Source organism: Rhinoraja longicauda, chromosome 35, assembly GCF_053455715.1.
Source record: "Rhinoraja longicauda isolate Sanriku21f chromosome 35, sRhiLon1.1, whole genome shotgun sequence".
NCBI classification, from domain to species: Eukaryota; Metazoa; Chordata; class Chondrichthyes; order Rajiformes; family Arhynchobatidae; genus Rhinoraja; species Rhinoraja longicauda.
Window position 1 is genome coordinate 5,250,162 of NC_135987.1, and position 288,358 is coordinate 5,538,519.

The 288,358-nt window shown below is 47.9% G+C and overlaps 4 protein-coding genes across 13 annotated transcripts; 2 read left to right on the forward strand and 2 right to left on the reverse strand.

The window, feature by feature from the left end:
* Positions 1-4,775: 4,775 nt before the first annotated feature.
* Positions 4,776-46,638, reverse strand: zfand4 (zinc finger, AN1-type domain 4). Of its 3 annotated transcripts, none has more exons than XM_078428410.1 (10): positions 46,506-46,638; positions 42,554-42,864; positions 29,906-29,981; positions 28,985-29,052; positions 24,026-24,110; positions 22,844-22,991; positions 18,024-19,223; positions 10,368-10,422; positions 7,525-7,651; positions 4,776-5,819 (listed from the first exon to the last, which is right to left on the reverse strand). In XM_078428410.1, the coding sequence occupies exons 2-10, from the start codon at positions 42,813-42,815 to the stop codon at positions 5,684-5,686; spliced, it is 2,157 nt and encodes a 718-aa protein (XP_078284536.1). In that variant the 5' UTR covers positions 42,816-42,864; positions 46,506-46,638; the 3' UTR covers positions 4,776-5,683. The 3 variants fall into 3 exon arrangements, with proteins under 3 accessions (XP_078284536.1, XP_078284535.1, XP_078284537.1); XM_078428409.1 differs by having other exon boundaries at positions 23,924-24,110; XM_078428411.1 differs by lacking the exons at positions 28,985-29,052; positions 46,506-46,638 and having other exon boundaries at positions 23,924-24,110; positions 42,554-42,688.
* A 10,994-nt stretch (positions 46,639-57,632) lies between these two features.
* On the reverse strand, positions 57,633-120,461 carry washc2c (WASH complex subunit 2C). 8 transcript variants are annotated; one of them, XM_078428675.1, is made up of 31 exons: positions 120,377-120,461; positions 116,132-116,263; positions 113,308-113,472; positions 111,372-111,437; positions 110,393-110,566; positions 105,864-105,957; positions 105,129-105,193; positions 103,769-103,834; positions 102,138-102,233; positions 101,961-102,048; positions 100,981-101,055; positions 99,025-99,137; positions 96,841-96,910; positions 93,558-93,617; positions 91,687-91,839; positions 85,555-85,670; positions 84,045-84,143; positions 81,414-81,521; positions 77,760-77,882; positions 76,150-76,319; positions 75,314-75,410; positions 73,892-74,071; positions 72,634-72,810; positions 72,200-72,319; positions 68,964-69,080; positions 67,606-67,710; positions 66,693-66,755; positions 63,458-63,721; positions 62,547-63,194; positions 59,768-59,942; positions 57,633-58,536 (listed from the first exon to the last, which is right to left on the reverse strand). In XM_078428675.1, the coding sequence occupies exons 2-31, from the start codon at positions 116,261-116,263 to the stop codon at positions 58,385-58,387; spliced, it is 4,131 nt and encodes a 1,376-aa protein (XP_078284801.1). In that variant the 5' UTR covers positions 120,377-120,461; the 3' UTR covers positions 57,633-58,384. The 8 variants fall into 8 exon arrangements, with proteins under 8 accessions (XP_078284801.1, XP_078284803.1, XP_078284802.1 ...); XM_078428677.1 differs by lacking the exon at positions 77,760-77,882; XM_078428676.1 differs by lacking the exon at positions 66,693-66,755.
* Positions 120,462-138,129: 17,668 nt separating this feature from the next.
* On the forward strand, positions 138,130-233,682 carry LOC144610102 (LIM domain-binding protein 3-like). Its single transcript, XM_078428651.1, has 8 exons — positions 138,130-138,220; positions 140,004-140,123; positions 196,213-196,364; positions 205,090-205,165; positions 210,851-211,308; positions 228,139-228,320; positions 231,516-231,552; positions 232,277-233,682. The coding sequence occupies exons 2-8, from the start codon at positions 140,028-140,030 to the stop codon at positions 232,371-232,373; spliced, it is 1,098 nt and encodes a 365-aa protein (XP_078284777.1). The 5' UTR covers positions 138,130-138,220; positions 140,004-140,027; the 3' UTR covers positions 232,374-233,682.
* A 20,230-nt stretch (positions 233,683-253,912) lies between these two features.
* LOC144610100 (LIM domain-binding protein 3-like) lies at positions 253,913-282,536 on the forward strand. The gene is made up of 8 exons (XM_078428650.1): positions 253,913-253,994; positions 264,997-265,062; positions 267,283-267,407; positions 267,976-268,342; positions 272,100-272,280; positions 275,433-275,553; positions 277,554-277,669; positions 282,148-282,536. The coding sequence occupies exons 1-8, from the start codon at positions 253,927-253,929 to the stop codon at positions 282,235-282,237; spliced, it is 1,134 nt and encodes a 377-aa protein (XP_078284776.1). The 5' UTR covers positions 253,913-253,926; the 3' UTR covers positions 282,238-282,536.
* Positions 282,537-288,358: the final 5,822 nt, after the last annotated feature.

Here is a 288,358-nt window from a genome sequence, read left to right on the forward strand (position 1 = left end):
CCTTTGATCTCTCGTTTTCACACCTTACCCTTCCATAGCTCTATGTCTCCCTCCCCCCTGACTCTCAGTCTGAGGAGAAGGGTCTCAACCCGATATATCACCCATTCCTTCTCTCCAGAGATGCTGCCTGGCGCGCTGTGTCTATCTTCGTGTGTTGAACTGGTGTTTAACTGGGCTTTTATTAATAAACCAACGCATGCATTATCAACACCCTATTTTCCTGCTAAATGTATTTCGATTCATAGAGAGTCATAGAGTTATACAGTGTGGAAACGGACCTTTCGGCCCTCCTTTGCCATGCTGACCAATGTGCCCTATCTACACACGTCCCACCTGCCTGCGTTTTTAGCCCATATCCCTCTAATGGGCGGCACGGTGGCGCAGCAATAGAGCTACTGCCTCACAGAGCCAGAGACCCGGGTTCAATCCTGACTACGGGCGCTGTCTGTACGGAGTTTTTATGTTCTCCCCGTGACCTGCGTGGGTTTTCTCCGAGATCTTCGGTTTCCTCCCACACTCCAAAGACGCACAGGTTTATAGGTTAATTGGGTTGGTATAAATGCAAATTGCCCCTAGTGCGTGTAGGATATTGTTAGTGTGCGGGGATCGCTGGTCGGTGCAGACTCAGTGGGCCAAAGGCCCTGTTTCCACACTGTATCTCTAAACTAAACTAAAGCTACATGCCGTTGACATTGACTTCTCTATTAGCCCTTGCTTTTCCTCTCTCTCCATCCCCTCCCCTTCCCAGTTCTCCCACTAGTCTTACTGTCTCCGACTACATTTTATCTCTGTACCGTCCACTCCCCTGACATCAGTCTGGTCTCGACCCGAGACGTCACCCATTCCTTCTCTCCAGAGATGCTCGCCTGAGTTACTCCAGCACTTAGTGTCTATCTTCGATTTAAACCGGCATCTGCAGTTCCTTCTTCAACATTACAAGGCGTTCCATCACCTGTCGTTAACTGACATGGTGTTATGTTACATGGTGTTACAGTAAACGCATGGCTGCAGCATGCCTAGAAATAAAGAAATGCAAGCAAAATTCACACCTCGCTTGCCATGTTAATCTGTATTACAGAATGATAAGAAAGTCCATCTCAATCTCCTCTACAACATCCTGAGGTATGATCAATATCCTTTCACTTAAACTATAAACCCTTTACAACATTCACAAATCACTTATCCCAGAGACAGTGGGTCTGTCTGCACTGGTGCTTTACAAAATTCCCCAATTAATTACCTTTTCCCTTTAAGCCCTGCAAATTTCTGCTAAATTATTCTCTCCCAGTTATTGATTATCCAGTAACGATGGCAAGATCCAGACCAGCAGGCAAGACAGCCACGCTGGGCACATCTTACTTTGTAAGTGCAGTATTTCACTTTAATACGTAGCTTGTCCATGCATTTCACTGTTAATAATTTAGTCATTGATGTAATGGATTAGTGCTGAGGTTTGCATGCTGACAGCAGACACCATGGCCCTGTGCGGTCAGCTGGTAGTCCTGCTGCCTCAAAGCGCCCGAGACCCGGGTTAGATCCTGACTACGGGTTGTGTCTGTACGACGTTTGTACGTTCTCCTTGTGACCGCGTGGGTTGTCTCTGGGTGCACCGGTTCCCTCCCACACTCCAAAGAGGTACAGGTTTGTAGGTCTGAAGAAGGGTCTCGACCTGAAACGTCACCCATTCCTTTTCTCCAGAGATGCTGCCTGACCTGCTGAGTTACTCCAGCATTTTGTGTCTGCCTTCGATTTAAACCAGCATCTGCAGGTCTTTCCTATAGGTTTGTAGGCAAATTGGCTTAGGTAAAATTGTAAAATTATCCCTAGTGTGTGTAGGATACGACTAGTGTACGGGGTGACTGCAGGGCAGCATGGGCTCGGTGGGCCAAAGTGCCTTTTTCCTTGCTGTATCTCTAAAGTGTAAAGTCAAAAGCTGGTGGAGCTACTGCCTCACAGCGCCAGAGACCTCAGGGGCTGTCTGTGTGGAGTTTGCAGGGTATTTACCTGGCAGGGGAGAGACCGTGATCAAAAAGGCGGGGGGAAAGAGGAACCCGTCCTTATTGGATTGGATACAAGTGTATGTTCTTATCAGAGCAGTGCCAGTATCTGAGCGTTGTCGAGTCGTGGATCACTGACGAGGAGCGGAGGTCACGTTGGTGACCAGGAGTCTGGCCTAGGGGTGGATCCGTGCTGGTTGGGTAACCAATCTAACCTCCTTATCCAGGCGGGACGGCCACAGCAAGTGGAGCAGGAGGACAGGGTGTCCACAATACCCTGCGAGTGTCGGTGAAGGACCTCAGGGAGGGGAGCCCCTTCTCACGGGACCTCTTCACCAAGAAGGCCTGCAGATTCAAGGCCGAGGACATCTACTGTCTCCAGGACTTCCCGGGTAATGGCTATAATGGCTATTAATGACCAGCGATCCCCGCGCATTAACACCATCCTACACCCGCTAGGGACAATTTTTCTATTACATTTACCAAGCCAGTTAACCTACAAACCTGTGCGTCTTTGGAGTGTGGGAGGAAACCGAAGATCTCGGAGAAAACTCACGCGGGTCACGGGGAGAACGTACAAACTCCGTACAGACAGCACCCGTAGTCGGGATCGAACCCGGGTCTCCGGCGCTGCATACACTGTAAGGCGGCAACTCTACCGCTGAGCCACCATGACCACCGTCAGGAGTGGGCGAGCATTCGAGTCCTCGTTCCTGAATGCCCACCGTGTCACTACATCCGTGTTGGCTTCAACTTCAAGACCAAATGTGAATCTCCGTAGGGTCACACCAAAGTAGAAAATAAATCAAACTGTGATAAACAGCACGAGAGTAACTCAGCGGGTCAGGCAGCATCTCTGGTGAAAAAGGACTGGTGATGTTTCAGGTCAGGACCCATCTTCAGACTGATTGTAGTGGGGGGGGGGGGGGGGGGGGAGAGCTGGGGAGAGGGGCAGGACAAAGTGGCAGGTAATAGGTAAACTCAGGTTGTCAGGGGGGCGATGGTCGGCTAAAAGCCAGAGTTGAAAAAAAGTGTGAGGCAGGATTGAAGAGATGTGAATTGTGAAGGTAGAGGAAGGAATGTAGGTGGAAGTGGGGGAAATAAATTGGTGCCAGGCAGGTGGGGTGAAGGGGTGGCGGGGGGTATGAGAGGGGTTTGTTAGAAGTCACCTATAAATTGGAGAATTTGATGTTCACACCGTAAGCTACCCAAGGTACTGTTGCTCCAGCTTGTGTTTGGCTTCATCTGGCACTAGAGGAGGCCGAGGACAGAAAGGTCAGAATGACGTTTCAGGGAGTAATCCAGGTTCACATGCACCTCCTCCAACCTCATCTACTGCATGCGGTGTTCCCTGAAGTGGCCGCATGTACATCGCAGGTCCAAGCGTAGACTTGGTGACCGTTTCGCTCGGAAACAAAGTCTTCCATTAAATATTTAACTGAAAAGGTCTTGATCACTTGTGAATCTGGTCTGATTGCTAAGGTGACTTGGAGACTTTGGTCGGAGATTGTGGTCTCCAGGTGTCATTGATGGTTGGCAGTTTCTTGGAAATGACTACTCCCGAGTGATCCTAAACTCCACTTCCAGAATATCTAGATCTGTGTGTGATATCATGTTGGATTCCCACACTGGCAAGTCCCCACCCACACAAATGCCCATCAGCAGGGGTGGGTTCTGAGGTACTGTGGCACATCAGTTCCCTAGACCAAGTCCAGTGCCCTCAATAGGGTGGAAGACAACACAGTGGCATAGCGGTGGAGTTGCTGCCTTACAGCAACAAAGACCAGGGTTCGATCCTGACTAAGGGGACTGTCTATATATAGTTTGTATGTTCTCCATGAGACCGCGTTGGTTTCCTCCCACAGTCCAAAGACTTGCAGGTGGCTAATTTGCTTCTGTAAATTGTCACTGGTGTGTAAGATAGAACTAGTGTGCAGGTGATGATCGCTGGTCGGCGTGGACTTATTGGGCTGAAGTGCCTGTTTTAAACAGAGTGCGAGGTGCCTGGAACGCACTGCCAGGCAGGGCGGGGCAGATGCTATTTAAAAGTATAAGAGGCTTTTATATACGCCGATAGATGCTCCGAGAATGAAGGGATTATCATCACATGCAGGCAGAGGAAGTTAGTTAAACCTGGCATCATTCAGCACGGACATCATGGGCCGAAGGGCCTGTTCCAACGTTGTACTCTTCTATTCTGTGCTCCAATTTAATGAACACTATATTAACTGGCCTGGATAGAGTAGAGATGAAGAGGAGGTCAGAAGACTCAAAATTAAAGGACGTTCCTTTAGGAAGGAGAAGAGGAATTTCTTTAGTCAGAGGGCGGTGAATCTGTGGAAGTCATTGCCACAGACGGCTGTGGAGGCCAAGTCAATAGATATTTTTAAGGCAGAGATAGATTCCTGATTAGTTCAGGTGTCGAGGGTTACGAGGAGAAGGCAGGGGAATGGGGTTAAGAGGGAAAAACAGATCAGCCATGATTGAATGGCGGAGTAGACGATGGGCCAAGTGGCCTAAAGCTGGTCCTATCACCTATGAACTGCCTACGTCTTGTACTGCAGCCGGGCTATCAGTTCTGGCTTTCATGGGGAAAGGTTAAGACTGTTCATCTCAAGGAAGTGCCTCTCTTCTGCAGTGTTCAATTCTAAATCGGATGATCAAGCAATTAATGCACACAATACCATGACAGTACAAATGCCAAAATACCATTGCTTTAATATAAATTAGTTTAATATTGGCTAGATGCTGTTCGCACATTAGAAAAATTATAGGTGCAAATTATTCCATTTTTATTCAAATCTTGTTAACAGCACTAACTTTTATTTGCAAAAAAAAAAACCCAGAAGTGTGTAGAGTCTTGTATTTAAAAAACTGAGATTACAACAAAAAAAAGATTCACTTTGCCAAAAAAGTGAGATGTGTAACCAAAGCAGAGAATTAGGCAGAGAATCATTACTGAGGATCAGTCGTGAAGACAGAAGTCGTCGGATTAACTCAGAACGTGTTTGCAGTAAGGTGGCCAATAATCTTGATACAGTGCATAAAACTCGAAAGATTTTGCTTTGAACAACCATGGAGATATTGCACAACCACTAGTCTGGGAGCCAAGTACAGTTGTCACTGAGTCCAGCCATCAATGATGTCAACCTCTGTAGAAGCAGCAGTGTTGCTGATTTTTTTTCACCATGAAATAAATATACTTTTAACGAGAACTTGCAATGTTAAAATAGACACGGATTAAAATGTTATATTACAAAGACCTAATGCACATGCCATCTTTTTTTCCCAAAAAAAAGGGTCCTCCCTTGGGGTTTATTTCAGTCAAACAGTAGTGACAGATTTTTTTTTTAATAAAGTGCATTCTTGCAAGATTTGCTCGTGAAGCATAGTCTGCACCATACAAAATTTAACAAAACATCTGCATTCATTGGAAACCACACTCACAGCATAAATCTTCAGGAAATTTCATTTTTTTTTTTTCCCCCACACTGACAATTTACTAAAAGAATTATGCAAACTAAAAACCCACAATAGTGTTTACATAATACATAAATACCAAGCATCATTATGTGCTTCTGATTGGCAAATCTTTGTCTTTCCGGACCAACGTCAAAAGTTATGCAAAACGGTTAAATATGTAGTTCTTTCCGCAGTTTGACAAGCTGCACACAATTCTACACCAGTCAGATCTTTGGAAGCTTTGGTGCGCAAACGACAGGGTTGGTGTCTTGCAAGTATCTCCGTCCCACAGTCTTGTAGTCATAGGTGCACTCGTGAGTCTCAGCATAGCGATGAGTGGCACAGAAATTGTTTCCACACCTAGTTTCAGGAACACAGTTTAGTGCACACGAATAACCTTTTTTCAAGCTGAATGCATGATATTCCTGAAAAATGCAGTTCTGAACAAATGGTTGCAAACAATTAGGAAGATTCTACAAGTGATGCAGACAATAGTTTTGGAGATACAACCAGCCGACCACGCTGACCAGCGATCTCCACACATTAACACAATCGTACACACATGGGGCAATTTACATTTATACCAAGGCAATTAACCTAAAAACCTGTACGTCTTTGGAGTGAGGGAGGAAACCAAAGATCTCGGAGAAAACCCACATGGTCACGGGGAGAACGTGCAAACTCCGTACAGACAGCACCCGTAGTCAGGATGGAACCCGGGTCTCTGGCGCTGTAAGGCAGCAACTCTACCGCTGTGCCACCATTTTTTTACTGTTAACACTGCACCCAAACTTCAAATAGCATCTCAATTTTTGTACTCAAAGTAAAAAGCATGTCCACCGTACACAATGGCCAGGGTAATTTAGAAGGGATTTTTATTAAATGTGCAACCAAATATTAACAAGGCATTACTTGCTTAGTTCTTGTAATTAGTGCAGTTTAAGGTGTAATTAGTTAAAACGCCTATCTATGTACAAAGTAAAAGCAGTTAAGACGGACGACGTTTTGAACGTGACATTAGATTAGATATATAACAATTTTTGCCCTTTGCTGCTCTGAGCAAGACCACATTGTACCTGGCATATATCGACTATATTCCTCTTATCATTCACTTCATCAAAAGACAATTATAAAAATATTTGGAAAACAGTGATTTGACTGTAAACATTTCAAGATCTATTCAATAACATAAATCCCTCTACATTCAAAAGCTAATCACTGAAAACAGAACCTATACCACAACCCTCAGAAGGCAAACTACCCAAAAAAACTTGCACCCCCTCTGCGTCAATTTAAAATTATAACCAATAAACAGGGGAGAAGGCAGGAGAATGGGGTTGAGGGGGAAAGATAGATCAGCCATGATTGAATGGTGGAGCAGACTTGGGCCGAATGGCCTAATTCTGTTCCTATAACTTATGAAACAATTATCACTGGGAACTTTGTCTCTCCCCAGAGGATTTAGTCCAACATCTTAAATAGATTGAAACAAATGGTTGTAAAGCCCTAAGCTTGAAATGCATGAAGCAAAATCCCAATATTTCTAAGATACCAAATATTAATTTTAAGTAAAATAAAGCGACATAAATATCCACTGTATTCCTTCTCTCCAGAGATGCTGCCTGACCCCCTAGTTACTCCAGCATTTTGTGTCTACCTTTGATTTAAACCAGCATCTGCAGTTTTTTTCCCTAAACATCCACTGTACTTTTTATTGTTAAGGGAATAAATGTGGTTGGATCCAAGGAAAATCATAACTTCTAATCTGTAAACTGTAAAGGTGCTGGGAAAGTGTAGGAGCAATGAGGAAGGGTAAGATCATTTCCAAAGGTACAGGTCTTAAATGTAAATCTGGTCTTGTTTTCACTGGCCTGCTGTGTTCTTTTGTATTTTGAATTATTTCCATATGATCGATGTGCTAACAATGGGAAATCTTGACCCTGACTGTTCAAGACGGGAGCAGTACAATCGCTGAGATTCCAATTTAGAAAAGCATTCTGCATCCACCGATTTAGCAGAAAGGCACGTCTCTTCAACATTTAACCGTCACGGAAATGTCACTTACCGGCATTCATAGCTGGTGGCCAATCCAGTTTTCTTCCCACACAGAAAGCAGTGCTTGGCATTTTTCTTTTTTATCTGGGTTGGAGCCTTTACCGGTGGGAAAAGATGTGTCGGGGTACCTGTCGCACCTAAGAACCAAAGAGGTGATGTCGTTTAATGTGTCATTTTTGAAAACTGAACATATTACTCAGAACTTAAATAAGGACACGGGGTGGGAAATGAATGGCAGGGAGTTTTGTTTCTGTTTTGAGTTGGGTTTCAGGGAGGGGCTGAACATAATTTCCATCAAGCACGCAAGCCAAGCAACCTTACGTAGGGCAGAGGGCAGCACAGGGGTGGGGTTGCTGCCCGACTGTGCGAGACCCATGTTCAGACTATGGGTGCCGTTTTCTATAGGTGCTCCGGTTTTCTCCCACACTCCGAAGACGTACAGGGGGTATGAGGAGAAGGCAGGAACGGGGTACTGATTGCGAATGATCAGCCATGATCACATTGAATGGTGGTGCTGGCTCGAAGAGCCGAATGGCCTCCTCCTGCACCTATTGTCTATTGTTTGTAGGTTAATTGGCGTTGGTGAAATTGGGAATTGTCGCCGGTAGACACAAAAAGCTGGAGTAACTCAGCGAGACAAGCAGCATCTCTGGAGGGAAGGAATGGGTGACATTTCGGGTTGAGACCCTTCTTCAGACCTGAAATGTCACCCATTCCTTCTCTCCAGAGATGCTGCCTGTCCCGCTGAGTTACTCCAACTTTTTGTGTCTACCTTTGATTTAAACCAGCACCTGCAGTTCTTTCCTACGCTGTAAACTGTCCCTAGTGCGTAAGATGGTGTTAGTATGTGGGGATCGCTGGTCCGTGCGGACTAGGTGGGCCGAAGGGCCTATTTACTATCTCTAAACTAAACTAATTTTTGTGAAACATCTGCTTTCATTCACTCTTAATGGTGGAATGTCACTGGATATAAAATAGTCTATGAAAGGAACAAACTCAATTTATTCATATTACACGAACAGCAGGTAATGTATAATTGGATTGAATAGATTGAAGCAGGTTGCTCTGGATATGAAATCTGATTCAGTAGTGTAGTGTGCTCAGTTTGACAATCCTCAACGCATTTCAAGGAGGCATAGCATGATTAATCTTAATAATTGTACATTCAGAAGTAGCAACTCCACTCTAATGCAAGACCAGACTAGCCATCTTCAATGTCAATCTCCACATAGTGACAGGGACTGAAACTTCAAAGAATTTTCAGTGCTGTATAATTTAAAATCTTTCCCAATACGACAGCTCAGTGTGGTATGTGTGTTTGTCGAGTTTGTGAAACACCTTTAATCCCCAATTCATTCAGGTTAGGAGGCCAAGACCAACTTTGCTGTCATGGGTAGCGAGCCCACTGAGCTGACTGTTGACTTGAGGCAGGGAAAGCCACGGGTCTGAACACCTCTCCTCACTGGCAGCACGGCAGTGGAGCAAGTCAACAGCCTCACGTCCCTGGGCAGTACACACCCGATTGACTAGAATTTGAAATCAAGGTGATCACACGACGTGTCCTGTGCCCGGGCACATCCGGGAAGTGGAGTCATTGGTGAACTTTCTTTGTAATCGCCTCAGAGGTGTGAGGAAATTCGGCATGTGACCGAATACTCTGTCCAACGTCTGCAGGTGTAGGGTAGAGAGCAGACTGGTTGGCTGCATCACAGCCAGTGTTGGGGCTCATTAATGCTCATGAATGAAAGAGGCTGCAAAAAAGTAATGGGCATTGCCTGATCCATCGTGAATTTGAAATCAAGGTGACCATTGATGGTAAAAACGTACAATTCTGCTTTTTTAGACTGCTACATTAAACATATTTATCTTGCCTCAGTCCTCGGTATTTATTCACAAAATGCTGGAGTAACTCAGCAGGTCAGGCAGCATCTCAGGAGAGAAGGAATGGGTGACGTTTCGGGTCGAGACCCTTCTTCAGAAGTAGGGGCTCGACCCGAAACGTCACCCATTCCTTCTCTCCTGAGATGCTGCCTGACCTGCTGAGTTACTCCAGCATTTTGTGAATAAATACCTTCGATTTGTACCAGCATCTGCAGTTATTTTCTTACATTGCCTCAGTCCTCAGTGAGTATTTATATAATACAAGCTCCCTTAGAATCTATACAACTTTGCTTGGGTAGATGGCTATTGGTGAAATTACCAGAAGTAGCTATATGGTATGTCTAGTTTAATTTAGAGATACAGTGTGGAAACAGATCCTGCGGCTCACTGAGTCCACACCGACCAGCGATCATCCTACTTACTAAGGACAATTTACAGAGGCCAATTAACCTACAAACTTGTACGTCTTTGGAATGTGGGAGGTAACCAAAGCACCCAGTACGTGAGAAAACTCATGGGGTCACGGGCAGAACGTGCAAACTCCATACAGACACCACATTCGTGTCACTGCGTATCTGAATCATGAGCAGTTTTTTTTCCCACAACCTTATTGGAGGGGTTTGGTGAGTAATTAGTCTGGATACTGAGAACAGAATTAATTTATCTTTCAACTAAGACAGCTATCACAGTTAACACTGGAAATTCAGTATAAAGAAAAATTAAATGCACATTCACTCTTATTAACTCTATAAAGACAAATGCACTTTAGATGGTTAAAATGCCATTATCAGACAAAATATGCCCTCAACGTTATGCTACTGTGCCAACTGATTTAAAGGAGAACTAAACGATTGAAATAAACTTTGTATTCAGGGTTGAGGCTCACAACAGCTAACCAGTTTAGAAAGATTACAAGAGAATAACAACTACTCATGGAGGAATCTGAGTCACGTCACCTTATTCCAGGCTTACCTATTCGCCTCCCTAGTGTTGTTGGTCTGCCTGCTGCACAAAATCCAAGCGGAGACTGGAAAGGAAAGAGAAGAGCAATATTGTACCTGATATATACTGGAATCACAACCAGGGTGAAACAGAGTTAAACATGGTCATTCTTTAATCACGTGCCTTGTCCTTTTTTAGCCTGCTTTCTATACTAAAACAATGCTGTGGCAGCTTTAGAAAATTCCCCCAAAGATAAATATGGCCATAGAGTAGAAATATTGATAATTTTTGGAAGCAAAACTAGGCTATTCGGCCCATCAAGTCTATTCCGTCAATCGTGGCTGATCTATCTTTCCCTCTCAATCCCATTCTCCTGCCTTTGCCCCATAACAGAATCAGTCAATTTCCGCCTTAAAAATATCCATTGGCTTGGCCTCCACAGCCGTCTGTGGGAATGAATTCCACAGATTCACCACCCTCTGACTAAAGAAATTCCTCCTCATCTCCTTTCTAAAGATACGTCCTTTTATTCCGAGGCTGTGGTCCTAGACTCTCCCATAGTCTAGGAGAGTTTAATGTTGGAAAAAGTAATAATTTGTCGAGCAACCAACCTATATAATTAAATCAAGATGTATGCTCACCAATTATTTCGCTCACTCAACTAAAAAAAAAATTGTTATTGCAAATTAATGGAAGTGCAAGCTGATAATAGCACGAGAATGGCAACAGGGACCTCAGTCAATGACAGGACAATAGCTTTTTAGCCTTCATTAAAGTACAGGAAAAGCAACCATTTCCACGAAAGAAATAAGAGTGAATTAAGAATAAAGTTTGATAGCAAAAATAGGAAATTAGAAGTATATAAAGGAAATAAACGACAAGGAAAATGATTTTCAAAAGTTAAAAGATTTTCAGTCTGAAGAAGGGTCTCAAGCCGAAACGTCACCCATTCCTTCTCTCCTGAGAAGCTGCCTGACCTGCTGAGTTACTCCAGCATTTTGTGATACCTTCAAAAGTTAACATATTGTCAGATAACTCCACTTGAGATAGAGCTGAATTCAACCTTATCTGAGGAAATGAAACACATATGTCGAGGGAGGACACTTTGTGAACAATGACAGGTACATAGATAGGACAGGTTTGGAGGGATATGGACCAAGCGCAGGCAAGTGGGACTAGTGTGGCTGGGTCATTGTTGGCCGGTGACGGCAAGTTGTGGCAGAAGGGCCTGTTTCCACACTGTATCATTCTATAATATCTGAGGTTCCACATAATAGAGAACAGATGGAACGTTGGACAGAGCATTGGTAGATGAATCTAGTGTAGATTCATATTGGTAGGACATATACAGTAATATCAATAGTCAATAGTCGTTTATTTGTCACATACACATAAATGTGTAGTGAAATGAAACATTACCCGCAGTTAAACAATAAGACCAATAAGAATAATCAATAAAAATGCAATAACACATACAATCACAACTAACACCAAACAAAAAGAAACATCCATCACAGTGAGTCTCCTCCAGTCCCTTCTCACTGTGATGGAAGGCCAGAATGTCTTTTTCTCTTCCCTGCCGTCTTCTCCCACGGTCAGGCTGTTGGAGTTGCCACGTCGGGGCGGTCGGGGCTCCCGACATTGAAGCCCCCGCTGGACGGTGAAAGGTCCATGGCCTATTTCAGGCCGCGCCGGACGGTGAAAGGTCCACGGTGGGCCGACCCAAGCCCCAAGATTCGGGGCGGGCGAACACGCTGCGAAGGGCCCTAAGAACTGTTGATGAATAGAGACCTTCATGGTCATGGTCAGAGTTGCCCAGAAGTGGCAAGTCAGGTGGAAGGAGTGGTGAAGGTGGTAATAATCAGGCAGAGAATATCAGTCTGAAGAAGGGCCTCGACCCGAAACGTCACCCATTCCTTCTCTCCAGGGATACTGCCGTCCCGCTGAGTTACTCCAGCATTTTGTGTCTACTTTCGATTTAAATCAACAACTGTAGTTCTTGCATCATATAGTGACTTTACAAAATGGTTAGACCATGTTTGGAGTATTGTGTGCAGCTCTGGTCACAATGCTACTGGTAGGATGCGATTGTTCCCGAGGGTATGCAGGGGAGATTCACCAGAATGTTTAAGAAGGAACTGCGGATGCTGGTTTATACTGAAGTTGTCAAAGTGATGGAGTCACTCAGCGGGCTAGGCAGCATCTCTGGGAAAAAAGGATGGGTGATGTTTCAGGACGGAACCCTTATTCAGACCCTTCTGAAGAAGGTTTCCAACCCAAAATATCACCCATCCTTTTTCTCCAGAGATGCTGCTTGACCTGCTGAGTTACTCCAGTACTTTGTGTAGATCTTCATCAGGATGCTGCCTGGATTGGAACTCTTTTATTAGGAGTGACTGGATATGCTGGGCTTATTTTCACTGGAGTGAAAGAGGCTGAGAACGGACTTGATAGAGGGTGTATCAATTATAAGAGGCATAGCTCGAGGAGATAGCCAGAATCTCTCGTTACGGTGAGGGGGGAGGGTTTAATAGGAACCCAAGGGGCAACTTTTTATTTTACACAAATAAGGGCCAAATGCAGGCAGGTAGGACTAGGGTAGATGGGGCTTGTTGGTCGGCATGGACAAGTTGGGCTGAAGGGCCTGTTCCCACGCTGTCCGAGTCGATGACTCCATGAATCTTTCACAATCAAAAACAAAGGGGCATCGTTTCAGGGTAAGAGGAACGAGTTTTAAAGCAGAATTGTACTCAGCTATAGATAATAGACAATAGGTGCAGGAGGAGGCCATTCGGCCCATCGAGCCAGCACCACCATTCAATGTGATCATGGCTGATCATTCTCAATCAGTACCCCGTTCCTGCCTTCTCCCCATACCCTCGGACTCCGCTATCCTTAAGAGCTCTATCTAGCTCTCTCTTGAATGCATTCAGAGAATTGGCCTCCACTGCCTTCTGAGGCAGAGAATTCCACAGATTCACAACTCTCTGACTGAAAAGGGTTTTCCTCATCTCAGTTCTAAATGGCCTACCCCTTATTCTTAAACTGTGGCCCCTTGTTCTGGACTCCCCCAAGGATATTCTTGCTATTGAGGGCGTGCAGCGTAGGTTCACTAGGTTAATTCCCGGAATGGCGGGACTGTCGTATGTTGAAAGGCTGGAGCAATTAGGCTTGTACACACTGGAATTTAGAAGGATGAGGGGGGATCTTATTGAAACATATAAGATAATTAGGGGATTGGACACGTTAGAGGCAGGAAACATGTTCCCAATGTTGGGGGAGTCCAGAACAAGGGGCCACAGTTTAAGAATAAGGGGTAGGCCATTTAGAACGGAGATGAGGAAGAACTTTTTCAGTCAGAGAGTGGTGAAGGTGTGGAATTCTCTGCCTCAGAAGGCAGTGGAGGCCAGTTTGTTGGATGCTTTCAAGAGAGAGCTGGATAGAGCTCTTAAGGTTAGCGGAGTGAGGGGGTATGGGGAGAAGGCAGGAAAGGGGTACTGATTGAGAGTGATCAGCCATGATCGCATTGAATGGCGGTGCTGGCTCGAAGGGCTGAATGGCCTACTCCTGCACCTATTGTCTATTGTAATTCAGTCGGCAAGGTAGTGGTGGGCTGTGTGGACTCTATAATACCCAACATCTGGAGGAACGTTTAATCATGATCATTTCTGAGAAGCAGTTGTTGAGGGCCATTTGAGGAACAGAAATCTGGTCACAGATCGTTAGGTACCCAATCTAAACTTCTGAAGCAAGTTTAAATTTACTTTAAATAGTGTAACTGAGGTAATTTCTTGAAGCTCAGGGAGAAGTCAAGGGCAGCTTTAGCAGAGTTCATGGTGGAGCAAGAGAAACCCGGCACCATCAGGCAATGACTGCCAACTCTCAGCAGTCCTCTTCCTCACCAGTCATTTGTTACTGAGAGTGAGAACTTTCTTCCACATTCCCAGTTCAGAGGACCTCTGCCTTCACCATTTTTGCTCTTCACCGTAGTGGCAGCCTCCTCCCACATCCTCTCCAACCCAAGGTGTGTGGCAACCAGGGAACTGGTAGCGGACGCGGGTACGATCGTGATGTTCAAGAAACATATAGACAGGTACATGGACAGGGTACATTCAGAGGGATACGGGCTAAAAGCAGGCAGGTGGCTCTAGTGTAGAGGGGACATGTTGGTCAGCGTGGGCAACTAAGCAGGTCAAGCAGCATCTCTGGAGAACGTGGATGGGTGACGTTTCGGGTCGAGACCCTTCTTCAGATGCATGTCGATAAGTTTGTAAACCTTTATCAGGTCACCCCTCAGCCTTCTCCTCTCCGGAGAAACTCCGAGTCCATCTAATCTCCTGATAACTGAAATGCTGCAATCCAGGCACCATCGTGGTGCATCATCCTGGTGAACCTCCTCTGCACTCACAATGCAACCACATTCTTTCTAGAGTGTGGTGATCAAAACTGCACATAACACTCCAAGAGTGGCAAATTAATCCAAATTAGCCAAGTTGGCAAATTGAAAAAGACAAAAAAAGTCTGAATGCTGGAAATCTGAAATAATGCTGCTGCTTCAGCAAGGCCACTAGCATAATCAAGAACCAGTCTCATCCCAGTCACTCCCTCTTCTCCCATCACGCAAGAGGTATAGAAGTTTGAAAACGCGCACCTCCAGATTCAGGAAGATTATTTTCCAGCTGTTATCAGGCAACTGAAAGGTCGTATTCTCAGCTGGAATGTGGTCCTGACCTCCCAGCTACCTCTTTGGAAGCCTTGGGACTTTAATGTTATATCTTTGCACTAAATGTTGTATCCTTAATCCATGATCCCTGATCTTTAACTTTTTGCACGTCTTGATTGTATTTACATGTAGTCTTTACTTTGACTGGATGGCAGGCAAACAAAAGCTTCCCACTATATCTCGGTACACGTGACAATAATGAAATACACTAAGACCAAAAATGCTGGAACACTCATCAGCAACTTCCTCAGCTTGCTGACTGACTATTGGGCAATGATAGCATTTTCAGTCTTTAATAAAGGGCAATGGTCAATGGCAGCCTGTTTGTCCGCAGGATTGCCACTAGTTGTCCCACCATGCTCAGTACCTTCAGCCTCGTTACTTGTGATGTGTGCTAATAGCTTAGCGTCAATTGTAAGGAGAACAATAAAGGTAGACACAAAATGCTGGAGTAACTCAGCGGGTCAGGCAGCATCTCAGGAGAGAAGGAATGGGCGACGTTTCGGGTCGAGGCCCTTCTTCAGACTGATGTCAGAGGACGGGGGCGGGACAAAGATAGAATGTAGTCGGAGACAGGAAGACTAGTGGGAGAACTGGGAAGGGGAGGGGATAGAGAGGGAAAGCAGGGACCATCTGAAGTTAAATAAGTCAATGTTCATACTGCTGGGGTGTAAACTACCCAAGCGAAATATGAGGTGCTGTTCTTCCAATTTGCGCTGGGCCTCACTCTGACAATGGAGGAGGCCCAGGACAGTAAAGAAGATTGCCAACAAAAACTGGCTGCATGGTGTACAATGAGGAAGAAAGTATTACACTACAGGGAGATATAGATGTTCTGGTCAGTCAGGCAGAAAAATTGTGAAATAGAAAATAGAGAAGTGTACAGTGATTCAATTGGGGAAGCAGAACAAAAGGAACATAGAACAAATGGGCAGTGGTAGAGTTGTTGCCTCACAGCGCCAGAGACCCGGGTTCCATCCTGACTATGGGTGCTGTCTGTACGTTCTTCCTGTGACTGTGCTTGTTTTCTCTGGGTGCTCCGGTTTCCTCCCACACTCCAAAGACGTGCAGGTTTGTAGGTTAATTGGTTCCTGTAAATTGTCCCTAATGTGTATTAGTGCAAGGGTTCCCAACCTGAGGTAAATTAACCCCCAGGGGGTAAATATCGCCTACCATTATTGTCATTTGAACTTAAAATAATAATGTTAAAAACAGTATTTTGAAATGTTCCCTTTGTCGGTTGCTGTATTATGGTAGAAGTGTAAACTCAAATTACTGAACAAAACAGGGTGGGGGTAAATTTACTTTGGAAAAGTTGCCAGGGGTAAACGGGACGAGAAAGGTTGGGAACCCCTGGACTAGTGTAACGGGGATCACTGGTCGGCGTGGACTCGATGGGCTGAAGGGCCTATTTCCATGCTGTATCCTAAACCAAAATGAATGAAACAAAGTAGCAGGATATTCAGAGGTGTAGCAGAGAAAAGCGATTCTGGATTGTATGTCTGCAGATGCAGTAGGGCAAGTCAACAGTGGTTAAATGGTTTAAAAGTTATATTGCGCACTTTCCTCCAATAGCATGGACTCCAGGAGCTGGGGTGTGGGTGCATGCTAGAACTATATCGCACACCAGTCAAGCCAGAGCATCAATACTTTCAACTGTTCCAGCCACCATGTTGCAGAAAAGACAACGATTGCACTGGAAGGGATGCAAGATTAACAGAAAAGGAAAAGTATGTGTGATAAAGATCACATAAACTGAACAGTGGCAAGATTATATTAACATATGGGGCTCAGATAGAATACACAAATAATCATTATTCCATGAAATGGCCTAAAAATCAGGTAGCTCAAATTTGAAGAAATTGGTAGGATTAGCATTCTTGGGAAAGGATTTATTCAAGCAAAGCAAAATTACAAAAGTTATACTTGCTAGACAACATTTTCTTATTTTAACACCAGAGGAAGTCTAGGTGAATACTGGTGATGGAAGGAAAAATAGCAGGCACAGGGTCTTTAGTTTAGTTTATCATTGCCACGTGCACCAAGGCACAGTGAAAAGCCATGTAGGAAGGAACTGCAGACAGTGGTTCACACTGAAGATGGCCACAAAATGCTGGAGTAACTCAGCGGGTCAGGCAGCATATCTGGAGAAAGGGATTAGGTGATGTTTCGGGTCGAAACCCTGCAGGAATTGGTGATGGAAGGGTGTCGACCCGAAAAGTCACCTTCTCCTTTTCTCCAGAGACGCTGCCTGACCCGCTGAGTTACTCCGGCAGTTTGTGTCTATCTACAGTGAAAAGCTTTGTGTTGCATGCTAACCAGTCAGCGGAAAAGGCTATACTTCATGTACTTTGTGCAGAGGATCGCACAAACCAATTTGAAAGGCCATGCAAACTCGCCTGATTAAATTTGCCAAAAAGCATGAAAGTGTATTTGGATTGACTTAACACAGCCGGCATTTGGCACTGCAGGAGCAACATGGGGGTTATAGGAATTTTAAAAGAATTTGTCGTTTTGCCTCTATGTTACTGCCGTATTGTAATGTTGATGTGCAAAGTTAAGAGCAGACCTGGGGTGTATTGTACAGCTCAGTTTAATTTCACGTGTACCGAGGTACAGTGAAAAGCATTTGTTGCGTGCTAACCAGCCAGCGGAAAGACGATACACTACAATTGAGCCATTTACAGTGTAGATTTTTAAAAGTGGAGCGGTTGAAATATGTAACTGTAGATCTACTTCTGGGGTGAGCACGCAAATAGTCGTCAGGGGGTTGGGCACCATCCTGGAAGTCAAGATAGACACAAAATGCCTGAGTAACTCAGCTAGTCAGGCAGCATCTCAGGAGAGAAGGAATGGGTGACGTTTCGGGTCGAGACCCTTCTTCAGACTGGAAGTCAATGTGCAGCAGTAAAATAGTTACATTCAGTAAAACTAATTTCAAAACAAAAGTGGAATTCACTTACAACAAATGCATTTGAAACTCGATCTGGTGATGCAATGCCTCCAAAAATCTCTTCATGAAAATTCTGAATGCTAGCAGGTAGTGCAATACCAGACGGCCACTGTCGGCTAGTCCCACAGTTACTCTGCATATTGTCCCTGGAAGTGCTTCGAGCCAGCGAAGCAAACGTGCCGACACTTTTCGCAGAGTCCAAAGTCTCCGTCGTTGCTTTGTTTGCCATCTCGGTCATCTCCGTCGGAGAAACCACTTCCGTTTTTTTTCCAGGAGAGTCTAGCTTGAGCCCTCGAAACCTGCTTCCTTTTGACAGCGAAATGCCAGGAAAAACATCACTGTCCTGAAGCGAGTGTAGTAGCTGTGGCGACGTGGGAGACGTTAAGCTATTTACGTCAAAGGTCTTTGGGGGTCTTTGAGGTGCAAGAGTAATCAAGGAGTTGTGAGAGACTGTTGCAGGATATCTAGTGGGTTGCATCACTTTATCCTTTGGAAGTAAGTCAGCAAAACTTGATCTCCCAGATTCCATGGGAATACATCCCAGTGGATTTGGAAAAACTGGTCTAATAATATTTGGTTCCACGATATCCTTTTCTGGATGCTGGGACTCTTCCTTGATATGTTCACTCGACAAAGTTTTAAGTCCAATTTCACTCAGTAGCTTTTCCTCTTCTGCACGATCCGCATCGATGGACAAGGCAAGTTCATTCGCAGAATCATCAGCTACTCTTTTATCTTCTGAAAGAGTCACTCCGGTATCCGGGCACTTGAGCCCCGAGCCACCTGGAGTACAGCCAGTTACAAAGTCTGTACAAATAGTCGGAGCGTTCCTGTAGTCTCGGGAAGCGAGCGACGGAAGCACCTTCTGTTGCCGCGGGCTCTTCAACTCTTCCTGCAGAATCCTGCCAGGCGAGGGAATGGCGCTCTGGAGCAGGGGAGTCAAGTCCGCGGTTTCGTCGTCCTTCAGCAGCAGGCCGCTCGACGATGACGACGGAGCCAAGCTGATGCCGGAGGCAAAGTTGGGGCTCAGCACGTTGTGGTAGGAAAAAGCTGGGTGCTGATCAACAGGAGGTAGATACAGTGTGTGATTGAGAGTCGGCCCGTTGTGAGGGAGCACTCGGAAAAGGCGTTGACGAGCTGCAGACACCGAGCTACTCGTTGGTCTCGGTGCCAGAGGAGGCCTCGGTTTCACCTTGGCAATCTTCTTGGGCTTTTGCAAAAACAAAACAAAATAAAGATGAAAGAATATTACTCAGGAACACATTTTCCTCAAGTTTTAAAGAAGGCACAATTTAACAAGTAGAAATTAAATTGAATGCAACTATAATCTCTAGTAAAAATATTTTACAAAAACTCTGTTCTTGATTCAAGTCAGAGGGTGGTGAATGTTTGGAATTCATTGCCATAGACGGCTTTGGAGGCCGTCACTAGGCATTTATAAGGCAGAGATAGATAGATGTTTGATCAGTGTGGGTGTCAGGGGTAATGGGGAGAAGGCAGGAGAATGTGGTTGAGAGGGAAAGATGGATCAGCTGTAATTGAATGGCAGAGTAGACTTGATGGGCCAAATGGCCTAATTCTGCCTAATTCGGTCTAATCCAAGAAACAAATGAATTTATGATTCACTCACTGGATTTTGCCATCACTGGGGGAAAAAAAGCTGTAAAACCCATCGAATAAAACGTTGAAAGCTACGTTCCCCAGTTTATAGGGACAGCTTTGCCACCCATAGGGATCTGAGGATGTTAGTCATGGCTCCAAAAAATATTTAGTCTAAACAAAAATACAGTAACAGATTGCAAAACAAAGATTGTGCAAGGAGATGAAAAGGAACACATGACTGATAATTTCTTTGTCAATACCAGGTGAACACCGTTCAGATTTTAACAAATGTTTTCAGTCGCTCTGATCCCAAGACTTCTTTAGCACTTCTACCCCATTAGCCACATTTCTCAATGGCTGGCATTTTAATTTACTTGCACAAATTAAGTGGCTCATACTTAAAGGGAGCCAAGTGACATTAGAGGAAGAGCTAAGGCAAGAAAGAGAGTCTTGGGTGCAAAGTGATTTCTGAAAAATGCCAAACAAAGAACATTTATTTTTAAATTGAGTCCATTGATTGATTGAATTGAATTGATTGATTGAATTGATTGAAAGATACAGCATGGAAATAGACCCTTTGGCCCACAGAGCCCATGCTGACCAGTTCACACTAGTTCTATGTTATCTTGTTCTTATCTACTGCCTACACCAGGGGGGGATTCACAGAGGCCAATTAACCTAACAACCCACGCCTTTGTGAGGTATGGGACGAAATCAAAGCACCCCAGAGAAAACCCACATGGTCAGGGGGAGAACGTACTAATGCCACAGACATCGCCAAAGGTCAGGATCATACCAGGTCTCTACCGCTGTGCTGCCCTTAGTGGATTAGGCTACTGTAACTGAATAAACAGCAAGATGGTCTTGGATTATCATGTCTGCAGCAAGTCTCACTGCCTTCAGTTACTAACTCAGAGTGTAAGCTAGTGACACTCCAAAACATTATGGAGGCTACTATTTTATCTACAAAGGACGCAAATAAAAGACCAGAATATACCAGAAAGGGACCATAAAATTTCCCGGTTGCCAAACATTTTAACTCCCCTTCTGTCCATTTTGCCCTGGGCCACCTCCACTGTCAGAGTGAGGCCCAACGCAAATCGGAGGAATTGCATCTCATATTTCGCTTGATAGACAAAAAGCTGGAGTAACTCAGCGGGGCAGGCAGCATCTCTGGAGAGAAGGAATGGGTGACGTTTCGGGTCGAGACCCTTCTTCAGACCAGGGCAGCTTACAACCCAGTGGTATGAACGTTGATTTCTCTAATTTCAAGTAACTCCCGCGTTCCCTTCCCTCCCCGCGCTCTCCCCATTTGTACCAGTTCCACTGGACATAACATTGTATCCCGAAGATAAGACACAAAATGCTGGAGTAACTCAGCGGGACAGGCAACATCTCTGGAGAGAAGGAATGGGTGACGTTTCGGCAGTTTCTTCTTACGCACATTGTATCCTCTTGATATCACATTTTCCCAGCTACCAATGGGCCATTATAGGCTCCACCCTTCCTGAGGTCATCTGCTACCAGCCTTGATTTGAGTTGGCCTTTTCTCACCTCCAGTTTAACCCCCCCCCCCCCCCCCCCCCACCACCTCTTTCAGTCTGAAGAAGAGCTCCGACCTGAAACGTCATCTATTCTTTTTCTCCAGAGATGCTGCCTGACCCGTCGAGTTACTCCAGAATTTTGGGTCTATCTTTGGTTAGATTTGGCTCTTAGGGCTAAGGGAATCAAGTGACATGGGGGAAAAAGCCAGAACGGGATACTGATTTTGCATGATCAGCCATGATCAGCTGGCTCGAAGAGCCAAATAGCCTACTCCTGCACCTATTTTCTATGTTTCTATGGTATAAACCAGCATCCGCAGTTCCTTCCCACACACCACACTTCACTGCTGGGTTAACTGGGCTTATTTAGAGCAGCCCCCCTCTGTGATTTCTCCTGCCCTCCTACTCTATGACCACATCCCCCCTCTGTGATTTCTCCTGCCCTCCTACTCTACGGCCATATCCAACTTTAGATAGCTCCTCTGTCCCTCCCTCCCTTCCTCTCCTCCTTCCCAGATCTCCCTCTATCTTCCTGTCTCCACCTATATCCTTCCTTTGTCCCGCCCCCCTGACATCAGTCTGAAGAAGGGTCTCGACCCGAAATGTTACCCATTCCTTCTCTCCCGAGATGCTGCCCGACCTGCTGAGTTACTCCAGCATTTTGTGAATAAATCGATTTGTACCAGCATCTGCAGTTATTTTCTTATAGCGATTGTTTTCAATGCCTTCAAACCGAACAAGAGAAAAGGTATAAAACGATCCTTGTAGGTTGTCTAACCACCCAGCTGGAAAAGCACTCTGCATGTTTAGCAAAGATAAATCCAAGCTTGACAAAATAAATTTGATTCCAACCTCCAACCATTGCTTAGATATCCAGATGATGATCAAGTAGACCATTACTACTTCAGACATTATACTTCAATTAATCCCTAGTCCAATATAACTAGTCTCCTCATTTGTTTTACTAATGTTTAGCAAATAAATTGTTATTTCCTCATTTTCCACATGGCCCAATTTCCTCGTGTAATTTAAATTTCCTGTTATCATCTGGACACAAATCTTTTAATCCTTTCAAAGTACACCCTCTTCACTCTTTCATGATTTTCTACATTTTATACTCAATGTTTTTTCTCAGATGCTACTCTTGCTAATTTTACCGTTTATTGTCATTACAATCAAATTAACCTGGAATAAAATTGATCATTCAAAATCCAATATACTGAAGGACGATTCATGATTGACTTTTGCCCCAGGTTTTGTTAATTAAGTAAAGGAAGCAGCAATGATAGAAACATAGAAAATAGGTGCAGGAGTAGGCCATTCGGCCCTTCGAGCCTGCACTGCCATTCAATATGATCGTGGCTGATCATCCAACTCAGTATCCCGTACCTGCCTTCTCTCCACACCCCCTGATCCCTTTAGCCTCAAGGGCCACATCTAACTCCCTCTTAAATATAGCCAATGAACTGACCTCAACTACCTTCTGTGGCAGAGAATTCCACAGATTCACCACCAGATGATGGAGATCTATTGTTGTAGGAACTGTCTGAAGAAGGGTCTCGACCAAAACGTCACCCATTCTTTCTATCCGGACATGCTGCCCGAGTTACTCCAGCAGTTTGTATCTATCTTAGAGACCTATTGTATGAGATCTAATCAGTAACCAGTTTCCCACTGCAATTACCTTTTTACTGAGGTTCAAATTTTCCATCTTTGCCTTCAGAAGTTTCATTTTGTTCATAGTGATGGAGTTTTCTAATATCTGCTGCCCAGATGGAGACTCCTCAGATTCATCTTCATCGTCAGCATATAGGTTGAACATTGAGCCTCCACTTAAAATCAGATAAAAATATTTAAATCTACCTTGTCACCAACAAAACAACAAGTTATTTCACAAAGATGCAGAAAATTACTGAAGTACAATACAGTTTTGAATCAGAAAACCAGAGGTTGTGTTCAAATCTCTCCCCAAGTGACACACAATTAAATTAAACAAGTGTGGCTGGACCTTAGAAAGTGAAGGATTGTTAACTACTGGCCTTCACGGGTGCGTCTAATACCACATTAGTAACACGAGGAGTGTGAAAAAAAAATGCCTTTCCACAATCGTGCACGTTAATTTAAAAAAATAAAGTATTAATCATCTCTCTTTGGAAAGGGGCAGTGAAGATTTACGAGGATGTTGCCAGGACTCAAGTGCCAGAGCTATTGGGAGAGGTTGTGTAGGCTAGGACTGTATTCCTTGGTACATAGGAGGATTAGGGGTGATCTTATCAAGGTGTATAAAATCAAGAGGGGGAAAAGATAGGGTAAATGCACAGTCTTTTACCCAGAGTGGGGGAATCAAGAACCAGAGGACATAGGTTTAAGTTGAGAAGGGCATAAGTTAATATGAACCTAAGGGGGCAACTTTTTCCACACAGAGGGTGTTGGGTATATGGAACGAGCTACCAGAGAAGGTAGTTGAGGGAGGTACTATCACATTTACAAGGCATGTGGACAGATACAGGGACAGAAAAGGTTTAAAGGGATATGGGTCAAACGCAGGCAGGTGGAACAGTGTAAATGGGGTACCTTGGTCAGCGTCTATCAAGTTGCACCAAAGGGCCTGTTTCCATGCTGTATGACTATAACTTAAAAGTAATCAAAACCAACTTCCACATGGAAAGCAAATCTATGACTAAAGTTATGTACACAAGAAATATTTCCTAAATGTTTCCTTGAATCGGTAACATAGCTTCACAGTCTACTAATTTTCACACACCTCAGGGATTCGGAGAGTGGTGTTAAAGTGCCATCCCCACGATCTACAACTCGAAAGAAATTTAACTGGTCCCCTTCACGATATACTAGAAAGGTCACTTGCTTGTTAGAAGGGATCTTATCCCAGATGTCATCTCGACTGGTCTCCATGTATTCAGCCATATCTCTAGTCGGATCTTCCACTGGAACTACAAAATATGGATGGACATAAATGGAAATATTTTAACAAATTACAAGAGGTAAGGGCAGCGTATTTGCATATTTCCCTCCCCAAAGAACATGAGTGGAATAGTTAGGTTGTTACAGCCATCTGGTAGTTCCAAGGTTATAATAACTGATGAGAAGACACAAGGAATTGCAGATGCTGGAATCTTGCATAGAGCACAAAGTGCTGGAGTAAGTCAGCCACTGCAGAGGACATGGATTGGTGACGTTTTGGGATGGAACCCTTCTTCAGGTGGGTCCAGCGCTTTGTGTTCTATGTTATAATTGCTGATGGCTGCTTATAATTCATTTAGTTTTAATTATTTGAATCTAAATTCTGCAGCTCCCATTACAGGGTTCAAACACGTGGATTAATAGTTCAGGGCCTTAGATGCCAGAACAGTAACTTAACCACCATTAAGTGGGAAAAGGGATAAAAGGAGGTAAATCTTTACAGGCTCACAAGGCATTATAACATGGACCAAGTATATCTTATAACACTATTCATTACCAGTGGAAAACAATACAAACAGATCGCTTTGCATTCCACAAGTTCATATTCCAGACCACAACAGTTACGTTAATCCTTCCAGCCGTTTGTGTTTCTTGGTCACCTGAGACGGTCAAATGTCCATTATACACAAGATCGCAGTTTAGGGGTAGGTTCAGAATTGTCAGGTGTACCGAGGAACAGCGCAAAGCTTGGTTTTACATGCTATCCAATCAAATCAGATAAAACTATACATAACAATCACGCCAAGCTCCAATACAATAGACAGGAACAAAGGAACACAGAGAGAGTGCAGAATATAGTTCTCAGCATTGGAGCACAATAGATTGTTGCATCTAACTGTGGAGAGAAAAGCATGGGCTAGTTGTGCAACGGCAGAGGGAATTGCAGTAAGAAAGAAAATTGCAAAAAAATTAGATTGCTGCATAATTGTCCCATCCCAAATGGACTCCACTGAATAACATTGTGACCAGTGCACGTACGTCCCTTGATTCAGTGGTTCATGCACGGAATGCAATGCTGGAAAATATTTCCCAAATTGAATTTGTGCAAATACTAGGGGTAATTTAACAAAATGCACTCCTCCGTGGCGAGGTGGTTTCGAATCTCCTGGTTATTTAAGTGACCTGACAGACAGCAAGATAAATCGTACGATCAGCATATTACTCCATGTATTGAGCGTGCTCAGGCTCAGCCTTTTCCCGCTAGCTTTCTGGGAAAAGGTGCATCCTCTCCTGGTTGGATTTCCTCAGCCATAAATTGAACACTGCTAAGAGACAAGTTGGGCAAGATTTAGTTTAGAGATACAGCGTGGAAACAGGACCTTCGGCCCACCGGGTCCGCACCGACCAGCGATCCCCGCACATTAACACTATCCTATACCCACTAGGGACGATTTTTTAAAATCATTTACCAAGCCAATCAACCTACATACCTGTACATCTTTGGAGTGTGGGAGGAGACCCAAGATCTCGGAGAAAACCCACGCAGGTCACGGGGAGAACGTACAAACTTCATACAGGCAGCACCCGTAGTCGGGATCGAACCTGGGTCTCTGGCGCTGATAGCGCTGTAAGGCAGCAACTCTACCGCTGCGCCACCGTGACCGCACGCGTACTAGATCCAGCATACAAAAGCTTATTATCTACATCTAGTTTTACATCCTACTTGCAGTATCTACATCTAGTTTTACATCCCACATGCAGTATCTACATCTAGTTTTACATCCTACATGCAGTATCTACATCCGCTGACAGGTTGTAACACAAAAGCTTTTCACTGTAACTCGGAACAAGTGACAATAAACGGGACTATTTGCAATGTGCCCTCAGACGTGTGCCCTCTGTGCCCTCAGACGTGTGCAGACAGCGGTATCTGCAATTAGGATTCCCCACTGGGATCTGGCTGTGCTGAGACCTTTACTGTAACTAAGCTCAGCGGGAGTGAATAAAGCAAGCACAGGCCCAGAGTAATCACTGTCACTTAAGACCAACTTAACGCAACTAGCAAAGTAGACTCACTGACAATGAAGCAGAAATGCAACTTCTACATGCATGGCATGACCTCTTAATTCAGAGTCCTGATTTCTAACAAGCAGACACGCAGTTGATCGCCACCTCATACTATGATGTACTATCCTCTTCACTGAAGTGGAAGAAGTCCCTTCTTTTTAGAAAGAAGCGCTTTATTAACATATTAAAATATTTACATCACTTTCATTCACATATTTAAATCATTTTCATCATCGGTCCAGGATGCACTGTAGCCCCGGTGATGGCCACTGGCCAAGGAAGGTCTTCAGAGAGCCAGTGGACCTCCAGTGCTCCCTCTCCAGGGACACCAAAGTGTCCAGGTCCAGGTGGTGATTGTCATCATCGTTCCAGGATGTACTGTAGCCCCGGTGGTGGCCACTGGCCAAGGAAGGTCTTCAGAGAGCCAGTGGACCTCCAGTGCTCCCCCTCCAGGCACACCAAAGCATGAATGCCCCTTCTTCTTCACCAACAGTGACCATGAGCTATGGCTTGGATCATCTTGAACAATCCCAAGATTGAAAGTAACAGTGACTTTCTTTGACTTCCACAGCCAAAGCAGTTGAGGTGGTGTGAAAGCAGCAGAGTACTACATATCGCAATGATGAGGCGGCCTTGGTAAACCCGACTCTGCAGAGATGTAGATAGTGGAGATGGGGCATGTTGCTTGGTGTTGGCAAGTAGAGCAGAGGGGCCTGATTCCGCGCTGCATGACTTATGTGTTCCATGGCGATGTCAAGATGATAAGTGTATTTGCGGATCTGATGGGATCTTCGAACACGTGCGTTTCTCGGCGTCCTCTTTCAGGTTGCCTGAAGTCACCTTCATCATCTGGTATGAAGACCGAAGAGTGTTGCCAGGAGGGGTACATCACATTCCACTTCAGGTAAAACCCATTTTATTGTTTTCAATCTAGTCGTTAGTCACTAATGTTTATGCAGTAGTATTCTTATACTCAGAAGATCCCAGAGCGCGTCACAAGCATTAAACCTTTGCTGAAGTGTAGCTACTATTGTTACACACAATACCAAATGGGGGCCATATGTGCCCAAGTCAGTCAGAGGTGCCGCATTGAAACTGTGACAAGAGCACGGAGTCCTGAGTGTCATCCAGTCAGCCCCGTTAGATCTTACACGTTCACCTGAACTAGCACAGTGATACTTCAAAATGTCTCACCGAAAACAGCAACCTGCCTGCTCCATTAAGCTGCCTACATTAACTGAAGTTGGCTTTGAACCGACAATAGAGAGAAAGGCAGCGTGCTGCAGGTAATCAATTATGTAGATGGGAGAGGGCCAATCAGCTGGCAGTGAAAGGCAAAAGAAACTCAATTGTAAACCCGCTGTGCAGACGCAGTGATCTGGAAATTGAACAATATTTTAGCTATAAATAGGACTAATAAAAGAGATCTTTCAAAGAGTCAACATAAACAAAATGGATGAATAATGTCTGGTCATTTTCTAGTCTGGTCTAGGCATTTTCAGCTTTCTAGTAACCACTGCATAGTTTAGTTTAAAGATACAGCGCAGATACAGGGCCTTCGGCCCACCAAGTTCATGCCAATCAGCGATCATCTGTACACTAGTTCTATCCTGCACACTAGGGACAATTTATCGAAGCCAGTTAACCTACAAACCTACCTTCTTTGGGATGGAAACTGGAGCACCTGGAGAAAGTCCCCGTGGTCACAGGGAGAGTGTACAAACTCCGTACAGACAGAACCCCCAGTCAGGATCGAACCTGGGTCATTGGCACTGTGAGGCAGTAACTCTACTGCTGCGCCACACTGTATACTGAATCTCACACGCACAACTTTGTTTTTCTTTTTCCCTCATTCATTTCCATTTTACACTCCAGACAGATTAACTATAATTAACAAGCATCATCACCCTCTATAAGATGGCACCAACACCATTTGTCACCTAGACAGGGTTCACTCCCCTCCCCCCTGCCATCTACACCCCTCTCACTCCTGGTTACTTCAAACATACTCATCTCTCACTTTTCTGATTCAGTTGAAAGATGATTAATCATTAAAAAAATGTCTCTCCCCAGATGCTGTGTGTCCTGTCGACTTGCTCCAGCATTTTCTGTTTTCATTTCAGATTTCCAGCAAAATGCAAGTTTTTGCTTTAAAATAAGATGGGGTTATAGGCAGGCCAGAAGTGAACAAGGAGAGGAGCAAAAATTTCATCAAAAAACTGGAAGTAAGGATTCCTATGCACAAGTGTACAATTTCTTTAATCAGAGGGTGGTGAATCTGTGGAATTCATTGCCACAGAAGGCTGTGGCGGCTGTCAATGGATATATTTAAGGCAGAGATTGATAAATTCTTGGTTAGTACAGCTGTCAGGGGTAATGGGGAGAAGACAGGAGAATGGGGTTGAGAGGGAAAGATAGATCAGCTACGATTGAATTGCAGAGTCGTCTTGATAGGCCGAATGGCCTAATCCTGCTCCTATAGCTTATGAACTGATGAAATGTACAACCTATGATAACAAACAAATCTGAAGAGGAAGGTGAGGGAGTTTGTGGTGACAGGAACAATGCTAACAGAGAAGTTTGAATCAATTTCCATGATTGAAGGTTTGATTCCACAACCCGACAGCAACAGATTCCAATTCCATCAGCTGATTAATAGCACCAAGGCTCACTTCTTCCTCAAAAGAAAATCTAGTCTCTGCCCATCAACAATGGTATTTCATCAACAGTCATAGGTGGTGTTCATCATCAAGCTTGCTGAAGAAAGGCGATAGCCAAGTTAACAAATAGAGAGAAAACAATTCAATTTTCCTTAAAGTTGGCACTCTTTACTTACCCCTTCTGGTATTTATAGGTCCCCCTCTCATGGCAAGCACCAGTTTAAGAGTACAACCTTCTGATATACTGCAAATAGAAGACAGCACACTGTGATAAACTAATGGTGACTTCTGTTCCACACTGTAATGGCTGATCCAATGGTTTGTTGAATAATCCACATATACCCAATTTTTTTTTTTCAAATCATAAGTAGCACCTGGAAAAATGCAGATGTCCACACTGGTTTTACACGGTCATATTCTGATAGGAGACAACATTCTTGGAAGTTTGTGTCATATCTGTTGACCATATTTGGCAAGATGGAGACCGACAGGAAAAAGGATCAGATGTGTGACAAAATTGCTTTATGCTGATCTTGACTTTTGATCCAACTATGTGCTTTAAGCTGTGTAGGAAAAAAAACTGCAGATGCTGGTTTAAATCGAAGGTACACAAAATTCTGGAGTAACACAGCGGGTCAGGCAGCATCTCAGGAGAGAAGGAATGTGTGACGTTTCGGGTCGAGGCCCTTCTTCAGACTGATGTCAGGGGAGGGGGCACATCAGTCTGAAGAAGGGTCTCGACCCGAAACGTCACACATTCCTTCTCTCCTGAGATGTAAGAAAATAACTGCAGATGCTGGTACAAATCGAAGGTATTTATTCACAAAATGCTGGAGTAACTCAGCAGGTCAGGCAGCATCTCAGGAGAGAAGGAATGGGTGACATTTCGGGTCAAGACCCTTCTTCAGACTGAGATTTCTCTCAATCTGAGTTTCTCTCCTGAGATGCTGCCTGACCCGCTGAGTTACTCCAGCATTTTGTGCCTACCATGTGCTTTAAGCTTTTTTTTTCATGAAAGGCATTGTTTCAAATATTAACAGTTCAACCGGAGAAAAGCACCCAAGTTGTTTTCTTTTAAACAAATAAGATCAACGTACTTGTAGTCCTGTAAACAGTATTCATCTTCAAGTTCCACGTTGTTCCAGATGAGATGCTGCTGTGCTGTGGAAATGCCTATGTATAAAAAAAGAGTATTAAAGGCAAGATAAGAGAACGCCATGGTTCATCCCATTCAGAATCAGGCTGTTTCACTCGCACTTCTTCCTTGTGTCTTTGCCACTGACCACAAATGTCAGCAAGGACTTGATTGGGTCACGAACAAGTGTAGGTTAATTGGGCTCCTGCCTCTAGTGTGTAGAAACATAGAAAATAGGTGCAGGTGTAGGCCATTCGACCCTTCGAGCCTGCACCGCCATTCAATATGATCATGGCTGATCATCCAACTCAGTATCCCGTACCTGCCATCTCTCCATACCCCCTGATCCCTTTAGCCACAAGGGCCACATCTAACTCCCTCTTAAATATAGCCAATGAACTGGCCTCAACTACCTTCTGTGGCAGAGAATTCCACAGATTCACCACTCTCTGTGTGAAAAAAAACTTTCTCATCTCGGTCCTAAAAGACTTCCCCCTTATCCTTAAACTGTGACCCCTTGTTCTGGACTTCCCCAACATCGGGAACAATCTTCCTGCATCTAGCCTGTCCAACCCCTTAAGAATTTTGTAAGTTTCTATAAGATCCCCCCTCAATCTTCTAAATTCCAGCGAGTACAAGCCGAGTCTATCTAGTCTTTCTTCATATGAAAGTCCTGCCATCCCAGGAATCAATCTGGTGAACCTTCTCTGTACTCCCTCTATGGCAAGAATGTCTTTCCGTCAGTGTAGGGAATTGTCAGTGTAGGGAATGCATGAGAAAGTTGGATAACATAGAACTGGTGTCAGGGTGATCATTAGTCAGCGTGGACTTGGCGGGCTGAAGAGCCTATTTCCACGCTGTATCTCTAAAAGTAATGTAAAAAGGTTTTTAAAAAGTAACTGAGGTAAAAGTAACAAGGAAGACAGAACCAGCCTGATGCTTCAAAATATTATTTAAATCTGGGGATAGTTGTTAAAATTGGAAATATCACACTGAAAAAAATAATTTGCAGTGACCAGCCATAGCCTCATCCGCTTCCATCAAGATCTGGATATGCCCTCCTTGTTGGCAGACCATATCCAACAGAAAGCAGTCAGATGGGAATGAGCGTTGAGATCAATGAACATCAGCACCAGACACCATGAAGTCACAAGGCATCTTAGTTTAGTTTAGAGATTTAGCATCTATTCAAATATCGCGATGGAAACCACATACTTATGTGTAGGAAGGAACTGCAGATTCCGGTTTACACCGAAAATAGACACAAAAAGCAGGAGTAACTCAGTGGGCCAGGCAGCGTCTCTGGAGAGAAGGAATAGATGACGTTTTGGGTCGAGACCCGTACCACTTCATTGAGTTACGAATCCCTATACTTCATGTGGTGCCGGGGAGGGGGATGGGGGGAATGTCATGTGTACCCTGAAGTACACAGCTGGTTAACTGGATTATACTTAAGCAAACTAAACTGAATGAATAATATATTTGATAATCTATCTTTTACACATGAATCCATCCGTAGCATCAGTAATAACTATCCACAGTCCTTGTGAAGACATAGTCATATCTTCAAAAAAACAGCGTTATGGTGAATGGGATTAGCCAGCATAATAACCTTGTTAATAGACTAACAAATACTGAAAAAAGATATCAGAAAGTATTGATAGAAACAAAATGCTGGAGTAACTCAGCGGGACAGACAGCATCTCTGGAGAGAAGGAATGGGTGACGTTTCGGGAAAGCATTGTTAGCTAACAGCTGTGCAGAATTCAGATAAATGTGAAGTGTTGCATTTTGGTAAGACAAGCCAGGATTGGATTTGCACAGCAAGTGGCAGGCCCTGTGGATTGTTGCAAGAACAGTGACCTAAGGGAGCAGGTACATAGTCTATGAAAATGATGGCACAGGTAGCCAGGGTGAAGGCGGCGTTTGGCATGCTTGTCTTCATTAGTCAGGGAACCGAATAAGGGAATCGGAATATAGAAATGTAGCATCACTGAATTCTCAATGATTTGCCAAGTCAAGTAGTAGCGTTTTAGACAATAGACAATAGGTGCAGGAGGAGGCCATTCGGCCCTTCGAGCCAGCACCGCCATTCAATGTGATCATGGCTGATCATTCTCAATCAGTACCCCGTTCCTGCCTTCTCCCCATACCCCCTGACTCCGCTATCCTTAAGAGCTCTATCCAGCTCTCTCTTGAATGCATTCAGTTGTTTTTGCTCAAAATGCCAGTATTTGCATTTTCAAGTGTCAAGTTTAGTTTCGAGATAACGTAAGGAAACAGGCCCTTCGGCCCACCGAGTCCGCACCAACCAGTGATCCCTGCACATTAACACTGTCCTACACACACCAGGGACAATTTACATTTTATACCAAGCCAATTAACCTAAAATTCTGTACGTCTTTGGAGTGTGGGATGAAACCGAAGATCTCGGAGAAAACCCACGCAGGTCACGGGGAATATGTACAAACTCCGTACAGACAAGCGCCCGTAGTCAGGATCGAACCGAGATCCTTGGTGCTTTAAGGCAGCAACTCTACCACTGTGCCATGTCTCATGTTTTAAAATGTTTTATTCAAGCACAACAGCAATCGTTCTACAGCATCAGAGAAAGTATTAAAATATCCGCAGGCCTTGGCTAAAGGCTGAACATATAACTAACAAAACAAAGAAACTATGGAACTGTAACTAAAGGACTGAAGACAGAACACTAGTTGATTAAAGCCAGACAACTAACACTTTTGCAGAACAGATACAAAATACACCGCCATATCTATATATAATGGCCTTTGAATACAGCTACCCAGGATGAAAGCCGCAGGGGTTAAATTGCTATGCAGTCGAGACTAACTTCTCAACCTGTTTGCTTCTGGTGTTTGAATGCCAACCCTAGGATAGTGCAAATGTAAAGCCTCTAATGATGCAAGGCAACTCATTTCAGTGTATAATTGGCCATGTGTTCATGCTAGAAAGCACTATGGATGGTGTGACTTAATTACAGTCAATGCAACTAGCCTATTGTCCCCACCATTGTTCTAAGAGTGACGTCTATTCCTCTCAATGTCCACCCTGTTAAACCTGAAAGATTTTTAAATGCTTCACTGAGATCACCTGCAAGTTCCAATGAATAGCAGAGACAAATCGATCTCACCTGAGAGAGAATATTGGCTATTCCTTCCAAGACTTACATATCTATTCCTAGCAAGCGAGACAAAAATTGAACACAGTATGCATAAACGCAATAAGAATTCTTTACCTGTATTCCAAGCCCTTTAAATTAAAGGAGACACAAGTAACTGCAGGTGCTTGAATCATCAGCAAAAACAAATTACTGGAGGAACTCAAAGGGTCAGGCAGCATCTGTGGAGAGTATGGACAGATGACGTTTCATGTGGGGACCCTTATTCAGACTGTCGAATCATTCGTCTGTAGATGGATCCCAACCCAAAACATTTCCTCCACTGATGCTGCCTGGCACACGTGTTCCTCCAGCACTTTGTTTTTTGCCCTTTGTATTAACGGCTTACAAGCCACTGCTTTTTCAAATGCTCACTGAACCTGTACTCGATAATTTGTGTACCAAGAAACTCAGGCTCCACTGACTACCGCATCTCCAAAGTAGACCATTGATTTTCCTCCACCCACTGATTGTACCCGTCCTGTGTCTCTAAAGCACCATGGACTGCTAGAAACTTAAATAAAGAATTAACAGTTCACAGAGCAGTAAACAATTAACACTTATAGGATGAAGGCACACTTATCGGGATGAAAGAGTGTGCGCCACACTCTCCCGTAATTTTGTCCGGATTAAAGGAGGTGCCAGACCATCAGTTGCCGAAAAAATCGATAGTGGAGCTGTATTCGTTTCCAAAGTAGACAACTTCAAATGACATCATCCATCCCGTTGTGCCAACGATGTTCTCCTCTACTTTATTTCCTGGCCGGCTGCATTTGGTCAGCAAATGTGGATTTATTGAACGTCCTCAATTATTCATTACAATATCCTTCTTCTTACAGACGATCAATCCGAGTGACCAATTATTCCTCATGTTTTGTAATAACCAACTCTCAATCCTTATAAATATGTCACCACCAGTTCTACACACCTAATCTTGTGTATCGCCTTACCGAATGCCTTTAAAAAAAAATACAACTGCACCACATTTACTGGGAAATTATGTACTACGCTTTGCGTTACATCCTAAGAAGCTCTTATTTGTCACACACTATTTCCCTTTTACAAATATGTCCCTTCATATCAATTTCTCAACTTCCCCATTAACCAATTAGGGCGACATTGTGGTGCAGCGGTAGAGTTGCTGCCTTACAGCGCCAGAGACCCACATTCAATCCTGACTATGGCTGTGGTGGATGTTTATGTTAACTTTTATGTAGTTGTTGCTTTTTAAAAAAAAGTATGGCTGTATGGTAATTCGAATTTCACTGTACCTTAATTGGTACATGTGGCAATAAAATGACCTTGAAACCATGTCTGTTCAGAGTTTGTACGTTCTCCCCGTGGGTTTTCTCCGGGTGCCCCGGTTTCCTCCCACACTCCAAATACATGCAGGTTTGTAGATTAATTTGACTTTGGTAAAAATTGTAAATTGTCCCTAATCTGTAGGATAGTGCTAGTTTACGGGGATCTGAAGGACCCATCTCCACGCTGTATCTCTAAACGGAACTAAACTAAACCACAACTCAGTGATAGACGGCAGTATTTTCTCTGCTACTTATATCGGGGTAACTGGCCAGATACCACTGTTCTCACATTCCTTCTTTTCGTCAAACAGAGATCATTCTGAAATGCACAAAATTCTTAAAGATCAAGCCAAAAGCATGCAGGCACCAATCAAAATTCAAGCTCGTGGGTCATTAATTTCCCCACTTTATTGCCTCGTTATCATTTTTATAATGGCATTGCTACTTTTTTGTACAGTTCTTGAATGTATTCCAGTGTATGAATCTGTATCTCTCATCTATGCCTGTGTCACTGCCTTCATCTCCATTATAATTTTACCTGCCTCCTGCATTAATTTTGTTAATCACTTTTCTACAAAACCAGTGAAGCTTTTACAATCTACCGTTATTGCCTATTCACTCTCATTCTATTTTATCTTAATATTTTGGTCAGCGCATATTGTATAGTACATGCATTTGATGGGGAAGGAAACAAAAGGAGGAAATTAAATTATGCACACAACTGAGGGGTTAAGATTCTTTCTAAAAAGCTTTTGCAGTACCCTGTAATTATCACCTTAGGGATTAAGTCAGCACTTCAGAAATAACTTACGCAGCAAAGGTGTGCAGTTTGCTCCGAAAACCACTAACAAGAGCTCAATGGTTTGAAAGCATTTGGCGGTGGCTTCTGCAAGGGATTGGGAGAGGAGAAAGCAATGGGGTGCCTCAACATGATTTGCATGGCCTGAGTTTAAACAAAGGGAGCTAATAAGCGAAATAAGTTTTAGTTTAGAGATACAGCGCAGAAACCGGCCCTCTGAGTCGGCACCGACCAGCGATCCCCCGCACACTAACACTAACCTACATGCACTAGTAACAATTTTTCAATGTTACCAAGCCAATTAGCCTACAAACTGTACGTCTTTGGAGTGTGGGTGGAAACCGGAGCACATGGAGAAAACCCACAGGTCACAGGGTGAACATACAAACTCCATACAGACAGCACGTACTAAGGATCAAACACGGGTCTCTGGCGCTGTAAGGCAGCTACTCTACCACTGAGTCACCATCCTGCCCGAGCAGTAAAAATTATCATAAGCGAAAGCTCAGTGGATCGCATTCATGGTTCCAGAGGCTGAGGGCACATCCCAATCCAGACAAGAGTGTGACATCCAGGCAGATACATTGGGCTTGCACTAAGGAAATGTTCCTTTGGCCTCTTGGCAAGTTAACCTGGGGTGCCAGCGGCTCTCAGCTGGAACTACATGCCATGCTAACGAACAACAGCAAGTCAAGCTCAATTCATAAGAAGAATGCAAAATTAAGAATTGAAAATAAGATACTGGAAACTCGAAACAAGAACGGAAAATGCTGGAGATATTCACAGAACAGGCAGTAACTGTGGAATGAAAATGAGAGTTAACACTTCTGGTTGCGGATGCTTCTCAGAACTGAGAAAAAGGAAAAAGAATATTAGCTTGAAGTTACAGAAGGGAAGTGGTGGGAAGGACGGGGAGTTAAAGTGAATAATTGTGATATGTTGGAGCCAGAAATGTTACAAGGATGGGTTGTTAATTTACTAATGAGACAGTGAAGTGGGCTAGGTTGCTAATAGCAGGTCAGGGTGTGCTCAATGCAAATGTAAGCCAACAATACAGACAGATGACTTGCAACAAAATGGAACCAGTAGTGAGATAGTGTTATAATGAATCCCAACACAAGCTTGAGGGACCTTATCTGCTGTCTGGGCATATTAGAGCCTTCCAAACTCAGCACTGAACTCTTCAACTTCCAGTAACTCGCTCTGTCGAGATCAGAGCTGGTCATATGTCGGAAGGAACTGCAGATGCTGGTTTATACCGAAGGTAGACACAAAATGCTGGAGTAACTCAGCGGGTCAGGCAGCATCTCTGGGGAAAATTAGGTGACGTTTCAGGTCAAGAGTCGAAAGAATAGTCTCAACCCGAAACATTACCTATTTCTTTTCTCCATAGATTCATCCTGACCTGCTGAGTTACTCCAGCATTTTGTGCCAATCTTCAGAACTGGTCATGTTTGGAGCAAGTCAGCTATCCCTGAAATTGATTCAGTATTTAGCCGTCTTTGTTTGCAAACTCTAACCTGTTATTTATAACTTGGCACATTTCTTTGTTGCTCTCCAGTCCAACAGTAACCTGGTCTCAACCTTTCACAGATATTCCCCCTGTCCGATCCACCCCCACCATCCTCTCCCCCATACCTTCTCTGTATCTTAAATTAACTTAAAAAAAATGTCTTTCAGGTTCTAATGAAGGATTTTCGACTGAAATGTTAACTGTTTTTCTTTCCACAGATGCGGGTTGATGCACAGTGGGACAACGTTGCAGTTGCTGCCTTGCAGCACCAAATACCTGGGTTAGGTCATGATTACGGATGCTGTCTGTATGGAGTTTGCACATTCTCCCTGTGACCACGCGAGGTTTTGCTGGGTACTCCGGCTTCCTCCCAGATTCCAAAGACAGAGGTTTGTAGGTTAATTGGCTTCTGTAAATTGTCCCTAGTGTGTAGGATAGTGCTGGTGGACGGGGTGATTGTTGGTCGGCATGGACGGTGGGCTGAAGGGCCTGTTTCAACGCTGTAGCTGTATAGTATAAGTCTGCAGGGTGTTCCCAGCCTTTTCTGTTTCAGTGTCCAAAATGGGAGCTTTATACCTGGCGAGTTATCCTTCAACTTGCATTACTAAACAGATCTTTTACTGTTACCCAAGGGAACATACTGAGCAGAAGCCAATTCCTGCCTTTCCCATGGTGCAGCTAAGATATTTCAATTGTACTCCACTGGCTGAAAAGCACTTTTGGACATTCTGATATTGTAAAAGGCATTAACTAAATTCATGGCTTGTATTCTTTAAAGTATCTCAGCTATCAATTGAAACAGATTTGTGCCACTTTAAATAAGGTCCTATTTAATCGTTTGAAGGATTAGTGTCTACAACGTTGCTCCAAAGTGTAGTCGAATACACAAAACTAGAAAGTGTACATGCTTTGAATCACTATTATTTAATACTGCTACACTGTGGTTTGTTTTAATGTCAAATTTTCCCTAGAGAATTAAAAAATGTAAAAGAAATGCAATGCAGATTCAAATAGTCAATTAAAAAAATCTGAAAATGTCAGCGATATTCTATGGACAAGTGCAGATTTTGAATGTCTTTTCCTTCAATTTGGAAAAGACTATTCTGTTAAAAAAAAGCAGGTATTTTCTGGAAATTCATAGTGGTACGATGTAAAAGGCAATATTCAGCAATTTTAATTCCAATACAAAAACTCACTTTGATTAAAATGTGTAACATAGAAAAACAGTTAATTAAGTTTGACCCATGTATAAAATATACAATTAATGATTATTTTTCTTCGCCCCAGACAGCTTGTTTGCTTCCACTCCCTTGGAGGGCAAAGGACTTTGTAAGACAGGCAAAAATGAGGTTACAAAGTGAGTAGGAAGGAACTGCAGATGCTGGTTTAAACCTAAGATAGACAAAAAATGCTGGAGTAACTCAGTGGGACAGGCAGCATCTCTGGAGAGAAGGAATGGGTGTCGTTTCGGGTCGAGACCCTTCTTCAGACTGATCCCTCGTGTAAATCACTTGTTTAACTGGGCCAGATATCCGTGTAGGACATCAAGCACAAAAACGTTGTGAATTTGGATATAATTTTGGATAAACTGTTGTTTATGTGCCATCGAAAACATTTTATTGGGATGCATCACGGCACGGTTTGGGAACGGCTCCATCCAGGACAGCAAGAAATTGCATAGAATTGCGAACACAGCCCAGACCATCACACAAACCAACCGCCATTCCATTGAATCGATCTACACCTCACACTGCCTCGGCAAGGCCAGCAGCCCAGACCAGCACACAAACCATCGCCCTGTAGAGCGTCGATAAAGGCCCGAAATAAAGGCAAGGAGCCAGGTATTTCGGGAACGTTATATTTTATTGTACCTCGGTTATCAGACGGGTCGAGTCTGCCGGAATGGCTTTGCGCCCAAAACCTTGTCCTTATATACCGCCTCCCTGGACTGGTCCATTCCCGTGCCGAGGGGTCGGTAGACGTATGGCCCGACCCTTGGGAGCCGCCACAGCCCTTCCATTGAATCCATCTATACCTCACACTGCCTCGGCAAGGCCAGCAGCCCAGACGAGCACACAAACCAACCTCCCTTCCATTGAATCCATCTACACCTCACACTGCCTCGGCAAGGCCACAAGCATAATCGAGGACTAGTCGCACCCTGGCCACTAGCTCTTCTCCCCTCTCCCATCAGGCAAGAGGAAAAGAAGTGTGAAAACACCCAACTCCAGATTCAGAGACAGTTTGTTTCCAGCTATTAGTAGGAAACGGAACCATTCTATCAGTAACTAGAGAGTGGTCCTGAGATACTATCTACCTCATTGAAGACCTTTGCACTATCTTTAAATGGATTTTACTGGACTTTATCTTCCACTAAATGTTATTCCCTTTATCCTGCTTCTGTGCACAGTGGATGGCTCGTGAATTGTCTTTCCACTGACTGGTTAGCAAGACAAACTTTTCACTGAACCTCGGGTGCACTTGACAATAAACTAAACTTTACAGAAGTTGGGTGGCAGTTCAGGAGAGCCAGAACAATGAGCCCCCAGATGAACGGGCGAGGGTTTCACCAGTGCATGCAGGAGCTGGCAGGAAATACAATAGATATGGAAATCAACGGGTCTTCATGATGGTGACTCACTCAACTTAGGTGCAGGTAAGATGGCAAAGTTGCAAATATTTGTTTTCAACCTGAGTAGTGGATACAGTGGCAGAAATAACTGATCGCAAGATCTGTAGTGACATTTGAAGACAAAATCCTGGTCTGTTTGTGACAGGGCGGCTTGATGGGTGGATTGCAAAAGATTCAGCAATACCGATGATGGGGTGGGAAAGGTTGTATCTAGCAAAGTTCTATGTCTATGACTGAAGAGGGCAAAGCACTCCCATTTATTTGCTCAGCTCTGTTAGAAACTGCAGAGGCTGGGAAGGACAATGCACCATGGAGATAATCATCAATATGGACATTTCAGCATTGTGAAATGCAGGTGTTCCTCAACTTACGATGGGGTTTACGTTCCGAGAAACCCATCTGAAACTGAAAATATCGTAAGTCGAAATGCATTGAATACACGTGGCCGGAAGCGAGCTGCGGCTCGCTACCGTTTGTACCATCACAAAGTCCAAATATCATAAGGCGGGGAGCACATGTACAGAGTTGTTGATCTGGAAGACAGCCAAAACATGTGCAGCTGGTGAAGCTGCTGAATCGTAGCTCTGCAGATCCAGGTCCACTCCTGACCTCTGGTGATGCTTGGGTAGAGTTTACATTGCCTTCCAGTGACTACGTGGGTTTCCCCCAGAGGCTCCAATGTCCTCCCACAAAGAGACAGGTTGGCAACTGTCCATTGTTTCCACTGTGCAGGATCTTGGAGGAGTTGATGTGAAAGTGGGGAGAATGAGATGGGATTAGTGTAATTTTAGAGTGAATCCACACTTCATTACTGGACCAATGGGATGGACAGACAGACATTTCTAATGCCCCGTGCCCCACCTACAGTCGCACCTACCTCTCCACTCCCCTTCCACCTGCGTTCCTACCTCCAGCTTCACAGTTCGCAATTCTTCAATCCTTTTGTCCTACACCTTGTCTTTTCATCTCTGCCCTTTATCCAACCATTTACATATCAAAATTGCCCTCCCTTGCCCCTCCTCTCTTCCAGTTCTCTTTCCTCTTCCTTGCCTACCACAATCAGCCAGAAGGGTCCCAACTCAGAACACCACCTATCCATGGTCTCCAGAGATGCTGCCTGACCCGCTGAGCTACTCCAGCATTATGTCTTTTTTGAAAACCAGCATCTGCAGTTCTTCGTTTCACCATTCCTAATGTCACCCATTTCATGTGCAATCGAGTTGATGGAGGTGGAACTCAGCAAGAAAAGTTCAAAGCCCCACAGGAGAGATAATGGAGAAGGATTTAGGGGGAGGGGGGAACGTGGGAGAACAATCGATTTTTCCTTCAATTATGGAGATTTTGTGACAAAGCATGGGCCATTTAGTCCATCACGTTGGTACTATCTGGGAAAACATTATTCAATGCTTGACAGGAAAGGTTGAAATTAATTCAGGTTCGATCCTGACTACGGGTGCTGTCCGTACGGAGTTTGTACGTTCTCCCTGTGACCTGCGTGGGTTCTCTCCGAGATCTTCGGTTTCCTCCCACACTTCAAAGACGTACAGGTTTGCAGATTAATTGGCTTGGTATAAATGTAAATTGTCTTAAGAATGTGTAGGATAGTGTTAATGTACAGGGATTGCTGGTCGGTGGGGACTCGGTGGCCGAAGGGCCTGTTTCCGCACTGTATCTCTAAACTAAACTAAACTAAACCACAGAACAGAAGAATATTGTGAAGAAAGGACATGTGCTTGACCCTCTGAGTTACGTTTCGGCACCTTGTTTTTTTGCACAAACTAAGAGCTGGATTTGCTTATGGTGATCACAAAACAACTGGCAACAAATAAAGAGGGAGGTTACTGCCTGAGGGGCTCACACAAAAACCATAAACTCAAAATTCACATTTGGTTCATATTAACTGATCGATTAAGCTCATCGGCCAGAGTGAAGGTTTACATATTCAATGTGATCCGAGTGCCAAATTCTCCACCAACCTCAGTTTTAGTTTAGAGACACAGCATGGAAACAGGTCCCTTGGCCCACCAAGAACATACCCATCACACTACAGGTGCTTCTCAACTTACAATGGGGTGACGTTCCGATAAACCCATCGTAAACCAAAAATATCGTACGTCAAAATGCATTTAATACACCTGATCACGTGGCCGGAAGCGAGCTGCGGGTCGCTGCCGTTGCCCAGTGTTTGCACCATTGTAAAGTCGAACTATCGGAAGTCAAAGCATCGTTAGTCGGGGAGCATCTGTAGTTCTGTTATCCCACTTTTGCATCCTACACACTACGGGCAATTAATAGAAGCCAATTAACCCACAAAACTGCATGTCTTTGGAATGCGGGAGGGAACTGGAGCACCTGGAGGAAACCCACGTGGACAGAGGGAGAACGTGCAAACTCTACACAGACAGGATCAACCCCAGGTTTGTGGCGCTGTGAGGCAGCAGCTCTACCGCTGCGCCACTGTGTCTCCCATTAGTATTTCAATGAAGCATACCAATTAATTGGTCTGCCGATAAAGCAACAATGTTTTCAGCTTTTTAAATGAAAGGAAATCAGGATCAGCAGATGCTGGTTTACAGAAAAAGACCAAGTGCTGGAGTAACTCAGCGAGTTAGGCAGCATCCCTAGAGATCATGGATAGGTGACATTTTGGGTCCTGGCCCTCTTCAGGATCCTGACCCAAAACGTCATCTATCCATGTTCTCCAGGGATGCTGCTGTCTGTGTGGAGTTTGCATGTTCTCCTCATTATCCTGTAGGTTTCCTCTGGGTGCTCCATGTTTCGTCCCACATTCCAAACACATGCAGGTTGTTAGGCTACATTGGTCATTATAAATTGTTCCTAGTGTACAGATGAGTGGGAAGATCTGAAGGGAGTTGATAAAAATGTGGGGGAAATAAAAAGGGATTGGTACAGGATTAGTGGATTGGGGAACTTGATGGATGGCACAGGTTTGATGGGCTGCTGCATTGGCTGTACGTCTCTGAAGGCTGAAACAAAATGGGTGTTGAGTACCACCACTAAATTAACCTTCACTAGATCACCAAACTTTGCAAACTAATGACTGCACGCATGAACAAATTTTCATGGTAATCTATTTCACTGAAGCTTCATGCCACATCCCATTTTGAATATGCAAATTTCCACAAGAAAATTTGAACAAACTAAAGGAAAAAAAGGTTTGTACCTTCCAGTCTTTGTATTTTGGCCTTCACAGAAATCACAGTCTCGAATGGTGACACTCGGAGTTCAAAACAAGTTCCTGTGAGTGTTTCAATGAAAAGCTCCATTGTCTCGTAAAAAGGGAATTTATAGCTTATAGGCCCAGAATTATCCTCATTAAAGGAAGGGGGTTCCTTCTTGTTTTCCATTTCAATGCAATCCACTGGTTTCGGAGGACAGCTTATGACGAAAGCTGGCCCCACGTCAGCTGCAGACTGAGCTTGCATCCAAATCACATTCCAGGCTGGTTAGGATGACCATGATTAAGCGCTCCTTCTGGGGGTCAGAAAACAAGAGGAAATATTACCACTGATGGACATTGATCTCCTTTCCCATGGAACATAATATTATGGGTTTTAAAACAAAATTGGTTTCGGAGGTGCTAATATAACATTCAAGCTCCAAAACAACAGGCTCGCCAAAGGAAAAAAAATCTGTCTTTTTTTTAAACAATGGCAGCAAATCTGTAATAATTTGGAGAAGGGAATTAATCGATCAGAGATTAATTCACTTTACAACATTACAATAAAACTAAATGAAGTATTAGTGAACTGGGTGCCAATTTATTTTGCAGATGGTACTTATAAACAAGAATAACATAATACCACCATATCTGTTCATTGAAAGTAAGACTGGAGACTAAATAAAAATTGCTTGAAATACTCAAGTTCAAAGAGCAACTGTAAAAAGAGACAGCATTAACATTTCAAGGCAGAGACCTTTCATTAGAGCTGGGAAAAATATTTAAATAAAGGTTATTTTAAGTTGCAAAGAAGGCAAAGGGGGGGGGGGGGGCAGTAAAAATGGAACGGACGGATGGACGGAGTAAACATGATAGGATGAGAGGTAACAGGAGGGCAGAGTAAGATTATGTTTCTTTGACTGTACAATGCATTACCAAGAGCAGGGAGTTTGATTTTAGGTTGGGAGGTCATGTTGCAGTTGTATAAGATGTTGGCAAGACTGCATTTAGAGTATTGTGTTCAGTTCTGGGCACCATGTTATAGGAAAGATGCTGTCAAGCTGGAAAGGGTAGAGGGATTTACGAGGATGTTGCCAGGACTGGAGGGTCTGAGAAATAGGGAGAGGTTGAGTAGGCTGGAACTCTATTCCTTGAAGTGCAGTAGGATGAGGGGTAATCTTATAGAGGTGCCCAGAGTAGATGAACTGAGGACTAGACGACATAGGTTTAAGGTGAAAAGATTTAATTGGAATCAGAGGGGTAACTTTTTCACACAAAGGGTGGTGGGGGTATGGAACAAGCTGCCAGGAGGTAACTGAGGCTGGGACTACACCAACGTTTAAGAAATAGTTAGACAGGTACACGGATAGGACAGGTTTGGAGGGATATGGACCATATGCAGGCAGGTGGGACTAGTATAGCTGGGGCCATTGTTGGCAGGTGTGGGCAAGTTGGGTCAAAGGGCCTGTTTCCACACTGTATCACTCAATGGCTCTAAGCCCAAAAAATTATAAAATGTTTCATCAAACTTGTGCCAGGCCTCACTGGAACAGTGGAGGAGGCAACAGATGGGTAGATCACAGTGAAAGAGGGATGGAGATCCAAAATGAAAGACAACCAGAAGCCCAGAACTGCACCTGCAGATTGAACACAGATCCTCCATAAAGTAATCACATAATCTGTGTTTGGTTTCTCCAATGTAGAGGACACCACATTGTGAACACAATACAGTATGCTCGATTGAAAGTAATGCAACTAAATTGCTGCTTCACCAAAAAAGATTATTTGGGTAGAACAGAGTTACCATCTGTCTTTTTCCCTTCCCACCATCCTGAACCCAGACTGTTCTCCCAGGTGAAGTAGCAATTCACCAGCACTTCTTCCAAACATGTTTACTAGTTATGATGTTATCTCCTCTACACTGAAGAAACCAGACATGGTTTGAAGGAAGATAGACATTAAAAAAGCTGGAGTAACTCAGCGGGTCAGGCAGCATCTCTGGGGGGAAGGAATGGGTGACGTTTTGGGTCAAGACCGTTCTTCAGACCCGAAACATCACCCACTCCCTCTCTCCAGAGATGCTGCCTGTCCCACTGAGATACTCCAGCTTTTTGGTGCATATCTTCAGTTGAAACCAGCATCTACAGTTCCTTTCCTACACATGGATTGAAGGATCCATCTTTATCAGAACTGGTCATTTCTGCTATAACACAAATGTTGGTGACTTTTAGCTAGTTTTTCTCTATGCGACCTGCATGCTCACAACCTTGTTTTTGCAATACATTGTACACACAAAATTACTGTTTCCCATCCTATCATGTTAATTCCCTTTATCCTATCCATTCCCACCAACGCCTCCTCTGCAATTTATAATTACCTTTTATAAAAATATCTTTCCTAGTACTGAAACCATTTCTCTTTCTGCTGGCTCACCTGCTCAGTGTTTCCAGCATTTGCTGTATTTATTTCAGATTTCAAGCAACTGTGTTTTTTTTAAGTTTCAGACAGTAAACAACTTGTAGAAACAAGGAACCGAGGATGTTGGTTTGACACGTTGCACAGATTAGACCTGCTTTTCATGGACAGGATATACCAGGGAAACTTTCCACAATGTCATGTAAATGTCAGGATGTTAACTGTTCTGGAACAGCATGCCAGAGATGCAGTCATAATTCTGCAGATCCTCTATTAATCCCACCAAGAATCTTGAACCATAGCCTACACCCTGTCCAGTATTCCTAACCCTTTCTTACACTTACAAGGCAAGAGGTAAATTGACTGGAGACACATCTGTAATGCTAGGGCTCTCATGAGGAAACCGAGATGGATTGTTCCCTTAGCACTTCCAGCTTAATGTAGTGGCAAATATTTCAGCCTTGTCTTCAGCACTGTCAATGCCCTGCCTTTGTTGAAGACAGGCATGTCCTTGGAGCCTCACATCTCCTTTAGTTGTTGAATTTCCTACCTTTAATCTGCCCTTTACCCACAGGGTTCTGTGTTAATTTGGCGGCCTGACCCCTATCCCAGGTACCATTGTCATGGGAACCCTCTGACCCCCTACACAGGGAGGTCAATGTCAGGGTGGCCCTCTGACCCCAGGGGGGGTCATTTTCAGGGGAGCCCACAGACCCCTATCCCAAGGAGGGGTCAGTTTTATGCTGGCCTTCTGACCCCTCACGCCAGGGGATCGTGTTAATCTATACCCCAGGGGGTCAATGTCAGGCTGGCCATCTGAACTCTAACCTGGGGATCATCGACTGGGGAGCCCTCTACCCATGGGGGTCGTTGCCAAGATTGCCATCTAACCCCGACCCCTGGGGGGGGGGGGGGGGGGCAGTGTTAATTTGGCTCTGTGACCCCTACCCCTGGGGGGTCAGTGTCAGGGCGGTCCCCTCCCCACGGGCGGCACAATGTTGTGACAGACCCGGCTGTAAGGAGCCCCTCCTTCCCCACCCACCCCATCTCCCCTCCACCCTCCCTCCCTCCCCTCTTTCCTTTCCACCACCCCTCCCTCCCCACCCTCTCTCCCTCCCCACCCTCCCTCCCTCCCCTCCTTCCTTTCCACCACCCCTCCCTCCCCACCTCATCCCTCCCATCTTTTTCTCCTTCTCGAGCACCCCTTCCCTTTCTATCTGCCCCTCCCTTTTTTCCACCACCCCTCTCTCCCTCCCTACCTCCACCTCCCCTCAATACCCCCCCCTCCCTTTCCCTTCCCTCTCTATTTCCCCCTCCCTCCATCTCTCTTCCCTCTCTATCTCCCCCTCCCTTCCCTCTCTATCTCCCCCTCCCCCTCCCTTCCCTATCTCCCCCTCCCTTCCCTCTCTATCTCCCCCTCCCTTCCCTCTCTATCTCCCCCTCCCTTCCCTCTCTATCTCCCCCTCCCTTCCCTCTCTATCTCCCCCTCCCTTCCCTCTCTATCTCCCCTCTCCCTCCGTCCCCAGGGCCGCCGACTCACCGAGCTGGGTCGCCTGCCGCTCTCTCACATCGTCCGGCGGTGGGTCCCGAGTGAGTGAGTGTGAGTGAGTGAAGCGGAGCGGCCGCCGCCACCACAGGAGCCGCCGCCGCCGCCGGGAGGGAGGGAGGGAGGAGGGAGGGGCACCACTTTGTGACGCGCCGCGCTGACTGACGGCCCTCGCGGCCAATGAGCGGGCGGCGCGGGCGCGCGGAGCGTTCGGCGGGCGGGTCCGGGCCAATGGGAGCGCGGGGCGGGGCGGAAGGCGGGACCTCGGCGGCGAGCGGACCCGGATGTTCACCCCATCTCCAACAACAATCAGCACGTGACCCGCCCCGCGCACGCGCACCGCACCCCGCGCACGCACCCCGCGCCCCGGCCCGGGGACAACCTGGCGGCTCCACAGGTAACCGTGACACGGAGCAGTGGCGGGACGTGCAGCCCCCCCCACACACACATGTACACACACACACACATGTACACACACACACACATGTACACACACATGTACACACACACACACACATGTACACACACACACACACACTCACACACATATATACACAAACGCACATAGAAATATACATGTATGTAAATAAACACACACATACGTGTGTTTGTTTATGTATATATATATGTATATATAAACACACATAAATATGTGTTTATTTATATATATGCGTATTTGAAAACAAAACTCAAACAAGACACAGAAACACGCACACACATATATATATATAAACATACACAGAAACATAAACATGCATATATATATGTAAATACAAGTCAAGTCAAGTCAATTTTATTTGTATAGCACATTTAAAAACAACCCACGTTGACCAAAGTGCTGTACATCTGATTAGGTACTAAGGAAAAAAATGAAACATACAGTAGCACGCAAACAGTTCACAGCGCCTCCTCAATGAGCCTCAAACGCTAGGGAGTAGAAATAGGTTTTGAGCCTGGACTTAAAGGAGTCGATGGAGGGGGCAGTTCTGATGGGGAGAGGGATGCTGTTCCACAGTCTAGGAGCTGCAACCGCAAAAGCGCGGTCACCCCTGAGCTTAAGCCTAGACCGCGGGATAGTGAGTAGCCCCAAGTCAGCCGACCTGAGGGACCTGGAGTTAGAGAGGGGGGTTAGAAGATTTTTGATGTAGGGGGGGGGGAATGTCCATTTAGGGCTTTATACGTGAATAGGAGGAGCTTGAAGTTGATTCTGTACCGTACAGGGAGCCAGTGGAGAGAGGCCAGAATCGGGGTGATGTGGTCCCTTTTACGGGTACCCGTCAGGAGTCTCGCTGCGGCGTTTTGGACCAGTTGCAGGCGGGACAGGGAAGATTGGCTGATCCCAGTGTATAGGGAGTTCCAGTAGTCTAGGCGGGAGGAAATGAAAGGGTGAATGATTTTTTCTGTGTCGTTGAATTGGAGGAAAGGTTTGATTTTAGCTATGGTTCGAAGTTGGAAGCAGCTGGCTTTTACCACAGCAGAGTCAAATATCATGCCGAGGTTTTTGACATGCGGTTTGACTAGGCAGGATATGGTGGTATTATGTTATTCTTGTTTATAGGCAGGATAAACTTCCAAGACTGCCTGTTCAATTTGATGGAGTCGGGGGGGGGGGCCGAATAGGATGACCTCAGACTTGCTCTCATTTAATTGGAGGAAGTTCTGTGCCATCCAACATTTTATGTCCTCAAGGCAGTGTAAGAGGCTGTTTAAATTTGACTGGTTGTTGGGTTTCAGGAGGAGGTAAAGCTGAGTGTCATCGGCATAGCAGTGGAAAGAAATGCCGTGCCTTTGAATGATTTGGCCAAGGGGGAGCATGTATAGAGAGAAGAGAATGGGGCCTAGGATGGAGCCTTGTGGAACTCCGCAGGAGAGGTTTGCTGGAGCAGAGGAATAACTGTCTATGTTGATGGCGAAACTCCTATCTTTGAGGTACGAAGCGAACCAGCTCAGGGCAGTGCCATCAATGCCAACCGCGTACCGGAGACAGTCAATAACTAGTCAAATGATACGTATACTACACTTCAAAGGCTTCAACTGTCTGTTTATTGTCACGTGTACCAATTAAGGTACAGTGAAACTCGATTTACCATACCGTAGTCTGGAAAAACAGTCTTTTGTTTGTTTATGGCTAATTCATATCCCACTGTTTTGATATCCCACTGCTTGAACGCTACACAATACTAACCACAATTATGAACTATAGACTGTCTTTAGTTGCACTAAGAATTTTGGCATTTTTTAGCAGTAGTTTTGGGGTTATTCATTTATTGATATTTTTGTTTGTTATATTTTATCTGTGTGTATTGTGTACTAGTATGCTACTACTGGTAAGAATGTCAATGTTCCGTTATCGGTACATATTACATTTAAACATTCTTGACCCTTGAAACGTTTGTTAGCTGGATGTAAATCCCTATCCAAGACCAGTACCAGAGACCCGGGTTCGATCCGAGTGTTGTCCGTACGTTCTCCCCGTGAGCTGCGTGAGTTTTCTCCGGGATCTCTGGTTTCTACCCACACTCCAAAGCCGTGCAGGTTTGTAGGTTAATTGGCTTCGGTAAAATTGTGAATTGTCCCTAGTGTGTTAATGTGCGGAGATCGCTGATCGGAGTGGACTGTTTCAGCACTGCATCTCTAAACTAAATGAAACTAAACCTGTTGAATGAGAATGATGCTCACCCACTTATACAGCCAGTAACCTTGAGAAAGGGACTTTCGTGTGATTTTCCTGGTTGCAGCACCAACATATTAAATGTCCACTGAACCCATCACTGAATGTCAAATCAATTTGGCAAGAATGCCCTTCTGAACATTTTTTCATGACAGTCTTTTGGCCAGAAGGCAAACATGATGCAGGCAATTGGCATTAGTGTAGATGGGCAGCTTGGTCGACATGGAATTAAGGGCTTGTTTCTGTACAAAAAAGACACAAAGTGCTGGAGTAACTTTAGAATGGCACGATGGCGCATCGGTAGAGTTGCTGCCTCACAGCGGCAGGAAACCAGAACACCCGGAGAAAACCCACACAGGTCATGGGTAGAACATACAATCTCCGTAAAGACAACAATCCTGTAGACAGGATTGAACCTGGGTCTCTGGCACTATAAGGCAGCAACTCTACCGCTGTGCCACCGTGTCGCATTGACATTTTTCTTGTTAAAAAAACAGACAAGGTTTGCTTCCAAGGAATGGAGATGGAATGTTCAACATCTGTGACAGAGCAGAGTGTAAAGGCCACTTTGGGAATTGTGCGATGTAAAATATGTATTGGAAATGTGCCAGACTGTAATAGTGGAGGCAGGGGACAGAAGAGAGGCACTTAGGAAAGCCATCAAGCAAGCACAACGAGGGTCAGGCCAGACATTATGAAGTCATAAGATTTCAGAGCTAATGGAGAGGTTGGCCAGAGAACAAGTTGGGCTTAGTTTAGTTTTAGTTTAGTTTAGAGATACAGCAGGGAAACAGGCCCTTCGGCCCACCGACTCTGTACTGACCAGCGATCCCTGCATATTATAACACGATCCTACACACACGAAGGACAATTTTACATTTATACCAAGCCAATTAACCTGCAAACCTGTTCGTCTTTGGAGTGTGGGAAGAAACCGAAGATCTCAGAGAAAACCCGTGACCGATGGGCCAGCACCTCCTTTAATCCGGACAGAATTACGCGAGCAATGCGTGTGGCACACACTCTTCTGGGATGTGTGCCTCCATTCCGAAAGTGTTGTTTACCACTGTTAATTGGTCATTCTTTATTTAAATTTCTAGCAGTCCATGGTGCTTTAGAGGCATGAGAGGGGTATAATTAGTGGGTCAGAGGTGTGTTGTTGAATTATCAGGGCGGTAGGTCGGCACGGTGGCGCAGCGGTAAAGTTGCTGCCTTACAGCGAATGCAGCGCCGGAGACTCAGGTTCGATCCCGACTACCGGTGCCGTCTGTACGGAGTTTGTACGTTCTCCCTGTGACCTGCGTGGGTTTAATAATAATAATAATAATAATGCATTTTATTTATATAGCGCTTTTCATATACTCAAAGACGCTTTACAGAGATTTAGAGAATCCGAGATATCATATCATATCATATCATATATATACAGCCGGAAACAGGCCTTTTCGGCCCACCAAGTCCGTGCCGCCCAGTGATCCCCGCACATTAACACTATCCTACACCCACTAGGGACAATTTTTACATTTACCCAGCCAATTAACCTACATACCTGTACGTCTTTGGAACCGAGATCTTCGGTTTCCTCCCACACTCCAAAGGCGTACAGGTATGTAGGTTCATTGGCTGGGTTAATTAAATGTAAAAATTGTCCCTAGTGTGTGTCGGATAGTGTTAATGTGCGGGGATCGCTGGGCAGCGCGGACTCGGTGGGCCGAAGGGCCTGTTTCCGCGCTGTATCTCTAAATCTAAAATCTATCATGACGTGACCTCTGTTGGTCTGGCAAAATGAATAAACCAGCAAGGATCTGGAACCAAGGGTGCTGGAAAAACAATGGTGGACCAGTGGTAGAATACTGAGCCCAGTAATGGTTAACAAATCTGGACCTCTTGGAATAAAACAGTGGGATATGAATTAACCATAAACGAACAAAAGACTGACTGTTTTTCAGACTACGGTACGATAAATCGAGTTTCACTGTACCTTAGTTGGTGCACGTGACAATAGACAGACCTTTGAAACATTTGAAGTGTACTATACGTATCATTGCTCAAGCACTGGACTGATGTTTCTAGACATAAGGAAAGATAGCGGAAATGTTCAGGAGGTCAGGCAGCATCTGTGAAGAGAGGAACTGAATGATGATTTCATATCGATGAAGCTCCAAGAGTGAAGACAATTCTCCAGTCTTGAACTGGAGGTGCAAGAAACTGTAGAAGCTGGAATCTTGAGCATAAAATAAAGTGTGGGAGAAATTCAGTGGACTGGGCAGCACCTCTGGAGGGAGTGGAGAGACATTGTTTCGGGTTGGGACCCCTCTTTAGAATGCTGGAGTAGAGGGGACAAATCCCTCAACTCCATCAGAATGAAGAATGGTCCCAACCCAAAACGTCTTACGAACATTTCCGTCCACAATTACTGTCTGACCCGTTCAGTTCCACCAGCACTTTTTTTTTCTTTTGTTAAGCTGGAAGCAATTTCTCTTCATTGAACACCAGGTGTCAGACAAGCACCCTGGCACCAGAGGCCAGAGGGGCTGAAAGAGGAAGTGTCTGAGAGAGGTATCACAAAATGCTGGAGTAACGCAGCAGGTCAGGCAGCACCTTGGAGAGAAGGAATGGGAGACGTTTCGGGTCGAGACCCTTCTTCAGACTGATGTCTTCGGGTCGAGACCCTTCTTCAGACTGATGTCTTCGGGTCGAGACCCTTCTTCAGACTGATGGCCCTTCTTCAGACTTTGACCCGCCCCCCCTGACATCAGTCTGAAGAAGGGTCCCGACCTGAAACGTCACCCTTTCCTTCTCTCCAAGATGCTGCCTGACCTGCTGAGTTACTCCAGCATTTTGTGATATCTTCGATTTGGACCAGCATCTGCAGTTATTTTCCTACACAAAGTGTCTGAGAGAGAAGGCCTGTGGCCATATCTAGCACAGTTGTAATTTTGGCCGCTGCATTTTCTAATGACTGCATTCCCAAAAATTCAAATGACATTTTTATTTTCCAGTATATTTTAACAACACTGCTAGATGGATATTTAGAATTGCACATCTTAAAATGTTTTACAGAAGGGACCTGTGCTTAGGGTACAAGATGGCGCCAGAAATGTGGTGACTGTGTCCTGCCTCAGTGTAATCTACTATTTTTACACAATAATCATTGCACTCTTGTAGTTTAGTTTAGTTTACTGGCTGTACAAGTGGGCCAGCATCATTCCCCTTCACCAAGTTTAATTTAGTTTAGAGATACAGCGTGGAAACAGGCCCTTCGGCCCACCGAGTCCATGCCGACTAGCGACCCTGCACACTACACACATTAGGGACAATTTACAATTTTTACCAAGTTAATTAGGCTACAAACCTGTACGTCTTTGGAGTTTATACTTCTGTATGATTGTGCTAATATATATTGACTATTAAACGACTATTGACTATTCTTAGCAAAACAAAGAATTTCACTGTATCTACGAACACGTGACAATAAAGTACCGTTGACCCATTCACGCCCAGTTTAATTTATGTTAGTAACTGTTGATTAGCCCCACTTGCCCAAAGTTCTTGTTAACACTAGTTTCTCAACTAACAATCCCAACATAGACTTGACTCATACAGTGGCTGAGGAGAAAAGCAGAAGGAAAAAGCAATGTAGTCTTTGAATTTCAGTTATTGCCACGTGTTGTGCAGTACAGTGAAAAGCTTTTATAGACAATAGGTGCAGGAGGAGGCCATTCGGGCCCTTCGAGCCAGCACCACCATTCAATGTGATCATGGCTGATCATTCTCAATCAGTACCCCGTTCCTGCCTTCTCCCCATACCCCCTGACTCCGCTATCCTTAAGAGCTCTATCTAGCTCTCTCTTGAATGCATTCAGAGAATTGGCCTCCACTGCCTTCTGAGGCCGTGAATTCCACAGATTTACAACTCTGACTGAAAAAGTTTTTCCTCATCTCCGTTCTAAATGGCCTACCCCTTATTCTTAAACTGTGGCCCCTGGTTCTGGACTCCCCCAACATTGGGAATATGTTTGCTGCCTCTAACGTGTCCAACCCCTTAATAATCTTAGTGGAGCTGAAGAAGGGTCTCGACCCGAAACGTCACCCATTCCTTCTCTCCCGAGATGCTGCCTGACCTGCTGAGTTACTCCAGCATTTTGTGAATAAATCCCTTAATAATCTTATATGTTTCGATAAGATTCCCTCTCATCCTTCTAAATTCCAGTGTATACATGCCTAGCCACTCCAGTCTTTCAACATGTGACAGTCCCGCCATTCCGGGAATTAACCTAGTAAACCTAGGCTGCACGCCCTCAATAGCAAGAATATCCTTCCTCAAATTTGGAGACCAAAACTGCACACAGTACTCCAGGTGCGGTCTCACTAGGGCCCTGTACAACTGCAGAAGGACCTCTTTGCTCCTATACTCAACTCCTCTTGTTATGAAAGCCAACATTCCATTGGCTTTCTTCACTGCCTGCTTCCTTTCAGTGACTGATGCACTAGGACACCCAGATCTCGTTGTACGTCCCCTTTTCCTAACTTTTGTTGCTAATCAGTCAGCGGAAAGACAATACATGATTACGATTGAGCAGTGTACGGAGAGATGATAAAGGGAATAACGTGAATTACGCTTAGTGCAAGACAAAGTCCAGTAAAGTCCGATCAAAGATAGTCCGAGGGTCTCCAATGAGGTAGATGGTAGCTCAGGACTGCTCTCAGTCTTCAACACTACTCCAAGAAGTGTATACCCACAGCAAGCCCGAAGCTAAAGTGCATACACTGCGGAAAATTAAATCACATTCCCAACTGTTTTAAACTAACCCATTTATTAATACAAACAAATTTGAATGTGGTTGCACAGCTGAAAAAATACGAAGGCGACTGGTATTTCTGATTAAAAATATTTGCTTAGAAATTAATTGTTTTGATAGACAATAGACAATAGGTGCAGTAGGAGGCCCTTCGAGCCAGCACCGCCATTCAATGTGATCATGGCTGATCATTCTCAATCAGTACCCTGTTCCCGCCTTCTCCCCATACCCCCTGACTCCGCTATCCTTAAGAGCTCTATCTAGCTCTCTCTTGAGAGCTAGATAGAGGTTAATGGGTTAATGTTGGCATGTAATTCAGGAGGTTAGACTATAAATTTGGAGTGATGGAATGCAGCAGAAAGGGATTTATGTTCAGATAATGAAATAATCGCAGTAAAATGTGAGTCGCAGTAGTGGAATTTCCAGTTTGTTGGAAAAAGCATCTGGTTTGCTAAGGTCTGAGGGAAGTCTACAGTTTTTACCGGTGTGACCTATAAAATAACTCCAGACAAGTATGGTAAAGTGTTAGCCCTTAGCTACCTCCAAGCAAATTGCCAAATTACTCTGCATCTAGGATTAGATCGGGTCGATGCACAGAGTAGGTGAATCGAGGACCAGAGGACATAAGTTCAAGGTGAAGGGGGAAAGATTTCATAGGAATCCGAGGAGTAACGTTTTCATACAAAGGGTGGTGGGTGTACGGAACGAGCTGTCAGAGGAGGTAGTTGGGGCTGGGACTATCCCAAAGTTTAAGAAAGAGACAGGTACATGGATAGGCCAGCTTTGGAGGGATGTGGGCCAAAGGCTGGCAGGTGGGACTAGTGTAGCTGGGACATGTTGGCCGATGTGGGCAAGTTGGGCCAAAGGGCCTGTTTCCACGCTCACTGGCTCTATTGGTGAAGGACTGAAGCATTTCAAGTTGATGGCTCATCAACACCGTAAGGGGCAGTTTGAAATGGATTATCATGTGGTGACTTTCCCGTGATTCCCACTTTATACAAGGGATCCCCCATTTAACAAAACATTTCACTGTACCTAGGTACATGTGACAATAAAGTATCACGGAATCATTGAAGAGTTACAAATACCTACAAAAACTCTGCTATATAGATACACTGTCCCCAAGTTACACAATAGGCAACGTACGTAAACTTGCACTTATGTTTTTATTTTAGTTTATTATCATGACGTGCTCCAAGGTATAGTGAAAAGCTTTTGTTTGCGTGCTATCCAGTCAAAGAAAAGATATACCTGATTACAATCATGCTGTGCACAGATAAAGGATACAACATTTAGTGCACGATAAAGTCCGATTAAAGATAGTCCAAAGGTCTCCAATGAAGCAGATGGGAGGTTAGGACCGCTCTCTGGCTGATGAGAGGACGGTTCAGTTGCCTGATAACAGCTGGGAAGAAACCGCCTCTGAAACATTCTGTAATCGGACCCGTGTGCACAACTGCGATTAGTCAAGTTTATATCGGAAATGAGCCGGCAATATCGGCGCTGCTTACCTGGAAGACCACGCGCTGCACAAAGTGCCCCAACGGCGAGGCGGTGCTCAAGCCAGTAATGGCGACAGTGCTTCCCCAGAAGTCCACGTGCTGCAGAAAGTACCCCAAACGATGAGACTGAACTCAAGCTGGTGATGGCAGTGCTACCCAGCCAAAGACTGTACACCATTACAATCAAGTTTCCCCAGAAGTCCACGTGCTGCAGAAAGTACCCCAAACGGTGAGACTGAACTCAAGCTGGTGATGGCAGTGCTACCCAGTCAAAGACTGTACATGATTACAATCAAACTTCCCCAGAAGTCCACATGCCGCGCAGAAGGTACCACAAAGCCGAGACAGAACACAATCCAGTGAAGCTTCCCCAGATGTCCACACGCTAAAGAAAATGCCCTGGATGCCACTCAGTGGACTCGTGGACGGAAGGGCCCATTTCCATGCTGTATCTTTCAATTTTATTAAAAATCTACAAGGACACCCCTCAGCCTCCTACATTCCAGTGAGAATAAACTGTACTTGTCTCCCTGGGTTGGTTGTGCATTGGTAGCTGGCATGGACCCAACAGGCTGAATGGTTTCCTCCACTCATTATAAGCCTTACCCGAATTTCACAGGTTGTTTAGTTTATTGTCATTTGTACCGAGGTAGTGGAAAGCTTTTGTTGCATGCTAAGCAGTCAGTGGAAAGACACTGGATGATTACAATCAAGCCATCCAGTGTGCAGACATATGATGAAGGGGATAACCTTTAGTGCAGGATGAAGTTCAGTGATGTCTGATTAAAGTTTGTCCGAGGGTCTCCAATGAGGTAGATAGTAGTTCAGGACCGCTCTCTAGTTGCTGATAGGATGGTTCCTATCAGTTGCCTGATAACAGCTGGGAAGAAACTGTCCCTGAATTCGGAGGCGTGCGTCTTCACACTGCCTACCTCCCAGCAGGGGCGAGTGGACGTTGAGCAGTCAGCAAAGGAAGGCAGATCACCATCACCACGAGGTAATGCAGAGCAGACACGAGTTTAAATGAGACAAATGCTTGGTGCAAGAGACAGGATCCGGACTGCTGGGACAAATTATTCCGCACGGCAGCAGGAAGTGATTCTGCCTGTGCAGGCCATCCACCGATTATCCGGCAACACTCCCCCCCCCCCCCCCCCCCTTTAATCCGGACATAATCCGCCTCGGGAAGTCCCACTGAAAGTGTGGCCTCTAGGCTGGGTGAGGCGGCCGATCTCGACCTCATTGGGATTTCAGCCGGCCAATCGGCGGGTCAAATTTGCAGTCTGTGGCCAGAGCTCTGGAACTCCGGCAGATCTGTTCCCAGAGAATGATGGGAGAGCTGACGGGGGGTGGGGGGGGGGGCTGCAGCCGATTGACAGGCAGAAAATAGAACTGTTTGGTGAACTTTTGCAATGTTGTCAGCACCAAAACGTGGTGACACTTGTGTACTGCCTAGGTGAGGGTCTGCTTTGTCATTTCACTGTACTTAGGTATTTTACAATAAAATATAATTGACTTCCGCAGCTGACTTTGCGGGCCGATATCTAGGCTCCTTGAGGCCGGTGGTGGAAAATTGGTTTGTGAAAAATCCAACCCAATGATACCTTAAAGCGCCAGAGGCCCGGGTTCGATCCTGACGATGGGTGCTGTCTGTACGGAGTTTGTACGTTTTCCCCATGACCGTGTGGGTTTTCTCCGAGATCTTCGGCTTCCTCCAACACTCCAAAGACGTACAAGTTTGTTGGTTAATTGGCTTGGTATAAATGTAAATTGTCCCCAGTGTGTGTAGGAGGATAGCGCTAGTGTTCGGGGATCGCTGGTCGGTGCGGACTCGGTGGGCGTGCGTGCGTGTGGGGATCGCTGGTCGGTGCGGACTCGGTGGGCGTGCGTGCGTGTGGGGATCGCTGGTCGGTGCGGACTCGGTGGGCGTGCGTGCATGTGGGGATCGCTGGTCGGTGCGGACTCGGTGGGCGTGCGTGCGTGTGGGGATCGCTGGTCGGTGCGGACTCGGTGGGCGTGCGTGCGTGTGGGGATCGCTGGTCGGTGCGGACTCGGTGGGCCGAATGCCCTGTCTCTGCGGTGTATCTCTAAACTAAACTAATCCCAAAGAGCAAGAAATCACCGCCTGAAAGCTGCTGAAGTAATATATCTTTATTTCAATGTTTTGTTCACTGTGCAGTTTTATTTTTCAGAACAATTTAAATTCCAAACACAAAGAAACAGCCGAAGGCCTCAATGTGGATGTAACGGCAACTTATCGATCAACACACTGATTTCCACAAATGCCCGATGCCTTTGCCAGCCCGCTACTAATTCACTTACAGAGCACGTCTTTAAGTTTAGAATTTTATTTACATTATATTGCACTGGTCAGAGAGAATGCCTACCTTAAAATATGGGCCATTGTTCATGAAAGTAGCAATCTCAAACCAAATATCACAACAATGTACAAAAGAATTAATTTAATAAAATTCAATGATCCAAGGTTACTAGAAAGGCAACAAACACGATCAGGTTTTGGGTTCAGTGTTCTGTATTCAAAATATGAAAACTTTCCTTCCGTTATCAGCCTCAAGAGAGAAGAATTCTCCTTGGTACAAGGTGAAGATAAAGCAAAGCTTAATAATTAAGGCGTCAAGATCGAACAGAGAAATATGGAGCATGTCAAAGTTAGGAGACCGAACAGAAATAAGTATAAAGTGTTGAAAACTGCATGGTAATTGCACCATCCTTGTCCCCACTTATCAGCATGGTCCCATGATACTTTAAGATATAGCCGTGACATTAAAGCCCAGAATTTCCTCGCTTGGAGCAGCCGAACGCCGCCTTGGTCTGGCAGAATTGCTTGCTCTCTCCTCTCCCTCCCAGGAACCCCAGCAGTGTTTTTACACCTGAATCCTACGGTCCAAAGGCATTCAAAGGATCGTCAAAAATGTCAGCAGCTTTGCCTTCTGGGGTGCTGGTCGGAACGGCAGCCTTGCTTGATTTGGTTTTGGGTTTGAACTGTTTCTTGGCACTGGTTGAGGATGAGGTGGAAGCAAAAATATCATCTGAAATAGAAAGACAGCAGTGACTCAGATGAGAATACATGCCTTGCGGGACTAGACTTCCACATCTCGAAACAATGCTGTGGGTGGAAAGATGAACAGAAGGTGAAGGGGAGGGGACTTCCAGCTGTACTGCCCCTTCACACTGTTCAGTTAAATACAGTGTGGCGTTAAACAGCAGCCAGTAACATTAGCTCCATCGTCCTGCCTCCCTTTCCAAGAAAGAAACTAGAAAAAATAGAAACATAAGCTGTTTATTTAGGTTATTTTAAATTGCATGTAAACCTAAGTTTATTCATTCCATTCACTTAATGGGGGCTTATAATTCAAAGTAGGAAATTAACTCCGTTTTACCTTGCAGTACAGATATAACATCAATACCATGGAATATAAAACAGAAAAGCTGGGAACACATAGACATCATGGCATGTGCAGTGTGGGTTGGTTTATCTGTTTCTGGACTCCTTTCTCTCCAAATATTACAATGTCTTATGATGGCCTTAAGACATAGAAGCAGAATGAGGCCATTCAGCCCATCGAGTCTGCTCTCCCATCTGGTCATGGCTGGTCAATATTTCCATCTCAACTCCATTCTTCTGCCTTCTCGCTGTAACCTTTGACACTCTTGACAATCAAGAATCTAACAATCTCTGGGTCGGCATGGACTTGCTGCATTGTATCTCAAAAGTCTAAAGTCTGGACTTGAGCATTTAGTATTTTTAGATTATTTTTTTAGATTTAGAGATACAGCGCGGAAACAGGCCCTTCGGCCCAGCGGGTCCGCGCCGCCCAGCGATCCCCGCACATTAACACCATCCTACACACACTAGGGACAATTTTTACATTTGCCCAGCCAATTAACCTACATACCTGTACGTCTTTGGAGTGTGGGAGGAAACCGAAGATCTCAGAGAAAACCCATGCAGGTCACGGGGAGAACGTACAAACTTCGTACAGACGACGCACGTAGTCAGGATCGAACCTGAGTCTCCGGCGCTGCATTCACTGTAAGGCAGCAACTCTACCGCTGCGCCACCGTGCCGTATTTAGTATATCAGTAACTCTATTTAGAAACTTTGAAATTTAGCGTCAAGAGAAACAATCCTGGGCTGAGTAGATCATAAGCTTTGAATTAACCGGATCACTCCTTCAGAGAGGCAGTGCATGATTGTTTGCAGAACAGTTCCACTGTGGACCCAGGGTGTGGTTCTTCCTTCATGCAGTATGTACGTACCCATATCATCCCTGAATATTGACTTGGTCTCTATCTTCTTCCTGCTCTTCTTCTCTTTCGGCGCTATTTTTATATCAGCAAATATGTCGACGTTGTCATCGAAAAGGTTCAGGTCGGTGCTCCCCTCGATTTTCTTCTTGGTGACAGTGACAGATTCTGTAGCAAACAAATCATCCTGACACAAAGAAACAAGAAAAGAGCTTTCAGCAGACAAACTTGTGTTCTGTAAGAGCTGCATCATTAATCAGACAGTGTTTAGTTCAGTCTGGCTCGCAGTTTGCAACATTCATTTTAACTTATTTTATGCACTTAGATTAGTTTAGAATACAGCACGGGAACAGGTCCTTCGGCCCACCGAGCACACCGACCCATGATCCCCGCACACTAACACTACCCTACACACAGTAGGTGCAACTTTACACTTATACTAAGCCAATTAACCGACAGACTTTGGAGAATGGGAGGAAATGGAAGATCTTGGAGTAAATCCACGCGGTCACGGGGAGAACGTACAAACTCCGTGCAGACAGCACCCATGGTCGGGATCGGACCTGGGTCTCTGGCGCTGTCAGGCAGCAACTCTAATGCTGCACCACCGTGCCTCCATAACCGGGGATCTTAAAATCCACATGTCCTTGATCCTAAAACAGACTTTTAGCGAGGCTTCAAAGGTCTGAAATGTGATTTAGGATCTAACCTCTGGTGATGGTAGACCAACAAAACCCATCTGTCAAAGGGACTTGGGGGAGCATGAGGAAGGAGGCACATTAGTGAGCTGTCAAACTAGGACTCGAATATAAAAGCAGGGATATTAAATGCTTATTGGTTAGACCACATTTGGAGTATCGTGAGCAGACTTGGGGTCAATACCATTCACCTGCTCTCTCTCCATTATCCTCTATACCCTCGTAATTCACACACCTGTCAATATCCATCATGGAAACACAACATTGACCTTTATTGGAAAAGGTGTGGATTATAAAAGGTCGTTTCTTGGAATGATCCCACCTCAGCTCTGTTTCACAGAATTCCAGTGTCACAATGCAGACAAACGCTCTCCTCATCCTTGAATTAGAAGGGTTGATCCCTTATTCTAAAACTACGCTCCCTAGTCTGAGATACTCCCAATGGAAGAAATATTCTCTCCTGTCACTCCCCCTCAAATTCTTATAAAATAATCCATTTTTATGAGCACTGTGTACATGCCCAAGTTCTCTTCATATGTCAATGGCATCTTTCAAGGGGTTAAACACCTTTGCACTTCCTCCAACACAAGCACATTCTTTTTAGTGCACCACAGTGGTGCAGCTGGTAGAGCTGCTGCCTCACAGCGCTAGAGACCCAGGTTCAATCCCGACCTTGATTGCTGTCTGTGTGGAGTTTGCGTGGGTCTCCTCCGGGTGCTCCGGTTTCCCCCCACATCACAAAGACGTGCGGGTCTGTAGGTTAATTGGCAGCTGCAAACTGCCCCTAGTGTGCAGGGATTGGATGCAAAAGTGGAACAACATAAAAACTAGTGTGCACGGGTGACCGATGGTCAGCGTGGACACGAGGCTGAAAGGCCTGTTTCCATGCTGTATCTAAAACAAACCCGGGTTGGATCCTGACTACGGGTGCTGTCGGTAGAGTCTGTAGGTTCTCCCTGTGACCGCGTGGGTTGCTCCAGTTTTCTCCCACATTCCAAAGAAGTTCAGGTTTGTAAATGAATTGGCTTCTGTAAAGTGTACCTAGAGTGTGGGATAATGCTAGTGTATGGGGGATTGCTGGCCAGCACGCACTCAGTGGGCCAAAAAGCCTGTTTGCACACTGTATCTCCAGGGTCTAAATCTGCTCCATTTACTCAATTGCAGGACTCCCTTTATGCACTTGCTTGTTAGCTCCTCAAAAGAACTCAATAATATTCAAACAGATCCCTTTCATAAAAGCACATCGAGCCTGCTTGTTTGCCCTGTATTCCACAGTGCCCTGCTATTAGATTTTAGATTTAGAGATACGGCGCGGAGACAGGCCCTTCGGCCCACAGAGTCCGCGCCGCCCAGCGATCCCCACACATTAATATTATCCTACACACACTAGGGACCATTTTTACATTTACCCAGTCAATTAACCTACATACCTGTATGTCTTTGGAGTGTGGGAGGAAACCGAAGATCTCGGAGAAAACCCACGCAGGTCACGGGGAGAACGTACAAACTCCGTACAGACGGCGCCCATATTCAGGATCGAACCTGAGTCTCCGGCGCTGCATTCGCTGTAAGGCAGCAACTCTACCGCTGTGCCACCGTGACGCCCTTATTACTTCTTTTTATTACTTTTTTAACAATGGGTCCCAGCATTTTCCTATGGCTAGTTTCCCGCTTTCGATCTCTCCCCCCCTCCACAATATTAATATTACATCTGTGGTTTCTAATCTTCTGGGATCTCCCCAGATTTCTGGACATTTTTGGTAGATAAAACACCTTTGGAGATGCAGCGCGGAAGCAGGCCCTTCGGTCCATCAAGTCTGTACTGACCAGTGATCACCATTTGCAGTAACCTGCACACCCTAGGGACAATTGTACAATTTACCGATGCCAATTAACCTACAAACCTGTACATCTTTGGAGTGTGAGAGGAAACCGGAGCACCCAGAGAAAACCCATGCGGTCACAGGGAAAGCGTACAAACTCCGTTCAGACAGCACCCGTAGCTGGGATTGAACCCGGGTCTTTGGCGCTGTGAGGGAGCAACTCTACCACTGCACCACCAATCAGTCTATTTTTAAACATAAAAGTGTAACCTCAAAGATGTCGATTGATTTTGATGTCTTTGTTGGCGGTTTAGTTTTCTCCAGTTTTGATGTTCCAAAAAGGTCTTCACCATCGTCCTCTTTGAGGAAAGCAGCAGGTTTAGGTTTCCTCATGGTTTGTTTACTTGACCGGAAAAGGTCATCGTCGCTCGGTGTGAAGATTGATTGGACTGGGTCCTTCTTGGGCAAGGAGTCCTTTCTGGCCACCGTTGGAGCAGGCGGACCCACCGTTGGAGCAGGCGGACCCACCGTTGGAGCAGGCGGACCCACCGTTGGAGCAGGCGGACCCACCGTTGGAGCAGGCGGACCCACCGTTGGAGCAGGCGGACCCAGCGCCGGGTTCGAACTGAATGAATCGCCTGAGCTCAAGAGATCAGACTGAGGATTTAGGACGGCAGCAGAGAGTGGGTCAGCATCATTCTCTGGGGACGTTTCGAACGACAATGACAATACCGCAGGAGGGGCCTTGTCTGGGCTCGGAGTGTGCACGGGGACCTTCTGTGAAACGCTCTTGGTTACCGAGCCCCCGTGCGTTTCTGATCTCTGGTCCGTTTCGTCCGCCTCCGCTGACTGCTGCGCTGCCAGTCGCCGCGCCCCTCTCGTCGGGGGCCGACGTCGCCTCGTTACTCTTGCACGGCTCTGCAAGAACAGGAGGGATTACCAGTCAACGCTTTAGCCAGGAACGTGACCCACAGCAGACAGAGCTCAACTGTACTCTTTATTGTTAGGTAGAGTAAAGCAAACACTCGCAAAAACGGACCTGGATGCAGCGGGTTTCGGTTCTAGTGGACCGTTGCGTTCCCCCCCCCCACACTTCCACCAGTTACCCAGAGAGCTGGCGCCTCGTTGCCACCGAGTTCCTCTATATAGGCAAATGGTTTACATTTTATCTAATCTTTTACCTTATTAACACTGAGCAAAGGGTCCACCTGGACTGGTTGATTGAAATTCACACACATGCCTTCACCAGTAGTTGATTCAGACGCCGTGGCGAGGTTCCGGGAGAGAGTTGGTGGAGACACAGGTGATGCTGCCCCAGGTGATGCTGCCCCAGGTGATGCTGCCCCAGGTGATGCTGCCCCAGGTGATGCTGACCCAGGTACAACCCCATCAAACTTAGGCACGGCTCCCGGCAGGAGGCTGGCTGGATTGATGGCCAGGTTTGCCTACAAAGAGACAAATACGATGAAAATTGGGGACACGATATGAACTCGCAGCCGCAAGTTAGTGGCAATAAAGGAAATTAGCCTGGCATGAGCACACTGACATCACTGTGCAGTTTAAAGCAGACTGGAGTGCTGTTAGTTTTTAAGCAGCAAAGATTTGACACAGTTTTGATATTCAATAGCAGAGTGTGGAAGCTTGGTTATAAAGCCAGTGGTCCTCATGCACCCAGCACTGCCGCATGCTGTGCCATTCGTTGGTGAAGGAGTTTACAAAGTTAACCAGTGTTTGGTGCTATACTTTGCTGTCAATAAAACGTCACACTGGAAGACGTACAAGCCCTCTCAAGTCCGATTTGGCATTCAACGCGCAGTTGGCAAATCATATAAATCGCCCACTTTCCTTGATTCTTTCTGTCCTCCAGCACCTCAGCCGTGAATAAACTCAACAATTTACCTCCACACCATTGCGCAGTGCAGAATTTCAACGATTCACAATTTTAAATTTCCCATCATGATCCAAAACGAATGCCCCCTTATCTGTAGTTTAGAGATACAAAGCAGAAACTGGCCCTTAGGCCCACTGAGTCCATGCTGACCGACGATCACCCTGTACACTAACGCTATCCTGCACACATGTTGTAACGAGGGAAATCAAGGACAGTGTTAAATTCAAGGAAAAGGCATACAAATTGGCCAGAGGAAGATTTAGATTGGGAGATTTCGATTTTTTAGATTTAGAGATACAGCGCAGAAACAGGCCCTTCGGCCCACCGGGTCCGCGCCGCCCAGCGATCCCCGCACACTAACACTATCCTACACTCACTAGGGATAATTTTTACATTTGCCCAGCCAATTAATCTACATACCTGTACGTCTTTGGAGTGATTGGGAGAAATTTAGAACTCAGAGGAGGACAAAGGGATTAAGAGGGGGAAAAAAGAGCTTGAAAGAAAGCTTGCGGGGAATATAAAAAATGACGCTAAAAGCTTCTTTAGATATGTAAAAATGAAAAGATTATTGAAGAAAAATATAGGTCCCTTACAATCAGAGTCAGGTGAATTTATAATGGGAAACAAGGAAATGGCCGAACATTTAAATGAGTACTTTGGTTCTGTCTACACTATGGAAGACACAAACAATCTCCCAGAAATACAAGGGGACTGAGGATCTAGTGGGAGGGAGGAACGGAAGGGAATCCACATTCGTCAGGAATGGTGTTAGGTAAACTGTTGGGACTGAAGGCAGATATATCCCCAGGGCCTGATAGTCTGCATACCACAGTACTCAAGGAGGTGGAGCACTCAAGGAGGTGGCCCTAGAAATAGGTGATCATTTTCCAATGTTCTCTCGACTCTGGATCAGTTCCCGTGGCCTGGAGGGTAGCCAATGTAACCCCACTTTTTAAGAAAGGAGGGAGAGAGAAAATGGGGAATTATAGACCAGTTAGCCTTACATCAGTTGTGGGGAAGATGCTTGAGTTGATTGTTAAAGATGTTTAGCAGCACATTTGGAAAGCAGTGACAGGATCAGTCAAAGCCAGCATGGATTTATGAAGGAAAAATCACGCCTGACTAATCTTCTGGAATTCTTTGAGGATGTAACAAGTAGAATGGATAAGAGAGAGCCAGTGGATGTGGTGTATCTGGACTTTCAAATAGCCTTTGACAAGGTCCCACACAAGAGATTAGTGTGCAAAATTAGAGCACATGGTATTGGGGTTAGGGTATTGACATGGATAGAGAACTTGTTGGCAGACAGGAAGCAAAGAGTAGGATTTAACGGGTCCTTTTCAGAATGGCAGGCAGTGACTAGTGGGGTGCCACAAAGCTCGGTGCTGGGAACCCAGTTATTTACATTATATATTAACGATTTAGACGAGGGAATTAAATGTGACATCTCCAAGTTTGCTAATGACACAAAGCTGGGTGGCAGTGTGAGCTGCGAAGAGGATGCTATGAGGATGCTATGAGGATGCTATGAGGATGCTATGAGGCTGCAGGGTGACTTGGATAGGTTGGGTGAGTGGGCAGATGTATGGCAGGCAGTATAATGTGGATAAATGCGAAGTTAACCACTTTGGTGGCAAGAACAGGAAGGCAGATTATTATCTGAATGGTGTCAGATTAGGAAAAGGGGAGGTGCAACGAGACCTGGGTGTGCTTGTACATCAAGCACTGAAAGTAAGCATGCAGGTACAGCAGGCAGTGAAGAAAGCTAATGGCATGTTGGCCTTCATTACGAGTGGAGGTCCTACTGCAGTTGAGGCCACACCTGGAGCATTGTGTGCAATTTTGGTCTCCTAATTTGAGGTAGGACATTATTGCTATTGAGGGAGTGCAGCGTAGGTTCACCAGGTTAATTTCCGGGATGGCGGGACTGACATACGATGAAAGAATGGGTCGACTGGGCTTGTATAACAACCAACTTGGCAAAGTGGTAGAGCTGCTGTCTTACAGCGCCTGAGACCCGTGCTCACTCCTGACCACGGGCGCCGTCTCTGCGGTGTTTGTACGTTCTTCGTGTGACTGCGTGGGTTTTCACCGGGTGCCTCAGCTTCCTCCGACATCCCAAAGATGTACAGGTTTGTAAGTTAATTGGATAATGTAAGAATTTTCCCTGGGTGTGTAAGATAAAAGCAGGGTAGCAATGATCACTGGTCGGCGCGGACTCTGTGGGCCAAAGGATTTGTTTCCACGCTGTAAATTAAACCTCTCTTCAATCACGCTATCAGAGCTACCGAGGAGATCATACAAGGAGAGATATTCAAGAGGAGCCTTGCTCGTCCCAGCAGAATCCTTGGAGGAACTAGGTGACTCTAAGCTGCTGTTGCTGTGCCTGGAAGCTCTTGGCAAATACCGATCAACACCAGCAGGAGGCATCGCTGAGACAAGGAAGAGATTGCAGAGAGCAGGTGTCCAAAGTGACATAGAAGAATTTCATTAATCTTGGAAATAAGTTACAAAAAAGTTACTTGGAGTTTTCCAATCCGAGAGGAAGGTCCTTTAGTTTTAGTGGGACCCGTATTGGCGAGTCTCTGTGGAGGGAGGGGAAAAAAATCAGGGAATGATGAGAGAGCAAAATAGTTGCCCAATACAGTGTCAAGCTTATGTCCGTTTCCCGTACTTCATTGCGACACAAGAGACTGCAGATGCTTCTGCAATCTTGAGCAATAAACAAACTACTGGAAGAACTCAGTGTCAGACAGCATCTGCACATTGATTCTGCTCGCATTTCTTCAAATTACCTCATTGTCACCTTATCTGTCTTAAGCAATCTACAAAGTCTGCAAACTTTCCAAAGTTTCCAGAGACTTTAAAGATACTGTGCGGAAACAGGCCCTTTAGCCCCAGTCCGTGCCAACCAGTGATCACCCCCGTCCACAAGCACTAACCTTATCCAACACACTTGGGACAATTTACAATCTTTACCAAAGCCAATTAACCTACAAACCTGTATGAGTTTGGGATGTGGGAGGAAACCAGAGCACCCGGAGAAAACCCACGAGGTCACGGGGAGAACGTACAAACTCCACACAGACAGCACACGTAGTCAGGGTCAAACCTGGGTTTCCGGCGCTATAAGGAAGCAGCTCTCCCACTGCGTCACAGTGTGGTCCCACTCTGTCTCTGCTGGAGGAACAGATCTCGTGGACTCTGATAAGGGATTCTGATATTCTCAATAAGGAAGACAGCATGTCGAACAAGGAAGACAACATTCCTGTTCCCCAACCCATTCTGCTTTGGAAACTGACACCCCTTCACTCTTCCCCGGTTTCTGACCCTTGGCATTAACTGTTTTTTTCTTTCCACAGATGCTGCCTGAGTGGCCGAGTTCTTCCAGTACTTTTGCTTTTGTTTCATATGTTTGGAAACACCAATGCTTACCGTGTGTGTCACGGGTGGCTTCTTAGATACAGCATCGAAGAGATCGTCGTCTCCTTTGTCTTCAAAGATATTGGATGAGGATGGAGGTGATTTGGTGGACGATGGCTTCATGTAAAATTAAAAATTAAAGCTTTTAACAGTCTGTTTTCATACTATGACTTCAATGAAACATGGATTATAATCATTGAAAAATACTTAATTGACAAATGTGTGCAGCACAGTGGCGCAGCGGAGAATTGCTGCCTCATGGCACCAGAGACCCAGGTTTGATCCTTACTATGGATGCTGTCTGTGTAGAGTTTGTATGTTCTCCCTGTGACCACGTGAGTTTTTCTATTGGGTGCTCCGATTTCATCCCACACCCCCAAAGACATGCAGGTTGGTAGGTTAATTGGTTTCTGTAAATTACCCCTATTGCGTAGAATGTAAATGTGGGATAACATAGAACTAGTGCACTGGGGATTGGTGGTTGGCATGGACTCGGTGGGCCGAAGGGCCTGTGTCCATGCTATATCTCGAAACATATACATGGCAATCAACTCTGAGCTCATTCATGTGGATTCAAGTGCACATACAGATTTTGTCTCAAACACATTATGTATATAAAATGATCTAGTCAGGAAAAGCACAAAGGGCATCTTTCTTTTAATCCCGTCGATTGTTCCGACTAGATTCACAGAGACAGTGCAAGAGACATGCTGCAGCACTGTGCCGCCCTTACATTGATGGGAAGAAGTGCATGAGAATGATTGTTCAGTCTGTCTGGGTCCCGATGTGACAAAAATGAAAGAGAATACAGTTGTACGTTGGGGAGGAAAGTGCTGACCAGAGAGCAGCAGAGGGAATGGAACCATTTTAAATACTGGGATAGGAGGGGAACGTGCCTGGTCATGGGATCTTGTGGACACAGGCAGAAATTGCAAAGGATAAAGCGACTGAACGGGGAGGCTGGTGGAAGGAGGATGAAGGGAACAGAGACAGAGAGAGAGAAACAGAGAGAGAGAGAGAGAGAGAGAGAGAGAGAGAGAGAGAGAGAGAGAGAGAGAGAGAGACAGAGAGAGAGAGAGAGAGAACGGAGATATGATGTTGTCAAAGGACCTGTCAACTCTGGTAGAGGGAGCTTAGATGCGAGACGTTACAGACTTATCTTTCCAGACGCTGCCTGATCCCAAGTGTTTTTAGCACCTTCTGTAAACTAATTTTATTGCTGTTTGTCTTTGGCCGACACATAACACAGCTGGGAATAAGTCTGTCAAAGCTTCAATTTTTCCCTTTGTCCCAACACAGATTCCAACACTTGCATATCTAACATTTGATACTTTACTTTGCAATAGTTTAGCTTCCCTCTTTGTTAATACCTTCGTGCTGCTAAACAAGCTGTCAGTTGTTTCGAAGAGGTTGTGGCTGGGATGCTCCGCCTTGGCACGAGGTGACAACGGAGGGTTAACAGGAAGCTTCAAGTCTGTCTTTTTAACCTGCAACACAAGCACATGGGTCAAGAGGCACCAACGCAGCCTTTTATATTTTGCTTTTCATTCTATTATTTGTAAATCCTCGGGAAGCTATAACCCGATCGCTCATACAAATATTTTACAGCATGTTCACAATTTGATAAACTAACACCAGAACTGACACAAAGAGCACTACGTCTAAATTTTGGGTGCCGAAAACACAAGTTGGCGTGCGGTCGAGAGAATGTGAACAAGTGGTTTTATGTGTCCAAGGGGGGACAAACTGGAAAGGATGCAGGGAAGATTTACGAGGATGTTGCCAGGATTCGAGGGCCTGAGCTATAGGGAGCGGTTGAGCAGGCTAGGGCTTTATTTAGGAACGCAGGAGGATGAGGGGTGATCTTATAGAGGTGTATAAAATCATGAGAGGAATAGGAATAGATCAGGTACACACACTGAGTCTCTCCAGAGTAGGGGAACAAGAGGACATAGGTTTAAGGTGAGGGGGGAAATATTTCATAGGAACCTGAGGGGTAACGTTTTCACACAAAGGGTGGTGGATGTATGGAACGAGCTGCCGGAGGCAGGTACTAGCACAATGTTTAAGAAACATTTAGACAAGTACATGGCTAGGACAGGTTTAGAGGGATATGGGCCAAACGCAGGCAGGTGGAACGAGTGTAGATGGGGCATGTTGGTTGCTGTGGGAACGTTGGGCCAAAGGGCTTGTTTCCATGCTGTATGACTGACTCTATAAGAGACTGTAAACAGACCTTAAATGGTTTTATGGTGTCCAAGGTCACCTGGTGGCAGCTCCTTTGAGACGGTAACACAAGAGACTGCAGACGCTGGCACCTGAAGCTGCAGACAATCTGCAGGAAGAGCTCGGTGGCTCGAGCAGCATCTGAAAGGAATGGGCAATGTTTCGGGTTGAAGCTAACTGCCCTGACGCAGGGTTGGGACTCAAAGCATTGCCCATTCCACTCCACCCACAGATTTTGCTCGACTCACTGAGTTCCTCCAGTGGATTGTTCCTTTAGGATGACGTCGGGCTGTGAATCGGTAGTGGTCCTAGGGTAGTTTGTCAGAGGTGGGATTGTGGTGGGTAGAGGAGCAAGGACTGATGGCGAGCACTGCGACCACATGTTCAGCTGGGAACAGAACCTCTTCTCCTTCAAGCTCCACGTTCAGGCATGTATTTAGTGTCAATGGCAATGCTTCTTTTCATGGGAACTTTCAGGGAACAGCAGCATGTACACCCAGTTATCCTTAAATCCAGCTGGATCACATGTCTTAATTTAGAAGATTGAGGGCTGATCTTATAGAAACTTACAAAATTCTTAAGGGGTTGGACAGGCTAGATGCAGGAAGATTGTTCCCGATGTTGGGGAAGTCCAGAACAAGGGGTCACTGTTTAAGGATAAGGGATAGGACCGAGATGAGAAAGTTTTTTTTCACACAGAGAGTGGTGAATCTGTGGAATTCTCTGCCACAGAGGGTAGTTGAGGCCAGTTCATTGGCTATATTTAAGAGAGAGTTAGATGTGGCCCTTGTGGCTAAAGGGATCAGGGGGTATGGAGAGAAGGCAGGTGCGGGATACTGAGTTGGATGATCAGCTATGATCATATTGAATGGCGGTGCAGGCTCGAAGGGCCGAATGGCCTACTCCTGCACCTATTTTCTATCTCACTAATTTCAGGATAGTATTTGAGGAAATGAGACTGAGACCAGCAAGAGGCCCATTGTTTGCATTAGCTGCAGACACAAATCCTGGCATTTATGGAGCTTCCATCACAATGATGGCCAGTGCTCGGCTGGCATTCAACATCTTCATTCACACTGCCCACCACATTCGGTGCTTCTGTCCAAACATAAAGCCTGGAAGTCAACAAATGCCCAGATTCTGTCTGCCCCATTCCTCCGGCTTTCATTACAGCCTCTCCAAAACAGCTGAGTTTAATACATCATGCTGTACATTCCAAGTAACCGAAGGTGTATCCAAGAATCAGGAAAAACACACTTAAAATATTACTTTTGGATTTGAGGTTTTGATAGCTCGTTCATATCCTTGGTATCAGGACAGTTGCTCCAACCCACCCTTCCAACACCACCACCACCACGAGTACAACTGGTTTAGAATCATAGAGACATAGAGTGATACAGTGTGCAAACAGGCCCTTCGGCCCAACTTGCCCACACCGGCCAACATGTCCCACCGGGTACACGTGTCCCATCTGCCTGCGCTTGGTCCTTATCCCTCCAAACCTGCCCTATCCATGTACATGTCTAACTGTTTCTTAAACATTGGGATAGTTCCAGCCTCGACTATCCCCTCTGGCAGCTTGTTCCATACACCCACCACCCTTTCTGTGAAAAAGGTTTACAGGACCTTGGGATGTCTCTCAAGAACCAGTTAGACAGGTACATGGATAGGGCAGGTTTGGTGGGATAAGGACCAAGTGCAGGCAGATGTTTATTTTTCTTCCTTTCAAGTTGCTCTCCTGCTGGAGTGGCGAGCGCAGTGAGGCTCCTCGGGGCAGGGAGGCTGAGCGATGGCCGGAGATGAGGGCTGGCGTCTTCACGGGCCGATGTTGAGGAGGTTTCACAGCGGTCGAGGCGGCGGAGTGGGCTGCTGGAGGTTGTGAAGCAGCCTGGGTCTTCATTACATCGGACGGCGCCCCAAGTGGCCGTATGTATCGATCGGACACGGCCTGAAGTGTCCCGGACTGGCGGATCAGCGGTAGAGGACATCGACACATCTCCTTGTCGGGACAACTCTCTGGGACTCCGACTCGCTGCCCCCGCTAGGACAACGGGCCTTGAAGGCCAAAGTAAGACGAACATTTAAACAAAACTTTGGGCTTGAAGGGTACAAGAAGGTTAATTGGCTTTGGTAAAACTGTAAATTGCCCCTGGTGTGTAGGACAGTGCTAGTGCATGGGGTGGTCACTGGGTGGTGTGCACCAAGTGGGTGGAAGGGCACACTGTATTACAGTTTCCACACTGTATTTCTAAACCAAACTTAAACGGTAGAAAAGTCCCAACATTATAAATACAACGCACTTGTTCTTGGTGATATATAATATTGGCACTGTTCTTGGTGATATCTAATAGACATCAACACCAATGGAGTTCGGACTCACCTCTGGTTTTCGAGCATCTTCGAAGAGGTCAACATCTGGGTCATTGTCCTTTTGCTGGTGGTGACTGAAGAGCAACTCCTCATCCTGAAACACTCTGGTACTTGTACCGCTCTCAGCAAGCTGCAGAAAGGAAAACGTAGACAATAGGTGTAGGAGGAGGCCATTCGGCCCTTCGAGCCAGCACCGCCATTCAATGTGATCGTGGCTGATCGTCCACAATCAGTACCCCGTTCCTGCCTTCTCCCCACATCCCTTGATTCCTCTAGCTCTATCTAACTCTCTTTTGAAGGCATCCAATGAATCGGGCTCCACTGCCTTCTGAGGCAGAGAATTCCACAAATTCACAACTCTCTGGGTGATAAGGACTGTTCCCGATTTCCCAATTGTGACACACCATTTCTGGACGTGAGCGAGGAGCCTGTTCTGCGGTTTACCTTTTCGTCGTGATCTTCATCACCCTGGTCAATTGTGACCTCCAGGGTCTCGTCTTCCTCACCCTCAAACAGACTGAGCACCGGTTTCCGACTGCTCTGCAATTCCTCCTGCAGGGCAGGGGGGCTTGGCTTAGAGGGAAGGTCATCTCCCTGGGAACTTACACCATTTGAGTTCAACTGGAAAGAACAAAAGAATTGAAGTTTATTGTGGTGGTAGACACAAAATGCTGGAGTAACTCAGCGGGTTAGGCAGCATCTCGGGCGAGAAGGAATGGGTGAGGTTTTTCGGGTCGAGACCCTTCTTGAGACTCAGAGACTCTCGAAGAAAGGTGTCGACCCGAAACGCCACCCATTCCTTCTCTCCAGAGATGCCGTCTGTCCTGCTGAGTTACTCCAGCATTTTGGGTCTATCTTTGATTTAAACCAGCATCTGCAGTTCTTTCCTACACATTTATTGTGGTGGTGGTGATGATGGTTCTCTCGAGCCCACACCAACTTGTGGTCTCATTGTTGTGGCAACACAACCGTCCTTATGGGAAGGAACACTAGTGCTTTTATCTACTCTGGTCTGTTGCTCCAGTATCCCCACTCTTAACACTCCTTGAGCATCGGTTACATCAAACCATCTGCTGCAGGTCGAGGTGGCCCACCATCAACTTCATATCAATTGTGGGACATCTACTCCTCAAAACTAGGCTGCTAATGGAGCTTCTCTCACCTCGAGACAAATGCAACCATCAAGTGGGAGCCCAGTCAACAGAAGGCTGCCTTCTCACCCTTACAGATTGCCAAATTACTTCCGTCGCCTTGGCTCAACTGGCAGCACAATTGAAGGGTGACAAGATGGCACCAGAAACGTGGCGACTCTTGGGTACTGCCTGGTACAGTGGCACAGTGGTAGAGTTGCTGCCTCACAGCGCCAGAGACCCGGATTCGATCCTGACTACGGGTGCTGCCTGTGTAAAGTTTGTGCGTTCTCCCTGTGACCACATGGGTGTTCTCCGGGTGCTCCGATTTCCAACCACATACCAATGCCGTGCAGGTTTGTGGGTTAATTGGCTTCTGTAAATCGCCCCTAGTGGGTGAGATAGAACTAGTGCGAACGGGTGATCGATGGTCAGTGTGGACTTGGTGGGCTGAAGGGCCTGATTCCACGCTGTATCTCTGAACTATATGCAACAAAGGAATTTCACTGTACCTAGGTACATGTGACAATAAAGTACCATTGAGCAGCTCAGTATCTCTCTGAATTAAGTACCAGCTTGGTCTTTCTCCGTTGCTCCAGAACATCGATGCCAGCAAACAGAGGGACTGCACCAGGCGGCCTCTTCTTGGTGTCCAACGCTGGCTCCGTTTGACTCTTCCCACTGGATGCAACAGAATTGTTCTCCACAGCTTTTTTAATCACAGTCGGTCCACGAGGAGCTACGGCTGGCTTCTGTCAAAACAAGAGAGATGAGGAGGAGTTTATTTAGTCAGAGGGTGGTGAATCTGTGGAATTAATTGTCACAGACAGCTGTGGAGGCCAAGTCAATGGATATTTTTAAGGTGGAGATTGACAGATTCTTGATTAGTACGGGTGTCTGGGGTTACGGGGAGAAGGCAGGATGAGGGAGTTGAGAGGAAAAGATAGATCAGCCACGATTGAATGGCGGAGTAGACTTGATGGGTCAAGTGGTCTAATTCTGCTCCGAGAATTTATGAACCTTATGAGTGCCTGGAAGATGCTGCCGGGGGTGGTGGTGGAGGCAGATACAACAATGGCATTTAAAAGGCTTTTAGAAAGGCATATGGATGTGCAGGGAATGGAGGGGTAGATAGGGAAACATAGATCAGCCATGATTGAATGGCAGAGTAGACTTGATGGGCCGAATGGTCTTATGAAAGCACGGCAATAGCAGTGTGACTGAGGATGTGCTATAAACTGCACAAAAGGAAGTGCCGAAGAACAGCCAGTCCTCCTAAATCACACTTTAACTCTGTTGTATTTTGGTTCTCCATTCCTGAAGGAGCAATTTCCCCAAACTGTTGGTCCATGCATCAAGTCACACCTGCACTCTCATCGCTCATGATGCCGACTCAACAGCTTCCAACTCAACAATGACTCCATTTTGTAACTCCGCCTCCTGTGATAAAATGTACTCCCCTGTACCCCGAAAGCCCTCTATTTCCCGTAATCTTGCGCAAATTCCTAAATCCATCATTGACCGGTTTTGCTCACAGACACCGACTCTCCCTTTGGAATTTATTCACAAAATGCTGGAGTAACTCAGCTGGTCAGGCAGCATCTCAGGAGAGAAGGAATGGGTGACGTTTCGGGTCGAGACCCTTCTTCAGACTTTAAAAATAAAAAATAAAAAATTTGGGTAGGAGGTAGAATCGGGCCGTGCGGAGCTGGGGAACTATAAGTTTGGAGGCATTGGAGGGTAGATCGCCGGAAATGGTGAGGTCCGTGATGGTGCTGATGATAAAGGTCTGGATTCTCTCCGTCTCTTTCCTCCTCAAACCCGGACCACATGTTTGGTCGTTTGCTTTAATTTATGTACAAGTGTCAATGTTGGTTTGATGAAATAACCGATGAACCGCTCACAATATGTTTACTATGTTTCGGCCACACACAAGTGCAAGAAACACAATAGCAATTGCTGTCAATGGCATCACAAAGCATATATCTTATTACCTGACCAGCAGGCTTGCCAGCTGCTGGCTTGGATGCAAAAAGATCATCTTCTTCATTTTCTCCAAACGAAAGGGAAACTTTCTGGGATTTCTTTTGGCTAGAAAAGGAAAATAAATTGCAAATGAAACCCAGGCAGGCGGCGAGAAATCTCAGTTTCATAACAAACTGAATAGTTTAAATGGATTCAAAATATCAATCAAAATGCACACAAAATATGAGGGACACCACATATTCCGTTTGGGAAGCTTACAACACAACGGTATAAATATTGACTGGCACCCATTTCTCCCCTCCCCCTACACTCCTTCCTCTAGCTTCACAATTCACAACTCTTCAATCCTTTTGTCTCACACCTTCTGTCCCTTCATCTCTGGCTCTTGTCCACCATCTGCCTAACAACCCCCCCTCACCTGTATTAAACTATTACCTATGTAGAAAGGAACTGCAGATGCTGGTTTAAACCGAAGATAGACACAAAACAGGCAGCATCTCTGGAGAGAAGGAATGGGTGACGTTTATCATTGTTACTATTTTTGCATATCTTTCATTCATCGTCTATATCTCTCGTTTCCCTTTCCCATGACTTTCAGTCTGAAGAAGGGTCTCGACCCGAAACGGCACCCATTCATCATCCAGAGAATTGGCCTCCACTGCCTTCTGAGGCAGAGAATTCCACAGATTCACAACTCCCTGGGTGAAAGACGTGCGCGTTTTCATGCCGTGTCCTACAATCAATTAAGAGGCCGCACTTCCACGACTGATTCCGGTCACTCTCATGAATGACCTGCCACCTTCAGCTAAGTGCTGTTGAAAAAAAGTATATTGCCGGGACCCACCTTTCCTTTCCAGTCACGCCAAACAAGTCGTCGCCAGCATCACTGCCAAACAGGCTGGGCTTCTTCACTGCCTGCGAGGCGGCTGCAGCCTTTGGTGCCAGGTCCTTTCCTGTCGAGGCCCGTGTCTCCTCCACTTCCACCACAGGCCGTCTCGAGCTTTGCCAGTCACCCTGCAGGGAGAACAACATGAGCTACCTGTCACTAGCATGTCAATGAGGTACATGTTGGCGTGCCGGAAACAGGTTGAGCAAAACAAGGATGGCACGTTAAATGTGGCATGGTGGCGCAGCGTTAGAGTTTCTGCCTTACAGCGCCAGAGACCCGGGTTCGATCCTGACTACGGGTGCTGTTCGTACGGAGATTGTACGTCCTCCCCGTGACCGCGTGGGTCTTCTCCAGGTGCTCTGATTTCCTCCCACATTCCAAAGATGTGCGGGTTTGTAGGTCAACAGGCTTTGGTTATCCCTCGTGTGTAGGACAGTGCTAGAGTATGGGGTAATCGTTGGTCGGCACGGACTCAGTGGGCCGAATGGCCTGTTACCGCGCTGTATCCCTCAAGTCTAAAATCATTGCAGGATTATTCCTGAATGCCAAGGAACTGCTATGGTAACAAGGGAGAAAAAGCATGGATTTTCAGCAACTTTAAATCAAATTGTAAGTCCACTGGAGAGAGTATAGAGGAGATTCACGGAGTCCAGGGATCTTGTGCGAGACTAAAGGGATAATGTTCAAAATCATGAGAGCTTAACGGGATAGAACGGATTCTCGAAAAGGAAGTAGTGACCAGACCTCAAAGAATGAAAAGGACACAAAGTGCTGGAGTAACTCAGCGGATCAGGCAGCTTCTCTGGGGAATATGGATAGGCGAGGTTTTGGGTCGGGACTTGTTTAGAGATGCTGTCTGACCCGCTGAGTTACTCCAGCACTTTGTATCCTTTTGTGTAAATCAGCACCTGCAGTTCCTTGGTTTCACTCAAAGACTGAAGAGAGTTCTCAGAAAATCATAGTTTGAATCAGGAATGTGCTGATTAAGTGGGGAAATATTCAATAACAACTTTCGAAAGGAAACTGGATATTTTCTGGAAGGGATAAATGAGGGAGGGCAAAAGAAGTCGGTGCAAGAAAAAGTGAGGAAAAGAAAACAAGGGAAAGTGAGAAAGGGGTGACAGAAAGCACAAATGGGAATAAATGAGCGAGGAAGTAAAAATGGAGAGAAAAGCACAAAGGGTAGTTTGACGAGTTCCAGAAGTAAAGCTTGGTGGATCCATAGTGGCGGACAAAGTGAATTTCAGCACGAGTTCAAGAACACTAAAAATCAACAAAGATAGGCATAAAGTGCTGGAGTAACTCAGCGAGTCAGGCAGCATCTCTGGAGGAATAGGTGACGTTTCAGGTCAGGACCCTTGTGCAGTCTGAAGAAGGGTCCTGACCTGAAATGTCACCTATCCTTTTCCTCTAGAGATGCAGCCTGACTTACTGAGTTACTCCAGCACTTTGTGTCCATCTTTGGTAAAAACGAGCATCTGCAGTTCTTTGTTTCGACCAAATGTGGGTAATCCAGTTGGACACAGGTTTATGGCAGGAATGTGCAAATCTTCCAATCTCCTTACCTCATCACTTGCAAATAATGCAGTGGGTTTCAAACTGCTGGGTGTAGCCTTGGGTTCATTCTGTTGCTGAGATTTCTTCGATGCAGGACTCTGCTTTGAAGAAATGGCACCGAAGAGGTCACCCTGGGAAAACCCAACACAAGCTAAAGGTAGGACCAGTCCTGCAGGAGGAAGCTCTTCCACCCATCTATCTGCCTCAACATTCACCATGCATTCCCGCACAATGGAGATGACAAATATCCACTTTGCCAGAACTAACCAATGCAGTAAAACCGTGCCCAGTGTGAACCCTGTGCAATCTTCAAAGATTCTGTACCAGCAACTGTGTTATTGCCAGAAGGCATGTCTGCAACACATCAATACAGGATTACGTATGCTTTATTCTTAATTGTTAACTGTATGTTTGTGTTGTCATTTGTGAGCGGAGCACCAAGGCATATTCCTTGTATATGCACATATTGGCCATTAAACTTATTCATTCATTCATTCATTCATGCAGCTATTTCTGCACGTGAATCACATTTGCTTTCTAGATTCATTGCAATCGACAAAAGCACTGGAAAGAGGCAGATCTACAAAATAAATCTCGTAAAATACTATGATTTGGAATGGAACTCTTAGTGTGGTGGATCAGATTCCACAGCAAAGGTATACAATGGTTGAGAGCTTCAAGTTCCTTGATGTTTACCAACTATCTCTCAAGGACCAAACCAAGCCAAGGCCTCCACTTCCTGAGGAGACTTAGAAAACCTTAGAAAATCTGCATTGACTTTCAAACTTCGACAGATGCACCAGAGAAACTAGACTGTCAGGTAGTATCACATGTTGGTTTGGGGACAAGTAATTGCAGAGAGTTGTGGACGTAGCCCAGTCTATCTCGCAGGCTAGGCTCCCCACCATTGATCCCATCTACACCTCACGCTGCATTAGAAAAGCAGCCAACACAACCAACTTGTTCCACCATGGTCACCTGCTCCCTGCTGCCGTCAGCAAAAAGGTGCAGAAGCTTGAAAGCGCGCACCACCAGACTCGGGAACAATTCCCCCTCTGTTATCAGGTAACTGAACATTCCTTCCATGCTTGGGTACTGTCTCATTCACCTCAACAGATGCTCCCCAGCAAACAATGCTTCGACTTGTGATATTTCGGCTTTAGAACGGTGCAAACGCTGGGCAACGGCAACGACCCGTAGCTCGCTTCCGGCCACGTGACAGGTGTATTAAATGCATTTCGACGTACGATACTTTCGGTTTACGATAGGTTTGTCGGAACGTAAACCCATTGTAAGTTGAGGAGCACCTGTGCTCCATTGTGGACATTGGAGTTCCTCTTTGCAACTGATGCACTACAATGCAGTTATTCACAAAATGCTGGAGTAACTCAGCAGGTCAGGCAGCATCTCAGGAGAGAAGGAATGGGTGACGTTTCGGGTCGAGACCCTTCTTCAGACTGATGTCAGGGGGGCGGGACAAAGGAAGGATATAGGTGGAGACAGGAAGATAGAGGGAGATCTGGGAAGGGGGAGGGGAAGAGAGGGGAAGAGAGGGGAAGAGAGTGAACTATATCCTGCCTTGTACCTTCCGCATTGCTCATGATTTGATTGTACTTATGTATAGTATATCTGAACTGTTTGGATAGCATGCATAAGAAAGCTTTTCACTGTGCCTCAGCACGCGCGATAATAAACCAAAATATGCACAAAAAGGAAAACAAAATGCCGGATTATTGGGAAAGAACCTGGAACAGAATTGATCGGACAGCTTTTCCAATATGTAGACTGGCCTCTTTATGCTAATATCGGAATATAATTTCACAAAGTGATCAGCCTGTGCCTGCTTTGAGTTGACACTTTAGATGCAAGATTTGTTGAGAGGTTTCCTGGACAACATACCACAGGTTACAGAGTGGAATCAAAATCACTGCGCATGACCCTTGGATACGATGAGTGCCCCCCCAAAAAAAGCTGGGACGTTGAATCAGGCACTAGACAGTTAATGATTTGTGGCCAATTGGAACGACAGACAGAGGTTTGCAGTTCCGTCCAGTTTAATTTATTGTCAGGTGTACCGAGGTACAGTGAAAAGTTTTTGTTGCGTGCTGACCAGCCAGCAGGAAAACAATACGTAATTAATCGAGCCATTCGCAGTGCACAGATTACATGATAAGGGAATAATGTCAAGTGCAAGGTAAAGCCAGTAAAGTCTGATCAAAGATAGTCCTAGAGTCCCCCATGAGGAAGTTAGTAGCTCAGCACTGCTCTCTGGTTGCGGTAGGATAATTCAGTTGCCTGATATCAGCTGGGAAGAAACTATCCCTGAATCTGGAAGGAGACATGAGAGTTAACTGAATGAGTGAAATATCTGCAAACAGCAGCAAAGTAGGACTGGATGTGAAAGATATTGGACAAAATGCAGTGCTGGAAAAACTCAGCAAGCCAAACAGCATCTTTGAAGGGAAGTGGACAGATTTTGGTTTTCTTCCACAGGATTTTAGATTTTTTTTTAGATTTAGAGATACAGTGCAGAAACAGGCCCTTTGGCCCACCGGGTCCGCGCCGCCCAGCGATCCCCGCACACTAACACTATCCTACACCCACTAGGGACAATTTTTACTTTTGCCCAGCCAATTAACCTACAAACCTGTACGTCTTTGGAGTGTGGGAGGAAACCGAAGATCTCGGAGAAAACCCACGCAAGTCAAGGGGAGAACGTACAAACTCCATACAGATGGCGGCCATAGTCAGGATGGAACCTGAGTCTCCGGCGCTGCATTCGCTGAAAGGCAGCAACTCTACCGCTGCGCCACCGTGCCGCCCTACTTGGTTCTACTTGGCTTGCTGAGTTCTTCCAGTTCTTAGTTTTTTTTGGCTCAGGATTCCAGCATCCGTCGCTATGCGGCTCACAGGAGATATTTGGATGGATGAGGTCTTCCATTAATCTCTGAACGGTGAGGCATGGATGAGCAGTGAGTGAATTACAAAGTTCAACGACTTGGGATAAAATTTACTGCTTTTGTTGAGGAATGAGATTGAGAGCATTAAACTTTTTTTTTTTGGAAAGCCTTTCTATTCTTTCTTGAGGTTTCTAGAGGTTTCAGCTTTCTAGAGGTTTAAACATTAAGCAAGATGGATGGAAATGATGAGCTGTTTAATTTGGAAACTTCCTGCCAAAAGAAAGGAACTGCTTTCTATTACAAACAGGCCCACTTCCCTGCAGTACATCCTGTTAAGTAAGAACGTCAATCCATGATTTTTTTTCTGGGAACTGAGTGATTCAGTAGCACGCTTTCTTTGAAAAAGACCATTGCATACCCTCCGCCCAACTACAAGGCTGGACAAGTTCCGAATGCAGAAAAGGAACAAAAAAAAAGGAAGAAGGCATCAGAGAAATACAAGGAACAAGTAAATTTGCGGGTCTGAGATGAGCCACATTTCTTTCCCAGGTGAGGGTGTTTGCAAAGCCAGATCAAATTTGTCGTCAACTTGAGCTTAAACTTTGAATTTCAAAGGCAGAATCCGATCCCCCAGTGGAATTCCTTAACTCCCCTTCCAGCATCTCTGAACATTATTCAATTAAGAGACTTACAGGATTGCACAATTGGAAGGATGCTCGCTGGTAGTGAAAGCATTTTTTGCAAAATGAAAAATATATTTACCTCATCGTCGTCAAAGAACGAGACTGGAATTTGATGGGATTTGGCCTTGCTTACGGTTGACTGCTTTGAGTCATTTCTTTTTGTGTCTTTGCTTGAAAAGAATAAATCCTGTTATGGAAAGAGTGTGAATCAGGGATAAATGAAGGTTCGACGACTACAGTCAGATATAGAACTGTTTTACTATTATCCAAATTTAATCATACCTTCATCTCAGCAATGAATACAAAACAAAAGTGGTAGCAGAGGAAACTACTATCCAAGATTGGATCCTTATTGTTTCAAGTTCGGTAATACCGGTTGTATTCCAACTTATTTCAACGGTTAGCAAGTGGGGAATTTAAACACACATTTAGACACTGTGGAAACAGGGCCTTCGGCCCACAGAGCCAGCACTGACCATTAATCACCCCGTACACTAGCAATATCCTACATTCAAGGGACATTTTGCATTTTATAGAAGCAAATTAATGACTTTGGTGTGTGGGAGGAAACCTTTACTTTTACTTTAGAGAATCAGCATGGAAACAGGCCCTTCGGCCCACTAAATCTGTGTCGACCAGTGATTACACCGTAACACCAGCACTATCCTACACAACGAGAGATATTTAAAACTTTACCAAAGCCAATTAACCTACAAACCTGTACATCTTTGGAGTGAGGGAGGATAGCAGAGAAAACCCACGCGGTCACAGGGAGAAAGTACAAATTCTGTACAGACAGCACCCGTAGTCAGGATCAAACCAGGGTCTCTGAAGCCATAAGGCAGCAACTCGTTACTGGGAGTAGCAACTGCGCCACTCAAAAGAAAAAATTAATTGGCAAGGATTTCAAGTCTGGCTGCAATAAAAAGACACCAACATGATGCCTGCAGATGCCAGGTCAGAATCTGCCTTGGGTAAGGCATTTTAAATTAGACCAGAAAAAAAACCTTCAAGATTAGCACACGCACTTCAAGGGAAAAATTGTAGCCATGAGACACAAAGCAAGATTGAGTATTCTAGACAGAGCACCTTTGCTGTTCCAAGATTCAGAATTTCATAGTTTTCGTTTTTTATTTAGCTTTAGAGATACAGCGCGGAAACAAGCCCTTCGGCCCACCGAGTCCGCGCCAACCTGCGACTTTAGGACTTTCCTGCACATTAGGGACAATTTTCAATTTTTAACCAAATCAATTAGCCTACAAACCTGTATGTCTTTGGAGTGTGGGAGGAAACTGGAGCACCCGGAGAAAACGTACAAACTCCGTACGGACAGCACCTGTAGTCAAGATCCGACTTTGGTCTCTGATTGCAGGGGATTTTACAGGAACCTTTTCTAAAGCACTTACTTCACAGAAAGTAAAATAATGAAATTTTCTGGAAACAGAGTGTGGTCCATCACGGGTACTGATCCCACCATCAAAGGGATCCACAGTAGGCACTTCCTCAAAAAGGGAGCCAATACCATTAAAGACTCACATCACCCTGGCCACACTTGTTTCACACCTATCCTTGGGTAGAAGGTTTAGGAATCTGAAAACCACGACGACCATGTTCAAGAATAGCTTCTTCCCGACAATCATCAAGCTCTTGAACACTGCACAACACTTAGGGATAAGGGCAAGATTCCTTAGGTTTAGAGGGATATGGGCCAAATGCAGGCAGGTGGGACTAGTGCAGAAGGGGCATCTTGGTCGCCATGGGCAAGTTGGGCGGAAGGACTTTCCATGCTGTACAGCTATGACTAACCCCAACTTTGAAAAGTTCATGTCATAGAAGCAGAATTAAACCATTCGCCCCATCTAGTCTACTCCGCCATTCAATCATTGCTGATCTATCTTTCTCTATCAACACCATTATTTTGCCTTCTCCCCACATCCTCACCTAGAACCTGTCAATCTCCACTTTAAAGATATCCAAAGACATGGCCACAAATTTTAATGATTCCTCACCCTCTTCCTAAAGAAATTCCTCCTCATCTCCTTTTTAAAGATACATCCTTTATTGAAGCTGTGCCTTCTGGTCCTAGACTCTCCCACTAGTGGAAACATGCTCTCTACATCCACTCTATGGATCCACATCCTTTCATGGACTGTGTTTGGTTGCACTATGGGGTTTTTTTTTGCACTGGCATTGTGGTTATTAATTTATTGAATTTTTTTGTTATATAATATCTGTGTGTATTGCATTTACATTAGACTTTTTTGAAATATAAGCACTCAAGTGGCAGCACGGTGGTGCAGCGGTAGAGTTGCTGCCTTACAGTGCTTGCAGCGCCAGAGACCCGGGTTCGATCCCAACTACAGGTGCTTGTCTGTACGGAGTTTGTACGTTCTCCCCGTGACCTGCTTGGGTTTTCTCCGAGATCTTCAGTTTCCCCCCCGCACTTCAAAGACGTACAGGTGTGTTGGTTAATTGGCTTGATAAAATGTAAAAATTGCCCCTAGTGCGTATAGGATAGTGTTAATGTGCGGGGATCCCGGATCGGCGCGGACCCGGTGGGCAAAAGGGCCTGTTTCCACACTGTATCTCTAAACTAAAAAAACTAAAAGTAGACACAAGAAGCTCATTCATGAAAGCTCCATCTCACCACTTGCAGCAGTCATGTGGATTTATATATGATTCAAGAACATGAGTGACTTGCTGGACTTACCTTGGATTCATCTTCATCAGAGAAGAGACCAGAGCTGGCCTGGGACTTTTCAGCAAGCTGTCCTGAAGATTCGAGCACTTCTGGGAGTGGTTCTGTATCCTTGGAAATTAATGACAGCAAATTAATTTCCCCAATTTCACCATCTTTTCCCTCGGCTCGCACCACACAGTGGAGAACATGGATAGGTGGTGTGTCAGGTCAGGCCAGTGTCTGATTTTCCTGTCTGAAGAAGGGTCCCAACCCAAAACATCACCCATCTATGTTCTCCAGAAATTAATGAATGAATGAATGAATAAATAAGTTTATTGGCCATGTATGTGCATATACAAGAAATGTGCCTTGGTGCTCCGCTCACAAATGTCAACACAAACATACAGTTAACAATTAAGAATAAAGCATAACCACATCAAAACAATAAGGACACAACATTACGGTCTAAACATGTGGGCGGAAATAAACCAGAGCAAAAAAGAGACTACAGACTTTGGTTATTTAGAACTATCACTCGTGGAAAAAAGCTGTTTTTATGTCTGGCTGTGGCTGCTTTGACAGTCCGGAGTCGCCTGACCCATGTCTGTCTGACCCACTGAGTTATCCAGCACTTTGTCTCCTTTTGTGTAAACCAGCATCTGCAGTTCCTTGTTTCTACTCTAAATACAAATGCAACAAGAAAAAAAATCCTGATTCTGGAAATTTAAATAAATATAGAAAAGGATAGAAATACCCAGCAGTGGAAAGAAAAACTGGGTTTAAGTGTTTGAGGAAGGTGATCTTATAGAGGTGCACAAGATCATGAGAAATAAATAGGGTGAATGCAGAGTCTTTTACTCGGAGTAGAGGACTCAATAACCAGAGGACATAGGTTTAAGGTGAGACGGAAAATGTTTTATAGGTTTTATATAAACCTGAGGTGCAATTTTTTCACACATAGGGTGGTGGTATAATGAACGAGCTGCCAGAGAAGGTAGTTGATACAGATATTATAACCTTGAAAAGGCATTTGGACATATATGGGCCAAACGCGGCAGATGGGACTAATGTAGATGGGGCATCTTGAGCAGCATGGGAAAGTTGGGTCAAAGGGTCTGTTTCCACGCTGTACACCTGTATAACTATATGAGAGGGGCCCAAGGACGAGGGATCCAGTCAGGAAAGAGTCACAGGGGTAGCACAGTGGTAAGGTTAATAGAGCTGCTGCCCCATAGCTTCAGAGACTGAGATTCCATCATGACTTTCAAGTGCAGTCTGAGGTGTTTATACCTTCTTTTGCGTGTTGCCACTTTTTCCCCACTTTCAAAAAACCTGGCAGGTTAATTGACCACTGTAAATTGCCCCCAGTGCGTTACCCTATAGCAAAATTCAGGGAGGAATTGATAAAAATGTGGCAAGAATAAAATAGGTTAGGGTAGGATTAGTGTAAAAATGTGCTGGCAGATAAATATAGAACTGCAATACTGCAGTCAACCGGTAGTTGAACACTTCGCGCACACACATTCTGCAAGTCACTTACCTGCTGCAGCCTTGACTTCTCTTTGAGTGCTTTAGGTGTGACACTTGTATCAAAGAGTCCACTATCGTCGCTATATTCGAAGAGAATTGGAGCTGGCTTATTGGGTTCAACAGCAGCTAACAAACACAAGAAAAACAGAGCGATCAAAGGCTTCACAAAAAATATATAGTCAATAAGCGTGTTTGCAGTACATGGTTAAATTCAATTGCATTGATCAAATGTACTGAAAATTTCAAAGTCCTTTTACCCAATTAAGACAAACGTTTCAAACTTAACTATTACCTGATGTGGGGAACTGGATCAATAGACAATAGGTGCAGGAGGAGGCCATTCGGCCCTTCGAGCCAGCACCGCCATTCAATGTGATCATGGCTGATCATTCTCAATCAGTACCCCGTTCCTGCCTTCTCCCCATACCCCCCGACTCCGCTATCGTTAAGAGCTCTATCTAGCTCTCTCTTGAATGCATTCAGAGAATTGGCCTCTACTGCCTTCTGAGGCAGAGAATTCCACAGATTCACAACTCTCTGACTGAAAAAGGTTTTTCCTCATCTCAGTTCTAAATGGCCTACCCCTTATTCTTAAACTGTGGCCCCTTGTTCTGGACTCCCCCAACATTGGGAACATGTTTCCTGCCTCTAACATGTCCAACCCCTTAATAATTTTGTCCGTTTCGATAAGATCTCCTCTCATCCTTCTAAATTCCAGTGTATACAAGCCTAGTCTTTCAACATATGATAGTCCCGCCATTCCGGGAGTAAACCTAGGCTGCACGCCCTTATACTTACTGATTAGTCACTCTGTTATAGGAAAGATGTTGTTAAGCTGGAAAGGGTGCAGAGAAGATATACGAGCATGTTGCCAGGACTCGAGGGCCTGAGCTCTAGGGAGAGGTTGAGCAGGCTAGGATTTCATTCCTTCGAGAGCAGGGGGATGAAGGGTGATCTTATAGAGGCGTACAAGATCATGAGAGGAATAGATAGGGTAAATGCAGTCTTTTATCCAGAGTAGGAGAATCCAGAACCAGAGGAAAGGTTTAAGGTGAGGGGGGAAAGATTCAATAGGAACCTGAGGGGTCAACTTTCTTTATACCCAAAGAGTAGTAGATATATGGGACGTGCTGCCTGAGGAGGTAGTTAAGTCAGGTGCCATCACGACATTTAAAAAATATTTGGACAGGTACATGGATAGGAAAGGCTTAGAGGGGGCAGGTGGGACTAGTGTGAATGAGGCACAATGGTTGATGTGGACAAGTTGGGCTGAGGAGCCTTTTTCCACACCGTCGGACACTGACTATGATATCTAATCTTACAATTGGTTAGTCAGAGAGATATGGGGAAATCCCACCTAATCCGCATTGTCCATGAGAGAATAGACATTACATTTTCTGCACTTCCATATAACAGGGAATGATCAGAAATTATTGCGAGGCCAGTGTCAGAAATGGCAGTCTTTGTTCAAATCACATCTCTTATCACTGAACATTATTTGAGTAGCATGATCGCCTGCTATCTACTACTCTTTGGGACACAGTGCTGGAGTAACTCAGTGGTCTCTGGAGACCTTGGATGGGTGATGCTTCGGGTGTTCAGACATGTTCTTCAGAGATGCTCCCTGACCATAAGACCGTAAGATCATAAGTGAAATGAGCAGAATTAAGCCATTCGGCCCATGATGTACTCCGCCATTCAATCATGGCTGATCCATATCTATATATCTCTGCCTGAAAATAATCCATTGAATTGGCTTCCAGAGCCTTCTGTAGCAAAGAATGCCACAGATTCACCACCCTCTGACTAAAGAAATTCCTCCTCATCTCCTTCCTAAAGGAACATCCTTTAGTTCTGAGGCTATGACCTCTAGTCCTAAATTCTCCCACTAGTGGAAACATCCTCTCCACATCCACTCCATCCAAGCCTTTCACTATTCGGTTCGTTTCAATGAGTTCCCCCCCTCATTCTTCTAAACTCCAGCGAATACAGAACCTGTGCCGTCAAAATGTTCACCATATGTTTAACCATTCATTCCTGGGATCAGGAGTGGTGTCCTTTTGTGTAGACCAGCATCTGCAGTCCCTTGTTGCTGCATCATCTACTCTTCCATTAATAGCAGGACCCAGAGCTATGCCCTCCAACACTGGGAGCTGCACGGGAAAGGTGGCAGCCTTCAAGCTCCTCTTCAATTCACACACCACCTTGCCTGGATGTGTTTTTCAGTACCATTGCATCAAAGACTTTAAAACACATTCCTCCACCAAGCAGAGCGGAGGGTAGGTCTTCAACAGACGTAACTGGCGCCCAACCCAGGTGACTCTCTGTGTGCTGGTCACAGAGGTGGATCTGCAATCACACATTACAACCGCTCCACTCGTTTCAATCTCTACCATCTGTACACTGTGGATGACTCCATTGTAATCAGTTATTGTCTTTCGGCTGACTGGTTAGCACGCGACAAAGGCTTTTCACTGCACCTCGGAACACGTGACAATAAACTCAACTCAAATTCACAGTGAATCAATAAGGCAGCTCGTCCAACTCAACAGCTGGGGGCGGGCAATAAAAATGAATGCCTCACCAGAAATACTTGAAGATGTTTGTAAAATAGCTGAGATTTTTTCCACCAGTGCAACTCCATTCATCACAATGCGGGAAACCCAAAACCAGACCTGGAGCTTGCATTGAGCTACATGTACAGGGACCCCGACACTAACCTGAACTCTCCATCAAGCCATTAATCAGAGCAACAGCTGGAGAATCGTGAGATGGCACCGCCTCACACTGCACTTCAGCGTTCTGCAGCCCATCCGCCAGCCAGCTGCTCCCACGGGTTGTAAGGAAATCAATCTTAATCCTCAAACTAAAAACACTTGTAGGAAATACGAACTGATAGCAGACAAACTAAGCCTCAACAACGTCTGCAGATTTCATTATTCTTCTGTTTACCCAAGTGTTCAGCCACTAGGCGTCATCAAACAATAAAAGTGCATAAGATCATGAGGGGAATAGATATGGTGAATGCACAGAGCTTTTTATACCTGGACTCTCCTACTACTGGAACCATGCGTTGTACAGGTGTGGCATAGTTTCTAGTCCCACACCTTTTACCTTAAAGTGAGAATATGAGAAATTGCATATCTCCTGCGATTTCAAGTTCAGACTTTTGAGAGACTTGCAAGATGGTGCTGGAACATGGCTGCACTCTGCATACTGTTCCAGAAGGTATATCATAAATATACCATGATTTGACAGGTCAGCTTGCAGAGCAAGCTTTTCACTGTATCTTGATACACATGGTAATAGTAAACTAGACATTCTCAACATACTCGGGCTCCTCAGCTATCATTCCATTCACTTAGGATTGGAGGTTTTTTTTAAATGATTTTCATCGACTTTGTCCACCAGTCCCTTTACCTAATGATTTTTGTACATGGACACCATCTTCCACTTTTCCTCCCAATTTGCCGGCATCAGAAGAATCAAGTTTAAATATTTAGAAAATAAACTGTTGTACATTCAATCTAGGCCATCATATTTGTCTATATGGAAATCTCTTTACCACTGATATGCTCATTCGCTTCATCTGTGTTCTTCTTTAGCTTGGTTTCAGCTGCACTGTTTACAACAGCTATGTATCAGCAACAAACCTTGCTGTACAACATTCTATCCTACCACCTCCGTATATAAATGTAGCTGCAACTCCAACAAGGTCCATTTCTTACCATTTTGAATACCAACTCTTTTATCCAAATTTGAGGAAGGACATTCTTGCTATTGAGGGCGTGCAGCGTAGGTTTACTAAGTTGATTCCCAGAATGGTGGGACTGTCATATGTTGAAAGACTTGAGCGACTAGGCTTGTATACACTCAAATTTAGAAGGATGAGAGGGGATCTTATCGAAACGTATAAGATTATTAAGGGGTTGGACACGTTAGAGGCAGGAAACATGTTCCCAATGTTGGGGGAGTCCAGAACCAGGGGCCATAGTTTAAGAATAAGGGGTAGGCCATTTAGAACGGAAATGAGGAAAAACTTTTTCAGTCAGAGAGTTGTAAATCTGTGGAATTCGCTGCCTCAGAAGGCAGTAGAGGCCAATTCTCTGAATGCATTCAAGAGAGAGCTCTTAAGGATAGTGGAGTCAGGGGGTATGGGGAGAAGGCAGGAACGGGGTACTGATTGAGAATGATCAGCCATGATCACATTGGCTCGAAGGGCCGAATGGCCTCCTCCTGCACCTATTGTCTATTGTCTAAATCAGCCCAGTGTCTGGGCAGGTGGCTTCCCCAGTCAACAATGGGCAATTACGGACACCACCCTTCCTGAGGCAATTTGTTGCTGGCCCCTGTTTTGCCCTGGCTTTATCTTGCCTCCAGTCTGAAGAAGGGTTCTGACCCGAAATGTCACCTATTTCTTTGCTCCAGAGGTGCTACTGGCTGGCCCGCGCGGAGTTACTCCAGCATTTTGTGTCTATCTTCTGGTTAAATGAAAGTCCAAGAGCTTCAACTTCAGCCAACATTCATTCATCAGGGACCTTTGCCAAATAACGTTTGGAAGTGGACATGTCTAACGTGCACCAAGTAGACTGCAGCCTCAACGCAACATTGCTGCTGGTCAGCCTGGAGGGGTTTGCAATGGGCCAATGCTGGAAGGTGTCCTTGGAACCTTCTCAAGGCAACTCAAGATCCTTGTTTAATTAGTAAAATAAAATATAGGAAGTAGCAACATCCACCGAATGTTGACTTTCTCAACTCACATAAGCCTTACATCTATCAACCAAAGGGTGAGAGAGAATCTTTCAGGTTTGGCTGTCCCTAGAAATTTATTGCCAATCAACACCAGGGCGGTCACGGTGGCGCAGCGGTAGATTTGCTGCTTTACAGCGAATGCAGCGCCAGGCACCCGGGTTTAATCCTGACTTCGGTGCTGTCTGTACGGAGTTTGTACATTCTCCCCGCGACCTGCGTGGGTTTTCTCCGAGATCGTGGGTTTCCTCCCACACTCCAAAGACGTACAGGTTTTCGGGTTAATTGGCTTGGTAAATGTAAAAATTGTCCTTAGTGGGTGTAGGATAGTGTTAATGTGCAGTGATCGCTGGTAAGCGCGGTGGGCCGAAGGGCCTGTTTCCGCGCTGTATCTCTAAACTAAACCTGCTGCATGATGACAGGCAAGCAGTGATCCTAATGAACAGCGACTACAAATACACCCCCTGGGTGTGGACAATGCTGTGCCTTGCTTCAATGATCTTTGAAGCAATATTGCATCTCCACTACAAGACGCTCCTTCGTAAAGGTCCAGGATGAACAGAAAACGATTCAACATTGACCCTCTCCACTCCAAAGCCATGAACGCCCCAACATCAGTCATCAACTCACGGCAAGCACACTCCTTGCCTATGTGCACACGAGGAGGCCAAGTTATAAAGCATTGCCGATCCCTTCAGTGAAGCAGACAAAGCAAAAAAACCTTGCACTAAAAACAACTGTCCTCCACAATCAGCCCCACGGCATGACACAGACATCACACACCCAGCACTAAAGATCCTGAATACATGGATAACACCTCATATCTTGGAGCCACCTCTCAGCACACAGAGGTATCAATACGCTTGACATGACTTCAATACACAATTGTCCTTGTCTCCAGAGCAGACAAGAGCAGAGAGATCACGACTACTTTGTGCTAGCATTGTGTTCTTCAGGCACACTTTGTCCCTCATTCACTGCCATCAATGCACTGGTGGCAACTTCAGATGATTAAGGGAACGAGTCAGCCCGAGTAACAAGAACACAAAGCTGGCACCAAGAGGTTGTGATCTCGGTGCTCTCATATCTTCTGGACAATATGAACAATTATATATTGATGTCATTTCAAAGCACCGGAGACATATCACCAATTGTCCCTGTAAAATCCTACAAATCCCATCAGCAGGTTTCTGCTCAGTCAGCATCCCCAGCATCGAACTTGCAGCTTGAAGGTGGTTTTATGGAGTCTCACCGCTGCTCACAAGGGCCACCGTTCATTGCGGTTATGAGTGCAGATAAACAGGAGTCAGATCAGTTTTAAAACCTTAACTTTAACTGAATGTGGCATCAGCCGTCGGCGAAGGATTTAATTTGAAGTTTGTGCCACATTTACCAGAGCTTGTTGTTTTCGATCCAAAGAAATCATCGTCTTCCTCATCAAACAGGCCTCCAGCAGTTGGAGCCGGTGGGGACTTGGCTGGTTTTCTCTTTGCTCCCTTCTCATGGATTTTCTCAGGAATGGCATCAGAAATAAATATATCTCCACCTGTGCACAAAAATGAGAAGCGTCGTAAAGTATCCTCCATATCAAGTCACCCAAGATTAAATATAGGTACTAAATAAAAATATAAAATAGAGACTTCACAAAAGGAATGTAACACATTCAGCAGCATTCATCAAACTTTCATCCCAGAAACTTCAATCTGTTCTTACACATCCACATAATGATTAATTAACTGTGTGCTTCAGCATGTCAGAGTTATGGCCTTGGTCATTTTTGTTCCATCTGAAGACACTTTGATAGACATTAGACTTTACTTTATAGTTTAGAGATACAGCGCGGAAACGTGTCTTTTGGCCCACTGAGTCCACGCCGACCTATGATCATCCCGTACACGAGCACTATCCTACAAACTAGGGACAATTCACAATTTTACCAAAGCCAATTAACCTGCAAACCTGCACATCTTTGGAGTGTTGTTGGAAACTGGAGCAACCGGACAAAACCGGCACAAACTGGGCAGCACGGTGGCACAGCAGTAGAGTTGTTGCCTTACAGCGCCAGAGACCCTGGCTCGATCCTCACTACGGTCTGTACGTTCTCCCCGTAACCGCATGGGGTTTCTCCAAAATCTTCAGTTTCTAACCACACTCCAAAGACGTACAGGTTTGTAGGTTAATTGGCTTGATACAAGTGTAAATTGTCCCTAGTGTGTGTAGGATAGTGTTAATGTGCGTGGATCGCTGGTCGGCGCAGACTTGGTGGGCCGAGGGGCCTGTTTCCGCGCTGTATCTCTAAGCTAAACTAAATAACGTGTTGCATCAAAACTCAATTAGATCTCATAAATGACTATGTGCTCAGATAGTAAAACAGTGTTTAGAATGCAGGACTAGGTAATTTCCACCAACAACGGCTGGAGGCAAGCAGCCGCCTAGGATCTGCTTGAATTGGGGACCGCTCATAACAACTGGACTGGCCTTGGAAAATGGCACCAAAACACACTTCTTGCATGGGGGATCAGTAGACAATTTCCGTACAGGGATGTGCTTAGGTATGGCGATACTCCACTGGACTGTAGGAAAAGAATTTCACCATGCATTTGCACTTTGCACGTGTGATGGTAAAACACGATTGAACCGTTGAGGACTAAGATCCTGAGGACTGACTAGTTCACACCTACCACAGCAGCTGGAAACTTCAACTCAAGTGTTTGAATAAATTTGGAATAAAAAGCTCGTAACGGTGACCACCGCGTAACCAGATGGTAGCAAAGATGCATCTGCTTCATTAATGTCCTCCGGGGACTAAAATCGCTCATCCTTATCCGATCTGGCCGACACATGATCTCAGACCTATTCGTGCTGTCGACACTTAGCTGCTGCCACAGCTCAGCGGCAAAACATGCCAGCAACAAAGAAAAATGCACAAAGATCATACCTGTCAGGCTGTGATAGGAAAAAAACTGCAGATGCTGGTTTAAATCGAAGGTAGACACAGAATGCTGGAGTAACTCAGCAGGTCAGGCAGCATCTCTGGAGAGAAGGAATGGGTGACATCTGAAGAAGGGTCTCGACCCGAAACGTCGCCCATTCCTTCTCTCCAGAGATGCTGCCTGTCCCGCTGAGTTACTCCAGCATTTTGTGTCTACCTGCCAGGCTAATTGACAATGCCATAAAACAAAGTGCGCGCGCGAGCGAGCGCACACACACACACGTAGGCACACACGTACACATGCACATGTTCTGTTATTTGAGGAAACTTACCAGGGTACATTGAAACAGCTCCAACGGGAACCTTTTTCTTACATTTTCTTACAGCAGGCTCTGATTTTAAAATTGAAGAAACAAGTTTAAAATGGGAAAGTCAAATACCTAACAATCTAAATACTTTACCCAACTTTAAGATATTGCAGTGCAAGAACAATGGAAACACGGAAATAAAGTACTGGAGTAAGAGCGGGTCAGGCAGCATCTCTGGAGAACATGCCGTTTCGGATCGGGACCCTTCTTCTTAAGATTGCTTCGTCCCAAGCGTTACTTACCCATGTTCTCCAGGGATGACCCGCTGAGTTACTCCAGCACCTTGTGTCCTTTGTAAATCAGCATCTGCAGTTCCTTGTTTCTACAATTCAACTTTGGAAACTAATTTTGTCTGACCCCAAGAAAGGTGCCAAGTCTGCACAAAGCAACGTTAAAAGCACTAGTGCTCATACATTTGTACATACCTCATATTACGCTTAGTTTATGAACGTTGAATTCTCCAATTTTAGGTGACTTCTACACCTCCCTCCCCCTTCCCCTCTCCACCCATTACTCTACAAATAGTCTGTTTAACAGTTCCACAGTTTGCAATGATGTTCCCCACTTGGACTTCCACCTGTTTCTCGCCAACAATCAGCATATCAGGAAACCTGCTTGACTGAGGTCACCTGTTGCCAGCAATTCGTCCTGTTTTTTCCCCCCTTGCTTTCCACAGTTCCCCTCCTCTCCTCTACAATCAGTCTGAAGAAGGGTCCCGACCAGAAACTTCACCTATCCATGTTCTCCAGAGATGTTGCCTGACTTGCTGAGCTACTCTGGCATTTTGTGTCTCTCTTTGCAAACTTTGTGTTTTCTCAATAAATTCTTTTAATTCATAAATTGGATTTTGTAACAAACTGAGAATGACATTGGGTAAAAATGTTTTTATCCACCTACACAGTCAAAATTACGAGAAGCAATCTGTAGCAGGCAAATAATGCTAATTCTTTGTCATCATCAGAGATGCCCACTATAAATGCACTGACTTTAGAGTTTTTAGGCTTTTAGAGATACAGTGCGGAAACAGGCCATTTGGTCCAAGCGTCCGCACCGACCAGCGATCACCCCATACACTAGCACTACCCACACAAGGGACAATTTACAATTTTACTGAAGCCAATTAACCTACAGACCTAAGATAGAGACAAAGTGCCAAGCAATTCAGCGGGTCAGGCAGCATCTCTGGAGAAAAAGGATGCTTTTTCAGGTTGGAACCCTTCTTCAGACTACAAATCTGTACGTCTCTGGAGTGTGGGAAGAAACTGGGGCACATGGAGAAAACCCACGCAGTCACAGCGAGAGCATGCAAACTCCGCAAAGACAGCACCCGGAGTCAGGATCGAACCCCGGGTCTCTGGAGCTGTAAGACAGCAGCTCTACAGCCGCACCACTGTGCTGCATGCTCATCACCACTGGATCATCATCACTGGATCATCACCACTGGATCATCACCACTGGAGTGTATCCTCTGAACTCCAGCAAAAGTTACTGCTGTGAATGTTGATACCAGTAGGCTTTCTTTCTCAAAAAATTTACAAAGGAATGTCAATTATCCAGGATTTCCAATCCTTAACCAGGTGAGTGGGTTTCTGATCTCTCTCCTGGGCCCTGGAGTTCGAGGACTTCTGGTTTCTTTGGTCAACTCCCGGTCAACCACCACTCTCAATGTTTGATGGGAAAAGTAGAGTTCAGCTCTTAAATATAACTAGAAACCAGTGCAGTGGCTGTGAACCAAGAATCCAAGCTGTTTATTCCCCTCAACTCCAGCAGAAGTGTAAATACTTCCAACTTCCCCTCGCACGTTGACTGATATCTCCTCAATCAGTGCAGCTCAGGAATGGGGTCGGGACCTTTCCTGCTACATGGGATTTTATTGCACAAATTAATAAAACACGAAAATCGTACTCATCCAATCAAGGTGCTAATTATCTGGATTATTTTCAGAGCTCAAAAGGAGGTCTGTTGGCAGATCTTGCAATGGTGTCCCAAGGACACGGTCTCACCAGCTGTCAAGCTAATCTTCCTGAAGGACATAGCTACTAATTGCCGAAAAGACCTCACACTGCCAATTGTTGGGGAGTTGGCGACGCAGTGGATTACTGCACTTGGAGGTTTCTGCCAAGGGAAATGTAACCAGCGAGCCTGGGAGACTCCCATCAGAAGAACCAGCTCATTTATAACTAGAAAAGAAGCACAAAGTGCTGGAGTAACTTAGCTTAAGAAAATAACTGCAGATGCTGGTACAAATCAAAGGTATTTATTCACAAAATGCTGGAGTAACTCAGCAGGTCAGGCAGCATCTCAGGAGAGAAGGAACGGGCGACGTTTCGGGTCGAGACCCTTCTTCAGTCTGAAGAAGGGTCTCGACCCAAAACGTCGCCCGTTCCTTCTCTCCTGAGATGCTGCCTGACCTGCTGAGTTACTCCAGCATTTTGGGAGTAACTTAGCGGATCAGGCGGCATCTATGAGAAAATGGATGGGTGACGTTTCGGGTCAGAACCCTTCTTCAGACTAAGAGACTTCAGACTCTTCGTTTATAATCCCTCCAGTGGCCCTCCAAACCGATTTAGGCTACGGTTTGTGCTGATCACGAATGGAAGACTACTGAACGAGTCAACTTATGAAGTAGATCCAAGTCAACATTTGCATGCATGCTTCATCAAGACCATCATGCCCTCCATAAACAGCAGAGACTCTCATTCAAACAGCCACACGGCACAGTTCATGAATATAGGACAAGGCAGAATGAATATTACTCTGTATTGCAATTGATTTAATGTGAGGTCAGTAAGCCAAGTTAGTTGGCATCCTTACACAGATGCACCATTATTCAGATTCAAGTTATAGAGAACTACTCAAGAGGAAGGAATTTTGTTAAAATCAAAATCAGCAGTTTAAATTCATTCCCAATTCATGGAAAAAAAAACTTCCAATGTCCTAACATAACTTAAAAGTATGTTAAACTTAAAAGTATGTGAAACTTTTGATGGATATGTTAAACTTAAACATATCCATCAAAACCTAAATGTAAATATATTCATCAGTATCTCACAGTATTAAGGCAGGCCCATGTAGAATAAAATGCCACACAATATACTAATTTTGATCAAGATTTTTTTTAAACGCTCCTCAATGTTTGATGAGTTTAACTTGAGACAACTAACACTGTTTAGTAATGATTGGACGCAAGCTTCTGCAGAAGATGGGTGGTGAATGCTTAGTGCTGAAAACTGAGCGTGTAACTCACCTTCATGAGTTGGCTTTATTTCCGGCTCCTCATCGTTTGTTTCCTTTGGTGGGCCAGCAAAAAGGTCACCCTAGAAAAAGAAGTAGCATTTACGTAAAATTGACAGCTCCAACTCTGGGACGGGATTTAAACTCAATCCCTTGCATCTAACAGAAAAAAGACACAAAAGTGCTGGAGTAACTCAGTATCTTTGGAGGACATGGATAGGTGACGTGTGTAGGGAAAAGCTGCAGACGCTGGTAAAAGGAAGACACAAAATGCTGGAGTAACTCAGCGGGACAGGCAGCATCTCTGGAGAGAAGGAATGGGTGACGTTTCGGGTCAAGACCCTTCTTCAGACTGATTGGGGTGGGGGGGGGGGGGGAAGGGGAGAAGATAGGTGGACTCGAGGAGGGGCAGGACAAAGCCTGGCAAACAGTAAATAGGTGGATACAAGGCAGTGGGATTTTGATAAGCAAGTAGTTGAAGAAAGGCCAGAGATGAAAAGACAAGATGGTGCAGTAACTCAGCAGATTAGGCAACATCTCTGGGGAACATGGATAGGCGACATTTTGGGTCGAGATCCTTCTTTAGACTCACAGTAACACTACCCTACACTAGGGACAATCATTTTTTAAACATTTATACCAACCCATTAACCTACAAACCTGTACGTCTTTGGAGTGGTTTTGTCAAACCACATGCCAATTAAAAACCTTCCTCACCTGTATCCACCTATCACTCAGCAGACTTTGTCCCGCCCCCACCTCTCTTCCAGCTTTCTCGCCCCACCCTCCTCACTGCAATCAGTCTGAAGAAGGGTCACGACCCGAAATGTCTCATATCAATGTTCTGCGGAGATGCTGACTGACCTGCTGAGTTTCTCCAGTACTGTGCTTTTTTTTGTGAACCATTATCTGCAGTTCCTTGCATCCTCCTTTGCGACCAACAATTAATTCCTTAATGCACCAAGAGATGACCAGATGGTCCCAGGTGCTATCTCATCAAATAAGCTGCGCTGGGAAAGGCAGGCACAAGATGTCAGTGTCTCAAGAGCTAATGATGAGTCATGGTCTTTAGGTACATTAATTCTGCTCTTCTCCTCACAGATGTTGCCTGACCTGCTGAGTATCCCCTGCATTTTCAGTTTGTATTTATTTTAGCGCTTCATGGGTTTTAGGGGGCAGAAGGCGGCCTTTGAATTGCTAAGCGAGAAATCATAAGAGGGAAAATAAACTGGAAAGCACACCAAGTGTCTGAGCTAAAGCGATGGTGGAACTGGATTCATGCAAGAGATGAGGGAACTAGGGAAAGCAGAATTTCACTTTTCTGCTAACAGCATAAATACATCAAGGTGGGAATGGGACCATCCAAAAATTAGCCAAAATTCTGTGTTCATTGAATAAATTAGCAGAGGATCAGCCAATGGCAGGCAGGTGGGACTAGAGTAGATGAGACATGTTGGGCGGCATAGGCAAGTTGGGCTGAAAGGTCTATTTTTATGACTCTGCTCCCAAGGTGGAAGAGTCGCACCACTGAACCGTGAACATTTACAAAGATACTTGCAGAACTGAGAGTATTTTAAAAATTGTTTGACAGGAGTACCTTTAGAAAAGAGATGAGGAGGAATTTAGTTTTGTTTAGAGATTCACAGTGCAGAAACAGGTCCTTCGGCCCACCAAGTCCGCATCAGCCAATGATCCTCGCACACTAACACTATCCTACTCAAGGGACAATTTACAATTATACCAAGCCAATTAACCTACAAACCTGTTCGTCTTTGGAGTGTGGGAGAAAACCCACAAAGCTGACGGGGAGAATGTACAAACTCGTTACAGACAAACACCCGTAGTCAGGATGGAACTTGGGTTTCTGCCGCAGTAAGGCAGTAGCTACGCTGCGCGTTCTGCCGCTACGCCATCATACCGCCGGTACTTTAGCCAGAGGGGGATGAGGTGTGGAATTCATTGCCACGGACGGCGGTGGAGGTTGTCATTGGTATTTGTAAAGTGGAGATTGACCGATTCTTGATTAGTAAGGGCGTCAAAGATTATGGGGAGAAGGCAGGAGAATGGATGGAGAGGAAAAGAGGGAATCAAACATGATTGAATGGCAGAGTAAATGTGATGGGCTGAGTGGCCTAATTCTGCTCCCATGACTTGTGAACTTTCAATTTTTTTAAACTACAAACAACATGGTACCAACCTCGTCATCGTCAAACAGACCCTTCCCTCCACTGAAGAGACCACCCTTGCTGTAAAATGGAGAGTAGTTGTCATCTTCTTCAACATTCTCAGAGCCAAACAAGATGTCTTCTTCTGACATGCCAAACAGAAGTGTATTATACATCAGACGGTTGTGAACAGGATATTTATCACAGTTTATAAGAACAGATTACACCCTTCAAAGCAAGACATGCCTGGAAAGGGTAGACACAAAATGCTGGAGTAACTCAGAGGGACCGACACTATCTCTGGAGAGAAGGAATGGGTGACGTTTCGGGTCGAGACCCTTCTTCAGTCTTGTCTGGAAAGGGTATTTGTTGTTTGATGGCTGTCAAGTATTGTTTATTGGCTGGCAATGGGAACAAGAGCTGCCTAAAAGCAACTAAATACAATTGAAGATGTGTTGGTGCATCGTTCCTCCCCACCACAGTGGTGCCACCTAGGATTGTGGTACCCAACTACAGTGAAGGCAAGGGCTGTACAGACCATCTGTCATACTTCAGTGGACTGGACAGCAAGAAGCAGCACAAAGTGAATGGCCTAAATGTCTGTGGTTTACCACACATTAGTCTCATCACTATATGTTCACTATTGCAACCCAATCACTGTGTTATTCTCAATGGCAGAGAATAAACATCACTACCACTACCAAAAGGAGAAAGCCGGTTTCCGCATTATAACAGCAAAGTTACAGCCACTCAAAGCAAAGGATCATACCAACTGCTGCTAAACTGTTTTAACATCCTCACACTCAATCTAGAAGATTCTAAGATTGGACAACAATAGCTTCCAATCATCGAGTCATAGAAATGGAATGGGAGACGTCACCCATTCCTTCTCTCCAGAGATGCTGCCTGTCCCGCTGAGTTACTCCAGCATTTTGTGTCTACTTTCGATTTAAACCAGCATCTGCAGTTCTTTCCTGCACATAGAGCCATACAGCGTGGAAACAGGCCCTTCGGCCCAGCTTGCCCACACTGGCCAACATGTCCCATCTACACTAGTCCCACCTGCCTGCATTTGGCCCATATCCCTCTCAACCTGTCCTATCCATGTACCTGTCTAAATGTTTCTTAAACGTTGCGATAGTCCCTGCCTCGACTGCTCCTCCGGCAGCTTGATCCATACACTCACCACCTTTTGCGAGAAAAAATTACCCCTCAGGTTCCTTGTAAATCTTTCCCCGGGTCTTGGGCACTGTGAGGTGGCTGTTCTACAGCCCCAAGATTCAGGGTTTGATGTGAAATCTTTTACCCTGAACTTTTCTTGGTTAGGGTTGACCAAGCCTGTTGACCCTCTCTGCAGCATTCAGCTCCTGTTCAGGTTTGCTTGTAATGACCAAGGCTGGTGTCCCAAGTCCACAAAAGGATGGTTCAGCCATGAGAGAAACTCCCTAGGTAAATTATCTCAACACTGTCAATGAAGTCCTTGTCCAGCTTCCCAGTTCACAGAACAATTCAGAACAGGAATGAGCCCTTCAGCCCACAATGCTTGAGTCGAACATAATGCCAAGTTAAACTGATCTCAGTTCAGTTTAACTTTGGCATCATGCTTGTTCATTATCCATATCCCTCCACCAATATCCTACCAACAACTAAAGAGCAGTCCTGAGATATTATCTACCTCATTGGAGACCCTTGGACTATCTTTGATCAGACTTTACTGGCTTTATCTTGTACTAAACGTTATTCTTTTTATCATGTATCTGTGCAATGTGCATGATTGTAATCATGTATAATCTTTCCGCTGACTGGTTAACACGTACCAAAAGCTTTTCACTGTACACGTGACAATAAACTGAACTCAACTCAGACGCGACTCCCTGCACTCCCACACGACGATCCAAAAGCCAAGTTCAAATATCGTCAAATGAAGTGACACCTGGTCCAAATCTTTGGGTTAGAATTAATTATTTCACGTCTCACGTCTTTCTTACCTCGTTGTTTAGCTTTTGGGTTTTCTTTCTTCGGCTTTATTTGGGTCTTCGTTGTTGCCCCGTGAGATGTTAAAGCTGTGGAACAATTAAATACAAACCTCAAGTTAGGCAAAGAGCGAACTAAACTTGGAAAATAAAGAAACCAATTGTTTTGCACTTAATTCTCCCTCCACATCTCATGGAATCAAAGTCATACAGCAAAGAAATTCAACCTGTTTCAAGATGGCGCCGATGCCAGGCGACTCTCTGCGTGCTGATCCCAGAAGTGGATCTGCAACCATTCATTGCTCCACTCTTAAATCTTTATTTCACTTTACTGGACTTTATCTTGCACTAAATGTTATTCCCTTTATCCTGCATCTGTACACTGTAGATAACTTAATTGTAACCATGTATAGTATGGACGCTGTGGACAGCTTAATTGTAACCATGTATTTTCGCTGACTGAATAGCACGTGACAAAAAAGCCCTTCACTGTACCTCGTTACACATGACAATAATAAACTAATGTCCTGAGACATCAATCATCTGTGCTGCACGATGCCGATCGGAGATAGTCCCATTTGCCTGTGTTTGGCACATTTCCTTTCCTATCCACATACTCATCCAAATGCTTTTTGAGCACTAATTTTACCCGTCTCTACCACTTCCTCTGGCAACTCGTTCCAAATACCCATCCTGCTGTGTGAAAAATTTGCCCCTCTCCTTGAAATCTTTCCCCTCTCACCGATATCCCATGCTTCCTATTTTAGTCACACCCACCCTGGTAAAAAGACCTTATCAATGGCTCTCGTGATTGTCAAGACCTTTCTAATATCACATCTCAGCCTCCTTCACTCCAGTCTGTGTCAGAGAATAGCCCTAGTCTGTGCCGTCTCTTCTTATAACCCAAGCATTTCAGCCCCTGCAACATCGCTGTGAATTACTGCTCACATCCATGTCCAACAGTGACAGGAAAAATATAAATACTGAATAATTACATGCTCTCTCTTCAGCTGGCTTCTCCACGTTGCCTTCTTGGATCCGTGCTGCCAGCTCTTCTGAGAAGGAAATGTTTTCCGTTCTTTTCTATATTGAAGAGTACACGTTACTATTGGACGGGACGCTTTAACATGACTTTCCTCTGTGCAATGCAAATAAACGTAAGAGCCACTCACCGAGCTCGTCAAAACCCCCTCGTCATTTTCTTTCTCAGATTCATGAAACAAATCAGAGTCATCGTCTTCATCCTCGTCACTGACCAACTGCTGCTTCTGCAACGAGAACATTCATCCACTCAGCATCGTTAACGGGTCTCCAGGTGACCATCAAGGCAACAATTCAATATATTAATACAGACATCAAAAAAAAGATGGAGGAAAGTAATTCTTAAGGGATCAGGGAGGAGCAACAGCAATAAACCTGCACGAAGAGAAAGTGAGAAAAGAGGGGGAGAATATTTAGACAACAAATGACGGGCAGTAGAGCTGCTGCCTCACAACGCCAGAGACCTGGGTTTGATCCCCACCATGGGCATTTGTATGTTCTCCTCATGACCGCGTGGGTTTTCCCCGGGTGCTCAGGTTTCCAAACTCCACAAAGACATGCAGGTTTGTAGGTTAATCCTAGTGTGAAAGATGCACAAGAGGGATGACATAGAACTGGTGTATGGGTGATTTGATGGTCAGTGTGGACTTGGTGGGCCGAAGGGCCTGTTTCCATGCTGTATCTTTAAACAATAAACAGATTACAGCCACTACAGCCAAAACGGTACACGATAGCGCGACAATTTTAGGCCCACCTTACTCACGGTCCCTTTGGTGCTAATGGAAGACGTTTCATTGAAATCGGTGTTATATTTTTAAAGTTATTCACATTTTAAAGTTTAAAGCTATCCCCTAGGGAGGGAGGGGGCAAGGACGGAAGGTGATTAGGGGGGTTGAGGGGGATGGAGTGGGGAGGAGGGGAAGAGGGAGGGAGGGAGGGAGGGAGGGGGGGAGGAGAGGGTGCTGCACCAATGCAGGAGGGGTTTGGGCCCAACAGGTCCACTTGGTCTAGTTGTTTATAAACGGCATATATGTATGTTTGCGTGTGTGCATATATGTGTATATATGTATGTATGTGGCATATGTATGGAAATATCTATGTATGCATATGTTTGTGTATGTGTATAGATATATATAGATGTAGATGAGATAAAGCTTGTGAATTAATTGATGAGTAGCAGAGGAATAAATAAGTGTAAAGTTCCTCCTACTCCTTGTCGAACATGTAAAATTTAATTTGTGTTGTTCATGAGAATTTATTCATAGGTTTATCGTTCATTTCATTTCACAGTTATTTTGTTTTGTTTTTATCTTTTTTTGTTTTACATGTTTGAAATAAAATATAAACAAAAAACACAAACAATGCAACTGTGTGCAGGTCTGTGTTGGGCTTTGACCTATTAACACCTTTGAAGATCTTTTTGCAGAATTAATTAAATGAATCAATATTAAAATTTGTGGGGGATGAACAAAAAACAACAGGTGTTATTCCACAACCTTAAACAGACAAGAGCATCCTGATAACCAGAAATACTAGAAACAAGGAACTGTAGATGTTGGTTTACAAAAAAAGACACAAAGTGCTGGAGTAACTCAGCAGGTCAGGCAGCATCTCTGGAGAACATGGGTAGGTGACGATTCAGGTCGGGTCTGTAGAAGGGTCCTGACCTGAAACGTCACCTATCCATGTCCTCCAGAGATGACGCCTGACCCGCTGAGTTACTCCAGCACTTTGTGCCTTTTTGATCACCAGAAGTACTTACTGGAATGGACTTCGGCAGCTTCTCTTCATCCTCCTCACTTTCATCAGCAAAGTCATCCTCAGACTCCTGCAGCAGGCATTACAAACAGGTGACCAAGTATTTTAGTGCCGCTCCTATAACCCTCAATTACATCTACCTTCTAAGATTTAACATATCTTCAGATCAGAAGAACGCTTTCTACGTCACGAGACCCGGGTTCGATCCTGACTACGGGTGCCGTCTGTACGGAGTTTGTACGTTCTCTCCGTGACCTGCGTGAGTTTTCGCCGAGATCTTCGGTTTCCTCCCACACTCCAAAGACGTACAGGTTTGTAGGTTAATTGGCTTGGTAAATGTAAAAATTGTTCCTAGTGGGTGTCGGATAGTGTTAATGTGCGGGGATCGCTGGGCGGCGCGGACCCGGTGGGCCGAAAGGCCTGTTTCCGCGCTGTATCTCTGAACTAAACTTAAAAAAACTAAATAGTTCAATACATGTTGTTATAAGTGCAGTATTTCAAGTTAAATGCAGAAAGTAGCTGAACCCGAGGTGGTGATTAACGATGCAACATAGGAGATGCTCACCGAGTTTCATGTCAGCTTTGATCAAGATGCATGTAGCTGACCTGATGCTATGGGACATCTTCTGAGAGTGGACATGCTGAGTGGGAGGAATTTACAACAACAAAAATTCCCAGTTTAACTAGTTCAACCATATCACAGCAAAGATAGGTAGCTGAGCCGCAAGAAGTATTGGGAAAAAAAACTGCAGATGCTGGTTTAAATCGAAGGTAGACACAAAATGTTGGAGTACCTCAGCGGGTCAGGCAGCATCTCAGGAGAGAAGAAACGGGTGACGTTCAAAAGGGTCTCGATCTGAAACGTCACCCACTCCTTCTCTCCTGAGATGCTGCCTGACCCGCTGAGTTACTCCAGCATTTTGTGTCTACCTTGGATAGCTGAGCCGGTGTCTAACTGCAGGTCTGCCCTTGAGCTGGAAAACAAAAACTGAAAAGAAGGCAACCTTTTATTCCTTCAGCTGCTGGTGACCAAGATGCCAGACAGCATCCCGAAAACCAAAAATCTCCCTAAACACTGTGGTACAGCGGTCGAGCTGCTGCCGCACAGCACCAGAGTTCGATCCTGACCGCAGGTGCTGTCTGTGCAGAGTTTGTACGTTCTTCCTGAGACTACAGGGGTTTTCCCAGCGTGCTCAGTTTTCCTCCCACATTCCAAAGGCTTGCAGGTTTGTGGTGTCCTGCCGTGTGGAGGAAGTGAATGAGAGAGTGGGGTAACGTGCTGCTGGTGTGTGGGTGATCGATGGTCAGCATGGACTCAGGTGAGCTGCAGGGCCTGTGCAGGACGTAATCATTTTTCAACAAACCTTCTCCTTTTCTCTCTCATCCTCTTCACTCTCAACGATGCTGCCATGTTCACTGTCCACAGACTCTGCACAAAATAGAAAACACATCCAGACATCAGGCAGCGGGCACAGCTATAGGGAACGGTAGAATACACGGGAATACATTGAAAAGGATGGGAATAGTTATTGTTTACGGAGGACTCAAATTATTTTCACGACGGAAGTGGGTAAAGCAAAAATTCATTATCCACAACCAATGTCCAATATCCTGCAATGACGGCTCTTGCTCTCCTGTCATTCCGGTAACCCCGGTTGGAGGAACAGATCCACCACTTCCTTGCTTCAAGAGCCTTTCTGGATGATCCGTTTTGCCGGACCAGCAGAGGCCACGAGCTCCGAAAGGAATCCAATAGTACCGGAACTAGGCAGCCGAGGAGCCAAGATATCGGCCCGCAAAGTCGGCCTTGGAAGTTGCTATGGGAACAGAACTGCCGGCTCTGAGCTGGGTCGGAGTTCACGAGCCCAGGCCGCAGGGGCTAAATTAGTCGCACTGATCGGCATGGCGGTCCCGATGAGCTAAACATTGGTCTCCCCAGGCTTAGGCGCCATATTGTCGGGTGGGGGGGGGGGTGGGGATTGCAAGCATGGCCTTGTAATTTTGTCTTGATTAAATAAGGTACCGGAAAGAGTCATGGATAGGTGACGTTTCAGATTGGGACCTTTCTTCAGACTTTATCACCATTGACCATTTCCTACCTTCACTGGAGAGATCCCCCAAGCCAACATCCTCCTCTTCCATAAACTGCTGAGACCCTATGAGATATGGCAGCGGCCGATCGACATAAAGATCCTGTAATCAACACAAAGGCACAGTCTTACGATACACTTAAATATAAAGAGTCAGTTTCATCCTTCCCTTGAGCGCAATGCATGATAACAGCTGGGAAAGAAACTGTCCCTGAATCTGGTGCTGTGCAATCATGTTAAGAAGCCTTGTGATAGAAGGACAAGGTATTCAAATATCTTAATCCAGGCTTGTACTCAAGTGCAGCTCCCATCAGTGGCAGCAACAAGGAGATGAAACTTTCAAGCAGTTCATGTCATCCCATGTGAAGGGAAATTATTGCGCACCGTCAGCAGCGTATATTTACGATTACTTTGTGCCCTGGGCTACTTATTTCTCTTCCAACATGACAAACTTTGGAATCATTTGATTGCTAAAAAAAGGTACAATCGGGCTTCCTTAAACAATGAACTGTGCTTTATGAATGCAAGTGGCTTTTTATTGTTGGGATGACAGACATGTGTGTGGCGACAACAGCCCTGGCCTTCTTGCTTCTATGGAGACAGTAAATAATGCCATATTGCCACAAAAAGCACAAAGAGTAGATACACCACAACAAATGGCTCAATACCTGGGACTTTCAAGCATAATATTCATCGTGAAGGTTCAACTTAGTAGGATTTAATGATCACGATTTGCAGAGATGGGCAAGTGTTGTATTCTCTAGAACCCTGATAGAAGTATACAAAATTACAAGAGGCACAGAAAGAGCAGTCAGAACCTTTATTCCTCAGGGTGGAAATGTCGGAAGCGAGAGGGCATAGATTAGAAATGAGAGGGACAAAGCTTATAGGAAATGTCTGGGGCAAGTTTTTTTTACACAAGGAGTGGTAGATGCCTGGATCACCCTGCCAGGGGTGGTGGTGGAGGCTGAGGGGAGACTTGACGGAAGTATACAAAATTAGGAGAGGCTTAGATAGGGTAGACAGTCAGAACCTTTCTTCCCCATGGGTGAAAATGTCCAACACTGGAGGGCATAGTTGTGAGTTGAGAGGGGGAAAGTTTAATCGTGATGTGAGGAGCAAGTTTTTGTCTTTACACAGATGGTGGTGAGGGGCTGGAATGCATTGCCAAGGGTGGTGGTGAAGACAATAGAACCCTGGTCAAGAGGCTGTTAGATAGGCAGATGGATATAAGGGAGGGATGGAAGAATATGGATCATACGTAGGCAGATGAAGTTAGTTTATCTTGGAAATATGTTCAGCACACACATTGTGGCTTAATGTGCTGTATTTTCCTTTGTTCTATGTTCCAAGTGCAGCAACACCAGTTGCTCAACATCACCCAATGGGAACGAGCCACTCGGTCAATGCTTCCCTTCAGGACAGTTTCTGATGTCTCATTGTGGACCGAAGGGCCTGTACCTGCGTCTGCACTATTCCTTGTCTCAACGTCACCCATTCCTTCTCACCAGAGACGCTGCCTGTCCCGCTGAGTTACTCCAACATTTTGTGTCTATCTTTGGTTTAAACCAGCATCTGCAGCTCCTTCATACACATTCCTTGTTGTATGTTCTAAGACATCAGCATACCCAGGCATCAATTTACAGGATTTGATCCTTAACTTTTCTTTCTGAGTAATCTTCTAACGTTCCCCATCAGGATTCCAGAGGCACCAGCCCCCCCCCCCCCCCCCCCCCCCCCGTGGACTGTAGCCGCCGATGGCAAACACACAACATTTAACACAGCTTTTCCAGTGTCACTCACATCTGAACATTTTGACAACTGTTTCCCCCCCCCTCCCCAAAAAAAAGTTTTGCCCCCTTTCCCCTTTGAAAAGACCCCAGTAAAAATAAAATCCTAAACCAACCCAAGATAAATATCCGGAGATAGACACAAAATGATGGAGTAACTCAGTGGGACAGGCAGCATCTCTGGGGAGAAGGAATGTGTGACGTTTCTGGTCAAGACCCTTCTTCAGACTGGAAAAACGTTAAATATCTGTTACGGAAAGTTGATAAAATAGCCTCCTCACCACCAGCAAATCAATGTTTACATCCTTCCCTTCCCCCAAAATACTTTGGAAACATTTGAAACAAGATTCTGATGTCGCCATTCTCGATTTAGTGGTTATTGAAGATGCTTGTGTGGAATGCTGGAGAATAGTGAATTGTTCGTGTGCATGAAAAGCAACTTTGAACGTTTTTGCAGCTTGTCGATTTGGAGCTTTGTGAAGGAAATAAGGAACACACTCTGCCCTCTCACATGATCAACAATGATCTCATGGACATGCAGGAATGGTCTCTGACAGCACGTTTGATATTCAGCCCGGCAAAGGAAATCAGTAACTTATCAATCCTTCATTCCAACCTCTCTGCAACATTTTCTTATAATGCTCTCCCTTCAGAAGTACTAAATGGCTCTGAAATGCTTTGGGTCTATCGAGCTGCTGTGTAAGTATTTCAAGCTGTTTTATTGCTATACCGCTGACAAAGCAAATCGGGAAAACAACGTAAAACACAAAAACAAAATCAGATATATTGATTAGTTTGCAGTAAGGTAAGTGATCGCAATTCAGGCAAGGCGAGTAACCACTTGGGATGTCAATGTGCGATATGAATGTAGTGCATTCCAAGTCAAGTCACAAGACCAAGGCCAGGAAATTATAACTGGCCTTAATATCATGATTTTTTTAATTGAAGGTAGACACAAAATGCTGGAGTAACTCAGCGGGCCAGGCAGCATCTCGGGAGAGAAGCAATGGGTGACATTTCGGGTCGAGACCCTTATTCAGACTGATGTCAGGGGAGGAGGCGGGACAAAGATAGGATGTAGTAGGAGGCAGGAAGACATCTGGGAGAACTGGGAAGGGGGAGGGGATAGAGAGGGACAGAGGAACTATCTGAAGATAGAGAAGTCAATGTTCATACCACTGGGGTGTAAACTATCCAAGCAGAATATGAGATGCTGTTCCTCCAATTTGCAATTTGCGCTGAGCCTCATTATGACAATGGAGGAGGCCCAGGACAGAAAGGTCAGATTGGGAATGGGAGGGGGAGTTGAAATGCTGAGCCACCGGGAGATGAGGTTGGTTAAGGCGGACTATCTCTCCCCCCACTATGATTTTTTGATTAGTTGAAGCAAATCTCAGATCTAGTGATCCCAGCTGAACTTGTGTGTGACATTACGCAGGGACAGCCTTCCCTTCTGCTCTGAGGCATTAATTCTCTTCCCCCACCCAAACACACGCTAGATTTGTCATCTGGTCACACATCCACAAGAAACTGACGTTCAATAACTGTGGAAACCAAACAAGCTCCTATGTTATAACATTGACAAGTAATTGGCTGTGAACAACTTGAGACTTCCAATGTGCTATGTGAATGCAAGTGGATTCCAAGTCAAGAAAGGAGATCAACAGAAAGAGAACTAAAGAGGGTGGTGGGTATATTAAACCAGCTGCCAGAGGAGGTAGGTGAGGCAGGAATGTTTCAACATTTAAAAGACATTTGGACAGGTACATGGATAGGAAAGGTTTAGATGGATATGGGCTAAACAAACATAGGTAGGTTGGACTAGCATACATGGGACTTATTGGTTGGCATAGGTAAGTTGGACCAAAGGGCTTGTTTCCATGTTGCATGACTCACTGACTCTTAAGCAAAACTGCAGTCAAGACAGCTTACCACCACAATTAATGTACTTCCAACATGGAGTTAACTCAGAAGATAGACACAAAAAGCTGGAGTAACTCAGCGGGTCAGCCAGCATTTTTGTGGAGAAAAGGAACAGGTGATGTTTCAGGTTGAGACTCTTCTTCAGACTGAAGTCTGAAGAAGGGTCTCGACCTGAAAAGACACCTATTACTTTTCTCCAGAGATGCTGTCTGACCTGCTGAATTACTCCAGCTTTTTGTCTGTATTGGGTGTAAACCAGCATCTGCAGTTCCTTCCTACACATGGAGTTAACTCAGCTTGGCATGGTGATTAAGTGAAGTTGCAAGACTTAGTCCATAGAGCTCAGAGGACCATCGGAACACAGCTACCAGCCTTGGAGGGCATCTACAACACACAATGCCTCAGAAAAGCCACCAGCATCCACAAAGACTCTTCACACCCGTGCAATAGTCTGTTTGAACTCCTACCATCAGGCAGACGATACAAGGTCTTCTACGCACGCACCTCCAGACTCAGGAACAGCTTCATCCCCAGGGCCATAGCTGCTATGAACCGGTCCTGCTGAGCCGGATGGTCACAACGCACAGTGATCCGGCACAGATCTACTTGCACTTTATTCTGTCTTAAAACTGTTACAATTTGTTTCGTTGGGTTGTTGTTGTTTAAATTAATACTGACTAGCCAATTAAATTATTGCATCGTATGGGAGGCGCATTCCCAATCTCGTTGTACCCCTGTACAATGACAATAAAGATATATTGTATTGTATATTGTATTGTATTGTATTATTCTCCCTCTTCCCTAATGTTGACCGTCTCCATTTACCTTGGGTTCCAGCAGATGCTCCGCTCTTTCAGCCGTTTCTTCGTCCTCCGAATCGGAGTTTCCTGCTTTGATATCCAGCTGCTCAAAGGCAGAGTCCAACACCCTCAGGCCGTGGCGCACAGCTTCCTGCACCTTGGCGATCAGCTCCGCTTCCTTCTGCTCCCGCGTTCTCTCCTGCAGCAGGAAAACATCAAAGCCAGTGTTTCACGGCTGCGATGAGCAATGATCACAATCGCCACTCAAAACCACCACTTTACTCAATTATACAACAGCTCCAAATGCCAAGTGACCCTGCAACAACTGTGAGTAGCAGCTTCCAAAATTTGACCGGCGCTGTGAAAGGGCCTGAAATATGGCAGGATCGGACAATTCTGAGCCACGTTTTCGCAAATGCTGTCGTTGAACATTTTAGTCGGCCAGCCACCCCAAATGTGGAGGTGTCTCTTCAGGGGGACTAACAGCAGGTTGGAATAGGAAATCCATATCTCAGCCCAAATGCTGGGAGTCTCTTGTTAATTGCAGTCACACACCACTCTGCTGGCTCAACAGCCCAGTGTGACTGAGTTAACAAATGCAAGCTGAGAAGTCCATACCACAGTTCAAAATTAATTAATACCAAACAATTTTGGTTTAGAACTGTAAATCCACTTGCAAATATCAAAGTCAGTGTTTAAGGACGGTGGTGAACAATTATTAAAACCAAGTGTTAAGTAGCTAATGAAAAAAAGGACACAAAGTGCTAGAGTAGCTCAGCAGGTCAGGCAGCATCTCTGGAGAACATGGATAGGTGACATTTGGGGACGAGACACATCTTCAGGTACAGAATATGAAGAAGGGTCTTGACCCGAAACGTCACCTATCCATGTTCTCCAGAGATGCTGCCTGACCTGCTGAGCTACTCCAGCACTTTGTGTCCTTCCGTGTAATTAACCAGCGTTTCTACAGATAAGCAGCTATGATAAGTTGCCCTGTTACATACCACTTCGGGCGGCTTGCCTCCACTCTCCGGTTTAACTGCATCTTCCACCTCTTCATCATACACTCTCTGCAATAACGTAGACAGAATTTCAGCACAAGCAGCAAAAAGAGAGTAAAAAACACGATGCTTCCGCTTTCAACATTTACGAGCCAAATATTGCTTGTGAACAGCAACTAAAACTGTGCAGGAATAACGTTGCTCACAGATTTGGTACAGTGAGAATCCCAGGGTGAGAGAAGATCGGACCTTGTGCAAATTCCCCCAGCCTCTGCTCTTGGGTCTTGCACTCAAACCTTGGCACCTGGAAACAATGCACCCATACAAAATGCCAATGTCCCCTCCCAACTCTCCTTCATGCAAGATTAAATTTACAAACCCTGAGTTTCTTGTTTCCACACACATTTTATGTTAAACCAGCTTTCTCGCCGATCGCCCGACACTCCACCAGAGCTGCATTCAGACAAACATTTCTCACAGTTTGTAATAGCTCTGTAAACAAATGCCCTGTTGAGCCAGCAAAGATGGGTACTCTATAAGCGATCTCCGCGTTGCGAGATGTTGCGTTCTTAGAATATGGTCGCCCAAAGCTGCATGATCTGCGCATGTGTCAAAAGATGCAAGTTAATAAAGTGGACACAGAAAGCTGGAGTAACTCAGCAGGACAAGCAGCATCTCTGGAGAGAAGGAATGGGTGACATTTTGGGCCGAGACCTTTCCTCAGACCTCGGGTCTTGACCCGAAACGTCACCCATTCCTTCTCTCCAGAGACGCTGCCTGACCCGCTGAGTTACTCCAGGTTTTTATGTCTATCTTCGGTTTAAACCAGCATCTGCAGTTCCTTCCTACACAAGTTAATAAGGTGCATGTTTACTTTATTTGTATACAAGAATTTTCATAAGAACAAATTTTATTCCCAATCAGGTGTCACAAAATGCTGGAATAACTCAGCGGGTCAGGTAGCATCTCTGGAGAGAAGGAATGGGTGACGTTTCAGTTCGAGACCCTTCTTCAGTCCGAAGAAGGGTCTCGACCTGAAACGTCACCCATTCCTTCTCTCCAGAGATGCTGCCTGACCCGCCGAGTTACTCCAGTATTTTGTGGTACCTTCGATTTGTACCAGCATCTGCAGTTATTTTCCTACACTTATTCCCAATCAGAGTTTTTTTGGTCGTGATTTGTGAATTCCACAAAAGTAAATTTCTGTTACCCAAACCACTGCCTTTTTTATGAGCTGAAAAGTACATCAATGGGCAGAATAGAACGTTTTTTTTATCCAACTTCACTTCATGCTTTCATTTGTGCATTAACATCCATGAGTGTAAACGGGTCATAATTTATTTCAATACCGGCTAATTATACAATTTAGAATGTCAAAACCACTCCCAAACGTAAGCTAAGTTGAAGGCAGCAAATATTTAATTATGATTTCAAGCTTAACCTATTTAAAACTGGAGTAGGAATAAAATCTGCAGATGCTGGTTTAAATCGAAGGTAGACACAAAATGCTGGTCAATATGGGCTAATGAGAGCTAATACAGCTTCTGCACTGTACAACTCTCCATGATTCACTGAGTTCTTCAATTAAATCCCTACTATTGCAAGGAAAGACACAGTGATGGAGTAACTCAGCGAGTCAGGCAGCATCTCTGAAGAACACGGATAGGTGACGTCTCGGGTTGGGACACTTCTTCAGGCACTTTCTCATGTTCCCATGGATGTTCCCTGACCCACTGAGTTACGCCAGCACTGTCTTTTTTTGTAATCCAGCATCTGCAGTTCCTTATTTGTACAGTAGTACTATTGCGAGCCTTGCTAAGGGCCTATCTATCAAATGGTTTTCACATTTTACAACATTGGCATTCACCATTACTTTGGTTCTTCATCCCAGTTTGGAAAAGCAAGGAAAAACCGGCAAACGATCACCATTTTCACTCACATTTTCGATGAACTGGATGTTTGAGAGCATGAGAAAATCGTTGAAGACATTATGGAGACGGGCGTCTGTGGCCTTCGTGTTCTGGATCAAGCCGTCAAGCTGCTTCTCGATCTCGTGTGTGCGGGAGAGCATCCGCTGAGAGAAATCTTGCAGAAATAGGAGCAGCTGATGGCAAAAAAATAATTATATCCAACTGATGAAGTGCAAAAGCAGGGCACAAACCGCTGCTCATTACACCCCGAGAAAGATCTGTCATTTCTCCATTCAAGTAAAATTCCTTCCACACTCTACCCCACTCTGCCTCTGCTCTAAAGGGGAACGGGCAGCTGTCGTATTTATGGTTTCCAACAGCACAAAACAACCTCCTCTGGACGTGGTGTAAATCTGCAGATGGAGAATTGCTTCCACCATTTCCATCAATTTCAAACCTTAAAGTATTTCTGACGCTTTAATTAATCAAACGTTGCCTTGTCAGCTAAAGTAAGTCGCACTTTAACTAGCTCTTTGATAGTGTAAGGGAATAACTGATCTTGGCAGAGATTGGGCAGCAAGCCGGTGGAGTCACTCTCTCACAGCGTTAGAGACCAGAGTTCAATCCTGACCTCATGTGCTGTTTGTGTGGAGTTTGCATGCTCTTCCGGTGACCAAGCGGGTTTCTCTCGGGTATTTTGATTTCCTCCAAAATCCCAAAGACATTGTATAGAATATCAGGGGGGGGAAAGAGAGAATTCATGTAGGATTAGTGTAAATGGGTGATTGAGTCAGTGGCCACTCAGTGGGCTGAAGGGCCTGTTTCCATCCTGTCCTTCTATGACTCTATAAGATCAGACTGCAATAGTCAGTCCTTCATGATAGCAAGTCTGACAACTGTACACCCAAGCAATAAAATCTTGTGGACATGCTGATGGAATAGAGAGCTGGACCAAATACATTTTGCTCTCAGTGTACCTTCCATGGTTGTAGATGATGAAACTAATGGAGATAACTACCACTAGTTGCTTCATTGCATCTTATAAAGGGTTTAGACTTTTAGGCTTTGATCAAAAGATGACGACCCATTTCATTGCAAACTGTTTTGGTTTAGTTTGGAGATACAGCATGGAAACAGGTCCTTCAGTTCACCGCGTCCACGCTGACCAGCGATCCCCGGATCAGACTAGTTGTGTGTTAACCCACTTTCTCATCCACTACCAACACACTCGGGGAAATTTACTGAGCCCAATTAACCTACAAACCCACAGGTCTTTGTATGTGGGAGAACCCAAGTCCAACGGTACCCGACGTCAGGATCAAACTCGGGTCTCTGGCGATGCAAGGCAGCAGCTCCACCAGCTGAACTACCGTGTTCTTGAAGAGAATTCTGCAGGAATGACATGGCCAAGATTGCCTTCACTGCGTTCAGATCTAATGACAACTTGTGCATCCATCTGCACTCTTATTGCATGGTCCCATACACTGAGACAGTAGATGTCTGGACTACTTTGAAGCCAACTACAGGGTGTGGAAATGCAAGCAAGCGTAAGCAAATGGGTTGTTTCAACAATACTGCACTTCTGGAAACATCAATGACACAATTATGTGTATAACCAGAGGGAATAGGTTTATGGAAGGAGGAAGAGGTTTGGAGTTGATACGAGGAAGAATTTGTTTCTACCTAGAGTGTGGGTGGAGTTCGGAATGCACAGCCTGAGAAGGTGTTGATGGCAAAGGCTCTGACTACGCTTAAGTCTCGAGAAAAAGGACACAAAGTACTGGAGTACCCCAGAACCAGGCAGCATCTCTGAAGAACATGGATAGGTGACGTTTCAGGCCGGAATCCTGCTAAGTATCTAGAGATGCATTTGAATTGCCAAAGGACGGAGGATACAGACCACGTGATGGTAGATGGGGTTGGTGTAGATAGGTGGTACTTGGTTGGGATAAACATGGTGGTTTGAAGGGCCTGTACCCGAGTTGTATCGTGATATAAAACTAAGTTTCACTCCAGGCTCTATATAAAACCTCCGTAACTATTGCATCGTTTGAGACACATTTAGACAGATACGTGTATAGGGCAGGTTTAAAGGGATAAGGGCCAAACGCAGGCAGGTGGGACTAGTGTAGATGGGACATGTTGGTCAGTGTGGGCACGTTGGGCCGAAGGGCCTGTTTCCATGTTGTATGACTCTGCAAGTGCCTTATACCTTGCATCTGCAGGTCATTAGTCCACGTAAATGGATAACATAACCAATAATAATCATCATGTATTAGCAGAAGGCTATGTCCAGAGGAGCATGTGAATCACCTGTGCATTGTGGTGGGATTACAATGGACAGGTACCCACACGTTGGCATGGAGGTGATGGGCCAAATGGTCTGGTTCCAAGTTGTGTGACTTGGTGGAGTGGCACGGTGGCTCAGCAGTAGAGTTGCTGCCTTACAGCCGCATTGACCTGGGTCGATCCTGGCTAAGGGGGTTGCCTGCATGGAGTTTGTACGTTCTCCCCGCACGGGTATTTCCTGGGTGCTCCGGTTTCCTCCCACGCTCCAAAGACGTGTAGGTTTGTAGGTTAATTGAGCTTCGTAAAAGATTGTAAATTGTCCCTGGTGTCAGCGTGGACACAGTGGGCTGAAGGGCCCGTTTCCACGCTGTAACTCTAAAAGCTAACAAAACTAGACTCTGGGACTCATCTCATGTCATCTAAGAGACAAGCATGTCCAGCCACATGAGAGATGGAAAGCACATGTGCACTCGAAGTATGATACAGTATAGAACAGTGCAGGCAAAGCTGTGAAACAGAGATCATGCCCAGGGTACTGCTGCCCAACATGATGACTGCACTTACCCCAGCATCCGCACCCAGGGACCAGTTCCCACTGGCTTTATGGATCTCTTCCAAAGTCCACGGTCGCTCCCACACAGCCTCACAGCCATTCTCACCCAGAGCACCGTTAACTGTTACTGAGGGACCATTCATCTAGCAAAAACAACGAGGCCCATTAACACCGCACGCACAGGAACAGAAGCAATTGGAAGTTAATCTCTGGCAGCAAGACAACACATCACAGGATGGCAATTAGATTTTGCTGAACTTACAATGTAGCTATTTCCCTCATGAGCGCGGGAAGCTGAGGATCTTATATACGTGCATAAAAACATCAGCAACAAAGGGCGTGCAGCGGTAGCGTTGCTGCCTTACAGCGCCAGAGACCTAGGTTCGACCCCGACTATAAGTGCTGTCTGTACGGAGTTTGTACGTTTGCCCCGTGACCACGAGGGTTTTCTCCGGGTGCTCCAGTTTCCTCCCACACTTCAAGGACGTACAGGTTTGTAGGTTAATTGACTTCTGTAAACCGTGAATTGTTCCTAGTGTGTAGGATAATGCTAATGTACGTGGTGATCGCTGGTGAGTGGGGACTCAGTGGGCCGAAGGGCCTGGTTCCACATTGTATCTCTAAAGTCTAAAGCACCTAAATAATGGGTTATCTTGACCAGGTTTCTATACAAGTCCACTCCATACTGCCTTGGACTGATGCCATTATTCCTTCATAATTCATTAATGCCAGAATCTTCAGGCTAGGACGTTATTCATAGAGTCATCGAGTGATACAGTGTGGAAACAGGCCCTTCGGCCCAACTTGCCCACACCGGCCAACAGTTCCCAGCTACACTAGTCCCATCTGCCTGCGCTTGGTCCATATTCCTCCAAATTTGTCCTATCCATGTGCCTGTCTAACTGTTTCTTAAACATTGGGATATTCCCAGCCTCAACTAACTCCTCTGGCAGCTTGTTCCATACACCCACCACCCTTTGCGTGAAAAAAACTCCTCCTTGGAGTGCAGGAGGCTGAGGGGTGATCTTAGAGAGGTGTATAAAAACATGAGAATAGATATGGTGAATGTACAGAGTCTTTTACACAGTAGGGGGAATCAAAAACCAGAGGACATATGTTTAAGGTGAGTGGAAGCATTTAATAGGAATCGGAGGGGCACTATTTCACAGGGGTGGGTCTTATATGGAATGAGCTGCCAGAGGAGGTAGTTGAGATAGGTACAATAGCTGAATTTAAAAGACACTTGCTCAGGTAGATGGATAGGAAAGATTTAGAGGGATGTGTGCCAAATAGGACTAGTGTCGACAGGGCATCTTGGTCCTAAAGACACCATGGTTTGCCTAAATTATATGGAAAACGCATTTCCAGTTACAAGCTCCAAGACTCTCCACAAAATGAAAATAACCACCTAATATTATGTAACGACCGGTCTGTATGTTTAGGTGTTTCATTGGACTGTGGTAGCACCAGGCAATCAGCGACCCTTGCTGCATCGCACCAGGACTGCTTTCATGCACAGTGGAATCGTCCACACTGCAGATGCAAATGGTGATAGCAGTCAGGTTCATTAAAAGCTAAGCAGTGCTGTGAATGCATTAAAAATGTAACTTCCTCAAGGAAAATCTCCAGGCCAAAGAGTTCAGTCTACAATATTATTAATTTTTAATTGCAAGTGCATCTGAACGCACGAGTCAGGAAGCTTTATTGCGATTGCATTGGGCTTTGCAGAGACGGCATTGAACATTTTTTGGTTTAGTGTTATAGAGAAACAGCGCGGAAACAGGCCCGTCAGCCCACCAAGTCCCAGCCGCCAGCGATCACCCCGTACACTAACACTATACTGCACACGAGGAACAATTTACAATCTTTACCGGTGCCAATTAACCAACAAACCCGTACATCTTTGGAGTGTGCGAGGAAACCGGAACACCTGGGGAAAACCCACACAGGTCACAGGGAGAACATACAAACTCCGTACAGACAGCACCCTTAGTCAGGATCGAACCCGGGTCTCTGGCATTGTAAGGCACCAACGCTACCGCTGCGCCACTCTGCGGCATCTGTCTTTTCACAATGTCACGTCTAGCTCTACCATCTGATGGCAAAGTGTACCCAAGAATTGTTACTTACAGATATGCAGAGGGATGCACAACCACGCCACCAGAACCCCCCCCATGCTTCTTCCTGTCATCTTGGGCGGCAGAGTGGCACAGCGGAGAATGTACAAACCCCGAATAGACGGCACCATAGTCAGGATCAAACCCGGGTCTCTCCCGATGTAAGGCAGCAGCTCTACCGCTGCGCCACCGTGTCGCTCCATTGCTTTACTGTATCTCCATCATGCAATCTCTTGCTAACCCTCCCCACGATCTATTGCTGCAGTGTAAAGACTTGTAAAGACTGCTACAAACTAACAGGTTAGGTTGGAGTAATGGATTCATTAAGCTTGTGCTTCACATTGTGCTTCAAGACACAGCGATGAAGAACATAAAGACTTCTCCATTTGGTGCAACGAGTCGGCTTCAAGAACTTCCGAGTCATTAGCAGCACTGGAAAATTAAAACCAGTCTCTGGAGAGCAATTTTGTTTCCTTTTACCCCACATCAACTGTACTTGTGCAGCAGCGGAACAAAACTGGGGAGTGAGCTGGAGTTCTTCCATAAGTTAACATAAAGGGCTGGAGGAACTTAATAGGTCAGGCAGAATCTGTGGAAGGAATGGACAGGCCTTCTTCAGAAGATCAATTAGTCGGAAAAGGGGCCCCGGCCCGTCATGTGCTGACCCTCCGATTTCCTCTAACACTTTGTGTTTTGCTCAAGATACCAACATAAGCTGTTTCTTGAGTCTCCATGAGTTAACATGCTTCATTTTTTTAAATGGCCGACGGGACTTTGGACATTAAATAATGGCGCCCGCATGTGTTATATTTGTACTAGAATCTCACTGTGCAGTTGCATATGTGACAAATAAAGCACCATTGACAATCAACTTTACCCACATTGTGCACGGAAGTAAAGTGAGGATATTGCTCAATGATCAGTGGATATGAGAGCCAGACAACCCAAATGTGATCTCCACCATCTCGTTCTTGTGACAATATTGCATGGCATCTCTTAATTCTACACAATTGACATGATGAATTTTAGGTTCCATATATTGCAACATCAAAAGAACCCGGAGGACAGACAAACTAAGACCCAGAGCAACACTAGGAAGCTCCAACTCACTCCCACTGAAAATCCAGGACAATTGGCCTTCCCTGCAGATAGATCACAGGGCTTTCCATTCTCCCACAACCCCATCCCCAACACCCACCCCCCAAAGATAGGGGGCCCACTCCGCAGACCCAATAACCATCCCTCTTCATCCCCAAACCAAATTACCCCCCCTCCCAGACAGACAGCCCACCCCCCATCCGCAGATCCAATGCCCACCCCCCTCCCTCCCTCCCTCCCCAGGCCCACAGTCCCAGTGCCCTCTTCACCAGACCCGGTGACATACCTACATCCCATGCCCACCCTACCCTCCTTTCCCAGACTAAGTGCTCCCCAGACCCAGGCCTCCCTGCCCACCAGCCTCCTCCCACTACAGATTCAGTGCCCACCTCCCTCTACACATTCAGTGCCCATCTCCCACTACAGACCCATTGCCCACCCCCCACTACAGACCCATTGCCCACCCCTCACTACAGACCCATTGCCCACCCCTCACTACAGACCCATTGCCGACCCCTCACTACAGACCCATTGCCCACCCCTCACTACAAACCCATTGCCCACCCCTCACTACAGACCCATTGCCCACCCCCCACTACAGACCCATTGCCCACCCCTCACTACAGACCCATTGCCGACCCCTCACTACAGACCCATTGCCCACCCCTCACTACAAACCCATTGCCCACCCCTCACTACAGACCCATTCAGTGCCCACCTCCCTCTACACTGACTAGTGTCCAGCCTACTTCCCTCCCCACCCACCCCAAGACCCGATGCCCAGACCAATGCCCCGCCAGACCCAGTGTGCCCCCTCTCCCCCTCCCCCCCACCCACCCCGGCCTCACAGCCGATGGCCAGACCATTCCCTCCTCGGACCCGGCTCCTCCCTCCCACACCCCTGCCCTCTGCCCATTCCAGGCCGCGCTGAGCTGAGCTCTCTGCAGCTCCCGGCGACCCATGAAGAGGGGGCCGGGAGCCAGCCGGCTTCATGCCCCTGATGCCCTGCTCTGCCCGCCGCCGACCACAGGACAAACCTACCCCGAGGCCCCGCTCCGGCCGCCGCCGCCGCACCTGACCCGCCCACGTGACACGCGCACGTGACCAGGTGGCGGGGCGTGTCCTCGTGCGACACGTGATCGTGCAGTGGGGCGTGTCCTCGTGCGACACGTGATCGTGCAGTGGGGCGTGTCCTCGTTCGACACGTGATCGTGCAACGGGGCGTGTCCTCATGCGACACGTGATCGTGCAGTGGGGCGTGTCCTGCGCCGGTCGCCCACACTGAAGCGCAGTCCGCAAAGGAGGGGAGCGGCCGCCATTTTAGTAAGCAAACCCCGCCGTACGCTATGATGCCTCTCGCAGTGTTTTGAGGGCAACAGTATGTGAGATGATACCACTAAAATACAGAATATATCTCATCTATCAATTCACAGATTGTTTTGTTATTTTTCTTTTTAAATGTCTCTGCAAGTTTCTGCCTACTAAAATGGCGCCGTGACGTACTACGGTGTTTAGGGTCGAGTGGTCCATCTTGCTCCTCTAGTATCTTTGGAAACATGGAGACCAGATTGATTGGGCTAACAACACTGAGGAGGAGTTCCTGGAGTGTATACCAAAGACACTAGAGGAGCAAGATGAACCACTCCGTCGCAATCGCCTGTACTGAAGTGCACGCAGAGGAGTCTAACGGCCGCCATTTTAGTAAGCAAAACTGCCCCTCACAGTGTAATCAATGTTGTGGGGGAACAGTATGTAAAATGTAGAATATATCTCATCTATCAACTCACATTTTGTTGTTACGTTTATTTTTAAATGTTTTTAAAAAGAGAGAGAGAGAGAGCACATGCTGTCAACCAGCTGTATAGACAAGTCACACTCTGCTACATTGAGTGATGGGACGTTCTGCTAGGGTGAATAATAACCACCATAGCCATGTCCCTAGACAATAGCCATGTCTCCAGCTGCCACTCCCTCTGTCCACTCTGGGGGCAACCCTGACCCTGACCCATTTTGTCTATAAAAACCATGGGAGGAATAGATCGGGTAAACGCATGTTATCTCTTGCCTAGAGTAAGGGAATCGAGAAGCAGAGGACGCAGGTTTAAGGTGAGAGGGGAAAATATTTAATAGGAAGCAACTTTGAGGGGCAACTTTTTCATACAAAGGGTGGTGGTGTATGGAACGAGCTACTGGAGGAGGTAGTTGAGGCAGGTACTATCGCAACATTTAAGAAACATTTAGACAGGTACATGGATAGGACAGATTTGGAGGGATGTGGGCCAAACGCGGGCAGGTGGGACTAGTGTAGCTGGGACATGTTGGTTGGTGTGGGCAAGTTGGGCCGATGGGCCTATTTCCACGCTGTATCACTCCATGACTCTCTGACCCCTTAGACAAGCTGTTCTTTGATTCCAGCCCCAGTCTACAATCCTCTCCCTGGTCGGTGGGAGTGAATGGCCCTGGTCCCAGAGATCCTCAGGCTGAGGAGGGGTCTCGACCCAAAACGTCACCCATACCTTCTCTCCAGAGATGCTGCCTGTTCTGCTGAATTACTCCAGCATTTTGTGTCTATCTTTGGTTTAAACCAGCATCTGCAGTTCCTTCCTACACCCAGAGATTCAGCTGTCATTTAACCTTGGCCCAGAACTACAACAATGTTCTGTTGCATTCTTACTTTCAATCCTTCCAAATCCCAAAGCCCTGTCTTATAATCACCCTGTTTTATGGTCTGATCTAATCACAGGGCCATCCACGCCCTTTCACCAGACACAGGGTCCCGTCGAGCGTTAACGTCAGAATCCAAACATACAGCTCCTCCTATAACCTGAACCATTGGCATCTATACCTTGCCTGCCCAACAGGAGTCAACATGAGTTCATGTCCTCCATTGTATCATTTGCTCATCACCATCTATGGGTGTATTAGTGATCTTCCATTCCCCAATTGTAAGCATTATCCATATTTCTCCTCCCAGTTCCTCGGTATGGTACAATTCTTGGCTGTTTCGTTTAGTTTAGTTTCGAGATACAGCGCGGAAACAGGCCCGTCGGCCCACCGAGTCCGCGCCGACCAGCGATCCCCGCACTCTAATGCTATCCTACACACCAGGGACAAGGTACAATTTTACCAAGCCAGTTAACCTACCAACCTGTACGCCTTTGGAGTGTGGGAGGAAGCCAGAGCGCCCGGAGAAAACCCACGCAGGTCACGGGGAGAACGTACAAACTTTGTACAGTCAGCATCCATAGACAGGATCGAACCTGGGTATCTGGCGCTGTGAGGCAGCAACTCTAGCGCTGTGCCACCCCATATAACCTAAATAATTGGCATCGATTCCTTGCCTGTCAATTAGGCAACATGAGTTCATGTGTAGGAAGGAACTGCAGATACCGGTTTAAACTGAAGATAGACATAGACACAAAATGTTGGAGTAACTCAGCGGGTCAGCCAGCATCTCTGGAGAGAAGGAATGGGTGACATTTCGGGTCGAGACCCTTCTTCAGACTGCGTTCCATTGTATCAATTGCTTATCACCATCTATGGGTGTGTCAGTGAGCTTCCATTCCCCAACTGTAAGCATCACCCTTATTTCTCCTGATAGTTTCTCACGATGGTACAATTCCTAGCTGTTTGATTCCCCAATCCATACAACCCAAGTAACATGAGTGGGTAAGAAATGAGAGAAGTACGGAGTTTGTACGTTCTCCCTGTGACGGCGTGGGTTTTCTCCGGGTGCTCCGGTTTCCTCCCATATTCCAAAGACGTGCAGGTTTGTAGGTTAATTGGCTTTGGTGACATTGTAAATTGTCCCTCAAGTGTACAGGCTAGTGCTGGTGTATGGGAATCGCTGGGCTGCACGGGCTCGGTGGGCCGAAGGGCCTGTCTCCACTCTGCATCTCTAAAGTAAAGTAAAGATGGAGATAGAAGGAACTGCAGGTCAGGAGGCAAGAGAGAGAGTCAAGGGTCTTCAATTGTCTGATGTACTGAAATGGAACAATGAAACTCTTACTTACAGCAGCATAACAGGTCTGTAAACACAGGAGTCGATAGATAATAATAAGACAAAATAAAGTTAAATTTATTTTTGGCTTTATTTATTCCTCTCTTTCAGCTTTCACCATCCCCCCCCCCCCCCCCCCCCCAACTTACAACCAGTCTGAAGAATTGTCGTGACCCAAAACATCACCTGACCATGTTCTCCAGAAATGCTGCCTGAACCGCTGAGTTACTCCAGCACTTTGTGTCTTTTTTGTTTGTTTGTGTATTAATTGGAGTAAGATCAAAGGATCTGGGAAATCTATGGGGCTGTAATGACCAAAAGCCCAGGTTTTTTGTATCTGGGGCGGTTTCACCGATCTTCCATCCCTGGTGCAGGGGATGTTTCTACATTTGAAAATGTGTCTACATCTTTCATGTAGAAATGACCCCTTGTCCTTTGAATGCAGTGAAATGCTCCAATAGTTTAATAGTGTGTGCTGTTTAATGGCATCAACAGCGTTGATTGTAGCCAGGGTGAAACATGATTAATTTTACAGCAAATGGCTTCAGTAGAGAGTTTATTATCATTGGGTTGCAAGCTATTAATCGTGTGTCGGGTCGAGACCCTTCTTCAGACTGATGGAGTGGGGAGGGGGGGGGGTAGAAAAAATTAGGAAAAGAGTGGTGGGGATGACAAGTGCTAGATGGAGGAAGGAACTTCAGACGCTGGTTTACACCGAAGATAAACACAAAATGCTGGAGTAACTCAGCGGGTCAGGCAGCATCTCTGGAGAGAAGGAATGGGTGACGTTTCAAGTCAAGACCCTTCTTCAGACTGAGAAAGGTCTCGACCCGCAATGTCCCCCACTCCTTCTCTCCAGAGATGCTGTCTGTCCCACTGAGTTACTCCAGCATTTTGTGTCTATCTTGTGATAGGCGGTGTTGCAGTGCTGATTTTTCTCGGTGCCGGAGCTGTCACTGCTGCTGGAGTGGCCGCTGTTAAATTCCCCACTAGTTAAAGTTCCCTGCTGTTTATTTAGGTGGTGCTGGAGTGGCGCTCCGGTGAGCTCGAGCAGCGCCGTACCCCCTGGTGATACAGGCAAGGGTGGGGGTGATTTGCAGAGGGGTGGAGTAAGTGGCAAAGTCTAGAGGTGAAAATGTCATAAGTTCAAAATTCATAGCAGCAGAACCTTTCAGTCTGAAGAAGGGTCCCAACCCGAGATATCATCTATCCTGTTCTCCAGAGATGCTGTTGAGTTACTCCAGCGTGTCTATCTTTGGTATAAACCAGAATCTGCAGTTTTTGTTTACATGTTAAGTTGTGATAACTGATTGACCCAGGCAGTGCCAGTTTAATAAGCTGTTATTAAACAGCTGTGTGCGACTTAAATTAAGAGTGGATTCAAGGATCAAGAGTCAATAGTGTCAAAAGTGTTTCATTGTCAAATGTACTGATAATGTAATTCTTACTTGCAGCAGCACAACAGGCCTGTAAATGCAATACAAATAGATCTTCTTGCGTTTGAGGCAGCAGAAGTTATGAAGCTGCTTCTGCCTCTGCTGTCTCTGTTTGTTGTCGTTCACCTGACTGAGGTCAGTTGACAGGGCTCACCAAGGGGAGGTCGACAACGTGAGCCCTATATAAATAGATAGTATATGTTAAACAAAAAATAATCAAACTAAAAACCCCAACGCTAGTGCAAAAACACTCAGCAACCTGAGTGCAACCAATGATAGTCATAGTTCATAGTTGAAGATAGTGTGGTGCAGTGTTCAAAAATCTGATGGTTAGACAATAGGTGCAGGAGTAGGCTATTCGGCCCTTCGAGCCAGCACCGCCATTCAATGTGATCATGGCTGATCATCCGCAATCCGTACCCCGTTCCTGCCCTCTCCCCATACCCCCTGACTCCGCTATCTGTAAGAGCTCTATCTAACTCTCTCTTGAAAGCATCCAGAGAATTGGTTGGGAGAAGCTGTTCTTGAACTTGATGGTCGTGGTTTTCAGACACCTGTCACTTCTTCCCGATGGCAGGGGTGAAGTGAGAGTGAGTTCGCGGTGGCGAGGGTCTCTGATGAAGCTGGCTGCCTTTTTGAGGCAACACCTCTCATAGATTCCTTCCAAGGTGGGGAGGTTGGTGCATATGTAGGTACTGACTTTAGACATAAGGAATACAGAGTGGAAATAATCCCTTCGGCCCACTGTGTCCATGCCGACCAGCGATCACCCCGCACACTAACACTATCCTACACACCGGGGACAAATTACAATTTTACCAAAGCCTGCAAACCTGCACGTCCTTGGAGTGTGGGAGGAAACCGGAGCACCCGGCGAAAACCTACGCGGTCACGGGGAGAACGTACAAACACCGTACAGACAGCACCCGTAGGATCGGACTTGGGTCTCTGGTGCTGAGAGACAGCAACTCTACCGCTGCACAATTGTGCTGCCCATAGATTTTTGATGATGATGGCTGCCTTTTTGAGGGAGCGCCTCTTGTAGATGCCTTTGATGGTGGGGTGGCCGGTACCTGCGTTAGTACTGACCTCCCCACAATTCCATTCAAGTTGATGAGCTCACAATTTTACTGTACGACCCGACTTGTAAAGTTGTGACCTTGAAGGGAATGGTGTGAACAGTGTGAGGAAAGTGCGTCAACGACTATGCAGACAGCAAGGCTGGGAATCCTGGTCAGGTTCCCAAACAAAGTTATCACCTCAGTGGTGCGAGTTTGTGGCCAGATGCAGTGAGAACCCTGCACCATATGATTGTTCCTTCAAGTCTTCCAGCTGTCAGAAGCAGTGGCCGCCTGCAAAACCAAACACAAGCCCAGCTGGCCAGGACATTGCCCACAACATCACCCCTTCACTGGGAAGATACGTGTCCGATCAGAGATTACAGTGACTCCAGCACATCACTGAAGTCACGACAGATGGACTGGAATCAGCTTTGTGTTCCATCTATGCCACAGGCGCAGTGGTGGGAAGGAGCCAGAATGCAAGACCAAGGTACACATGTGCTGTCAGTCACTAGTTCGTACGTTCATAAGTGATCGGAGCAGAATTAGGCCATTCGGCCCATCAAGTCCACTCTGCCATTCAATCATGGCTGGTCTATATCTCCCTCCTTACCCCACTCTCCTGCCTTCTCCCCATAACCCCTGACACCCGTACTAATCAAGAATCTATCTATCCCTGCCTCTATCTCTACTATAATAAAATACTATATTATTATAATAAAATTATCCATTGACAAAAATACCCATCCACAACCTTCTGTGGCAATGAATTCCACCTTCATGAGAGGTCTTTCCTCATAACAAGTTGTGCATCATCTTCTGTAGTTGATTGGATTCTCTGTAGGATTTTGCTACTGTCTTGCATTTGTGTGATACAACAGTCAGTCCTTGCCTGAATGCACCATGCAAGCATGGACAGCATCATCTCCTGAGAACATCGTGCCACACCAGGGGGGGGAATATAAAACGGATACGAGCTTCAAAGCAGATTTTATTTTAAAACTAGACCAAGTGGACCTATTGGGCCCACACCTCACCTGCATTGGTGCAGCACCCTCTCCTCCCCCCTCCCTTCTCCCCCTCCCCCTCCATCCCCTCCCCCTTCCCCTCCCCCCACTCCATCCCCCTCAACCCCCCTTATCCTCCCTCTTCCCCCCTTCCTCTTGCCTCCCTCCCTAGGAGATAGATTAAAACTTTAAAAAGTGAATAACTTAAAAAATATAACATCAATTTCAATGAAACCTCTTCCATTAGCACCAAAGAGACGGCGGTGAGGAAGGTGGGCCAAAAATTGTTGTGCTATCGTGTACTGTTTTGGCTGTAGTTCAGGAACAAACAAACAAATGAGACTTATAGTATATAGATATCAATTCAACTTGTAGGGGGAATGCAGGGGTGGTACGGTGGCGCAGCGGTAGAGTTGCTGTCTTACAGCGCTTGCAGCGACGGAGACAACGTGTTCGATCCTGACTACGGGTGCTGCCTGTACAGAGTTTGCACGTTCTCCCCGTGACCGCGTGGGTTTTCCGTGGGTGCTCCGGTTTCCTCTCACATTCCAAAGACCTACAGGTTTGTACGTTAATTGGCTTGGTAGAAATGTAAATTGTCCCTAGTGTGTGTAGGATAGTGTTAGTGTGCAGGGATTGCCGGTCAGCGCGGACCTGGTGGGCCGAAGGGCCTGTTTCTGCGCTGTATCTCTAAAATAAACTAAACGTGGCAAGGAGTGAAGACAAACTAGCATTAAAAGTACAAACCACAATCATGAGGTTACCCAGCTTGTTGGCTGGTGTGGGCAAGTTGGTCCGAATGGCCAGTTTCCATGCTCGATCACTCTATGACTCTGTCTGGTGGGGACACTGGAATTTAGAAGGATGAGAGGGGATCTTATCGAAACGTATAAGATTATTAAGGGGTTGGACATGTTAGAGGCAGGAAACATGTTCCCAATGTTGGGGGAGTCCAGAACCAGGGGCCACAGTTTAAGAATAAGGGGTAGGCCATTTAGAACGGAGATGAGGAAAAACTTTTTCAGTCAGAGAGTTGTGAATCGGTGGAATTCTCTGCCTCAGAAGGCAGTGGAGGCCAATTCTCTGGATGCTTTCAAGAGAGAGTTAGATAGAGCTCTTAATGATAGCGGAGTCAGGGGGTATGGGGAGAAGGCAGGAACGGGGTACTGATTGAGAATGATCAGCCATGATCACATTGAATGGCGGTGCTGGCTTGAAGGGCCGAATGGCCTACTCCTGCACCTATTGTCTATTGACTGGAAGTGTTAATTCTTTCCCCTTGCTGGTCGGACAACTGCCCCTCCTCCAAGGCTATCCGTCAATGCTCACAGGCTGGGCATGGTTTCCCAATCAGCCTGACGATAGTTTTGTCTTGCCCACTACAGCGCGGATGCCAGTGCTAGTTTTAAACCCAGTGTCTTCATGGACAAGGTATGGATCGTCACAGCAGGCAAAGAATCCTTCCAAGCAGATCATATTTTCCATTCGGTTTGTCCGAAGACTCCCATTTCTATTTCTACACCCCTCTCACTACCTGAAAATGTTATACCAAACCTCACAACTGGTGGTGTATTTTTGAAACGTGTTCACTGTTGTAAGAAAGAAAACTGCAGATGCTGGTTTAAATCGGAGGTAGACACAAAATGCTGGAGTAACTCAGCGGGTCAGGCAGCATCTCTGGTGAGAAGGAATGGGTGACGTTTCGGGTCGAGACCCTTCTTCAGACCCTTCTTCCCTTCTTCAGACTGATGTCAGGGAAGGGGGCGGGCTTGACATCAGTCTGAAGAAGGGTCTCAACCCGAAACGTCACCCATTCCTTCTCTCCAGAGATGCTCCCTGACCCGCTAAGTTACTCCAGTATTTTGTGTCTACCTTCACTGTTTTAATGCAGGAATCATTCTTACATCTACCGTGTTAACATTCAGCTTACTCTAATTAATACAAAGGCATAGAGAGACAAGTGCTTGTCCATCTACAAAGGCTTATAGGTCTATTATTTATTCCCTGCCATTCAGTCAGTCAGGATCTATATCACCCAGTGTGCAATGAATCTGTGCTGAATGATTGAAGAAGGGTCTCAACCCATTCCTTCTCTCCAGAGATGCTGCCTGCCCCGCTGAGTTATCATATCATATCATATCATCATATACATACAGCCGGAAACAGGCCTTTTCGGCCCTCCAAGTCCGTGCCGCCCAGTGATCCCCGTACATTAACATTATCCTACACCCACTAGGGACAATTTTTACATTTACCCAGCCAATTAACCTACATACCTGTACGTCTTTGGAGTGTGGGAGGAAACCGAAGATCTCGGAGTAAACCCACGCAGGTCACGGGAAGAACGTACAAACTCCTTACAGTGCAGCACCCGTAGTCAGGATCGAACCTGAGTCTCCGGCGCTGCATTCGCTGTAAAGCAGCAACTCTACCGCTGCGCCACCGTTACTCCTGTTTTTTCTGTCTATCTGGTTTAAACCAGCATCTGCAGTTTCTTCCTACACTAACTAATTACTACATGCACTTACAAACAACTCTGACATATTTACAAGTCCAGCTACTTCAATACCACAGTTCGGGTGGCACGGTGGCACAGCAGTACACTTGCTGCTTACAGCGCCAAAGACCCGAGTTTGATCCTGAATATGGGCGCTGTCTGTACGGAGTTTGTACGTTCTCCCCCGTGACCGTGTGGGTTTTCCCCGGGTGCTCCGGCTTCCACATTCCAAAGATGTAAAGGTTTGTAGTTTAATTGGCTTCAGTAATAGATCGTAAATTGATCCCAGTGTGTAGGATAGTGCTAGTGTACGGGGCTCGCTGGTCGACACGGATTCATTGCCAAACGCCACCCATTCCTTCTCTTCAGAGATGCTGCCTGTCCCTGAGTTACTCCAGCTTTTTTGTGTCTATCTGAGGTAATTAGTTGCTGGTCTTACATGGAAGGTTAGCACTTGCTCTGAAGCATTCTGAGAATGCTAGAATGTATTTAATGGAGCCTGCGTTCACATTACAACAGTGACGTACGGAATACCTCACGATATATTCTGACAAGGATTTCAAGAACACCAAACCGTGAAGGCTGTCGAGGCCAGAGGGGAAATGCTCTGTAAGAAGCAGGTGGGGGGGAGCTGACAACTCCAGTGTGAGGAGAGATACAGAACTTTGAGTGGACGACAGCGTTTGACTTACAAACATACACTTAACAGGAAGCAACAGATGAAACGACCTTAGTTATCAGTAAGACTATGAGAGGCAGGGAGTCGTAGCGTCGCACAGCGGCGATGCATGTGACTCCATGTACTGGCCAAGATGTCAAAACAAAGAACTGCAGGTGCTGCTTTACAAAAAAAAAGATTCAAAGCGCCGGAGTAACTCAGCGGGTCAGGCAGCGTCTCTGGAGCGCATGGATCAGTCTGAAGAAGGGTTCCAACCTGAATCGTCACCTATCCAATTGAAAGACACACTAAGCTGGAGTAACACATTGGGTCAGGCAACATCTCTGGAGCGCATGGATCAGTCTGAAGAAGGATTCCAACCTGAATCGTCACCTATCCAATTGAAAGACACACTAAGTTGGAGTAACTCATTGGGTCAGGCAACATCTCTGGAGCGCATGGATCAGTCTGAAGAAGGGTTCCAACCTGAATCGTCACCTATCCAATAGAAAGACACACGAAGCTGGAGTAACTCCGTGGGTCAGACAACATCTCTGGAGAAAAGGAATAGGTGACTTTTCGGGTTGAGAGGCTACTTCAGACTCACCTGTCCATGTTCTCCAGAGATGCTGCCTAACCCACTGAGTTACTTCAGCGCTTTGTGTCTTTTTATGCTGACCAAGTTGCCCATCTATGCTGGTCCCATTTGTCCCATATCCCTCCAAACCTGTCCAAATGTCTTTTAAATGTTGTTCTTGCATCTGCCTCAACCACCGGCAACTCTGAGAGAAGGCAATAATTAAAAATAGGAGCATGGAAGGTAGTGCAGAGGGATGTTGTGTGCAGCAGTCAGTGTTTACACAGGAAACTTGACAAGATGGCAGGGCAGAACGGATATAGCAGCAGCCAAGGAGAGGACAATTGTGCACCAAGGGTGGTGGGTGTATGGAATGAGCTGTCGGAGGAGGTAGTTGCGTAGGTACTATTCCTATATTTAAGAAACATTTAGACAGGCACATGGATAGGACAGGTTTAGAGGGATGTGGGGCCAAACGCAGGCAGATGGAATGTAGATGGAACATGTTGGCCTGTGTAGGCAAGTTGGGCTGAGGGACCTATTTTCACGCTGTAAGATTCTGTGACTCTATGACTCTAACTTTGCTATGGTACCAGCCTAAACTACCTGAGTTATTCCAGCATTTTGGGTCTATCTTTGGTATAAACTATTATTTGCAGTTCCTTTTCATTACATTATCCCAGACAAGAGATGTGAGCTTGCAGTTCAGGGCAGTATTGAGGGAATGTTACATTGGCAGGGAAGATGATTTTTCTTTGAATTATTCACCAATCTCTCTTCCACCCTTCAGATGTATAACTATTTTGAAGAAGACTGAACTTTAGTTTAAAGATATAGCACAGAAACGGACCCTTTCGGCCCACAGTGGCCGAGCCGCCCAGCGATCCCCGCATATTAACACTCTCCTATACTCACTTGGGAATAAGGGGTAGGCCATTTAGAACTGAGATGAGGAAAAACTTTTTCAGTCAGAGAGTTGTGAATCTGAGGAATTCTCTGCCTCAGAAGGCAGTGGAGGCCAATTCTCTGAATGCATTCAAGAGAGAGCTGGATAGAGCTCTTAAGGATGCTGAGTCAGGGGGTATGGGGAGAAGGCAGGAACGGGGTACTGATTGAGAATGATCAGCCATGATCACATTGAATGGAGGTGCTGGCTCGAAGGGCCGAATGGCTTCCTCCTGCACCTATTGTCTATTGGGATAATTTTTACATTTACCAAGCCAATTTACCTACAAACCTGTACATCTTTGGAGTGTGGGAGGAAACCGAAGATCTCGGAGAAAACCCATGCAGGTCACGGGGAGAACATACAAACTCCATACAGACAGCGCCCGTAGTCGGGATCGAACCCGGGTCTCCGCCGCTGCATTCGCTGTAAGGCGGCAACTCTACCGCTGCTCCACCGTGGTGTACGCCAGCCCACATCCAAGGTAGGTTATCCAGTCAGGTGGGAACAACCTCATGAAGATGTGTCTCCCTGTGCTATAACAGTAACCACACCTCAGAAGTGCCCCAATGGTCATAGTACTTCAATTCAGCAAATCTCGAGATCATGAACTGGGCAATAAATTCAAATCCTCTTTCATCAACTACTCTTACATTGTGATGTAAGAAATGAGTGACATCTGAGTCATAGAATCGTAAAGTCATACAGCGTGGAAACAGGCCCTTCGGTCCAACTTGCCCATGTTGACCAACATACCCGATCTATGTTAGTCCCAACTGCCTGCATTTGACCCCTATCCCTCTAAATCTATCTTATCCATGTACCTATCCAAATATTTTTAAAATGTTGTGATAGCATCTGCCTCAACTACCTCTCCGGCAGTTTGTTCCGTATACCTACCACCCTTTGTGTAAAAAAGTTGCCACTCAGGTTCCTATTACACCTTTCCCCCCTCAGCTTAAACCTATTTCTTCTGGTTCTTGATTCCCCTACTCTGGGTAAATGACTCTGCATTTACCCTTCTATTCATCTTATGATCTTATTCTCCTTTATAAAATCATCCCTCATCCTCCTGCGCTCCATGGAATAAAGCACCAGGCTGCCCAACCTCTCCCTATAGCTCAGGCCCTCGAGTCCTGGCAACATCCTCGTAAATCTTCTCTCCATCCTTTCCAGCTTAACAACATCTTTCCTATAACAGGGTGACCAAAACTGAACATGATTCTCGAAACGTGGCCTCACCAATGTCATGTCCAACTGTAACATGACCTCCCAACTTCTATTAAAATGGATAACTGCTAAATAAGCATGAACACAAAGCAATGGCTCAATATTATTGGATTGAACTAAAACAAGATTGTATAAAAGCAAAAGGCATAATGTTGCCAATTGTTGCATTTAGTACATTGTTTTGAGAAATCGGTTGCATTGTACTATTCATTTTGGAGATACTGTTTGTGAACACGTTGTTAGATGGGCCATCTTATGTCGAACTATTAAACAACATCCTTGGCATTCCTAAATATGCACAGGCTGAATTTTAAACTGTTATTTATTGTGCACTTTAACTCGATTTACGCAGCTGGCAATCTGCAAATAGGACGATAACATTAAGAGGCTTCAGGATAAACCCAAGGAAACAATGAAGATTAGACCAAGTGATCAAAACTATCTATCATTGAATATCACGCTTCATTCTGCAGAGCCCAACGCTCTGGACAGACACTGGTCAAAAGAAGGGAGGCTTCAGAAGGGACAGTTTGTATGCAGAAGTAAACACCCCCGTGGGCAACCCTCTGAAGCATGCCTTCATAAGTGATGAGAGCAGAATTAGGCCATTCAGCCTATCAAGTCTACTCTGCCATTCAATCATGGTTGGTCTATCTTTCCCTCTAAATCCCATTCTCCTGCCCTCTCCCCATAACCTCTGACACCCGTACTAATCAGATTCAGGGACAGTTTCATCCCAACTGTTGTCAGACAACTGAATCACCCTACCACTACCAGAGAGCAGTGCTAAACTACCATTTACCTCTTTGGTGACCCTCGGACTATCCTTGATCAGACTTTGCTGGCTTTACCTTGCACTAAATGTTATTCCCTTATCATATATCTATACACTGTGACTGGCTCGATTTTACTCATGAAATGTCTTCCCGGTGACTGGTTAGCACGTAACAAAAGCTTTTCACTGTACCTCGGAACACGTAACAATGAACTAAACTGAACTGAACTGCACTGAAAAAATATCCATTGACTTGGCCTCCACAGCCTTCTGTGGCTATCAATTCCACAGAGTCACCACCTTTATGGGAGTTCTTTCCTCATAACAAGTTGTGCATCTTCTTCTGTGGTTGATTAGGTTCTCTCTGTAGGATTTTGTCATTGTCTTGTATTTGTGTGACACAACAGTCAGTCGCCAGGTTCCAGCCCTTGCCTGAATGCACCATGCAAGCATGGACAGCATCATCTCGGTGACACACTAAGGGCAGAAATATAAAATGGATGCCAGCTTCAAATCGCAATTCAACTTGGAAGGGAGTGAAGACAGACCTTAGCATTAAAAAAAACATACCACGATCGTGAGGTTACCTGTAGGAGCTTAAATCCAACTATGCAGAGTTGCTGCCTTACAGTGGCAGAGACCCGGTTTCGATCCTGACTACAGATGATCCTGTCTGTACGGAGTTTGTACGTCCTCCCTGTGACCTCATGGGTTTTCTCCGGGTGCTTCGGTTTCATCCCACACTCCAAAGACGTGCAGGTTTGTGGGTTGATTGACTTCTGCAAATTGTAAAATGTCCCTACTTTGCTCGTGTACAGGTCGACATGGACTTATTGGGCCAAAGGGCCTGTTTCAATGCTGTATCTCTAAAGTCTGAAGTTTAGTTTAGTTCATTGTCACGTGTACTAAGGTACAGTGAAAAGCTTTTCTGTTGCTTGCTATCCAGTCAGCGGAAAGACTATACATGATTACAATGTATTTGCTATTGAGGCCGTGCAGCGTAGGTTTACTAGGTTAATTCCCGGAGTGGCGGGATTGTTGTATGTTGAAAGACTGGAGCGACTAGGCTTGTATACACTGGAATTTAGAAGGATGAGAGGGGATCTTATCGAAACGTATAAGATTATTAAGGGGTTGGACACGTCAGAGGCAGGAAACATGTTCCCACTGTTGGGGGAGTCCAGAACAAGGGGTCACAGTTTAAGAATAAGGGGTAGGCCATTCAGAACTGAGATGAGGAAAAACTTTTTCAGTCAGAGAGTTGTGAATCTGTGGAATTCTCTGCCTCAGAAGGCAGTGGAGGCCAATTCTCTGAATGCATTCAAGAGAGAGCTAGATAGAGCTCTTAAGGATAGCGGAGTCAGGGGGTATGGGGAGAAGGCAGGAACGGGGTACTGATTGAGAATGATCAGCCATGATCACATTGAATGGTGGTGCTGGCTCAAAGGGCCGAATGGCCTCCTCCTGCACCTATTGTCTGTTGTCTGTTGTCTAATCAAGCCGTTCACTGTGTACAGATACAGGATAAAGGGAATAATGTTTAGTGCAAGATAAAGTCCAGTAAAGTCTGATTCTAAACATTTGCAACAGAACTCTTGCAAACACAATTGCGTTTATAAGTTCATAAGTTATAGCAGAAGAAGATAATTCGGCCCATCAAGTCTACTCTGATATTCGATCATGGCTGATTTATCTTTCCCTCTCAATCCCATTCTCCTGCCTTCTCCCCATAATCCTTGACGCCCTTACCAATCAAGGTCTCGACCTGAAAAGTCACTTATTCCTATTCTCCAGAGATGTTGCCTGACCCGTTGAGTTACTCCAGCATTTTATGTTTATTACCATTGAAGTATCTGTCAATCTCCCCCTTAAAAATACCCAATGACTTGACCTCCACAGCTGTCTGTGGCAATGAATTCCATAGACTCTCCACCCTCTGACTAAAGAAATTCCTTCTCATCTGCTTTCTAAAGGTACGTCCTTTCATTCTGAGGCTATGGCCAGGGCCGTCTTTACAGCATTATGGGCCCCGGGCAAAGCAGTGTACTGGGGCCCCTACGACAACTACTCACAGGAATAAAAATGTAAATGGTCGATAAAATTAAACATATATTTATTTTATTGGCACTTGCAACAAAATCGGTGTTGAAACATTAAAAACATGCTGTACAGCAACAACTAATCAACATGATAAACATTTGAACAATACACGAGGCTTGAAAAACACAATAATACTCAGTAAGCCATACAGATTAGATGTCACAGTATGAAATTACTACGAATTTCTTATTATAACAAGCATTTGCGGCATTTCTTTGCAGAGAATTGCTTTATTATTGGCTTGAAGTCAATGGTCTTTAGGATGTCATTTTCCATGCACATGAGTGAAAGCCAGTTCAAACCATGCTGCCCCATTGTGCTACCAAGCTGATTTTTTATAAGTTTCAGTCTTGAAACGCGGGGGGGTGGAGTGGCTGAGTGTTCGACCAATGCAGTAGAGGTTTGGGGGAGTTTCAAAGGGGGTTCAAGGAGGATGAATTGGGTGAATGGAGGGTGGAAGAGAGGGGGGAGATAAGGGGGCTGGGGGGGATGGAGTGGGTGAGAAGAGGATAAGGGGGGGATGAGGGGGGATGAGGTGGGTTGTGGGGGGTGGGATGATAAGTGGAGTTGAGGGGGTGTGGATGGAGTGGGTGAGTGGGGCTCTTAAAAAAACAACCCTGAAACCAATTTAAGTTAATGCAGCACAGGTCTGGGGGAGTTTTAAGGGGGATTAAGGGGGGAATGGAGTGCATGAGTGGGGCTCTGAAGAAAAATCCTAAACACAATTTCACGACCCCTGTTGTCCCCTCCCCAGTGCCCATTCTCAGACCCCCCCCCATTCTCTCTCCCCCAGACCAACTGTTACTCTCCACCACCCCCCTTTCCCCAGCACCCCCATTTCCCCCACTCTCTCTTCCCCCCCAACACCAACCCCCACCCTTGCTATCCCCCTCACCAGTCCCACTCTGCCTCCTCCCACCCCCACTCTCTCCTCCTCCCACCCTCCACGTCGCCCCCACCGTTACTCTCCCCCACCCCCCTTTCCCTACCAGCCCCCCCCCCCCCCCCCCCCCGTCGTGCCGGCGAAAAGCACTTACCGAAAAGCACTTAGCGAAGGACTTAGGGTGCTACATTGTTGCGAAAAGCACTTGCAGATCGCTGTGAGAAGCACTTAGGGATGGAAAAGCAAAGCACTTAGGGACCTAATTGTTGCGAAACAGATCGCTGTGAGAAGCACTTAGGGATGGAAAATGTTGCGGAAAAAACACTTAGGGACCGAAAATGTTGCGAAAAAAGCACTTATTGAACCTACATTTTTAAAGTAGTATTTATTTATTGCAAGTCACTTAACATACACAGATCAGCATGGGGCCCCTATGCTCGTGGGGCCCCGGGCAAGTGCCCATCAGGCCCATGCGTTAAGACGGGCCTGGCTATGGCCTCTGGTCCTGGACTCTCCCACTAATGGAAACATCCTCTCCACATCCATGTACAATTGGTGATCTCAGCTTGGAAAAGAGGCAGCACAGTGGCACGGCGTAGAGTTGCTGCCTCACATCGCCAGGGACCCGGGTTCGACCCTGACCTAAGGTTCTGTCCGCGTGGAGTTTACACGTTCTCCCCGTGACTGTGTGGATTTCCTCCGGGTGCTCCGGTTTCCTCCCACATTCATAAGACGTGTGTGTTTGTAGGTTAATTGGCTGTTGTAAATTGCCCCTGGTGTGTGTAGGATAGAACTAGTCTATCGTTGGTCGGTGTGGTCTCGATGGGCCTGTTTCCACACTATGCCAGGGGTTATGCGGAGAAGGCAGGAGAATGGGGTTAGGAGGGAGAGATAGATCAGCCATGATTGAATGGCAGAGTAGACTCGATGGGCTGAGTGGCCTAATTCTACTCCTATCACTTATGAACTCTAAACTAAGCTAAGCATGGAAAGATGGAATTTGAGTCAATTCCAGAAGACAACAGACAATAGGTGCAGGAGTAGGCCATTCGGCCCTTCGAGCCAGCACCACCATTCAATGTGAACATGGCTGATCATTCTCAATCAGTACCCCGTTCCTGCCTTCTCCCCATACCCCCTGACTCCGCTATCCTTAAGAGCTCCATCTAGCTCTCTCTTGAAAGCATTCAGAGAATTGTCCTCCACTGCCTTCTGAGGCAGAGAATTCCACAGATTTACAACTCTCTGACTGAAAAAGTTTTTCCTCATCTCCGTTTTAAATGGCCTACCCCTTATTCTTAAACTGTGGCCCCTGGTTCTGGACCCCCCCCCCCCCCCCCCCCCAACATTGGGAACATCTTTCCTGCCTCTAACGTGTCCAACCCCTTTAATAATCGATTATGTTTCGATAAGATCCCCTCTCATCCTTCTAAAGACCTTAACTCAAGCGTTGTATTAGGCACAGCAGAAATGTTATTCGGTTGTTGTTGTTGTTGTTGTGCTCCAAAGTGTGTTGAGAAGGCAGAGATACCTGGGGAAAGCTTGGCTCTGGTCAGTATGAAGGTCCTCCTTGCTTTCCCCACCTCCAGTGCCGGCTGTCTTTGCCCATCAGCTGACGTCAGGCCGGGACTGGGAGCTGATAAATGCGCTTCCTGATACTGGGCAGCTTCGCTTCAGCGGAATATCCATCAGTGGAGGCGAGCAACGGGGACGGGGTATGGAAATCTAGCCCTGCGTCTTCTCCTCTGCATGTCTTTCTCCCGTCTGTCGTTTGCACCGGTGGCTTTCCAGCCCGGCGATGCGTTTGCATGCAGCGTTTGTTTTTTTTAATGTTTAAAAAAGAAAAGGTTTAGGATTGATCTGCCTGGGTAGTTTGCAATGGAGATGGGACGTACTGCAGGCAGGGCAGGCTGGGGTGAGAGTGGGGAGATCTGTGGCTAAAGCAAGGGTTGCTCCTTTAAAGACAGACAGAGGGAGAAGGGGAAGGGAAGAGGGAGGAAGAAAGAAAAAAAACCCGGCTTTGAAAATATATATTTTTGTTAAAGTCCTCGACTTTTGGACGATTAACCAGTCGTTTGAGCGCCGGCGTTGTGAGTTTGTTTTAGCTGTTGCAATTCTGAGACCTAATCGCACACTTCCAGTGCACAGTTGCAGCCTCGTTTGTTCGGGGGCTTTTTAGAAAAGATATATATAATTTCTGTAATTATAAATGTCACTACCATCCCCTAACAACCAGGAAACTGGTGCATCTATTGACTGTGCAATGTGAAGCTTTTTTTAACTTGTTATTTGCTACTGCAGAGGAGAGATGAGGCTGCAGAGAGACTGAGATGGGCATGATTTTTAAATGTGATGGCATGGTTCTTTTCGTTTTGCTTTCTTGCTTGGATATTTCCGCAAACCCGGCTTTTGGTGGGACCGTCACCCAACAACAGTTTAACCCGTTCGGTGACCGGCCCGCAATGTCGAGGCGTTTAGCTTTATTCTAACTTCTTGTGACACCAAGTTGTAGAGAAACAAATTTCTGCTTTCCTGTTATTTGGCGGGGGTTTTGAAACTTAAAAACCTCGGTTACATTTTTTGTTTAAACATTAAATAAAATCTGTGACCAGTTAATATTAATTACCATTGACAACCAAACAATCTTCGTGTGTATATATATATATATATATATATATATATATATTTTAAATAGCTTGTATGTTTATTGTTGAAAAATTGTCTTGTTAACAAAAATTAGTAACAAAAATAATGCTGGTGTGATAAGATTGTCCTGGCTTCCACATATTACATGGGGGGTATTTTCTGAAGAGGGTTGGGGATAGATTTGGGGTGCCCAGAAAATCCGTTTCTATATTGAGTGATATGAGTCACACGAGCCTGGCATATCAGGTGTTGTGTTACCACCCTTATATGGCTCACTCTGCCTGTGGTCTCCTCATGCCTGATGACTTGTTTCTATTCTTGGTACCACTCTGATCCCAATCAGTAATTCAGTGGCTTTAAAATATATATATATATATTATTCACTAACTTTTTTTTCTTGTTTCTTCTCTGTCCCCCCTGTTCCCCCCCCCCCCCCCGTTCCTCCCCCCCCCCGTTCCCACCCCATTCCTCTTCCCCCCCATTCCTCTTCCCCCCCTGTTCCCACCCCATTCCTCTTCCTCCTTTATCTAACCCCATTCCTCTTCCCCCTGCTCCCATCCCATTCCTCTTCCTCCTTTATCTAACCCCATTCCTCTTCCCCCTGCTCCCACCCCATTCCTCTTCCTCCTTTATCCCTCCCCATTCATCTTCCCCCTGCTCCAACCCCATTCCTCTTCCCCCTGCTCCCACCCCCTTCCTCTTCCTCCTTTATCCCTCCCCATTCATCTTCCCCCTGCTCCAACCCCATTCCTCTTCCCCCTGCTCCCACCCCCTTCCTCTTCCTCCTTTATCCCTCCCCATTCATCTTCCCCCTGCTCCAACCCCATTCCTCTTCCCCCTTGTTCCCACCAGAAGAGGCTGGTTGGAGCGTGAACTATGTCGGCGTACAACGTGTCCCTAACGGGCCCTGCACCCTGGGGCTTCAGGCTGCAAGGAGGGAAGGACTTCAACATGCCGCTGACCATCTCCAGAGTAAGTCGCCTGCTTCTCCATGCCTCCAACGCTTGGTGTTGTCGAGTTGGGGAAGGTGGCGTTTCATTTTAACCCTCTAGTCGACCCGGACCTGTGTGGGCGGTGTGGGTCTGAGCTCTGCTCCAGCCTCGGCTTGTTGTGAAACGCCTCGCCCTCGTTGAACGCAGTGATTTCTGGTTTGCCAATCGTACCGGTGGGTTTATAAGTTCACAGGTTCTAGGAGCAGAATTAGGCCATTCACCCCATCAAGTCTACTCAGCCATCCCATCATGGCTGACTATCTTTTCCTCTCAAACCCGCCTTCTCCCCATAACCCTTAACACCGTTACTAATCAAGAACTTGTCAACCTCGGCCTTAAAAATACCCATTGACTTGGCCACCACAGCCGTCTGTATCAGGTGACTTTGGATTTGATGGTGTAATGAGAAATTGATCTGGTGGTCAAAGGGAAGAGGCACTAGAAGCAGGAGAGGGAACAGAGCATTCTGTTCCTTGGACCTGCTTCGCCATTCATGAAGATCAAGCCATGGCTTCAACATTGCTGTACTTCCCATCTCCCTTGCTCAAAGGAGCCTCCACCCTGAATATATTGACTGCCCCACAGCTCTGTGGGATAGGGAATTCTACCTCATTCCACCTATCCACCTCCTTGGAGACCCTCGGACTGTCCTTGATCGGACTTTACTGGACTTTATTTTGCACTAAACATTATTCACCTTATTCCCTTTATCGTGTATCTGTACACCGTGGACGGCTTGATTGTAAACGTGTGTTGTCTTTCCGCTGACTGGTTAGCACTCAACAAAGGCTTTTCGCTGTACCTCGGCACACGTGACAATAAACTAAACTGAACTCCAAAAATTCACAACCCTCAGGGAAATAAATTCTTCACTCTGTCCGAAACAGGCAACAAGCTGGTCATCATAGGCCAGAGGAGCTGAATTAGGCCATTCGGCCCATCAAGTCTACTCCACCTTTAAATCATGACAGATCTATCCTTCCTCTCTCAACCCCATTTTCTCCATAACCATTGACACCCTTACTAATCAAGAACCTGTCAATCTCTGCTTTAAAAATACCCCATGACTTGGCCTCCTCCACTGTCTGTGGCAATGAATTCCGCAGATTCACCACCCTCTGGCTAAAGAAATTCATCCTCCTCTCCATTTTAAAGGTACATCCTTTTATTCTGAGGCTGTGCCCTCTGGTGCTAGACTCTCTCGCTAATGGAAACGTCCACTCCATCCAGGCCTTTCCAGTTATAGGAGAGTATGGCTGGACTGAAGGACCATGAAGCCCCAGAACCTGATGGCCAATATGCGATGAAGATGGTGGGTGTACTTGGTGGCATCTACCAATATGCCACAGATCCTAGAACAATGTCCACTACAACGGAAGTGGTAACGGCAGCCGATAGAGTTGCTGCCTCTCAGCACCAGAGACCCAGGTTCAATCCTGACTGCAGGTGCTGTCTGTGTGGAGTTTGCACGTTCTTGTAACTTCTTGATTTCCACCGGGTGCTCCAGTCTCCTCCCACATCCCAAAGATGGAAACATAGAAACATACATGCGAGTTTGTAGGTTAATTGGCTTCTGTAAACTGCCCCGAGTGTGCAGGGAGTGGGTGAGAAACTGGGATGACTATAGAACTAGTATGAATGGATGATCAATGGTTGGCGTGAATTCGGTGGGCCGAAGGGCCTGTTTCCAAGCTGCGTCTCTAATCTCTTGGCCTCCACTGCCATCTGTGGCAATGAGTTCCACAGTTTCACCACCCTCTGGCTAAAGAAATTCCTCCTCAGTTCCTTTGTAAGGGTACGTCCTTTGATTCTGAGGCTGTGCCCTCTGGTCCTAGACTCTCCCACAACTGGATACATCAAAAAGTGATACATTCTTGATAGTATGCATAAGGAGGTGATATTTCTCCCTGGCGTAAAGATTACAGTCTCTAAAGGTTACTGTTCAGCACTGAGCGGAGAACAAATGTTTTCACCTTGAAACGTCACCTATTGTCCAGGGTCACAGCCTGACACCCTGAGTTACTCCAGCAATTTGTGTCTTTCCTTGATAAACCAGCATCTGCAGTTCTTTGTTTCTACAAAGTCCTTTGGAGCTGCATCACGAGTTACAACAGTTGTTTGGAGACTTTGGGAGGCTGAGCTTATCCAGTCACCTCTTAGTTCTAAGGTAGAGTTGCTGCCTTACAGCGCCAGAGACCCGGGTTGGAATCTGACTAAGGGTGCTGTCTATACGAAGTTTGTATGTTCTCCCCGTGACCGCGTTGGTTTTCCCCGGGTGCTCCGGTTTCCTCCCACACTCCAAATACGCGCAGGTTTGCCGGGTTAATTCGCTTCTGTAAATTGTTCCCTAGTTTGTAGGATAGAGTTAAGGGCCTGTCCCACTTAGACGATTTTAAGGCGACTGCCGGTGACTAGGCTGTCGCCGACAGTTCGTCGCGGGCATGATCATGAGGAGTCTTCAAAGAATCGTAGTGGATCTCGGCGCATCGCTGAGAAATCAACCGGTATGAAATTTCTCGATGACAGCTGGCTTGTCGCCAGGTATCATTTGAAGATACCATAAAATACTTGTGTTTAACCAATTTAATTACCGTCAGGACATTTGCCAATTTTTCGATGTTTTTGGCCATCAGCGATCACTTTTAAAGTTGGCTCCCAACCCAGATATGCAACCCAGAAACCAGATATGCATCTCCCGTACATTTTCATAGCATGCCCACACTCGCACAAAAATCCGTTTAACCACATTTAAAATTAAATTTCTTAATACTGCTATTAGTAAACTGGAAGTCAATCCAGTTCATGCCTTGTTACCGTGAAGCTTGGTTTTCAAGTAACCCGGGCAAGATGTTATATTTCAAAACTCTCAAGTAATTACAGACTTGTCAGTGATTTCAGCGAAAATTAGGACGCCGGAGAAGCATTGATAAGCGTGGGAATTTTGCGATGTTTCCGAAGATGGTGTAATCTCTTAGCCAGGTGCTAGTTTCACAAAAAAAGTAACTTGTATCGACCTGACTCGGCATTGTCGTAGGGTAAAAGAAAATGTTGGCGATCTGCTACGACTTTGACAGTCGCCTAAAAAATCGCCTAAGTGGGACAGGCCCTTTAGGGCATGGGGGATCATTGGTTAGCTTGGATTTGGTGGGCCAGAGGGTCTGTTTCCACACTGTCTCTCAAAAACAAAAACTATATATAGGAAGCTCAGAGGCGGAGAAGTGAACGTGAGAGGAGCGAGTTCTGAAGAAGGATTCCGACCCAAAAAGCCGTCTATTCCTTCTCTCCAACGATGCTGCCTGAACCGTTGAGTTACTCCAGCATTCTGCGTCTATCTTCGGTGTAAACCAGCACCTGCAGTTCCTTCCTGCACAAGTTGGGAAGAAATATTCCAACGTTGCTCAGAATGTACCAGGCTGGAGACAGAAAGACTCCCTCTCTCTCTTTCTCTCTCTCTCTCTCTCTCTACATAATTGTTTAGTTGACACTTGAAGTTCCTGCGGCAATAAATCTCTGACCTGTTCCCTGCTCTCCGGCACACTGCCATAGACTGCGAAGCCCCATCAGCTGTTGGATTTAGGTCATAGTCGAGAACAAAAGGGGAATTTGTGGCTAGTTGATGTCATCGCCTTATTCCACTGATGGGGCAGATGTGCTGCCTAATCCCTGGCAGTGAGCTGCACACAACTCATTGTGTGTGGAATGAATGGAAGGCTGTGCCCTTTCCACTTTCTTGCTGAAAAAGCTGTCTATTAATACGTGCCGAGGTGCCGGTTATACCAGCGTGAGTCATTAGGAGGTGATTTACGAGCGAGGTGACTGGCTCGGGCAGGTTGGAAGGTCACCTTTACGTCCTGCTGATAATTCAGCTGCTGCATCTGTGTCCGTAACTTGGTATATAGGGGCACGATGTCTTGTGATTGTATCGCGTACAATGAGGTGACCAGAGGCCTGTTGTAGGAGAGACGAGGAGGGTTGAAAATGGACAAAATCTCGCACTCTGGTAGTTGGGGGGTGGAAGAGGCAATTCAAAGCACCTGGGAGATCGGGGACGTTGGTGCGGAGGTGGAGAGATGTAGGTGACTGCAGGTTTAAGTTTATTATTGTCACGTGTACCGAGATGCAGTGAAAACGCTACATTATGCATGGTATCGCATCCGCTGATACTATACGTTAAGGGCAGCGCAGTGGTGCAGCGGGTAGAGCTGCTGCCTCATAGCGTCAGAGATCTGGGTTCGATCCTGAGCTTGGACGCTATCTGTGTGGAGTTTGCACGTTCCCCCTGTGACTGCATGGGTTTCCTCCAGGTGCACAGGTTTCCACCCTCATCCCAAAAATGTGTGTGTTTGTAGGTTAATTGGCCCCCGGTAAAATGCCCCGAATGTGCAGGGGAAGTGGACACGTTAGAGGCAGGAAACATGTTCCCAATGTTGGGGGAGTCCAGAACAAGGGGCCACAGTTTAAGAATAAGGGGTAGGCCAAGTAGAACGGAGATGAGGAAAAACGTTTTCAGTCAGAGAGTTGTAAATCCGTGGAAGGCCAAGTCTCTGAATACATTCAAGCGAGAGCTAGATAGGGCTCTTAAGGATAGCGGAGTCAGGGGGTATGGGGAGAAGGCAGGAACGGGGTACTGATTGAGAATGATCAGCCATGATCACATTGAATGGTGGTGCTGGCTCAAAGGGCCGAATGGCCTCCTCCTGCACCTATTGTCTGTTGTCTACTGAAATGGATTAACGTAGACCAATGTGAATGGGTGACTAATGGTCGTTATTGACAGTGGGGGGCTTGTTTCCATGCTGTATCCCGTAAACTACAATTAGAAAACTTCAATCAAGCTAAACTTAACTACAATAGGTAGAGCAAAATGGAAGATAGAACGTACGGATTCTAGTTCTCAGCACTGGACTTTGGCTGTGGAACTGATGCACGACAATGTCCACGATGGGGTGGGGGTGAATCAGACCGTGCCCCAGCTTATGGAAGGACTTGATAACAGAGGGGCAGAAGCTGTTCCTGAATCCTCTGGTGCGTGCTTTCAAGCTTCTGTACCTTCTGCCTGACTGGTTGAGTTTAGTTTATTGTCACGTGTACTGAGGTACAGTGAAAAGCTGGAGACGGAGAAATTACCTGGCCATGACAAGTCTTTGATTATATTGGCTACTTTTCCGAAGCAGCGTGAAGTGTAGATGGAGTCGATGGTGGGGAGTGTGGTCAGTGTGGTGGACTGGGCTACATCTACAATGGTGGGGAGTGTGGTGCGTGTAATGGACTGGGCTACGTCCACAACTCCCTGCGATCTTGTGCAGATCTGTTCCCAAACCAAGCTGTGATGCAAGCCAACTGTTTGCTTTCCATGGCGCATCTGTAGAAGTTTGTAAGGGTCATTGGAGACATTCCGAATTTCCTCGGTCTCCTCGGCAAGCAGAGGCAAAGGTCTGACTTCTTGGCTGTCGATCAATGTGGTTGGTTCACGACAGATCATTGGTAATACTAACGCCAAGGCACGTGAAGTTCTCAATCATTTCCTCTTTGGCACCACTGATGCTGACTGGGGCATGTACTCCACTGTGCTTCATGAAGTCAATACGAGCTTGTATACACTGGGCTTGTATACACTGGAATTTAGAAGGATGAGAGGGGATCTTATCAAAACATATAAGATTATGAAGGGGTTGGACACGGTAGAGGCAGGAAACATGTTCCCAATGTTGGGGGAGTCCAGAACCAGGGGCCACAGTTTAAGAATAAGGGGTCGGCCATTTAGAACGGGGATGAGGAAAAACTTTTTCAGTCAGAGAGTTGTAAATCTGTGGAATTCTCTGCCTCAGAAGGCAGTGGAGGCCATGCCTCTGAATGCATTCAAGAGAGAACTAGATAGAGCTGTTAAGGATAGCGGAGTCAGCGGGTATGGGGAGAAGGCAGGAACGGGGTACTGATTGAGAATGATCAGCCATGATCACATTGAATGGCGGTGCTGGCTCGAAGGGCCGAATGGCCTACTCCTGCACCTATTGTCTATTGTCTAGCTCCTTCGCCTTGCTGTCCTTGAGGGAAAGATGATTGTCCTGACACCATGTTATGAAGCTCTTGATCTCTGTCCTGTACTCCGTCTAGTCATTGATTGTGATGTGGCCCACCACAGTGGTGTCATCTGCAAATTTGTAGATGAGGTTGTGGCTGAATTTGGGCGTCACAGTTGCCAGTGTATAGAGAGCCTGGTCGGTGACGACATCTCCGCCACAATAGTTCTCAACAGTTGCTGTGCCGGGAGTCGGGAATAGGGAGGTCGGGAATGGGGAGGTGGGGAGGGGGAGAGGGTTGGGAGAGCAAGATGTTGAGTAAAGAAAGGCACTGGGCTGACATGGATGGTTCGGAAGAACCAATTCCATTCTTCGCTTAACCTTGAGTTTTATTCTGGATCTGACCGCATGAGGTGACGGTACCCGGCCCACCTGGGGAGATTCTGGAGTGGGTGTAAATCTTTGATGATTCCTGACTGCAGTGGTAACTGGGGGTGGCACGGTGGTGTGGCGGTAGACTTGCTGCCTCACCGCGCCAGAGACCCGGGTTCGATCCTGACCACGGGTGCTGTCTGTGTGGAGTTTGTACGTTCTCCCCGTGACCGCGTGGGGTTTTCCCAGGTGCTCCCGCATTCCAAAGACGTCGAGGTTTGTAGATTTTTATTTCACAAAATGCTGGAGTAACTCAGCAGGTCGGGCAGCATCTCAGGAGAGAAGGAATGGGTGACGTTTCGGGTCGCTAATGCGTAGGATGGAACTAGTGTGAAAGGGTGATCGCTGGTTCAGTGCAGGCTTGGTGGGCTGAAGGGCCTGTTTCCGCGCTGGATCTCTAAACTAAACTAAATTGTAAGGTGCAGTGATGGGTTGTAGCCTGGATGGGCATCGATGTCTTGGTGGGGAGCGGGTATTGATTGCCCCATCTTGACTTGTGCACGTACAATACGTTAGTGGCATCTAAGAGGCTTTTAGATGGAAATGCAGTGAGTAGAGGGATATGGATCACGTACAGGCAAATGAGATTAGTTTAACTTGACATCATGTTCAGCACAGACACTGTGAACCAAAGGGCCTGTTCCTGTGCTCTCCTGCTCCACGAAGGGTCTCGACCCGAAATGGCACCCATTCCTTCTCCCTAGAGATGCTGCCTGTCCCGCTGAGTTACTCCAGCACTTTGTGTCTATCTTCGATTTAAACCAGCATCTGCAGTTCCTTCCCACTCGACTGTTCCGTGTTCTATGAATGGCGAACAGCTGATTTACTGAATGAATTATGTCCTAGTGTGACCGCACCAGGCAGGTCTCGACCTCTCAGCCTTTTACGTCTCCGTCGTGTCAGAGCTTTGAGGAATGCGGCAGCTTTTTCTGGGCACGAGATACCTGCTGGGGCTTTGAACATAAATGGTGGTTTCAGGACTCCAGGCGGGGAATGTAAGATTAACATGGTGCGAGGGTGGGAACAATAGGTCACTGGCCCTGTGTGAGCACGAGACTCCCCACCAGCCCCACAAATCACGCACCTCCTCCCTCCCTCCCTCCCTAGCTGATGAGTCTGTGGTGAAAAGACTCAAGGTTATGGAGATATCGAGGCATAAGTATAATCACACGCACCACAGCACACTGAAGTGCCCCCTTGAAAGGACTTGGTCTGGTTAGCATCAGCTTCCGATTGTGATAAGCTGTTGGAGATTTGCCCGCCTGCCTTTGGCATCTTGCAGGGAGGGCGAGGTTGGAGGGAACGACTCTGTTCAGTGGGTGCGTTTTGCCCGGAAATTATTTCTCATCCCGAATTCCCTTCCCTTCGATTTCTGTGCTGACTGAAGAGGTGGGATTCAAACCCATTTTCCGGATTATTCTGTCTTTGAGACCGGGAGAACAGTAGAGTCACGGCTGATAGAGCTACTGCCTCACAGCGCCAGAGACCCGGGTTCAATCCCAAACTGTGTGTATGGATTTTGCACGTTGTCCCTGTGACCGCGTGGGTTTTCTCCACGTGCTCCGGTTTCCTCCCACCTTCCAACGAAGTGCAGGTTTGTAGGTTGATTGGCCTTGGTAAAATTGTAAGTTGTTCCATGGTGTGTTGGATGGTAAGTTGTTCCATGGTGTGTTGGATGGTATAGCACAGAACTAGTGTGCGGGGATCGCTGGTCGGTGTGGACTCAGTGGGTCGAAGGCCCTGTTTCCACGCTGTATCTCTAAACTAAACTATGCAGTATGTTGAGTAGAACAGAGGAGAGATTGCAGCAGAGATTAGGTGTTCAATGCTCCTTTCGATCAAAACATGTCTGTCACTTGTTTCCCTGGCTTATTTATATTTTTCCTTGCGTCACACTTTGTGATAACACTTGAGGTACACTTCGTCAAGTGTGCCCCACACTGGAGAAAATGTGAGACGGTGTAAATAGGACAGCACAGCTGGTCGAGCTGCTGCCTCACAGTACCAGAGATCCAGGTTCAATCCTGACCACGGGTGCTCTCTGTGTGGAGTTTACACGTTCTCCCTGTGACCCGGTGGGTTTTCTCCAGGCGCTCCGGTTTCCTCCCGCATCCCAGAGACGTGCGGGTTTATAGGTTAACTGGCCCCTCTGTATATCACCCGCTAGTGCGTCGGGTATGGATGCAGAATTGGGATCAAGTAGAATTAGTGTGAATGGGTGATCGATGGGTCAGTGTGGACTCGGTGGGCCAAAGGTGTAGGAAAAAAACTGCACATGCTGGTTTAAATCGAAGGTAGACACAAAATGCTGGAGTAACTCAGCGGGTCAGGCAGCATCTCGGGGGAGAAGGAATGGGTGACGTTTCGGGTCGAGACCCTTGGGTCACCCATTCCATTTCCCCCGAGATACAGCACAGAAACAGGCTCCTTTGCGTACTACACTTCAGTATAGGCGATTTCAACGGAGTGGTTCATCTTGTTCCTCTAGTATCTTTGCTGGCAACACCGATCCTCTCCTCCGTCCTCCGCCATCTTGAAATCAGCCCTTGGTCCAGCGTCCGTCGTCGACTTCCCCCACCCTCCCTCTCGAGGGGGTGCCTGCCAGTACCCGTGTTTCATGGGGAATGGTGGAGGGAAGGTGAAGGTTTCTGGCGGTAAGTCCAAGGTCTGCACCCAGCTAGCTGACGACAAGGATGGCAGTGCCGAAGAGTCAAGAGTTTAATTGCCAAATGTACCGACAACAGGACAATGCCATTCTTACTTGCAGCAGCTTCATAGGCCTGTGAACACGAGTTTATTTTGTTATTGTCACGTGTACCGAGGGACAATGAAAAGCTGTTTGTTGCTTGCTATCCAGTCAGTGAATAGATCATACATGATTACAATCACACTGTCCACAGTGTACAGATACAGGGAATATCGTTTAGTGCAAGATAAAGTCTACTCAAGTCTGATTAAAGATAGTCCAAGGGTCTCCATTGCCGTAGATGGGAGGTCAGGACCGTCGGTGGTCAGGGGGTATGGGGAGAAGGCAGGAACGGGGTACTGATTGTGGATGATCAGCCATGATCGCATTGAATGGCGGTGCTGGCTCGAAGGGCCGAATGGCCTACTCCTGCACCTATTGTCTATTGACCTGCTTCTGAGTTGGTGCCCCACCTGGTCTCGGATCTAATCCTTGCCTTCCACCTTCATTCCTTCCTCTAGCTTCACAATTCGCAACTCTTCAATCCTTTTGTCTCATGCCTTCTGCCTTCTCCTCTCTGGCCTTTGTCCAACCACCTACCTATGTACCTATGAGGGGGTGATGCCCCCCCTCCCAAACCACCCCCTCCTCCCCCGGGGCATCACCCCTATCCACCTATCATCTGCCAGGTTTTGTCCTGCCTCTTCTCTCTTCCAGCTTTTTTTCTTTCTCCCCCCCATCCCAACCATCACAATCATTCTAATGAAGAGTACTGACCCGGAATGTCACCTATCCATATTCTCTACAGATACTGCCTGACCTGTTGAGTTACTCCAGCACTCTGTGTATGTTTTGGTACACAGAGTGCAGTTCCTTGTGTCCTCGATAAATTATTAATCCAGCACTGGAGCAAAACAAAACTAAAAGTCCTGAGTGCAATCCAAGGTAGTCCATAGAAGTTCCCAGTGGGGGTCAGTGCTGTTTCGTGTTGAAGAGCTTGATCGCTGTTGGGAAGAAGGTATTCCTGAACCTGGAGGCCACGTTTTGCATACCTTCTTCCCGATGGTAGGAGTGAAATGAGAGCGTGGCCAGGGTGGTGTGGTTTGTTGATGATGCTGACTGCCTTTTTGAGGGAGCATCTCGTGCACATCCCTTCCATGGTGGGTAGATCGGCACCCGCGATGGTCCGGGCAAGGTCCACCACTCTGTGTAATCTCCTTCGTTCCTGGGCCTTGTTTGAGTTGTCGAACCAGGCCGTGATGCAAGCCGTCAGCGTGCACCTGCAGAGGTCCGTACGTGACCATAGGTGAGTGTTCATCGACATTCCGCATCCGAGTGGGGAATTGGAAGAGGAATAGATTCCACAGGCTCGAGGCTGGAGTAGGTTACAGAGTTGGAAAAGGGGGTGAGGACCTTTGAAAACGACCGCGGCGGTAGCTCGTGGTGAAGCTGGCTGACCCGCTGAGTTACTCCAGCATTTTGTGTCTACCTTCGGTGGGCCAAAGGTGAAGCTGGCGGGGCAGGAGGGAAGCGACACACTGCAGATGTCACTGTGACCAGGCAGCGGGGGTGTAGTTGGGTGTGCTGTGATGGTCAAGGATGGTGCTTGTTGTTCAATGGGTAAAAACCAGGAGGATATGAGGCAGGAGGCACAGGTTAGTGATAGACACACAATCTCCCACTGACACACTGACTACTTTTAACTAGGAAAAAACTGCAGATGTTGGTTTAAATCGAAGGTAGACACCAAATGCTGGAGTAACTCAGTGGGTCAGTCTGAAGAAGAGTCAATGGGTCAGTCTGAAGAAGGGTCTTGACCTGAAACGTCACCCATTCCTTCTGTCCCGAGATGCTGCCTGTCCCGCCGAGTTACTCCAGCATTTTGTGTCTACCTTCGACTATATTTGACTCCTCTTTCCCACCCTTCCTCTCCTCTTTCCCTCCCTCTCCTCACTCCCCTGCCCCCCCCCCCCCCTCCCCATATCCTCTTGAGTCCCTGGCCTTTCCCCTCCCCTCTTTCTGCTATCCCCTCCTCTGTCCCTGGTCCTCCCCCTCGCTCCTCCCCTCTCGTCAGCTTTCCCCTCCTCTCTTTCTGCCTCTCTCTCCCCAGACCTGCCTGCTCCACGCTCCCCTTACCCTCTTCCCCCCCCCTCCCTCCACCCCCTCCCTCCACCGTGCCACTAATGAACAGCTGCTTTCTACATTGGCACCGATGGATAACTTGCTCAGTGTGAAGACCAGAGCACGCTAAATATTTCATGATGGACACTGCCATTAGATAAAATAAAACCATCACACGATCACCTAATTATTGTAAAATAAGACTTTGCCGGTCTCGCCCAGCTGTTGCTGCTCTTTGTGACACTCCTGCCTCCGTCAGAAGATACTGGATTTCTAAATTCCACCCCCACCCATTCGAGGCCTACTCCCCAAGGCCTACTCCCCAAGGCCTGGCCAAGCTGGCCGTCCGCGTGTCACGGTGCCAGGCGGAAGAGGGCTCTGCCCGAGCCGGCTGCCTGCCCCTTTTCCGGGCTTACGTCCGTGATCGGGCGGCACAAGAGAGGGACTACGCGCTGCCCACGGGATTTCCGGGACCGCTGGGCACCGCGGGGGGTGAAATTGATCCTCAATAAGGATGGTGATACAGTTGCTCAAGAGTTGTAACATTTAAGAATATTTGTTTAGCTAATTGGGAGATTTTGTAATGTGGTGGTGGGTTTGGTATTTGCTCACAATGTTTGGTATTGTTTTGTACCTTATATTATTCTTGCGATAATTGATTAAATTTATTTTTGTTTAAAAAAAGGGTGGTACTGAGGTAATTTGGCGGCCCTTCCTACAAGTGAGATGTTGTTAGATGTGGAAAAGCCCCACAGTGTTATTCTGCTAGATTTAGTGGGCTGTTTTCATTCTGACCATAAATCCCCAGTCCCACTTAGGCGATGATTTAGACGACTACAGGTGACTAGGCCGTCACCACACGGTTGCCGGGGTGTCGCCTGTACGGCCGTGAGTCGTCTCCAAAGAGTGGCATTGTTTTTCTGGTCGCCGCTGGATTTTGAAATGTTAAAAAAAAATTGGCGACTGTTGGTTTGACGCCAATGATCGTAGCTTGACGTCTCCTGACGGGGGCGCTGTGGTAGGTTGTCGCCAGGGTGACGTAGGTTGGTGCCAATGCTGACTTCGGTGAATTCCATTGGCGACTACCTAGGTCAACCGGCGACAGGTACCGGCGTCAAAACCGGAGGCCAAAATGACGTGAATTGTCTTCCGTTGTCGCCGACAGGGTCGTAACTTGTCGCGGGTGGACGTAGGTTGACTTCGGTTGTCGTAGGTTGTCACCTGCGTGGTCGTAGGTTGTCGTAGGTGCGGTCGTAGGTGGACGTCCTAAGTCGCGACGACTGGGTCGCTGGTTGTCGGTAGCTTGACGTCGACTAGGTGGTAGGTTGTTGTAGCTTGTCGTAGACATTGTCGGAGGGGGGGTCCAGTCGTCGGTTTTTCGCCGAAGAGCTACGTCTATGACAGTCGCCTAAAAAATCACCTGTGGGATAGGCCCTTAATGCAATTTCTCCAGTAATTTAGCCGTGCATTATCTCGTTGTTTTTTGCGAAATCAGTCCAGTGGATCTCAACGAGGGGGGACGATCCACACCAATTTTGTGCCCCCATATCTGAGGAAGGATGTTCTGGCTTTGGGGAGGGTCCAGAGGAGGTTTACCAGAATGATCCCAGGGATGGTTGGGCTAACGTATGATGAGCGTTTGGCGGCACTGGGCCTGTGCTCGCTGGAGTTTAGAAGGATATGAGCGGGGGAAACCACATTGAAAATTACCGAATAGTGGAAGGCCTGGATAGAGTGGATGTGGAGAGGATGTTTCCACTAGTGGGGGAGTTGAGGACCAGAGGTCTCAGAGTAAAAGGACGTACCTTTAGAAAGTAGATGTGGAGGAATTTTGTTCGTCAGAGGGTGGTGAATCTGTGGAATTCATTGCCACAGATGGCTGTGGAGGCCAAGTGAATGGATATTTTTAAGGCGGAGATTGACACATTCTTGATTAGTACGGGTGTCAGGGGTTATGGGGAGAAGGCAGGAGAATGGGGTTGAGAGGGAAAGATAGATCAGCCATGATTGAATGATGGACTAATTCTGCCCCTGGAACTTACGAACTTGTGAACCATGGAGTGTGGACCAGTTCAGTGCAACACTGGAGCAGACCCTTCAGTCCATCAAGCCTGTGCTGACCTAATGCTGCCAATCTAACTGATCCCACCTGCCTGCGCACTGTCCACGCCCGGTCTGGTCATGTGTCTGTGCAAAGTCAACATCAATTCAGGCCCCTTTAGACCCAATTTGCTCTGATTATTTGGAAATCCCACTGATTGTGCACCAGGTTCACAGAATGCAGCGTTCTGCACTCCCTCTAACTGACTGGGACCCCAGTTCCCACACCCCATTTAGACTTTTGGAGTCGCTCACTGCCGCCTTCAGATTTTTTTCTTTCAGTTCAGGTTTTGCTCAGCGCGATAAAGAGAAGTGACTCCAGCGTAACTGGCCTGGGACGAGGCAGGGCCCTGTGCAAGGTTTAGTGTGGGCAGGAGGCAAGCCTGGTTCCCTCACAACGATGCCAGCGATGGGGTTGGGGATAGTGACAGAAGGATATGGGCCGTGTGTTGTGTGATGCAAACAAGGAACTGCAGATGCTGGTTTACACAAAAGAAGACAGAGTACTGGAGTAACTCAACGGCACAGACGGCATCTCTGGGGAACATGGACAGGCGACGTTTCGGGTCAGGACCCTTCTTGTGGGGGGAAAGAAAGCTGGAAAAGAGCACTGCTGTGTTATGTGGCAGTGCAGTTCCATAGAACTGGGAATAGGCCCTTCGGCCCACCATGACCGTGCTCACCACGGTGTCAAGCTTCTCATCTAACCCATCTGCCTGGCCCTGCTCCACATCACTCCATTTGCTACCTGTTTAACGTCTCGTTAAATGCCAATAGGCGTTTCTGTCGCCTCTCTCACTGCCCCAGGCAGCGTGTTCCAGGCATTCATCACTCCTCGTGTACGGAAAAAAACATGCCTCTCACATCTCCTTTAAACTTTCCCCCTCTCTCTTTAAACCTACTTAAGGCTGGTAGAGCCACTGCCTCACTTTGCCAAAGACCCGCATTCAATCTTGACCTCCATTGCTGTCTGTGTGGAGTTTGCACATTCTCACTGTGACTGTGTGGGTTTCCTCTGGGGACTCTGGTTTCCCACCACAGCCCACAGACGTGCAGGTCTGTAGGTTATATTGCCTCTGTACACGTGCAGAGCGTGTTTGCGAAACTGTAATAACAGTACTAGTGTGAATGGGTGATCGATGGTCGACGTGGACTTGCTGGGCTGAAGTGCCTGTTTCCACGCTGCATCTTTAAACAGTGGCGGCACAGTGGTGCAGCAGGTAGTGCCGCTGCCTCACATTGCCGAGACTATACGGAGTTTGTATGTTCTCCCTGTGACCGCGAGGGTTTCCTCCCGGTGCTCTGGTTTCCTCCCACACTCTAAAGATGTAGAGATTGTAAATTGTCCCTACTGTTTAGGATAGTGCTTGTGTACTGGGTGAGCGCTGGTTGGCGCGGACTCGGTGGGCAGAAGGGCCCGTTTCCACGCTGTATGTTTAAACTAAACTAAACTATGCCCAGCAGTATTTTACATCTCCACCCTGGGAAGAAGACGCTGTCTACCATATCTGTGCCCAGCCCCTCTGCTGTTTATGGCCACTGCAATTGTAGACGGCTCACTGCGAGGCCGTGCCACCTGCTTGGAGGGGGTCGGTAAGGGGGTTTGTAACGCGGCCCTCTCTTGCCGGCGGGCCCGTGTAAACCGAGCACGGTGCGGCCAGTCTAGGATGGGATCCTGGCGCTGCCAGGGGTGACGCCCTGCGGGCTGCCGCCACATCGGTATCTCGGTTGCCGGCCAGCGCTTCTAATTGCGGCTCGCTGCTAACTCTACACTTGTCAGCACCTAGATGGATGCGGCCTTGCCCGCTGGCCGCTAATAGGAGCCTGACTCATTGGGCTAATTCCGGCCCGGAGTCACATCGAGCTCTGCCCTGGTTGTCCAGATACGGTCACCAAGCTCCTGCCCTGGTGGCCCTGTCCTCTCCTATGATCTCCCCTCTCCCCGTGGTCCCGGCTCATCTCCCTCACCTCCCCTAGTCCTCCCTTGGCCACCCATGGTCCTCCCCTCCATCTCCCCTGCTGGCCCATCCTCTCCTTGCCTCGCCCTCCCCTCTCCTCATGGTCCCGGCTCCTCTCCCTCACCTCCCCTGGTGACCAAAGATACTAGAGGAGCAAGATAGACCACTCGACCCTAAAAACCGTAGTATGTCACGGCGCCATTTTAGTAGGCAGAAACTTGCAGAAACATCTTTAAAGAAAAATAACAAAAATCTGTGAGTTGATAGATGAGATATATTCTGCATTTTAATGGCATCATCACACATGCTGTTCCCGAAAACACTGATTACACTGCGAGAGGCATAGCGAACGGTGCGTTTTTGCTTACTAAAATGGCGGCCATTACGCTCCTTTGCGTACTACACTTCAGTATAGGCGATTTTGACGGAGTGGTTCATCTTGTTTCTCTAGTATCTTTGCTAGTGGTCCTCCCCTGGTCAGCCATGCCCCACATCTCCATCTCTCCCTCATAAGGTCATAAGAGATAGTAGTAGAATTAGGCCACTCGGTCCATCAAGTCTACTCCGCCATTCAATCATGGCTGATCTATCTCTCCCTCCTTACCCCATTCTCCTGCCTTCTCCCCATAACCTCTGACACCTGTACTAATCTGTCCCGGTGACCCATCCCCTGTGGTCTCCCTTGCCCTACCCACCCCTCTCCCCGAGGTCCAGGCTCTCCAGAGATGCTGCCTGACCCGCTGAGTTACTCCAGCACTCTGTGAAACGTCACCTATCCATGTTCTCCGGAGATGTTTTTCTGACCTGCTGAGTTACTCCGGCACTCTGTGAAAATTCACCCATCCATGTTCTCCAGAGATGCTGCCTGACCCGCTGCGTTACTCCAGCATTTTGTGTCTACCTCTGGTTCTTAGTGGACACTGACTGACTGTTTCAGATCCTACCCATACTCTGGCACTCTGTCCTTTTGTGCTGTGCATCCATGGCTGTTTAGATAACATGGACACTACTTCCTTCCTGTGGCTCATTCTGTTCCTCTACAATATTCCATCTTGCTTGACAATCTTTCCAATTGGGAACAGTGTGCACTATTTCCAGACTGCCTGCCATTCAACATTGTGTTGATGATTGATGAAGTAATACACCGATCAGCCAAAACATTATGACCACTGACAGGCGAAGTGAATGACATTGATTATCTTGTTACAATGGCACCTGTCAAGGGGTGGGATATATTAGGCAGCAAGTGAACAGTCAGTTCTTGAAGTTGATGTGTTGGATGCAGGAGAAATGGGCAGGAGTAAAGACCTGAGCGACTTTGACAAGGGCCAAATTATTATGGCCTGACGTCTGGGTCAGAGCATCTCTGAAACGGCAAGGCTTGTGGGGTGCTCCCGGTCAGCAGTGGTGAGTACCTACCGACAGTGGTCCGAGGAGGGACAAACCACAAACCGGCGACAGGGTGTTGGGCGCCCAAGGCTCATCGATGCGCGAGGGCAACGAAGGCTGCCCCGTCTGGTCCGAACCGACAGAAGGTCGACTGTGGCACAAGTCACTGAAATTTTAATGGTGGTCACGGGAGGAATGTGTCACAATACACAGTGCATCGCACCCTGCTGCGTATGGGGCTGCACACGGAGGACAGCATATTCGGCAGGTGGTCATAATGTTTTGGCATAATATGTTGTCAGGGATTGCTATCGGTTTATTATTGTTGCATTTATTGAGATAGAATGGAAAGTCTTTGCCAGTGGACAGACCAGCGTCAGAATTTAATGATGGCTTTAGTGAAGCATCTCTGGCCATTTTATAACATTTTATGTTCTGTATAAACATTGGTTTGTTGGTGGCGTTGAGGATTATGCCAATAGTCACACACGGAAAATGGCCAATCTTTCCATTTACTTTGCCCAGTTTTATTGTTTTTCCTGCGCTTTACACATGATTTTGAAGAGAAATGTTTTGGTTTTATATCCCAACTATTTCCATTCATCTTCCGTCTAAAATGTCCATAATCGGACGTCAATCTTAGGAAATGTTGATGCAGGACAATTTTAGAGATTACTTTAGAGATTCAGCATGGAAACAGGCCCTTTGGCCCACCGAGTCCGCGCCGACTAGCGATCGCTCCATATACTAGCTCCATCCCACACACTCGGGACAATTTACGGAAGCCAATTAACCTATAAACCTGCACGCCTGTGGAATGTGGGAGCGCCCGGAAAAAACCCACGCAGTCACAGGGAGAAGGTGCAAACTCCGTACAGACAGCACCCGTAGTCAGGATCGAACCTGGGTCTCTGGCACTGTGAGGCGGCAACTCTACCGCTGTGCCACTGCACTTCCCTTTGACCACTTTGTGGTTTCAAGGTCTTATATCTTTGAAACTAATGAAGTTTCAGGTTTATTATTGCCATGTGTACTGAGGTGCAGTGGAAAGCTTTGTTCTGCATGCCATCCGGTCAATTCATGGAATACTATATGTAAATGCAATCAAGCCCAATTAAGTACGATGGGCAGAGCAAAGGGGAAGATACAGAGTGCAGAATATACACGGTGGAAACAAGAACGTGCAGATGCTGGTTTACAAAGAAACACGACAAAGTATTCAGAACATGGTCAGAGCAGGAGAGCAGCAGGACTCAGAGAGGGAGTGGGAACAAAGATCCCGACTTGACACGTCACCAATCCATGTTCTCCGGAGATGCTGCCCAACCCGCTGAGTTACTCCAACACTCTGTGAAATGCCATCTATACATGTTCTCCGGAGATGCTGCCTGACCCGCTGAGTTACTCCAGCAATTTGTCTTTTTTTTACTGCGGTATGTAGTTCCCAGCATTGTAGTGCAACTGTTCCAGAGACAAAGCCCACAGCTCATGGAAGGACCGTTCGGAAACCTGATAACAGAGGAGACGAGGCTGTTCCTGAGTCTGTTGACTATTGCTGGTGGGAACGTGGTTACGCTGTTGGTTCTTAGTGGAGGAAGGCTGGTATAAATCAAAGGCAGACACAAAATGCTGGAGTAACTCAGCGGGTCAGGCGGCATCGCTGGAGAGAAGGAATGGGCGACGTTTCGGGTCTGAAGAAGAGTCTCGACCTGAAACGTCACCCATTCCTTCTCTCCAGAGATGCTGCCTGACCCGCTGAGTTACTCCAGCATTTAGTGTCTGCCTCTGGTTCTTAGTGGACACTGACTGACTGTTTCAGACCCTACCCGTACAACTTGCTGGTATATTGAACTCCATGTCTGCATGTTTCCCTTTGGGGCAGAATCCTTTGTGTTTCTACCGCCTTTACTGACGCAGATGTGACCATTAATCTGTTTCACCCTCGTGTCACTGTCAGCTATGGCAGCATTTAATTTTCTATCTCATGCTGGGACATGTGTTGATCTTGCAACAATTCCAGTGCACAGTGGCACAGCTGGTAGAGGCCCAGCCTCGTGGCCTCCGTGATCAGGGTTCGATCCTGGCCTCGGGTGTTGCCTGTGTGGAGTTTGCATGTTCTCCCTGTGACCATGTGGGTTTCCTCACATATCCCAAAGACCTATCTTTCATGGGTTAACTGTATGCTTGGAAATTGCCCTGAATGAAGATGAATGGTGAAATCTTGGGGGGGGGGGGGGAATTGATGGGGTGGGGGGGAATTGATGGGGTGGGGGGGATTGATGGGGGGGGGGGGGATTGATGGAAATGTGGGGAGAATTAAAAAAGATGAAACGTGTCAATAGTAACATATGGGCATTGATGGTCAGTGTGGACTCAATGGGCCGAAGGGCCTCTTTCCGTACTATATATCTATGACTATGATTCCGCATTGAAATAAAGCCATTCCCCATCCCTGATGTTCGGAAGCAAATACCTTCTTGTATATTTTAGTTTAATTTGTGGAAACAGGCCCCTCAGCCCTTCGAGCCCACGCTCAACATCGCTCACCCGTACGCGGGTTCCATGTTACCCCATCTTTGCATCCTGCACACTGGGGGCAATGTACACAGGGCAGATCAACCTACAAACCCACACGTCTTTGAAAGGCCCGAGGCCACAGTTTAAGAATAAGGGGTAGGCCATTTAGAACGGAGATGAGGAAAAACTTTTTTAGTCAGAGAGTTGTGAATCTGTGGAATTCTCTGCCTCGGAAGGCAGTAGAGGCCAATTCTCTGAATGCATTCAAGAGAGAGCAAGATAGAGCTCTCAAGGATAGCGGAGTCAGAGGGTATGGGGAGAAGGCAGGAACGGGGTACTGATCGAGAATGATCAGCCATGATCACATTGAATGGTGGTGCTGGCTCGAAGGGCCGAATGGCCTCCTCCTGCACCTATTGTCTAAATGTGCCCGCAGTCATAGTAAAAAGAACAGGCAGCACCCGAGGTGAGGATTGAACCTGGGTCACTGGCGCTGTGAGGCAACAGCTCTACCCACTGCGCTGCCCTGATTTGGGCATGGGGTTACTGTCTGAGGAAGGGTTCCGACCCAAGACATCGTCTGCCTATTCCCTCCACAGGTGCTGCCTGAGCTCCTCCAGCACTTTGTGTTTTGCTCAAGATTCCAGTACCTGCCACCTCTTGCCTCCTGGTTACTGCCTTTGTATGTCCACCAATATCCAGCTTTGTTTTTGCTTCCCTCCGTACAGTCGTGTGATGCCCAGCTCTGCACAGTTAAGGACGGGAGACAGAAGGGGTATGCGACCTTATCTGGTGGAAATGTTTCTTTTGTATTAATAGCCCGTCTCTCTGCTCCAGCCTGTCGTCGGCCTGGCTGAGTGCGAGATGTGTATGTTATCTAAGGCTGTCATGTGCAGAATTCTGTGGAATTCTCTGCCTCAGAAGGCAGTGGAGGCCAATTCTCTGAATGCATTCAAGAGAGAGCTAGATAGAGCTCTTAAGGATAGCGGAGTCAGGGGGTATGGGGAGAAGGCAGGAACGGGGAACTGATTGAGAATGATCAGCCATGATCACAGTGAATGGCGGTGCTGGCTCGAAGGGCCGAATGGCCTCCTCCTGCACCTATTGTCTATTGTCTATTGAGGGAGTGTGAAGACCAAGTGTGTTTGCTCCAGTGAATCCAAGCTCATCCCTGGGGAGGGAAAGTCCTCTCGTGATCCATGGACATTCGCATGTCTTTAGTTTAGAGATACAGGGTGGAAGCAGGCCCTTCGGCCCACCGTGTCCACGCCGACCAGCGATCCCCGCACCTTAACACCACCCTACGCACACTGGGGACAATTTTTACATTTGCATCAAGCCAATTAACCTACAAACCTGTACGTCTTTGGAGTGTGGGAGGAAATGCATTCAAGAGAGAGCTAGATGGAGCTCTTAAGGATGGTGGAGTCTGGAGGTATGGGGAGAAGGCAGGAACGGGGTATTGATTGAGAATGATCAGCCATGATCACATTGAATGGCGGTGCTGGCTCAAAGGTCCGAATGGCCTACTCCTGCACCTATTGTCTGTTGAAACCGGAGATCTTGGGTGGAAAAACCCACGCAGGTCACAGGAAGAACGTACAAACTGCATACAGAGAAGCACCCGTGGTCTAGATTGAACCTGGGTCTCTGGCGCTGTAATGGCAGCAACTCCACCCCTGCGCCACCGAGCCGCATTTGAACTTCCTTCCTCACACGGGCTCTTTGGCCCACAGCCAAACGCCCACCCTGCAAAGTGCCAATGACACTAAGGGAGGCACTTGGGGAATGTTACCATTACAAGATCAACGATGTACAAATGTGTGTCTCTCTCATTCTCCCGTCTCTGATTTCCTTCCATGGATGAGGCCAGTGAGTGCACTCCACTTACCACAGGCGACCTCAGTCATCCCATTCCTTCACTCATAAGTTCGTAACCTATCATCACACACTCCATCATCAGTACAAACTGAACACTCTCACAGTGACCACCTTTCTTTTGTAAAAATGGTTCTCCAGGAATTTTGAATTGAAAGATACAGCATGGAAACGGGCCCAATGGCCGTCTGAGTCCACGCCGACCATCGGTCACCCTGACACACCAGTTCCATGTTGTCCCACTTTCTCATCCACTCCCTACACACGAGGGGGCAATTTAGAGCGGCCAATTAACTTACAATCCCGCATGCTTTTGGCGTGTGGGAGGAAACCGGAGCGCCCGGAGGAAGCTCGTGCAGTCACAGGCATTAGGCCACTCGGCCCATCCAGTCTACTCCACCATTGGCTGATCATGGCTGATCTATCCCTCCCTCTCAACCCCATTCTCCTGCTTTCTCTGGTGCAAACTCCACACTGCACCCGAGGTCAGGATTGAACCTGGGACTCTGGAGCTGGGAGGCAGCAGCACTGTCGGCTGTGCTGCATCCAATAGACAATAGGTGCAGGAGGAGGCCATTCGGCCCTTCGAGCCAGCACCACCATTCAATGTGATCCTGGTTGATCATTCTCAATCAGTACCCCGTTCCTGCCTTCTCCCCATACCCCCTGACTCTGCTATCCTTAAGAGCTCTATCTTGCTCTCTCTTGAATACATTCATTTCTTCAACCATTTTTTCAGCTTTGCGGATCTTCTGGAATATAATTAATTACTTTTTGATTATTATTCATGGTCTCCGTGTCCTTCCGTGCCTTACCCCCAATTGATCATATCGGTGGCACGAGCTCTTGGATAACTTTCTGCACTGATGCCTCGTGGTCAACGTGTTTTGAATTCATTTTGTCACTGGCTAAGCCAACATTGATTGTCCGTGCTTAACTGCTCGTGAGATGAGCCATGGAGTCGTACAGCATGGAAACAGGCCCTTCGGCCCAACATGCCCATGCCAACCACCATGTCCCATCTGCCTGCATTTGCCCCATATCCCATGCACCTGTCCAAATACCATGTTCATAAGTCATAGGGGCAGAATTAGGCCATTCATCCCATCGAGTCTATTCTGCCATTCAGTGATGGATGATCTATCTTTCCCTCTCAACCCCATTCTCCAGCTTTCTCCCCAGAGTCTTTGACACCCTTACTGCTTAAGAACCTGTCAATGTCTTTTAAATGTTGTTATAGTACTTGCCTCAACTACCTGGTCTAGTTTCATATTGTTTCATATGTCCACCATCTACGTGGATAAAGTTGCCTCAGATTTATTTTAAATCTTTCTACTCCTATGGTTCTTGATTCCCCTGCTCTGTGTAAACGTTTCTGAGCATTTATTTACTCTCTGTCTCATCCAAAGATACTAGAGGAACAAGATGGACCACTCCGTTAAAATCACCTATACTGAAGTGTAGTACGCAAAGGAGCCATTTTAGTAGGCAAAACCCACCGTTCGCCCCGCCTCTCGCAGTGTAATCAGTGTTTTGGGGGAACAGTCTGTGTGATGATACCATTAAAATGCAGAATATATCTCATCCATCAACTCACAGATTTTTGTTATTTTTCTTTTAAAATGTTTTTGCAAGTTTCTGCCTACTAAAAAGGCGCCGTGGCATACTACAGGTTTTAGGGTCGAGTGGTCTATCTTGTTCCTCTAGTATCTTTGCTCTCATCCTTCATCCTCTTGTGCTCCAAGGAATAAAGTCCCAGCCTGATCAACCTCTCCCTCTTAGCTCAATCCTCAAGTCCTGGCCACATCCTCGTAAATTATCCCTGCTCCCTTTCCAGTTCAACAACATCCCTTCTATCATATCATATCATATATCTACAGCCGGAAACAGGCCTTTTCGGCCCTCCAAGTCCGTGCCGCCCAGCGATCCCCGTACATTAACACTATCCTACACCCACTAGGGACAATTTTTACATTTACCCAGCCAATTAACCTACATACATGTACGTCTTTGGAGTGTGGGAGGAAACCGAAGATCTCGGAGAAAACCCACGCAAGTCACGGGGAGAACGTACAAACTCCTTACAGTGCAGCACCCGTAGTCAGGATCGAACCTGTGTCTCCGGCGCTGCATTCGCTGTAAAGCAGCAACTCTACCGCTGCGCTACCGTGTTAGCAGTAGTCCATCACACCTCTGGGTTGTGGTTTGCAGAAGGGTTTTGCGGTGTCAGGACCTGCAGATGCTGGTTTACAAAAGAAAAATACAAAGTGCTGGAGTAACTCAACAGGTCCGGCAGCATCACTGGAGAACATGGATGGGCAACGTTTCAGGTTGGGACCCATTCTATTGACTGGTCTCTTTAGACAGTCAGACGTAGGGTCCCGACTGCAAACTTCACCTATCCGTGTTCTCCATAGATGTTGCCTGACCTGCTGAGTTACTCCAGCACTTTCTTTTTCTTTGGGGTGTCAGATGGTGAGTCTGTCACTGCAAGGTACCCAGCTCTGGCCTGCCTTTGTAATCATCTACAGTATGACTGGACTGGATTGCATGCAAACTGGAGCCATTCACTGGACCTTGGCTGGCATCGGTCACAATAATATATGAAAACATCTAGTCCTCCTAATCAATCTCAGTTTAGTTTATCGTTTATTGTCACGTGTACCGAGGTACAGGATAAAGCTTTTGTTGCGTGCTAAGGCGGCACGGTGGCACAGCGGTAGAGTTGCCGCCTTACAGCGAATGCAGCGCCGGAGACTCAGGTTCGATCCTGACCAAGGGTGCTGTCTGTACGGAGTTTGTTCGTTCTCCCCGTGACCTGCGTGGGTTTTCTCCGAGATCTTCGGTTTCCTCCCACACTCCAAAGACATGCAGGTTTGTAGGTTAATTGGCTGGGTAAATGTAAAAATTGTCCCCAGTGGGTATAGGATAGTGTTAATGTGCGGGGATCGCTGGGCGGCGTGGACCCGGTGGGCCGAAGGGCCTGTTTCTGCGCTGTATCTCTAAATCTAAATCTATCCAGCCAGAAGAGGGGCTGGCCAGGGTGTGACTCGTCCTTGATGATGCCGCTGGCCTTTTTCAGCCTCTGTCCCCCACCCTCCTCACCGGCCAAAGGCGACGGTCTGTGCTGCCCGCCCTTCCCTGGCCCCAGCCACCCAGCAGGAGCTGTGTAGGTCCCTGGTGCCCTCTTTGCCTCCATGCCCCTCTGCCTCTCCTGCCCCCTATGTGACAGTGCAGGCTCGGCTAATGTCCCTGTGCCTTGGATGCAGCAGGAGGTACTGCTAGTGTCAGACATTCATAAGTGATAGGAGCAGAATGAGGCCATTCGGCCCATCAAGTCTACTCCGCCATTCAATCATGGCTGATCCACCTCTCCCTCCCAACCCCATTCTCCTGCCTTCTCCTCATAACCCCTGACACCCGTACTAATCAAGAATCTATCAGTGTGTAAGAAAAAAACCCTGCAGCTGCTGGTTTAAATCGAAGGTAGACACAAAATGCTGGAGTAACTCAGCGGGTCAGGCAGCATCTCGGGAGAGAAGGAATGGGCGACGTTTCAGTCTGAAGAAGGGTCTCAACCCCAAACGTCGCCCATTCCTTCTCTCCCGAGATGCTGCCTGACCCGCTGAGTTACTCCAGCATTTTGTGTCTACTGAAGAATCTATTAATCCCTGCCTTAAAAATGTCCATTGACTTGGTCTCCACAGCCAATGAATTCCACAGATTCACCGCCACTTTTGTTTTGTACGGTTATTATATTATCAAGAGAATACTGCGTTTACAGTATGCTGCCCGACCTGCTGAGTTACTCCAGCACTTTAAAAAAATAAACCAAAAATCAATTCCAGGTGTGGACTCCTATATATCGGCCAGATCGTTTCGCTGAACACCTCTGCTTAGTCCTCCCAACCCTCTCAACGGCATTCTCCTGCCTTCTCCCTGTAACCCCTGACTGAGTCGGCATTGCCCACCCAGTGTGGACTTCTGTGCCTCTCCTTCCCAGTCCACCCTGTTCCAAAAAACATCCTCTCAGCTAACATCAACGGAAGGGCCACATTTAGTGTGTTTGAAACTGCCGCTCGCACTGTTTCTGTGGTGAGTGCACTGATTTAGTGCAACAAACAGTGATCGAACCAAATAGCCCTAAATCTAAAAACTGGAGATTATCAGAAGTTTAGTTTAGTTTAGAGGTACAGCGCGGAAACAGGCCCTTTCGGCCCACCGGGTCCACATCGACCTGTGCATTAACACTACCCGACACACGCTAGGCACAATTTTTACATTTACCAAGCCAATTAACCTACAAAACTGTACGTCTTTGGAGTGTGGGAGGAAACTGAAGATCTTGGAGAAAACCCACGCAGGTCACGGGGAGGACGTACAAACTCCGTACAGACAGCGCCCGTAGTCAGGATCGAACCCGGGTCTCAGGCGCTGCATTCGCTGTAAGGCAGCAACTCTACCGCTGCGCCACCGTGACCGCCCTGAAATAAAAACAGAAAATTGCCAATAATCTTCACGATACGATACGATACGATGGAAATTTATTTGTCCCAGGAGGGAAATTGATCTGCCAACAGTCAGAAAAACACAAAATACATGAAGCATGAAGTTAAAGTGATGAGTGGAAAGGATTGGGGATGGGCACAGATGGGGGGGATGGGGGGAGGGAGTCAGTCTCAGTCTACCCCATGACAGAAGGGAAGAGGAGTTGTACAGTTTGATCTCCACAGGGAAGAAGGACCTCCTGTGGCATTCTGTACTGCATCTTGGTGGAACCAGTTCAGCAGGTCAGGCAGCATCTGTGGGGGGGGAGGGGAGATGCGCACAGGGGTCTACGCGTTCAGCTGGCAACCTTGGGTCTCATCTATGCTCTAGGCTGTGAGATCCCTCTGTCCTGCCTGAGGGAGCTACCTGCGATCACAGGGTCCCCAGTCACGTTGCCCCAGCAACACGCCGCACTTCCCCCCCAGGCGGCACGGTGGCTCAGCGGTAGAGTCGCTGCCTCACAGCACCAGAGACCCGGGTTCCATCCCGACTACGGGTGCTGTCTGTACGGAGTTTGTACGTTCTCCCCGTGACCACGTGAGTTTTCACCGGGTGCTCCGGTTTCCTCCCACACTCCAACGCCGCACAAGTTTGTAGGTTAATTGGCATCTGCCTAACGTGCAGGTAGGATGGTGCCAGTGTTCGGGCTGATCACTGGTCGGTGTGGACTAGGCTGCCCAAAGGGCCTGTTTCCGCGCTGTATCTCTAAAGTCCTCGCTCGTGCGTTTGGTTGCTCTACCCCTGAAATGCTGCGGGTGTTATTTGCTTCAAGGCCTCTCGTCCCAGGGTTCTGGATTCTAATTTCTCTCTCTGCCCCATAGACATTTCTCCTGAACTCTTTTTCCTTTGGTTTAGTATTCTCCCCACAGGAGAGATTCTGCCCCCTGCCCCTCCAGAGAGTGTGTTCTTAAACCAAGGCTGGTGACTGGACCCTAGACCCTAGGGCAGCACAGAGCCAGGTCCATGTGCATCTCTGTCCATCCAACTACTCAGAGGTCTCCGTGAAGCCTTACAAATCACTTGGTCACAGAGTCCTCCTGCTACCACTTTACTGTAAAATAAAATTGTCCCTTGTGTGTGTGTAGGATCGCTGGTTGGCGTGGACTCGATGGGCCGAAGGGCCTGTTTCCACACCACATCTCTGAAAAGACTCTGTGCATCTACCCTATCTATTCCAAATATACTCTTCGTGGGATTGCTAAATGGCATCCCCGCGGAGTGCCAAAACCGAGCGGATTTGCCTGGCCCGGGAAGTCTTTCCTTGACGGATGGATTTACGAGCATGGACCAGTCCTGGGCTACGGGTTTATTTTTGCCTTCAGCTGTCGGTCGGCCGGCGCAGGCAGAAGATTTTTAATAGACGTGCAGCTGAAGGTCAGAGAACAGTGAGAGATAGCTGGGGCTATAGATACAGCCGTGTGTGTGTGTGTGTGTGTGTGTGAAGGCTGTCAGCTTTAAAGGAGAGCTCGGACACCACCATTGGCCACCTCCTTTGTAGCGGAGTCCAGCTGTATTTTTACATTGGCTGCTATTTCCATCGAACAGTCTGCGTTTCGCAGAAGCTGCATTCCGCCATATCCGAGAGTTGATTATGAGGAATGTTGAGGGTTTCAACTCTTCTGCCGGCTCTCCTCTCAGTCCGACACCCCCTGACAATGGATTGAGAGGTGGAACGTGGACCCAGTGACTGATGGCGTTCGCTGCACTCTTGGTTTCTGCTGCCTTCTGTCCAATTTTTTTTTCTAGTCCAGTTTAGAGATACAGCGGGGGGAGACAGGCCCTTCGGCCCACCGAGCCCGCTCCTGCCAGCGACCCCCGCACACTGACACTATCCGACACGCACTGGTGACAAAGTACAGTTATACCAAACATGCACATTTTTGGAGTGTGGGATGAAACTGGAGCACCCGGTGAAAACCCACGCAGGTCACGGGGAGATCGTACAAACTCCGTTCAGACAGCACCCGTAGTCGGGATCGAACCAGGGTCTCTGGCGCTAACAGGCAGCAACTCTACCGCTGCACCACCGTGACACCCATGGTTAAGAGTTGGGTGGTTGGGGGGTGGGGGGTGGTTGGGGGGTGGGGGGTGGGGGGTGGGAGGGTGGTCTGGTGCTTCCTACTTCTCTGGGAAGTGTGTCTGCCCAACGTGACTAAGGGACCCAGGTTCGACCCTGACCACAGCTGCTGTATCTGTGGAGCCTGCACATTCGCCCTGTGACCGTGTGGGTTTCCTCTGAGTGCTCTGGTTTCCCCCCACATCCTAGGGACGTGCCGATTTGTAGGTAAATTGACTTTTGTAAACTGCCCCGCGTGTGTCGGGAGTGGACGAGAAAGTGGGATAAGGTAGAACTGGTGTAAATGGGTCGGTGTAAACTCAGTGGGCCGAAGGGCCTGTTTCCACACAGTATCTCTAAAACCAAATGGTCTGTTGCCTTCATCAGTCAGTATTCCATGCAAGATCACTAAACTGAAGTCTGATGAAGGGTCTCGACCCGAAACGTCACCCATTCCCTCTCTCCAGAGATGCTGCCTGACCCGCTGAGTGACTCCAGCATTTTGTGATACCTTCGATTTGTACCAGCATCTGCAGTTGTTTTCCGACTAAACTGAACTTGCAGCTTTGGTTCTTGACTAGTACGGGTGTTAGATGTGACAAGGAGAAGGCGGGAGAATGGGGTTGAGAGGGAGAGATGGATCAGCCATGATTGAATGGCGGGGCAGACTCGAAGGGCCGAATGGCCTAATTCTGACCTGACGATTTTATGAACTTAATAGGCCTCTGTAAATACCTCTTGTGCAGCGCAGGTGCAAAAATGAGATAACTGGTGTAAATGGGTGACCGATAGTCGGCATGGACTCGGTGGGGCTGAAGGGCCAGTTTCCATGCAGTATCTTTCAATCAATTAACGTGGGGACAGGTGCCAGTGATGCCACAGTATTTAGAGTCTGGAAACATTCATGGTTCAGGCTGTGACAGTATTATACCGTCAGTCCTCCACAGCAGGGAAAAGAGGACACTTTCAGTTCCTGCCACATTGAGATGGTGCTGCAAGTCTTGCCGACCCCTTGGCCCGGCTTGTAACCTTTTGTAGTGATCTGGTTTCAGCGCGCGGGGCTAGCGGGCAGAATCGTTTGGAAAAGCCCAGGCAAGGCAATAAATACGCCGCTCGACTGTAACTGATCACACTCTCACCCCGGGTTATCAGTTTACTTCTGCGATGCTCTGAATAAGGACGTTCTAAACTGCTCTGCAGAACCCGAGTGTGGGACCGTTAGTGACGTTTCCCCGCTCCCCCCTCAGTGGGGGGTCTCAGCTGACTGCTTCGGAGCATCTGACTCCCTTCTTAAGCCCATTAGTCCAGGTCATGGGAGCACTATGAAGGGCTACCATCTATCTCATTGGAGACCCTGGGGCCATCTTTAATCGGACTTGACTGGAATTTATCTTGCAGTAAACGTTATTCCCTTCATCCCGTCTCTGTACGCTGTGGACGGCTCGATTATAAACATGGACAATCTTTCGGCAGATAGCACGCAACAAAAAGCTTTACAATGTACCTCGATAGGGGATGGGAGTAGGGTGGGGGTGAGGGTGAGGGTGTGGTGGGAGTGCGGGGTGTGGTTGGGGATGTGGGGTGTGGTGGGGGGTGAGGTGCGAGTGGGGGGTGGGGGTGTGGAGTGAGGGTGTGATGCGGTGGGGTGGGGATGTGGTGGGGGTGGGTTGTGGTGGTGGTGGTGGGGTGGGTGGGGGGGTGGGGTGAGGGTGTGATGGGGTGGGGTGGGGTGGGGATGTGGTGGGGGGTGGGGTGATGGTGTGATGCCGTGGGTTGGGGATGTGGTGAGGGTAGGGTGTGGTGGTGGTGGGGTGGAAGTGCGGGGTGGGGGGGGGGTGGGGTGAGGGTGTGATGGGGTGGGGATGTGGTGGGGGTGGGGATGGGGTGAGGGTGTGATGCGGTGGGTTGGGGATGTGGTGAGGGTAGGGTGTGGTGGTGGTGGTGGGGTGGAAGTGCGGGGTGGGGGGGTGGGGTGAGGGTGTGATGGGGTGGGGATGTGGTGGGGATGGGGTGAGGGTGTGATGGGGTGGGGTGGGGGTTGGGGTGTGGGTGGGGTTGGGGTGAGGGTGTGATGGGGTGGGGTGGGGTGGGGATGTGGTGGGGGGTGGGGTGATGGTGTGATGCGGTGGGGTGGGGATGTGGTGAGGGTAGGGTGTGGTGGTGGTGGGGTGGAAGTGCGGGGTGGGGGGGTGGGGTGAGGGTGTGATGGGGTGGGGGTGGGGATGGGGTGGGGTGGGGGTTGGGGTGTGGGTGGGGTTGGGGTGAGGGTGTGATGGGGTGGGGTGGGGGTTGGGGTGGGGGTGTGATGGGGTGGGGTGGGTTTGGGGGTGAGGGTGTGATGGGGTGAGGGTGTGAGGGGGTGGGGGTGTGATGGGGGCGGGGTGGGGTAGGCGTGAGGTTGGGGGATGGGGCGGGGGCAGTGTACAGAGGGCTGGTGGTCCTGAGATACCCTGGAGGGGGAGGGCTGGCTTGAGTGGCTCCACTCTGTGTTCCACTGGTTCAAAGCAGCTTGTAATAAAATAGCAGTGTACAAAATCATGAGAGGAATAGATCAGGTCGATGCACAGAGTCTCCTGCCCAGAGTAGGGGAGTCGAGAACCAAAAGACATTGGTTTAAGGTGAAAGGGGAGTGATTTAACAGGAACCTGAGGGGTAACTTTTTCACACAAAGGGTGGTGAGTGTGTGGAACGAGCTGCCAGGCGAGGTAGTTGTGGCAGGTTAACGCAACATTTAAGAAACATTTAGACAGGTACATGGATAGGACAAGTTTAGAGGGATATGGGCCAAATGCAAGCAAGTGGGACTAGTGTGGATGGGACATGTTGGACGGTGTGGGCAAGTTGGGCCGAAGGGCCTGTCTCCATTCTGTATGACTCTATGACAAAGTTCATTTTTAAAATGTACTCTCACAACTGTACATTGGCATCAGCTGCTCTTACAGTTTGGGACTGACCATTTAAGAGAAATTAGATCATATTATTGGCAAGGAATGTGTGTGGATTGTGCCGCGGGATGTGTGTAGTGCCATCACCTGAAGGGGAAGGTGGGTGGCCTTGTACAGGGAGCAGCATCCTGACCTGTGAACGTGGGCTATAAATGCCCCTCAATCCCCCAGCCCGTCTTCAAATCTGGTCTCCGCTACTCTCCCCCATCACTCGTGTCCACACTGGCCTGTCCACACCCAGGGATTCATGCACTCTCCTCCCCAAAACACACCCCAACTCAACTCTGCTCCTTGTTCTTACATCCTTTTCACCATTTTCTCTTTCGTCATTCTTTTTTCTCTTCACCTTTTAAGCCACTCTTTTGCTTTACTCACTCTCCACCCTCTCTCTCTCTCTCTCTCTCTCTCTCTCTCTCTCTCTCTCTCTCTCTCTCTCTCTCTCTCTCTCTCTCTCTCTCTCTCTCTCTCTCTCTCTCTCTCTCTCCCTCTCTCTCCCTCTCTCTCCCTCTCTCTCTCTCCCTCCCTCCCTCCCTCCCTCCCTCTCTCTCTCTCTCTCTCTCTCTCTCTCTCTCTCTCTCTCTCTCTCTCTCTCTCTCTCTCTCTCTCTCTCTCTCTCTCTCTCTCTCCCTCTCCCTCTCCCTCTCCCCCCCCCCCCTCTCCCCTCTGTCCCCTCTCTCCTCTCCCTTTCTTCCTGTCACCCTCTCACTCTTCACTCTCTTTTTTCACTCTCTCTCTCCCCTCTCTTTCTCAACCAGTTGCTTTGTTTGCCTGCCTTGGTGGCTTCTGTACGCTCCATGTGAAGTTGTGTTTGAGCGCTGCTGTGCTCTGTTGTGGTATATACATGTGTTACAGCTCCCGATGTGTGGAGTGGGGGGTGGTGGTGCTTTGCACTGCCAACATGAAGCAGGATTCCATGCAGGTGCTCCACTTTCCTCGGAAAACATGGGAACATTGATCGTTGTTGTACAAATCACCGAGCAAAAACATGGCCCATTTCTTTGTAAGCAGAGGAGTGAAGCTCAATTGTCATGGATAGATGCAAAGTGCTGGTGTAACTCAGTGGGTCAGGCAGCATCTCTGGAGAAAAGGAATGGATGACATTTTGGGTTTTGAACCCTTCAAGTCTAAAAAGGGGTCACCTATTCTATTCTCACAAAAATGCTGGAGTATCTCGGAACCTCTTCAGAGCTGAAGGGTCTCGACCTGAAACATCACCCATTCAATATCTCCAGGGATGGCATCTCACCCTGACCCACTGAGTTACACCAGCATTTTTCAGTGAGGTTGTCTCAGCCTGACCCTCATTCCTTCTCTCCTGAGATGCTGCCTGACCTGCTGAGTTACTCCAGCATTTTGTGAATAAATACCTTCGATTTGTACCAGCATCTGCAGCTCCTTCCTGCACATTATCAGTTGTCATGGGTTTGTGCTGTAAAGCAGTGAGATTGAGTGAGATATTGAATCTTGGTCAGAGCACGGTTCCCCAGTCTGAAGAAGGGTCTCGACCCGAAACGTATAATCGAAACGTATAAGATTATTAAGGGGTTGGACACGTTAGAGGCAGGAAACATCTTCCCAATGTTGGGGGAGTCATGACTATCTTATAGTTATCCATAACATCAGGAAAGGAACGTTCTTTGGATTCAGCGACACTTTGTACCAATTGTAAATGAGCACTGTAGTTTAGTGATTCAGAAGTGCAGAAGTTATAGGAGCAGAATTAGGCCATTCGGCCCATCAAGTCTACTCCGCCATTCAATCATGGCGGATCTATCTCTCTCTCTCAACCCCATTCTCCTGCCTTCTCCCTATAACCCCTGACCTACCAATCTCTATTGTAAAAATACCCATTGACTTGGCCTCCACAGCCGTCTGTGGCAATGAATTCCACAGATTCACCACCCTCTGACTAAAGAAATTCCTCCTCTTCTGAAGGTACGTCCTTTTATTCTGAGGGTATGGCCTCTGGTCATGGACTATCCCACTAGTGGAAACATCCTCTCCACATCCATGTAGAGACCAATGTGCTGGATTGAAATGATTGAATCGGAAGGATATAGATCAGTGCAGGAAGATAGGGACAATGCAGAGTCCTTTGCCCAAAGTAGCAGAATCGAGAACCAGAGAATATAGGTTTAAGGTGAGGGGGGAGTTTAATAGGAACCTGAGGGGCAACCTTTTTTTACACAAAGGGGGGGTGGGGGTGTATGGAACAAACTACTGGAGGAGGTAGTTGAGGCAGGTACTATCACAACGTTTATGAAACATTAGGACAGGGATATGGACTGGTTTAGTGTGGTATGGGCCAAACGCAGGCAGTTGGGACTAGTGTAGATGGGGCATGTTGGTTGGTGTGGCCAAGTTGGGCCGAAGGGCCTGTTTGCGTGCTGTATGACTCTATGAGTTTAGTCTATCTTGACATTGTGGGCCGAAGGGCCTGTCCCTGTACTGTTCCATATTCCATGTTCCATATTCCATGATCCAGTCGTTGTACTTCAGTCTTATATCTCCAGTACCAGCCTTTGCCACCAGGGCAAAGATAGACACAAACAGCTGGAGTAACTCAGCGGGACGGGCAGCATCTCCGGAGAGAAGGAATGGGTGACCTTTCGGGTCGAGACCTTTCTTCCACGAGGGCTCTGCATTGGGCTTGTTGCATGCACCGCTGCACCAGTGCTGCCCATGCATGGCCCATGCACCAACCTGCCCTGGTGGTTCTGCAAGGTCCTAGTGCCCAAACGCTCATTGTTAATTGATCAGGAGAAAAGGCTTGCAATTGAGTGCTGCGGTCAGGAACTGGCACCTGGTGCTTGGGCCTTGTGGTGCCACAATCTGAGCACAAGACTGCAGATGCCTGAAATACAAAACAAGAACCAAGACTGCCTAAAGAGGTTCGCTGATGGGCGGAGGAATGGTCAAAGTGGCCCAGCACTTTAGCTGTTGCCCGGGTTCCATCCTGACCTCTGGTGCTGTCTGTATGGAGTTTGCACGTTCTCCCTGCGACTGCGTGGGTTTTCTCTGGGTGCTTCGGTTCCCTCCCACATTCCACAGACGTGCAGGTTTGCAGGTTAATTGTCCTCTGTAAACTGCTCCTAGTGCGTGGCATAGAGCTGGTATCTGGGTGATTGCTGGTCGACACGGACTCAGTGGGTCGATGGGCCTGTTTCCACGCTGTATCTCTAAACTACAGTACTCAAGCCTACCAGATTGATCCATTTAGATAAAAGAAACTTTTCAACCTGACGAATAGGGTGTAGGTCTGAGCGTAATGGAAGTAGTGTGTGAGTCATAGAGTCTTACAGCGTGGGAACAGGCTCTTCGGCCCAACTTGCCCGCACCAACCAACATGTCCCAGCCTCTCCAGTCCCACTTGCCTGCATTTGGTCCATATCCCTCCAAACCTGTCCTATCCATATACCTGTCTAATTGTTTCTTATATGTTGCAATAGTCCCGGCCTCAACTACCTCCTCTGGCAGCTCGTCCCGTACACCCACCGCCCTTTGCATGAAAAAGGTTACCCCTCAGGTTCCTATTAAATCTTCCCCCCTTCACCTTAAACCAATGTCCACTGGTTCTCGATTCCCCTACTCTGGCCAAGAGACTCTGGGCATCTACCTGGTCTTCCCATGGGCTTTGAGTCATTGAGGTTGTTGGAAAGGAGCAGGAGAGATGGTGAGGAGTGATGCTGAGCAGTGGTGGTGAAGGAGTGGTACAGCACGGAAATGGGCCCTTCAGCCCAACTTGCCCATGCTGACCAAGATGCCCCATCTACACCAGTCCCACCTGCCCGCGTTTGGCCCACATCCCTCTTTGCTCCCAATTGCTCACTAGCAAGGTACAAGGGAGGGAGGGGAGAATGCAATCAATCCCTGAAACCCTGAAGGGCGGTCACGGTGGCGCGGCGGTAGAGTTTCTGCCTTACAGCGTTTGCAGCGCCGGAGACTCAGGTTCGATCCCGACTACGGGTGCTGTCTGTACGGGGTTTGTACGTTCTCCCCATGACCGCGTGGGCTTTCTCCGGGTGCTCCGGTTTCCTCCCACACTCCAAAGACATACAGGTTTGTAGGCTAATTGACTTGGTGTAAGTGTAAATTGTCCCTAGTGTGTGTAGGATAGTGTTAGTGTGCGGGGATCGCTGGTTGGCGCGGACTCGGTGGGCCGAAGGGCCTGTTTCCGCGCTGTATCTCTAAACTAAACTAAACTAAAGTGTGACATGGACTGGTTGATGTTCCGGTGCCTTTGATTCTCAGGTCCGTGCAGGGTGCATGGGGGAGCAGGATTTCTTGAGGTTGGCCCAATTCGCAGGGTTTTATTTAGACCTGATCAAAGGTCAAGGTATCAGTTGACACCGAAGTATCGTTTGCTTCTCAGGAGAGGCGATTAATATTTAACAATCATCTGACCGAGCGAGAATGTGCAATGCGACAGGAAGACGAAGCCTTAGCGATCTCAAGTGGCAGCACGCCAGGGTTGGTTCAAACTCATTCCCCATCTGCCACCACCAAGGGAACGTGGAGACTGGGAGAGTCGGTCTCTCCCTGGTACGGTTTGCCCACCGCCCATCTGCCCTGCTGCAAAGATCAGTTCCGCTGCAAGACCCCAAACACGGGTGCCCACCTCTCTGGAGATGTGTGGACCTCCTCTGGTCAGATCACACAGGAACAGGTGCCCAGCTCTGGTCTCTGCCCAGGTTACGTGACGTCCGTTACTAACAGAGACACAGAGACACAGACACAGAGTCACAGAGTCACAGAGACACAGAGACACAGAGACACAGAGACACAGAGACACAGAGACACAGAGCGACAGAGACACAGAGTCACAGAGTCACAGAGACACAGAGACACAGAGACACAGTCACAGAGACAGAGAGACGCAGAGACACAGAGACACAGAGTCACAGACACAGAGTCACAGAGACACAGAGACAGAGAGACACAGAGACACAGACACAGAGATACAGAGACAGAGACACACAGACACACAGACACACAGACACAGTCACCGAGTCACAGAGACACAGAGTTCGAGCTACAAAGACAGAGACACAGAGTCCCAGAGACACAGAGTCGCAGAGTCACAGTCACACAGAGACACAGAGACACAGAAACACAGAGACACAGAAACACAGAGACAAAGAAACACAGAGTCACAGAGACACAGAGTCACAGAATGTGCAACAGGTCCTTCGGCCCATCGTGTCCACACCGACTACATGTCCCATCTACACCAGAGTTGGGGTGTGTTTTGGGGAGGAAAGTGCGTGAATCCCTGGGTGTGGACGGGCCACCCACCTTCCCCTTCAGCTGTTGGCACTGCACACATCCCGCGGCACAATCCGCACACATTCCTTGCCGATAATATGATTGAATTTCTCTTAAATGGTCAGTCCCACTCACACTGGAAGAGGAGATGATGCCAATGTACAGTCGTGACAGTACATTTCAAAAATGAACTTTGTTGTAGAGTTATAGAATCATAGAGTGATACAGTATGGAAACAGGCCCTTCATCCCAACTTGCCCACATCAACCAACAAGTCCCAACTACACAAGTCCCACCTGCCTGTGTTTGGTCCATATCCCTCCAAACCTGTCCTATCCTTGTACCTGTCTAATTGCTTCTTAGATGTTGCGATAGACCCAGCCTCAACTACCTCCTCTGGCAGCTTGTTCCATACACCCACCACCTTTTGTGTGAAAATGTTACACCTCCGATTCCTATTAAATTTTTTCCGTTCACCTTAAACTCCACGTCATGTGTCTATTTCCTTCCACAGAGATGCACCCTGACCCGCTGAGATCCTCCAGCACTTTGCTGCTTTGCTCCAGATTCCAGCATCTGCAGTCTCTTGTGCCTCTGACTCCTTTACTCCACCCTGGCAGCAGACACTGGGAGAATCCCCTGATCTCCAGCCCAACCCGCTGCGTCACTCCGTGTGCCCACGGAAGGATTGTCTAAGGAGTAATGGACTCCTGAGACTGGAAGGCGGGCACAGGAGGACCCTCTAAGAGCTGCCCAGTCAGCATTCCAGAGTGCCAAGGGGTGGGTGATAGGCCAGGGTGGCGAGAGGGATTAATGGGGGGGGCCGATGTAGAATGGGCGGCACGGTGGAGCAGCGGTAGAGTCGCTGCCTTACAGCGAATGCAGCTGCGGAGACCCGGGTTCGATCCCGACTACGGGTGCTGTCTGTACGGAGTTTGTACGTTCTCCCCGTGACCTGCCTGGGTTTTCTCCGAGATCTTCGGTTTCCTCCCACACTCCAAAGACGTGCAGGTTTGTAGGTTAATTGGCTGGGCAAATGTAAAAAAAGTGTCCCTAGTGGGTGTAGGAAAGTGTTAATGTGCGGGGATCGCTGGTCGGCGCGGACCCGGTGGACTGAAAGGGCCTGTTTCCGCGCTGTATCTCTAAACTAAACTAAAAACTAAACCTGCAATAGCTGTCTTCAAGTTTGATTCTGGACAGAAATTGACAGGTTCAGGATAACCTGTTCATTTTGTTTTTTTAGTCGTTAGTTTTAATTTTTAGTTTTCCTTTAAGTTTTTAGTTTCTGGCAATTAGCTTTTAAGTTTTTAGTTTTTAAGTTTTCATTTTAGTTTACAGGTTTTAGTTTTTGTTTTTAGGTTATTTTTTAGATTTAGGTTTTAGCTTTAGGTTTAAGTTTTCATTTTTGAGTTTTTGTTTTCATTTTAGTTTTCGTTTTAATTTAGAGATACAGCGCAGAAACAGGCCCTTTGGCTCATCAAGTCCGCGCCGACCAGCGATCCCCGCGCACTAGTTCTATCCTGCACACTGGGGCAATTTACAGAAGCCAATTAACCTACAAACCTGCGGGTCTTTAGAATGCGGGAGGAAACCGGAGCACCCGGAGAAACCCACGTGATCACAGGAAGAACATACAAACTCCATACAGACAACACCCGCAGTCAGGATCGAACCGGGTCTCTGGCGCTGTGAGGCAGCAACTCTACCGCTGCGCTGCCCTGTTATCTCTTAGGTTATCAGCCTAACTAATCCATTAGTAGAACACCAAAGTGCTGGGGTAATTCAGCGGGTCAGGCGCCATCTTTGGAGGGCACACGTAGTCTTTCGGAGATGCTGCCTGACCCACTGAGTTCCTCCAGCACGTCGTGCTCTACACAGCAATCCAGCATCTGCAGTTCCTTGTGTCTCCATTCACCTGGTCTATTGGTGTGGTCCCTGTTAACAGCACAGGGTTGACTGCACATCAGCAATGTGTGTCAGGCTGTGTCAGAGTGAGGGGATGATGATGGCCACAGAGTGCAGTACAATGGCACACTCTATGCTTTGCGGAGTGCTGCTGAGCTCCAACCCAACTACCGGCGGTGCCAGCGGAAGGCACGCAGCATCATCAAGGACCACAGCCACCCAGCATGCAGGCTGTTCTCCTTGTTACCGTCAGGCAGACGATACAGGAGTATGGCTGCCCGTACCACCAGACTTAAGAACAGTTTCTACCATCAGGCCATCAGGCTTCTGAACTCATAAACACATTTCACATCATATATGTCGATTAATTTTAATATTGTCTTTTTACCTATTTTTAACATTGGCTTTTTACCTTACTAATGTCATTTTAATCTTATTTATCCCTGGAATATTATTGCTGAGGTGACCCGTTGTCTTGTCAAATACATCCCATTGTACCGTTGACCCTGTGCCAACCTACATATGACAAATAAAATGTATTATTATTATTATTATTATTATTAACTGGCAGGGACTCTCCGATTTAGAACGGAGATGAGGAAGAACTTTTTCAGTCAGAGAGTGGTGAAGGTGTGGAATTCTCTGCCTCAGAAGGCAGTGGAGGCCAGTTCGTTGGATGCTTTCAAGAGAGAGCTGGATAGAGCTCTTAAGGATAGCGGAGTGAGGGGGTATGGGGAGAAGGCAGGAACGGGGTACTGATTGAGAGTGATCAGCCATGATCGCATTGAATGGCGGTGCTGGCTCGAAGGGCTGAATGGCCTACTCCTGCATCTATTGTCTATTGTCTATTGTCTATTATCACATGGGCTCTGAGCAAAGGACAGGGATGTAATGCTGAGGCTTTCTTAAGCACTGGTCAGACCACATTAGGAGTTTTGGGCGGCACGGTGGCGCAGTGGTAGAGTAACTCCCTTACAGTGCCAGAGATCCGGGTTCAATCCTGACTACGGATGTACGGAATTACATGGAGTTTGTACGTTCTCCCCGTGACCTGCGTGGGTTTTCTCCGAGATCTTCGGTTTCCTCCCACACTCCAAAGACATACAGGTTTATAGGTTAATTGGCTTGGTGTGTGTGTAAATTGTCCCTAGTGTGTGTAGGATAGTGTTAATGTGCGGGGATCGCTGGCTGGCACGGACCCGGTGCGCCGAAGGGCCTGTTTCCGCGCTGCATCTCTAAACTAAACTATTGTGAGCAGTTGCGAACATTTTGAAAGGAAGTTGAAAACATTTTGATTATTTTATTGAACCCAGCATATTAAATTCTTCGGGATTTTACAAGTCTCAGTGCTGGTCACCACACTTTAGATCATTTACGATATCAAATAAAGAGGCCATTCAGCCCATTAGACCCATGCCAGCTCTATCCTCTGTTGTAATACCATCTCCTACTTGCCCTGTACTCCTGCAACTCCATCTCCAGCAGTTGCCCAAGAACTGCCCTTTGATTCTTTAGCCACTTCTGTAGAACAAGGGGCTTTACAACAGCCTGCAGAGGTACGAGTGGGACGTGGGGGGGTGGATGGGACACTTGGGAAGCTGGGACAGTCACGAGGAGAACGTGCAAACTCCACACAGATGGCGCCGGTGGGCAGGATGGATGAGAGAGGGCAGGAGAAGGGATTGCTCGGATGGATGCAAGCACAAGGGATTTCAGTTCCAGGACAGACATAAAATGCTGGAGCAACTCAACGGGTCAGGCAGTATCTCTGGAGAAATAGGGTGGGTGACGATGCAGGTCGGGACCACTTCTACTGACTCAGATGATCCCTTCCCTTCACTGACTGGTGTCCCAACCCTATTCGATTACCTTGGAATTCGAGGTGAAAGTTGCTCCCACTAATGGTCAGGGACTTTCTTCCGACCGCAATGAGCCAACGACTTAATCATAGGCAGAGGTTGCGGGGAGAAGGCAAGAGAATGGGGTGAGGAGGGAGAGATAGATTCAGGCATGATCGAATGGCGGAGTAGACTTGATGGGCCGAATGGCCCAATTCTGCACTTGTAACCGATGAGGAGCAGGAGTGGGGCCACACAGTCCCTCAAGGTATCTCTGCCTTTTACCAAGATCGTGACCGATCTGATTTTAACATCTCTGCAGATAACCTGCTGATGTCTTGGGAACCTCCACCCCTTCTTCTCAAGAATCCGACCAATCATTTTCAAAGGCTCCACTTCTCCTGCCCTTTGAGGAGGAATGGGGTTCCAGGGACTGGTGACTGTCCAAGAAAACAAGTTGCCTCATCTCTCACAAGATATAAATCAGCAGACATTGAGGACCCAGTGCTGACCACTGTGGCGTGCCACTTGTCACACTTTGCCCGTGAGAAAAGACCCGTTTATGCTTCTTGTTGGCCACCCGTTGTCTAGCCGTACCAGTTTGCTACCTTTGACACCACAAGCTTTCAATTCTCAAGCCTGACTAGAGGTGCTGTGTGTATGGAGTTTTTAACGCTCTCCCCATGTTCTGCGTGGGTTTTCTCCGGGTTCTCTGGTCTCCTCCCACAATCGAAAGGCATTGAGGTTTGGAGGTTAATGATGGCACCTTACCAGATGCCTCTTGGAAATCTGAGTGCAGAACAGCTAGCTCCTAGTTCCCCATAATCCTTCTATTTCGTATCTCATGATAACACAGTAGGATGCAATTCAGCCCAGCAACTGAGAGATGAGGCAACTTGTTTTCTTGGACAGTCACCAGTCCCTGGAACCCCATTCCTCCTCAAAGGGCAGGAGAAGTGGAGCCTTTGAGGGGCGGCACGGTGGCGCAGCGGTAGAGTTGCTGCCTTACAGCGCTTACAGCTCCAGAGACCCGGGTTCGATCCCGACTACGGCTGCTGTCTGTGCGGAGTTTGTACGTTCTCCCCGTGACCTGCGTGGGTTTTCTCCGAGATCTTCGGTTTACTCCCACACTCCCACCCTCCTGACCTGCTGAGTTACTCCAGCATTTTGTGAATAAATACCTTGTGTTTGTTTACTTAGTACAAGTGTAAATTGTATCCACACTGTACTCTAAACTAAACTAAACTCTTTGCTGACTCTTCACATCAGTCTCTTTCCTCAACGGGACACAAAGTGCTGGAGTAACTCAAGGTGGCACAGAGGTGCACGATAGATTTGCTGCCTTACAGCGCCAGAGACCATGGGTGCTGTCTGTGCGGAGTTTGTACGTTCTCCCTGTGACTGCACGTGTTTTCAGATTCTCTGGTTTCCTCCCACACTCCACAGACGTGCAGATTTGCAGGTGAATTGGCTTCGGTAAAAGTTGTAAATTGTCCCTGGTGTGTGTGGGATAATGTTGGTGTGCAGGAATCGCTGGTCGGCATGAACTTGGTGGGCCGAAGGGCCTGTTTTTGCGCTGTTTCTCCAAACAGAACTCAGCAGGTCAGGCAGCATCCCTGGAGAACATGGACAGGTGCCGTTGTGGGTCGAGACCCTTCTTCAGACTGGTCAACTGATTTCTCCGTAACCTAATCTTGCCTATTTGCCCTTTAACTCCACTCAAATTCTGCAACTCATCGACACGAGGGTTAATTAACGGTGGCCAATTAACCTGCCAAGCATCTTAGGGATGTTGGAGGAAACTGGATCGCTGGGGGGAGGTGGTAACCAAAGCGAACACGGGGAGAATGCAAACGTCACACAGACCACATCCCTGGTTGGGGTGGGAGCCCGGTCACTGGCCCCCTGAGGCAAGAGCACTACCTGCTGTTGGTGCCAGATCGGTCCGCTGCGTTAGCAGTGACGGCCTGCACCACATCCAAATGCTCCTTCATTTTGATGCATAGCACTTAGCACATTCCCATTCACACCTGAACGAGGCAGATACAGGGGGCAGCACCGCTGGTGGACCTGGTGCCAGAGTCCCAGTGATCGGTCCTCACCTTGGGTGCGGAGTTTGCACGTTCTCCCCGTGACCGCGTGGGTTTCCTCCGGGTGCTCCGGTTTCCCCCTACATCCCAAAGGCGTGCGGGTTTGTAGGTTAGCTATCCTGTGTAACTAGTCCCTGGTGCGTGGGGGGTGGAGGTGAAAGAGGGATGACATGGAACTAGTGTGAGCAGGTGACCGATGGTCGGCGTGGACTCGTGTTGAAGGGCCTGCATGTTTCATTCAGTCAGTGAAGGAGAATATATAGGGAAACAAACTGCAGATGCTGGTTTCAACCGAAGATAGATACATAATGTACTCGGCTTGTACTCGCTGGAATTCAGAAGATTGAGGGGGGATCTTATAGAAACTTACAAAATTCTTAAGGGGTTGGACAGGCTAGATGCAGGAAGATTGTTCCCGATGTTGGGGAAGTCCAGAACAAGGGGTCACAGTTTAAGGATAAGGGGGAAGTCTTTTAGGACCGAGATGAGAAAGTTTTTTTTCACACAGAGAGTGGTGAATCTGTGGAATTCTCTGCCACAGAAGGTAGTTGAGGCCAGTTCATTGTCTATATTTAAGAGGGAGTTAGATGTGGCCCTTGTGGCTAAAGGGATCAGGGGGTATGGAGAGAAGGCAGGTACGGGATACTGAGTTGGATGATCAGCAATGATCATATTGAATGGCGGTGCAGGCTCGAAGGGCCGAATGGCCTACTCCTGCACCTATTTTCTATGTTTCTAAATGCTGGAGTAACTTAGCAGGACAGGCAGCATCTGTGGAGAACATGGATCGGTGACATTGCGGGTCGGGACACTTCTTCAGACGTGCGGTCTGAAGAAATGACCCGATCCGAAACCTAGCCTAGCCATGTTCTCCAGAGATGCTGCCTGACCCGCTGAGTTACTCCAGCATCTTGTGTCTACCTTTGAGGAGAATATTTCCACAGCTGTATTTACAGTGGGGAAGCATTCATGAAGTGGTACATAAACACAGAGGTCTCAGGGTTTATGTTGAACGTGGCATGTTTGCTGAGAAAGGTGTGAAATGTGCAAACAGTATCCTGGGCTGAATAGATGGAGGCCTGATGTACGGGAGCAAGGATGTGTAATGGTAAATAGTGGTTTAGCATGGAGTCTCTGTCTCACAGCTCCAGCGATGCCTATTCAACCCCGAACTCTGGTCCTGTCCGTGTGGAGTTTGCACGTTCTCCCTGTGATGGTGTGGGTTTCCTCATCCAAAAGACGTGGGCACAGAGTATAACTCAGCCGGACAGGCAGCATCTCTGGAGAACATGGACAGGCTATGTTTCGGATCGGGCCATTTCTTCAGACCGTCACTCTACCTTAATTGGTACAAGTGACAATAAATTGATCTTGAAATCTTGAAGAAGGGTCCCGACCCACAATGTCACCTATCCATGTTCTCCAGAGATGCTGCCTGACCCGCTGAGTTACTCCAGCCTTTCGTGTCCCGTTTGTGTAAATCAGCATCTGCAGTTCCTTGTTTCTACAAAACAAAGAGTGCGAGCTGTTGGCGATGTCGACCGGCCCTACTGTGGGTGGAAGAAAGGGGTGCAGGTGGGAATGGGGCAGTTGATGGAAGTGTGGGATGGCTATAAGTGGATGCCTCGTGGTTGGTGTGGACCCGGTGGGCTGAAGGGCCTGTGATCATAGTGTGTGAATCTGAGTCATGATGGGCCTGTACGAAACACCACCGCTCACAGTTGGAGTGGGTCCAGTGTTTGGTGTGACCGCGTGCATGGGTTTCCTCCGGGTGCTCCGGTTTCCTCCCACGCCCCAAAGATAGAAACATAGAAACATGGAAAATAGGTGCAGGAGGAGGCCATTTGGCCCTTCGAGCCAGCACCGCCATTCATTGTGATCATGGCTGATCATCCACAATCACTAACCCGTGCCTGCCTTCTCCCCATATCCCTTGATTCCGCTAGCTCCTAGAGCTCTATCTAACTCTCTAAGATGTGAGGGTTTGTCGGTTAATCGGCTCTCTGAAAATTGTCCCCGGTGTGTTGAGAATGGATGAGAAAGTGGGAGATGGTACAGTGGTACTGTGGCACAGTGACCCAGTGGCACAGTGACCCAGTGGCACAGTGACCCAGTGGCACAGTGACACAGTGGCACAGCGCCACAGTAATCCAGTAGTGCAGTGGCACAGCGGCACAGTGACCCAGTGGCACAGTGGCACAGTGGCACAGCGGCACAGTGGCACAGCGGCACAGTGACCCAGTGGCACAGTGACCCAGTGGCACAGTGACCCAGTGGCACAGTGACCCAGTGGTAGAGTTGCTGCCTTACACACCAGAGACCCCGGCTCAACCCTGACTACGGGTGCTGTCTGTGCGGAGTTTGTACGTTCACCCTATGACCGCGTGGGTTTCTCCGGGTGCCCCGGTTTCTTCCCACATTCCAAAGACGTGCGGGTTTGTCGTTTAATTGACTTCTGTAAATTGTCCCTAAAGTGTAGAATGCGAAAGTGCGATAACACAGAACTGGAACGTGTTTGCGTGTGATTGTTGGTCGGTGCAGGCTCAGTGGGCTGAAGGCTCTGTTGTTGGTCTCTGTTGTTGGTCGGTGCAGGCTCAGTGGGCTGAAGTGTCTGATTCCATGCCGTATCTCCAAACTAAATAAAACTAAACTAAGGCAAGTGATGATGAACGCTGAGACGTAATTCCATAAGGTCATAAGTGATAGGGGTAGAATTAGGCCATTCGGCCCTTTGTCTACTCCGCCATTCAATCATGGCTGACTTCCTTCTAGCCCCGACTGTAACACAGTCAGCCAGCAAACTGTCCTCACACAGGAGCTTTACACTTCAACAAGATGCCTGCACTGTGTGTTTGTGACAAGATCAATGCTGTCTTCACCCTCCATTGTTTCTGAGCAGTGGGCAGTGTAACTGCACTCTATGCCAGTTCCAAGCAGCGTAACCCTCAATAGCAACAGCAGTCTGAAGAAGGGTCCCGACCCGGAACGTCACCTATCCTTGTTCTCCAGAGATACTGCCTGACCTGTTGAGTTATTGCAGCACCTTGTGTCCTTTTGTGTCAACCAGCATCTGCAGTTCCTTGTTTTCTACATTCAGCAGTTCCTTTGTTGTTCTCGGTACGTACGTCACTTACAACGCAGGAGCACTTGAAATGGAAAAGACTCATTAGTCCCTTGAGCCTCCTCACCAATCACTAAGATCATGACCAATCCAATCTTGATCTCAACACGACCCCTCTCACTTTCCGTTCCCCGAGACCCCCTGTAGTTTAGTTTAGAGATACACAAGCCCCACGGCCCACTGAGTCCGCGCCGTCCAGCGATCCCCACACACTAGCATTATCCTACACACCAGGGACAACTTATCATTTTTACAGAGGCCAATTAACCTACAAGCCTGTACGTGTTTGGAATGTGGGTGTCTGGCGCTGTACGGCAGCCACTCCATCGCTGCCTTGACGGCCTAACGGTCTTGCAATGTTGCTTAGCTGAGACACCACAGACACGGTACAGTTACAGAGTGGGGCTACAGAGGTGGAGCTTCCACCGCACAGTGCCAGAGACCCGGGATCGATCCTGACTAGATTTAGATTTAGATTTAGAGATACAGCGCAGAAACAGGCCCTTCGGCCCAGCGGGTCCACGCCGCCCAGCGATCCCCGCACATTAACATTATCCTACACCCACTACGGACAATTTTTAAAAACATTTACCAAGCTAATGAACCTACGTACCTGTACGTCTTTGGAGTGTGGGAGGAAACCGAAGATCTCGGAGAAAACCCACACAGGTCACGGGGAGAACGTACAAACTCCGTACAGACGGTGCCCGTAGTCAGGATCGAACCTGAGTCTCCGGCGCTACATTCGCTGTAAGGCAGCAACTCTACCGCTGCGCCACCGTGCCACCAGACTATTAGAAACATAGAAAAATAGCTGCAGGAGTAGGCCATTTGGCCCCCTTTCGAGCCAGCACCGCCATTCAATATGATTATGACTGATCATCCAAAATCAGTACCCCGTTTCTGCTTTCTCCCCATATCCCTTGATTCCTTTAGCCCTAAGAGTTAAATCTACTGTAACTCTCTTGAAAACATCCAGTGAATTGGCCTCCACTGCCTTCTGTGGCAGAGAATTCCACAAATTCACAACTCCCTGGGTGATGTTTTTCCTCCCCTCAGTCCTAAATGGCCTATCCCTTATTCTTAAACTGTGACCCATGGTTCTGTACTCCCCCAACATCGGAAACATTTTTTCCTGCAATTAGCCTGTCCAATCCTTTAAGAATTGTATATGTTTCTATCAGATCCCCTCTCATCCTTTTAAATTTCAGTGAATACAAGCCCAGTTGACCCATTCTTTCATCATATGTCAGTCCCGCCATCCCGGGAATTAACCTGGTGAACCTACGCTGCACTCCCTCAATAGCAATAATGTCCTTCCTCGAATTAGGAGACCAAAACTGCACACAATACTCCAGGTGCGGTCTCACCAGGGCTCTGTCCAACTGCAGTAGGACCTCCTTGCTCCTAAACTCAAATCCTCTCGCAATGAAGGCCAACATGTCATTAGCTTTCTTCACTGCCTGCTGTACCTGCATGCTTACTTTCAGTGACTGATGTACAAGCACACCCAGGTCTCATTGCACCTCCCCTTTTCCTAATCTGACACCATTCAGATAATAATCTGCCTTCCTGTTCTTGCCACCAAAGTGGATAACCTCACATTTATCCACGTTATACTGCATCTGCCATGCATCTGCCCATTCACCCAACCTATCCAAGTCACCCTGCAGCCTCATAGCATCCTCATCGCAGCTCACACTGCCACCCAGCTTTGTGTTATCCGCAAACTTGGAGAAGTCACATTTAATTCCCTCGTCTAAATCGTTAATATATATTGTAAATATATTGTAAATAACAGGGGTCCCAGCACCGAGCCTTGCGGCACCCCACTAGTCGCTGCCTATAAGGATCCTTATAGAGTTTGTATGTTCTTCCCGTGACCTTTGTGGTTTAGCTCTGGGTGCTCCAGTTTTGCAGGTTTGGAAGTTAATTGGCCTCTGTAAATTGTCCCTGGTATGCAGGGAATGGAAGCCAAATTAGGGTGACACGGAACTAGTGTGGACAGGCGATCGATGGTTGCCGTGGACTCGAAGGCCCTGTTTCCTTGATGTATCAATCGAACACCAAATTTATCCTCGGTATTCCAAGCACCGTCTCACCAATTTACATGGAGACTTCCTTGCTTTTATATCTGTACCACTTCCTAATTAAGGAAGCAAGGTATCGACCCGAAACGTCAGCCGTTCCTTCTATCCGGAGATGCTGCCTGTCCCGCTGAGTTACTCCAGCATTTTGTGTCTATCTTCCCCTTCCTAATTACTTCTGGCACTCTGCAAGCCAACCCTAAGCGCTCCATCCAATAGGACCCTGAATCCCTTTTCACTGCACCATTTTGGTGCCTCCCCCTCTACAAATAAACAGCTTGTTTTTTCATGCTTCCATCCAAAATGGTCAACCTTGCATTTTCCCAGTCTGCCAACTTCGTGCCCATTCACTTGACCAATCCATATCCCCCTTGGCAGTCTTTTTGAGTCCCCCTCACAAATGGACAATCAACCACGTTCAAGATTTCAATTTATTGTCACATGTACCAATTAAGGTACAGTGAAATTTGAGTTACCATACAGCCATACTAAGTAAAAAGCAACAAGACACACAGCCACATAAAATAAGATGAAACATAGACATCCACCACAGCGGATTCCACATTCCTCACTGTGATGGAAGGTAATAACGTTCAAACAGCTTCCTCTTTGTTCTTCTGTGGTCGGGGCTGTTGAACCATCTGCAGTCGGGCGATCCCTGTAGCCGACTGCCCAAGGCCCCTCAGGATTGTCGAAACTCCCCGCGTCGGGACGGTTGAAACTCTCTCCATGGCACGGAGCTCCCGAGTCGGCCTCTTCTTACCAGAGACCGCGGGCCTCGCGATGTTAAACTCCACAGGCCCCTAAATATCTCCCCTACTTTGAGGCCAAGAGGAAGCTGACCAGCTTTCTCTTTTAGTTTATAGTTATGGGACCTGATTGCAGTGTGATTTTGGTCACTGCCATTGGAATGTTTTGGGAGCGGTCGGGTGAATGTTTTGATTTGGAGCTGAGGGCAGTTGCTTCACCAACTCAATGCCACAGACCTACAGGAAGGCTGGGCCAGTTCCAAGGCTTATAGAAGAAGGCCACTAGGTGGTGGAGCAACTTAGTGGGTCTTCACACTGAAGAAGGGTCCCAACCCCAAATGTCACCTTTCCATGTTCTCCAGACCTGCCCAACCTGCTGAGTTACTCCAGCACTCTGTGTCTTTTTTTTGTGTCTTTAGCATCTACAGTTCCTTGTTTGTCTGTCTGATAGTGTGTGTGTGTGTGTGTCTGTGAGCGTGAGTGCCTGTCTGATAGTGTGTGTCTGCCTGTCGGTGTGTGTGTGCCTGTGAGTGCGTCTGAGAGTGTGTGTGTGTGTGACTGTATGTCACAGTGTGTGAGTGTGTGTGTGTCTGTTGGTGCATGAGGATCTGTGGGTGTGAGAGTCTGTGAGTGTGTGTGAATGTGTGTCTGAGTGTGTGTGTGTGTGTGTGAATGTGAAAGTTTGTGAATATCCGTGTGTGAGTGTGAGTGTGAGAGTCTGAGTGTGTGTCTATTTGAGATTGTTTGTTTGTGAGTGTGTGTGTGTGTGGGTGTGTGTGTGTGGGGGTGTGTGTGCGTGCGTGCGTGCGTGCGTGTGTGTATGGGGGTGGGTGTGTGTACGTGCGTGCGTGTGTGTGCGTGTGTGTGTGAGTGTGTGTGGGGGTGTGTGTGTGCGTCTGCGTGTGTGCGTCTGCGTGTGTGTGAGTGTGTGTGTGAGTGTGTGTGTGTGCATGTGTGTGTGTGCGTGCGTGTGTGTGTGAGTGTGAGTATTGATCAGGCACTCTCACAATGTAGCAGGTTGTTCAGGGACACACTTGCCCTCAATCGCAGTGTGAGATGGGACAGGCAGCAGTGTGAAAGACCTGTTGGTAAAGCCATCATGATAAGCCTTCCAGCTTCTGCAATCTCAGTGCCAGGAATGCCTGACCTTTCCATTGCATGCCTGGCTTGATAAAGCTGTCTCCCAGTGAGATGCTGACTTTGTCAACGACCCAGAGCAGTGAAAGTCCGAGTACGCAATATAGTTTGATTTAGACTGGGGCTTTAGACTGGGGTTTTAGTTTCAGGTTGGGATGGGGAGAGGGGGAGCTGATTCCATTGCCCTGTCCAACAGGATGTCAGAAAGCCCCCGACAGCTGAGTATCCTGGGGAAGCTACATCAAATAATGTTCTGTTGGCACTTTAGAGTTTTTGCTGTAAAAACATGATCCATTTATAGTGCTTTTTGATCAACAATAGGCTCACTCAATGAAAAGGTTGTTTCCAGTGGTGGTCAGTGTGGTTGCACGATGCGCACAGTTTAGCTTAGAGGTTGAGCAGGGAAACAGGCCCTTCAGCCCATCAATTCTGTGCCGACCATCGATTGATCACCTGTACGCACTAGTTTTATACGATCCCACTTTCACATCCACTCCATGCGCACTAGGGGCAATCTACAGAATCCAATTAACCCACAAAACTGCACATCTTTGGAATGTGGGAGAAAACCGGAGCACCCAGAGAAAACCCACACTTTCACGGGGAGAACCACACACAGACAGCACCCGACCTCAGGATCGAACTCGGGTCTCTGGCGCTGTGAGGCAGCAACTCTACCGCTGCGCCACCGTGCCACACTTGGAGGATTGATGCTGAACTGTCTGGGAAATCATAGAACAGGCGATGAGAGATATGATCAAAGAGACAGTTTTAACTGGAGGATGTGTGTCTCGGATGTATATTATTGATTGATATGCAACGCCTTCAGAGTTGTAGAAACAAGGAACGGCCAATGCTGGTTTTCAAAAAGGGACACAAAGTGCTGGAGTAACTCAGAGGGTCAGGCAGCATCTCTGGAGAACATGGATAGGTGACGTTTCACAGAGTGCTGGAGTAACTCAGCAGGTCAGGCAACATCTCTGGGGAACGTGGATAGGTGACGTTTCACAGAGTGCTGGAGTAACTCAGCAGGTCAGGCAACATCTCTAGGGAACGTGGATAGGTGACGTTTCACAGAGTGCTGGAGTAACTCAGCGGGTCAGGCAGCATCTCTGGAGAACGTGGATAGGTGACGTTTCACAGAGTGCTGGAGTAACTCAGCGGGTCAGGCAGCATCTCTGGAGAACGTGGATAGGTGACGTTTCACAGAGTGCTGGAGTAACTCAGCGGGTCAGGCAGCATCTCTGGGGAACATGGATAGGTGACGTTTTGGGTCGGGACTGATTGGGGCAAGTGTGAGTGTCAGGAGAGGGAAATGTTCAAGGAAAGAACCAGAGGGTGTTGAGCGCCTCCTGGTGGGAGGGAGATGGAGGTGTAAATGGTTTATTCACAAAATGCTGGAGTAACTCAGCAGGTCAGGCAGCATCTCGGGAGAGAAGGAATGGGTGACGTTTCGGGTCGAGACCCTTCTTCAGACTGATGCCGGGGGTGGGACAAAGGAAGGATATAGGTGGAGACAGGAAGATAGAGGGAGATCTGGGAAGGAGGAGGGGAAGGGAGGAGGTGTAAATGGATTGGGCGTCCATGGTCAACATGAGGCAATGGGGACTGGAAATTGAAAGCTATTGAAGAGTTGTTTTCTGCTCTCGATGGCCCGTCAGTGAGAGTGTATCTCTCGGAGTGATGAGAGGAGTTGGCCCAGCCCTTCATATGTTTCCTGCAATTTAACTACAGAGCAGAGAACAGTATAGCACAGGCTCACGACATCCATGCTGAACCTAATGCCAAGCAAAACTAATCCCTTCTATCCGCACGTGATCCATATCCCATAAGAGACATTGTATAAAGATAGGTTCATTCCCTATTCCAGTTTACTATCCAAATTCTGGGATGTGGGAGGAATCAGGGCCACGAGACATTAGAGATACAGAGTAAAAGCAGGCCCTTCAGCCCACCAGGCCCGTGCCGACCAGTGATCACCCCATATACTGACACTATCCTACACTCACTCGGGACAGTTTACAACTTATCATTTTACTGAAAGCGATTAATCTACAAACCTGCACGTCTTTGGAGTGTGGGAGAAAACCGGAGCGCCCGGAGAAAACCCACGCGGTCGCGGGGAGAACGTACAAACTGCACAAACAGCACCTGGAGTCGGGATCGAACCCGGGTCTCTGGAGCTGAGAGGCAGTTGCTCTACCGCTGCGCCACCGTGCAATCTGTGAAATGGAACTTATGAACGTATGTGCAAGATGTGGGTGAGGCCGCACTTGTTCAGTCGTGGTTACCCTGCTAAAGGAACAATGTCATTAAGCTGGAGAAGATTTCAACAGATGTTGCCAGGACTCAAGGACCTGGCCTATTGGGAGAGGTTGGGCATAAGGTCATAAGGAATAGGAGTAGAATTAGGCCATTTGACCCATCAAGTCTACTCCATCATTCAATCATGGCTGATCTATCTCTCCCTCCTAACCCCATTCTCCTGCCTTCTCCCCATAACCTCTGACACCTGCACTAATCAAGAATCTATCTATCTCAGCCTTAAATACATCCACTGACGGCCTCCACAGCCTTCTGTGGCAAAGAATTCCACAGATTCTTCTCCACATCCACTCTATCCAAGCCTTTCACTATTCTGTATGTTTCAATGAGGTCCCCCTTCATTCTTCTAAACTCCAGCGAGTACAGGTTTAGAGGGATATGGGTCAAACGCAGGCAGATGGGACTGTTGGTCAGTGTGGGCAAGTTGGGCTGAAGTTACTCCAGCATTTTGTGTCTGTCGTCAGTATGGATGAGTTGGGGTGAAGGGCCCGTTTCCACGCTGTGTGACTCTGTGACTCTATTTAACAGCAGAACAACCAACACCAGGGAGGTGAAGGTCAAATGTGTCACACACGGACAGAGAGTTGTAAGGTCTGTGTTGTTGGTGATCATCACAGAAGAAGGGGTTGGTGAAGGGGTGGGGGATTCGGGGTAAAGCTTGAAAAACCACAAAATATTTTCACGTCAGCTGCCTATGAGCCTTGTGCAGTTATGAAGGCAGCGAGTTTCATGCTTGAGTTCAGTGCAAAACACCAGGCATGCGGGTTAGCATGAGATTTATGGCAGGTTTGTCGTATAAGGAGGCAGAAAGATGTCTCTCAGACAGTGGTCGAGTTGCTGCCTCACAGCGCCAGAGACGTAGGTTCGATCCCGACTGCAGGTGCTGTCTGTACGGAGTTTTACGTTCTCCCTGTGACCGCGTGGGTTTTCTCTGGGTGCTCTGGTTTCCCCCCACACTCCAAAAGACATGCAGGTTTTTAGGTTAATTGGCTTCTGTAAAAATTGCAAATTGTCCCTAGTGTGTGGGATAGCGCTTGTGTACGGGGTGATCGCTGGTCGGCACGGACTCAGTGGGCCGAAGGGCCTGTTTCCACGCTGTACCTCTAAAGTCAATAGAGAATAGGTGCAGGAGTAGGCCATTCGGCCCTTCATCCAAGTCTAAAGAGAGGTAATCCCATTGAAATATATAATATTTCTATGGGGATTGTCAGGTAGATTAAAGGGTGTAGGAAGGAAATGCAGATGCTGGTTTACACCGAAGGTAGGCACAAAATGCTGGAGTAACTCAGCGGGACAGGCAGCATCTCTGGAGAGAAGGAATGGGTGACATTTCGGGTCGAGACCCTACGTTTGAGGCTGATGTTTTCCTGACTTGGGACTCCAGAACCAAGTGAGGAGCTCAGGACTGAGATGAGAAGACATTTCTAAGCCAAAGGAAAGTGAATCTTTGTAGTTCTCCACTGCGGAGGCTCAGGTGCCCAATATATCCCTGCACTTACAACAACTGGACTTGAAAATGGTGCCACACTGGCGGTTCTGTATACTGTCTCAGTGTACGACTGCTACACACTTGTACTGTATCTGAGGTGCTTATCTAAGATGTATCTAAATGCATAGATATATCTATATATCTAGATGTATAGTGATACTTGTACTGAACTGTACACAAAAATGAATTTTACTGCTTAAAACCGTGGTACTTTTGGCAAATAAAGTACCATACCATATATTCAGAACAGAAATGGGCAGTTTAGAGATACAGTGTGGAAACAGGCCCTTTCGGCCCACCGGGTCCGCGCCGACCAGCGATCCCCGCACATTAACACTATCCTACACCCACGAGGGACAATTTTTACAGTTAACAAGCCAATTAACCTACATACCTGCACGTCTTTGGAGCATGGGAGGAAACCAAAGATCTCAGAGAAAACCCACGCAGGTAACGGGGAGAACGTACAAACTCCGCACAGACGGCGCCCGTAGTCGGGATGGAACCCGGGTCCCCGGCGCTGCATTCGCTGTAAGGCAAACAGGTAGATTTTTGGATGTTTGTGAAATCGAGAGATACAAGTGCAGAAAAGCAGGGCTGAGGTAAAAGATCATGATCGTATTGAACGGTGGGGAAGGCTCGATGGGCTGAATGGCCTCTTCCTGCTGCTTATATTCCTGGGTTCCAAATATCAACCACTGTGAGAAAAAAAAGTGCCCTTGAAAATTTCCTTCAAAACTCCATCCTCTCTCCTTAAACCTATGCCCACATGTTTTTGATGCCCAAAAAAGATTTGGACTATTTACCCACTCACTCAGGATCACCTGTACCTGGAACGAGCTGGTAGAGGAAGCTCGAAAAACGGATGCAAGACATTTGGACAGATGTGTGGATAGGAAGGGTTTGGAGGGAGATGGGAGTGGATGAGAAAGTGGGACAACATTGAACTCATGCGAGACAAGACACGAAGTGCTGGAGTAACTCAGCTGGTCAGGCAGCATCTCTGGAGAACATGGAGAGGTGACATTTCGGATCAAGACCTTTCTTCAGAGTAACTGTTCACTAGATTGAATGGGTGATCATTGTTAGAGATGTAGAATCATCGAATGATACAGTGTGGAAACAGGCCCTTCAGCCCAACCTGCCCATACCGGCTAACTTGTCCCATCTACACTAGTCCCACCTGCCCGCGTTTGGCCCATAAACCTCCAAAACTGTCCAATCCATGTTGTTGTGGACCCGGTGGGCCGAAGGACCTGCTTCAGTGCTGTATTTCTAAACTAAACTAAATCGAACCGTGGAACCTCCCGAGGTGGATTCCTTTTTTTTTTTTTTTAAATCAAAAATATTTATTCAAATATTAAAATAATATATACAATACAATAAAACCAAAACAGAACCCACCACCAGAATATTATACAAACAAATATACCAATTGAAACTATTATACAATTATATTACAATCCCCATCCAGGATACATCCAATCCCCCGCGGTTCCCAGCGGTCCCGGAAATCTCCCAGGGTGCCCGTGGGCAGCGCGCGGTCCCTCTCCAACACCACCCGGGCATGGATGTAACCCCGGAAAAGGGGCAGGCAGCCAGCTCGGGCAGAGCCCTCTTCCGCCTGGCGCCGTGAGTCGTGGATGGCCAGCTTGGCCAGGCCCAGGAGCAACCCACCCAGGACATCTTCGGCCCCGCCCTCTCCCCGACGCACAGGGTGTCCAAAGATGGGGATGGTGGGTGAAAAGTGCAGCCAAAAAGCAAGGAGCAGCCCCTTTAGATATTGGAACACCGAGGTGGATTCTTGGGATGGCTTCCCTTGAATAGAGCGCGCTTGGGTCAGTCAGTGCGGAGGCTGTATTCTGATCTCCCTCGCGGATCGCTGCAGCGTTTTGGTCCGCATTGCTCCAGGCTTGGCCTGTGGCCCGCAGAGGCTGTCAGGCAGGGCGGCTCTGACAAGCGGCAACAGCTGCCTCACCGACACGCATCGTCCCAGAACACACCGGCCCAGTCAGCAATATATTTATCGTTTAATGAGACAGCCGTCTCAGCTTACGCCTTGAACCCCGCTGGCAGTGATGGATGGGCATCTCTGCAATGCTCTGGACTCACTCGCTGCTATTATATGTCTGATTATTTTGGCTGAAGTGATGTACAAGTGGGCTCTAGAGAGTGGTTAGAGTTTAAAGACACAGCTTGTTAACAGGCCCGTTGGAGCACCATGGCCACGCTGACCATCGATCATCACTTCACACTGTTATCTCACTATCCCATCCACTCCCTACACACCCAGGAGAGCGTGGGGTTTCTCCGGGTGCTCTGGCTTCCTTCCACTTCCCAAAGACCTACCTACGGAATTCTCTGCCTCAGAAGGCAGTGGAGGCCAATTCTCTGGATGCTTTCAACAGAGAGCTGGATAGAGCTCTTAATGATAGCGGAGTCAGGGGGTACGGGGAGAAGGCAGGAACGGGGTACTGATTGAGAATGATCAGCCATGATCACATTGAATGGTGGTGCTGGCTCGAAGGGCCGAATGGCCTCCTCCTGCACCTATTGTCTATTGTCCATTGTATTGGTTTGCAGGTTGATTGGCCTCTGTAAATTGCCCCTGGTGCCCGTGGAGTGAATGGGAAAGTGGGGTAACATAGAACTAGTGTTTGTACACAAAGGCGTTAGCTTTCGTTACCTTTCAGGGAGAAACAAGGAACTGCAGATGCCGGTTTACACAAAAGGACACAAAGTGCTGGAGTAACTCAGTGGGTCAGGCAGCATTTCTGGAGTACACGAATAGGAGACTGTTCAGGTGGGACTAGGGTTGCCAACTGTCCCAAATTAGCCAGGACATCTCGTATTTTGGGCCAAATTGGTTTGTCCCGTCCGGGAACGCCCTTGTCCCGTATTAGGCCCGGGGGGCGCTGTAGGCCCAGACGCTGTAGGTCCGGACGTTGTAGGCTCGGACGTGTAAGTCCGGACGCTGTAGGTCCAGACAGTGTAGGCCCAGAGGCCCGGGCGCCGCCTAACGGAGGTTCGTAGCAACCCGCCTCCCGGCCCGGGCGGCCGCCATTGGTGCAGCGGGAGCACGTGGCCGCTGACTGGGTGAGGTCACGTGGGGCGGTGACGCCACCTTGTCCCTTATTTGGGAGTGAGATAGTTGGCACCCCTAGGTGGGACCCTTCTTCAGACTCCCAAAGTGTTACCGATCCACGTTCTCCAGCGATGCTGCCTGACCCGCTGAGTTTCTCCAGCACTCTGTGAAGCGTCACCTATCCATGTTCTCCAGCGATGCTGCCTGACCCGCTGTGTTACCCCAGCACTTTGCGTCCTTTCAGGTGTCGGTGGGTTTGCCGGTTTGCTTCTTTCGTTGTTTTACTGCCTGGTTTGCAATGTTGACCCGCGTTTGTCTCTCGTTCCAGATAAGTCCTGGGAGCAAGGCAGCCCTGGCCAACATCAACCAAGGAGACACCATCGTGGCCATTGATGGCGTCAGCACTGAAGGCATGACCCACTTGGATTGCCAGAACAAGATCAAGTCGGCCATGTACTCCATGAACCTGAGCCTCCACAAGTAGGTGCCCACTTGTTATCGTGTTGTGAACGGGTGGGGAACGAAGTGGCTGTTCACAAGTTCACATGACATTGTTAGTTTAGTTTTTTCTTTATTTGGCCCACCGAGTCCGCACCGACCAGCGATCCCCGCACATTAACACTATCCGACACTAGGGACTTTTTGGTTTACAATTATACCCATCCAATTAACCTTCAAACTTGTACGTCTTTGGAGTGTGGGAGGAAAACGAAGATCTCGGAGAAAACTCACGCAGGTCACGGGGAGAACGTACAAACTCCGTACAGACAAGCACCCGTAGCCAGGATCGAACCTGGGTCTCTGGCTCTGTAAGCGCTGTAAGGCAGCAACTCTACCGCTGCACCACCGTTGCACCCAAGGACATCGGAGCAGAATAAGGCCATTTGGCCCATCGAGTCTGCTCCGCCATTCGATCATAGGTGATCTATTTTTCTCTCTGAACCCCATTCTCCTGCCTCCTCCCCATAACCTCTGACGCCCCTACTGATCTTGCCAATATTCACTTTAAAAATACCCACTGACTTGGCCTCCACGGCCATCTGAGTTACACAGACTCACCAACATCCTCTAAACCGCACCTTTTCCAGCTTAACGGCACCTTTCCTGTTGAGGGGTGAGGGGTGATCAAAACTGAACACAATAGCCCAAATGTGGCCTCACCAGCATCTTGTCCGACTGGAATGTAACAGTCCCAACTTCTTTACTTCTTTACTGCATTGTAACTGGTGAAGACCAACGTGCCAAAAGCTGCCTTCACCACCCTGTCTACATGATGCTCCATATTCAGAGAACTGGGTACTTGCATTCCAAGACCCCTCTGACCACGACATTCCCCAGGGACTTACCATTAACTGTGAAGGTGCTGCCCTGGTTTGCCTTCCCAAAGTGTAACTCCTTACACACATCTGACTTTAGTTTAGAGATACAGCGCGGAAACAGGCCCTTCGGCCCACCGAGTCCGCGCCGACCAACGATCCCTGCACATTAACACTATCCGACACACACTAGGGACAATTTACACACAAACCAAGCCAATTAACCTACATACAATAGACAATAGACAATAGGTGCAGGAGGAGGCCATTCGGCTCTTTGAGCCAGCACCACCATTCAATGTGATCATGGCTGATCATTCTCAATCAGTACCCCGTTCCTGCCTTCTCCCCATACCCCCTGACTCCGCTATACCTGTACGTCTTTGGAGTGTGGGAGAAAAACTGAAGATCTCGGAGAAAATCCACACGGGGAGAACGTACAAACTCCGTACAGACAGCACCCGTAGTCGGGATTGAACCCGCGTCTCCGGCGCTGCAAGTGCTATAAGGCAGCAACTCTACCACTGCGCCACCGTGACTTAAACTCCATTTGCCGTTCCTCAGCCCACTGATCATGCCCCCTCTGGGTGTCTGGTGCCACAACACTTTCCCCCACCCTGGTGGTGGGTTGTAGCCCGGCCTGTGGGTCGTGTACCGATCGGCCCTCTCCCACTGCACGTTTGGTGTGGCTACATTCTCCTACCTACTGTGGTCCTCAGCGGTACCCCTTTCTGGAGCTTGTTGGGGTGCCTGAGCCATCTTATTTGAAGCTGTTCAACAACTTTTGAAATGAGAGTGTTGTTAAAAGTCATTTGAATCCAGTCTTGGATCAGCATAGCCTGCGACCTTCGTGTGATTGCTATCCATGTGCATAGTACAAAACCCCCAGCAGATAGCTGCAACATTGACGAGAACAACACAAAGAATGTGCCCTATGAAGAAGATTTCATTATGAAGTTATTATGAAGTCCTTCACCCTAGATTTGAGGTGCCGTAGAATGGGATATTTGTAACTGTCCAATGAGCCCAACAGGGAACAATGAAGATGGACAAAAATTGCTGGAGTAACTCAGTGGGAGGCAGATATAGACAATAAACAATAGACAATAGGTGCAGGAGGAGGCCATTCGGCCCTTCGAGACCCTTCTTCAGACCGAGAGTCAGGGGAGGTGGGGAAACTAGAGGGATGAATGAAAGACATGAAAAAAACAAATCAAACCCGGCAACGATGATTAAGGAGGGGTGGAGCCCACAATGGTCCATTGTTGGCGATGCAAGGTTATCTTTGCACGTTAACATTGCAATAATGTTCCGATGATATATCTCTGGAAATAATTCCTTGCCAGCAGATCTTTGAATATTTTCCTAAGAGGAGGAAAGTGGTCTTGGTTTCAACAGCTCACTTATAAGACCATAAGATATAGGAGCAGAATTAGGCCATTCAGCCCATCGAGTCTACTGCGCCATTCAATCATAGCTGATCTATTTATCCCTCATTCTCCTGCCTTCTCCCCGTAACATTTGGGATCTTTACTAATCACGAACATATCAATCCCATCTGTGGCAATGAATTCCACAGATTCACCACCCTCTAGCTTAATAAATTCCTCCCCGTCTCCATTTTGAAGGAACGTCCTTTTATTCTGAGGCTCTGCTCTCTGGTTCTAGGCTCTCCCATTACTGGAAACATCCTCTCCACATCCATTCTATCTTGGCTTTTCATTATACCATAGGTTTCAATGAGATTCCCCCCCCCCCCCCCCCCCCTCCCCTCCTCCCCCCATCCTTCTAAACCCACTTGGGATCTCTTTGGGCAGTGATTAGCCCTTCACTGGATGTTGATCTCGGGAGGAAATTAAAGACCAGATGTACGGTTGGGGTCAAGTCCATGTGTAGGGCTGGGGTCTGAATGTCATTTGGTGGGCTTTGAAGTCTATGTGTTTTGGTGTTGGGTTGGGTTCTGAGGCTTGTATGTTGGGCTGGGGCCTGAAGTCCATGTGTTGGATTGGGGTTTAAAGACCATGTGTTTCTTGTTGGGTTGGGTTCTGAGGCGTATATGTTGGGTTGGAGGGAAAAGTCCATGTGTTGGGTTGAGGTTTGGTCCATGTGTTGGGTTGGGTTCTGAAGGTCATGAGGTGGGTACTGGGCTGGGGTTTGAAGTCCATGTGTTGTGTGTTTGGTTGGGGTCTGAGGCCCATGTGTTGGTTTGGGGTTTGATGTCCATGTTTTGGGTGTTGGGGTTGGGTCTGAGACTCATTTGTTGGATTGGGGTCTGAGGTCCATGTGTTGAAGTCTGAGATCCATGCGTTGGTGTCTGAGGTCCATGTGTTGGTGTCTGAGGTCCATGTGTTGGGGTTTGAGATCCATGTGTTGGTGTCTGAGGTCCATGTGTTGGTGTCTGAGGTCCATGTGTTGGGGTCTGAGGTCCATGTGTTGGTGTCTGAGGTCCATGTGTTGGGGTTTGAGATCCATGTGTTGGTGTCTGAGGTCCATGTGTTGGTGTCTGAGGTCCATGTGTTGGGGTCTGAGGTCCATGTGTTGGTGTCTGAGGTCCATGTGTTGGTGTCTGAGGTCCATGTGTTGGTGTTCCTGGAGTACTGTGTGCAGTTTTGGTCTCCAAATTTGAGGAAGGATATTCTTGCTATTGAGGGCGTGCAGCGTAGGTTTACTAGGTTAATTCCCGGAATGGCGGGATTGTCGTATGTTGAAAGACTGGAGCGACTAGGCTTGTATACACTGGAATTTAGAAGGATGAGAGGGGATCTTATTGAAACATATAAGATTATTAAGGGGTTGGACACATTAGAGGCAGGAAACATGTTCCCAATGTTGTCAGAACCAGGGGCCACAGTTTAAGAATAAGCGGTAGGCCATTTAGAACGGAGATGAGGAAAAAAAAATTCAGTCAGAGAGTTGTAAATCTGTGGAATTCTCTGCCTCACCAATTCTCTGAATGCATTCAAGAGAGAGCTAGATAGAGCTCTTAAGGATAGCGGAGTCAGGGGGTATGGGGAGAAGGCAGGAACGGGGTACTGATTGAGAATGATCAGCCATGATCACATTGAATGGCGGTGCTGGCTCGAAGGGCCGAATGGCCTACTCCTGCACCTATTGTCTATTGTCTATTGTGTCTGAGATCCATGTGTGTTGGGGTCTGAGGTCCAGTGGTTTCAGAGGCCGTGGTGCCTCAAACCCTGGCACTGAATAACAACACAGTAGGTTTAGTCCACGTCCCTCAAGTAAATATAATGAGGAGTGGTGCAAAATTAGAAGCCACCCACAAGGAGTTAAATAGCCTTTTAGAAAAGTGAAATATTTAGTTGCTCTGCCCTGCAGCCATTGAACAAATTAACTTGTGCATCTTTAATCTTTGCCGATTAAGTAATTGGATCACGAGCATCTCGTGGGACCTGGCTGTCTTTGCCAGAACTTAGATTTGCCTGGCAGAGCATGTTTTATGTAAAGCCATTTTGTCTTCAGACCCTGAGGTGCACCTTTCAATTGGGGGGCAGGAAGAACCTTCAGACAACAGGACTACTATGTGTAGGAAGCAACTGCAGTTGCTGGTTTAGACGGAAGAAGGTCTGAATAGACAATAGACAATAGGTGCAGGAGGAGGCCATTCGGCCCTTCGAGCCAGCACCGACATTCAATGTGATCATGGCTGATCATTCTCAATCAGTACCCCGTTCCTGCCTTCTCCCCATACCCCCTGACTCCGCTATCCTTAAGAGCTCTATCTAGCTCTCTCTCAGAGAATTGGCCTCCACTGCCTTCTGAGGCAGAGAATTCCACAGATTCACAACTCTCTGACTGAAAAAGTTTTTCCTCATCTCAGTTCTAAATGGCCTACCCCTTATTCTTAAACTGTGGCCCCTTGTTCTGGACTCCCCCAACATTGGGAACATGTTTCCTGCCTCTAACGTGTCCATCCCCTTAATAATCTTATACGTTTCAATAAGATCTCCTCTCATCCTTCTAAATTCCAGTGTTTACAAGCCTAGTCGATCCAGTCTTTCAACATGACAGTCCTGCCATTCCGGGAATTAACCTAGTAAATCTACGCTGCACGCCCTCAATATCAAGAATATCCTTCCTCAAATTTGGAGACCAAAACTGCACACAGTACTCCAGGTGCGGTCTCACTAGGGCCCTGTACAACTGCAGAAGGACCTCTTTGCTCCTATTCTTACCACCAAAGTGGATAACCTCACACTTATCCACATTAAACTGCATCTGCCATACATCCGCCCACTCACACAACCTGTCCAAGTCACCCTGCAACTTGGAGAAGCCAGGAGAATGGGGTTAGGAAGGAGAGACGGATCAGCCATGATTGAATGGCGGAGTAGACTCGATGGGCCGAATGGCCTAATACTGCTCACCTCTGCAAGGCTGTGTGTCCACCAGTACAGCTGCAGCAGTGATGCACTAGGACGTTTCCACTAGTTGGAGCGCCTAGGACTAGAGGTCATAGCCTCTGAATTAATGGACGTTCTTTTAGAAAGGAGATGGGGAGGAATTTCTTTAGTCAGAGGGTGATGAATCTGTGGAATTCTTTGTCACAGACAGATGTGGAGGATAAGTGAATGGATATTTTTAAGGTGGAGATAGGTAGATTCTTGATTAGCGCGGGTGTCAGCGGTTATGGGGAGAAGGCAGGAGAATGGGGTTAGGAGGGAGAGATAGATCAGCCATGATTGAATGGCGGAGTAGACACGATGGGCCGAATGGTCTAATTCTGCTCCTGTGACTGATGAACTTATGAAGTATTGACTCCACCGCTGGGACACAGTGGGTCAGCAGGACAGCTGTCTGCACGTGAGGCCAATGTAATTCGGCCAATTGACGATGAAATGTGACTGTGCCTTTAACATTTCGGGGAAGGTTATGAACTCTGATCGTTGCGATTGTCTATTTCACATCGGAGTCTGCTCATATCGCCGCTTCATGTTAAATAAACTCTCCCTTGGGCTTTGAAGCTGATCCTCCATTTGATGCCATGTTGCTTTGTCTGCTCGATGGCTTGGAGTCTGATTGTGTAAACCGGGTCACAGGACGTTGGTGACATTTAGAGTAATGTTCAGTTTTTGATCACCCAGCTGTATGAAAGATGTTCATCGACAGTTTTCAAGAGAGAGTTAGTACTTGTTTAGAGATATAGCACGGAAACAGGCCCTTTCGGCCCACCGGGTCCGCGCCGACCAGCGATCCCCGCACATTAACACTATCCTACACACACTAGGGACAATTTTCACATTTATACCAAGCCAATTAACCTACATACCTGTACGTCTTTGGAGTGTGGGAGGAAACCGAAGATCCCGGAGAAAACCCACGCAGGTCACGGGGAGAACGTACAAACACCGTACAGACAACACCCGTAGTCGGGATTGAACCCGGGTCTCCGGCGCTGCATTCGCTGTAAGGCCGCAACTCTACCGCTGCGCCACTGTGCCGCCCAAAAGAGTTAGATTTAGCTCTGAGGGCTAAAGGAATGAAGGGATATGGGGAAAAAGCAGGAACGGGGACTGATTTTAGATGATCAGTCATGATCATATTGAATGGCTCAAAGGGCCGAATGGCCTACTCCTGCACCTATTTTTCAATATTTCTATGACACAAATCATCATTAATAATTTTGTATAGCCTAATTCAAATGCTTATTGGTAATCAGGAATTAACATACAGAAGACTCAAAATGCCGGAGTAACTCAGCGGGTCAGACAGCATCTCTGGAGAAAAGGAATAGGTGATGTTGAGGTTGAGACCCTTCTTCAGACTCTCAACCCGAAACGTCACCAATTCCTTTTCTCTAGAGATGCTGTCTGACCCGCTGAGTTACTCCAGCTTTAGGTGTCTACGGTTTCAACGAGCATCTGCAGTTCCTTCCTACACATGAGAAAGATGTTGTTGTGCAGCAGAGATTTGCAATGAAGAAGATCTGGAGAAGGGTCTCGACCCAATACGTCACCTATTCCTTCCCTCTAGAGATGCTGCCTGACCCGCTGAGATACTCCAACACTTTGTGTCTGTTTACAATGATGTTGCCAGGATTTGAGGGCCTGAGCTACAGGGGGAGGTTGAGCAGGCTAGGTTGACCACTACCACTGTGCCACAGTGATGTGGGAGAAATAGGTGGGAGTCACTGGGGAGGGGAGGGGGGAGGGTGAAGCGAGGTGGGGTGGGGGGGGGGGGGGTTGGACAGAGAGAAGGGAGGAGATTTGAGAGGGTTAGTTAGAGGTTACTTAAAATTGGAGAATTTAACCACAGCTTGTACTTTGTTCACTGTGACCCCACCAGTTGTGAGACTGACACTGAAGAAAGAATGGGTCGACTGGGCTTGTATTCACTGGAATTTAGAAGGATGAGGAGGGATCTTATAGAAACATATACAATTCTTAAGGGATTAGACAGGCTAGATGCAGGAAAAATGTTCCCGATGTTGGGGGGGGGTCCAGAACCAGGGGTCACAGTTTAAGAATAAGGGGTAGGCCATTTAGGACTGAGATGAGGAAAAACTTTTTCACCCAGAGAGTTGTGAATCTGTGGAATTCTCTGCCACAGAAGGCAGTGGAGGCCAATTCACTGGATGTTTTCAAGAGAGAGTTAGATGTAGCTCTTAGGGCTAACGGAATCAATGGATATGGGGAGAAAGCAGGAACGGGGTACTGATTTAGGTGATCAGCCATGATCATATTGAATGGCGGTGCGGGCTCGAAGGGCCGAATGGCCTACCCCTGCAACTCGTTTCTATGGGAGGAGAGTGCAGTCGGTCCTAGTCTCTCCTGTTATGGGTAGCGCTCACGTTCCCAGCCACTGCAGAGGAAGATTTGCTCTGCCTCAGTCCATTGTCTGGGAGAAACAGAGGCCTCTTCCAACCGGAGAAGAAGGGCCTGTTTCAAACACAATGTTTTGGAGTAACTCAGTGGAGAACATGGAGAGGTGAATGTTCGAGTGGGGACCCTTCTTCAGACTTGGGAGACCCCTTTGCCGAAGTGGTCCTCTGCTGACTGGTGTCTAAAGCCTGTTCAATGGCCTTGTCATTGGAGTTGAAAGGTTCTCTCTCTAATGCTCAGGGGCTTCTCTCTGAGCGCAGGTTGTAGTGATGTAAACATAGGCCTGGGGAGCAGGAGTCGGCCACTCAGCCCCCTGAGCTTTCTCCTTGGATCTGGCAGCATCTCTGGAGAACACGGTGGTGCAGCGGTAGAGTTGCTGCCTTACGGCGCCAGGTATCCGGGTTCAATCCCGACTACGGGTGCTGTCCCCATGAAGTTTGTACGTTCTCCCCGTGACCTGCGTGGGTTTTCACCGGGATCTCCAGTTTCCTCCCACACTCCAAAGACCTACAGGTTTGTAGGCTAACTGGCTTGGTGTAATTGTAAATTGCCCCTGGTGTGTGTAGGATAGTGTTAGTGTGCGGGGATCGCGGGTTGGCGCGGACTAGGTGGGCCGAAGGGCCTGTTTCTGCGCTGTATCTCTAAACTGAACCTAACCTGGATAGGTGAAGTTTCGGGTCGAGACCCTTCATATCATATCATATCATATCATATATATACAGCGCGGAAACAGGCCTTTTCGGCCCACCAAGTCCGCGCCGCCCAGCGATCCCCGCACATTAACACTATCCTACACCCACTAGGGACAATTTTTTACATTTTACCCAGTCAATTAACCTACATACCTGTACGTCTTTGGAGTGTGGGAGGAAACCGAAGATCTCGGAGAAAACCCACGCAGGTCACGGGGAGAACGTACAAACTCCGTACAGTGCACTTCTTCAGGCATTGATTTAAACGAGCATCTGCAGTGCCTTCCTACATAAGAAGGGCCTGTGTACGGTTTTATGTGGAACATTCTAATGGGAAGTGGATGGATTTGTTTTTCAGATCCAGGCGTCCGGGACCTGTTCCCACCGCTGCTCTGAGAATGGATTCTCCCATGCCAGTGATCCCACATCAGAAGGTAAGACCAGTCCCACCTAGTCCCCATTGCATCACCTCTGCAGTTACCCAGCTCTCTGAGCGGGTTCCTGATCAATGCCTCGGTAACTACGGACTGGTTCGCTGGTGTTCTCCATCGCTGGAGTGGGAATATGACCGGGAAGCAAGTCTTTCACTTCCTGCTGCTAACGTGGACTCTTCCCGGTCAAGGATCTCTGTGAGGGAACACTCCACTTCCCTTCGCTCGTCGTTGAGGCAGCACTTCCCAGTGGCCGGAAGAGTGCGACTCCCATTAAGCGTCCAGATGCCGAGGCCGCAGCTGCAAGGTTGCAGGCAGGCAGCTGCAACGTCAGGCAGTCGATCAGCAAAGTGTTGAAACTCTCAGCGTTGCAAGGGGAAACCTGACAGCTGGAACCCTCACAGCTGAAGATCTCACAAGTTTAGTTTAGTTCAGAGATACAGCGAGGAAACAGGCCCTTTGGCCCACTGAGTCCGCGCCGACCAGCGATCCCCGCACATTAACACTATCCTCCACACACCAGGGACAATTTGCATTTATACCAAGCCAATTAACCTGCAAACCTGTACGTCTTTGGAGTGTGAGAGGAAACTGAAGATCTCGGAGAAAGCCCACGCAGGTCACGGGGAGAACGTGCAAACTCCGTACAGACAGCGCCCGTAGTCAGGATCGAACCCGGGTCTCGGGTGCTGTAAGGCAGCAACTCTACCGCTGCGCCACCGTGCCGCCCCAAAATGTCATAAAGTCCATAGGAACACAATGAGGCCATTCGGCCTATCGGGTCTACTCCACCATTCAATCATGGATGGTCTATTGTTCCCTCTCCACCCCATCCCCCTGCCTTTCCCCCATAACCTTTGACACCCGTACTAATCAAGAACCTGTCAATCTCTGCTTTAAAAATACATAATGAAGCCCAATCTTGATGGAACTTTTAGAAAGTTAGTTTGGATGAACACAGACCTAGTTTAACACCAGTAAAAGGAGCGATGCAACCTCCAGCCTTATGGTTTCATGCCAAGGATCACAGGACCTTCTTAATGTTAAATCCACGATGCACCATCCTTGCAGATTGGAGAAATCCTTCTCTGCTTCTAATGATTAGGGTTTGTTTAAAAGTGACACAGCTTTCTAAACTGTGTGGTCCAACACTTTGGTTCAAACGGTTCAAACAGAAGTTCACTTGCACCTCCTCCAACCTCATCTACTGTCTCCACTGTTCCAGGTGTGGACTCCTACATATCTGGGAGACCAAGCAAGCGCAGCCTCGGTGATCGTTTCGCTGAACATCTCCACTCAGCCCGCCTAAACCAACCTGATCTCCCGGTTGCTCAACACTTTAACTCCCCCTCCCATTCCCACACTGACCTTTCTGTCCTGGGCCTCCTCCATTGTCAGAGAAAGGCCCAACGCAAATTGGCGGAACAGCGCCTCATATTTTGCTTGGATAGCTTACACCCCAGTGGTATGAACATTGACTTCCCTAACTTCAAGTAGCCCTTGCTTTTCCTCTCTCACCATCCCCTCCCCCAGTTCTCCCACCAGTCTTACTGTCTCCGATTGCATTTTATTTCTGTACCGCCCACTCCCCTGACATCAGTCGGAAGAAGGGTCTCGACCCGAAACGTCACACCATTCCTTCTCTCCAGAGATGCTGCCTGTCCCGCTGAGTTACTCCAGCATTTTGTATCTATCTCTGTCTTCATCTCATCTTCCTCCCTGCCTAGGGTTGCCAACTGTCCCGTATTAGCCGAGACATCCGGTATATTGGGCTAAATTGGTTTGTCCCGTATGGGACCGCCCTTGTCCCGTATTAGGCCGAGGGGCCGCTGTAGGCCCGGACAGTGTAGGTCCGGAGGCCCGGGCGCCGCCTAACGGAGGTTGCATAGCAACCCACCTCCCGGCCCGGGTGGCCGCCATTGGTGGAGCGGGAGCATGTGACCGCTGGCTGGGTGAAGTCACATGGGGCGTGGGGCGGTGACGTCACCTTGTCCCTTATTTGGGAGTGAGAAAGTTGGCAACCCTATCCCCACCATCCCTTGCTCTTCCCTCTCACACTCGCTGCTCTTCCCTCTCCCTCATGCTCTCCACCTCCCTGCTCTCCTTGTCAGGGTGATAATGCTGGGGGTGACGGAGACTGGGAGTCAGGGCTAATCTCAGTCGGGCCTTTCATTGCCCTGCAGTGCCATCACACCGAGGGCGTGGCCGCCCTGTGGCTTCAGATGGGCCCACAGCGCCACCTCTGGGTGACTGCCGGGAGCCCCTCACCGACGCCCTTTCCAAGTCTGTGGGAAGGAACTGCAGATGCAGGTTTAAACCGAAGATAGACACAAAATGCTGGAGTAACTCAGCGGGACAGGCAACGTCTATGGAGAGAAGGAATGGGTGACGTTTCGGGTCGCGACCCTTCTTCAGACTGATGTCAGGGGAGGGGGAGGTACAAAGATAAGGAAGTGTATGGTGTGAAAACAGGACTAAAGGGAATGACGATCAAGGAAAATGTGGAATCGATCATTGTGATCTGGGAGAAGATAAAAACCACAAAGCAAACAGAGATAAAATGTAGTCTGAGACAGTAAGACTGGTCGGAGAACTGGGAAGGGGGAGGGGTGGAGAGAGGGGGAGGCATGGAAGTAGGCCCTTCGGCCCATTGAGTCCACGCCGACCAGCAATCAACCACACACTAGTTCTATCCTACACACTAGGGACAATTTACAGAGCCAATTAACCTGCAAACCCGTATGTCTTTGGAGTGTGGGAGGAAACCCGTGCACTCGGAGAAAACCCACGTGGTCACAGGGAGAATGTACCAACTCTGTGCAGACAAGTCCCTCAGTCAGGATCGAACCTGGGTCTCTGGCGCTGTAAGGCAGCAACTCTGCCACTGCCCCATCTCTGGAGAACATGGATAATGACATTTGTGGTTGGGACCCTTCTCACTGATGTTGGTGGGGGGGAGGGAAAAACGCTGGAAGAGAGGGGGGGAGGGAGAGAAAACGTGGCAGGTAATGTGGACACAGGTGCGGGGAGCGGGGGTGGGGAGGGGTTGATAGGCAGATGGTTGGAACAAAGACCAGAGATGAAAAAGCAGAAGGTTTGAGACAAAAGGCTTTGGCCTGTCCCCTGTCCCCACTCCACCTGCTTTACAATCCCCCCATTACAATCAACCTGGAGAAGGGGCCCGACCAGAAAAGTCACCAGTCCATGTTCTCCAGCGATGCTGCCTTACACGCTGAGTTACTCCACCAATTTGTGTCTTTTTTTGTAAACCACCATCATTTAAATTCTAAAGCTGATGAACTAGTTTCTGCCCAGTGTAACTCTGCCCTTGCGATGGGTTTTATTTGCAAGGCCCTCATTTAAAAGCCGATGAGGCAGGCCGTTAGTGCAACTGGTGGAAATCAAATGTGACCAGATGGTCGGGCTAATCCCTTAATCCCTTAATCCTGTCAAATGAACAAAATCATTGCATGCAGTTTATTACAGTGTCACAGACACAGAGATATGTACAGAAACATGCATGACCAGAGGCACACACAGATGTCTGAAAGCTTGCGCGTGTCTGCATCTGTGTGCATGCATGGCACACACACACATGCACGCACGCACACGGACACGCGCTCATGCATGCACACCTGCAGACACATACATGCATGCACACACACACACACACACAGATAAACACACACACACACACACACACACACACACAGATAAACACACACACACACACACACACACACACAGATAAACACACACACACACACACACACACAGATACACACACACACACACACACACACACACACACACACACAGATAAACACACACACACACACACACACACAGATAAACACACACACACACACACACAGATAAACACACACACACACACACACAGATAAACACACACACACACACACACACAGATAAACACGCACACACACACACACACACAGATAAACACACACACACACACACACACATGCGCTCATGCATGCACACGTGCAGACACACACATGCATGCACACACACACAAGCACAGATAAACACACAGACACACACACAGGTACAGATAAACACACACACACACACACACAGGTACAGACACACACACGTGTTCAGATGTGAGCACATGCACACACACACACACACGCTGCCAGGCTTTAGAGGAGGAGGACTATTGAGTACAAGTGACGGGGAGGATTATTTGCCGTCTGTGGCTGGGTAGCTGATAGCGGACTTGTGAATGCAGCCTAATCCACTGCACCAGACGCCGGGATCAGTCGGTCCCCGTACACACGAGCAACTTAATTCATGCCACTCATTCTGCATCAGCATCTCCCCAGACCAACATCTGACGTCCTCGGTCAGAGATGGCATCTCGAAGGAATTGTCTTTGGAAATGGCACCTGTGTGGTGCCTAAACCTCCTGTCTCTGCCCTGCTGGCATCTAACCATTGCCACAAGCCAGGGAGTGTGGGGAACATAGGTCCAGTCATGGAGTCATGGATACAAGCCCTTTGCCCACGTCGACCAACGTGTCCCATCCACACTAGTCCCATCTGCCTGCGTTTGCCATATATCCCTCCAAACCTGTCCTATCCATGTACCTGACCAAATGTCTATTTAAAGTTGTGATAGTACCTGCCTTAACTAGCTCAGCTCGTTCCATACTCCCACCACACCCTGTGTGGAAAAAGATGCCACTCAGGTTCCTATTAAATCATCTTACTTCAACATAGTTTGAGCTGTGCTTTCGATAGAAAAAGGGAATTTTGGAGAAGGCAGAGGGAAATGTAGTTGAGACAAGGACAAGCAGTGATTGGGGTTTGAAACCAGTGGTGATTTACTTCTCGACTTTAGAGATACAGCACAGAAACAGGCCATTCGGCCCACTGAGTCCGCGCCGCCCAGCGATCCCCGCACACGAACACTATCCCACACACCAGGGACAATTTACAACTTACGGAGGCCAATTATCGTACAAACCTGTACGTCTTTGGAGTGTGGGAGGAAACTGGAGCACCTGGGGAAAACCCACGTAGTCACAGGGAGAATGTAGCAAACTCATAAAGACAGCACCCTTAGTCGGGATCGAACCCCCGTCTCTGGCGCCGTGAGGCAGCAGCTCTGCCGCTGCGCCACCGTGCCGCCCCTCGTCAGATGCACACTGGTTGGAGATATTAACCAGTGAGGTCAATGTGGTACAGACCACAGGGCAGGAGACATACGTACGGGTCGATTCAGCGTCGTGTGTTGAAGCCGTCTTCAGCTTTGAGATGCTTCCAAATTTTCCGAGGCGATTGTCTGGTGAGATGGTCTTCATTTTCTGCCAAGATGCTGCAGTATGCAGAGTGAAAGCCTGGATGGTTTGGGCGATGGGCTGGCGTTTTACTCTGCCCACTGGTGTGGGTTGCGTTGGTTGTGATCTGTGACGGTTGTTTATACCAGTGTGTGTGTGTGTGTGTGTGTGTGTGTGTGTGTGTGTGTGTGTGTGTGTGTGTGTGTGTGTGTGTGTGTGTGCGCGTGTGTGTGTGTGTGTGCATGTGTGTGTGTGCGTGCGTGTGTGCGTGCGTGCGCGCGTGCGCGTGTGTGCGTGCGTGCGTGTATGCGTGCGTGCGTGTGCGTGCGTGTGTGTGTGCGTGCGTGCGTGCGTGTGCTGTCCGTGGCTGTGTGTTGTTGCAGGAGCCCGACCTGGAGAGCGGCCACAGTCCAGGGAGCAGATACCAGACGTCGACCCCCGAGCAGCGGCCCTGCGTGGGGACCCTGCCCACCGACACCCCCCGCCCGCCCAACGACATCTCCTGGGACTGGTCCAGCTCCAGGACCACCAACATCTCCTGCAGCTCGCAGCTGACCGCTTCCTTCGGCCAGACATCTTCTGGGACCACCTCGATGTTCTCACCAGCCACCCCTCTGACCCCTGACCTCTTACCTCAAGGAGGGGTCAACCTCTCGCGGGCGGCGGCCCGGGTCTCCGATGCATCTGGCGTGAAGGGTGCGACACCCAGATCCACCCCACGGGGGCAGTACAACAGCCCCATTGGTCTGTACTCAAAAGAGAGCGTTCAGGAAATGCTGAGGCCCATTGGCCAGGAGGATGGCAGACGGGGCAGGCTCTCCACGGGCGGACTGCTGTCAGGGTACGTACCGCAAACCTCATCCCCACCGCGACGTGAAGGGGACGGGTGTTCTGTAGGGGAACCTCTCACTGAACAGCCTCCTGAGCAGTCGGTAATGGCCAGCCCCATCGGCTGGTTGCATCCCCCCCTTTGCCAGTGACCCTCCTCCAAAGAGATACCTCATCAAGCCTTCCAACTTGCCGTCCTTGCCTCCTAACATGGCACAGGAGGCTCTGCCTTGCAAACTCTGGGATCTTGGAGAAGGTTGAATCTCTAGGATCTGGGAGAACGTTGCAATCTGGGATCTTGTCAAATGTCACATCCTCTGGATTCTTGGAGAACCTTGCAACCCTTGGGATGTCAGAGAACATTGGGCCTCCTGCACCTTGGAGAACATTGATCATGGAGAACGTCACACCTGCTGGATTCTTGGAGAACATTGCAACCTCTCAAATATTGGAGGACGATGAAGAATTTGTGAGGAACTCCGTCCGTCCATGGTGCAGGAACACGAGGACAGGAAGCATTGGAACCAGAGAATAATTGCAGGACAGCAGAAAGACACTCAGTTCATCAGTGCTTCCCCAGCAGAATGGCCCCATCCCTCCCCTTTCCCCTTCGACCTGCAAATGATCTTCCCTTGTATCTACCCAGTTCCTACTTGTACGCCCTGATGGAGGAGCGCTGATGATGCTCAGCTCTGGGGCTTTGTCTCACCACTTTGAGATCCAAGCTGATTTACACCTTCATTCCATCTACTGCCTTGGTTACGTAACTCCACCGTGGATCATTTCCTTGATCCAACAAATAGTTTTCCACCCATTAGAATTCGGACTATGGCACTGTCTCCAGAGATTAAACAGGGCAACTGAGATGGAGTCACCTCCTGACTGGGTCTACCAGAGGGGTTGGCCATTGTTCCGATGGTCTGCTACTGATTTTGCTGTTGCAAGTTTACATCTGGTGGCAAGAGTCAGGCTCTGAATGAAACTGGAATTGCAGTGTGTTTGGGTGCCGCAGATAGAGGTGGTTTCATGGCCTCTGACTATACGCAGTTTACAGTCACTGTATTATCATCATATCATATCATATATATACAGCCGTATATACATATATATATATTGTCAGCAACCGCTTGTCCTTGCCTCTGGTGCAATCAGTTCTCAGTGGGACTGAAGGTGTATGTTTATAGGGTTGAGTTTGCCATTCATTGCTTGTGTGTCAAAGGCACTGCCTGGCTACTGGGACCAGGCACTTCCTCTGTAACAGATGATGAGATGGAAAGACGCACAAACCGCCACTTTTATTTTAGTTTTTAGAGATACAGAGTGGAAACAGCCCCTTTGGCCCGCTGAGTTCAACTTGGGACTTTTTTTAAATGGTGCCAAAATATGCCGACTGGTGTGTGCGTGATTTATTCAAAAAGAATTTCACTGTGCAGTCTACACGAGACAATGAAACACCATTGATCCATTGAGCATTACGATACAGCGTGTATTACATCACAGCATACAGCATTACAACACTGTGTACAGCATTACAACACAGCATACAACATTATAACACAGCGTACAGCATTATAATATAGCGTTATAACACAGGATACAGCATTATAACACAGCATTACAGTACATACAGTATTACAACACAGCATACAGAATTACAACACATGTTCCCAATGTTGGGGGAGTCCAGAACAAGGGGCCACAGTTTAAGAATAAGGGGTAGGCCATTTAGAACGGAGATGAGGAAGAACTTTTTCAGTCAGAGAGTGGTGAAGGTGTGGAATTCTCTGCCTCAGAAGGCAGTGGAGGCCAGTTCGTTGGATGCTTTCAAGAGAGAACTGGATAGAGCTCTTAAGGATAGCGGAGTGAGGGGGTATGGGGAGAAGGCAGGAACGGGGTACTGATTGAGAGTGATCAGCCATGATCGCATTGAATGGCGGTGCTGGCTCGAAGGGCTGAATGGCCTACTCCTGCACCTATTGTCTATTGTCTATTGTCTATTGTCATACAGCATTATAATTCAGCACTCCACTCTCTCCTTTCTTTCTACAATGCCCCGGCCGCAGGGGGCAAATACGACCCACCGATCGGCCGTGGAAGTCCCGATGCGGTCGAGATCGGCCGCCTCACCTGGCCGAGGTGCCACATTATGAATGAATGAATGAATAAGTTTATTGGCCAAGTATGTGCATATACAAGGAATGTGCCTTGGTGCTCCGCTCACAAATGACAACACAAACATACAGTTAACAATTAAGAATAAAGCATAACCACATCAAAACAATAAGGACACAACATTACGGTCTAAACATGTGGGTGAAAATAAACCAGAGCAAAAAAGAGACTACAGACTTTGGTTATTGAGTAGAACTACCACTTGTGGAAAAAAAGCTATTTTTATGTCTGGCTGTGGCTGCTTTGACAGTCCGGAGTCGCCTTCCAGAGGGAAGCACTTCAAAGAGTTTGTGGCCAGGGTGAGAGGGGTCAGAGATGATCTTGCCCGCTTGCTTCCTGGCCCTTGCAGTGTACAGTTCGTCAATGGGGGGAAGGTTGCTGCCAACAACCTTCTCAGCTGTGCGAACGATCCGTTGCAGCCTCCGGATGTCGTGCTTGATGGCTGAGCCAAACCAGACCATGATGGAGAAGGTGAGGACGGACTCAATGATGGCAGTGTAGAATTGGACCATCATTGATTGTGGCAGATTGTGTTTCTTCAGTTGCCGCAGGAAGTACATCCTCTGCTGGGCCTTTTTGACTGTGGAGTCGATGGTGGCCCCCCTTTTAAGGTCCCTGGAGATGATGGTTCCAAGGAGCTTAAATGACTCCACAGATGTGACTGTTATTGGGGGGGGGGGGGGGGGGGGGAATTTCAAGTCTCTCGTGATTTTGTCCGAATTACAGGAGGTGCCGGATCATCAGTTGCTGGAAAATCGATGGACCAGGATTATCCACAAATCCGTCGCTGTGTTCTTTAACCACTGGACATTGCCTCGGGGGGGGGAGGGCAGTGGGATGGGCGGGGGGCATCTCTCTCTTGCAGACTGGAACCACGAGGGTCCGCGTCACTCCTGACGTACTGCCGCCTGACTTGGCAACTAAACCGTCTTCTTTCAATCTTCTTCCCTCCGCAGATTGTCGACACTTCAGCCAAGTTAGTGGGCAGCCTTCCTGTGGTAGTGTGTTGTGTGTAGTGCCCCAGGGCAGCACGAGATGGCCCTCTCTCCCCCCGCCCTGTCCTCTCTCTCTCCCCCGCCCTGCCCCCTCTCTCCACCCAACCTGCCTTCTCTCTCCCCCGCCCTGCCCTGTCTCTCCCCCCGTCCTGCCCTCTCTCTCCCTGGCCTGGTCTCTCTCTCCCCCCCGACTTACCCTCTCTCTCCCCGACCTGTCCTCTCTCTCCCTGACCTGTCCTCTCTCCCCCCGCCCTGCCCCCTCTCCCCCCGCCCTGCCCCCTCTCCCCCCGCCCTGCCTTCTCTCTCCCTGACCTGTCCTCTCTCCCCCCGCCCTGCCCCCTCTCCCCCCGCCCTGCCTTCTCTCTCCCTGACCTGTCCTCTCTCCCCCCGCCCTGCCCCCTCTCTCTCCCCCTGCCCTCCCTCTCTCTCCCCCTGCCCTCTCCCCGACTTACCCTCTCTCTCCCCGACCTGTTCTCTCTCTCCCCGACTTACCCTCTATCTCCCCGACCTGCCCTCTCTCCCCCAACCTGCCCTCTCTCTCCCCCTGCCCTGCCCTCTCTCTCCCCGACTTACCCCCTCTCTCCCCGACCTGTTCTCTCTCTCCCCGACTTACCCTCTATCTCCCCGACCTGCCCTCTCTCCCCCAACCTGCCCTCTCTCTCCCCTCGCCCTGCCCTCTCTCTCCCCGACCTGCCCTCTCTCTCCCCAACCTGCCCTCTCTCTCCCCGACCTGCCCTCTCTCTCCCCAACCTGCCCTCTCTCTCCCCGACCTGTTCTCTCTCTCTCCCCGACTTGCCCTCTCTCCCCCCGACTTGCCCTCTCTCTCCCCCTGACCTGCCCTCTCTCCCCCTGACCTGCCCTCTCTCTCCCCCTGACTTGCCCTCTCTCTCCCCCTGACCTGCCCTCTCTCCCCCTGACCTGCCCTCTCTCCCCCTGACCTGCCCTCTCTCTCCCCCTGACTTGCCCAGTCTCTCCCAGGCCTGCGTTGGTGTGCAGCATGCAGGTTGCGGTTGTACTTGCAGGTGTTGCGTTGTGTCCCTGCCTGTGTTCTGTAATCATTGGTGCTTTCCCCTATTCTGCTGAATACATGCAAACTCCAATGTTTGGTTTGGTTTAGTTTAATTTTAGTACAGTCTAGTTTAGTATAGTCTAGTTTAGTACAGTCTAGTTTAGTGTAGTCTAGTTTAGTTTAGTGATACAGCATTGAAACAGGCCCACTGAGTCCACTTTACTTTACTTTAGATTAGTTTAGTTTAGTTGTTTAGCTTAATGTAATTTGGAGATGCAGTGTGGAAACAGGCCCTTCGGCCCCCTTCTGTGCCGACCACTGACGACATGCACACTAGCACAATCCTACACACTGTGGAACGATTTACAGAAACCAATAACCCCTTACGTTTTTGGAATGTGGGAGGAAACCGAACCAGAGAACCCAAAGAAAACCAACACGGTCACAGGGAGAACGTACAAACTCCGTACAGACTAGGGTTGCCAACTGTCCCATATTAGCCGGGACATCCCGTATTTTGGGCTAAATTTTTTCGTTCCGTATGGGACTGCCCTTGTCCCGTATTAGGCCCGGGGGGCACTGTAGGCCTGGACACTATAGGCCCGGACACTGTAGGCCCGGACACTGTAGGCCCGGACACTGTAGGCCCGGACAGTGTAGGCCCAGACACTGTAGCCCGGACACTGTAGGCCCGAACACTGTAGGCCCAGACTGTGTAGGCCAGGACACTGTAGGCCCAGACACTGTAGCCCGGACACTGTAGCCCGGACACTGTAGGCCCAGACTGTGTAGGCCAGGACACTGTAGGCCCGGACACTGTAGGCCCGGACACTGTAGCCCGGGGGCCGCTGTAGTCCTGGACAGTGTAGGCCCGGACACTGTAGGCCCAGACAGTGTAGGCCCAGACACTGTAGCCCGGACACTGTAGCCCGGACACTGTAGGCCCAGACTGTGTAGGCCAGGACTCTGTAGGCCCGGACACTGTAGCCCGGGGGCCGCTGTAGTCCCGGACAGTGTAGGCCTGGAGGCCCGGGCGCTGCCTAACAGAGGTTGCGCAGCAACCCGCCTCCCGGCCTGGGCAACCGGCATTGGTGGAGCGGGAGCACGTGGCCGCTGGCTGGGTGAGGTCACGTGGGGCGCGGGGCGGTGACGGAACACTTTGTCCCTTATTTGGGAGTGAGGAAATTGGCACCCCTAGTACAGACAGCACCCGAAGGAATATTCAGCCGGGTCTGTGACATGCATGAGAACAAAGAGTTAGCCTTGCAACTAACTCCCCAGCTCGCTGCCCGTAACATCAGAGCTGCCCGCCAACCCCCTGGTTGCATTAAACAAGCTGATGTTGAGCAGGCAGGCGGGGATGAAGAGGGAACTCTGTCTTCCAAATGTTTCCTCAGGGATGATGCGGGAGTTTGAGGGGGCTGGTGTGAGAGTGGGGGGGGGGCTTGTCGTGTGGATTGTGTGGGACGTGGCGGTGTTTGTGCTGCATGCGGGACAAGGCGTCATGTGTGCGTGGCTGTAATGGCGGGCGATGGCGTTGCATGCAAGGAATGTGGCGTGGTTGGTGGCGGCGGGCGATGGCGATGGTGCCACGTGCAGGTGTGGAGCCGCACACTGGCGGGCGGAAGGTGGGAGCATGGCCGAGCTTCCGTTAACGCCTGTCTCCTGCAAACGGAAAAGCAGGAATATCTCCCTCTGGCCCGTGCCAGCAGAAGGAAGAGTGGAGGCCGAGAACAGTGGCCCTCCACAGTGACATCAGGCGGCTTACAGCAGCGGCCAGAGTCTAGTCTAGTTTAGTTTGGAGACCCAGCGCGGAAACAGGCCCTTCGGCCCACCGATTCCATGCAGGCCAGTGATCACCCCCTACACTAGTATTATCACACACACACTAGGGACAATTTACAAAAGCTAATTAACCTACAAACCTGTACGTCTTTGGAATGTGGGAAGAAACCGGAGAAAACCCACGCAGGTCTTTAGTTGAGAGATACAACGTGGAAATAGGCCCTTTCGGCCCATCGGGTCCGCGCCGACCAGCGATCCCCACACATCCTACACCCACTAGGGACAATTTTTACATTTGCTAAGCCAATTAACCTACAAACCTGCACGTCTTTGGAGTGTGGGAGGAAAGCGAAGATCTCGGAGAAGGTACAAACTCTGTACAGACAGCACCCGCAGTCAGGATCAAACCCGGGTCTCTGGCGCTGTAAATGCTGTAAGGCAGCAACTCTACCGCTGAGCCACCGTGCCGGCCTAAGGCTTCTGCAGCTGCTGCCCTCCCGCCACTAACCCCTGAGCTTGCCCCCTGTACCTGCCAAGCTTCACCCTCTCTGTTCCTCTCTTCCCGTGGCCAGTAGTAACTACGTGGAGCGTTTCAACCCCAGCCTGCTGAAGGACTCGGTGATGTCCACACACAAGCCCATCGAGGTGAAGGGCCCGGGGGGCAAGGCCACCATCATCCACGCCCAGTACAACACTCCCATCAGCATGTACTCCCAAGATGCCATCATGGATGCCATTGCGGGCCAAGCCCACGCCAGGGGCAGCGATCTCTCCAGGTATGCCCGCGACTCCCCCACCTGCACGCAGCGGCAACATGCAGCGTCAATGGAAAGATGCAGCACCGAAACAGGCCCCTCGGCCTACAGTGTCCGTGCTGACCAGTGACCACCCCCTTCACACACCACTTCCATCTTATCCCACTTTGTCATCCACTCCCCACAAACCAGGGACGCATTCACCTGCAAACCCGCACGCCTTTGGGATGTGGGAGGAAACCGGAGTGCCCGGAGGAAACCCACGCAGTCACAGGGGGAACGTGCAAACTCCACACACACAGGCATCAAACCCGAGTCCCTGGCACTGTGAGGCAGCGGCTCCATCGTCTGCCCACTCTGGGTCACCCACACTGGAGTTGTGTTAAGCCTCTGAAATTAAAAATCGAGGAGATTTAATGTGCTCATTTGAAGATCGAGTAACAATATCATTTAATTAAAGTTCAGCGTTTGATTGAAAGGTGCTTAATCAATGGTAGTCTTCTGGCCTATGTGGAAGTAATCATGGGTTTAAATCAGTCTGAAGAAGGGTCCCGACATGAAACGCCACCTATCCATGCTCTCGAGAGATGCTGCCTGACCCACTGAGTTACTCCAGCACTCTGTGTCTTTTCTTTGGTGAAGCAGCATCTGCAGTTCCTTGTGTCCATGGGTTTAATCATGAGTGAGTGTGTGTGTGGGCATGTGTGTGTGTGTCTGTGTGTGTGTGTGTGTGTGTGTGTGTGCGTCTGTGTGTGTGTGTGTCTCTGTCTGTGTGTGTGTGTGTGTGTGTGTGTGCGTGTGTGTGTGTGCGTGTGTGTGTGTGTGTGTGTATGTGTGCGTCTGTGTGTGTGTGTGCGTCTGTGTGTGTGTAAGTGTGCGTCTGTGTGTGTGTGTGTTGGGTTGGGGGACTGGTTGCATACTGGAACAAGCTCTTGGCCTTCCCCTCTCCCCTCTCCCCTCCACCTCCCCCCCCCTCCCCGTCACGCTCCCCCACTCCACAGCTTCCAGTCCCACAAGGGAACATGACGCGTTGGGATTTTGACGGGAAAGAGATTCTCAGTGAGAAACTCCACGCTTCAAGCTGAGATTTTGCTGCCCGCCTCCGTTCTTTGCCAAGACCCCACTCCACTGTCAGAGTAATCACCTAGTGCCTGCAACCCAGAGCGCTGAGTCGGGGATTTGCAAGGCCACTGAGGCACGACTCGTCGGGTCTTCAAGTGTCACGTTCAGTCCCTCCACGGGGGAAGGCCTGGAAAGGCTTGAACCTCGCTGTGGAGGTCTGAGACTACGGTTGCCAACTGTCCCGTATTAGCCGGGACATCCCGTATTCTGGGCTAAATTAGTTTGTCCCGTACGGGACCGCCCATGTCCCGTATTAGTAGGGTTGCCAACTTCCTCACTCCCAAATAAGGGACAAAGGGTGACGTCACCGCCCCGCGCCCCATGTGACCTCACCCAGCCAGCGGCCACGTGCTCCCGCTCCACCAATGGCGGCCACCAGGGAGCACGTGGCCGCTGGCTGGGTGAGGTCACGTGGGGCGCGGGGCGGTGACGTCACCTTGTCCCGTTGATTTGGGAGTGAGAAGGTTGGCAACCCCATCTGAGACCCATACCCACTCCAACCACGGGCAGGGGATTGGCCTCCCAGCCCGACATCCCTTGCACTACTTGGTCGTTGTGTGACAGATATTTATACGGGTGGGAAAATAATGGTGTAAGATTGTTCAAAGGTTTGTAGACCCTGGTGCATCTGAAACGGGCCTCACTCAACACCATGGTAGCAGCTTCTGGGGGGGGGGAAGCATCTCATAACCTTGTGATGATCCTGTATGTGGCTCGCCAGAACCTCCGCCAGAGAGGACCATCGGATATCTTCTGTAGATCTGGGGAATAGTGTTTGCAAACTCAACTTTTTTTGTTTCTAACGGTATGTTGCTTCTCTTTCTTCACCCCCTCCTTCTCCAACCTCAACCCACTCACCCCCCCCCCCCCCTTCCCCCCCCCCCTTCCCCCCACCCCCCACCCCTCCCAATCCCCGTTGCTAACACACAACTCTTATTGTCATGTTCTGTCCACCGGTCTATCAAACCAACCCACCCTGCGGTCAATGCCTTGTCCGGTGTTTGATCATGTGACCGCCCCAGTGGTCCAGAACCTCCGTTTGCGTAAGTAGGTCCATTTTTCAAGAGTGTTTTATTGTCATATGTCCCGACAGGACAATGGCATCTTTCATAACCGGACTGTCATCTCTTAACCAACTAAACTCAAGACGGGCAAGAAACACCATTTCAGTCACAGATTACCAAGGTGGTAGACTCCCACTTCTTGCTTCCTGGCCATTTATGTTGAAATTGTGCCCTGACAACTTTCCCTTTTTTGGTTTCCTGTCGTTCAGCGCGGAGTTTCTGTGAGCACCACCAGGGGGCAGAAGTTGATGTTGACGAGGGTGGGTGGGGGGGGGGGGAGGGGGGTTGGGGGGGGGTGGGCAGGGGAATGACAAAGAGCTTTTGCATGCAAAGGATGGCTAGAATTTGGGAAGCCTTTACCCGGATGGGTGGTGGAACCACATACTCCAACAACATTTCAGAAATAACTAGGCAAGCACCAGAATTTTAAAAAGGCTCAGAGAGTCATGGACTAAGTGCCGATAACTGGGATTAGTGGGATAGACAAATTCTGAGGGGACATTTTGCAAGGCTGTGACTCTATTCCTTGGAGCGCAGGAGGATGAGGGGCAATCTTATACAGGTGTATAAAATCATTAGAGAATAGATCGGGTAGACGCACAGAGTCTCTTGCCCAGAGCAGGGGAATGGAGGACCAGAGGACACAGGTTTAAGGTGAAGGGGAGAAGATTTAATAGGAATCTGAGGGGTAACCTTTCCACACAAAGGCTGGTGGGTGTATGGAACGAGCTGCCGGAGGAGGTAGTTGAGGCTGGGACTATCCCAACGTATAAGAAACAGTTGGACAGGTACATGGATAGGACAGGTTTGGAGAGATATGGGCCAAACGCAGGCAGGTGGGACTAGTGTGGCTGGGACATGATGGCCGATGTGGGCAAGTTGGGGCAAAGCTCTACTGCTGCCCCAACCTTCTTAGTATCACGTTGATGATGTTTGGTTGGGGTTGGGGAAGGTGTAAGTGGCGGGGCATTACAGAGCTAGCCTGCGGTCAGTCATTAGACAGTGTGGGAGCACGAGAAGCCTTGGCCAGCCACGTATACCTGGTTCCCAAGAGGGTGAAAGGTGGACAATCTACCAGCCATAATCCACGTATCAGAACAGCTTCCTTTCACATCACAGCAGATCTGACTTTAAAAGCATCGAAATCTTGAACATCGATAGCAAATACAACTTAATGGGGAAGAATTTTTAAAAAGAACATAGAACATAGAACAGTACAGCACACGAACAAGTCTCTTGGTCCACAGTGTTTGTGTCGAACACCATGCTGAGTTAAACTGATCCTCCCTGCCTCTACATGATCCATACCCCTTCCATTCCCCACATGTCCCTGTACCTGAAAGCTTCTTAAATGCCACTATCGTATCTGAACCCACCACCACCCCTGCCAATGCATTCCAGGCCCCCAATCTCGGACTAGAGGCCAGGGCCTCAGAATTAAAGGACGTTTCTTTAGGAAGGAGATGAGGAGGAATCTCTTTAGTCAGAGGGTGGGGAATCTGTGGAATTCTTCGCCACAGACGGCTGTGGAGGCCAAGGCAGTGGATATTTTTACGGCAGAGATGGATAGATTCTTGATTAGTGCGGGTGTCAGGGGTTATGGGGAGATGGCAGGAGAAAGGGGTTAGGAGGGAGAGATAGATCAGCCATGATTGAATGGCGGAGTAGACACGATGGGCCGAATGGCCTAATTCTACTCCTATCCCTTATGACCTTATGACCCTCTGTGTTAAAAACAACTTGCCCAGCACATCACCATTATATTTTCCCCTTAGTCTCAACTTACAGCTATGCCCTCCAGTGTTGGACATGCCCACCCTGGGGAGAAAGGCTCTGACTGTCTACCCTGTCTATGCCTCTCATGGTTGTACATATGGGTTGAATTGGGTCGTAAGGCGAGTTTATGAATCAGTGGAGAGTTTACCATTGCAGTCGGTACAACAGGCCAAAGGGTACGGTTGTTGGAGGTTGGAATGGAGGTCAAGAAACCAGCGATGAAGTGTGGAAGGATTTTGATCAATAAGAATGATCTATTGGGTTATTCCTTGCATTGGGGAAACACCGTACCAGAGAGAACAGACGGCCTTTGATCTCGGGGTGTTAATTGTGAGGAAATGTTGGGGAAACAAGTTTTTATTCAAAAAGATGTGAAGGAATGCCAGTTGATTCTTGATTAGCAGAAGTCAAAGATAGATCAACTTTGACTGAATGGTAGAGTAGACTTGATGGGCTGAATGGCCTAATTCTGCTCCGTGAACCTATCATCTTTGCTTGTTAATTCCCACTGGCGATGAATTCAAAATTGGGAAACCTGGGAGAAAATTTGATATTTCCAGCGGAGGTTTCTTTGGCACAAGAACCCAATGGGAGAAGGTACCAAGGGAGCAAAGGTGTAAATACACTGGCCGGTTGTCTGAGTGTGTCTTTGTGTAGATGTGGGCAGGAGATGGATTCAGATCCACCGTGATCTGGTGGGTCAGTTAAGTCCTTCCCTGTTTTAAAGATGATCGACCTACCCTTTCACATGCCAGCGTTTCAAACGCGGTCCTGAAAATCCGGGTGGCGATGGTCTCAATCCAGTCAATGATTTTGTGCTTCATTAGAAATCAGAGTGAACTTGAAATGTTGATGTTTGCCCCTTGGCCTCTCCACACTGCTGCATGTAATGCTGGGTTAAGTGTGCAAAATATACTCACATTTAAAAATGTCACTTTCCACTCTCACACTTGCAAATCCTGACCGTCATTTGTTGTTCCTTTTGTTTGCTAACCCGAGCTAACCATCATGAGAGAAAATTAACGTTTGTATTCATTACGATTGATCCGAACCTTTGGAATGCGTTGGGTGGAAGGGCGAAGCTTGTTTTCCTTGTTGGAATGTTTTTGCGTGATGGGTTTCCAAGACGTTTAACCTTAAGGATCAGGTATCTCCGAAACAAAGTTCACAAAGTTAACAAAGAGCAGGAGAAGTTTGCGATCGGGATTATTCTTTTACTGTATCCAAAGAACAAGTTTACTTGTTGTCGAGTGGCAACTGTGGTTATAGAACTCAATGGCCGCTCAACGCGCAACAAGATGGTGCAGCGATCAGTATAATATGGAGAGGGGTCGAGGAGGCGTAGGGGCGGTGAAATATAGTCAGAGAACAAAGGCTGCAGTACCTGCTTGTAAATGTCTGTGGTTTTCAATGGACACCGTCTCTGCCCTTTACAAATGCGCTCCAAATAGTGAGAAACAGTTGATGTTTCAGGTCAAAGGCTATTCAAGTTATCAGCCTGAAGGGTTGGATTGTGCAGGAAGACTGCAGCCCCCCTCTCCCCCGGCTCTCAGTCTGAAGAAGGGTCTCGACCCGAAACGCCACCCTTTCCTTCTCTCCAGAGATGCTGCCCGACCCGCTGAGTTACTCCAGCATTTTGTGTCTAATTATCTAATCTGAAGCGTTAACCGTTTCATTCTCCATAGAAGCTGCCTGACCTGCTGAGTATTTCCAGCATTTTCTGCTTTAATTGAAGGTTAGACATACTGAGTAGTGGTCACTGTGTGTCCGTGTGCATGTTTTGTAATGACAGGGGGAGGGTATCATTGTTCCCACCCCACAGTGGTTGGGCCAGATTGTGGTGCAAAGCATTTGCAGGAAGTTTCTTACAAAGTAAAACCAGCAGGCTCTGCTCATTTGTATCAGACATGTCTCTCTCCCTCTCTCTCACACACACACTCGTTCACTCTCTCCCCCTCTCCCTCTTTCACTCACTCACTCACTCATATTCTCTCTTTCTCTCTCACTCTCTGTCTGCCTCTCCCTCTCTCTCCCCCTCTCCCTCCCCCTTTCCAACCCTCCCCCCTCTCCCGCTCTCCCCTCTCCCTCTCTCCCTCTCCCTCTCCCCCTACCCCTCTCCGTCTCTGTCTCTCTCTGTCTCTCTCTCTCCCCCCACCCCTCTCTCTCTCTCCCTCCCCTCTCTCTCCCTCCCCCTCTCTCTCTCTCTATCTCTTTTTATGTCTGTCAGTTTCTGTGTCTCATTCTCTCTCTCATTCGCTCTCTCGCACTCTCTCTCTCTCATTCTCACACACTCTCTCTCACACACACACACACACACACACACACATGTTCACACACACACACACACACACACACACACATACACACTAAACGTTCATTGATAGCTTGCTGATGTACAACCTGCTCTTTGATGGAGTCGTGTTGCGTTACCTGCTGCTGGATGATGTGGGACATTTGGAGGAAGGTTTGGTTTTGTCCAGGATGGTGTGGTGGGTTTGCTTTGACAGTGTGTTCATTGACATCACAGTGATCAACAATTGTCCCAGTGGTGAATGGAAACCAGAGTTATTTAGTGGTTTATTGGAATTCATCTGATATTTGATGTTGATTCTTGGAGCCCTTGGAGACTGCAAGATAACAGATGATTGTAATCTCTATTATTTGTCTGTTTTCTACAAAAGTCATTGCTTGTTGAAAATGTAATGCATATTTCTTGCTATAAGAACTGCAAACAATCTGCTGTGTGGAGTAGTTCATGGTCCTCGCAGGTAGATAGTTGCCTCTGGCCATGCCTGTGCAGTTTAATGTAACACTTTTGCTCCAGTGTCTCCTGTGGTTTTGGGATATTTATCCTGCAAAATAACTCCGTTCAGTTCGGTTTATTGTCACGTGTACCGAGGTACAGTGAAAAGGTTTTGTTGCGTGCTGACCAGTCAGCATGATTATGATCGAGCCATTTACAGTGTACAGATACATGATAAGGGAATAACTTTTAGTGCAAGGTAAAGCCAGCAAAGTCCAATCAAGGATAGTCCGAGGGTCATCAAAGAGGTCGTTCAGCATTGCTCTCTGGGTGTGGTAGGATGATTCAGTTGCCTGATAACAGCTGGGAAGAAACTGTCCCTGAATCTGGAGGTGTGTGTTTTCACACTTCTATACCTTTTGCCCAATGGAAGAGTGGAGAAGAGGGAGTGACCGGGGTGAGACTGGTCCTTGATGATGCTGCTGGCCTTGCCGAGGCAGCGTGAGGTGTAGATGGAGTCGATGGCAGGGAGGTTGGATTGTGCGATGGTGATGGTCGGGCCGCGTCATGTTCTCAGCTACAGATTGCGTGGACCTGGCTCTGTCCAGGAACCTGATTCACAGATGTAGGAGGAGGCTTCATTCCTCGGGTCATTGTGTCTTTGGAGACAGTGCCTTGTGTGGACAGATCCCATCTTGCATCGGCGAAACCAAACGCAGGCTCGGCGATCGCTTCGCTCAACACCTGCGCTCACTTCGCTCAACACCTGCGCTCAGTCCGCACTAACCAATCTGATCTCCCGGTGGCTGAGCACTTCAACTCCCCTCCAATTCCCAGTCTGACCTTCCTGTCAGGGCCTCCTCCAGTGCGATAGTGAGTCCCACCGGAAATTGGAGGAACAGCACCTCATATTTCGCTTGGGCAGCTTGCAGCCCAGTGGTATGAACATTGACTTCTCCAACTTTAGATAGTTCCTCTGTCCCTCTCTTCACCTCCCCCTTCCCAGATCTCCCACTGTCTTCCTGTCTCCACCTATATCCTTCCTTTGTCCCGCCCCCCTGACATCAGTCTGAAGAAGGGTCTCGACCCGAAACATCTCCCATTCCTTCTCTCCCGAGATGCTGCCTGACCTGCTGAGTTACTCCAGCATTTTGTGAATAAATACCTTCGATTTGTACCAGCATCTGCAGTTATTTTCTTACACCACCTTGTGTGTTCGTACGTGCTGAGGGAACCAAGTGATTTTAGATCTGGTGCTGGGAGTGACGTTGGGGCAGTAGTTGAGCCGGCATCTTATTGAGGAGCTCCTCAACATCTCTTTCTAATGGAATTCCTCAGCCCTCATTGCCGCAACTGGGGAGATTGATGGTGATAGTCTTGCTGAGCTGAATACACGTGATCTAAGCCCCCCCTGGGTCATAGTTGACCATGGGTGATGCATCCTAGTTGGCTGCTTGCTCCACACCTCGGCTAGAGCAGCCTCGCTTGTGGCTGAAGAGACCAATGCGGGAGAGACAGTCTCTGTGGCAAAGGTCACGTTTGTGTGTGGACTCTCGTCTGTTGAAGTTGCTGCGCTCATTTCTACTTGTCTGCCGCTGCGTTCATCAGTGTCTCTTCCCCCGTTTTGAGATGTTGGTTCAGGTTACCTCTCCACCTCGTGCGGTCGGCTGCAAGGCTCTCCCAGGACTCCACATCGACGTCGAGCGCCTTCAAATCTCTCTTGCAGAACATCCTTGTAACATAGCTGGGGGCGGCCGATGGTTCTCCTCCCAGATGTCAGCTCTCCATAGAGGATGTCTTTTGGAATACGGCCATCCTCCATGCGGTGGACATGGCCCAGCCACCACAGCCTGTGCTGCCTGGGTAGAGTGGACATACTGGGAAGGCCAGCGCCAGACAGAATCTCGGCGTTGGATAATAAAGAAACAATTGATTAGCCCCCAATTATCCTGGCGTGGTTGGATGATGGGCAAAGTCCCTTGCCAACCCCTGCCAAGGTGCTGCTGTGTATCAGTGCCCTGGCACAACAGATCCTCCCTCCTGATGCCTGACTGCCCCTGAGACTGTTCACTGAAGCCAAGAGGTTCACTACAGAACTAGGGGCAACCACTGCTGAGGCAGAAGCGTGACACGGTCGTACAAACGCCGCACAACCTAAAAAAGAATCAAACGATCCCCTTCCGCGGTAACGTCTTTGAGAAATGAAATGGAACTCAGGTTATTAAAGAAACCTGCAATCTGTGTCAGAAGGGAGATGGGGAGAAAGCAGGAACGGGGTACTAATTTTGGATGATCAGCCATGATCACATTGAATGGCGGTGCTGGCTCGAAGGGCCGAATGGCCTACTCCTGCACCTATTTTATATGTTTCCATGTTTCTAAGTAGAGAGTTATTTTGCTTGGAAGCTTCATTCTCTCCTTGTCTGGAGACGCTGACATCCATTGTGATGGGCCGCCTGTAATCCTGGTGGTAAAATGGCGGCCCTCTTCACAAAGGCCTGCGCCTCGTGCTGTTTCTTTGCCAGCACACTGACAGCAAAGTGGGAGAGGGTGCACGATCCTCCTTGGGTCCATGCTGAGCCTTTTTTCGTTTTTCTTAGTTGAGTTTAGTTTAGAGATACGGCTTGGAAACAGGCCCTTCGGCCCACTCTGACCTGTACACTACTTCTATCCCACACACGAGGGACAATTTACAGAGGGGCCGATTAACCTACAAACCTCCACATCTTTGGAGTGCGGGAGGAAACCAGAGCCACAGGGAGAACGTGCAAACTCCATACAGACAGCACCCATAAATCAGGATCGATCCCGGGTCTCTGGCGCTGTGAGGCAGCAACTCTACCGCTGCGCCACCGTGCGTTGTGTTGGTTTAGCTGCTGAGTGGGGGGGTGAGGGCATGGGTAGGCAGCAGAGGACATGCCCAGCATAGAGGGTCAGACTGCGCCATCTCAGCCTGGCACGCTGGGATACGGTGCCTATTCAGGCTCCAGAATGCAAAACCCACCGGATATCAAAATCTAAAACGTTTCTGTTTGGAAGACGTAGAGCTAGTGGTGAGACCCCGCGCAGAGTGGCACTGGGTGGTTGGCACGGCGTGACCAGACGCTGGTGGTGGAGACCCCCACACACCGGGCACTGGCCTACTCAGACCACCCCGCTTGGTCCTTGAGCCACCCAGCTGGCCAACCGTGCCACAGAGAGACAAGGGGGGCAAACACCAAGGGTCTGAACCCTGCCTTTCCCGAAATGATGAGCAAAACCATCTGCTGCCTCAAGGAGCTCTGGGGCTGCCATCCAGTGGAGCGCCGTGACCAGCCTCGCCCACGCTACCCCTAGGCTGGTGGGTGAACATCGGCAGCAGTGCTAGGCCTCCTGGAAGCTGGAGGTGTTGATGTAAAATGTGACTCTCTCTGTTATTGCAGTAACCTTCATGTTAAAGATGCTCTAGTCGACAGCACTTCTCCAGTTTACCAGGCTGTGATCCGTAACACTAACAAGCACAAACAGACCCAGGAGCAGGAGCTGGAAGAATGGACTCGCAGAGCTGCCAACCTGCAGTCCAAGTCTTTCCGGGTCCTTGCCCAGATTACTGGAACAGAATTCTGTAAGTATTGCAAAGCTTTTTCTCATACATTGTAGAGGGGGGTGTGAGCAGTGCACTGTTAGCATGTTCCCTGCTGGTAATGAGACGTGGGGTTGCACCCACCCTAGACGGGTGAAGTGGGTTCCTCCACCATTGTGGCCGATCAGCTCAAGGCTCGGTGGGTCCAGTGTGGGGAATAGTGCTGCCCTGCCTTCAGCACTGATGCAGAGTGAGCAGAGGAGGCTGCACACTGTGGCTGACCTTCACCGGAGGGAGGCTGGTGGCGCTCTGATAGAAACATAGACAATAGGTGCAGGAGTAGGCCATTCGGCCCTTCGAGCCTGCACAGCCATTCAATATGATCATGGCTGATCATCCAACTCAGTAACCTGTACCTGCCTTCTCTCCATACCCCCTGATCCCTTTAGCCACAAGGGCCACAGCTAACTCCCTCTTAAATATAGCCAATGAACTGGCCTCAACTACCTTCTGTGGCAGAGAATTCCACAGATTCACCACTCTCTGTGTGAAAAAAACTTTCTCATCTCGGTCCTAAAAGACTTCCCCCTTATCCTTAATTTTTATCCACATTATACTGCATCTGCCATGCATTTGCCCACACGCCCAATCTATCCAAGTCACCTTGCAGCCTTCTAGCATCCTCCTCACAGCTAACACTGCCCCCCAGCTTCGTGTCATCCGCAAACTTGGAGATGTTGCATTCAATTCCCTCGTCCAAATCATGGACGATCCCGTCCGCCAGCTCTGAGGGAGCTCTGCTGGTGAATCACCCCACGCCACACCCGGCCCGGGGGGGGAGTGTGAGAGGGCGGACCACACGACCATCGACCAGCACCCGCAGCCGGGATCGAACCGGGGACTCTGGCGCTGCGAGGCAGCAACTCTTCCGCTGTGCTGCACGACCGCGCCACCCCAACGGGCAGAGGTCCTGGTTATATTCAGTCAAGTGTCCCCACCATGACATGCTGTACTTAAACTGTAGTCAGTGGGGCTAGGGCAGTGTGTGTCTCTCACTGTCCGCACAGCTGAATTGGCATTGAGTGCGTTAAACAGATGAGTAATACGGGGATGAAACCAGGAAATTGTAGCATTTCTCCGCCCACAAACTTTTTTTCCCCCCCAATTCCGTGATCAAGAATTCAAAGGTAAAGACGTGGTGAACAAATGATTAAGTTACAAATATTCTCGTTCCCTCCACCTCTCTCAACACCCTTTTGCCATTCGCAGGTCTCCAAGTTAAGAATAGTGCGTCGAATTATCTCCCAAAATCGAAATGTGCTTCGACATTTATTTTGGTGTCAGTTGCAAATAACTCAAAATAACCCCGGCCTCCTGAAAATTGACATTAGTTTGGTTTAGTTTATTGTCACGTGTACCGAGGTATCGTGATAAGCTTTTGTTGCTTGCTAACCGGTCAGCTAACTGGTCAGCGGAAAGACAATACACAATTACAATCGAGCCATTTACAGTGCAGATACATGATAAAGGAATGGTAGGCACAAAATGCTGGAGTAACTCAGCGGGTCAGCCAGCATCTCTGGAGAGAAGGAATGGGTGACGTTTTTGGGTCGAGACCCATTCCTTCTCTCCCGAGATGCTGCCTGACCTGCTGAGTTACTCCAGCATTTTGTGTCTACCTTCGATTTTAACCAGCATTTGCGGTTTTTTTCACCTACACATGTTAAGGGAATGACATTTAGTGCAAGGTAAAGTCAAGTAAAGTTCGATCAAAGGTGGTATGAGGGTGTCCAGTGATAGTAGATAGTAGCCCAGGACCGCTCTCTAGTTGGTGATAGGATGGTTCAGTCACTTGATAACAGCTGGGAAGAAACTGTCCCTGAATCTGGAGGTGTGCGTTTTCACACTTCTGTACCTCTTGCCTGATGGGAGAGGGGAGAAGATTAGTTAATAAATCCCTGAAACCTGCAAACATAAAACCCACACTTGTCGGTTTGATTTTTCACTGGTGCTGACAGCTGCCTAGCTCTTCGTTGTAAAGTGGATTGATCCTCTGCACAAGGAATCCGGGATTGTTCTATTCCCACTCCAGGAATCCACTTGTGTTGGAAGGAACTGCAGATGCTGGTTGAACCCAGAGATAGACGTAAAAAGCTGGGGTGACTCAGCTGGACAGGCAGCATCTCTGGAGAGAAGGAATGTTCATGTTCATAAGAGCAGAATTAGGCCATTCGGCCCATCAAGTCCACTCCGCCATTCAACCACTGCTGATCTCCCTTTCCCTCTCAACCCCAGTCTCCTGCTTTCTTCCCGTAACCCTGGCTAATCAAGAACCTGTCCATCTCCACTTTACAAGCACCCAGTGGCTTGGCCTCCACAGCTGTCTGTGCAGTTCATTCAACAGTTCATTCAAGGGCGGCACGGTAGCGCAGCGGTAGCGTTGCTGCTTTACAGCAAATGCAGCGCCGGAGACTCAGGTTCGATCCTGACTACGGGTGCTGCACTGTAAGGAGTTTGTACGTTCTCCCCGTGACCTGCGTGGGTTTTCTCCGAGATCTTCGGTTTCCTCCCACACTCCAAAGACGTACAGGTATGTAGGTTAATTGGCTGGGTAAATGTAAAAATTGTCCCTAGTGGGTGTAGGATAGTGTTAATACGGGGATCGCTGGGCGGCACGGACTTGGTGGGCCGAAAAGGCCTGTTTCCGGCTGTATATATATGATATGATGATGATATAACAGATTCACCACCCTCTGGCTAAAGACCACAAGTTAATTGCCCTCTGGCTAAAGATGATTAGTCAGTAAATTCACATTTTACATTTCCTACGATCTCATCTATTATTGAAGTGCTGTTGCTTTGACTGTTTAATTTGATGGTGTGTTTGTCTTAGATTAGGTTTCATGATCCTGTCCACTCAAAGATATCTTAATTAATTTCCTTGTATCCACAGTTTCGGGTCGAGATTTTTCTTCAGACTGGTCTGAAGAAGGGTCTCGACCCGAAACGTCGCCCATTCCTTCTCTCCAAAGATGCTGCCTGTCCCGCTGAGTTACTGCTGCATTTTGGGTCAATCTCCTCTCAGTTAAGCGTAGTGTGGAAAGCGGGCCCAGCTGCCATCTTCTCCTCCCCTGCCCTTGCCAACTCCCTGACGACCCCCCCATTGGAGACCTGCGTGTGGGAATGGGGTAAAGAGTGCTTGGACCTTGGCACTCACTGGCTTCTTTTGTGTTGCAGTGCAAGACCCCGATGAGGAAGCAATGAAACGATCCAGGTAGGCTTCTTACAACAGCAGCATCCACCTGGCCTCCACATCACACAGCCACAGAGTAAACGCAGCCACACAATAGCCATCCCTCACCATTCACACATCACAGAGGTGGAGGAACCAAGATAACCACCAGTCCATCCTGAAATTGGACGGTGTAACATCTACCTGAGAGCCCAGGCTACATGTAGAGCTCTGAACCATGGGTTTGTGTGTGGTCGGTCACAGAGGAATAGCTGTGATAGTCCACCCTGGTACATTGGGCTTCAGCAGGTCGACCTCTCTACAATATTGGCATCGCCACATGCTTGTGAAATGGTCCCCACCCCCACCCCCTGGCAATGTTCCTGCCAAGATCGATCACTAATGACGGGTGGGTGGGTGGGGAGGGGGGTTTGCTCTGGTTTTGTCTGTAGTTCCTGCTTCTAACACAGAAATGACAAGGACGTTTAAAAGGGCCGTCGGTTTAAGGATCTGAAACGATTCGGAAACTGGTGGGCAAAGCTTCCCCCTCTCCCCCCCCCCCCCCCCCCCCCCCCCCACTCTCCTCCCTCCCCGCTCCTGTTGCCACAGGTCGGTTGGGAACTTTGTGAGCCTTGTCATTTGCGATGTGCTTTGCTTGGTTTGTGTGTTGTAAGGCGAGGAGGCTCGGGTCTTATTCCCTCACCCCCCTTACTCTTCTCCTCCTCTCTCTCTCCCTCTCTCTTTTCTCTCTTTCTCCACGCCACAGGGAAAAGTTTGAACATGAAGTGAAAGGCCCGCGCTTTACCAAACTACGTAAATGGCACCATGGTCTGTCTGCACAGATCCTTAATATTAAAAGCTAACGTGCCCACCTGTAATCAGACACTAAGATAGAATTACTGAACTAATATTAAGGGAAGATTTCCGTCGTAGTGACTCTTTTGAAATATAGTAGCTAGAAAACATCAAAACTTCTTAAAACAAGTTAAAGAAAGTGCTTGTTAACTCTCCATAACCTTGAATCCTCCCTGCGATATAACCTCGTACACCACTTCCCCATGTACGAGCGTTACTATGACAATAAAATGTTTTAAAACCTTGTTTCTGTATAAAGAGTCAGCTTCTATAGTCGCTCAATTCCTTGCAAAGACGTTTTTAGGGAATTTAATAAGCTGTTGGCTTCCTCTTGTGTTGGTGAACGAGTGTAGTGTGAAGGGGCTGTTGCTATCTGAGTGATTTGTAAAGTGAAAGGTAGAGTCTGGCGTGAAGGAATGCTCACACGACACAGTCGGCCCGATGTGTAAAAGAGAATTGCAGATGCTGGTTTAAATGGAAGGTAGACACGAAATGCTGGAGTAACTCAGCGGGGTCAGGCAGCATCTCGGGAGAGAAGGAATGGGTGACGTTTCGGGTCGAGACCCTTCTTCAGACTGACCCTCCTCCTGCACCTATTTTTTCTATGACCTACAGTTCCTCACTGTGCTTAATCTCCATGGAAATAAGCACCAAGCAAATCCCAGCCATTTGATTCAATAGTTCATTGATAATCTGAGGCTCATGTTTGGATGCTTCAACAAAGGTCAGCCCCAACATTGACTGAAACCAAATCAGCTTCCGAAGAAGGGTCCCAACCCGACTCGTCACCTAGCCATGTTCTCCGGGGATTTATTTCACAAAATGCTGGAGCATTTTGGAATAACTCAGCAGGTCAGGCAGCATCTCAGGAGACAAGGAATGGGTGACGTTTCGGGTCGAGACCCTTCTTCAGACATGTTCTCCAGCGATGTTGCCTGACCCGCTGAGTTACTCCAGCACTTTCATAAGTTCATCGGTTGTCGGAGCAGAATTAGGCCATTCCACCCATCAAGTCTACTCCGCCATTCAATCATGGCTGATCCATCTTTCCCTCTCAACCCCATTCTCCTGCCTTCTCCCCATAACCCCAGACACTCTGTGTCTCTCATTGACTGTCGCCCAGTGAGTTGAAGATTATTCCCTTAATTAGTGAAACCATTGACCCCCCTCCTGCTTTACCTCGCTAGTAAAGGCAGTGCAGCAAGACGTAGTGTCCTCCGAGTATCTCATTGGATTCAGATTCTGGGGCAAGCAAAACAGAAAGGGGGGATCAGTGTGAACAGTTCAGATTAAATCACACAAGTATGGGCTTGTGGCTGCAGAGTTGTGACTTCCCCCTTAGGGTTGCCAACTTCCTCACTCCCAAATACGGCACAAGGTGACGTCACCGCTCCCCCGCCCCACGTGACCTCACCCAGCCAGCTGCCACGTGCGCCCGCTCCACCAATGGCGGCCGCCCGCCCGGGAGCACGTGGCCGCTGGCTGGGTGAGGTCACGTGGGGCGCGGGGCGGTGACGTCCACCTTTGTCCCTTATTTGGGAGTGAGGAAGTTGGCACCCCTACTAATACGGGACAAGGGTGGTCCCGTACGGGACAAACTAATTTAGCCCAAATGATGGGTCCCGGCTAATACGGGACGGTTGGCGACCCTACACCCCTCCCTGACCCTAGGTCAACAAAACACACAGGACAAACAATGAAACCTTGCAATTAATTGTCAATTTTAACCAAATTTCCAATACACCAGGAGCTAATCAATTTGCACATTGAATTTAGATGAATGTATCCTCTGGTTTTCCAAAGCTTTATTGAAATTAGTTCCATCGACCAGGTTAGATATCGTTTTTTTTCTCGGTACCTGTGATGTGTGAGCATTCCTTCAAAGGGGGGAAATTATGAGTGCTTTATCGAATGCTGAACTTGGGGAGGTGATATGGAGCTGAGAGTGAGGACTGAAAGGTGCTGGAATGACTTGGGTAAAGTCTGGGCCTGTTAATTGTAGCACACCGCGCTGTGACTTTACCAGAGACAATACTGGAAGCAGATTTCAAAATATCTCCCCTGCTCCCCGATCCTCTCCAGCTCCCAACCCTGTGCTCTTGGGATTTGAGCCTAGATACCCTGAAATCCCAGCCCAGTGGCTGTTCCTTGTCCTGAGCCTTAGCAGTGATTGCAAGTAGACGGTTGGGGGGCTGTGGTTCCCCCAGGGGTTCAGGTCTGTGTATCTCACGGCCTGGCAAGATGTGGGCTTGTTCCCCTCCTCCATAGTGCTCTGCCCCTGCCCTCCTGCCCCCTGCCCCCTGACCCCAGCCACTGCCCCCTGCCCCTACCCTTGCCTCTATCCCCATCCCACCCCCTCCCCCGTCCATTCTGCCCCCCGCCCTGCCCCAAACCAACAACCCGCTTGACCCCCACCTTTAGGGTTGCCAACTATCTCACTCCCAAATAAGGGACAAGGTGACGTCACCGCCCCGCGCTCCACCTGACCTCACCCAGCCAGCAGCCACATGCTCGCGCTCCAACAATGGCAGCCGCCCGGGCCGGGAGGTAGGTTGCTAAGCAACCTCTGCTGGGAGGCGACCAGGCCTCTGGACCTACACTGTCCGGACTTACACTGTCTGGACCTACACTGTCCGGACCTACAGTGCCCAGACCTACAGTATCCGGGCCTACAGTGTCCGGGCCTACAGTGTCCGGGCCTGCAGTTTCCGGGCCTGCAGTGTCCGGGCCTGCAGTGTCCGGGCCTACAACGACCCCCGGGCCTAATACCAGACAAAGGTGGTCCCATACGGGACAAATCAATTTAGCCCAAAATACGGGATGTCCTGGCTAATACAGGACAGTTGGCAACCCTATCCACCTTGCTCCCATACCCCAGCCCCTGCCTCTCCTCCTGCCCCCTGCTCTTGCGCCTCGCCCTGCCCCTGCTCCTGTCCCCACCCCCTCCCATGCCCCGACCTCCTGCCCCCTCCCACGCCGCATCCCAAGCCTCACACCCCCTGAGTGCAGCAGCACTGAGGCAAGGTCCAGGCAGCCAGGACTGCCCGAGGTCCCGGTAGCCAGGACTGAGGCAAGGCCCAGGCAGCCAGGACTGAGGCAAGGCCCAGGCAGCCAGGACTGAGGCAAGGCCCAGGCAGCCAGGACTGAGGCAAGCCCCAGGCAGCCAGGACTGAGGCAAGGCCCAGGCAGCCAGGACTGAGGCAAGGCCCAGGTAGCCAGGACTGAGGCAAGGTCCAGGCAGCCAAGACTGAGGCAAGGCCGGAGGCAGCCAGGACTGAGGCAAGCCCCAGGCAGCCAGGACTGAGGCAAGCCCCAGGCAGCCAGGACTGCCTGAGGTCCCGGCAGCCAGGACTGAGGCAAAGCCCAGGCAGCCAGTACTGAGGCAAGGCACAGGCAGCCAGGACTGAGGCAAGGCACAGGCAGCCAGACTGAGGCAAGGCACAGGCAGCCAGGACTGAGGCAAAGCACAGGCAGCCAGGACTGAGGCAAGGCCCAGGCAGCCAGGACTGCCTGAGGTCCCGGCAGCCAGGACTGAGGCAAGGCCCAGGCAGCCAGGACTGCCCGAGGTCCCCGGCAGAAAGTGCATTTGAAATCCTCTGTGTGCGTCAAGGAGCAGACGGAATTATATTTACCAAAGAAGTCCATGGTCAGCAGCGTAGTGCAAGGAACAGATGCAGGTCTGTGAAACTGCAAATTGTAGGTGGGGTGTGTTGCACGTGGCTGGAGTTGACACTGCCTTGTGGTGACGATGTGGAGTCTAGAACACAATGAACTCGTGTATCGGAGCTGTACCTGCAGATACAGCTGACCCCCATTACCCCACTCACCTGACAGCCAGGGCCCAGGGCTAGTTTGTGGTTTGTGAGTGAACCCAGTCAACTGTGGCCAGTGGAGGCGAGGAATATATGAACTGGCTCTGGTTAGAGAGGTCACTCGGCAAACTGTGCTTGGTTTCTCTGTATTCTCTGCTTGGTTTCTTTCGGTTTGTGATTTTTCTGTATATAGCAGCGTTTTTTTTCCTCTCTGAAATAAAAGAAAAATCGAGTTAAAAAAGACAATTGGATCCTCCTGCAATCTTTTTCTACGGGGCTAGCTACGCATCGATCCCGATCCCATCGTGGAGACTCCGGCATTTCTTCACTAGTAACATTAAAGAGACAGCACCAATATATTCCTACCAGGTCCCTCTCTCATCAATCTCCAGCATTACTCTATCCTTTCTCTGTGCACTGTGGACCACTTGATTGTAATCATGTTGGCCTTTGCTTTGTAGGAAAAAACTGCAGATACTGGTTTAAATCGAAGGTAGACACAAAATGCTGGAGTAACTCAGCGGGTCAGGCAGCATCTCGGGAGAGAAGGAATGGGTGACGTTTCGGGTCAAGACCCTTCTTCAGACTCGACCCGAAACGTCGCCATTCCTTCTCTCCCGAGATGCTGCCTGACCGCTGAGTTACTCCAGCATTTTGTGTCTACCTCCAGCATTGCTCTATCCTTTCTCTGTGCACTGTAGACCACTTGATTGTAATCATGTATAGTCTTTTCTTTGACTGGATAGCAGGCAAAAAAAAAAAGCTTTTCACTGTACCTCGTTACGCGTGACAATAATAAACTGAACTAAATCATCAACCACTGTGATCAGCACTGGGATGGGGGGAGTTATGGGTTATGGTGGTGAGGAGGGGGATGGGGGGGGGTAGAGGGGTGAGGGGGGGTGGGGAGAGCTAACTGCTGGGCAGCTGAAGACAGTGGCCGATGATTTAGTTCAGTGTATTATTGTCACGTGAAAAGCTTTTGTCTGCGTGCGATCCAGTCAAAGAAAGGACTATGTACAAATACAATCAAGCTGTCCACAGCGCACAGATAAAGAGTAAAATAACTTCGGAGATTGAGGGGAGACTTGGTCGGAATATACACAATTACGAAAGGCATAGATAGGCTGGTCTTGGCACCATGTCCAGCACAGACGTTGTGGGCCGAAGGGCCTGTTCTTCAGCTGTACAGTTCTATGTTCATGATGCGCACAGGACGAGGGGTAACGAATCATGGTTTGCTCATGAAAAGTGGAGCTGGAGAGAGATTCACACTGTGCAACGTGAGTCCTTTAAAGGTGGCAAAGTGCGTTGAGAAAGCAAAGGCCACGAGCTCCTTAGGGCTAAGGAGACCCTAATGTATGAAGATCATGATTGAACTTTGAATGTGTGGAGGCAAGTCAATGGATATTTTTAAGGCAGAGATAGATAGATTCTCGATTAGTACGGGTGTCAGGAGTTATGGGGAGAAGGCAGGAGAATGGGGTTAGGAGGGAGAGATAGATCAGCCATGATTGAATGGCAGAGTAGACCTGATGGGCCGAATGGCCTAATCACGCTCCCTGTCACTTATGAACTTTATAAATCATGGTCAGACCATCAGCAGGAGCTATGTGGGCAGATCAGGGGGGGGCGCTTGGAAAGGGGAAATAGGGGCTTGCTCAATGTTCCTCAGGACGGGGAAACCTCAGTATTGAGGAGAGGCTGGATGAGTTTAGGATGGTTTTCTTGGACAGAGAGAGAGAGGTTTTGATAGAGCGGACAGACAGACAGCAGCATTTCCTTCTAGGGTGTTTGGAGGAGCAGGTGGACATTTACAAGAATGATCCCAGGAATGACTGGGTTAACATATGATAAGCGTTTTGACGGCACTGGGCCTTGTACTCGCTGGAGTTCAGAAGGATGAGGGGGGACCTCATTGAATAGTGAAAGGCCTGGGTAGAGTGGTGATTGGGAGAGTGTTTCCACTAGTGGGAGAATCTAGGACCAGAGGCCAGAGCCTTAGAATAAAAGGATGAACCTTTAGAAAGATGAGGAGGATTTTCCTTTAGTCAGAGGGTGGTGAATCTGTGGAATTCATTGCCACAGATGGCTTGTGGAGGCCAAGTCAATGGATATTTTTAAGGCAGAGATAGATAGATTCTTGATTAGTGCGGGTGTCAGGGGTTATGGGAGAAGGCAGGAGAACGGGGGTTAGGAGGGAGAGATAGATCAGCCATGATTGAATGTCGGGGTAGACTTGATGGGCCGAATGGTCTAATTCTGCTGCTATCACTTGTGAGCTTATGAATTCAGCGAGTCTGTAGCTGGAGGGGAGTTGAGGAGAAGCAGCTTCTCTCAGAGTAGAATGGTGCATTAATACATCTCCTGAAAATGTGACGGAAAATAATACTATGAATGGTTTGCACAAGTTATTGTAACGGTAAGGAACTTGCAGGGATACAGACAGACAGGATGGGTACGAGCCAGAGAAGGAACTTACAAAAATTCCAGGGACGAGGTCTAAAATTCATAACATAGAACAGTAAAACACAGGGACAGGCCCTTCAGCCCACAATGTTTGTGCCGAACATGATGCCTAGAAACATAGAAAATAGGTGCAGGAGTAAGCCATTCAGCCCTTCGAGCCAGCACCGCCATTCAAGATGATCGTGGCTGATCATCCAACATCATTGGTATGGGGTAACACGCTGATACTTTCTACTCTTCAAAATCATTGTAAACAAAAATAAATGAGCGACCTAGAACACCGAAAATGACCTTAATTCTAGTTTAATTTAGTTTAGTTTGGAGGTACAGCGCGGAAACAGGCCCTTTCAGCGCCAAACCAGCGATCCCCGCACGTTAACACTATCCTACACACACTGGGGACAATTTACAACGTTACCAAAGCAGGGCGGCACGGTAGCGCAGCGGTAGAGTTGCTGCTTTACAGCGAATGCAGCGCCGGAGACTCAGGTTCGATCCTGACTACGGGTGCTGCACTGTAAGGAGTTTGTACGTTCTCCCCGTGACCTGTGTGGGTTTTCTCCGAGATCTTCGGTTTCCTCCCACACTCCAAAGACGTACAGGTATGTAGGTTAATTGGCTGGGTAAAAATGTTTTTTTTTAAATTGTCCCTAGTGGGTGTAGGATAGTGTTAATGTATGGGGATCGCTGGGCGGCACGGACTTGGTGGGCCGAAAAGGCCTGTTTCCGGCTGTATATATATGATATGATATGAAATTAACCTCCAAACCTGTACGTCTTTGGAGTGTGGGAGCAAACCGGAGCACCCGGAGAAAACCCACGCAGGTCACAGGGAGGACGTACAAACTCCATATAGACAGCACCCGTAGTCAGGATGGAACCTTAGACAATAGGTGCAGGAGGAGGCCATTAGGCCCTTCGAGCCAGCACCGCCATTCAATGTGATCATGGCTGATCATTCACTTTCCAATGAGTTAGGATGGAAACCCGGGTCTCTGGCGCTGTGAGGCAGCAGCTCTACCCGCTGCACCACTTCCGCCGATCTCAAATACATAACTTTAAATTGGTTTAAATTCCTAACAGAGCAGTTTTGAAGTAAACTGGTCTCATTTGATACCACTGTGAATTTGGAGAAGGCACATCACACTGAAGTGAGGAGCTGCCTTGGGTTCTCCATCTACATTGGGCTCAGGTTCAAGGTCAAGTTGACCTTTCCAAGTGAAGGCCTGTCTTCACATCCAACATGTGGGTAACAAGGTCAGAGGTGCAAGCTCCTGTGGACCCCTCTGATGTCAGGCGATTTTAAAGGCTAATTACTAGGCTAGGATGCCTCACTGACACCGAGCTTTGACAAGACACTCTTACCAACAAAGCACTGAAGATGAATGCAGTAGACGTCTGACTCCTAGATAACTCAGAAACAAGTCAGCGATGGCCTTGGATAAGCTGCGTAGATGGAAGTAGACTCCTTAAAAATCCTGGCTGGACTTTGATAAGATGGCCGGAAGTGATGCAGGTGTGACACGTGGGCAAATAAACTTCCCGAGAGTTGTGCAAAATAATAATGTTGAAGATTGCGTTCCATGGCACGAGCCGAAACAGAAAGAGGCCTCAGGTAAACTGCTTGTCTGGTGGTGACATATAGGGAAATCTCCACCCTGCGGCGGAATGAGCCTTTCCCAAGCCAACACTAACCCACCCTCTGCTGGATGGCCCCTTCCCAGCATTACTGACCCTGCTGGCTGCCTGACTACTGACCGCATGCCTCGCACATTGACACTTGCCCATGCCGTGTGCTGCCGGGGTGACTTGCTCTGACATCTATCTATCTTTCTATCTATCTATCTATCCTCACTCTCTCTCCCTCTCCCTCCCTCTCTCCCTTCCCCTCTCTCTCTCTCTCCTTTCCCTTTCCTTATCCCCTCTCTCCCTCACTCTCTCTTCCTCTCCCTCTCCCTCCCTCTCTCTCCCCCCTCTCTCCCTTTCTCTCCCCTCCCTCTCTCTCCTCCCTCTCTCTCTCTCTCTCTCTCTCTCTCTCTCTCTCTCTCTCTCTCTCTCTCTCTCTCTCTCTCTCTCTCTCTCTCTCTCTCTCTCTCTCTCTCTCTCTCTCTCCCCCCTCTCTCTCTCTCTCTCTCTCTCTCTCTCTCTCTCTCTCTCTCTCTCTCTCTCTCTCTCTCTCTCTCTCTCCCCCCCTCTCTCTCTCTCTCTCCTCCCTCTCTCTCTCTCTCTCTCTCTCTCTCTGTCTCTCTCTGTCGCGCGCGTGTGCGTTTGTTCCTCCTTCTCCCTCTGAGTCAACACCAGTCACTCCATTGCCCCAAGTTCACTGACATCTAATTCCTTCATTCTACTGACACCCATCCCGTCCCCAGAAGGCTCCACATTGGCATCAATCAGGTGGCATTGATCCGTTTAACCATTGATTACTATTTTTTTTGTTGTAAATTGCCTTGTTCACCTGTGAAGCCATGATTCTCAGTCTTTATCTATTTGCTTGTATTTTTCCATCACTCTGAACCCACTCTCCATTGCCAAGTTAATCGACGTCTAAGGGCTATTCTTAGAATGGGTTTTCAACAAAAACAAACCCTGTCACGTTTTTTTTTGCGTGAAAGCAATTTTTTAATGGAATGGAAGCGAGGTGGCAACCTCTTGATTTCATGGGAGGTGTAAATGAGGGCGTGTATGGGCTATTGTGTACACTATCACACTCAGCACGCAGAGGGCTCAGCTAGAGTGTTCCTCTCTGTCAGAGGCCTCCACACTGCAGGTCATGCATGGTTTACCCGCTCAGTACATGAGCAGCAAGCAGGGTCGTGTGTCCATGGTAAGCCTGTGTTCTTCCCATCTGTGACTGTGTCCTTCGCTTTGATGTTGTGTCAAGTCCGTGTGCACTCTTAGCTGTGGTTTACTCTGCACGTGAGTTTCTCAGAGCAGCTGCTTTGGAAGGTAGCGGGCTGGCACCACAACTCCCTAATCATCTGCCCACACTTCTTGCCTCAGCTGAAGGCTCCTCCTCATTCCTCTTTAAGCAGGGGGACCACACATGCAGAATGGGTCGACTGGGCTTGTATTCCCTGGAATTTAGGACGGATGAGAGGGGATCTTATAAAAACATATAACATTCTTAGAGGATTGGACAGGGTAGATGCAGGAAAAATGTTCCCCATGTTGGGGGAGTCCAGAACCAGGGGGTCACAGTTTAAGAATAAGGGGTAGGCCATTTAGGACTGAGATGAGGAAAAACTTTTTCATCCAGAGAGTTGTGAATCTGTGGAATTCTCTGCCACAGAAGGCAGTGGAGGCCAATTCACGGGATGTTTTCAAGAGAGAGTTAGATTTAGCTCTTAGGACTAAGGGAATCGCGGGATATGGGGAGAAAGCAGGAACGGGGTACTGATTTTGGATGATCAGCCATGATCATATTGAATGGCGGTGCTGGCTCGAAGGGCTGAATGGCCTGGTCCTGCACCTATTTTCTATGTTTCTATCAGCAATCTGAGCAAGCAAGGCAGCTTTACCTTTTTGGGGCGAAAAGACTCGTAGACCCAGTCCATCCCCCCCCCCCCCGACCCTGGGCCAAGCTCGTTCTTGTCTGAAGAAGATTCTCGACCCGAACCGTCAGCCATTCCTTCTCTCCAGAGATGCTGCCTGTCCCGCTGAGTTACTTCAGCATTATGTGTCTATCTTCCGTTCGTGAAACCATTTCTTCCAAGTTAAGTGAGAAGAATCTCCAACAGATAAAAAATATTTATAAACTGAGGTAAATAGGAAGATTTAAATTGGCTGAAGATTTCAGTGTTAGGTCCAACGAGCACAATTTAACCTTTGCCTCGATGTTAGACACAAAATGCTGGAGTAACTCAGCGGGACAGGCAGCATCTCTGGAGAGAAGGAATGGGTGGCGTTTCAGATCGAAGAGGGTCTCGTCCCGAAACGTCACCCATTCCTTCTCTCCAGAGATGCTGCCTGTCCAGCTGAGTTACTCCAGCATTTTGTGTCTACCTTTGGTGTAAACCAGCATCTGCAGTTCCTTCTGACACATTTAACTTTGTCTCGACGGGGTTAGACATTAGTTGTGGGAGACAAGGAATGAAAGATGTGCCGTGGGCGCCAGAGAGAGACTCCAGTCTGATGTAAACATTATGGGTCACAGAGTCGTGGGCAGAATGCCCTGGTTGGAGTTTAGTCTCTGGTTTGAGGGGTGAAGGATGGGTTTGGGGATTGTAACCAAAGCCTCGGGCCTCCATTCCAGCCCCACGCATGTCAAGCATGTCCTCCCCGCACTGACCCCATGGTTTTGCTCCGGTTTTGTGCCTTCCTCTGCTCGATTTCTTGCTCTCAGCACGATTTTCCTCCGCTCTCCGCTCTCCGCAGATTCTGGCAGCTCCGACATTTTACGTTAGCTCGGCTTTAACTGCATGTGCATGCTCAGAGTCCGCCCCCCGTCCTAACATTTGGGGTGATGCGCCCCCTCGATCCATGATCCCGCTCGGCGGTCCGGCTTGCATTAACACGCCAACCCTCGCCCCTCCCAGTGCCTGGGTCCGTGATTTCTCTATGTTAAGACTGCAAGCAGACTCAGTTTAGATTAAAGGGCGGGCCTCGGCTAAAGCCCTCTGTGCGTGGGACCTGCCTCTAACTGCAGTGGCTGAGGAAGACAATATGGCTGTACCTGCCTCTAAAAGAGTTGTGAACTAAAATCAGCATGAAATCAGCTGGGATCTTATCGTTCTCACCTTTCCTATCAGCCGCTGTTGTCTCTTTCTCTTGTTTTGTCTCTTCCCCTGCCGGCTTTTGCCATGCCTCTTCTATCGTCCGTACACTTGGTGTCAGGGGTTGTGGAGAAGATGGCAGGAGAATGGGGTTAGGAGGGAGAAGATAGATCAGCCATGATTGGATGGCGGTGTAGACTTTATGGGCCGAATGGCCCGATTCTGCTCCTATCACTTGTGAACTTGGCTTTCTGTTGCAAAACGTTCGAGTGGAATGGAAGCATTACCCCAAGTTTGGAGACACCCTTCACACCTTGTGTGGAGGGATGTGGAGAGTCTTGTTATTCCCCAGTTATTTTGCCGTGGGGGTGCAATGGGTCCAGTATTTTGTGAGGCAGAGGCTCACAGAGGCAGAGGCAAAGGTGGACGGGGAGGAATGAGGAGGGAAAGAGCATCTATCAGCCCTCCACACACTCAGTTACAGCAGCCTCGACTGGCAGACTCAGCCAAACCTTCTGAACCAGACCATCCCCACTGCTAACCGGAGCCAACCAAGCTTGATGTGATAAGATGAAGGTTAAATAGGATTATTAAATATTAAATATTGGGGAGCAAATGATGAGCAAGTGCGTTTGACACTGCATTTATTCTCTGAGCGCAAACGTTACTGTTTACAACCAATTGTGAAGTTCAAAATCAGGAAAGTGGGGTTTCTTGACATTATATTTGGAGGTAGGCCTCTACTCACTAGAGTTTGAAAGGACGAGGTAGAATCTCATTGAAACTGACTCAATAGTGAAGGGCCAAGACAGAGTGGATGTGGAGAGGGTGTTTCCACTAGTGGGAGAGTCTCGGACCAGAGGTCACAGCCTCAGAATAAAAGGACGTTCCTTCAGAATGGAGATGAGGAGGAATTTCTTTAGTCAGAGGACGGTGAATCTGTGGAATTCATTGCCACAGACGGCTGTGGAGACCAAGTCTTTGGGTATTTTTAATGTGTAGGTTGATATTTCTAAGGCAGAGATTAATAGATTCTTAGGAAAAAAAACCTGCAGATGCTGGTTTAAATCGAAGGTAGACACAAAATGCTGGAGTAACTCAGCGGGTCAGGCAGCATCTCAGGAGAGAAGGAATGGGTGACGTTTTGGGTCGAGACCCTTCTTCAGACTGATGCCAGGGGAGGGGGCGGGACAAAGAAGATAGATGTGGGTGGGTGTCAAAGGTAAAGGGGAGAAGACAGGAAAATGGGGTTGAGAAGTAAAAATTGATCAGCTATGATTGCATGGTGGAACAGGCTCGATGGGCCGAATGGCCTAATTCTGCTCCTCTGTCTTATGTTGTTATCGGCTCGTCACAAAACACAACCAGTCCCACAGCTCAGGGTTCTGGCCCATTTTAAAGTAGTTGAGCCACAAATTCAGGCCATCACTGACCAAGTGGCAGAGAGGAAACTCGGTGCAAATGGTATGTTTTGTTTAGTTTAATTTAGAGATACAGCGTGGAATCAGGCACTTCGGCCCACCGAGTCCATGCCGACCAGCGATCAGCCAATCGCACTAGTTATATCCTGGACACTTGGGAGAATTTATAGAAGGCAATGAACTTACAAACCTGCACGACTTTGGGATGTGGGAGGAAACCGGAGAACCCGGAGGAAACCGGAGAGGTCACAAGGAGAGACCGTGCAAACTCCACATAGACAGCACCCGTAGTCAGGATTGAACCCGGGTCTCTGGCGCTGTGAGGCAGCAACTCTGCCGCTGGGCCACCAGTAATGGTTGTGTTTTGTGACGGGTAAAACAGGCAGGACTCGGGGGGGTTACCTGACGCAACTCATTCATGAGTTTGTTGCAGTTTGATATTCCACGTCCAAGCTGGCCGTTTATTGAACACCACAGAACCCCGAAGATTGCCAGGGTCACGACAGTCAGTAGGAATCAAAATGCAGGTTAAATGTAAATAATAATCTGTTTCTTTAGTTGTATTTTTCTGTGGCCTTATCCAACCAGTTTAATGAGCAGAGAAGGCAGGTCAGCCTCCACGAGCCAGCATTTTCCCAGTTAGATGCTCCAAGCTGATTGCTCCTGTGTTTGTGGTCTGCTCTGTACAGTGGCTGGTTGTTTGTGTCCGTGTTTGGCTGCCCTGTGTTTCCCCGGTAAACCCTGTCTCCGTGCCAAAGCTGTTGTTAGAAGATGGCGTCTCTCTGCTCTGGGTCAGGGCCACAGTGCAAGGCGAGACCTCCTCTCGCCTCTTTGTTAATCGCCAACCGCCTTCCCAAATCTGGAACCGTGCAGTCCGCTGATGGACTGAAGCGTCTCAAAATGGCCGAGAGTGGGAGGGGGCAAAACCGGTCGGCCTTGGGTGGGGGAGGATACGGGACGTTCTGAGTGAACGCCTCAGAGTCTGATGGCCATCCTCACCTCCGCCCAAGGACAACCAAAAGCCCAGCCGGCCCATTTGAGGGGGACCTCCATTCTCCCGTCGCCACCAAGAGCTCTAGCAACAGCCATTTGTTTCCTGGTGTCCTCTGTCCTCCGCAGTTGTCTCCTCAAAGGTCCCGTCAACCTCACTCCCCCACCCCCCCCCCCCTCACCCCCCTGACACTCCAGGGCCGATCCACTCACACTCCACACACACGTGCATGTAGAGGAGGGGTGGAATGGTTAGGCATTGACCCAAAGGCCTCGATGCTGCTGGAAGCCTGAAGACAAGTTGCCACCTCGCTACCTCACCTGGCTGTTGATTTTTTTTGTCCCCCCCAACAAATGTTGGCACCACAGAAATAAACGCAGCCTAAAATACCACCGTTGGAGAGTGTGTTATTTTGTGTGTCCACTAATCACGTGCCTGCATGGGTCTGCACCTCCTCAGCACCTCGGCGCAAGTTCACCAACTTTATTTTGATCCACTAGGTTTTTCTTGAGCTTGTTTTCAGTCTTCACCTCGTCTCACTGCCGGCCTCCCGAGGCGGCTCCACAGTAGTGTGTGTGTGTGCGCGTCACTCCCCAACTTGCACCGCTCGCCCCGGGCACGGCCTCACTCCACGCCCCGCTCCGTCACGGAAAGGCCGCACGCCCACAGGCTCCAGACACCGTTGCCAAGAGGCCCCAACGCTCGGCCGTGTGTGAGTTCCGGCTCGTCTCCAGTGACGGAGGGTCCGCTGTTGTTTGGCCAAGCTGGAGTCCAAACCGGAGGTCAGACGTTCTTTCCCAACGAGAGGTCCTTTTGCCCCCTGTCACGTCATAAGACATGGAGGTGCATCATTGGAGGTGCATCACTGGAGGTTAGCAACTCTATTGAACTTTCAAACCCTCAGGGCCCCTTGACTCCTGGACTCTGCGGAGATAGGACCAAGGTCCCACTGAGTTGTGGAGGTGCTCTTAGACCTGCCCCATGTAGGACGTTTACAGTGTATGCACTCCCGGGGGAATCCAGTGTTCCAGCACCAGAGACCTTCCATTGGTGGGCTCCCAATTGCACTGTTGCCTGGTTCAGGTCCCTGCACAAAGTGGCCCGAGCGAGCAATGGTGTAGATGTGGGCGGGAGAGAGTGTGGGTACCTTCCCTCCAACCACAGCGGTGGGAGGAAGGGACACCATCTTCTCCATTGGCCACCTGGGCTGGCACCAGTGCCGGTGGACCTGGTCATTCCAGCAGAAGAACATTGATTCCTACATTGGCAAGGTGGTTGCTACATCTCGAGAGTCAAGAGTCAAGAGTGTTTTATTGTCATGTGTCCCAGATAGAACAATGAAATTCTTACTTGCTGCAGCACAACAGAATATGTCAACATAGTATATTGTAAATAATAATAATAATAATAATAATAATAGTCTATTGTAGTTCAGAGCTCATTTGAGGTTGTGGTGTTTCATAGCCTGATGGCTGTAGGGAAGAACCTGGACGTTACAGTTTCCAGGCTCCTGTACCTTCTTCCTGATGGCAGTGGGGAAATGAGAGCGTGGTCTCTGATGATGCCGGCTGCCATTGTGAGGCAGCGACTCTAGTAAATCCCTTCGATGGTGGGGAGGTCGGAGCCGGTGATGGACCGGGCAGAGTTCACACCTTTCTGCAGTCTTTTCCGCTCCCGAGCGTTCTCTGACGCACTCAAGCATGTGGTGAGTGATATCTGTTGCAGTGTGGCAGGGCCATGATGAAACTGGAGGTCCACCTACCTCAGCAAGTTGACCAGCTGCTGGGCGGTCCCCGAGGTTGCAGTGAACCCTCGCTGTGTGAGCTTGTGGAGATAGCTGGTGCCGACTCAATCATTCCAACCAGGCGTGCGTCTTCACCTCTCCCCAGACCATGTGCTTCCTCGACAGGCAGCCCACAGGCAGCTGCCAGGTTCTGTCTTCACGAAACCTCCTGGGACTTGGGTCAACCTCCGTGTAAAGCGGGGATTCATCGCTCCTCATCTGTTGCATCTCTCTGCTGCACACGGATGGAGCGTACAGCTGGGTTGTAGTGTGCTGCCGTGAATCAGGAATCACAGCCATACACTAGGCCATCGTCTCTCAGGCACTGGGGGCCTGTTTATGAGCAGCCTGGCTTTTCAGGAGTTTCCGTGTTGTAATTCTGGTTGCACTGCCTCGAGTCCCTTCAGCCTCGACCTCCCTGCTATCCCCTGGAGTCTGCTGAAAACAGGTGATGTACAGGTGTTGGCCCTCCTCAAGTGCGTGTGTGTGTCTTTACCTGTCTCTCCCTGCCTTCCTCTCTCTATCATCCCCTCTCACTATCTTCCTCTTTCTCTCTACCACTCTACCTCGCTCCCTGTCTCGCTCTCTCTCTACCTCTCTCTCTCTCTCTCTGCTTTCCCTGTCTAACCTCAATTCCTACCTCTCTCACCACCTCCCTCTCTTCCTTCCTATCTCTAACCCCCCTCTCTAACCCTCTCTATCTCTATGTCTCTCCCTCCATCTCTACCTCCCTCTCTCTATTTCTACTTCTCTATCTCCATTTCTCTCTCTACCTCTCTTTCTCCCCCTATTGTCCACCTCTCTCGCCACCTCTCTCGCCCCCTCTCTCGCCCCCTCTCTCGCCCCCTCTCTCGCTCCCTCTCTCGCTCCCTCTCTCGTTCCCTCTCTCGCTCCCTCTCTCGCCCCCTCTCTCGCTCCCTCTCTCGCTCCCTCTCTCGCTCCCTCTCTCACTCCCTCTCTCGCTCCCTCTCTCGTTACCTCTCTCACCACCTATCTCGCTCCCTCTCTCGCTCCCTCTCTCGTTCCCTCTCTCGCTCCCTCTCTCGTTACCTCTCTCGCTCCCTCTCTCGCTCCCTCTCTCGTTCCCTCTCTCGCCCCCTCTCTCGCTCCCTCTCTCGTTACCTCTCTCACTCCCTCTCTCGCTCCCTCTCTTGTTACCTCTCTCCTTACTCTCTCCCTCTCTCGTTACCTCTCTCGCTCCCTCTCTCATTACCTCTCTCGTTACCGCCCCCTTTCTCCTTCCTCTCTTCCTACCTTCCTCTCTCTACAGTATTTTTATCCGTCGTTCTCTACCTCCCTCTCTACCACTCTCTCTATCTATCTCTACCCCATCCTCTCTCCCTAGCCCCTATTTGCATTTCCCCCTCTGTTCACACTCTCTTTATTTCAGACGGGCCACTGTGGCCTCTGTCTCTACCTCCATTTTACTTCCAGTGATGGTGTTTGGAGCTGCATTTGATTTGCATCTTATGTCTAATTGACACTGTATGACATAATTTACAATGTATATTTTGTGGATGAGATAAATTTCACTCGTACTGTGGGTGAAGCACGATATCACATGTGTACTGTGGGTAAGGTGCCATCTTCCACATGTGCACTGAGGGAGAAGTGCCATCTCATGTGTACCATGGGCAAGGTGCCATCTCACGTGCCTGTAGGTTTGACGAGGTGCCATCTCATGTGTGTGTACCATGAGTGAGGTGCCATCTTGTGTGTACCATGGGTGAGGTGCCATCTTGAGGGCACTGAGGGTGAGGTTCCATCTCGAGTGTACCATGGGTGAGGTGCCATCTTGAGTGTGCTGTGGGTGAGCTTCCATCTTCTGTGCACTGAGGGTGAGGTGCTATCTTGTGTGCCCTGTGGGTAAGGTGCCATCTTGTGAGTGCTGTGGGTAAGGTGCCATCTTGTGTGCCCTGTGGGTAAGGTGCCATCTTGTGTGCACTGTGGGTAAGGTGCCATCTTGTGTGCACTGTAGGTAAGGTGCCATCTTGTGTGCCTTGTGGGTAAGGTGCCATCTTGTGTATACTGAGGGTGAGGTGCCATCTTGTGAGTGCCGTGGTAAGGTGCCATCTTGTGTGTACTGAGGGTGAGGTGCTATCTTGTGTGCACTGTGGGTTAGGTGCTATCTTGTATGCACTGTAGGTAAGGTGCCATCTTGTGTGTACTGAGGGTGGGGTGCCATCTTGTGTGTACTGAGGGTGGGGTGCCATCTTGTGAGTGCCGTGGGTAAGATGCCATCTTGTGTGTACTGAGGGTGGGGTGCCATCTTGTGTGTACTGAGGGTGGGGTGCCATCTTGTGTGTACTGAGGGTGAGGTGCCATCTTGTCTGTACTGAGGGTGGGGTGCCATCTTGTGTGTACTGAGGGTGAGGTGCCATCTTGTCTGTACTGAGGGTGGGGTGCCATCTTGTGTGTACTGAGGGTGAGGTGCCATCTTGTGTGTACTGAGGGTGAGGTGCTATCTCCTGCCCTGCAGGAGTGAGTCTTCACTGACCTGTTTGTGACCTGGCTGCTTGCAGCCTCACTGAGGCTCCGCTCTCCCCTGTCCTTCTCCCTGGGAGATGACTTGCGATCCTCCAGCACTGAGGGTTACCTGTAAAACAAGAGCACAATGTGGGCGGCACGGTGGTGCAGTGGTAGAGTGGCTCTGTTACAGCGCCAGACACCCAGGTGGTGTCTGTACGGAGTTTGTAAATTCTCCCTGTGACCGTGTGGGTTTTCTCCCACATCCCAAAGACGTGCAGGTTTGTAGGTTAATTGGCCTCCGTAAATTTCTCCCTGGTGTGTAGGATAGAGCTAGTGTGCAGGTGATCGATGGTCGGCACAGACTCTGTGGGCCGAAGGGCCTGATTCCGTCTCTAAGCTGGTGAAGAGGGGAAGGCGAGTGTTAAATCATGCGGAGTTATCTGAAGACGATGTGTTGCTGGGGAGAGCTCAGGGGATGTGAAGGTTGTCCTGGTTTTGGCTCACAGTCAGAGTGTAGTGTAGTTTATTGTCGGGTGTACCGAGGTACAGTGAAAAGCTTTGTTTGTTGCATGCTGTCCAGTCGGTGATTTGGTGATCTTGCCTTGACTTCACTCCCCACAAACGCCCCTTGTTGTCGGGGGTTTCAGAGGGCTTTGACAGAGTTGCCTGTTACAGTCAGCATGAGATACAGAGACGGTGAGCAATATGCTGGCGAAGGACAGGAAATGCCTTCGTTCATGAAAGGCCGGCTGAATAATACATTCCTGGGTGGTGTCTCTGGTAAAGCGGTGGTCAAGGTCGATTGGTCGATCGATGTGAGGTGGGTTGGAGGTAGGGTTGCCAATTACTCCCGTATTAGCCTGGACATTCCGTATATTGGGCTAAATTGGTTTGTCCCGTGCGGGACCGCCCTTGACCCATGGGCATTGTAGGCCCGACACTGTAGGCCTGGAGGCTGCTGTAGGCCCAGACACTGTAGGCCCGGAGGCTGCTGTAGGCCCAGACACTGTAGGCCCGGAGGCTGCTGTAGGCCCAGACACTGTAGGCCCGGAGGCTGCTGTAGGCCCAGACACTGTAGGCCCGGAGGCTGCTGTAGGCCCAGACACTGTAGGCACGGAGGCCCAGGCACTGCCTAACGGAGGTTGCATAGCAACCGCCTCCCGGCCCGGGCGGCCACCATTGGTGGAGCGGGAGGACGTGGCCGCTAGCTGGGAGAGGTCGCGTGGGGCGCGGGGCGGTGACGTCACCTTGTCCCTTATTTGTGAGTGAGAAACTTGGCATCCCTAGTTGGAGGCGAAGATTGATCAGGGGTGCCGAGCTATGGTGTTGCTGGGCTACAGGGTCCCACAGTGGACGTATAACCTGACCTGTGAGAGTCAGGTCATCACCCTCTTGTTCTTCCTTAACAAGGAGCTTTTATTCCATTAGTTCCAGGGAACTGAAAAGATCAAGACTGCCACGGGCAGTTTGCAAACAACAATCAAACAATGTTATCTAATTACAGTGTTGTCAACCTTACCCACAATGCACTCATTCCCCCCCTCCCCCACAGACGATGGAAATCTGAAACAAAATGCTGGAAACACTCAGCAGGTCGGGCAGCATCTGTGAAGAGAGAGTTCAGTTCAGTTAAGTTTATTGTCATGTGTACTGAGGTACAGTGCAAAGCTTTTGTTGCGTGCTAACCAGTCAACGGAAGGATTATACATGATTTCAATCGACCCATTTACAGTGTATGGATACATGGTAAGGGGAATAACGTGAATAACACCAGTAAAATCCAATCAAGGATTGTCTGCAGGTCTTCAATGAGGTAGACGGCAGCTCAGGACAGCTCTCTAGTTGTTGGTGGGATGGTTCAGTCGCCTGATAACAGCTGGGAAGGAAGACACAAAGTGCTGGAAACACTCGGCTGGTCGGTCAGCGTCTGTGGGGGGCGTGATTATGATTTTCCTGGCTCTTTCTGTTGAGATTGGGGTCTGCTGCCAGTTCCATGACCTTTAATGGTCAGTAAACCAGGCCCAGTCTCAGTGACAGGTAATCGCGGGGGTGGTGGTGAGGGGAGACATTCAGGTGTAGGCCGAGTGCTGGGCAGTGCCCGTGCAGAGGTCCTCTGCTGGCTGGCCGCAGTATTACTGGCACTGTGGTCAACCTGTGGTCAACTTGTCCAAGGAGTCCATCTTGGAAGACCCACCAAAGTCTGCCTTGGACCACTTGAAATATTCTGGAAAGGGTTTTATCCAAACGTTTTGCTTTTGACAAACTGCGTTCCGTCTAAATACTTACTTGACATGAAATGTTAGCTGTGTTTCTCTTCCCACAGATGCAGCCTCTGCTGAGAATTTGCAGCGCTTCCTGTTTATATTTTAATGTTTCAGCATCTGCATTTTCTTCTGACTTTTCTATGTTTTACTGATGACATTGCCTTCATTGCAGAGTCCTTTATCTGTGAAAATCCGCACACCTCACAGTGCAGCCTCCCCCCCCCCCATAGTCTCCTCCCGGGTGGCAAAAAAATGCGCAGCACAGTGGCGCAGAGGTAGAGTTGTGGCCTTACAGCGCCAGAGACCCAGGTTCAATCCTGACTGTGGGTGGTGTCCGTACGGAGTTTGTACGTTCTCCCTGCGACCGTGTGGGTTTTCTCCGGGTGCTCCTATCTCCTCCCACATTCCAAAGACATACAGGTTTGTAGGATAATTGCTTTTAGTATAATTGTAAATTGTCCCTAGTGTGTGTAGGATAGTGTTAGCGTGTGGGGGGTCACTGGTCGGCGCGGACTCGGTGGGCCGAAGGGCCTGTTTCCGCGCTGTATCTCGAAACTAAACTAGAGTAAAGAATGCTGTGGCATGTTATTCTCAGCTCTCTGGAGTTCCTGACGGAATCTCCCACTGTAGGAGCAGGGCCCTCTCCTACAAAGTGGGTGGTCCATGGTCCGGACCTGGGTGTGGGAATACCGGGAGTGGGGAATATCTAACTTGCAGCCTGCAAGCTGTGGGACTCACTTTGCCAAGGTGTAGCTTTGCTCAGTGTTGTTTTGCCAGCCACGTTGAGAATTAACCAGGCACGTCCCCGTCCCCGAGACCCTCACACAACAGCAGCTGGGAGCGCTGGCATGCTGACCTGTCTCTGCACATCTCTAAAATAATCCTCTTCACTAAACACAAAGCATCCTAGGGCTTCATGGCTCTTTATCACCAGGAGAGAGATATCCATGTTCAGAGTTACTAGGCCAGCTTCACAGCTACACTTCCCTAGTTGTAGGACCTGGATAGTAAACGTACAGAGGGCTATAGGGATAGAGGAGCAAAATTAAGGCATTCGGCCCATCTAGACTGCTCCGCCATTCGATCATGGCTGATCTGACTTTCCCTCTCAACCCCATTTCCCTGCCTTCTCCCCAAAACCTTTGACGCCCTTCCTAACACCGAGCCTGTCATTCCCCGCTTTAAAAAAATACCCAATGACTCCACAGCCTTCTGTGGCGAGGAATTGATTCTACTGATTCACCACCCTCTGGCTAATGAAATTCCTCCTCATGTGGGTCAAACGCAAGCAAATGGGGACTGGGCATGGAGCATGGAGTAGTTGGGCCTGATTCATGCTGTATGTCCCCAGGGTGCCTGCACTTCAGGCCAGGCCTGTTATGTGTAGGAAGGAACTGCAGATGCTTGTTTAAACCTAAGACACAAAGTGCTTCCCAACCTGTGTTGGTGTTGCTGTGGTGATCGGCTGGCCCTGGTTCTGGGTGGGATGTGTGGGTCTCAGGCTGGGCTAACTATGTGCTTTTCCTTCCGCGCTTGGGACCAGTCCTACTGAGCATGTGCAGACCGCCTGGCCAGCGACCAGCTTCGCCCACCCGGCCCCCGCCCCCGCTCCGGCCGGCCAACCCGCTCTCGCTAACCCCATGATGTCGCCGCCCGCCGCTGCCAATCAGGATGGTGTCGCCTTGCCCGCCTCGCCCGCTCGCCTAAGGTATCAGATGCTTAATAGAGCTTGGGTGCAGCTTGGTAGAGCATGGTAGAGATGCGTGGAGATGGGTGGAGATGGGTGGAGCTGGGTAAAGATGGGTAGCGCTGGGTGGAGATGTGTAGAGATAGGTGGAGATGGGTGGAGATGCGTTGAGATGGGCGGAGATGGGTAGAGATGGGTGGAGATGGGTGGAGCTGGGCGGAGATGGGTAGAGATGGGTGGAGATGGGCAGAGCATGGTAGAGCATGGCAGAGATTGGCACAGCATGGTAGAGCGTGGTGGCGTGCTTGCTGGTGTGCATGTCCACCTATGCGCGGGTCTGTTAACCCCTTGTCTGCTGGGCCAAGGTACCAGAGTTCCTTGTGGTGGGATGGGCCGATGCAACATCTGTGCAGATGTGGGGTGCCCAGGGTATTTGGGAAGGGCACGCCCATTTGGGGAATGGATCTGCAACACAGTGTTGGCCCAAGTTGCCCACCTCCATTTGCCGAGGCAGCGTGGTGTACATGGAGTCAATGGAAGGGAGCTGGCCATCTCCCTGGCCCTGGAACACCTTGATAATAGAGACACCTATGCCAGGTGGGGGCAAGACAAAGCCGGGCATGAGCACGGGAGTGTGGTGTAGGTGTGGAGTTGCTGCCTCACAGCGCCGGAGATCCAGGTTCGATCCTGACTACAGATGCTGTCTGTACGGAGTTCGTACGTTCTCCCCGTGACCACGTGGGTTTTCTCCGGGTGCTCCAGCTTCCTCCCACACTCCAAAGACATACAGGTTTGTAGGCTAATTGGCTTCGGTAAAATTGCCAAGAAATTGCAGATGCTGGTTTACCAACAAAAAGACACAAAGTGCTGGAGTAACTCAATGGGTCTGGCAGCACCTCTAAGGAACATGGATAGGTGACATTTCGGGTCGGGACCCTTCTTCAGACTGATTGCAGTGGGAGAGGGGTGGGAAGAAAGGTGGAAGAGAGGAGTGGGAGGACAAAGCCTGGCAGGTAACAGGTGAGCACAGGTGAGGGGGGGTTTCAATAGGTCGCTGGTTGGAGTCGGGTTATTTTGGGGACGTTAGGTGTCGGACCCACTGCCTAACCCCAGCCAGGGAGAGACTATGCTGTGTTTTGGTTAAATCTCCTGACTGTTTCTCCGCAAGGATCTCCCTCTGTTTATTCCTCCTCTGCAGATTGCACAGATAGTTTATAATACTTGGCTTTGCTTAAGAAACCCACAACTAATCCTAGGTAGACACAAAATGCTGGAGTAACTCAGCGGGCCAGGCAGCATCTCTGGAGAGAAGGAATGGGTGACGTTTCGGGTCGAGACCCTTCCTCATCAGACTGATGTCAGGGGAGGGGGCAGCTCCAGAACTAATCCTTCTGCCTCTCCTCACTTGATCCTTCGTTTGTTTCAGCTGTGTATCCGTTATCCCTGGTTATCCACGGTTATCCCTGCCTCCAACATTCTCAGCTGCACCTTCTCTTCCAATTCCCTCTCCACTCTTTCAGCAACCGTTTTATCTCAGTTCATGGTCTCCCCAACCACATGCATAGTATGAAAACTCTTCACGTATTTAACCCTGCCTTTGGTCTCCCAGCTTCAGTGGGAACAGCAGTCTCTCTCCTCTCCTCTCTGTCCTCATGTTACTCAATGGGAACTAACTAGTCCAACATATTTTGTCGATGCTGTTAATCCTTTGATGCTCCACTTTATCCGATTGTCGACATCTTACCGGCTTACGGGCAATTTTGTCTCGAGCAAGCGTAATCCCTTTAATAACTCTGCAATTATGTTGTTGATTAAGGGGGAGTTGATGGGGGACTGGCAGAATGAAATGGGACTAGTGTAGGGTTCATGGATGTGGTTGCTAGACGGTTGGCACAGACTTGGCAAAGTAAAGAAAGCCATCTTCTCGCGTGGAGACATGGCAGCGCTGCTGTTGGAGCCGCTGCCTCACAGCTCCAGAGACCAGGGTTCAATCCCCGCCTCGGCCGCTGCCTGTGTGGAGTTTGCACGTTCTCCCTGAGACCGCGAGAGCTTCCTGTGGGTCCTCTGGTTTGCTCCAACGTCCCAGAGACATGCGAGTCGGAAGGTTGATTGGACGGTGTGGGGGTAGAATCTGGGAGGAGGTGAGAGGAATGTGGGAAGAAAAAGAAACAGGGTTGATGTAGGTAGACACTAAATGCTGGAGTAACGCAGCAGGTCAGGCAGCATCTCTGGAGAGAAGGAATGGGTGACGTTTCGGGTCGAGACTCCTCGTACCTCAATCACATAGGATCGGAGTAAATGGGTGGTCGATGGTTGGCGTGGACTTGGTGGGCCAAAGGGCCTGATCCTTGCTGTATCTCTCCATGACTAATGTCGGGAGAGGCACAGTTTAGTTCGGTTTGAAGACTAAACTGTTCTTGAAGAGACAAATAATTGAAACTGCCGTACTTTGATGGTTCTTTGGTGCAGGTGATTAGCAGCAGATTAAGTGAAGGGCCGATTTTGAATTTGGCACGGTCTTGGCGTGTGTAACTGTGTGGATCTTTAGTTCTCCGGTTCCTGTGGGCGCCAATGTAAACAGGGTAGAGGTGGGGTGGTTGGACTGTGTGACTTAGACCTATTAAATGACCATGGTGAGTAGTGGCTGTGTGGCAGCTGTCTGATAAGCAGTGTGGTGAGAATGTTCTGGTTATGGGCTCCTGGTAGGAGTGGTGCGTGTGTGTGTGTGCTGCCTGCCCCCATGGATAACAACACCACCATCACCACCACGAGTTGGCCATTCGGCCCTTCAAGCCAGCACCACCATTCAATATGACCACAGCTGATCATCCACAATCAGTGCCCCGTTCCTGCTTTTCCCCCAGATCCCATGATTCCATTAGCCTTAAGAGCTAAATCTAACTCTCTCTTGAAAACATCCAGTGAATTGGCCTCCACTGCCTTCTGTGGCAGAGAATTCCACAGATTCAATGGAACATCATTCTCATTTGGCAAACTACAATTGATTTCATTGATTCTCATTCGGCAAACTACAGTTTATTTCATTGATAATTTAAAATGTGTTTACTCTGTCGAAAATGCAATATCATGCAAACATGGTATTCTTTAAGCTGAGTTTTAAGGTTCTTTAAGGTTCCCGATGTGGGTAGGCTCTGTGGTCATGTCCAATGGTGGAGTTCTGCTCACGGTGGTCAAGAGGCAAAAACACCCTCCTGAAATCAGAAGGTCAGAAGTCAGAAGTCAGAAAGCCAGAGGAAGTGGTTGAAGCAGGTACAATAACCTTCACAGAATATTTGGACAAGTATATGGATAGGAAAGATTGAGAGGGACATGGGCCAAATGCAGGCAAATGGCACAAGGTTAGATGGTCAGTATGGATGAGTTGGGCCGAAGGGCCTGTTTCTGTGCTGTATGACTCTGTGACTCGAAGTTGTTGTACTTTAAAGTTGTATCGTGTGTAGAAGTTGGGAGATCGTGCTTCAGTTGGACAAGACACTGGTGAGGCCACACTTGGAGTATTGCGTTCAGTTTTGGTCACCCTGTTATGTACAACATGAGGTGTACAAGATCATGAGAGGAACTGATCAGGTAAATACACAGAGTCTTTTACCCAGAGTGAGGAGAATCAAGAGCTGGAGGGCATAGGTTTCAGGTGAGAGGGGAAAGATTTAATAGGAACCTGAGGGACAACTTTTTTTACACAATGGGTGGTGGGTGTATGGAACGACCTGCCGAAGGAGGTATTTGAGGCAGGGATTATCCCAACATTTAAGAAACAGTTAGACAGATACATGGATAGGACAGGTTTAGAGTGATATGGGTGGGGCCAGTGCAGATGGGACACGTTTACTAGTATGAGCAAGTTGGGCCAAAGGGCCTGTTTCCACACTGCATGATTCCATTCTCTGGGCAAGTGTAACACGTGCGTTATGTTTTGCGGATTTAACTGGCTTTATTTCTTACAGGCTGTTTCTTGCCTGGCCTTTATAAACTGTACCATTCCCAATTCAATGAGGTGTTCTGCTCAAATCCAGTAATAAGGAGGAAGGAACTGCAGATGCTGGTTTACACCACAGATAGATACAAAATGCTGGAGGAACTCAGCGTCACAGGCAGCATCTCTGGAGAAAGGGAAGAGGTGGCATTTCGGGCCAGGACCCTTCTTCAGACACGAGAACTGTAGAGTCTAAGAAGTGTCTCGACCCGAAACATCACCCATTCCATTTCTCCAGAGATGCTGCGTGACCCACTGAGTTAGTCCACCATTTTGTATCTATTCTGTTGTATGTAGTTTTCTTGAGGTGGTTACAAGGGAAAGTAGCAAAAACAGATGTCATAACTGGTCGTGGGGTGGAGGCTGGGAGATCACCAACTCCAGCTGGACCCATGGACGATGCAGAGCTGGTAGTGTGGTGGTGCCACACAGACCAGGGTGGGTCTGCTCTGACCGTCTGTCCGTGCTGGGTCAGTGACCTTGGTTGTGGTAGCTGCCAGGGTGCAACATCTGGCGAGGCACTGGGGAGCAACATCTGCTCAGCAATCCCAAGCTGGTCACTGGCTTACCACAGCTGGTTAGCACCCATCGGTGAGTCCCCAGGGTACAACTTCTGGTGGGCACCCATGGGTGAGTTACGATGCAACAACTGGGGGGCACCCCTTGTTGAGTCACCAGAGTGCAACTTATGGGGAACACCATCTGGTTATCACTATTTATCAATCACTGGGGTACAACAACTGTAGAGCACCCATTGGTGAGTCCCTGAGGTACCACATCTGGTGGGCACCCGTAGGTGAGTCCCAGGGTTTCAACATCTGTAGAGCACCCTTTGGTAAGTCATGGTGATACAACATCTGGTTCGCACCCATTGATAAGTCATTGAGGTATATCTGCAGCCACCCATTGGCGAGTCCCTGGTGAGTAGAACATCTGGTGAGCGCCCATTGGTGAATTGTGGGGTGTGCAACATCTGGGGAGCACTCCTCAGTGAGTCATGGGGTACAACATCTGGTGGGCACCCATTGGTGAGTCCGTGGGGTACAACATCTGGTGGGCATCACCGTGCAGACAAGCAGAACTGTCAGAGCCGGGCGCTCCTGCCCGTTGATCTCGGCTGGCAGTGAGATTGGGTGGACATCCTCCTTGACCAAACGCCATGGCATCCCTCATAGTCTGGGTTCATAGGTAAGGAGAGGCTTCCCAAGCTTAGGCTGGAGTGTCACCAACACCAGCAAACATCAGCAGAGAATTGACCCAAACTGGTAAAATTAACCCCATCATCTCCTCCATATCGGCAAGACCAACGCAGACTGGGCAACCATTTTGCTGAACACCTCCGCCCAGTCTGCCTTAGCCTATGTGATCTCCTGGTTGCTAAACACTAACTCTCCCTCCCCCCATTCCCACACTGACCTTTCTGTCCTGGGCCTTCTCCATTGTCAGAGTGAGGCCAAATGCAAATTGGAGGAACAACACCTCATATTTCGCTTGGGCAGCTTACAGCCCAGAGGTATGAATGTCGATTTCTCGAACTTAAAGTAAACCTTGCTTTCCCTCTCTCTCCACCCCTCCCCCACCCTAGTCACTGTACTAGTTTCACTGTCTATCACCATTCCTTTCCTTGATCATTACACCTTGCATATCTTTCATCCATTTGTTCTGCATCTCTCTACATCACTGTCTACACCTCTCCTTTCCCTCTCCCCTGACCCTCAGTCTGAAGAAGGGTCTCGACCCAAAACGCCACCCATTGCTTCTCTCTGGACTTGCTGCCTGACCCGCTGAGTTACTGCAGTGTTTATCTTCTGTAATCTTTGTAATACATGTGTTTCTCCAACATTCTTCTCGGAGTAGATCTGATGTCATGCCGCCCAAACCAAGGACTGCTTTGGAGGTGATTGGCATCACTCCTCTTTTCAACGCGTCCTATTTGCCCCAACGAACCCGACCTAGTACCAATCCCCTGGGAAAGGCCAAGATGAGGTACCATGACCCAGTGGAAACTAATCCAGTAAAGGGCCACATGTGCAGAGCATATACGGATAAACATGGATCATTAACTGGACAACAAGCCCTAGCAATAGTTGAACTGTCCATCCTGACTTCTGTCCATAATGAATATTAGAGTGTGAAGATATTAATTGGTGTGTTGCAGATATATTGCAGTTTATCAAGCCGGTTCCTCTGACTCTGCCGTCTTAGTTTAGTTTAGAGTTACAGCGCGGAAACAGCTCCTTCAGTCCACCGAGCCCGCGCCGACCAGTGATCCCCGCCCACTCGCACTTTCCTACACACGAGGAACAATTCACAATTCTTACCAAAGCCAATTAACCTACACACGTTTTTGGAGTGTGGGAGGAAACGGGAACACCCGGAGAAAACACACGCGGTTACAGGGAGAATGTACAAACTCCAGAGCCAGCAGCAGTAGTCAGGATCGAACCAGGGTCTTTGGCGCTGTAAGGCAGCAATTCTACCGCTGTGTCACTGTGCCACCCAGTACAACACTGTTCCCACTTCACTATTCCCACTAATGGTTGGCCTCTGAGCCAAGAGTTTGTGGATTCCAGCCCCATCCCGAGAGAGCTGAGCACAAAATTCTGGTCGAGACCCTTCTTCAGTCTGAAGAAGGGTCTTAACCCAAAACGTCACCCATTCCTTCTCTCGCGAGATGCTGCCTGACCCGCTGAGTTACTCCAGCATTTTGTGTCTACCTTCAATTTAAACCAGCATACAAAATCCTGGTTGATCCACAAGTCCAACACCAAAGTGTGCTGTTGCAAGAGAGGTGGAACTTAGCTCACATCTGCCCTCTAGAGGCCGTCGAAGATCCCAAGGCACCACTGAGCTTTGGTCATAGTCTTACAGTGTGAAAACGGGCCCTTCAGCCCAACTTGCCCACACCAGCCAACATGTCCAATCTATACTAGTCCCACCTGCCTGCTTTTGGCCCTATAGCCCTCTAAACCTATCCTATCCATGTACCTGTCTAAATGTTTCTTAAATGGGTGATAGTCCCTGCCTCAACTACTTCCTAAGGCAGCTCATTCCATAATCCCACAACTCTTTGTATGAAAAAGTTACCCCTCAGGTTCCCATTTTGGTCTTTACACTTTAGAGATACCGCGCACAAAAAGGCTCTTCGGCCCACCGAGTCCGTACCAACCAGCGATCACCCCGTACACTAGATCTATCCTACATACTAGGGACAATTTACAATTTTACCGAAGCCAATTAACCTACAAACATGCACGTCTTTGGAGTTTGAGGAAACAGGAGCTCCTGGAGAAAACCCACGCGGTCATGGGGAGAACGTACATGCTCCGTACAGACAAGCGTCTGTAGTCAGGATTGAACCCGGGTCTCTGGTGCTGTAAGGCAGCAACTCTACCACTGCGCCACCGTGCCGCCACCCGTTGTCCTCCATATCCTGGCCAATAGTTATCACACGGGCAACACCTTGCGCTGGCGATCTGTTCTGCAGGTCACCTTTTGTTGGAACGCGGTGAGCTTCATACACACGAGTGGCCGCACATTTGCTGCAACAATGATGTGGCATCTCCTGAGTTTGCAGAAGGCACTAAAGAAAAGCAGAGTTGAGATGTGAGAAGGCAGAGTGGGATAAGTTGTTCTTTCATTCTTCCTGAGCTGTGAGGAGAATGCACGCCCCCTCCCTTGATGAGCTTGGTGTTCGGGGTGGTGGTGGAGGGAGAGATACTGGGGCCAGAGCCTGCGATGTGTGTACAGGGACTGCACTCAGTCACCTGATGGTCAGACACCCCTTGCTGTTGCTCAGCGCGAGCAGGCTCTCTGGGTTTGGAATTGGGATGTTGGGCTCGCAGCAGGTAGTGCTGCTGCATCGCAGGTTGCCAACTGTCCCGCATTAGACCCGGAGGGCGCTGTCGGCCTGGACACTGTAGGCCCCGACACTGTAGGCCCCGACACTGTAGGCCCGGAGGGCGCTGTCTGCCTGGACTCTGTAGGCCCCGACACTGTAGGCCCCGATGCTGTAAGTCCCAACAGTTTAGGTCCCGACACCCTAAGTTTCGGACATTTTAGCTCCGGACAGTCTAGGCCCAGAGGCCCGGGCACCGCCTAATGGAGGTTGCGTAGCAACCCGCCTCCCGCCCGGGCGGCCGCCATTGGTGGAGCGGGAGCACGTGGCCGCTGGCTGGGTGAGGTCACGTGGGCCGCGGGGCGGTGACGTTGCGTCCCTTATTTGGGAGTGAGATAGTTGGCACCCTTACCAGTGACTCAGGTTCAATCCTAAATGACATGAAGTCAGAAGCTCTCAGCTGTGAGTTATATCTGCAACACCAGAGGGGTGTAGAAAACAAATGTACTACGATACGATACGATAGAACTTTATTCATCCCCGGAGTGTAAATTTGTCTGCGAACAGTCCTAACACACAACAAGGGACATAAAAACTTGAAATTAAAGTTAAATTAAAAGTGAATTCAGCAATATCTGACCTGGGGTGATAATGTTGATAGGTTTTTTAGAGTTAATCTTCCCTTGGAGTTGGGTCTCCCACTATAAACGTTCCATATATACCCTCCCCATGTGGACAGCATGAAGAAAGCTTGTGCTCCTCCCACTCACACGTAATACACAGCAGTGCCTCCCAATACCAACCAGCTTAACCTCTCCACTGTGTGGGATATCTCTGGGTTTTGTTTCAACGCGATGAGAATTTTTTTTTTTTTTTAAATAATAATAATTGCACTTTTCTTAATCGGCGATTGCACTAATTCATTTGGAATCCACTTTTACTGTAACTAGGGTTGCCAACTGTCTCGTATTAGCCGGGACATCCCGTATTTTGGGCTAAATTGGTTTGCCAGTATGGGACTGCCTTTGTCCCGTATTAGGCCCGGATGGCACTGTAGCCCGGGGGCCGCAGCAGTCCCGGACAGTGTAGGCCCGGGCGCTGCCTAATGGAGGTTGCGTAGCAACACGCCTCCCAGCCCGGGCGGCCGCCATTAGTGGAGCGGGAGCACATGGCCACTGGCTGGGTGAGATCACGTGGGGCGCGGGGCGGTGACGTCACCTTGTCCCTTATTTGGGAGTGAGGAAGTTGGCAACCTTAACTGCAACTGATGAATCTTCAGGGAGTGGTGAAGCAGTCTCTGAGCGCTACTTTCAACAGGCAGTCAGATGCTAACCTTTCCCCTCGTTCTTTCTCCAATACCATGTCTCTCTTTATTAAGGTAGATTTTCGAGGTCTGTGCTTGAATCTAAGCGCAGTGCCAGACGATCTCTTCTGGGAGTTGGCATAGTGTTGGGGCACTGGCCTTTCATCCCTGGGACAGAGTTCCCAGTCAGAAGAGTAGACAGTGTGTAGGAAGGAACTGCAGATGCTGGTTTAAATCGAAAATAGACACAAAAAGCTGGAGTAACTCAGCGGGACAAGCTGAGGAAAGGTCTCGACCCGAAACGTCACCCATTCCTTCTCTCCATAGATGCTGCCTGTCCCGCTGTGTTACTCCAGCTTTTTGTGTCTATCCTCTTTTTAGAAGAGTAGACCCTTTGCTTTGACCAGGGTAGTGGGCATTTCCAGTTAGGGTCATGTAATGGTGGTTGACCTGGTCAGATAGACCCAGGTTCACCACCGATTTTCCAGCAACTGGTCGTCCTGACCCCCCTTTAATCCAGACGACTGGTAGTCCAGCTCCCCCGGAAGGCCCCCCGAAAATGTGCCGCCTAAACCGGGTGAGGCGGGCGATCTAGACCTCATCTAGACCCCCGCGGCCGATTGGCGAAATTTCCCCCCTGAGACCAGGGTTGTGGAAATCCGGCATGGCAGATCCGTTCCCATTGCCGACTTCCAAGGCCGACTTTACGGGCCCGTATCTCGACCCCCCTGGGGCTGTGACCTTGGTTGGTCAGGCAAAACGGATCATCCAGAAAGGCTCTGGAACCAAGCAAACCGAGAACTGAAGAATCAGTGGTGGACCTGTGATCAGATTTGTACCACTGTATTTAGAAATATAACCATGTTGTTTCCATGTTATTAAATTGACATGGAGAACCACCCTCAGCACAGGCAGACAAGTGAGTGAAGATGCTTATGGAACGCAAGGGTACAAGTCCAAAATTAATGCCCCATCTTATATTTCAGAAACTGTAGTGCTTTATGCTGTCAGTGTAGAATTGAGTATCATCTGATTAGATTCTTGATTAGTACGGGTGTCAGGGGTTATAGAACGGACAGGAGAGTGGGGATGAGAGGGCAAGATAGATCAGCCATGATTGAATGGCGGATTAGACTTGATGGGCCCAATAGATAATAGACAATAGGTGCAGGAGGAGGCCATTCCACCCTTCGAGCCAGCACCGCCATTCAATGTGATCATGGCTGATCATTCTCAATCAGTACCCCGTTCCTGCCTTCTCCCCATACCCCCTGACTCCGCTATCCTTAACAGTTCTATCTAGCTCTCTCTTGAATGCATTCAGAGAATTGGCCTCCACAGCCTTCTGAGGCAGAGAATTCCACAGATCCACAGAATGGTCTCATTCTGCTCCTTTCGCTTATGACCTTATCTATGACCTAGGATTTTGGGGCAAATTATGTATAGTTTTGCTCCCAGCAGAAAATTTATTAACATCAGAGTCCACATTGGAGATGGAACTTGCTGCCGTAGCTCTGGGAAGTGCATGTTGTTGCTCAGAGCCTTGGCTTGTAAAGCTCCAAGCACTAATCTCGAAGCTCCAATAGTGGACACAGCTTGTGTGCAGTCCAGCTGACCCGAAGCTGCCTTTACCCCGTGGCAAATTATAGGGGACGGATGCACATTTTGCTCTGGCCAAATAAAGTCAGATCTTAACGGAAAGCAATATTTCATGTTTTTGTCCTGTATTCTATAGCTATTCCTTAACATATTTTGAATGTATTTCAACAAGTGAAATCAATAGGCTTTTGGAAATCAGCAGTCTCTACTCTGCTGGAGAAACTGCACTATGCGTTATATTTGCCAAGGGAGTTTTGATTAATATTATTTTGTCTCCTTTTCAACGCAGTTGGCAGCAGAAGACCTCTTCGTCTCTTAACTACCAGGCTGAATCTGCTCACGTCATTAGAACTAGGTACTTTCTGACTGGTTTTCTGTCTAAGTCAGTACAAGTTGGTAACAGAGCACTAAAGCAGTGTGATATTAACCTGTTAACAGAGGCACCCAGCATTCACGTTGCATGGATACGTACATTGCCCCTGCTTCCTTTACAGCGCAGGCGCATTTCTGCATTTAAACGAGGCTACTCCGCCATTCAATCACGGCTGATCTATCTTTCCCTCTCAACTCCATTCTTCTGCCTTCTCCCCATAACCCCTGACACCCGCACTAATCAAGAATCTGGCAATCTCCGCCTTATAAATATCCATTGACGGCCTCCACAGCTGTCTGGCAATTAATTCCACAGATTCACCACAGATTCACCTCCTCATCTCCGTTCTAAAGGTACGTTCTTTTATTCTGAGGCTGTGGCCACTGATCCTAGACTCTCCCACTAGTGGAAACATCCTCTCCACATCCACTCTAACTACGCCTTTCACTATTCAGTAAGTTTCAATGAGGTCCCCCTCACCCTTGTAAACTCCAGCAAGTACAGGCCCATGAGTCAAACACTCATCATATGTTAACCCTGGTTTGCTAATCTCTTTCTCTCCCAACCTTGAGGTGTTTTACTTTTGTAGACTCCAAATCAGACCCGATTGCACTGAAACCCAGTATAGGGCCTTTCTTTGCTCTTTAACTTAACCAGGATGCAAACCTACAAAAGAGCAACAGATCTCGGAAGACGTAACTCTCTAAAAAAGAGATGGACACAACTTGCATGCTGATGTAACTGGCAAATCCATAACTAATATGTGGCTCTTTCTTACATTATCACCACAGTCCGTCTACCTGGTTCTGGGCCACAGGACCTGTTGACTGAGATTGTTTAAGTCACATCTGTGTGTCACAGGGAAAGTGGAAAGAAAGGACGCAAAGTGATGGAGTAACTCGGTGGGACAGGCAGCATCTCTGGAGAATATGGACAGGTGGCGTTTCGAGTCGGGTCCCTTCTTCAGACATGGATAGAGTGGATGTGGAGAGGATGTTTCCACTAGTGGGAGAGTCTAGGACCAGAGGCCACAGCCTCAGAACATAAGGACTTACCTTTTCGGAAGATGAGGAGGAATTTCTTTAGTCAGAGGGTGGTGAATCTGCAATTCATTGCACAGACGGCTGTGGAGGCCAAGTCAATTAAGGCGTAGATTGACAGATTCATGATTAATTTGGGTGACAGGGAGAAGGCAGGAGAATAGGGTTGAGAGGAAATGATAGATCAGCCATGATTGAATGGCGGGGTAGACTAATTCTGTTCCAATGACCTATGAACTTATGACATGAAGAAGGGTGCCGACCCAAAATGTAATCTATCCATGTTCTCCAGAGACGCTGAGTTACTCTAGCACTTTGGTTTCTTTTGTGCAAAGCAGCATCTGCAGTCACCTGTTTCTACAACGTGCAAGGAATGATGAGCACGTGATATTCGTGGGGACCGTTCCGTTTGTTTTCTGTTTTCCTTTTCTCTGTGCAGGAGCATGGTAAAGCCACTCCTGCATTGGAAAGTGAAGGTACACAAGTACAAAGTGCTCTCTTAACGCTCGAGGATTGATAAAGGCAGAGATGTGGGCATTACTGATATGGACTTTAACAAAGCGTTTGACAGGATTGTGGTCATCTGGAAGGTATCTAGGTACAGTGAAAAGCTTTTGTTGCGTGCCAACCAGTCAGCAGAAAGGGTCTCGACCCAAAACATCAGCCATTCCTTCTCTCCAGAGATGCTGCCTGTCCCGCTGAGTTACTCCAGCTTTTTGTGAAAGACAATACATGATTACCATCGAGCCATCCACAGTGTACAGAGATTTTAAAGAGTGGAGCGATCGAAATGCTTGATTACAGATGACCAGCACACAAGGGGTCGCCTGGCTTGGGCGCCATCTTGGATCGCGCAGGCCAAACCAAGCTTCTCAGATGGGCTGGGGCCACAGGAGCCTGATTGTGATTAACAGTTTAAACCTTGCTGCTGCCATAATCATAGACAACTAATGCTTCTGTACTTTTCCATGGAGTGTGGGCGAGAGTTGGTGGCTCTTTGTTCTGCTAGGATCCGGCTCTCTGGCTCCCCCCGCTGGTCGGAAGTCTGCGCCATTGACGATGAGAGGACTCTACCAGTTGACCAACCTGCCTCCACTCCCCGCATATCTCCCCGGATTCCCCCACTCACTCTCCACACTGTCTTTTCTCTTTCCCCCTGCAGTGACGGCTTCATAGGCGGTGGCATGGTGACCGGCCCCCCGGCCCCAGCACCACCAGCGCCTGCCTCTAAACCTAACGTGGTCAGCACGGCCAGCATCAGACCTGCTCCCTATCAACAGCCCAAAGGTAACGACCGCAGCAACCGCTCTCATGGCAGGAGGAGGTGCCCAGAGAGGAGGATGTGATGGGAGGCACCCAGAGGGGAGGGACATCGGGGGTCCCGGGAGAGGGTCCCAGAAGGGAGGAAGAAATCGGGGGCTCCCAGAGAGGAGGAAGTGATGGGAGTGATTCATTGCCACAGACAATGAATCTGTGACATCCATTGACATGCGGCCATTGACATGAGGCCAAGTCAATGGATATATTTAAGCCAGATTCTTAATTAGTATGGGTGTCAGGGGTTATGGGGAGAAGGCAGGAGAATGGGGTTAGGAGGGAGAGATAGATCAGCCGTGATTGAATGGGGGAGTAGACTTGATGGGCCGAATGGCCTAATTCGTTTCTTTCCGCATTTACTGGGAGATTGTTCAGTTTCATTTCACGGGCAGACGTCTGTGAACTCCAGCCTCCGGCTAGACTTTTTGTAATGTTGGGGGGAGTTTTAAAAACTTGCAAGAATTTGTCGGTGGGAGTTTGTGGAACCTGCAGTTTGCAATCTGATTGCGTGCGTGTTTGTGTGTGTTGTGTTGCTCAGGCCCCCCTGCACAGGTGCACAGCAGCACGGCTGCATTTAACATGGCCAAGCCAGCTGCATCGCTGGAGGCCGTGCAGCCCCCGACATCAGGCAGCCGCCCGCCGTGGGTGACGGACGACACCTTTGCCCAGAAGTTTCAGGCGGGAAAAAGCACCACCACGCTGACCAAACACATCCAGCCGCTGCCCCACTCCGCGCCGCTGAAGCCGCCGGTGTTGGCGCCGGCCCATCCTCCTGCCCGTGAACCCGCTCACGGCCCGCTGCCCGGCCAGACGGCCGGCGGTATCCGCAACCTGGTGCAGAGAGCGGAGCGCTTCCCCGCTAGCAGTCGCACCCCACTGTGCGGACAGTGCAACAGCATCATCAGGTAAGGCTCTCACTTCCACCATGACCGTCCTTGCACGCGGGTGCTGATTAAACATAGCGCCACCTGGTGGAACCGTGAGGAAGTGCGGCCCAGCAGGTGAGTTGCTGGCAGAGTCGGAATCAAATCCTGTTCTTTTGCTGCAATCAAAGACTTGTCGCTGTCTATCCCAGTTAGTTTAGTTAGTGGACAGCACGGTGGCACAGCGGTATCCTCGCTGCCTTCACACACCACAGATCCGGGCTCGATCCTGACTCTGGTTTCCTGCAGTCACTGTTTATCAAAGTGACTTTAATTAGTGGGCAAGTAATTAAAGTAATAATAATAATAATAATGTATTACATTTATATAGCGCTTTTCATACACTCAAAGACGCTTTACAGGGATTTAAAGAACATAGGGAAGTGAATAAATAGATAAATAAGTAAACAAACAGAGAAAGGAGACAGAAGGTGAGGTGACCTTGTTGCTGCCTCACAGCACCTGAGATCCATGCTCCATCCAATCCTCCAATCCAGCCGGAGAAAACCCATACGGTCACGAAGAGAATGTCCAAACTCCACACAGACAGCATCTGTAGTCCGGATCGATCGTGGGTCTCTGGTGCTGTAAGGCAGCAACTCTACCGCTGCACCACTAATTAATTGTAGAACTCAGAGTGAAATGATAGTTGGGTTGGAGGGATGTGGTAGTTTAGACAATAGACAATAGACAATAGACAATAGACAATAGACAATAGGTGCAGGAGTAGGCCATTCAGCCCTTCGAACCAGCACCGCCATTCAATGCGATTATGGCTGATCACTCTCAATCAGTACCCCGTTCCTGCCTTCTCCCCATACCCCCTCACTCCGCTATCCTTAAGAGCTCTATCCAGCTCTCTCTTGAAAGCATCCAACGAACTGGCCTCCACTGCCTTCTGAGGCAGAGAATTCCACACCTTCACCACTCTCTGACTGAAAAAGTTCTTCCTCATCTCCGTTCTAAATGGCCTACCCCTTATTCTTAAACTGTGGCCCTTTGTTCTGGACTCCCCCAACATTGGGAACATGTTTCCTGCCTCTAATGTGTCCAATCCCCTAATTATCTTATATGTTTCAATAAGATCCCCCCTCATCCTTCTAAATTCCAGTGTATACAAGCCCAATCGCTCCAGCCTTTCAACATATGACAGTCCCGCCATTCCGGGAATTAACCTAGTGAACCTACGCTGCACGCCCTCCATAGCAAGAATATCCTTCCTCAAATTTGGAGACCAAAACTGCACACAGTACTCCAGGTGCGGTCTCACCAGGGCCCGGTACAACTGTAGAAGGACCTCTTTGCTCCTATACTCAACTCCTCTTGTTATGAAGGCCAACATTCCATTGGCTTTCTTCACTGCCTGCTGTACCTGCATGCTTCCTTTCATTGACTGATGCACTAGGACACCCAGATCTCGTTGAACTCCCCCTCCTCCTAACTTGACACCATTCAGATAATAATCTGCCTTTCTATTCTTACTTCCAAAGTGAATAACCTCACACTTATCTACATTAAACTGCATCTGCCATGTATCCGCCCACTCACACAACCTGTCCAAGTCACCCTGCAGCCTTATTGCATCTTCCTCACAATTCACACTACCCCCCAGCTTAGTATCATCTGCAAATTTGCTAATGGTACTTTTAATCCCTTCGTCTAAGTCATTAATGTATATCGTAAATAGCTGGGGTCCCAGCACCGAACCTTGCGGTACCCCACTGGTCACTGCCTGCCATTCCGAAAGGGACCCATTTATCCCCACTCTTTGCTTTCTGTCTGTCAACCAATTTTCTATCCATGTCAGTACCCTACCCCAATACCATGTGCCCTAATTTTGCCCACTAATCTCCTATGTGGGACCTTGTCGAAGGCTTTCTGAAAGTCGAGGTACACCACATCCACTGACTCTCCCCTGTCAATTTTCCTAGTTACATCCTCAAAAAATTCCAGTAGATTTGTCAAGCATGATTTCCCCTTCGTAAATCCATGCTGACTCGGAATGATCCTGTTACTGCTATCCAAATGCTCAGCAATTTCGTCTTTTATAATTGACTCCAGCATCTTCCCCACCACTGATGTCAGACTAACTGGTCTATAATTACCCGTTTTCTCTCTCCCTCCTTTCTTAAAAAGTGGGATAACATTTGCTATCCTCCAATCCACAGGAACTGATCCTGAATCTATAGAACATTGAAAAATGATCTCCAATGCTTCCACTATTTCTAGAGCCACCTCCTTAAGTACCCTGGGATGCAGACCATCAGGCCCTGGGGATTTATCAGCCTTCAGTCCCATCAGTCTACCCAAAACCATTTCCTGCCTAATGTGGATTTCCTTCAGTTCCTCCATCACCCTAGGTTCTCCGACCCCTAGAACATTTGGGAGATTGTGTGTATCTTCCTCAGTAAAGACAGATCCAAAGTAACGGTTTAACTCGTCTGCCATTTCTTTGTTCCCCATAATAAATTCCCCTGCTTCTGTCTTCAAGGGACCCACATTTGCCTTGACTATTTTTTTCCTCTTCATGTACCTTAAAAAACTTTTGCTATCCTCCTTTATATTATTGGCTAGTTTACCCTCGTACCTCATCTTTTCTCCCCGTATTGCCTTTTTAGTTAACTTTTGTTGCTCTTTAAAAGAGTCCCAATCCTCTGTCTTCCCACTCTTTTTTGCTTTGTTATACTTCCTCTCCTTAATTTTGATGCTGTCCCTGACTTCCCTTGTCAGCCACAGGTGTCTCTTACTCCCCTTAGAGTCTTTCCACCTCTTTGGAATAAATTGATCCTGCAACCTCTGCATTATTCCCAGGAATACCTACCATTGCTGTTCTACCGTCTTCCCTGCTAGGGCCTCCTTCCAGTCAATTTTGGCCAGCTCCTGCCTCATGCCTCTGTAATCCCCTTTGCTATACTGTAATACTGACACTTCTGATTTTCCCTTCTGCCTTTCCATTTGCAGAGTAAAACTTATCATGTTGTGATCACTGCCTCCTAATGGCTCTTTTACCTCTAGTCCCCTTATCAGATCAGGATCATTACACATTTAGTTTAGAGATACAGCACAGAAACAGGCCCTCTGGCCCACCGAGTCAGTACCGACCAGCGATCTCCATCCTACACACCAGGGACAATTTACAACCAAAGCCAATTAACCTACAAACCTGTACATCTTTGAAGTGCGGGAATAAACTAGAGCACCCGGAGAGAACCCACGCAGTCACAGGGAGAGATTACAAACTCCATACAAACAGCACCCCTAGTCAGGGTTGAACTCGGGTCTCTGGTGCTGTAAGGCAGCAACTCTACCGCTGCGCCACCATGCCACTCCCTAGTTGAAGAGCAGTGTTGCCGACTCCCAGAGTGGACCCGGCGGTGATAGCAGAGAGGTCGGTGCGGCGTTCGATGATGGCGCCGACCGACAGACGGGGACGGACCGCGTGGAAGTGAGGACGCCGCTGCCGGGGGAAGTAACAAGGGAAGACCCGGCTTGGGGGGACCGGCGTGGGGGGGGGAGAGGAGAACAAAGGGGGATCTGGCGCGGGTGGGGGGGGGGGGGGGGTGTGGAAGAATATGTAACTTGTAAGCGCCCATTATGGGCGACTATTTGCATACCTTGCATACCAAGCAAAGAATTTCACTGTGACTTATCACATGTGACAATAAAGTATTCCAACCAATCCTCTTCCACAAGCACCGCATGCACAGTAACTACATGACGTCTCTCCTTCTGTCTCCAGGGGTCCTTTCCTTGTGGCTTTGGGCCGCTCCTGGCACCCAGAGGAGTTTAACTGCACTTACTGCAAGGTCTCGCTGGTTGACACTGGATTTGTGGAGGAGCAGAACAATATTTACTGTGAGAAATGCTACGAGCAGTTCTTCGCTCCAAATTGTGCCAAGTGCAATGCAAAGATCATGGGGGTGAGTGAAGGCTTGTGGCCAACAGTGTTGCCAGCACACAGGTAGGTGGGAGGTAGACACAAAATGCTGGAGTAACTCAGCGGGTCAGGCGGCATCTCGGGAGGGAAGGAATGTGTGACGTTTCGGGTTCACCCATTTCTTCTCTCCCGAGACGCTGCCTGACCCGCTGAGTTACTCCAGCATTTTGTGCCTACCTTCGATTTAAACCAGCATCTGCAGTTTATTTCATATACAGGTAGGTGGCAGCATTGATCTAGCAGAGGACCAAGTGAGGAACACGAACAATCTGCTCATCTGCAGGATGCTGTTCTGAAATACACTGTGATTCGCTTGCTGCAGAATCTACTTAGTTTATATCACATGCATTTTTAGAAGCAAAAGATAACAATTTATGTACTCTTCATGCAGGGACTCGAGATAATAATTACAAGAATGATCCCAGAAATGACTGGGTTAACATATGATGAGCTTTTGACGGCACTGGGCCTGTACACGCTGTAGTTTAGAAACTAAGTACTCGCTCTAGTTTGGAAGGATGAGGGGGGACCTCATTGAAACTTACCGAATATCGAAAGTCTTGGATAGAGTGGATGTGGGAAGAATGTTCCACTATTCCGAGCAGCTCCGTCACAGAGGACTCTGTGATCTACGGACTGTTCCCAGGGACAGCAGCATTCAGAGACTGACATCGCGTGCAGCTGGAAGGTCATCAACTCGGTGAAAGGCGCTCGTTGGTCTGCCCGAGCTTTGTTGACCTCCCAGCGGAGCAAGCTGTCCGTGGGGGAATGTTGCCGACTGGCCCGCTGCAGACTGCAGGAGTACGTGCTGAGGGACGCACTGAAGCTCGGTGCAGCCAACGCCAAGGCCCTGTGGGGGAGGACCACAGTCTAGGGTCCTTCCGCTGCTGGACATGGGGGGCAGGGTGTGGTGGAGACGCCCCTCAAAATAAGGGAATGGATTCCACGCCAGTGGGCCACATGAGTGGCAAGGATAGGGGGTAATTTTGTGTAATTGGTGTATCGAATATCTGTATTAAATGTATGAAGAGCCTCCGAGAATGTTGGATGGAGTTTTGGAAGGAACATGTTTTGTATATATTTATTTCATGAATAAAGTATATTTTGATTTAAAAAAAATTAAATTGAGAAAGTCTAGGACTAAAGGGCACAGCCTCAGAACAAAAGAATAAGGGGTCGGCCATTTAGAACGGAGATGAGGAAAAAACTTTTTCAGTCAGAGAGTTGTAAATCTGTGGAATTCTCTGCCTCAGAAGGCAGTGGAGGCCAATTCTCTGAATGCATTCAAGAGAGAGCTAGATAGAGCTCTTAAGGATAGCGGAGTCAGGGGGTATGGGGAGAAGGCAGGAACGGGGTACTGATTGAGAATGATCAGCCATGATCACCTTGAATGGTGGTGCTGGCTCGAAGGGCCGAATGGCCTACTCCTGCACCTATGGTCTATTGTCTATTGTCTATAAAAGGACATACCTGCAGAAAGGAGATGAGGAGGAATTTCTTCAGTCAGAGGGTGGTGAATCTGTGGAATTCATTGTCGCAGAAGGCTGTGGAGGCCAAGTCAATGGATATTTGACTCTGTTGCTCAATGAATGAAGTCCCAAAACCGTTGGCAGATCTCTTGAATGCTCATCAAGTTCTTTATGTGCACTTTGAATATGCTGCTGGAAAATCCTGGAGAAACGTAGCCATCAATTAAATTTGTATAATTCCACTCTTTGAGAGTAGTGGCAGATCCTGACTTGCCAACTACCAGGCAGTCCTCATCTATAAACTGGGGCAGTGAGTACAGCAGGCTCTAAACATCCCAGGAGGCACAGAAGACAACCCACTCCCAGTCCTTTACTCCAGGTACACGTCCGTTAGGGTATTGACCAGAATTGGGAACTCGAACTCATCCCCTCTGCCCGTCTTCACCATGCTTTGCCTTCTGCTAATCCAATGGTCTGACCACACCACAATCCTTCAATCTGGTTTAAATGGTTTTGTAATATTGATCTAAACAACGCAGTGTCCTCTCACTTTCTGCCAACCACGATTAGTTCTTGTTACAGTGTAGGAAAGAAAACTGCAGATGTTAGTTTAAATCGAAGAGAGACACAAAATGCTGGAGTAACTCAGCGGGTCAGGCAGCATCTCTGGAGAGAAGGAATGGGTGACGTTTTGGGTCGAGACCCTTCGGTCTCGACCCGAAACATCACCCATTCCTTCTCTCCAGAGATGCTGCCTGACCCGCTGAGTTACTCCAGCATTTTGTGTCTAGTTCTTGGTACAGAGACGCAAAAAAGCGGGAGTATCTCAGAGGCAGCATCGCTGGAGAAAATGGATGTGTGACATTTTGGGTCGGAACCTTTTTTAAGTCTGAAGAAGGGTCTCGACCTGAAATGTCACCTATTCCTTTTCTCCTGAGATGCTGCCTTGACCCACTGAGTTACTCCAGCGCTTTGTGTCCATCTTCAGTATAAACCAACATCTGCAGTTCCTTCCTACACAAGTTCTTGGTAGAAGTCAGTTTTCACACCAACCTTTGGTTCCATTAATCTCTTGATCTATAACCTTTCATGAAGTGCATCCCTACAAATCTGCCAGGCGTTATAATTACTCGATGGGGGAATACTTGTCCTTGGGTAAAGAGAGAGTTGTGAATCTGTGCAATTCTCTGCCTCAGAAGGCAGTGGAGGCCAATTCTCTGAATGCATTCAAGAGAGAGCTAGATAGAGCTCTTAAGGATAGCGGAGTCAGGGGGTATGGGGAGAAGGCAGGAACGGGGTACTGATTGAGAATGATCAGCCATGATCACATTGAATGGCGGTGCTGGCTCGAAGGGCCGAATGGCCTCCTCCTGCACCTATTGTCTATTGTCAGTGCTGTTTATATGAGCGAAAAGTTGTCGGTACACATACAACAGTCACTCGAGGGTGTTGGCTGTTGTGCATCAATCTAGCTTTTATTTTTCTTAGTGGTGCCACTAGTCTTTAACTTCTTCAAGGTGTTAGTGTGCTGTGGTGGTGCGTACCGTCACAACAAAAGCACTGGGTAAAATATTAACTGGGTAAATATATTTGAGATGTTTACGACGCTGTGCTCACTGGAGGAGCTGCATCCGCAGTTTAATAATGCGTCTGTTCTCCGTTGCAGGAAGTGATGCATGCCTTGCGACAGACCTGGCACACCACCTGCTTTGTCTGCGCTGCCTGTGGGAAATCCTTTGGGAACAGCCTTTTCCACATGGAAGACGGAGAGCCCTACTGTGAAAAAGGTATCCAGCGCTCCAGGCTCCACGGATCACATAACAGTCTAGTTTAGTTTGGAGATACAGCGCGGAAACAGGCCCTTCGGCCCACATGATCACCGCCGACCAGCGATCCCCGCACACTAACATTATCCTATACACATGAGGGACGTTTCTCATTCATACCAAGCCAATTAACCGACAAACATGTACGTCTTTGGAGTGTGGGAGGAGACCGAAGAGCTTGGAGAAAACCAGTCAGCGGAAAGAGTACATGATTACAATCAAGTTGTCCAGGTGAACAGAAATGAGTGTTTTAATATGTATGGAGTTTGTACATCCTCCCCGTGACCGCGGTTGTACAAACTCCGTACATATTAAAACACTCATTTCTGTTCACCTGAACAGCTTGATTGTAATCATGTACTGTCTTTCTGCTGACTGGTTAGCACGCAACAAAAGCTTTTCACTGTACCTCAGTACACGTGGCAATAGACTAAACTCAAACTCACCGCAACTCCCCCTTTTTGTCATCAGTAACTAATGCAGGGGTTTGGTACCAAGCCCCTTGCTGGCAATCCTCCAACGCAGATTCATCTGGAAGGTAGTGGAAATACATCCTCCACAAGCTGAGAGCGACTGAAATAGAGGACACAGAGTGCTGGAGTAACTCAGTGGGTCAGGCAGCATCTCTGGAGAACATGGATAGGTGACATTTCACAGAGTGCTGGAGTAACTCAGCGGGTCAGGCAGCATCTCTCGAGAACCTGGATAGGTGACATTTCACAGAGTGCTGGAGTAACTCAGTGGGTCAGGCAGCATCTCTGGAGAACATGGATAGGTGACATTTCACAGAGTGCTGGAGTAACTCAGTGGGTCAGACAGCATCTCCAGAGAACATGGATAGATGATATTTCGGGTTGGGGCCTTGCTGGAGATGGGATGCAGTTCTGTTTAATGGGTTCTGGAGTAACTCAGCGGTTTAGGCAGCAACAGCAGCAGACAAGGAGACTGCCTGACTCATCGAGTTACTCCAGCACTGTGTGTCTTTTTTTGTAAACCACCGTCTGCAGTTCGTTCAGGCCACTTTGTCGTAGGTTCTGCTTTCCCTGATAACCGCTCTTGGAAAGAGCAAGTTTTCACACAATTTAAAGAAAGGATTGTTGCAAGTTTATTTAAGCACCATTCTTACAGGATAGTTCGGGCACGTGTTTGTTGTCATCATGGTGAAGGACTAATAGCTGAAAACAGAGCCAGCCCTGACTCAACCTCAGTAGCCTAGGGATAGTGAGCAACTGCTGGTGGGTGCAGATTCTTTGGGCATGACTGTTATTAGATGAGACACCAACCAGGGAGTCATGGAGATTGAGTGAGCAATGAAAGAAATGTGCTCATTTACTGATAGTTTCCTGTGAATACTACCACCAGTAGCCAATAATATGTTTCCAAAGAACACGTTTTAGTTTTGCTGCAGACTACAGAGGGAACTAGAATTCCAACCAGAGCTCCATTTATCAAGTTGTTCCCTCACCCTTGTGAAACCTGGAATGGAAAGTGGCGGTTATGTGTGGTTATGTAGGAAGGAACTGCAGATGTTAGTTTAAACCGAAGATGGACACAAAAAGCTGGAGTAACTCAGGGGGTCAGGCAGCATCTCTGGAGGGAAGGAATAGGTGATATTTCGGGTCGAGACCCTTGTCCTGAGATGCTGCCTGACCCACTGAGCTATTCCAGTACTCTGGGCCTTCTATTGTAAACCAGTATCTACAGCTCCTTTGTTCCGAGCTAACAAAGGCCACTGTTTTATCTTGTGGTTACGGGTGACCCTGGAACAGGTGCAAGAGCATGTAGTGGAGTTTGTGACATTCAACACTGTACAGTGTGGAATCTCTTCCATTGCAGAGTAATTGAGGCGTGCTTATTTTTCTTTAGTTTCCAGTGTCCTTTATATTTATCGTCCTTGCGCTTCATGTCCTTTTATCCTTGCTGATAAACCCAGAAGTGAAATACTTTCATCCTTTTTCTAGATTATATTGCCCTCTTCAGCACTAAGTGCCATGGATGTGACTTCCCTGTGGAGGCTGGAGACAAGTTCATTGAAGCGTTGGGATATACCTGGCATGATACCTGCTTCGTCTGTGCTGTAAGTATAGTCACATCCCCTCGGAGGCAAAGACAGTAAACAGTACGGTGCTGTGGCACAGCTAGTAGATCCACTGCCTCACAGCACCAGGGACCCTCATGACCTCTTCTGGTATGTGTGCGTGTGTGTATATGTGTGTGTCTATATGCATGTGTGCTTGTGTGTATACGTGCATGTGTGTGTATGCGTGTGTGTATGAGTGCGTGTGTATATGTGTGCGTGTGTATGCGTGTGTGTATATGAGTGCGTGTGTATATGTGTGCGTGTGTGTATGAGTGCGTGTGTATGTGTGCGTGTGTGTGTGTATGTGTGTGTATATGAGTGCGTGTGTATATGTGTGCGTGTATGCGTGCATGTGTATATGTGCGCGTGTGTGTGTATGCGTGTGTGGGTGTGCATGCATGTGTGTGGGTGTATTAGTGTGTGTATTTCTCCCTCTGACCACGTGGGTTTCCCCCAAGTGCTCCCTTTTCCTCTCATGTCCCAAAGACTTGCAGGTTGGAAAGTTAGTAAGCCTTTAGTGTAGCTGATTTGTAGAATAGCAGTGACTAGTGGGGTGCCGCAAGGCTCGGTGCTGGGACCCCAGTTATTTACATTATATATTAACGATTTAGACGAGGGAATTAAATGTAACATCTCCAAGTTTGCGGATGACACAAAGCTGGGTGGCAGTGTGAGCTGCGAGGAGGATGCTATGAGGCTGCAGGGTGACTTGGATAGGTTGGGTGAGTGGGCAGATGCATGGCAGATGCAGTATAACGTAGATAAATGTGAGGTTATCCACTTTGGTGGCAAGAATAGGAAGGCAGATTATTATCTGAATGGTGTCAGATTAGGAAAAGGGGAGGTGCAACGAGACCTGGGTGTGCTTGTACATCAGTCACTGAAAATAAGCATGCAGGTACAGCAGGCAGTGAAGAAAGCTAATGACATGGTGGCCTTCATTGCGAGAGGATTTGAATTTAGGCGCAAGGAGGTCCTACTGCAGTTGTACAGGGCCTTGGTGGGACTGCACCTGGAGTATTTTGTGCAATTTTGGTCTCCTAATTTGAGGAAGGATATTATTGCTATTGAGGGAGTGCAGCGTAGGTTCACCAAGTTAATTCCCGGGATAGTGGGACTGACAAATTATGAAAGAATGGGTCGACTGGGCTTGTATTCACTGGAATTTAGAAGGATGAGAGGAGATCTTATGGAAACATATAACATTCTTAAATATTAGATGCAGGAAAAATGTTCCTGATGTTGGGGGAGTCCAGAACCAGGGGTCACAGTTTAAGAATAAGGGGTAGGTCATTTAGGACTGAGATGAGGAAAAACTTTTTCACCCAGAGAGTTGTGAATCTGTGAAATTCTCTGCCACAGAAGGCAGTGGAGGCCAATTGACTGGATGTTTTCAAGAGAGAGTTAGATTTAGCTCTTTGGGCTAAAGGAATCAAGGGATATGGGGAAAAAGCAGGAAAGGGGTACTGATTTTAGATGATCAGCCATGATCATATTGAATGGCGATGCTGGCTCGAAGGGCCGAATGGTCTTCTCCTGCACCTATTTTTCTATGTTCTCTGTTTCTAATTTGGGAGAAGTTTATGAGAATGCGAGGTGAATAAAAAACAAATGTAGTACTAATGTAGAAATAATGTTGAGATGAATGGCGGGCAGGCAGAAGATATTATTTGATGAACTTTTGTAATTTTGACACGTGGCGACTCTTGTGTACTGTCCAGATGAGGTCCGCTGTGTGATTTTACTGAGTTGAATGCAAAACAAAGTATTCCACTGTGCTTAGGTACATGTGACAATAAAGTTTCATTGAATTGAATCGTTGAATTAGTGTGAATGGGTTAGCACGGACACAATGGGCCAAAGTGCCCGTTTCAATGCTCTATCTCTCTGCGACTGTATCTGTGAAAAAAAGTTTTTATAACACCTTGTTTACATGCTACAGCATTTTCTGTTTTTAATTTAAGGTTCTCAGCATGGGTTTTTATTTATAAACAGAATGCTACTTATTTTCTTATCTTCCCAAAATGCAAAATCGACCTATTTCCAGCCCACAGCAGATAAGGAAGTGAAAGGAGTCTGTTTAAACAGTGTTGGCTGGAAATTCATCCCGCCCGGTCTGTAGCATAATTCATACATTTGGTAATGCTATGAACTGCACTCCATTCCCGAAATGCAGTTCTGTTGAGCCATAATTTCAGCAGAAATCATTTACTGCTGCCATTGAATATTTTTGTGATAGACATATGTACATGCCTGTGGGTGAATGTTGCAGACTGGCCCGCTGCAGACTGCAGGAGTACGTGCTGAGGGACACACTGAAGCTCAGTGCAGCCAATGCCAAGGCTCTGTGGGGGAGGACCACCGTTTAGGGTCCTTCCGCTGCTGGACATTGAGGGGCAGAGTCCCAGTGGGAACACCCCTCAAACAAGGGGAGGGATGTCATCCCAGGGGCCACGTGAGTGGCAAGAGTGTTTAGTGTTATTTTAAAATAGGTCCAAACACTACTGAGCATGACACTAAGGAAGGTGTCGATAGTGAAAATGGTTGTTGCACAGTTTTTGCGATGTATATATTAAAAATTCTGAATTAAGTTTATTTTTTGGGGGGGAAAAACCGGGCATTTGCACATAACCTCGTGAGAGGAAGAGGACAATGGAGTTGCAAGTTAGTGCGATGTGTAGTTTTTGTGATGATTAGCCCATTGCTTTCGTGTGGATTAGCACTTTTGGATATGTTCGAAAGGTTTTGACACAGAATGCGAGGTGGTGAATTCCACCTGGGTGTGAGTGTGGCAGGGCGGGAGCGTGGAAGAGCTTCTCCAGGGAAAGGACAACCAAAATAATGAGAGTCTTTGCTCACTTTGTGCATGGTCTTGGGCAAAGATACTAGAGGAACAAGATAGACCACTCCACCCTGAAACCCGTAGTACATCATGACGCCATTTTAGTAGGCAGAAACTTGCAGAAACATTTTTTTTTTTAAATAACAAAAATCTGTGAATTGAAAGATGAGATATATTCTGCATTTTAATGGTATAGAAACATAGAAAATAGGTGCAGGCGTAGGCCATTCGGCCCTTCGAGCCTGCACCGCCATTCAATATGATCATGGCTGATCATCCAACTCAGTATCCTGTACCTGCCTTCTCTCCATACCCCCTGATCCCTTTAGCCACAAGGGCCACATCTAACTCCCTCTTAAATATAGCCAATGAACTGGCCTCAACTACCTTCTGTGGCAGAGAATTCCACAGATTCACCACTCTCTGTGTGAAAAAAAACTTTCTCATCTCGGTCCTAAAAGACTTCCCCCTTATCCTTAAGACTTCCCCCTTATCCTTAAATATGTATCATCACACATATGGTTCCCACAAACCACTGATTACACTGCGAGAGGCATAGTGAACGGCGGGTTTTGCCTACTAAAATGGCTCCTTTGTGTACTACACTTCAGTATAGGCGATTTCAACGCAGTGGTCCATCTTGTTCCTCTAGTATCTTTGGTCTTGGGTCTGGAGCTGGGAGCCCCGCCCTTCCTCGTGGACAGGCAGTGATGACAGTAGTAGGAAGGGGCTTTGGTTGTACATGTACCTCAGAAGTGCAAAAAGAAGTATTTGTAACTCCAGTTTGCGCAGTTTCCTCAGCTCGCGCTTTCATTTCGCTCCTCACATCGGGAAAAAGGTACAAGAGTTGGAAAATCACGACCTCCAGGTTCAGGAACAACTTCTTCCCAACAACCATCGAGCTCTTGAGCACTACAAACACAAACTAAACTATGAACTACCAACTGTCTTAGGATGCACAAAGGATTAGAGTATTTTTGCACAAACAGTGGGGTTTCACGTTGATAGATTTTTGTTTATTATGTTATCTATGAGTACGCTGAGGAGTCAAGAACCAGAGGACATAGGTTGAAGGTGAGAGGCGAAACATTTAATAGGAACCTGAGGGGCAACTTATTTTACACACAGGGTGTTGGGCATATGGAACAAGCTGCCAGAGGAGGGAGTTGAAGCAGGTACTATAGCAACATGTAAAAGGCATTTGGACTGGTACATGGATAGGAAAGGTTTGTAGGGATACGGGCCAAATGGCAGACAGGTGGGAGTAGTGTAGGCGAGGTATCTTGGTCGGCATGGGCAAGTTGGGTCGAAGGGCTGCTTTCTGTGCCTGACCTATAGCAGTTTGGCCTACTTTGAAGAAGTTCTCCACTCTCCGACGAGAGCCCTGCAACATTCTTTCTCATTGCTCCGTGATTGCTCTCTCATTGCTCCCTCCGTGATTAGCCTCATCCCCTTTGATCTCTGTTTTCACACCTTACCCTTCCATATCTCTCATTTCCCCCTCCCCTGAAGAAGGGTCTCTACCGAAAACGTCACCCATTCCTTCTATCCACAGATGCCGCCTGTCCTGCTGAGCTACTCCAGCATTTTGTGTCTATCTTTAATGTTGAGACTTGCCTTTTTTTCCCCTCAGGTGTGCCATGTGAACCTTGAGGGCCAGCCATTTTATTCCAAAAAGGACAAGCCACTCTGCAAGAAGCACGCCCATGCCATTAACGTTTAAACATCGGGGACCATCAAAGGAAAGATCCTGGTGGAGAGAGCACAGCTCATCCAAAGCCAACAGAACCAACAACTGCCTTTTAAGTCTTTTTATTCTTTTTTGTTTGTTGTTGTTTTAACGATGTTTCACATAATTTACCTAAGATTGTGAGTGATTGAAAGAAATTAGTTGCTGGGTGGGATGCACAATAAAACAGTATCATCTCACAATGCTTTGTCAGGCATACTCACTACTAACAAAACACATTGCACATAACTGGAAAGTTTACAGAGTTAAGCTTGATGAATGCTATTCCTCTGATGCTGATTTGATGGCTATTTTTACTCAGAAACAATCAGGTTTCCAATTGAATGACATATAGTCTACACCTGCATTATACAGCCATCTTTCAGACTGCATCTGCACTAACTGTGTTCAATGGCCTAGAAGTGCTCTGCCTGGCTGCTGGATTTAATTTGATACTCTTGGTTTTCAGAGTCTTGTTTGAGTTTGTACATGGGTTCATTGAAGAGCCACAGCTAAGCACTAACAATATTTCAGATGCATTTTCTCATTTAGATTCTTTTAGCTAACTGTCTAAGGAGTAAAAGCCTTCGTGTGGTGTGTATAATATTGGCTGTACTCCCAAAGCTGTCCAAAATGTAATGCCTCCATAGTGTGGGAAGAAGAGGTAGGGTTTACCTGTTTGCAGGATGGAGCTGACTGCACAAGATTCCTTCAGTGTTGCAATCTCTGATTTCATATGTATGTTTAAATAGTTACCCGAAACCTCAACACAAGTCTAGGCAAGGAGCCCCTACATCACAAAGCAGCCAGCACTACTGACTGGTATGTTGTGCTCGTTTTATTTTGAACATTGAAAGTTGCTGAAAATGAATGCAACCAATTTTAAGTGCAAATCACACTGAGCCCCCAAGTTCTCCCCATCTTTTGTGTGACTACGTAAAAGTTGTGCTGGCTCTACCTATAGACCCAGAGTGAACTACCCACGACTGCAGGGCCCTGCTCATCGCAATATTGTGTAGGGCTTCAACAGGAGACAATTAAACAGACGGTTTTGAATGCGAGGACACAATTAATACCTATGATTTAACAATGTGGTTATTTTTAATTTATGAAGAACTTTTCTGCTGCTGTTCTATATCTCAAGCAAATGGTTCTTTTTTAAATTTACTTTAAGTAGTTTTAAATTGGGTTACTCACAGCTAATGAACAAAATATTCTAAAATGTTTTGTGTTAGGTTCAGGTTTATTATTGTCATGACTTCTGAGGTACAGTGAAAAGCATTGTTTTTGCATGTTATCCAAACAGATCAGATATACCATTCATTTAGATGCAATCAGTTCAAACTCGTTCAATAGAGCAATGGGAAAGATACAGTGTGCAGAATATAGCTCGGCACTGCAGAGAATCAGTTCCACAAAGTCCTATGTCCTCACTGGGGAAGAGGTGAATCAAATAGTACCCTAGCTTATGGAAAGGCCGTTCAGAAGCCTGATAATAGAGGAGCAAAAGCTGTTCCAGAGTCTGGTGACGCGTGCTTTCAAGTGTCTGTACCTTTTGCCAGATGGGAGGGAGAAGAAGGACTAACTGGAGTGGGACGTCTTTGATTATGTTGGCCGCTTTTTCGAGGCAGCTCGCATTAATCAAACGGTACCAAGTTATTATACTTATGTAAAAGGGACATATTGTAAATGAACTCTTTCTAAAATTCCGTTTTAAACTCCTACTAGATTGTTTTGCTCAGTGATAGATTTTGTATATGGTGATATAGAAACAAGCTTGAATAGAGATGTGATCTGAGTGTATTTTCTGCCTGGATTATCCAGTACAATAGAGTAAAGGGGAAGATACAGAGTGCAGAATATGGTGCTCATCTGTTCCATAGACAAAGTCTAATGCCTTCAATGGGATAGAGATGAATGGACAGCACCCTAGCTTATGGAACGGCCATTATCCCAGACTCTGCATCACCAGGAAGTTACTTTGCCAACAGTTAAATTTGCCCACATTTCTCATTTTGAGCTGGGCAGACTGGAGAGAATTACCGTAAATTAATTCTCTCAATTTGTGGTTCTCATACCGTTTTGAGTGGGCCAGTTTATAACTGGATTGGCCCTGGCTTTATGGAGATGGGGGTCAGATACAGTTAAATTGAAATGGAAAGTCATGACTTAGCCCACCCCCTGCATGTTACTTGAAAACATACTGGGCTTTGAGAAACTGTTGTACTTAGATACTTCGAGTTTCTTTCCTGAGTAACAGTGATCAAGCAGTGAGATTTAATCGGCAAGACCAAGTGAAGACTAGGCGACCATTTTGCCTGTTTGCATTTGGTCCGCCAAGGCCTGCTTAATCTCCCCTTCTAACTCCCCTTCTCATTCCCATACCGACATTTCTGTCCTTGTCCTTCTTCATTGCTCGAGTGAGGCCAGATGCAAACGTGAGGTACAGCACCTCATATTTCACTTACAACGGCATGAATGTTGAATTCTTCAGTTTCAAGTAATACCCCTCTCTTTCCTGTACCCCTTCCACCCCAGTGCACACACATATGCCCCACTATTTACACCCCCCCCTTCCCAACCCCCTTGCTCCTTTCCTCTCCTCCGTACGCTCATCTCCCATCCCAGAGTTCCCCATTTCCATTTTATCTTCCTCCTTTCTCCTCCACCTGTCCCCTATATCTGTCCCTCTGGCCTTATATATCACTCCTGTTCTCACCATTTTTTAATCTCACCTCTGTTACTTACTTCATTCACACCGGTCTATTCCCCCCGCAAATGCTACCTGATAAACTGAGTTCCTCCAACAGTTTGCGGTTTGCTCAAGATTTGAGCGCGTGCAGTTCTGTGTGTCTCTCCATTTTATCTCCTTTTACTTACTTAATGTAAGTTAGTAACATCACAAGATATTGTGTAGGTGGTTTACACATGTCATGTTCGATAGAAAGCTTTGTTTATTTTTTGTTCCATGTTTTATTTATTTGGAATGATACCTTTGAGGTGTACTATAAGACAATAACTGCAGATGCTGGTACAAATCGAAGGCATTAATTCACAAAATGCTGAAGTAACTCAGCAGGTCAGGCAGCATCTCAGGAGAGAAGGAATGGGTGACGTTTCGGGTCGAGACCCTTCCTCAGACTGAGGAAGGGTCAGTCTGAGGAAGGGTCTCGACCCAAAACGTCACCCATTCCTTCTCTCCTGAGATGCTGCCTGACCTGCTGAGTTACTCCAGCATTTTGTGAATAAATACCTTCCCTTTGAGGTGTACTTGTCTGTGAGCACGGTTATTAGAACACACAACGGGCTTGGAATTTGTACATGATCAGAAAGCTAACTTGCAGTGACATAATAATTAAGTTGGATAGCAACCTTGCAAGAAGATGGCACTGCTCAGTAAATATATTTGCAGAAGCTGACACTAATTGATCTGTTTTGCATAATGCTCAATGCCTTGTACTGGGAAAAGCACCTGCAATTTTCCAGGGTTGACCCTGAGGAATTATTCATTGCAAGTTCCCTACCCATATTTGGTCTGGAACGGCACACAGGGGCTGCCAAAACGGAGTGGGGAAAATTGCATTCTCTAGCAGCTCTTGAGGGTTGCACCTAATGCTTTGAGGAACATGGCCTCTGAGAGAGAGATTATTGTACATAGGATAAAAAATATACTATTGAAATCGTGACTGAAGATCTGAATCTGGAGAAGCTAAAAATGGTACCTTGCAATTATTAATAAGAGACAATGCAGCATGTGGGCAAATGACCAGAAATGGTCATTAGTAAAAGGGAGAGTAGGATTACTTGGAGACACTGAAACCACCTTACCATTCCCATTCCTAAACTCTTTTCTGTGCAGATGCTGGTTTACACCGAAGATAGACACAAAATGCTGGAGTCACTCAGGGGGATAGGGTCTTGACCCGAAATGTCGCCCATTCCTTCTACCCAGAGATGCTGCCTGCCCACTGAGTTGCTCCAGCATTTTTTGTCTTTTTCTTTTCTCCCCCACGTTGTTAATAGGAAATGCGGGAAGTGACAGCAAGGGGACATATTGTTTATCAAACCCACATGACCTTGAAACAGATCTGAAAGAAGGTAAGACAACTCAGTAGATGGCCCGAGTAGTCATGGGCCAAAGCCAAGCCTATCGCGGTACATCTGCAGCCACCACTATGCTAAAACCATACTGTGGCATGCATATTACAACTGTTCCCATTGTCACCACTAATATAATTACACTCATTAGTTCACAGGTTATCGGAGTAGAATTAGGCCATTCGGCCCATTGAGTCCACTCCCCCATTCAATCATGGCTGATCTCTGCCTCCTAATCCCATTTTCCTGCCTTCTCCCCATAATCCTTGACACCCGTTCTAATCAAGAATTTGTCTATCTCCACTAACTTGGCCTCCACAGCCCTCTGTGGCAATGAGTTCCACAGATTAACTACCCTTTGACTAAAGAAGTTCCTCCTCACCTGCTTTCTAAAGGAGCGCCCTTTAATTCTAAGGCTGTGACCTCTGGTCCTAGATTCTCCCACCAGTGGAAACACCCTTTCCACATCCACTCTATCAATGCCATTCATTATTCTGTAAGTTTCAATGAGGTCCCCCCTCAATCTTCTAAACTCCAGCAAGTAGATGACGCAGGATGATCTGGTGACACTGTAGAAAGCCTGCAGCATGCCAGGTGAATACCACCAATTTCTTCTACTTCGGGAAATAAACTGCTAGTGCCTTAGGCAGCTGGGTTAGGCAATTGTTGCCTTCAGTGGGGATGTGGATCGAGAAATTCCTCAATTATTCGAAAAGTGCATTCAACTAAACTTATCGTAGAATATCACAGAAACAAGCCCTTTCAGCCCACTTCATCCACGCTGGCCACAATGTCTATCTGTGGCGATACTATTTGCCATTTTAGGCCCATAATCCTCAATGCCTTTTTTAAAATCTATGTACCTGTCAAAACACCTTTTACATATTGTATTTGTATTGGCCTGGACCACCTCTTCTGGCAGCTCATCACAGATAACTATCACCCACTGTGTGGTAAACTCACCTGTCAGATCTTCTTTACATTTTTCCCCTCAGCTTAAACCTGTGCCTCTTGATCGAGCTTCATTTGCCTTGGGAATGAGAGTTGATTATATATCAAATTTATATCCCACCTCTATAAACACCCTATATACCAGTGAGAATACACTCAGCTTATCCTATCTATCCTTATAACATAAGGATAAGTTAAATAAGGAGGGCCTCTTTCCAGGCAATATCCCCTCTGCACTCTCCCTGTTGCTGTGTGCCTGCGATGCTGCATCAAGCAAGATCTTTCATTATAACTGTACCTCATTGTACTTGTGCATGTGACAACAAACTCAACACCATCCTTCCTCAGGTGTGGCAACTACAACTGCACACAATACTCCAAGTAATTTGATGAAGGTGCAATATCAGCTTTGTAAACGATCTCCAGCAACAGTATTAAATCACACAAAGATCCCAGGGTAGGTCTTGCACGCAAGCGTACACGAATAGGACTTCCCTCCATTTACAAAGCTAATACGAGAGATCAGGTGGGCCACGGATCATTGTGAATGGGAGAGGGAGGGGTGTAGCTGAACGGACAGAGGTAGTGGTGTTGGAAGAGGGTAGAGTTAGCAGCAACTTGAGGGTTGTTTGGGATATTGAGGGAAAGGACTTCAAGGGGAACAGGATGACGTGGCAAAGTATTGGGGCTGGCACACATTTGGAAAGTCAAGGGATCACAAATCCGTGTGGTGGATGTGTTCAATGCCTTGAGTGAACGCCGATAATGGATTGGACACAATCTGATGGTCGAAATTAAACAAATTATCAATTGGTTGGGGAATTGTCAGAGACATTTTGAGGGCATCGAAGTAACAACAAAGGCTTGAGAGTTGTAGATAGGTTTGGGATACTTGCAAACATTAGATACAAGGTGGGAATAATCCCCCCAAAAAATCCTAGTGTCTAAACCCTGACAAAAGATCAATAACTTAAGAGTCCTTAGCTATGGATTTGGTAAAGCTAGTTCCTTTTTGCAGATATAACCCTCTGCACTCCATTGAAGGCTAGCTTCTCTGGGAGTGGTC

Coding starts and splice junctions, on each gene's coding strand:
- LOC144610102 (XM_078428651.1), top strand. CDS start 140,028: ATGTCGGCGTACAACGTGTCCCTAACGGGCCCTGCACCCTGGGGCTTC. Junction 228,321..231,515: donor GATTACTGGAACAGAATTCT/GTAAGTATTGCA, acceptor TTTGTGTTGCAG/TGCAAGACCCCGATGAGGAA. Junction 231,553..232,276: donor GAAGCAATGAAACGATCCAG/GTAGGCTTCTTA, acceptor TCCACGCCACAG/GGAAAAGTTTGAACATGAAG.
- zfand4 (XM_078428409.1), bottom strand. CDS start 42,815: ATGCAAGCTCAGTCTGCAGCTGACGTGGGGCCAGCTTTCGTCATAAGC. Junction 29,053..29,905: donor TACTGTTTACAGGACTACAA/GTACGTTGATCT, acceptor TTCTATTTGCAG/TATATCAGAAGGTTGTACTC. Junction 7,652..10,367: donor AACACTAGGGAGGCGAATAG/GTAAGCCTGGAA, acceptor TTTGGTTCTTAG/GTGCGACAGGTACCCCGACA.
- LOC144610100 (XM_078428650.1), top strand. CDS start 253,927: ATGATGTCGCCGCCCGCCGCTGCCAATCAGGATGGTGTCGCCTTGCCC. Junction 253,995..264,996: donor GCCTCGCCCGCTCGCCTAAG/GTATCAGATGCT, acceptor TTTTCAACGCAG/TTGGCAGCAGAAGACCTCTT. Junction 277,670..282,147: donor ATACCTGCTTCGTCTGTGCT/GTAAGTATAGTC, acceptor TTTTCCCCTCAG/GTGTGCCATGTGAACCTTGA.
- washc2c (XM_078428675.1), bottom strand. CDS start 116,263: ATGAATGGTCCCTCAGTAACAGTTAACGGTGCTCTGGGTGAGAATGGC. Junction 84,144..85,554: donor AGAAGTCAAGGCTGCAGCAG/GTAAGTGACTTG, acceptor TTAATTTCCAAG/GATACAGAACCACTCCCAGA. Junction 69,081..72,199: donor AAGATGCTCGAAAACCAGAG/GTGAGTCCGAAC, acceptor CTTGTGTTGCAG/GTTAAAAAGACAGACTTGAA.